Here is a 254,998-nt window from a genome sequence, read left to right as displayed (position 1 = left end):
CGAGGGCTGTGGTCTGGGCGAGAGCGGTGATCTCCTGCTGTCGAGGTCCTGCTGCTGCTCTGGATCCGACGAGAAGTACCCGAGGTCTTCTTACCCACCACTTATGTACCCTCAGGGAGCACTCAGTCCCTCCCCCTGGGCGGGGACTCACACAATGGGTGATTGACTCTGGGAGCCAGGGGGTGTTGAGCTGTTGATGGCCCATTAGCAGCTCCGCCCCCCTCAGGCTGGGTGTGAAGGTGATAATGGCTCCCTGGGCAGCTGCTGCTAATGGCCCATTGTCCTTGGGGAATGAATAGAGGGGGTAGAATACACAGCTTTGATCACCCCCACACAGGGTTAGCTGGTCCCTCCTGCTGAACTAGGACATTATCCACCCCTTATTCTACTCCATCTAGTCATTCCCAAATTAATCCCCTTTTTACCTATACATATATATATATACATATATGCAATGAAACATTACAAACTCTTCTCGCTCAAAATTAGGTCCCCTTGTGGTACACAACGTGTTTCTCCATCTTTTTGCATTACCCACCAAGTGCAACCAGGTCCTTGAGCAAAGACAATCCCTCGGATGGGTTTGCCTTTGTTTGAGGTGGGACTAACCCAAACAGTCTTTCCTAACATACCTCTCATATGGACCACAGGGACTTTATCTCCATCTACAGTATTCAAGAGTTCTGATTGGGCAGGGCCAGCTCGATTGATGGAGCCCCGAGTGTTGACCAACCAGGTGGCCTTTGCCAAATGCAGCTCCCAGTGTTTGAAAGTTCCCCCACCCAACGCCTTCAAGGTTGTTTTCAGCAGTCCATTACATCGCTCAACTTTCCCGGCAGCTGGAGCATGGTAGGGGATATGATACACCCACTCAATGCCGTGCTCTCTGGCCCAGGTGTCTATGAGGCTGTTCTTGAAGTGGGTGCCGTTGTCAGACTCTATTCTCTCTGGGGTGCCGTGTCTCCACAGGACTTGTTTCTCAAGGCCCAGGATGGTATTCCGGGCAGTGGCGTGAGATACGGGGTATGTTTCCAGCCATCCAGTGGTTGCCTCTACCATGGTCAGCACATAGCGCTTGCCTTGGCGTGTTTGGGGAAGTGTGATGTAGTCAACTTGCCAGGCTTCCCCATACCTGTATTTCGACCACCGTCCACCATACCATAGAGGCTTCACCCGCTTGGCCTGCTTGATGGCAGCACATGTGTCACAGTCATGGATAACCTGTGAGACACTGTCCATGGTTAGATCCACCCCTCGGTCACGAGCCCATCTGTATGTTGCATCTCTGCCTTGATGACCAGAGGCATCATGGGCCCATCGGGCTAGAAACAATTCACCTTTATGCTGCCAATCCAGATCTACCTGAGAGACTTCAATCTTGGCAGCTCGATCCACCTGCTCGTTGTTACGATGCTCCTCATTAGCCCGGCTCTTGGGTACATGAGCATCTACGTGACGGACCTTCACACTCAGCTTCTCTACCCGGGCAGCGATGTCCTGCCACATCTCAGCTGCCCAGATGGGTTTCCCTTTGCGCTGCCAGCCGGCCTTTCTCCAGCGCTCCAGCCATCCCCACAGAGCATTGGCCACCATCCACGAGTCAGTGTAAAGGTAGAGTCTTGGCCACTTCTCTCGTTCAGCGATATCCAAAGCCAGCTGAACAGCTTTCAGCTCTGCAACCTGACTTGATCCACCTTGTCCTTCAGTCGCTTCTGCAACTCGACGTGTAGGACTCCATACAGCTGCTTTCCATTTCCGGCTTGTCCCTACAATGCGGCAAGAGCCATCTGTGAAGAGAGCATATCGCTTCTCCTCTTCTGGTAGCTGGTTATATGGTGGGGCCTCCTCAGCTCGTGTCACCTGCTCCTCTTCTTCAGAGGACAATCCGAAACTCTCACCTTCCGGCCAGTTGGTGATGATTTCCAAAATCCCAGGGCGATTAGGATTCCCTATCCGGGTTCGCTGCGTGATCAGAGCGATCCACTTACTCCATGTGGCATCAGTGGCGTGATGGGTAGAAGGAGCTTTTCCTTTGAACATCCAGCCCAACACTGGTAGTCGGGGTGCCAGGATGAGCTGTGCCTCAGTGCCAATCACTTCTGAGGCAGCTCGAACTCCTTCATAAGCTGCCAGGATCTCTTTCTCAGTTGGGGTGTAGCTGGCCTCAGATCCTTTGTATCCCCGACTCCAGAATCCCAGCGGTCGTCCTCGAGTCTCCCCAGGTACTTTCTGCCAGAGGCTCCAGGATGGGCCATTCTCCCCGGCTGCAGTGTAGAGCACATTCTTCACATCCTGTCCTGTCCTGACTGGCCCAAGGGCTACTGCATGGGTAATCTCCTGTTTAATCTGCTCAAAGGCTTGTTGTTGTTCAGGGCCCCACTGGAAATCATTTTTCTTCCGTGTCACAAGGTAGAGAGGGCTTACAATCTGACTGTACTCAGGGATATGCATCCTCCAAAAGCCCACGGCGCCTAGGAAAGCCTGAGTTTCCTTCTTGCTGGTCGGTGGGGACATAGCTGCTATTTTGTTGATCACCTCTGTTGGAATCTGACGACGCCCGTCTTGCCACTTCACTCCTAGGAACTGAATTTCCTGAGCAGGTCCCTTGACCTTACTTCGTTTAATGGCAAAACCAGCTCTTAGGAGAATCTGGATTATCTTCTTTCCTTTCTCAAAAACCTCCCCTGCTGTGTTCCCCCATACAATGATGTCATCGATGTACTGTAGATGTTCTGGAGCCTCACCCTTTTCCAATGCAGTCTGGATCAGTCTATGGCAAATGGTGGGACTGTGTTTCCACCCCTGGGGCAGTCGATTCCAGGTGTACTGCACCCCCTTCCAGGTGAAAGCGAACTGCGGCCTGCACTCTGCTGCCAACGGAATGGAGAAAAAGGCATTGGCAATGTCGATGGTGGCATACCACTTGGCTGCCTTGGACTCCAGCTCATACTGAAGCTCCAGCATGTCCGGCACAGCGGCACTCGGGGGGGTGTGACCTCATTGAGACCACGGTAATCCACCGTCAGCCTCCACTCTCCACTGGACTTTCGTACTGGCCATATGGGGCTATTAAAGGGTGAGTGAGTCTTGCTGACCACCCCTTGGCTCTCCAGCTCACGAATCATCTTGTGTATGGGGGTCACAGAGTCTCGGTCAGTGCGATATTGCCGACGGTGCACTGTGGCTGTGGCCAGCGGTACCAATTGTTCTTCAACTTTCAGCAGTCCTACAGCAGAAGGGTCCTCTGAGAGGCCAGGCAAGGTGCTCAGCTGTCTGATTTCCTCTGTCTCCACAGCAGCTATGCCAAAGGCCCAACGCAGTCCCTTTGGGTCTTTGAAATATCCATTCCTCAGGTAGTCTATGCCAAGGATACACGGGGCTTCTGGACCAGTCACAATGGGGTGTCTATGCCATTCCTTGCCAGTCAAGCTGACTTCAGCTTCCAGTACAGTCAGCTGTTGGGATCCCCCTGTTACCCCAGAAATAGAGATGGATTCTGCCCCGACGTATCCTGATGGCATCAACGTGCATTGTGCGCCAGTGTCCACTAAAGCTTTGTATTTCTGTGGGTCTGATGAGCCAGGCCACCGAATCCACACAGTCCAATAAACCCAATTGTCCCTCTCCTCTACCTGGCTAGAGGCAGGGCCCCCCTAGTTCTGGTCATGGTATTCACTGCGCTCTCCCTGTGAATATGACCGGGAGGTTCCTTCAAGAGGATCGGGCATAACATCATCATTCCTATACTGTCTGGAGCCTTGCCCACGAGAGACCGGAGCAGCCTTCAACCTTGAAGAATTCCCTGTGTTAGTTGTGCCTCTTTGCAATTCACGTACCCGAGCTGCTAAGGAAGAGGTGGGTTTCCCATCCCACTTTCTCATATCTTCTCCATGCTCATGGAGGTAAAACCACAGATTGCCGCGTGGAGTGTACCCTTTCTCCTTAGCTGGAAGACGCCTGCTTCTGATGGCAGAGACTCTCGTTTGTTCTGGAGAGATATGGAAGAGTCCTTCCTTAATCTTCTCTTCCAGTTCAGCCAGTTTTGTTTCCACAGCTGAGACGTGGGCTCGTAATGGAGCAGTGACAGTGTCTTCATAAATCCTGAGTTTGCTGACCAGTGCACCCACCTTGTCTTCTCCCTCTCTCCACTGCAATGTTGCAAGGTAGCGAGAATACATTTCTGGCCCAAGTCGTGCAAATTTTAACCACATCTGGGATGTGCACTGGACACCATCTGGACTTTTAGGGAATCTCTCATCCTCTGAAAAGATTATCTCCAGTACGGCTAATTCCCTTAAGCACCGGATACCTTGTTCCATCGTGTTCCACTGTCCTTGCTGTACGTGGAGGTCCTCCTTACAAAGATATCTCTCCCTCACGCTTGACAACAGTCGCCGCCAGAGGCTGAGAGTTTCCTGTCTCTTTCCAATGCCCTGATCAATGACAACATCTCGAGACAGGGATCCCAGCTGCCTTGCCTCACTCCCATCTAGAATGGTATCATTGGCTGCAGCATCCCAGATTCGAAGTAGCCAGGTCAAGATGGACTCATTTGCCTGTCGTGTGAACTCTCTCCGGAGCTCACGCAGCTCTCCCAGGGATAGGGACCGGGTGATTATTTCTGGCTCCATTTCTTCTGCTTGAGATGAAGGTCCTGACTCTTCCTCGTCATGCATTATACGAACTGATTTGGTCTTTGATTTTCTTTTCTGGACAGGGGCAACTGCTATCGGTTTCTGTTGTCCCTCTGGCTCCTCCATGGTTTGTGTGGACATGGTGCTGGTTGATGTATCTCTCTTCCTCTCTGGCTCAGTCATGGTCTGGGTGGACATGGCGCTAGTTGATGTATCTCTCTTCCTCTCTGGCTCAGTCATGGTCTGGGTGGACATGGCGCTAGTTGATGTATCTCTCTTCCTCTCTGGCTCAGTCATGGTCTGGGTGGACATGGCGCTAGTTGATGTATCTCTCTTCCTCTCTGGCTCAGTCATGGTCTGGGTGGACATGGCGCTAGTTGATGTATCTCTCTTCCTCTCTGGCTCAGTCATGGTCTGGGTGGACATGGCGCTAGTTGATGTATCTCTCTTCCTCTCTGGCTCAGTCATGGTCTGGGTGGACATGGCGCTAGTTGATGTATCTCTCTTCCTCTCTGGCTCAGTCATGGTCTGGGTGGACATGGCGCTAGTTGATGTATCTCTCTTCCTCTCTGGCTCAGTCATGGTCTGGGTGGACATGGTGCCTGTGGATTTGCTCCTTTTCTCCTCCTCCTGATGATGCTGTACCACACCAAGCAGTGTGCGGTAGGCAGTGGCCAGGGCCCAGCAGGTTGCTGTGAGCTGCACATCTCTGGGACTACCAGAGCATCTTCCTTTCACATAGCTTAGGATTTTGGCAGGGTCCTGCAGTTGTTCCGGGGTGAATTTCCAGATCATTTGAGGAGAGAAGGTCTCCAAATACTGGCCCATATCTTCCCACTTCCCGTGCCACTCAACATCATCTGCTCCCAGGGCAGGCCTCCAGCAAGTCTCCTTAGAGAGCCCAGTTCTGACCCTAAACATGGTGTATACAGTACAGAGGAGACAAAGCAACACTAACAGCAGGATTATGCTGTCCCTAACATCAAAAGGAAGCTCAATATTTTCAATGATTGTTGTAGCAGAGGTGAAAAGGTGGAAGTAACCATCTCCGCCTGTTTTCCCCACAGTCTGGGTGCTATTTTTAATGAGACCCCAGAGGTAACAACCCAAACCAGGACAGGCACACCAGACTGAATATACATTCACAATGAAATTCATTGCTTCTGATGTTATGACAACATAAACATAGTATATTAATAAAGCAATTTTGATCCTTCTCCCTGGTATTAAAGAGAGCATCAAAACAGGCACATGGTTCCCCATGTGTCGAAATATGAACAGGCCCAGATACACCATCCACATGAATACATCAAGCAACATGGTAGTCAGGGAGTTTCTGTACCCAAATACACAAAATGAAATTGTAGTTCTGACTTCTCTCTCGTGCCCCACGTTGGGCGCCAAAAGATGTGCTGGTTTGAAGGTGAACCAGCAAGGGAAAATGAACTCACCACGAGAGATTATAAGTCAGAGCTAAAATTTAATAATAATATTATTATAACAACACTGACACACAAGGGAAATTGCTTTCAACTCACAATACCCCAGCAGTATAACCCAGTGTCCTGGGGCACAAACCCAAGGGGGTTTGTTTGCCCTTGTGCTGAGACCCCTGTGGCTCCCCCAAGTCCAGAGCAAAAGGAAAAGAAAAACCTGTTGGTGCAGGCGAGGGCTGTGGTCTGGGCGAGAGCGGTGATCTCCTGCTGTCGAGGTCCTGCTGCTGCTCTGGATCCGACGAGAAGTACCCGAGGTCTTCTTACCCACCACTTATGTACCCTCAGGGAGCACTCAGTCCCTCCCCCTGGGCGGGGACTCACACAATGGGTGATTGACTCTGGGAGCCAGGGGGTGTTGAGCTGTTGATGGCCCATTAGCAGCTCCGCCCCCCTCAGGCTGGGTGTGAAGGTGATAATGGCTCCCTGGGCAGCTGCTGCTAATGGCCCATTGTCCTTGGGGAATGAATAGAGGGGGTAGAATACACAGCTTTGATCACCCCCACACAGGGTTAGCTGGTCCCTCCTGCTGAACTAGGACAGCACTGAAACCATTCATATGATACAACCAAAACACAGTGACAACTGTCACCCCAAACTTGAATGCAGCTCCATAAGAATCTGGCACTTGCACAGTACTCAGTCATTGCAATTCTTCCTCATGTTGATCACTCTTTTCCCTTCCTCTTACAACACCAAGGAACTAGATCAGAAGAGAAGTTAACAACTGTTTTCAAGGAAAAATTTAGCATTTTCCTTCTTTAGCATTCTCTTGCATTAACACTGTCCCAAATCTTCTTTCAATATACCTTAAATGACTACCAATTGCTTGTCCATAGACACCAAGACTCAGCTACTTTGTTAATCTACGTTCCAGAGTTCAAAGGCCATTCCGCTGTCTGACAAATTTTGTATACTGCTCATTGATGGGATCGGTACTGGAATATTTTACAAATATGTGTCACTGTCTTATAAAGTACTTGAACTGCTGCTTTTTTTAAAAGTTATCTATATTGTGTGGTAAGTAAGTGATTTCCACCATCTTTTCACATTTCCCTACCTTTGCAATCAGACATGTACCTTCTTAATTGAGGACATGTTTTTTTATGGTACAGCAAAAAATACACGAATGCCATCAGAACATTACAGTACTCTTATCTCCTTACTAACTCTTCCATTGGAAGGTAGCAGTGACCCTTAGATAAGGTTAGGAATCCACAAATTCTGATTGCATGTAGAGGCAGTTTTAAGTAAGGCATCTGAGTCTGAAGACGCTCACTATCAGCTGCCACAAGCAGCTCTACCAAACAGCCCTAAAACATGAAGGTGAGAAGGAAATGATGTCAGTATAGTCTCTCATAGCTGTAAAAACCCTCTATTTCCATACTTGTCTCATAAACTGTAGGTATAGACAAGTGTGTCAGGTTGCAATAGCAATAGACTTGCCGGTCTGTTGCACCTCTCTACTTCCTGTACAGTAGTTATTTAAAAGGTACATTGATTCCAGTTAACATTTGGCCTCTTGTAAGCTCATTACAAGTGCTTCCTTTTCCCCCTCCCATTGGACAAGTTCATCACATTTATAAAGTGCCAGGTACTCCTGGCATTCAACAACTTAGTTCACCTCTTCCAGTGATATGATGGCTTTTTAAGGATCTTTATCAGGTTACTTAGAGGTATTCTTTTGTATCATATCTGAATCCCCTATACTGTCTGAATAGCAAGTTCTGTACTGTCATAGAAGACATCGTGTTTCCTTGACCTTCTTTTCCTTGACTAACTCACAAACTGAATTTCTCCATAAGAATCAGCACACACTTGCCACTGCTTCTTTCTCTAGATTTACTACTATTTTTTAAATCCAACAATGCACTCCTACTAAAAGAGAGGATTGCCTACTGAAAGTGGATTCCCACTGGCACTTAGGACCAGGCAGGCATACTGCAAGCAGAGTAAATGTAGATCCCAGTTCTGAATATGCTAATACATAAATATGTTAAGGATTATTTTAAAGTCTCATGTCTTCATTAGTCTAATAGCCTGAAGATGTTAAATGATGGCCCAGAATCACTTCAATTCAGGCTTTTTTTCCTGAAAGCATCAAGAAAGATATGACATGAATGTAGCTCTTTCAAATCTCTGGGGACTGTCAAGTTACCCTGCAGAAGCCTGATAATACAGCATCCATGACTGCCTCTTGTCTCTGAATATCACACAGCAAAATCTGTAGGCACCATAATTCAGATGTATGTTTGCTACAAACACCCTAGGAAGGGATCTGAACATGCATCTCAGAATTGTTTATAGGAAACAAACCTCTACTGATGCCCTAAGTAGGGTTCAGTAGACATTACCTCAGCTCCTGTACCTAGATATCACTGGACACTCTTCCTGCCCAACTCTGCTGTGACCATACAGTGTTTCCCCCCTTTGTTTGCTCTTAGTAACCACTGCTGTTCACACAAGTGGAACCGACACAAGAGAAGTAAGCAGGCAGCTTGATGAGTTAACAGCAAAGTTTTCCTCTTTCCAACTCAAGCATACCCTTGGCCCTATAGCCATGAGAACAGACACTTCCTATATGGGTTTTTACTAAGTTAACCCTTTGTGAGTCCTTCTGTTTCTGGGGCAGCTTCCTCCTATCTGACCTGGTGTTATTAAATCACAGGTTACAATAACCTCTCAGCTTGGCTTATTGGATTTACATGAATTTCATTTCTTGGGATCCTGTTTGTGCCAATGCTGCATAATCTTACCTACTTTCTCCCTAACGTTACTGTAATTCAAATTACTATATAAATGATCATCTACCCTTGATGAATAACTTATTGGCCTTCCAATCAAGAGATCACATTTTTTAGGGTGTAGGGATGTATGTACTTGAAATAATTGCTATAAACTTTCCAAGTCATACAGGTATTGATATGTATACTTAAGTTTTTGAGAAAATTACCCTATAATTGTTGCAACTTCAATAGCCATCACTCTCTTACTGTTTTGTACCCCCCCCAAGCTTTTCTCTGTAAATATCAGATTATACAAGCTGAATGCTTCTGAACAATTTATACTCTTTCCGAGGTTAAAAGGTCTATTCATTTATCTATAAGCTTTTTTTGACTTTTGGACCCATTAAATGTTTGACCCTTTAAATATTATATGGTATGGAGACTACTGAAGTATAAATTTGAGTCTTCTCCAGCACTGTAAAAGGAATCAAAATTACAAGCATCCAGGATTGGATGACATGCACACCATAGTGTTTGCTGTCATGTAGTTGTTGCTCTGGTCCACCCTGGGTGCTGAGAGGGCCAGAACTGCCCTCCTTACACTAAACCTAGGCAGTTAAATGCCTCCCTGACATCCGATCCCGTCAGATCTCGGAAGCTCAGCAGGGTCAGCCCCGGATTAGTACTTGGATGGGAGACCTCCTGGGAAATGCCGGGTGCTGTAGGTTCTAGTCCTGAGGACTTCACTGGCACTGTCCAAGCTCGCTCGGCCGTGGCAGATGAACCTCAGGACTTAAACAGTGGGGCCAGTTCTGCGCACGCTGAGCCTCACCTAAAATCCACTGCGCAGGCTGGAAGGGCACACCCACGTGGGGACAGCCCTTCCCAAATCTTCGTTCGTGAAGCCGAGCCACACACACTAAACCTCCACCTAGTAGGGAATGCACACTTTGACCCTGTTGAGCTCTGATACAGGAATTTTAGACTGAACACTATTCATGAGCTGGCTGAGCAGCTACACCCTGGGTAATCTCCCAGTGGTTAAAGCTTTATCTTTACGTAGTTCTGTAACCTCGCCCTTTGGAGAATGGCTATACTCCATCTCTCTCATTGTTTTCTTTCACTCTGTTTCTATGGTTGAAACACTATTCCAAATTGCAAATGTTACACTCATTCCATCATCTGCTAGCAAAATACCAGAGATATGCAAAGTTTCACTGAGTAGTCTCGTTCCCAGCCTCTCAAGTCCTCCTTGAAACTTCTTGGGACTGCTGCGAAGCGCTATCTGCGTCCTGTGAATGTGGAGATAAGCCCTTTGGGATGCAGCACCATCTAGTGAAGGAAACGAGCTCAGAACTTCGCAGGGACTTGGATGCTACCAGCAGTTTTCACAGTGGCGCACAAGCCGCCTGTCACAAGAGGCCAGTGTTTATTAGTCATCTGGAATACATCACAGGGAGCTCTTTATTTAGCATGGCAAAGCACAGGCAAAATCTTCAGATGTAACACTAATTGCTCTCCAAGACAAGTTCTGATATTTCATTTGTCCTGCAAAATTTGTCTCTGTACCCAGTAATTTCTAAATTCCTGCATCAACACCTTTTTGCCACATCTTTTCATTGAAACCTTCGTTTTCTACTGCCCACATACAAATTTGAGGAACACACTCCCTCTTGCACTCAGCCTAAATTGCTCCCACATAAATGCATAGCCATTTTCAAAGGAATTAACTCCATACATATGAATTGTCTGTAATGATTCCCGCTGATATCTTCCCATAGTCACACAATACCCAATACCTGTTGGGCGATGGATCCACACAACTCCCAGCAAGTGGGATACAATACAATATCAGTGTGTAAAATTAGTCAGACACGTTGTAGTCAGAAGATAATTAAAGTTTTTGCATCTTTCTTGTAACAGGTAGATGATTCCTGTATCCTTGCTAATGTAGTATTATCTGGTTCCAATCACTCAGCATGCCCATGCTGCATCTCCCCAGTTGTTCGAAGGGTAGTTCTTTACTGTCACTTACGAATTACGTGAACGTGTTTTTAAAGTATTCTTTGTCTTATCCCTTTCTGTTGATCCTTTTCCATTCAGTGTCAAGAAACTGCCCCCAGCTGGCCGTGGCTGCCGGGAGTCATTGCTCACTCACATTTCTAAGCATTCACTTTCATGTTCTCAATTAGGCTGTCCCTTGCTCATCATGATGATGGACATGGCAACGTAGCCGATTTCCTTCACAATCCTCCCAAACCGTTTTACCATGGTGTCTGTAATGAACTTCGAAACACATAAGTTGCTACGGCCACTTCCTAGAACACAATTATGGCCTGTTTTTTTCCTAGTTTGCCACCTTTTATTTTTTTTAATAGACAAAGATAACCATTAGGAGGGTAAGCACACTTTGTTCTTTTTATCCGTAGCCGTGCAGTGGGCAGGCTCAGTGACACAGCCAGTAAGTTCAAAGCGACATCCTTGGGGAAAGGCGCTGTTGTGACTCTTGGGGACGGTGCCGTTCTGGACTCGATGCTGCTCGCGGGTTCCTCCCCGCTCGCGGTACTCCGTGCCCCGGTCCCTCCCTGCCCGCGCCCGTTGCCCAGCGACGGCTGCGCGTCCCCGCCGGGCCGGCCGAGGCATGGCGGGCCTCGCCGCACCCTTCGGGGCCGCGCCGCGGGTCAGCCAGGCCATGGACAGATTCGAGGCAGAGCTGCGGGGCGCGCTGGGCCTGCTGCGGCGTCTGGGAGGCGCGGGGGAGGCCACGCCGTCGCAGCACGACTTGCACCGCCGCGGGTAGGGCTGCAGCACCGAGGGTAGGGCTGCCCCGCCAAGGGTAGGGCTGCACTGCCGCCCCCTGGTTCTCGGGAGCCGCTCGCCGTTCCCGCTGCCTCTCCTGCCGTAAAACCCCTTCATCGGCCGCATCACTCTTCCTTCGCTCTCTTGCTCCCGCCCCAGCCCCTCGTCTTCCCCGTGGCTCTCGGGCGGCTCTTCACGGCCCCCGGGCAAGGCCAGGGCGCCGCCGCGCCTCTCCCCGCCTTCCCGCTCCCTGCTCGCGCCGCATCCCGCGGGCAGCCCCTGCTCTCATGTTCCCTCCGGACGGGGAGCAAGCCAGGAGTTTGTTCACCTGCTCCCCTTCTCCAGCAGAGTGCCAATGCAGCGGCAATCCGTTCCATTTTTTTTTTTTTTTACCGTCGATTTTAAGTAAAACCCCTCAAAAATCTGAAAGCCGCTCTTTTTTTCAGCAGTTCCTAGAAGTCAGTGCTTTATGGAAAAAGCACAAGGTGGTGAGAAAGTTGGCAGCCACCACCGACAGAGCTGCCTGAGCTCTCTGGTAGGAAGACGACTCGGCAGTGCCGAAGCAGCTGCAGCCCAGCGGCGTGTGCGGGGCGGGGCGTGCGAGGGGAACACTCGTGGGCACGTACACGCCTTTGAAAGGTGCTCTTGCAGTCGGGGTGCACGAGGATAACACCACACAGCTGTTTTCGTGCATATATCTCTGTCTACGTTGGTATAATTTTACACACATATGTGCGGGCAGAGCATATGGCAAGTATAATAGTGCATATTTGTTTGCCCGCATACATGCGTATCTGTGGGTATGCATAAGTCTAGATTTCATACTGCAGTCAAGACAGAGCAACCGTAATTGGTGTGTGATTCATAGTGCATGCATATGTCTTTTATGGACTGTGCATTTCTCATGTAGCATTTAGGGACATTGTAATATAAGAGCTCAACTACTTCTTTTAAGGTAAATAGTTCATTTTCTGTCGTCCAAACAGTGCTGTATTCTAAATGTGCAGGTCTTTAACATAAACCCCGCGAATTTCCCAGGATATCAGAAGTTCCTTGAAAAAAAAGCACAAGTTAGTTGACCTTACCACTCAGGTGCAGCTTCTACCCTGGCATATTTCACTCAGTAGTTTCCCTGGATGTAGTGCACAAATGGCCCTTCTCTAAAGAAGCTGTGTGCATTTTCAGAAGGTACTAAGATCCTGCAGCCTGGCATTTGTCTGAACTGGAGATCTTTCATTTTCTAAGCTCTCTGGTTCTCTTATTTGTTTAGGTGGCATGTTCATTGTAAGATATAGGCCCAAGATGTATCATGCAGGTACCAGTCTCCAGGTTTTTGCCTCTAGTATTCTGAATCTCAGTATCTTTTTAGATTGCTTCAGTAGCTGATTTCAGTGTTTTGCTATTTTAAAGCCTCTCTGTGGTTTCAGGCCTTTTTTTTTTTTTTTTTTTTGCTTTAGCTAATCTGTATAATTATTTTGCAAGTTGTCCTCTCTAGGCCTCCTTAGAAGAAGGAACATCACTTGCCTGTTTCAGACACCATCAAAATTGCCATTAATGAATTTTCTATGTGTTTTTTGTTACTTTTGCTTGAGCAGTTAAGCAGTTATGCTGACTCTTCCAGATTTGCAATGGAATGCCAAATTATCAGTTTTTGTAGTGTCTCCAAGCCTTTCTTTACCCTCTCAAATATTTTGACTTAGGTAGGCTTTGTCTTATTTAAACTGGTATTTTGTGAATGTGACCCATGACCATGCATAACTTAGCTGGCATGAGGGCATTTTCATGTCTGTTCCTAAAAACTTCTGAAGGTAATGGCTATTACAGCTGCTTTCCTAAATGTTCTAAAGACCTCTTGCTGTGTCACTTATCAGTCCACCCTTCTCGGACTGAGTTGGGATCAAAGTGTTCTTGTCATTCGAGGAGCAAGAAAAGCAGCTTTCACATGGCAAGTTCATTCAGCTTAGAAAAATAAAATTGTCAGCTTCCTCCCTCCAGTGCTTTCAGCCTTTGGTGTCGATATGTCAACAGTAAGGCCGTAATTTAGGCACTTGCAATGTTCTAATGTAAAACAAAAGTTACTGAGAACCTTCCCTGGAATCCTAAATCTTTTCAATCAGAAGTAGCAATCAAAGTAATTTTTCCTCAACTAAGCAAGAAGTGGTTTTGCCCCTTTTCTCTTGGCCAATCAGCACATTACCTTGAACTATTGATTTTATCTTATGTTGTATGGCTTAGCCATCCTTTTGATCAGTACCAGAGAATCCTTGTAATAAAGATATTAGGCATGTGGGCCTTACCTTGTGCACACTTTCACAGGTGTACCTTAGGGAAATTTTTTCTATTATTCATAGAATGCCTGGGAATAAAGAAATTTCACCTCCAAACTCCAACAGATCAGGATTTTTTTAAGGATTCAAATGCTTAACTTGTTACTCAGATGTCCTCCAGCCTGTTTAAAGGAAAGGCTGATGAGCTGTTTGAGAAGTGTCTCACACTGCTGTGTCATGAACTCAGGTGTAGTGAATCAGTTTATCTTAATCTTCCCATTGAAGTTGAAAGTCTGGTCAGGTTTGTCACTACTTTGACAAAGTAGTTTCGTACAGTTTGTTACTCACTTATTGTGCCTAAGAATCTCATGAACATTCAAAACCAAAAATGGAGATGACCTTCACTGTGGACTTTCCAGCTGATCAGTCTTGAAATGTATTGGTTTCACCTTTCCAGAGCTTTATCCACACTCATTCTTCCTATCCTTTTCCCCCACTTCTTCCCACCCCTCTCTCCACCCCTGTAAGATTCATCAAATCTTTTTACCTAAGCTTGTTTCTTTGATAGTCCAAGTGAACTTTGCTCAGATGCCTGACAGATTGCTTTTATTTGGAGCCTCTTTGCAGGTAGTAACTGGTGTGGAATAGTTCTTTCAGTATGAGAAGTCAGTAGCCACTCAGGCTCTTAATTGTTACGGATGGACTCATTCCCATTTGGAAGGTGCCATTCGTTAGACTGGGCTGTGGTTTCCTTAAAAAAAATTCTCCTTAAAAATGCCGTAGAAGATTTTATTCACGTTGTTGCTTTTGGCCTGGTTTGTGCTGTTACTGCATTTTTCCTTTAGGATACACCTCTAGAATGTCCTACTTATTTCTTTGCTGCTTACTTTCAAGAACTGAGAATTGTGCTGAGATGATACTTGTGGGAAAAAAAAGATTATGATTGTTGCAATTCTTTGTTGTAAAGATCATTTTGACAAGTTTCTCATAAAGCCATCTGTTTCACCTTGAAATGTGAAGGTGGCTCACAGCTTTTGGTGTGGAAAAAATGTTATGCATTGTGCTTTTATTTATTGGGAGTGTTCCTATAAACTGAAATGAAGAGCTGTCTGAGACACTGTGAGAATGGATTCCAAGTTCCTGAGTGTCAGAAAACAGATTAAGAAAGTTTCTTGCATTCTAGCCTACTGTCCAGGGAGAGTGAAACGTTAAGAAATTGAAAAATTCCAGCCACCTCACATCAATAAGCATAAGGTTTCCACATGACAATTCAGCTATGCGGATATTTTCTTCAAATATTAATTTCTCTTTTTTTTCAGTTGTTTTTTTCCTTATAAATTGCAATATAGGAATAATTTAGCTGTTGTGGTTTCACAAAGCAGTCTTTGCTGAGGCTTCTGTACTATTGATTTGTTAAGAGAATAGATATAGGAGATGCCTGGCATTGTGAACACTGTCAATACTGTTAATGATTTGGCAACAGGTTTCTTTTCTGAAAGTCCCAGTGCTTATTGCTGGTCTGTCTGACCAGTTATTGTTTTCCAGTTTGAATGTAGCTTTGTTAAAGAAGTGTAGTGTGGGGAGGATGTACAGATGAGGGCACTGGGCCATTGCACCACAGTCAGTAGGGGCTGTAGTGTTGGCATGATGTAGTCAGTGCCTCTGCAGTGAAGGTAAACTGCTTGGAGTCAGTACCCACTGATGGGAAGCTTGCTGGTTCAGCAGTGAGTCGTTTGTTACACAAAGTCCTTGATGGCAACTGTGGCTAGAAAAACAGACAGTGCAACTATTGCCAAAAAATCCTGTTTGTTTAACAAGTGTGTCATTTTATTCTCTCTGAATCCTACGCCTTACAGTTTAAAATTCCTGAACATTTCTTCTTTCATGATTCATGGTGTATCTCTATATACCATAGCTCTATATATCATAGCTTCATATACTCTATAGCTCAGAGGTTTATTCCATGGCTACCAGTTCCCAAGGTTGCAGCTACCCGACATACATTGTTATTTTGGGATCTTTTTTCCTGGTCATTACATCTGTAGTTTCCAGTCCAGTAATTGCTGTGAGCTGTAATTAATTGAGTTTAAAATATCAAATTGATTCTTCAAATAGAATATCTCAAATACTAGCTGAAAGGTTTTCCACTGACAGATTTTCCACTTATGACCATGTTTGAACAGTGCAAGGGGATTAATACTAAGACATTTTATTAAGAATTTACAGAGGTGAAAATTTATGCTATTTAAAATGGGTGATGAAAAACTGGTGACAGAAATGAAACCCAGAAATGTCCTTATCTGCCGGTTAAATCTAATTTTAATGATGACTTGTTTTGAAATATGTAGAAGTTCAAATAGATTTGGAAGAAAGGAGTTTTCACAGTTTGAAGTTTTCCTGATTTGTTTACTTGTTATGATGGTTCTGCTGCCAGTTTAATCTTAAACCTTTTCTCCTGTGTCTGTTTTAGAGCAAGTACTTTGTTTAACATTTGGATCAAATATAAGTCACAACTGCCAGAGTGGTATTACAATGAAAGACTTGTGAAAGTTGGTGATTCCCTCGCTCAGATCAAAGTAAGTCATATGAAATCAGAAAAGGTTCAATCACAGTCTTTTTTTCATTATGTTTCTATGCTACTTTAATTTTTAATCATGTTTCACTGGCAGCTATTTAGAAAGTAGTAAAAACTTTTACAAAATAATTCCAGTGAGACTTGGTTGTTCGTATCTTTTGGTTATTTTTGTAAAATTGCCCTGATTTTTTTGTATGTTTTCTGTGTCTGTATTTTCTATTCAACCACTGCCTTTTTAAACATCCCAAAAATCTTTCTTTAGTATTTATTTGATGTTTCAGCATGGTAGAGTACAATATCTGACTGTGCCTTTAGGTGCTGTTTACGTACAAACTGACAATGATAGAACAGTTCCACTGACTCAACTCAATGCTCAGTTAACCACATGTGAATGAAAAGAATTGTCAGGAGAGGAACAGAGAAGAGCCAGAGCGCAATTACTGATTGCATGTATCTGTGATGCTCCTGGATCTTGAATTATATGTATATTTCTGGTCTCCTCAAAAAAAGGCAGATCACAGGTAAAACAAGGAACTAGATTGTTGAAGATTGATAGTATTTGGCAGATGTTTCACTATGTGATATCTCTATTTTTATACTCTTACTTAGTCATCTGTTACTAGCTACTGTTCAGGATAGGATACCAGGCTAGTAACTGTTGATCTGACTCAGTAAAGCAAATATATTCTTAGATATTATTTGTCCTTATGGTTTTCTGGGAAAAAAGTCCATCAAGGCTGAGCAAAGTCCATATTGTTTCAGAACAAGAATATTAAATTTTAACTGCCCCCTACCTCCTGCCCTCAAAGCAAACATTTGAGGAACGTATCTAATGAAGCTGTTCTTTCACTATTAAATCCTTCACTTATGGAATACAGCAAGGATAATGCTATTTGTGCTGCTTATGGAAAGGGTATACATGTGCCTGCTAGGTGAGCTTTTTCATAGACCAAGGGAAAGGTATGAGTATCATATAGATATTATGAAGTCTTACGCATCCTTCATTGCATTTGCACTAAAGAATTCTGCAAAAGTGGCCTGCCTCCTGAATACAGACCAGCAAGCTGAAGCTGAGCTTCAGCAGCACTCAGCACTCACTGGTAGGTTGAAGAAAGGAATATAGAAGAGCCCATAACTGTGAAATCATTCTAATTGAAGGCACAAGGTCATGGTGTATGTATAGAAATACAGAAATGTTTAAGGAAGCATGAGTAACAGCAGTTATTAATAGCCCTTTCATTGCGTAGGCAAGTCCATTCATGTTTTCTTCATGTTCATATTTTCCTGAAGTTTTTTAACTTCTGGGTCCTAGGAATTTCTTGGAACATTACCTGAAGCTTTTAGTACTTGGGAGCTGCTGCTCTCACAGTGAACTCACTATGGTTATTTCAAACACATCAAACCCTGCTGTCTGTACTTTACATTGACCTCCCATAGCACCACTCAAATACCATTCTTGATATTCAAGGTGCTTAATGACGTGTCCCTACCCTAGGTGGCCTAAAAGTAATTGAGAGTTCTGACTAATGATTTCTGCTTGCTGCTTAAAAATAATCTAGAGTTCTGACTAAGGACTTCTGCTTGCACCTTCAGTTCTCTAGTGTAATATGTTTTTCCACAGTAGAGTTATCAATGTGGTTGAAAAAACTGTTTTGCTGGCCAGCCTAAAACTTTGGGATGAACTTTTTTTGGAACTCCCATTTATAAGTGCATTTCTTTGACTTAATTTTAGAATCAAAACCAAGTTTTCATTCCATTTATTTTTTTCCTGGAGATAAAAAATTATAGAAACAACCTGATATGGATGCTGCAAATTTTAAATATATTACAGGAAAGATGATGTAACACCATGTTCTGTGATAGGTGGGGTAAAGCCTATTCCATAAGTACCTCTACTGACCCCTAGCTGAAAACTACAGGTTTTTTATTTTTTAATCTGCTTTTACGTTATATAATGATTAATAACGTGTAGTCTTTCAAAAATAATTATTGTGTATCGGTAGTCAGTGGGTAAACACCCACTTAGCTTTCTGTCCTCCTATTTTTTTAATGTCTTCCCACTTTAGATTCCTTCCTGCTATACATCTGCTTTGTATTTATTAGGACACACCTAAATTCAGGAAGTCATATATCTGGAAATTACTTAGTCCCTTAGTCATCATACTGATCAGTACTGACTCATTTTTTTTCCCTGACTCCCTCTCTGCCTGTATCTGCCTGTTATCTCTGGTCATACCACCCAAATTTAAAACTTTTTAGGAGAGAAATTACCTTTTTATTATGCATCAGTAACTACATTAGTGGTGTTCTGATCCATGGCTTTGGATTCTAAGTGTTATCACAGCCATGTATTAAGTTACACATATGACCGACTGCCCATAGCTGTCCATGGAAAGCCAGAGTTTCTGTGTGTGGGTGCTGCTGTCACACAGCAAAGAGAACAATAGGACCAGGTGAGTTAGACTCCTCAAATGATTAAAAATTCATAGTAAGTGTTACTGTGGCATCAAGAATTTATATTGGAAAAAAAAGTAAGTGCAAGGAAATATGTAAGAATTTTTCATGATTAAACATGAAAGGATAATTTTTATGAAGAGAAATTAGTTACTTTTTCCTTGAGCATTTGTTTAGTGTGTGTGCTAGAATTAGTGAAGTTGGTAGAGAAACCTGTCTGTAATCTTTGCTGCAGGAAGTGGCGGTGGTGATTCAGTAAATGACACTTCCACATCTGAGTCAGATCTAAACCATAGTCTCAGCATGATGGTAGAGTGGGTGAACATGCTGCTGGAGAGCTCTGTTCTGAAAGAGGTGTAAAGCTCAACGTCCTGTTCGTTAACAGTTCTTAAAGACCAGTGGCAATTTCTTGGCTATTAATGCTGATTTCTTGGCCATATGTAAATTTCAGTTGACACTTGTTTAATTCATTTTTAGTGCAACTTAATCTTCCTCTCTGCTATTACTGAAAAAAGAAAAGGCTTTGACAACAGGGAAATAAGAAAGAAAGAGGTATTGATGTGTGTATAGTGTTTAGAAAGTTCCACATTATGAAATTTTTCTCTCAGAATTGTAGTGCCATTGTCATTAGTGGTGCAAAGCTGCAGGACGTTCCAGGAATGCTTTGAGTTTATTACATTAAGCCAGGACCTTACTTTACAGTTGTTCTCTGATAGCTTACAAAAACTCACAAAGCACAAGTCATTCTTTTAAGTATTTCTGCCTTTCATGTGCTGTGTTCACACTGCATTGCTGAGTATTTATATGAAACTGTAGTGTTTTACTTCCAGTTGCTCTTTCACATTTTGACTTTTTAACATAATAATAATAAAAGATAACCTTTTATAGAAATAGAAACATAATATACAAACTATAAAACATATTATTCATTTTTCAGGAATATAAGTTGGCACTTCTGCACTGCTATGAAAGATACCTTCAGCAGTTCGTTTCTGTAAACCTTGATGATATCATGACTGATGTGCATGCTTTTAAATCCACCTTTTTTCCAAATGGTTTCAGAGGCAAAAATGCAGCACTTACAGTAAGTTGTGGTTTTTTTCTTTTTTTTTTAGTCAAAGACATTAACAGATTCAAAGTAAGTAGCTTATTTTATCCTTCCCAAATGTATTAATATTAATTATATATTATCATTAAATAATCTTTAGTAGTTTGTTGCTTTAAATTGTATTTAGTGGTCCTATGTGTCATATGAACATCTGGAGTTGGTGCATCTTTTTAAGAGTGCTTTATGCTTTTGTGACATAAGCCAACCCCTATCAAGAGGCAGTTTTCTCTGAACTGGTATTCTATAACTGTTTACAGCAGTTTTTGCTCTGAAATAGTTGCTATTATCTAGTCAGAATCAAGATATGGGCAAATTTTGATAAATGTCCTGCAGCTGTAGAAATTTCTGTACAGTATGATCAGAGTGCAAGACAATTAAAACATTGTCCTGTAATCTGTACCATTAAAGTGCAGAAATACTACATGTAGAAAAAGCTCATGACAGTAAGCAAAGCAGCATTGCATTACTTACCTGTGGCTTTTTTATGAACAAAAAGGCAGAATGCTGAATAGTTCTTAAGTGCTTTATGCTCTGGGAAGCCGAGTGACCTCAAGAGTGTGTTGGCATCCTTTTTTAATAGTTTATTGAGGTAGGGACTCACAGTATATCTTTGTTATCCATAGAAGAAAGTGTTTCAGTAGAGGTGGAATGCTAACATGTGTTAGATTTTACCTTAAGCAGTTCTTTGCTGAGAAGATCTATCTTCATATATAGTGGATATTTCGAATTAACTAGTGCAAGTTACACTGTGATCAAGAACAATGAGCAAAAATGGTAGGCATTGCCTGTACACTGAGCTGATCAAATTCATATTCCTCTAGTCAGAGTTAGAGTGCAATAGGTGAAGAGGAAGAAGTGCACAGTCTGCTTAAAAGCAGATGTCACGATAGAAGAGATACTCTGTTCCTATACTTTTTTTTGTTTTTCAAACGTGGCTCAGCTTCCTAGAAAGAATTTTCAGTTATGGAATCTAGTTTGACAATGATCCCTACAATTGAAAATGGAGAATAGTAATCTGTCAAATGATTACATCTAAAGGCTTTAGAGATTTTTTTTTGCCAGCTTCTCGCAGCTAGCTTTTGTTTTTTAGTCTAACACTAAGAAAATCACTGAAATGGAGTTTCAGGGCTTGAAACTTCCAGTTTCAGTGAATTAACTAAAAAAAAAAAAAAATTCAAAGATTATCAGGTTAGTAGTCTTCTGAGAGTTTGGTGGGTACTGACTGGCCATGTCCTACTTAGCTCATTTTCTCATGTGTTGGTTTATTCAGATGACACTGTATTCCAGACAAGACTGCGATCATGTTATGTTAGGTATTACAAGGAAGAGAAGAAGGAACAATCCATCTGTAGAAAAGAAAAGTAATGGATGAGAGTGAAAAATAAGATACTGGTAATAGAGATGGAGAAGTCCAGGAAAGCTAAGGCTTCCCTTACTTTACAGAACACATGTACAGAGAAGCCAAGAGTTAAAGTCTGGATTCTTTGAATAGCAGTTCAATGCCTTATTCTGTCTGTGCTCCTTTCAGCAGCCCTAGTTCACTATGTGTATTTTCATTCTGTGATGCAGTGAAAACTGATTTATGTTAATGGTACAGCAACCCAGAAACTTTAGCACTTTCTCTGTATTCTAATGCTCATTTCAATGTCACACTGATTTTTTTCTGGTATGCTTGATCTTTTCCAACTCACCATTTCATTGTACTTTGCTGATGTGAACTGACATATGCTTGTATTTTAATTAATTTTATATATTTTTCTGTGTGTTTTAGTTCCATGCTTTGCAAGCAAGAAATGTTTGCATTTATCAGATGGTTTGCAGCAGTGACAGAAATCTCCAGAATCAAGAGTCCCTGCAGACTTGTTTCAATGTCTTGACCTCATTACGCCTCAGTATGCAAGTGGCTCTACCTCAGGAGAATTTGTCTTGGCTTATTTACAACGGTACCTCAGGCTTGCCATTTACATTTCTTTGCCAAGCAAAGCTGTGGAGGGAAACTTTTATGCATATTCTTTCAGGTCAACGTAGGGGTCACGACTAAATCTGTAGTTAGTCTTCTAGTTAGTCTTCACTCACAGTAGGTTTGTTTGGTTTTTTGTTTTGTTTTTGGAGTTTCTACGTAGTGTGCCTTTTTCAGGTGAACTGTTGTAAACGCAACAGCTTTTTCATTGTAACTGTTTACAGTATACTAATAAAATGTAAGGACAGTAAGGACATTTTTTGAGTGAATCTTGATTAACAAAAAACCTCAAGATTTTTTTACCAATAAAATGTTTGTGTTAATGAGTTTGTTTTGGTTTAGTTTTTGTTTTTATTTTATTTTTTAATGAGGATTGCAGATCTAAGAGTAGAAAATGATTGTCTGCTATCACACCTTTGTATTTTAAAAAGTACCTTGAAGGCTAAAGTTAGTAATAAAACTATACTAAAAAATACCATATGACATCTAAGAATTTTAATTCCTGTATAAGCTTTTAATGTGCTGCTTGTAAATGCTTGAATTAGAAGAAATTGGGGAAAGAATGGACCTTTTGCAGACTCAATAAAAAGAGAATAGTGTATCAAGATTTTAATTTCAGGAACAACAACTACAGTATATTTTTACTTTCAAAGTCAATGTTATTTAGTCACGAGTCAAAAGACTGTTATGAATTTGTTGTACTGTGGTCAATTGTTGCACTATAAATTGAGGAGATAATATGCTTTTTAATTTAATTTTGAAAAATTTACTTTGAGCTATAAGGGGTCAAAGTTCTTATCCTTTTGTTTTACTGGGACTGCCTTTGCCATCAGTCCCTACTTTTGAGGTGTGTGCTTTATTGTCAGTTTCTATGGGAAAAGAATTAAAATTAAAATATACTCACCTACCATTCTTACATCCCACTACCTGTTTGCAGTACAGGTCTCTACAATCCAAGGCAAATATCCACTTTAGTTAGAATTAGGCAGTAACTCAGATTTCCTCCTGTTCCTGAGCATTTTTCTGCAATTTCAGACAATAGGTTTTGTGCCTCATTACACATTTGACTGACAAAAAGAAATCTTCCTAGTGCTTGCTGCATTCAAGCTTATTGGCATAATAACACCCTTGTAGCTGTGACAGGTGACATGGTGCTGCCTCCTGCTGCCACAGGTGTCCGTTTCCAAACATTCATACAGACAGAAGAATAGGCTTTTTTCCCCCACAGAACTGCAGTGTCTTTTAAACTTCTAGGAGTAATTTTTGAAAAGCAATTTTATGACAGAGCTTAAGTAAATTTTTGACAGGTTTTTATTTGTAAGTCACTTTGATGCTCTTGAAAACTACTTGCTATCAATTTTTTTTATGTCACTTATTATACTTAGTGTCACGTAACAGTGGTGTTGTCTGTCAGGACAGTGCCATGACAGACTAAAAGAATCATGTAAGGTAAGGTGTGTGATGAGAGGTAGTATTTTGTTTTAAAGACCTTGGCATTTGGGTATGAAAATAAGATTTTTCTCTCCATCAATTACTTACTAAAATTTTAATACAATAAATTTTTAAGATTTCATTCTTTTATTATACTACTTCATTATGTAGGTATTTTTGAAGGTAATATCGCCCAAGAATTTATTGGTTCTATCTTCTCTATTTAAAAGCTTTATAGAAAAATCATTAGTTTGTTTTTTCATAATTTTTAAAATGAAAAGTCATTACTTTATTTTTCTCTGGAAATACAACCCAAATAAGAGGAAAAAGATTCAGTTGGCTAACACAGCAGATTTCATATAGGATTATAGAACTTACCTGTTTTTTAAATTTATTTTAATTTATTTTTGCAGGTACTATTCATATTTACACCATATGCAGACATTTGATGATGATAGGTCAGTCTGCTAAGGTATGGCAAAATAAATTGAAAAGGTTGAAAAATTTACAGAAGTTTGGAAAATGCACCTGTATTTTGCATAACACTGTACCCTGATCTATTTCATTGTCCTTGTCAATTGTAGCACTTTTTCACAAGGAAATAAAATGTCCAGATTGCCAAGTGGCCGATTTCTAAGCCCCTCATGCCTTCATGAGTCTTCTCCTTCCTCAGCTGTCGAGTGGAGCCCAGAGCAATGTCTTGCTGGACATTGAGATGGCATATGTTTGAGAGGGTTCTGGGTGCTTTGTTTCGGACAAATATACCGTGTCCCAAGAATGGGTCTTTTGTTTCCTGAAGTATGGAAGTGTGCTGACACCTGGTGGCTGGGTTTTCAATTGTAGATACTTTATAGAAACGACCTGGCCTTTCCTCCCTGCCTTTTTTCTTTTTGACTGAATGTAATTTTTGTTTGTCTTAGCAATACTCTTTTCTCCTAAAACTTGAACAGAATCTGACTCAGCTCTAATACAGAATATATATATATATACATACATACATATATGTGTATATATATATACACACACCCAACTTTTATTGAAATTACAGGTGATTTAGCACCTCCTTTAACATATTCGAGTTTCTACTATACAGGAAACAGAGGAATTGATTGTAGGTATTGACTTAATTTAAGACTAAGGTTGTGCACATTTTATATACCTCAGGGAACAGCTGACCCAAAGAAAATAGTAAGGGCAAGATATTGTTCAATCAGTTTAGTAGGATTAGTTCTTAAAATAAGACTGCTGCAATGACTATGTTGCTCCACAAGTTAAGAGCCAAGAGTCTAGTTCCATGGTTATAAATTAATCTAAACACAAGCTGTCACCAAAAGAGACAGACTCCATTGCATCCCAAATAAGCTTGCTGGTCTTGTTGAAAACTGCTCACTAGAACTGCCAGAAAGGAGAGGGATAACTCTGGAGATACGAGCGGAGGAGAGAAAAGAGCAGGACCTCTGTCTGGTGGCAAGGCTGTAGTGAACTGGAGTGGATAAGGTAGTTTGAAGACTAAAATATAATGCTTGACCGCAGTTTCAGATGGAAAAAAGGAATACTATGCAGGAAGAATGCTTGAAGTCAATAAAACATGTTAAAAATGAATACAATTTATGTGGTTTCCCCCCTTCCCCCCTTTAATTTGTCTTACCAGATGAGGATAAGACTTTATATCTCTCTTTTAGTAATAGAAAGTATATTTATGTAGGTTAAAATGCATTCACTTTGAAACTGATTTTTTTCAATACAGGTCCTGGAATACTTACTGTGGGCCAGTATATGTATGGAATCATCCATTCCACTCTTATCTGTACATTATTTGACATGGAGAGCTACCCTATATACTGCAGTTTCTCAGTGTTATTTTGATTGTCAAGCTGGCATTCATGGAGAGGTATCCTGATTTATCTTATGTAGCATTTCAGATGCAATCAAATGAGAAATATTTATTTAAATATTCTTGCTTATTATCAGATTGTATGCATTTAGAGTTCTGCCTATATTCCAAATTTTACCTGAAAGTGGAGATGTGTTTCCACATGTAAATGAGCAATCAACTCAAAGTTAAATGCAATGGTACTTTGTCATATACTCACAGTTACAGAGTTTTAGCATTAAGCAGTGTCCAACTCCCATGCATATATACAAAAGGTATTCTGCAAAGGTTTTGTTTTCCTTTTCAGTTGTTGTTCATGACCTGACTTTCATTGCAGATCTTTGCAATTGTTTCAATTCAAGAATGTTCTAAGATTAAATACCAACATGCAGAAGATGAACGTAGAATATAATTTTTTTTTAATTCTTTGGGCAGATATTTGCTCGTCGGGGTCTGATTAAAATTGGTGAACTGAAGGAATTAGAAAATATTGGTTCTTCTTTGGAAAATACAGAGACAGAAAAGATTTTTAAAGAGGCCACTCTAAAGGTATCATCCTGTAATTCATTATAGAGAGGTAGAGTAGTTGCAATCTCTATAAGCAGAACACATAACATGGTTGTTTGCTTCCTTTTTTCTTTGTCAGATGTCATTAATGATTTTCAAGAGAGCAGTATATGAATCCAGAAGAAAGTCGAAAAGCATTCAACGTGACCCAAAGCTTAGCCCCAAAAAAGCACTAAATGTAAGTCTAACAATGTGTATAATCCTTCTCTTTGTTTACTATTTGCATGTGATGAATATGTGATCTAAGTCTTCTAAGTAGAGGTGCTGCTATACACAAACAAAGTCTTACTCCTTCAGTTTCATAGTTAACAGTATTTACTAATAAAACCCAGAACAAACTTGAAAGAAGGGGAGATGTAGTTATTACTATTTTAGAAAGTTACAAGGAGAGATCTCCAAGGTTTTAAACTATACGGCCTTAATACTCTCACTCATAATTTCTGTTGTATTATTTTTGAAGTAAAATACCATGCAGCAAAATATGTCTAGTTGCTATGAAATTATTAATTACCCTTCTTAAGTACTGTGCCCACTTATCATGAGGCTTTGCTATGCCTTGGAAGCATGAAATTACTAACAATATACTTTACAGTTTGTTATTTTCTGTTTTAAATGTGTACTTACTTTCTGATGGAGAACTATTTTGAAAGAAATTTTGCTTTATTGTAAGTCAGTTTAGATGTCACAAGGCTTAAATTATCTTCTCTTACTTAGTTGCCGTGGTCTCGCACTACTACTGAACGGCTGCTGGTGGAAATGTTTGATGGTGCCGCAGCTCAGTTCCTTGCCATCCTGGAAGCACTGTCTGATAGTAACAGGAATGTGTTGTACCCTCATCCACCTGTTCCTGATGAAATTGAAATTTGTGATGTCATTTCAGAGCTTTTTTTTGCAGGCCTAGAAATCCTTTCAGGTAATAGCTTGAAGAAGGGAAAAGGGTGTTGGTGAGGAGCCTGGACCTCCGTTTTTATTTTTTTTTCTGGAGGCATATATTTAATTTGTAACAATAGCATCTGTGAAAGCAAGTAATCTTTCTTAGCTTCATAAAATTTGAGATAAAAATCTGGGTTGATCTCTATAGTCTATATATCAGTAAAAATCTACAGTAGTTTATGCATATATTTTCTAAGCAAACTGGAGTTCACTTTCTTTGTAGTACCCTTTACAGTGCTGTGCCTTGCATTTAAGGCTAAAACAGAGCTCTTAACATACCAGTGTTTTTACTATTGCCGACCATGTTTGCACAGCATCAAGGCTATGTATCCAACCCTTCTGTTGCCAAAGGCCAGTAGGTTGGGGGTGGGCAGGAGGCTGGCAGAGGGCATAGCCGGCACAGCTGACCTGAGTTCACCAAATGGCTGTTCCATAAAACATCATGTTCAGCAGTAACACCTGTGGCTAAGGGAGGGGATGAGGGCACTTCCCAAGCAACTGCTGCACATCCTCAAACCCTGCTTTCGGACAGGTGTCTGGATACCTGTCCACCTATGGGAAGCAATGAGTAAATTCCTTTTCTTACTTTACCTGCAGTCACAGCTTTGTTTTCTTATTAAATTGTATTTTATTTCAACCCATGAGCTCTCAATCTTATTTTTTTCCTCTGTTCTGTCATGGAGTGGGATTGAGAGAACAGTTGAGTGAGGGTCTTAGAAGCCAGGTGAGGTCAAAATACCATTGTGATTTATTTGTTTATTTACTTACTTACTAAAAGAATCGCTCAAATTAGGTTTAGAAACTTGAGAAGAACACTGGACTAGATGGTTCCTTCCATGCCTTTTTTTGCTGGCCTCTGGGCTGAATATAGCCATAAATTTAGAAGTATTTTGTCAAAAAAAAAAGAATATATAGAGACTAAATACACTTCAGAATGATATTTTCTTGATATTTTTACTGGCTAATTAGAATGCAGCAAATCAAAGACATTATAAATTGATTTGATGAATTGTCTATATTGAAGGTGGAGCAAGCAGTGACACCAATCATTTTACTATAATTAATCCATCATCAACCCTTCTGCAATTGGTACTAACAGGTAAGGTAGCTTTGAATTTCAAAATATTCTGTACCCAGTAATGCAAATGTTCAGTAAACAGAATTAATTTTCATGTTAGTAGTAGTTCTGTGCATAAAGGGATTCCAGAATAGTGTCCCCTTGGAGTGGTTCTGTGCTGGGCCAGGAGCTGGACTTTGATGATCCTTGTGGTTCTCCTCCAACTTAGATAATGTATGGTTCTGTGAGATATATTTGTTTATACATATAATGGTAAGGCATTCAAAAGGGATTATGTACACAAATCATTGCAATTTTATTAACACAAGATTTATTGAAATAACATACAGTAATACATGGACACTTTAATCACATACTGTTCAGTATAGCAGTCCATCTAGGTGTGTTAAAGCCTCTAAACAATCATTCAAAGGCCAAATTCTGCAATGATATCCTGGTACATTCTTACAGAGGAGAAGTGGAATGCAGTAACACAAAGATTGTTGTAATCTTGTTGAGATACTTGGACCAGTCACTGTGCTGCTTTGGAAAATAACAGCTAAGTTACGTTACTAAGTTAATACTGCTTCCATCTTTAACTGAGTGACCACATGCCCAGGAGAAATGACAGGGACTGTGGCATATTGCTAGGACTGCAGAACACTGCTGAATATATTAGCTAAGACATTTGCTTAGAGGTTGGAGGACTGGGAATTTCCTTTTCTGTCTTGCTGGGCTTTGGATAAACTTGAACAGAGAGAAAATAGGCTCCCAATGTGTAAAAGACCATTTTCTGATGAGAAATGTTTTGCTATCTTGAAAGAAGTCGTATGTGTTTCTGTGCAGTTTTTAATCTCAGTTTCTGGCTATAAGGCTCATTACTGGATAATCCCAGATTTAGGCTCTTTCTGCAACAGAAAGGACTAGATCCTTGGTATTCTCCACATGGGTATGTTAATAGTGCAGTAATATCATATCACTAATAGTATATCCTCTTTGGAGTGTAACAGGAGATTGTGATGTGGTTGAGTGAACATTGTGGTATTTGGTTAAAGGTTGGATTTGAAGATCTTGGAGGTCTTTTCAGACCTTTACACTTCTATGAATGCAGATACATTGTTAAAGTATGAGCAAGTATAGACATTATCACAAAATAATAATGCTGTTATTTCAGAGCTATTGAAACACCCTTCAAGAACATGCTGATTGGTCAAAAAGACATGTGGAGTTTTATCTTTGTATTTATCAATACCCAAAATATTAAATTAAACTTTAAATAAACCTCTGAATATATATTTATATAAAAATTGAGAAAATATTTTTGTCATCACTGCAGGAGAAAAGGGGGTGTCTGGAGCTGCTGCTGTGAAATTCGTAAAATTAGCTTTCAGCTATGAAAAGTGGGAAGTGTTTGATTCGGCTATGGAATTTGTTGTTAATTTTCTTCAGGTAATCTGGATGCTATTTAGACATTCTTTATTTAGTCTTTTACTATGAGGGTAAGGAAGAGTATTCAAAGTAGATATCTTAAAGGCCAGTTTCTGTGGTTTTTTTTCCTCTCAATTAGGCTCAAGATGACCCAACATGGAAGAAAGTTGAAATGGAACTCAAACTTCTTACACTGATGCAACCTTTACTATTTCCAAGGAAATTTGAACGTGCTTTTTCTGTTAGGGAAGATAATGGCAAGGAAGCTAGCACACCTCAAGGTTCTGAAAAGACACAGACATTTAGAAGTGAGTGGTTTTCAGTTATAGTTGTGTTTCAATTTCAAATATTTTTGTAGGAAGAGATTTTGTTAATTATTTTAAAACTATGTAATACGGTTCATGCAATGTTCTATGAGAAAAAGCAGCAATTGAAAACTGCCACCTATTGAATTTTGTCTGGTTTTCATTTGCCGAAATATGACTATACTATTTCCCTCAGGTGTGAAATGTATGATGGGTGTTAAACATGCATCAAGTTGCAAGCAAAGGTGTAAAATGAATGGATGTTTTTAGAAAAAAAGTGAAAGAGAGATATTTGAGGATTTTTTTTGTTCTTGTACTAAATCTATGTAAAATTTCCTTACATACAAGCAAGAAAAACTTGTTAAAGTAACTGCAGTTTAATTCTATGACAATCAAAAACCCCTACAAATTTCTTGAAAACTTTGTTACCTAAAAACAGAAGGGAGTAAACCTGAGAATATCTTTGCCCTCTGTATTTACTGTTTCTTAGACCATATCATCTGCTGGAATATTTTGGTAAGTCAAATCACTCAGAGGTTTTCAAACATAGGTTTGTAATTAAATATAATATCTTGCCTTTCCTTTTCTTTTCTTCCTTTTTTATAAACACTCAATGCAGAGGTTTCCTTAAAACATGAAGAGCCTTATCATGATCTTACTGTTTTGGCAACAACAGTTCTTTCCTGTGTCTCCACATCTCAGCAGGTAATAACAGAATTAGAGACATTCCTTTTCAGTGTATCAGTTAATCTGTGATGAATGCTTATAATTGAAGACCACAGTAAGCAATTGCTAACAAACGGAAACGATGAAAAAAATGTACTTACGAAATGTGATCAATTCGTGATTAAAAACTAGTTTAGTTTTCTAAAGTTGGTGCTATGTAATCAGGTTACTTAAAAATGTTTAATAGATATTAAATCTATTTGGAAGACCATAGAGCTGATTGCATGTTTCAGCTAACCAAGCAGAGATCAAATTTCTTTACATATGTTAGATTTAGGTAGGCAAATGTGCTCAGCTGTAGAAAACACTTATGCAATGTTTATAGAAATAAGGGCAGTTACCCTAAGGAATGATATCTTTATGGCAGCAGTATGTCTGCAATTTAAGATGAATTCTCACTGCAAAAAACTCAAAACAAGCAGCAGTAACAACAAAACAAATGAGAGTAGGACCCTCTGTGCTGAAGTCTCTAATACAGAATTAATCTCATTATACATCTAATGATTTATTCCCAGAGTAACCACTTTTACATTACTTGCCAAACTGAGATTTCCCCTTAATGTTCTACTGAGAGGGGAAAATATTATAGTGTTGTATATATACATGCATATATAATATCTCCACTACTAGCATTTAGATTAAAATAGTTTGTGATCCAAAAGACTAATGAAAAATTTTCCTAAGAAAAAACCTGTTCTGCTAACATGGCATATGTCTTAACGGCAAAATTTATTTTTGATGTAATTTGAATATTGCCAATATTTGAATACAATTGGGGGACATGCATTTTTAGTGTTAATGTTATGTGTTATTCAGACAAAATACCTTGCCTGTGAGGTAGCTATACTTTTAGGTAGCATGATTTGTCAGCTCTTAAACACGACCACTGTATATGGAGGCACTTACCTAAATTTAAACTCTTCTGGTTCTTCTACACTTTCCCACAAATCTCTGTGATACCTAATCTGTCCAAGGAAGAAAGACAAATTCTCCCCTGATTAACAGAACATTCACTGATGGTGAAGTTATGTCAGGCACTCTAACAGCTTGCTGTTACCAAACCAGGGGGAAAAGTAATTTTGATTTACTTCTTTTCCAGTCTTGTCTCTCCCCACTTTCATTATCAATATCCTTGTAGTCTTACACTCAAAAAATTTTAAGTGTATAAATAGTTGGATATATCAGGTTTCACTGTATCTGAGTTAATAGTCCAACTCTGGTATAAATGATGATAAAGATGTGTACTGATCCTTACCCACTGCTCAGAATGTGTTATAGACAGACAGTATAGACAGACTCTATTGCCTTTTAAAATGTGTTCATTAGGAGGATAATTAAATAGAGTTTTGAATTTGTTCATTATTCTCTTCACAAGATGCAGATGTGGTTTAACATTTCTTTCAGTTGTTGGATATTTCACTCTAAGCTTTTTTCTTCTAAGTTGTTCTTCACTGCTCTATCACCTCAGAAGCACCAATAACACATGGGAGTACTTTGTCAATGCAAAATTAAAATATTAATTTAGACTTTCTTCTGCAAATATTTAAATACTGTAATTAAAAAAAAGTAAAGTTTCTCCAGAAGGTGTATATGTAATTATAACATTTCACAGATAATTTCTCAGGTAATTTTCATTTCACTTTTCCCTTGTTTGTGTTACTTTAAGATCTTGTCAATGAAAAAAAAGAAATAAAGCCAGCAAACCTCTAAATCCATTTGTATTGTTGGGAGAAGAAAAGCTTGAGTGGACTACCAGAAATTAGTCTTTTAAAGTTCTTCCTAAGCTTTCAAAATGTTGTCATTCCTTGGAAGAAAGTTACATATGAGAATGGTTTGTTTACTTATGTTGAAAAATGTTAAGAGTGTTGATATACCTGGTTATTTGAGTGTTTATATGCCTAAATGTTTCCACAATTATATTGTTTTTTCTTTCCAGAATGTCCATCCTGACAAAGAAATACTTTTTGATGTAATAATGTTTCTGTGGCAGAAGTGTAAAATGGAACTTCAGCAAATCCAAAGGAGCGGAAGTGACTACTTCGAATATATTCACAAATACAAAGTTTACCAAGTACTCCTTCACTATAAAGTATTTCTGTTAATAAGAATGCAGTCTGTTATAACTAAGCCAAGATAAAATACTGGTATCCAGCCTAAGCACGTTTTCTTATGATAAAATGCAGATAGTTGTCTTAAATGAAAATAGGAATTGCATGTATGCTTTGAGCACACTGTGCTCCTATATATTGGCATCAAAGTATCTCAGTCTTTTTGCAGTAAAATAACCCATTCTCTGCCATGGTGCTAAGAAGCTAAAATAGTGGAAGCATTGTGGCTTGATATAAGAAGAAGCATTTCATGTGTTGTAGCAGAAAATATCAATCAGTTAAGAAAGTGGCAAAACCTTACAGGTTAAGACAAGGCAGATGAGGGTCAATAGTATTGGGCCCACTGGACAGTGTCACAGACTTACCTTGAACTTTTCCTGAGACTGAGAGGCTCTTGGGTGAAATGCAGTCTTCTGAAGATGATTCACACTTGTTTCTCTGGGCTGCCAGTTGATTAGAGTTAATTTTGTGATCCTGATCCCTATAGTAAAATTGTTCAGAGATTCACCAGAAGGTAGTGTACAGTTACTTTCTGTGTACAGCAGTAGTGTTCAGGTCTCTTTTATACTGTTTAAGTAGAAAGATATGGGGATAAATGAGAGACACATGATCAAATCTGCTAGAAGACTCACTGTACTATATAGCAAGGTGTGAAACTGTGGCTGTAGAACATTCATAAACCTTTCTCAAAGGAATGGCAGTAAGAATAATATTCTAAAATAAAAAAAGTCTGCTATTTGAGGCAGAGGGTCATAGAGCAGCGTCAATTCAGCATCCTAGTCTGGAGCCATTCAAAAAAAGAAGCCAAATCCAAGAATGGAGTTGTGTGCATACTTACAAATATTTTAAAACTATTTTGAGTGAAAACCCCTATCTACATCTGTAATACATAAATATCTTCCCAAAATTTGTTTTAACTCTGTCTTGACTCTTTCTCTTTCCCCTCTCCTCATTTTTAGTGGGTTCATATACTCTGGATAATAAATGAAGTAATTGAGAAGAGCGGCATAGCAGGCACTAATGTAATGTTTGCAGAGATAACCTTATGTCTAACTGCAGTATTGGAAAATTTAGCTGATTCTGTGAGTGAATCTAAGAAAAACGAAGGTAAAGTTTTCAACAAACATTTAGTTTTCTTTCAAGAATGACTTTCAAGTAAGAACTTTCCTGAGTTGAAAACTTTTTCAAAAAATATTGTAAAGAGATTGCTGAGAGTAGAATGGTCACTTTTTTCCACAGAATTTCATCGATAATTGGAAATAATGAAACCTGATTTTCATAAGATTTATGCCTTATTTCCTTACCTTTCCAGTTCTACCACAATAACCCCATTTTGAGTTACATCTCTTATTACTGGCCCTCCCCAAAGGTCTTCTACATGTCTCTCAGCCCCTTCAGAGTATCTTCAGATCACTCATGTTGTCTGAATATTGGCTAGGCAGAAGGCAGTACATGCTGGGGCTCATTTGGAGCATTCAAACGCTGGTTGACTAGTGTCAGGCCAAAAGAAGAGAAAAATGTTGAGGTCATACTAAAGCTTTTGCTTTTACTGAGTCATCAATTTGGTTTTCTTGTCTACATAGTCTCAATTTTTGTGTAGGAATTCAATTGTCTTTGAAATTGAACTTGGCTGACACTATTGGGATATAATACCATCACAATCACATTAAACGAATTTTCTTCCAAAACATCACTAAGGCTGTAAAATATGAATATTTGGACATACTTTTAGAAGTCCTCTGTTATTGTTTATTTTGGAATGTGATTATAGTTCTCATAAATGTTTTATGGTAACTAGAGAGTGAATGTTAATGATCCTTTTGGACCATATCTAGAAACAGAAAGGAATGGCAATAGTTTTGCCCTTTTGAAAGTAAGTCTTGGAAAACTGCTATGCATTATAAAGGTAGAGTAGGTATTGGTTTTGGTGGTGTTATGAAAAATCATACTATTCTCAGGGATACTAGTTCTACCTCCTTATAGAAAGAATTCTATTCTTTTTCATTCAGTTTAAATATGTCTTTTTGGAGGAAAAACGCTGAATAGATAGGAACCACTGGTCAAAACAGGCTGACAAAGAGCCAGGCAAGCACATTTCTATGATGGAAAGAATCTATTTACTAAATGAGTACTAAGTGAATATAGATTTTCTTATTTATGAGAGAGGGTGAACAAGCAGAAATAGACAAAAGTGGCCCGAGAAGTGACTAGAAGGTTGTCCCTCTGCAAAGGCAAAAAATAGATTTACTTCAGCAAAGAAATGAAATCAGAGGGCTGTAACCAAAAACTAATAAATTGCCTTTTCTTGTTTTGAAAAGGCAAAAAAAGGTCTGGATGCATTCTTTTTAAGTGGAAATAATTTAAACTGTTGAAGTAAACACTAAAAGGTGATAATACCAATTAAAGAAATATTAAATTGAAATGGTATGTATAATAAAAATATTATCTCCTATACTGAAAAATCCTCCTGGAAGTAAAAGTACCATTAAACCCACTGTGATTTAGATAATAATAGATTTGAATTTATTTAAAAATTGAGAATTGGTGTGAATACTACAACAAAGTGAAGAAGTACAAAATGAGTCCAAGTTTCTTTGGCTTGGATATTGTGTTGTTGTGAAATACCAGATAAATTTAAAAATACAAAAATATTGGATAATCTTGTTCTGTATTAGTGTAACTGTACATATTGTAGCTGTGTGTCTAAACACCAGAAAGCTTTTCAAGAATCAATATAATTACCGCTCATAGTCAAGCACTGAAGAATTGAGTTATTGCCAGACTCTTAAATTAGTAGTGGAGCTAATGAAATGGTACTAGAATTTTCTGAGTTTACTTCCTTTTCACTTTTGTTTTTCTTCCTATAAAAAAAGGAAAAAGAAGTGCCTCTCTTTCACAAGATGAAACATGTGATATGCCTGAAGTACTGATGGTAATGTCTAATTCATCTTCATTAATACAACTATTTTGAACATAAGAATATTTCCACTTGAAGCTTTTCATACAATTTTGTATTTAGTTTTACAGCGATGAAACATTTTACACAATCTTGCTAGTGCAGAGAAAAAAGCAAAGATATTTTTTCAAATGAAATAAAATTTGAAAATTTTCCCTCAGTATTTTTTAATCAATCCTTTATATGGAGAAAGTTGTTATACTGATTTCCACTGTACACTCTCTTTTATGCCAGTGTGTAGTACCAGCTTTAAATGGTTTAATAGCACATTTTTTTTTAAGATGGTAGAAATTTTAGTCATTGCTTCATTTAGGAAAATATTTTGGGTTGTAGTTTTGCTTCTTTGTTTTTGTAAGGGTCACATGAAATAGGTGAAACATTCAGAGTGTCCTTGCTTTGTTCAGTGTGTTAAGTGCTCAGCACTTGACAAATTGTCCAGTCAAATGACTTACTAAAACACATTAAGAAGGAAAGATATGCATTAGTCTGAGGATTCATGACTTTTGTCAATGATATGTCTAATGCTTACACACATGGAGAAGTTTTAATTCAGCGACAGTCTACTTAAAGGTGGTGTTTGCTGAAAAAAAGCAGTGTTTTCTTTATAACATCCAATGGAACATTGCAAAACTGCTTATGAAACATACTGTGTTTTCAACTCGATTCCTTAAGGTCATTTTTGTTCTGCTGTGAGCTAACTCTGAGTTAGTAAATATGGAGTTTTTTAGAGCTGAAGGAAAGTCAGTCCTAGTTGAAATTTAAAACATTGAGTGTAGGAAAGCATGGGGTGCAGTGCCTATGTAAAGATTATATGACAAATTTTAAATTGCAACAGCTGAAAAGAATAGCAATTTACTTTCAATAGTCCATATTATAATTTTTAATGCTGTTCTCTAATAAAATGTGTTTATATCTTTTTTCATTTCAGAAAACTCCTGCAGAACAATTACAAATTGCTTATGAAAGTCTTGAAAAAGCAATTAATGGAATGAACACATCTCGTTTAATGAGCCTTCTACCAGATGGAAAGTCAATATTTGACAACTGCTGCACAAAGGTAAAGTTTACAAACAGCTATGCTATCTATAAATAAATTAATATAAATTGTATTTTGATGACACAGACCTCATATTTTCTTGATACTTAGAAATCTTAGCACTATCAAATGTACCTTGTTTTCCTGCCCCAGGTAAGAAGAGAATAGAAAAAAAAAATCTCTTTTTTCAGTGTTCTGGTTTGACTCCAGCTGGCAACTGACCCCCACACAGGGGGTTCAATCCCTCACAGGGTCATGGGGGAAGGGTAAAACTGAGAAAACTTGTAGGTTGAGATAAAGACAGTTTAATAGGTAAAGCAGAAGCAGAACAAAACAAGGAATTTATTGCTTCCCATGGACAGGCAGGTGTTCAGCCATCTCCTGGAGGGCAAATCCCCACCACTCATATCAGTGACTTGGGAAGACATGCCATGACCATCCTCCATTCCATCTTCCTCCGGATTTATATACTGATCATGACGTTGTATGGTATGGGATATCCCTGGGGTCAGCTGTCCTGGTTGTGTCCCCTTCCACCTTCTTGGGCATCCTCAGCCTCTTTACTGGTTGGGTAGTCCAAGAAGCAGAAGAGGTGTTGATGTTGTGTAAACACTGCTCACCAATAATGAAAATATCCCTGACATTATCAATGTTGTTTCCAGCACAAATCCAAAACATAGTCCCGCACCAGGTACTATGAAGAAAATTAACTCTACCTCAGCCAACACCAGCACAAGTTGAAATAGCATTTTTCTCTTTCAGTCATAAATTATGAACTCCTTTTTTGTTTTCTTTACAATTTCCTTTTGAAATATTTGTAATGTATAGATTTATTCTGTAGATTAAGAACAGAAATCCTTTTAGTATTTATTGCTTGCAGCTGTTTATTATAGAAATTTGTGCTGTTGATGAGAGTTCAGATTTTCTAAATATTATGATTCTACAACAATATAATATTTATTTTGTGGACTAGTAACACAATAAAATGTATTTTTCTTCAGTTTCATCTTTATTGTTGATTACTAAGGTTTTGTCTAGTTTTCTTTCTCCATTATCTATGCTGTCTCTGTTTGGTCATTCTTCTTCCTTCCATGCTTTCTTGATTGACCACATATTACACAGATATAACAAATTCCAGTGTTTTTTAATCTAATGAAATAATATCAATGTTAAGAAAAATGCAGTAAGCTAAGTTATAAAAGTTTGCATGTCCTTAATTGCCACTTCCTATTTATTAGGTGGACTCAAATGATCAAAATTTGAATTCTGTTTTCCGATGTGATAATGGTAAAAGAGGAACAGACAATGGTTTTGCAGCAGATTTACATTTGGAGCTTATTCAGGCCCAACATCGAGTAGCTGTGAAACTTCTTAAAATTACACAGGGTAGGTTTCAGTAAAGTAAACCATCTTCATAGCTCCATTAGAATCCTTTTATTAATATATTTTGTAGTACTGAGAGATGAAGGAATAGCTACTTTCTGCAGAGGAGCTGATGTTAGGCACTTTATATGCTATGGATAGCCAGAAATAATGTACTGAATTTGCAGAATTTAGATTTGCATACTGGTCTCTGACATCTACTCAACTAATGGGAGTTAAACTTTGCTACAAGTAGTGTATTTCATTCCTAGACAGTTTGTTGTTGTATTTTAACTATTAACTGTTACAGTGCCAGTGAAGAAAAACTGGAGGATGTTCTGCACGTTTTTTTTCTGTAAAGCTGATTTTCTCTCTAGAGAATGACTGGAATATTTTATTCAATGCTCTTGGTAATTTGAATTTCTACTCCTGTGAAGTTGTCTTTATATCTTTCCAGTTAACAGATATCTTGCCAAATGCCTTCTGAAAAAACTCTACTTGTTATCTCATTCTTGGTGTTGTTTTGGTGGTATTTTTAAAAATGAAATTAAAAGCTAGTATTAGTTTGACACTGTAGAGCTTCCCTGTGCTCTGCTCACTATGATGAAACTCAAACTCTATTTTTCTGTGAGGTTACTGTAACTACTAAAGATGTTAGAGCAGAAGGATGGAATATTTTTAGTGGGATGATCTGTCCAAGAAATTCTACTTGTACCAAAGAGAAGAGGTTTACTATAACGTTACATATTAACCCCTCGCACTGAATTTTTCAAAATAGCACTATCAAAATAACTCAGCATTTCCTTCCCACACAGGTGCTGAATTGGATGGCAGAAATCTTAAGTCTAGTAAGTCTGATGTGAAGAATATTAAAGATTCCCAGTATTTAACAGGTAAGGCCTATTAATTAAGATTTTAGAAGTACAATAAATTATTGCTGCTGCTTTATAGATATCTTTAAATATCTGTTTTATAGAGGCACTTATAATGAAAAAAATAAAAAGGAATAAGCTATCCAAAGCAATCTTTTTGATGCAAAAAGCTGCACAGAAGTTTCCTGAAGATTTAACTACTACTTCCCAAAGACAGCTACTGGAGGTAATAAGAAATATCTTATGATAAACTGTGACTATGATAAAGAGTTTCTATCATGTTCTGTGTAATTATGTCAGGGATTACTCCTTACCAGAAAAAAAAAAGAAAAATGGAAGGAACTTGAGGGACAGTGTGTGTTTTTAACTTCTATTGTCAACTTTTTCCTGAGAAGATCCATTATGATAAAAGAATGAAGTGACCTTAGAGCAAGGAAAGAGCACATCCCCAAATTTTGTGCAAACATGGAGATTGAAGGAAACCTGAAAGAAGTTTGCTCTTTCTTGCTACGCTTAATCACCCAGACGTGCAGTTATGGATGTATGCCTTGCTAAAATGTCATGCAGGTTTCCTTATTGTGACCATCAACATTGTTCTTTTCCCAACATTTGTAAGTGTTATAAGTTGTCTTAGAATACTTTGGCTGGTGATGATGACATGAACGTTTAACGAACAGTTTCCAAGTTAAGTTTCTTGTATCCTAACAATGGATTCAAGGTGAAGAAGCCTACCAATTTGCCATTCACTCCAGTAAGAAAAAAATGTGTCCTGTTCTCCAAGCAAATGGCCACAATCACTATGTGCAGGGGGCCCCCACCTTTTTGAAAGACACTAACAGACTGTCAGTCAGCTTTCAGCTGTCTCCAGCTAACCAAGGGAAAAATGGCTTAGCCTTACTTTTTCAGGACTCACATTCTTCTCCTTTTTCTTCATTTCTAGATTTTATTTCTTTCCCCTGTTTTTAAAGTACAGAAAGTCAGTCTAACTACTTCCACAGCTCCTTCAGAAATTCCATAGATTTCCAGCTGTCTCCTAAATAAGAATTGATGTCTTTTTTGTGTCTTGTTGGAGCTAAGTAGTGGTTGGCACAAATTGCTTATAAACATTATTTGTAGTAATTCTCTTTTTTCCCAAAGGTTCTTCCAAAATTGGATATGTGTCAGCCCTATCTCTTTTATATGCAACCCTGCATTCCCTGATTGTGAAATTAATCTACATATTATGTCTACACAAAGTACAGTTTATCCTAATTTAGGATGTAAGATGATCATAAAATCTATAAAAGTTTTCTACATAGCAGTTGACATTTTCTATGATAATTTGAAAACCATTTATAAGTGTTAAATCTATTATATTTTAATAGTTTCTCCCTTTTGTTTTAATTTAAATCATAGGCAGCACTAACTTTAATTGAGCAAGTTGAAGCTGAACAAAGTGCATTGTTTAACAGTCTCAAAGAAGCTATAAGCAGCAAGAAAGAAAGCAGAACTCCACCTCCTCCTCTGTTACTTTCTAGATCCCATTGCTCCATGACATTTAAACCAGCCCCATTCTCTTCAGATATTCAGGTAATGTTTTTCATCATGACTGCATAAGAAGTAACTAAACAATACACGAGAGAAAAAGTTGTTTCAACAATGCTGTACCACCACGTTTTTGTCTGTTCTTGAGAAGATTATGATATTCTGACTTAATTAAATATCCTTTCTTTTCCCCTCCATGAGTCAGCTGTGACTCACTGTTTTGATCTTCCCATTTGCATGAAACTTTCTTAATCTCATGCATCCTGTTCCTTGGTGCTTCTGTTGTCTAACACTTATCAAAAGCTCATTTTCTTCCTTAGGGGCTGACACACTCCTAGTTACCCTCTGAAGAAATGCTAGACTGTGGCATCATGTGATGCAATAAAGTACCACACTGAAGTGACATAGTTCAAGTAGAAAAATCTACTTTCTGTTGAACATCTAGAGTGACAGAACTATGCAGATCATAAGGGATTTTAGGAGAGATCTCTAGTGCAACCCTCTGCTCAGAGTAGGATTAGTTGTGAGATTAGACCAGGTTGCTCAGGCCTTTATGTAGTCAGTTATGAAAACCTCTAAGAATAGAGACTGAACAGCTTCTCTGGGCAATGTGTTCCAACAGAGCAACATGTTCATAGGGAAAAATTTGGAATCTCCCTTGCTTCAATGTGTGTCTGTTGTTTTTCATCCTCCTATCATGCACTGTTGTGAAAATAAGTGGCATCTACTCCTCTCCCTTCCTCTGCCAATCAAGTAATTTTGTCACAGAGGCCAGTCCTGGTGATCAGACATGATTTGCCCTTGGTAAGTTCATGTTGACTGTTCCACCTTATCCTCTTTCCCATGTCCAGAAAGGGTTCAAAAATGTTGAAGTATGAAAAATACACTAGCTGTACTAAAATCTTACTACTAGTGGTAAGAATACTTCTCTGAAGACTTGTTTTATAACTTTCAGTGTTATTGCAATTTTATAAGTGAATTTCAAAATAATTAATTAAGGAAAAGTTAATCCTTTTTGTCCTTAATAAATATGAAATAAAACTTTAAAAAAAGTCTTTAGAATTCATTTGTTTTATTAAGTTCTCAAACTTCATTTTGTTTGGTATGGAAGACTGAATGCAACACATTGGGCCACTAGATGGCGAAAAATGATTACTATTCTTATATTGTTCTTATATATTATTATTCCTGTAATTCTTATATCCAGACAGTCTAGCAGAATTTTTTTTTCTAGAGCTGTAGAGCAGACATGAAACATATTTTTTAATGAAGTTGTTAACTGGATACTTAGGATGACTAGATTCTTAGGATAAATGTATGCTCAGATCTTAATTAGATATGCATAGTTCTTGTACTAGGAGTCAAAATATCTCTAAAATTTTCTGATATTAAAGTTCATTTACTGAAAATAATCTCAATTTCAATAACTCCTTCTGAAAAATAGTCTATTAATTGTGAGACAAATTTTCTTAGAGCGCAAGAGCTCCCTTTCCAGGTGTGGAAATCAAGCAAGACAGGCTGGAAACCAGCATGGCTGAACAAGGATCTGCTTCTCAAACTGAGGAGTAAGAAAAAAATGCACAGCCAATGGCACCAGGGACAGGTGACCTGAGAAGAGTAGAAGGATATGGTTTGAATGTCTAAGAATGGAGTCAGAAAAGCCAAGACAAAACTGGAGCAGGACTGGGCAAGGGACGTGAAGAATAAGAAGGAGGGATTCTATAAGTACATAGGTCAGAAAACAAAGGCCAAGGAGAGGGTACTCCCTTGATAATCATGAGTTTAAACTGCTGGTGACTGACTTAGAGAAGGCTGAGGTACTCAATGAGTTCTTTGCCTCAATCTTCACTGGCAGTCAAACTTCCTGCTTCTCTCAAGTTGCTGATCCTCTGGGCTGGTGTAGGGGGTGTGAAGTCCCTCCCACTGTAAGAAAAGAGCAGGTTTGGGATGACTTGATGAGGCTGAATAGGCTCAGTTCTGTGGGACTTGGTGACGTGCATTCCACAGTCCCGGGGCAACTGGCTGATGCTTTTGCTCAGGCAAAGGCCTCAGTGACTGGAAAACGGGAAACATCACTGTTGTTTTTAAAAAGGGGAGAAAGGATGATTCATGAAAATACAGACTGATAAGCCTCATCTCTGTGCCTGGGAAGATCATGGGAGCAGATCCTCCTAGAAGATATGCTAAAGCACATAAAAACCAAGAAAGTGATCCAAGGCAGCCAGCACAGCTTTACTAAGGGCACATGGTGCCTGACCAATCTGCTGCCCTTCTATGATGGAATGATGGCAGTGGTTGACAAGGGAAGACCTACAGATGTCATCTCTGTAGACTTCTGTAAGGCCTTTGATACGGTCTCATGTGACATCCTTATCTCCAGATTGGAAATACATGGATTTGATGGATGGGCTATTCAGTGGGTAAGGAATTGGCTGGATGGACACAGGTAGAGAGTTATGATCAATGGCTCTATGTCTTGGTAGTGGATGGTGGTGTGTGGTGTCCCTCAGGACTCTGTCTTGGGACTGATGCTCTTCAGTATCTTCATCAGGGACACAGGCAGTGGGATCAAGTGCACCCTCAGCCAGTCTGCAGGAAGATCTCATTGCAGCTTTCCAGTACCTTAAAGGGGCTTACAAAAAGCAGGGAGAGGGAATTCTTGTACCTGCAGGTAGGACAAGTAGCAATGATTTTAAACTGAAAGAGGGCAGGTTGAGATTAGATGCTGGGAAGAAATTCTTTACAGTGGGAAGGTGGTGAGTTCTCTGGGAACAAGTTGTTCAGAGAAGTTGTGAATACTCCATCCCTGGAAGTGTTCAATGGCATCCCTGCCCATGACAGAGGGGTTGGAACTAGGTGATCTTTAAGGTCCCTTCCAACCCAAACCATTCTGTTATTTGTTTTAGGATTCTAAATCATATTTATTACAAGAAAAATGAACATTTTATCTCTAAAGACTTTTTATATGTTGAAAAATCACCTCATCTGCTAAACCTCAGGTCTGTTTAACTGTCTACAGAAATAAAATAGACTTACTATAGTTTTTAGAAGTTTAATGCAAGAGAATAATCAGATACATAACTTAGTGAAATCCACCTGCCTAGTTTTACAGACATGAAATTAAAATTAATTTCCATGTTTGGTCTCACAGGACACAACTGAACACTGATCCAGGACTGTGTGCTCACATTCTTCCTAGGTTAAAGGTTGGAAAGTGTGGATGATATGCCCAATGAGCTTATCAGCAGCTCAATTACATTAAAAGACATTGATTTCAATAGGAGCTAAGAACATGACTTGTCTGGAAAATTTTACTGCATTGCTTCATACCGGCATTTCTTCTGCCCGGTATTTATTAGAATACCATTCTTCTCCGTCAAATAATGTATCTAGGTGACTTTAAATCCACAGGATGACCTACAGTTTGTGCTTTGGGTTAGCTTTGAGGAATAGGGTAGCTCAGGGTAGGGGATAGAATAATGGAAAGTCATTTGCTTTTATTGCCACTGTAGTATATCTAGTTGTTCAGCTAAATAAATTAATTGACGTTTCTAGTGCAGTTGACTATACTTTTTTATAAGGTGGGGTTTTTTTGCAGGGACTGTCTTCACAAAATTTGTACGTTTCCCACTATGCAAAAGTTGGAAATGGTATGGTGTGTCAACTAATTTTGTTCTCCTTTTCTTCAAAGGTTTCATGGTATAGTATTTTTGGTTCTGTAGCAGGAGGAAGTAACATGAAAGTAAGGTTAAATAACAATAAACTTCCAAATTCAGGAGAACAGGTAAGACAGAGAGAGATAAAACTTCTTTAGGTCATGCTCTCTTCCTCTAAAAAGCACCAGCTTTCTAAACTGTATATCTGACAGATTTTCTTAATCATATAACTGGCCAAGCATTTGACAAACCTCTGCTCTGGTCTCTATAGCCAAACCTCCCAGGTGGAGCCTCTGACCCACCAGCCATCCTGGGGTCCCAGGCCAGGGTGAGGGGCAGTGTTCTCACTGTCCCTGCCAATCTGAGCTGGGCCAGGACTCCAGGAGCTGTGGGGTGTTACAGTTTTCCTGATCTGTTTGTGACTCACAACTGCTCCATGGCTGTGCCATGAGGAATATGACACCACCCCACCTCTGTGAGGTTCAACCCATCCCTGCCCCCTCCACACACACCCACACCCCCCTACAAGATGATACTGACTCAATAATAACTGATCTGGTGTGTAACACGGGTTCATGCTCTTTCATGCTGTTAACATGTGGGATGGTGAATCATCCCACACATCTTTGATTACTTATTACTGATTGTGTTGACTATATTGGTAGTCTTATATTACTTATTCATTATAATTTGACTTATGTATGTACATATACATATACATATATAATTTTTTAAAATGTTTCTGAAATTTTTGTTTTGTTGCTGTTTGTGGTTTTGTTTTGGTTTTGGTTTGGATTTGTATAGGTTTTTTTCCTTTGGATCACATTCTGATGTTTCTGCACAGGTTGAGGGAGTTTGATTTTCACTCACTTGTGCATGCTATTAGATGGTCCTCCTGAATGATGACTGTGATCCATCCAAATATTGTGCATTTTGTGATTCTAGAAAGGGCCAAAAAAGCTTCAACACCTCCTCTTCAGCAGGTTTTTCTGTAGTCTCAGACCTGAGTAATCATTTTTAAATCTGAAAATCTTCATGAAGAGTTCTCTTCTTTGCAAGGCAGGTCTGTTTTGTTCTGTGACAAAAGACTGACCTCAGCCTCTTTTACTTGATGTTTCAAGCTTTCCTGGCTTTGTAAGCAAGCTCCATACTAACACTGATGGATTTGTTTTTGATGATGGAGAGGAAGTCTTTCCCTTTACCTGTTCTCCCAGCTCCTGCCCTAAAAGGAAGGTGTATGAAACAGATGTGTGTAGGTACCAGCAGTAGAGGCTTTGTTGCTTTTCCTGATACTCTGATCATCAAATCCAGAGAATCATGCTTTCTGTGATGTTCACTGAGTTAGTTTCAATATAATATCCCCTCCAGGTGAATTAAGTGTTTCATTGGTGACTTTCACCCAACTGCCAGGTGTTATTTCTGTGAATTTGCTGCAATCTATCCAGGCCACTGACTGTCTTATCTGTGACAGGCACTGGAGATGCACAGACCTGAGGTGAACTGTATGCCTCAGCAATGGAGCTTCTGTTTGCTTTAGGATATGCTTTTGCAAAATATTGACCTGCAGACAAAATCATTATCTGCCTGCTCCAAGAAAATCTATCAGCTTACCAACATTGGAAAATCTTGCTCTAAAGGCATGCTATGGACTGTTGTACTCTCATTTATGATCTGCTGGTTCAGGATTCAGCCCCAGCATTTGAAGGGGTTTCCGTTGTTCAGAAGTCTCCTTATGAAGGCCAGACTGTGTTTGATTAAGAGCACTGCATTGATGCTACATTATGATGATCTCAAAAACCTTGAAACCTTCAAACCTTCCTTGTGTGACTTGTTCTGGTTATGGAGGGCAAGGTGGAAAAGCCTGTTAGAAGTGAGAAGTGCAGGTGCAAAATTACTTGAAATGAAAATGAAGATCTTGAAAGTATGATGTTTTCTTCACAAACTTCAAAATGCTGTTAATGGTGCTGAAAGGACCTGGGATATCCTCTGCCCATATCTGATACAAGAAGGGGGCATGTATGGAGAAGAGCAATATGCTCTTTCTCTGGAAGCACAGCTCAGGGCCAGAATGTTACCAGCCCCATAACTGCAAGCATGCACAATCACAGTGTGGTTGTTCAAAAGGACAAAAGTATCTTAAAAAAAACTCCAACTCCTGATACTTAACTGTTCTTATAGATTATGTGCTCTGTATACACAACAGCATTTCATTGGGTGTAATGAGAAAATACTTTTATTGGTAGATACCAGCTGATGGAAAGAGCCTCTTGGAAATACAGGGCTTAGATGCCAATGAGAAATACGTATTTGCAGTTGCAGCATATTCTTCTGATGGAAAACTTATTGGAGATGCCATTGGGGAAATGACTAAGCCAATCCTTGCTTATCCACCCCTATCTGCTACTACTGTTCGAGCCTATCTAACTCAGGTAGGATCAGAGTCTGATAAAAAACAACATAGTTTATTTTGGTTGTCATTACTTATTTTCACTAGTAGCTCTAAAACAGCATTTGGTTAAAAACTCAAAACTTTCTTGCCAAAAGCTTGATAAGCACAAATCACAGTTTTAACATAGGAAATGATATATCTGAGTAACTAAATTCTTAATTTAAGATTATTGGAAATTCCATATTAAAGGACACTCTCAACTAGTTTTCTTACCTCTGTCCCTGTTTTTCAGTCTGCTTTTAACTTCTTTCTTCTTTTTCTTTTTTTTTTCCTCCATTTTTGTGATTGAGACCAAGTACCAGAAATAATCTTCTTAGTCATTACAGTAAGGGATGAAAAACGTGATTGGACTTACCAGATATCAAACCCAACCATTTTCATATTGCAGTTAGTTTTGTAATGTCTTGTGGAAGATCCCAAAGGCTCTGTCAGATCTTCATGATAATTTTCTGTGTTCTTAAAAAAGGATATTTAGAACATACTGTGACATAGAGAAAAATGAAATTGTGTAGCCCTATAGGTAAATTGTAGGGAACAATTAGTAGATTTCTTAAAGTATTTCAGAGTAAGAATTTATGCCTACTTGTTTGGCTTCATTTACATTCCATTATCCAGAGCAGCAGGGCATTCTGTAGTGTTAGCAAAAGTCAAATGAACTTAGATGAATTAATATACTTTCAAGAACTGTGAACAAGATCTATAAAGTATTCCACAAAGGGAAGTTAGATCCTTGCTCCACAGTCAAGAAACTCTTTTGCCTTCTCTGATGCTAAATCTGAACCAAACTAATATTAGTAGAATCAGATGGTTACGACATGTATTTTATTTAAATATGCCAGAACGTTCTTAGAGAAATAGTAAATTTACGTGTTGGGGGGGAATTTGATGGTTATTTGATGAACATGCCAACTCACTAAGTTTTGTTTGTTTGCTTTGTAGGTAGCCTATCAGACTGGACACTTTAGATTAGCCAGAGAAACATTTTCACCAATGTGGGATTATTTTGTTTCAAATTGTTCTCCACTGCCTGCCAATGCAGCTGTTATTTCTGCAAGGAGTAATTTGACTATATCTGAAAAAAGGTACCTGGCGAAACCACATAATAGTTAATTATAGATGTGCACATTTTATTTTAAAGAGTTCCAGGTTGTGATATTTTGTTAGGGTTTATGACATGAAACACTTGCTGAAAAAAGAAGTGTGAAATGTGTTTATAATTAGCAGAGGATTTTTGCTATTTATGGGACCACTAAGATATACACACCCTAATTCTTTATAATGACTGTTTTCTTAAGGTAATTGGGAAACATATAAAGTGCATGCTAGTTCTGTGTGATGTGTTTTCATATGCAAAATGTATAAAGTGCACTGAGTTATTGACTTTTCAATGAAGGGAGCAAGAGAGTTTGGAAACTGAAAATTTTTTCAAGAATACCACCCAAAATAGGTAAATGCTTGCTAATTTTGTTTTAAAGTAGCTATATAATCTGCCAATAACCTTTGCATGTACTAAAGGGCTTTAGAAGAGATTTAAAATCAATAATTTTATAAATAAATTTGAAGTGTTCAACTATAATATTACAGGTTTTTCAGGATGACGAAGACCATGTAGAAATTTTGTGGTTGCATTTACTGAAATTCAGTAGATCCAGATTCAAAAATGCATCAAAACTGAATTTACTCCCAGATAAAGGAGAATTTTATTGAGTAATAGACATGAAATATTATAATAAAAACATTTTTAATTGTTAGTCAACTATTTATGATTTGATAATGAATTAACATCCAATATAACTGAACACAAATCATTATCTTCACTTGTGTGTAATTCTTTTTTAGACTAATTCTTTCCTTAGAAAAGTTTTGGCAAACTTGCGGAGGAGGTATGGAAAAGTTTCACAGCGTCTCTGTTTCAGTTTGACAGACTGTCTTAGTCTTGAAACCATAGTGACTAGAAGCAACTTTATTACATGTGTATTAATAGTTATTGAATGTTCCAAGAATTAAAGAAGAAATAAAGATCTGTATTTCAACAAATAGGTATTGGGGCGATTTCCTTTTAGATTTGTCAGAACACTTCATTTCCACTTTACAAACAGAATAATCAGTAATGAGCCATTCTGAGACATGTAGCTAGTTTTTTCTTAATGTTGGGTTTTTATACTTGCATCAGAGCCCATAATTTTCTCATGGTAATGCTGTCTGTTTGCAAGCAGACTGTGTGGACTTTGCGTGTTTTGATTCCTGTTATGGGAGAAAGGAGTGTGTATAAGTGTATTCCTGTTATTCCAGTCTCAGCCAGACCACTGGTGTATGTCCTGTATGTCCTTCAAGAGCCATATGTCTGATACTAAGCATACATATCGACCAAAGGTCTTGATGTTACATGTCATTGCACCATTTGAAATTTATAAACAGCCTGCAGACTGCATTGATGCAGGCAGATAATCACCAGACATCATATTTCATTATTATATGTTTTTAAAAAATCTATCCCTGGCCTAGGCAACAAAGTGGGAGTGCAAGTCTGGTCATTCTGCTGGTTTTTGCATTTGTTTTTCATTAATTTTTTTTTCATAAGCAATTATTTTTTCTTTGAACACATACAGCTCTAGAGAAAACATTTGAATGAGCCTACAATAAATCAAATGAAGACAGAAAATTTTAAATAGATGTGCAAAGCAGTTTCAGGGATTTTGTCTTTCTAGCAGTTATGTCCAAGCATCCTTTTTTCTTTTTTTTCTTTTGTTTTTCTTTTTCTTTTTTCTTTTTTCTTTTTTCTCTTTTTCTTTTTTCTTTTTTCTTTTTTCCTTTTTTCTTTTTTTAGTCTTTTTTCTTTTTTCTTTTTCCTTTTTTTTCCTTTTTCTTTTTTCTTTTTTTCCTTTTTCTTTTTTTTCCTTTTTCAATTAGCATGCAATATCAGACAATTTCAATTTTACTGATCAGTAGCTAAGAAACTGTACTAGCTTCAAAGTAGACAGGACTTAAAGAGACAGTAGAGGGAGCTGTAAGGAAAGGAAACTTCTTGTTTCCAGACAGAAGCCCTATTGGTGATATGTCAAGTATGTGAATGAGTCTATTTGATCTTCCTCCTCGAATTTCAATCTCTCTCAAGAAATACAATCGAGGAGAAGAAGGAATTTATTTCTTGTACTTCGAAATTACATGATTTTTACTGTAACAAAAATATTAAAATTGTATAGCCAAGACAAATACCTCCCTAGCCTCAGGGAAATAAAAACAACTGAAAAACAAAGAAGCAGATAGAAGAGATTCTTTTGCAACTCATGTTACAAAAGACATCAATCATGAAAAGGTGTGTTACTAATACTTTACTAATGGACTTCTTAATTGTATGTATCATTTTCAGAAAACAGAAGAATAATGTGTAAAAGGAGACAGTGAAAATAAATAAGCTGTAGAATCCCAAGTTTTCAAAGAAAGTTCAAAATAAGTTTCACTGAATTAGATGATAGAAATAAGGAAAAATCATCTTAGGACAGTAGGAGGTGGACAGCAATTTGAAAAGGAGTCTTTTTTTTTTAAATTTTAGAAATTTTAAGCTATTTTTTTAGTTAAATGTATAACTCATATTTCCAGAAAAAGCTATAGTAAGCCTTTTTGTCCATAATTTTAAAAATAAAGACTTCATTTTAATATGATGTGGTTTCAGGCATGCGAGATCTAAATCATAATTAACATGTTTTCACTGTTCTTTTGCTCTTCTTTTGTAGGTTACGTTTTGAAGCTGTATCTCAGACTTCTTCTATTACCTTGCACCTCTTTCTGAGGAATATATTTGCTGTCTGTGACATTAATGTCATGGAAGGAGCACTCTTCTGTGATTCCATCTCTTCCAATGAGATACTTTATAAGGAGCAAGTATGTGTGGTTCAAAATAATATACTGGATTTGATTTTACTTTTTGATCAGCTTTGTTTCATCACTACAAGATAAATGTTGCAATCTACTAACCTTACAGAATACTCCATTTCCTGTGAGTTATATGGTCTTTATTTCTGAAGTATTGTAGAAGCTGTTGGTTATTTGTAGCGTGATGGAATGATGGTTTCTGAAGCAGTTGCTGCGTGATTCAAAGCCCACTGATTCCTACTGAGGAAGGATTTTCCTTGATTTCAGTGATGATATGTTATAATTTAAAAAAGAAGTACGATAATTGCTATTTTTTTCCTACTAAGATGTACCTTGAATTTTTACTTTAAACATTTCTGTTATTTAATACATGTATTTTAATTAAGATTAACTTCTAACAGGGTTTCATGGTTTTAATATATTAATCTTCTTTTATGTTATTTCAGACTTTTTTTACAGTATAAAGGCATATTAATGACAGCCCCCCCCCCCCTTTTTTTTTATTTGGGTAGTCAAGCTTTGCCTCCAATATTATTACATTCCCATTCTCTTATTTTCTTTTCTGAAGTACTGGTCTTGTAAAAAATGTGAGCAGTTGAATACTCAATGACTTTACTGGATCTACTCACATGTGCAAGGACTTCAGCAGATAACTTGAAGGGAAAGGAAGAAATTGTTATCCTTCCCTTCCCTACTCTGCGAGGTTAGCGTGTGAAATTTCCGCTCCACACAGGTTGAGGTTGTTAACCAGGCTTTGTAAATTATATGGGCAAACTCAGAATGCACAATTAGATCAAGGGCAATTCTTTCCTTTAGGATCATGAATAATGTCACATTTTTTAATACACTTCTAACAGCTGTCAATGTAAATTCATTTTTAAACTTTTATCTTAGTTGCTGCTTACACTACTTTTTAAACTGCAATAATATTTGTCTTCTTCCACTTTCAAATAATTTAAGGCAACAGAATTAATACTTAAATCAAAATGGGTTTTTCTTTTACAGGTTGCTAGATTAGCAGAATGTGAAGCAATGACTGTGGCTATTGAACTTAGCAGCTGGTTGAATGATGCAAGTTACACCCTGCAATCTGTTGTGCAATGTTATGGTCTCCTTGCTCCACTTATTTATCACAAGATTTCCACAGTGTCAATAACTCAGGTGAGAGCATTCTAAAACAAAGCAGCTGTCCTGCAGTTACAGTGATCCCAATTAAACTTGTAATAGAGAGTACACTGGGAGAGCTAAATATCTAGGCTTTGAGTTCTTAATAGCTGAAGAAAGAAAAGCCTTTTATAGTTTTATGTGTCCCTAGTGCATGTATGTTCAGTGTAAGCTACACACGTTCTGATCTCAGATATGACAAGGTAATTGCAGAATATCTATTGTTTCTTCAGGATGATTTGTTGGTATTTTAAACTGTAGCAGAATCTACAATGTAACTTTTACTTGAATGTTACCTGCAGATGGCAATTTTGAGGAAAAAAGCAGCATTTGTCTATTTTTTTCGAATGTTTGCTTCATATACAATTTTCTTCTTAAAAAAGAGAAAGCTATTCAATGTTTTGATAATGCAGTCTTTAGTTTTCAGTCATGTGCTCCTTTCCAGAAGCAAGCACAGTTACTTGGAAAACAGAGTACCTGAATCCTTTCCTGCCATTTCTGAAGCAGCAGAGGTGTTCTTTAGATTCAGCAAGGATATGTGCAGTTTTTTCCCCTGTAATTAGGTAGCTTTGTTAGGGGGCAGCAGTAAGAGCACGTTCCCTCTGTCAAAAAGGATGAGGTGACTGCACTGCAGGCAAGGCACAGACTAGACAGAGCAGGGGATTGGTCAAAGGATCCACTGACAGTCCAGAGAAGGTGAAATTATTGGGCTGGCCCAAGGTCCACTTAGGAGAAAAAGTCAGGACCTGCATGAGTTGGAGCCAGAGACTGAAGACAAGGGTACAACACAGGTCCGAGGTTCATCCAGGAGAAAGAACTGAAGCCCTGCACACTAATACCACAGCTCAAGCAGTGACTGAAGGCTTGTGTCTGAACTTAATTGGGACTCTTGGGCCCTGGGCAGAAGGTGTGAGAGGAGGTCTCCAACGAGGATGCACAGAGAGCCCTGAGAAATTTTTAAAAAGAGTGTTTAAAAGAACAATATAATATATTTTTTTGGAATAGCCTCTTTCTTAAGAAGTTACAGGCTGCGATGACCTACTGAAGGTACAGCTAGCCACTGAAAATGGCTCCTGTTTCAGATTTCCTAATTTTAAGTGAAAATAATTTAGTCACATGTTCTTTTCATGTCTGATAGACAAAAATGGGGGAAAGAACTATTTTATTGTTACAGCATACCCCCTTGGTATCTTTTTAAGCAGTCCTCTAGTAGGAGGACTTTGTCATCTTACTGAATTAAGTGTTCTTGGATTTTATGTTAATTAAATCAGCAAGAATATCCATCATGTTTCTGTAATTTAATATCTAGGATTTTATGTCAACATGTCATTTATTTCAAAGGGCTTTGGTTGAAATCTTGACACCATTAAATTAAGTGGAAATATTATTTGCACTTGTAGAGCTAATGTTTCATTCTATGCATTAGATTTCAAAGTATGTTTAAAGTTTACCCTCAATACAATAGGCTATACAGGGATATGTGTGAACTAAGTGTGGTGCAGATTCCAAACTTTGTTTTAACCCTTGTATTTACAGATTCTCATTAAGTGCTTGGCTGTCCTCCAAGAAATTCCAAGTGCTGTTTTGCAGAGGAGACAGGCAGAATGTTATGAGAGTATTCAGCATATGATAGCTTGTACTTCTTTTTATACAGCAAAGGTATGAAATGTATTATTGTGCTTAGAGCTTAATTTGAGATATAGCCTTGTCCTTTAGAGCAAAAAAAGAGACTTAGTAAGCTGGCCTTCAGAACGATATCTTAGAGAAACAGCATTTGAAAATAGTAAAGGTATAAAAATATTTATTAGTAGGTTTATATCAGTGCATTTTATATATTAATGACATTTTCATTTTTTAATATTCATTTGTTCAGAAAATAGACTCTGTTAGTCCATGACATTAAATCTATATTTTATATCATTGTGTGTATTTTTATGTTTAAGGTAGTACTATTTTCAGTGAGGCCTCTATGTAATATAGAAGTTTAAAAGATTTCTTACTGCAAATAAGCCATATTTGTAGTTTTAAATCAGATTAACATATCTGATTTATTTGCTAATGAGATACAGGAGACTTTATATTATTTTTTTCTCACATGCTGGTAGAAATATAAACACCTTGACTTTCAACCATAATATATATTTTTAGATGACATTTATGATTCAGATAATCTGTTTAGTGAGATAAGGAGAAAGGTGGTACTGAATTTTTTTCCTTAGGTATTGAGACATGCTACAGTTAAATTACTTGCCATCATAAATATATGACACTGAAAAAGACATCTTTCCTCTAACTTTGGGTACACCTCAACCAAGAGCTCATACTGAGCTGAGCTGAGCTGTGGCTAAGAGTTTGAGGGATTATTCCCCTGAGTTGGTAATTCCTCACCCCAGTCTTTATAGGAGCTGAATCTCTGTGGTCACCTCACCAGACCAGATCAGTATCAAGTAACCCTAAAAATGCTCTTCAAGAAGACTCAGTTTGCCCTCCTTCTATGAAGATGAGTTTCTTAAGTGTTATTGTTGTCATTTTCTTTGTATGAATCAAGTATTTCATGGCTGTGAGACCAGGAGCCAAGGACAATGCCATGGTTGGCAGGGCAGCACCTGGTAGTCAGGTTCAATCAGGAGATTATCAGATGAGTTTGTGGCGATGAGGCAGGTCAGAACTGAAGCTGGAAAGTTAGTCCACAGGTCAGGATAAGGTCTGGTAAGTGTAGCTAGGGTCAGAAATAGCCTAGCAGGCTGGTTTGTCATGATGCAAACAGTCTGAGATAAAGCTAAGAAGTTGGTCTGTGGGTCAGGTGTCCAGGCCAGGGGATCCATTGTCAGGCCCAGGCATGGCTTGGCCCAAGCTGGAGACTAGCATTGCTGCCACACAGGAGCTGGCAGGGACTTAAGGTGTAGACTTGAGCTGAGAGGGAGCTCCTGGCCCCACACTGGCAGGGCCCAGGTGGATGCTATCAAGGCAAATAAAGCCTGTTAGGAACCTTGAAACCATGATTGTTTGTTGTTGAATTCCTCAGCTAAGTGACTGTCACTTATATTGCTCATCGTTTTTTCCTTAAGGATAGCATTTCAACAGAATGGCATGCAGAATAGCAAGCAGAATGAGTAAATTGCAAATGCTTTGATTAAACCATGGTATATGATTTTCTTTTGAATTACAGTCAGGTCATGTACTGTATTTATCCTAAGGAAATATATATACTTATTACTTAGTATCGCAAAGGCAAACTACCTTACATGAAGTTGTCTTGCATACAGTAGGGAAGCACTTGGGCCTTTAGAGCTCTATCTAAAGAAAATAAAGCCATCTAAAAACATTCCCTATACTGTTAATTTATAAATTTCATATTTTAAAATAAATGTCACCACTTTTTCATTAATACAGTTGGGATTTTAAAATATGCCCTTGATACCAGAGAGGTAAATGGAGATTGTTTAGTTACCCTTTATGTCCTTTGATAGCAGTACTGCCTGAGAACAGGGGAAGTGTCAATCATAGCAATAGGTACTTCTGGTTAAATCTTTCTATTCTCTGAGGGATAGGCTAAGCAGAAGTAGAACACATAGATAACATATCTGCAATTCCGATTATTTTACAGGGCTATAGTTTTGATTTTTTTAATTAAAAAAACCTTGAGTATGGAGTAATTAACTTCTATGTTTAATATTCATGCATTTTGACATTTATAAGTAGGCAATAATGAAACATTGCCTACATGTTATGTAAACCAAAAAAAGATATAACAGATGATTCTTTAATAGGTACTACGGTCATGGAAAGAATATGAACTTGCAGTAATTATCATTAACTATGGGAAAAAATTGTTGGATATCTCACAAACAGTCTCACTCTGCCTCTCTGGAGCTAAGAAAACTGGAGAAACACATGCTGTCAAAGAAGTAAAAGTAAATGCTCTGCTTTTTACCTTTCTCTAAATGCTGTATTCTATTGTTTTGGAGACTAAATTTATTAATTTTATTGTTTTAGAATCACAGAATGGTTTGGGTTGGAAGAGATGTTAAAGATTATCTAGTTCCAACTACCCTGCCATGGTCAGGGAACTTTCCCCTAGACCAGGTTGCTCCAAGCCCCATCCAGCCAGGTCTTGAACACCTCCAGGGATGGAGAGTCCACAACCTCTCTGGGCAATTCAGAAGTGATTGTGTGGAAGAAAAGTTTCCTTGAAGAGTAAAAGTTCCCAAAGTACAGCTGAAAGGCTTCTATTTAGTTGTAACCATCTTTGTTAAGATCAGTAGTAAACTGCTGTGTGTACAGCAGCTCATCTTGTTGAACTGGAGCAGGGTCAGCAATATTACAAGTCAGAGCCAAGAGGCTCCTGGAGGTATTTATACAAACATCCCTAACTGATCTTCACATATAGTTTCCAGGAATGCTTTATTAGACAGAAGAAGAACAATTAAAGAACTCTTTAAGTAAAGAAGAGCAAAAATATCCCAAATAAAGTAAAAATGTAGCATTTCACTTTGTGTAGAAGCTGCTTGAAACTGGGTCACATAAAGAGTATCTTAGGAATTCTGTAGACGGAAAAATATATCTCAAGGAGGGAAGAACCTTCAGCCTCAAAGACCTTAGTACTTAAATTACAAAGAGATGCAGCAGGTTGTGAGAATTTCCTGCAACTTCACATCAGAGTAAAATACTGATTCTCCATAATGTTCTGTTTTTTCTTAAAATAATCTTTAAAGAGATTTCACTGGAGAGGAAATTTGAAAAAGAGGTAAGAAAGTAGGAATAAATGAGAGGAATAAAGGAAGCAGTGGGAGCATGAAATGGAGATGTATTAAAGTAAATTGGCTTACAGGGAAGAGTCTCTGTAGAACACTGGTAGAATCCAGAGCAAAATTTTCTCTATTGTTCATTGCTGAGTTTGTATTAGCTGCTCCCAGGTTTATACCAAAAGAGAGGAAGTATCTAAGATCATAGGAACAACACAATATCTTCAGCCAAGGAGGGCTGACTGAAAATTATATTTTCACTGAAGTGAAAAAAAGAGAAAACTTTCTTTCCAGAAGGATTTTGATTTCTGTAGGCAGTAAATAAACTGAAAAAGATTGTTTTCTGGAAAATGGTGTGTTTTGTCAAACCAAAAATCTGGCAAGGATTCATTCTTGATTAATCTTCAAGGGAGTAAGTGTAGTTGCTCTTCTACCAAATAAATTTTTAAGGAAGTCCTACATGCTATGACAACAAAATATTTGAACAGGCTGCTTGACAAAGTATGCTTTACTTCAAAAATCATGAATACCATTTTTATTTCACTTAAAAAGAATATTGGTGAAATGATCATATATAGCTTTAGAAGTCTCAGGATCTAATCTAAATTTCACTATTGACATGCTGGTTTTAGTTAAGTTAAAGCTAAGCTTTCTTAAGAAAGTACTGGATATTTCAGGCCAATTCCTCACGGGAATCCCATTTAGCTGCAATGGCAAAAGCATCAGAAAATCTAAGCACTCTTGAATCAGATCTCCTCAGACTGACAGAACCAGGTGAGTATACTCTTGAAACACTTAATATCTTTTTCTGTGGAGTTTTCTATGCTTTACTTGTAAAAATATATACCTAAGAAATACTTTTATTTCTTATCTCTTCCATGATAAATGAACAAAAATAAAATAATTTTAGTGATCTTATTTGTACCTGGTAGTGATGTGTGTAATGACTTTTAATCTTATTTTTTTTATAATTTTCACTGGAATACTCATTTCTTTTTTCAAAGGAATGTTCATTTATGGTCTGTTCTGCAAATATGGATGTTCTCCAATTCTGTGTAAATTGGGTTCCATGTTATGGAGGCTTGCTTTATCTTTCTAAATCAGAAGATGCAGTGGCAAACACCACTGTACATTTATAAGGTCTTAATACCCTACTAGTGCTAGTAGTAATGACCACTGCAGAAAATTTTAGGAGAGAAAATGCTTCCTGAAGAAAGCTCACAGAAATTTTCCTTTTTGTGAAGTAATTACATGTATACTTGCATTTAACTACCTTTAAACTCAGGAATGAACTTTGAAATATCTTAGAGCCTGGATTAGGCATAAGAATTTTCAGGCTAATAATTCTGCTAAAATTAAGTGAATTAGCAAGTAGATATTACAAAGAAAATTTGATTAAAACTAAAGAGCCACTCAGAGCCACTACTGATTTTTTCTTTTCCATTATATTTTCATGGCATCTTGTACTCCTTGGAGCCTGGATAGAATTGTAGAATACTTTAGGTTGGAATGCATTTCTGGAAGTTATTTATCCCAAACCCCTTCTCAAAACAGGTCCAATTAGATCAGGTTGCTCCGGTATTTGTCAAGTTTTGAATCTACCTGAAGGAAGAAATTTTTCAACCTTTATGGGCGACCTGTTTCAATAGTTGACCACCCTTATGATTAGGAAGGTTTTCTTTATATCTGTTTGGAATGATCTGATTTCCGGCTTGTTTTTATTGCCTATTGTGCTACCAGTGAGGACAGTCTGTCTCCACATCCTGCATTCCTACTATTAGGCAGATGTAGGTTCCTTTTAGCCTTCCCTTCTTAAGGCTCAATAAACCAAATTCCCTCATCCTCTTCTTGCTTTGCCATGTGCTGTAGCTCCTTATCTTCTTGATTGGCCTTCACTGGACTTCCTCCAGTGTGTCAGTGTCTTGTACTACAGCACTGGCTGTGCTGTTTCTCCCCCAGCCCAGGATGCAACTGGCCTTTGCTGCAGGACCACACTGATGACTCAAGTTCCAGTTATCATCCATCATCTTTGTATATGCATTTGTCTCAGAAGAGAAAGCATTCTTGTAATAAGTGGGATAAAGAATGATGCAAAAATTCCATTCATCTCTGCACTGTTCCTTCATTTTTGCTGCTGACACTGATGCCTGTATTCCTGCAGAACAAGCTATGAAATGAAAGAATTCTGTTAGTTAATTGAAAATGACATTGATTACTTCACAAAATGTTGTTCCATTGTTGCTTAATAGAAAGTTAAATTAATGGATTGATCAGTTAGAAAAGAACACATTTTCAGTAGTTGGCAAATGCTTGATCTCTGAAGTCTGCTCTGTTGCTGAAATAGCTTATTTGTCAGTAAGTTTCAGCATACAAATTGAGAAGGAGCCTTTTTAGAGGCCATGCAAAGCTTACAGCTGTCCTTACAAATATGTATGAGTGGTTTAGAACAATGTGCACACTTGTAGGTCATGCTGCTGTAAGTATTTTGGAAACACACTTGTCACAGGAAATCTTTAGAAGTAGAACAACACAGTCTACTAGAAAAACGGAAAAGAGCTGTTTCTGCCTATTTGAAGAGAAGAAAAAACCAAAATATTTCATGCACAGTATAATTTAATTCTGAAATTTCAAATCTTTTTTCTATTGAAATATTTTGGAAGGAGTTATTCTTTGTGAAAATGGTTATTTGAAGCAATATATTTTTGAACTTGTCAAATAGGAGAGAGTAGTAAGAAAAGGTGTGAATTATTCTAAGACGAAAATTTAAGAGTGTGCTTTTTCTGTTGGCTGTCCTATTTAATTAGACATCCTTTGCATTCAACAGACTTAAACTGACTGCTGTCACTGGAAGGTGTAGCTGTTGATCCTCTACCTACAACTTGTTTCAGAGAGCTTTTCTCAGGGACTTGCTGATTTTTTTTTCAACCACAGGACTTGCCTAAGCACAAAATTTGTAGGGCATGTTCCTTTATTAAGGCAAAATAATAATTAGCACATGTAACGCTGTTCTAGTGCTCATCAGCTGGTAATGCAGTTGTGTTTAACTCTCAGAAAATTGAATCCAAGTTATTGTCCTATATATATGCATAGTATTTATATCTACGCATTGTATATATTATTTACACTTATATAAAATATGTTAATTATAAGATATAAATACATTTTTATATATTTATGTAAATACTTAGATTAAGAAAAAAATTCTTTGCCTACTTACACTATCCATATGAGGACCACATATGTAAGCACTAATCACTAGTAGCATTGTATGATCAGTTCATACTGTATAGCCTTAAATACATTTTTGACATGTCTTTTCTGTACATTATCCTTCACATATGACTTTCATGGATCTTTGTTCTGGTGAACTGTAGACATTCTCCTTGTTAGCCTAGTAGCTGGAAGTTCATCGGTCACATCTATAAGCTCTTCGTTTTTCAAGTTGCACAGCTACTTATGTTAGAAGCAAAGAGCAAGCATTTGAATTTGTCTCTGGATGACAGTGAGAGATTTAAAAGCAAACTCTGTGCTAAAAAGATTTTTCTAGTCTTCAGTTACGGTTTCTAGTAGAGTTTCTATTACACGGTATCACTGCTTATCATAATGGTTTTGATTTGTTTATTGATCTAGCTCCTGGACAAGGGCTTACAGGACAGGAATATCCTTTGTTCCTTTACCCTGTAATCTCATGTTGGAAATCAGACCGTGCTTATCAAGAAGGTAGGATAATTGGTGTTCATTTTAATTGTAAAGGCATCTTTACTTCAGAAAGTTGTCAGTAAGGCTGTCTTGTTCTTGCTTGAAATAAGATCTTGGAAATGTTATCTTAATTTTGTTCTCAAATAAACAAAATCAAGTGAAACATACCTATAAAAAGTTCTTAATATAGTAAAATATGGCAGTGTATGCAACAAATTATTTTGGATTTGATGCTAAGTACGTAAAATGCTAATATTCTAAATTGAATGATATTTATTTTCTAGTCGCCTTAGAAATGAGCTAATTTTTTGTAAAAAAAAAAATTGTGTGAAGTTTTCAACGATTCTGTTTGTGTGGAATGTTCTGTTTAAATTGAGATACCCCACTTCCATATTTAATTATTTTACTGGAAGAGGAATTCACACAAGTCTCTATCTCTAGAATGTTTGTCATTCTAGAAGTGTAAAGAGAGTGAGCTTGTGATTCTGGATGCCCAACCATAAGAAGTGTTTAGCAACTCCTACTGTGTACCTCTGATTTTAGTATCAGCATACCTTTTCTTTATCATCATGTAACATGATATAAAATGTGCATTAAGACTTAGCCGTAATTGTAGCTGAGTTTGCAATCCTGTTACAGCATAGGTACAAAACCTGTGTTATCTGTTACTTTATTGCAGTGATTAAATTCAGAAATCAATCACGTTTTCTTGAGTTCTTTGTTCAACTTTTGCACAAAGTCCTGAATGAAGAGAAGTTTGAGTGCGTTCTGGAATGGGCAGACAATGTGCAAGATTACTTGAAAAGGTAGATCTCTGTTATAATAGCAGCAAAACCCCACTACTTAGGATCACCAAAGTTAGAGCAGAAACTATAAGTTATACCTGGTAGAAGACCCATCTGTAGTAATTTCCATGACTTCTAGTGTGCAGAAGTTCCATGAACACAGAGGATTATATAGGTACAGTAAATACCTTGTTGTGACCTGACTATACATAGAGACATAATAATAAGGCCATTTGCCATTAAAGAAGTATGCTGGGTTAAATCAAAAGCAAACTGATCAGGGCCAACCTATAGTGTCAAAAAAATTTTCTGTACTGAAAAGATAAGTGGAACCAAATTTTAGACACTCACCTAAAAGGATCTCAAAGAACTTCAACTTTTTAAAAAATGCACACCAGTATTTCTAAAACCTGAATGGAAAACAGTCAATGAAGAGGATATACATATTTTATGAAGAAGTCTTTGCAGAATTTGTAGTATAATTTGGGTAGTGTAGCAAACTGTTTTGTTTTACTAGGAGCTACAAAGGTGAGATAGGTGTTACTTATAATTCAGATTTCTGTGAGAAACCTTGAAAGTGAGCACTTCCTATTTTTCTGAAGGGAATTAAGGAAACAAAATCTACTGAATTTAAAACTTCCAATGAAATAGGAATTGCATGTGCTCTATGTGTTCTCAAAGATAATGTTTAATTATGAAAGGAGTTTAACTTGATGATTAGGATGATGATGATTTAAGAATATTTGTTTGTCAGGAGGAATGACACCTTCCTATGCAGTAATGGAATTTCCACAGAAGAAGCACGTTCTCTCCCTCTGCAACAGGGAGTTGAGAAAGTGAGTTTTATTTTTAAGGAGTCATGTGTTTTTACTGGGCATTAATACCATAAGCACAAAAATAAATGTTTAAAAATTGTCTCATTAAAACCTCAACTAGAGACATGCAAAACTGCTAAATGTGGGATACAAACTCTAGTCCCAGCTCACCTCTGCATTCCTAAAAGCAGTAAGAAAAGTTGGCATGGGCTTCATCTGAAAGACCAATTGTGAGAATTTGAGATGGGTCAGAGTAATACATTAAAAAAATCAGTGTAAACTTTCCTTCCTTTCCTCAGCTCCCTTTAAAAAAGCATTAGGGTAATAGGAAATGCCTTGGGTACCCTCACATTAAGGGAGCTGAAGCCTTTTTGAACAATATGTTGTACTGACACTTTTTCAAGAGTAGATGTTCATGGTTAACTCCTTGTGCAGATACTCTAACTGCACTGTAATGGCTTTTTGTTCGGAATTAATTTAAAATAAATTATTGGTTTTGTTGGAAGGTAAGAATAATCTTAATAGATTTGTATTGTTTTGGAGGAAGACTTTTCTCCCTCATAACCATGTAGTAATGTTTTAATGCTGGTAGCATCTGGATAGATTAGGGAGAGGATTTTTCTCTCTCAGTTTTTGCATTACAAGGTGTTACTATTTATAATAATAAATAATAATAATTTATAATAAGAAGAAAAGAACTGTCATTATTTTTGCAATGAAAATACTGTTATCTGGGGACCTGGCTGGCTTCTTCATGTCCCACATTTGACATGTACATTCCAGAAAAATGTGAAGCTTTCTGGAATTTTTAAGTATTTTTTTTCAGTCTTATTTTGACAACCAATTCCAGATTTTTTTTTTAATGTTCTTTTCTGTTCCTGCATAAGCCAAACTGGTGTATGCCTCAAGTAATTGATAATGTGGGTATAAATAAGTGTTTGAAATATAGCTAAGATTTTCATGGAAGATTTGTTTTTTAAATGGAATGGAAACCTCACCTTTGAAGAAACCCAAGACATCACCTTTGAAGAAACCTTCGAAGCCTCCTGCTAGAAAAGAACAGACTCTTAGAGAGTTTTTAAAGAAAAATTCAGATATAATGAGTTCATCAGAAGCACAGAGGTAAATGAACAGAGTTGTCAGGTTCATATATGGAAATAAAATATTTTGTCTGAAATTTGCTTTACAAATAAGTGTGTGTGTATGTATGTATATATATATAATATCTATATCTGTATCTCTCTCTCTCTCTCTATATATATATATAGATATATCTCAATGGGATGAATTTCTACAGAGTCTTGTAATTTTTCTGATTTAGTTTAGTAGAAAATTGGTTTCCACTCAAGAAAACAGAATTTGTCTCATTTCTGTTTCAGAAAATAGTTGTTGAATATTTTCAAGTCTTTGTATTAATAATCAAAGATTATATTTCAGTTGTGTTAGCATGTTGATTCATCAAGGTGGAAAAGTTATATTAATCTGTGTATTATAATGCTTTTCAAACTGTGTTGGGGAGCTTACCTGACACAAATCTACTAAAAAGATGTTCAGGTAGATTCAGGATACTTTTTGTCATATTTGTGCTACTCTTTTTGGACTATCTGTTCTGCAGCTTTTGTAAAACTTTTTCCTGATAAAAACAAACAAATATTCATTCACCTCTTTTTTTTAGTAGGCATTCATATATATTGTTAAAAAGACTACCTTCTGACCTAAAAGAATATGGTGTTTTGGTCACCATTAAGTAGAAAATTTGCATATAAGCAATCACGTAACTGATTCTGGAAGTGTTTTAAATAACCTAAAATATCTTCAATATAATCTTCTAAATATTCACCTAAACCATCCATTTTTCCCCCTCAATAGAAAGAACCCCATCTTACTTAAAATTATTTTCATGACTTTTAGCAGAACTGGAGATGTTAAACTTGTCCTGGGTGTTTTGCTTTTTCAGCTACTCTTTTGTATTTTACGTAATAGTAATGCTGTATAATAAAATCATAATTGTACATGGTATACTCTTCTGCCCACATTTTAAAGGTGGAAAAAAGTCAGAAAAAAATAAAGGGATCAGTTTACAGTTTATTAAAAAAAAAAAAAAAGAAAAAATGTGATTTTGTTTAAATATAGCAATCTATGTGGGTGAGATAATACAGAATTGTTTGATCTGGCAGAGAAATATAAAAAAATGATGGCTGGAAATCAAAACTAGGCATCCAAACTTGAAATACTTTGTTTTTGTCACACTGAGGATTATTGGCTACCAAAGCAAAGCAAGAAAAAGAATTATCCAAATTCATAGAATAATAGTAGACCCTCCATATCCTAAACAGACTGTCTGGAGCACATTATATTTTCTATAATCTGTTTGGATGATTCAGGTACAAATAACGTCAAACACAAAGCTAAAATTTCTTAAGTACTAGGACAGATATCATGCAAGTTGAAAAACTGTAAAATAGGATTTAATGTGTATTAAGTGCACTTAAAGGTGAAAAGCACAATTGCTTTTTCTGACTAAAGCAAAAATTTTGCTAGAAATGTCATATGCTTCAAAGTTAACATAAGTCTGTGGATTTGCAATGGGATACATTTGTGTATCTTTACCATAATTTCCTTTTCTAGAACTTTAGGAAAACAATTTCATTTTTTGCTACTTCCTATGTTTTGGTATAGGAAAGGCAAGGAAAAGTTGCAAAAAGCAGCTCATTGTACCTTAGTGTTACTGCTGGGTGGTTACATAAAGCGAAGGAGGTTCCGTCACATATGTCTTGAAGAGATGCCCTGGAGGTCTCAGATGAATATCTATCTGGCAGTTGCACACTACCATTTATTTAAAAAGAACCTGGAAGAACAATATAATATTGGAATTTGTGGTTCACAGCATCTGGAGAGGTATATCTTACTGCTTTATCAGTTGTTGCTACTAATATAGGTTATTGTGTTATTGCTGTTAGTGTAGACAGATCTGAATTACAGTATCATCAGTAAGTTTGCCATATGAACAGTTTGGCTGTAACAGGGGGACAGTCCTGTGGTGTAAAGGAGAGCACTCCGGACTCTGAATCCCAAGGTCCCGAGTTCGAGTTTCAGTGGGGACCGTCCCCTGGCAGTTCAATGCCTCTCTGCCATCCCATCCTGTCAGATCTCGGATTCTCAGCAGAGTCAGCCCCGGTTAGTACCGGGTGCTGTGACAGTCCCGAGGACTTCACTGTCACTGTCCGAGCTCGCTCGGCCATGGCAAATGTACCTTGCGACTTAAATGGTGGGGCCAGTTCTGCGCATGCTGTGCCTCACCTAAACAATCCACTGTGCAGGCTGGAAGGGCGCACCCACATGGGGAGAGCCCTGCCCAAATCTTGTTCACAAAGTCCAGCCATACATACATACTGTGTAACAAGTTTTGCTGTCCATCATGTGGACATCACGCACATTTTTGGTTACTCACTTGATCGGTCAGATGACAGCTTTGAAATATATTATACTGTGTTATTTTTTGGTTCCTTATTACTTTTGACTGTCATTTGTTATTTCTGATTCCTGAAGCTGCTGAAAAGTAATCAATTCTGAGAAACTGAATTCTGTGTATTTTGAATTCTTTTTGATATTGTGTCTGAGGTGTTTTTTTTGTTCTTCTTTCCCCATTCTGCAGTTACAATATTTTGGATCCTGAGATATTCTCATTAAACAATTCTGGCACTGTGATAGTGAGAGAAGCCATAGAGAGTAATGTGAGAAAATCAACTCCTCCCCCCCTTGAACAGTCAGAAATTACCAAAACCCAGACTGGTAAGAACTTTTGTTGGACACACAACTGAAATTCATTTCCACTTAACTTTTTCTTTCTCTTAATTTCAGTTTTGGCCCCTATCATTAGTTCTCCACATCACCTTTGGAAAAACAGTCATGCCAAGTTAAAAGAAGATGTTTCTAAATTTTGGTTGTCCTCTGTAATTTTTTGGCATACCTAGTAAAACAAAAGTCATAGTCAATTATGGGACATGTCTAATAAATCTGAGCATTTATAATTGTATTGATAAATGTTACATTTTATCAAGTGGTTATTCTTTATCCTATACTTCAGTAACAAGTTTGTAGGTTCTAAAAAATTAATGATACTAGCTTTAGCTCTTCAGGTACCACACTACCTAGACCTATTAGATTGATAATATTCCAGATTATTCTGAATGCATTAATAATTTGTTTCCCTTTCTGAGGTTTGTAATTGGTCTGTAGTTTCCTTTACATTTCCTATCAGGTCAGTAATTTCCTGGTTTATTTTGTAAGTAATTCTTAAAATAATAGTCTGAAGTTTATTATTATCTTTCAAATTTTAAGTAGAATTTAGTTTTCCTTCTCCACTGCTTGATCCCCTGTGTTTTCTGTGTCAAGAAGATACCCCAGGACCAGTTTTTTATTTTCAACCACTTTCATTTCAATTATTTTGTCTTTCACATTTGACTGTTTTATTATTCCAGCTATTTTCAATTACATCCTATGAGGTTCCAACAGGAGCCAAAAGGCTCCTGTTTGTGGGTAATTGTGAAATGTAGGACCTTGATTTCCTCAGACATTAGTGATAATGTACAGGTCAACACAAAAGTAATCTTCCTAGGCCTCATAAATTCAAGAAGAAATCACAAGCCTGGCTTTTTCAATAGCAATTCAGGGACACATTCTTGCCACAGCTGTAAAGATCAAAATTCTCCTGTCATTCCATGTAGGACTTCTTCAGGTAGAATCAACTGTCCTCTTTGCCTTTTCCAAGGAGGTGGAACAAAAGCCTAGCACTTGAATTCACTGGTTCTCTTTGCAACATCCTACTTTTAGTTAAACTTTTTCTAGTTTTGTGTTGATGCTTACAAGTCACTGAACGTTGCTGAAACCTGATAGAAGTTCTGTTTGCTATCTCCTAGCCTTAACAACAGTTCTGAATAAAAGAACTGCATAATGTGTATAGTTTGCCATGTAGTTCAGATACTACAGAGCTTGAAATTCAGCTTCTGCCTGAAACCTGTAGTTCAGTTCTACTACCATGAACTTTTGTGTTCCCCCATGGGGGATATTTGTTATTGAGTAAAATAATGAAGCAATTCTACACATACCACAGAATTTGTCACAAATCTTCCTTTCTTCCTAACATCTTTTAAGAAACCTCTGTTTCAGAAAGATTCTTGGGAGCTTGCTAAGTGATTTCTTGCCTAAAACTTAACTTCTGTGAGAGTTGTGTTCTGGCTTTGAGGCTGAAAACTATTTGGTACCTCTTATTATTTTGCTCAAACTTATTTTTATCCCTGCTTCTCCCAATGCTTAAGTAAAAGCATCTTATATTTTAAATATCATAACCTTACAAATATGATAACCTTAACACTGGCATTTCCCAACACTTCAGTAGTATTTAGCTGCCACTAACTGACTAATTGCTTGGGGTTTTTTTGTGGGTTTTTGTGGGATTTTTTTAGAACTTGAACTCGTTTTTAACTAGTGAACTTTTACTTTTCAGGTACAGATAAATCTAAGCACAAAATTAAAGAGAGTCAAACTCCTCGAACTCAAAAACCGAAAGATTCAAAAATATCCGTATCCCCTTTCTCCAAAGAACAGAACCAATTTCAGTCAAATACCATTGTATTGAAGCATTTTACAGAAATATTCTTGCATTTAAGAAAAGCGGTGGTAAGATATGATTTCTTATTAAATATTTATTGCTAAGTGTTGCTCTAGAAGACTTACTACTTTCTACATTAAAACCCCCAAATTTCATAAACTTCAAGTAAAATTTCACTGGGTAGAGGTAACAACTTCACATCTTCTGAAAAATATCTGAGTGCAATATACGAAATGTCAGCCGTGTCACCTATCATAATGAATGTTTCTATCAAATGTACAATTATTTACGTAATGGTTCTATTTTTCATTTCATCTTTGTAACTTTCCTGTAACATTTGTTAAATTTTTCTGAAAATACTTGCAGACTTACCTTTCCCTTTACAGGTCTTAGTGAATGTCAGACTATAAACAGAAAAAACTGATTGAAAGGACATGCAGACTAACTATTCTTTCCATAAACTCTTCTAAACCTAAGTAAAAACACGTGTAGGTGTTGTGAATTAATTTTTATTTCCTATTCTTACAACAAAACCAAGAATTAAATTCAATTATAAATTAGTACTTCTATGAAATTTAAAACTTGAGGTTCTATAATGCTTAGACTGTAATTCTGAAGATTACTTATGCCTAAATTTGCACTAAGAGAATGAAGCTTTGAATTTTTGCATTTCCAAAGTATAGTTATATTTTGTTTATTATGTTTTAATTCTGTTATATACATAGGTTCTTGCTCACCGTGGTGGCCACTGGACATTGCTTCAAAATGCTTGTCGAGAACTTTGGAACTATACTCTAGAATTACAATTGATTGCTAACCATTCACATTCCCTTACGGATATATTTCCGATTACCTGGGATTTTCTTAGGAAGACCATCTGGTTGCCGTTTTATTTGGCATCAGACATGATCATTGATATGATAACTGAACTACAAGCAAGCAGTTCTCTTAAGGTAGAAATTGTTTTTATTAAAACATTATACTCTTTATTATCACATCTTTACTAGAGGTAGTTTTTCTTGCAATGTATTCTGATATCTCTAAGTTATTCTCTGTAACAAGTTTTTAGATTATTGCAGTACTTTCTAATATTTGTAATTGATTTATCCTAAACCCACTTGAAAATAACACATAGGTTTTGTTTTTTTTTTACTGTAGATTGTGGATCCTGAAGGAGACTTCTGCATTCCCAGTTGTTTAGGAGGTATTATGGATGAGAATGGTGGTTCTAGTCTTCATCCACAGCCTCCCCTGGATGATGTGAATGTGGTTGACTTGAGATGGATATGTAATCTGATTCTTAAAACAATAGAATTGTTGTATCAAATGAAGAAGTGGGAAGCACTGGTACACATAACTGTACAATTTAATATATTTACACAGTAAGTTACATCAACTCCAATAAAAACTAAAACCCTTAATTATGTAGTTAAATATACCATTACTTTGCTTAATTACTATACTTTGCTTTTTTCCAGTGAAAGGTACACAGAACAAGTGAGCCCACTACTGGTGTATGCTCAGAGGCAGCTGATGGAAAGGATACAACAAATCAGAGGCCCCGACAGTCATGAATCTCCTTTCATAAAAAACCTGTCTGATGATGCACATAAGGTGAAACACGCATTTCTTTTTGGGGCACTAAATCTTAATGTGAACTAAATATGAAGAAGCACTTTCAGTGATTAGATTAATATGTTGTCTCATAATGGTCAAAAATAGTCAATTATAATAAATTAATGAACATAATTGGTTGAAGTGCATGAAAATACTTATATGACATAATTCAAAGAGCAGCAGATGACCCGGAGAACACTTTTACCAAGCATAACATACCCAGTCTATGAGCCTAAATCTAATTTCATGGTAATCTTAATGGCGCTCTTTTAATATGAAAATATTTATTCAATATTTCACAATCTTTGTGAGTAATTAAAATGAAATACAAAGATTGTTTTGTTTCTGCATTGGAACCCTGCTCCTAAGAACAAAAATAATACAGTTGAGTTAACCCAAACACTGACAATGCCAATAAAAAACTTAATCACCAAGAAAAAATCCATTAGGGTGCCCAGCAAATTCCCCTCATTAAAAGCCATGGCTCTGTATATTTAGTTAACGATGCCATTTGGAAATTTTTTATCCACTTGGCTACTAGAAATTAGAATTTTCCTGGGTTTTTTAAAATGTAGTTTGTTTTTAAGATGTTTGCTAAAATCAGTCGCACTGTGGCTATTTTTAATGTTTCTATTACTAATATAAAGACAGGATATGAAGGAGAGGAGGGGAAGCTGGGATTTGGAATACCACACAGGTTTGTTCTGAAAATGGACATGGGATTCAGGAGCCACTGCCTTGCCTAGAGACTGCACAGTGGTGCCCAGGGCTTGTAAGGACTTTGGAGTCTCTCCTGGCACATAAAGAGCAGCTGAGGTGCTCTGTTTTGTCTCTCTGTAAGGCTGTTTCATGCTGACTTCTTCCAGGCCCTGCTATTCTGAGCACAGTCCTTTGTCTTAAAAAGGGCACCATGGCAAACGAGCACATACTGCCAATAACTGAGCAATGTGGAAAAGTAATCGTGACTTTGAAAGACAACTTACAGAATAAAGACTAGTGATGGTTAATAGGAATAAGGATTGTTCAAAAATGACATCATCAATTTAGAAATTTGGACGTGATAGCTACATTTTGTAATGCAGTGCCAGTCAGGCAGTCTAGAAATAGCTCCAAATTTTCTTCTGCTTTTGAAGTGATGTAACTATATTAGCAAAATGAAAAGTCTTTTCTGGAGTAGTCCTTTATAGAAATGTAGAAGTTTTCTTCTTTAACAGGTTTAGACTTCTGTTACTTGCTTAGAGCTATTTTGTATACCCCTATGCAGCTTTACACTGTGTTTTAAAGGCAGCATGACCTTTAGGCACACTTAGTCACAAGCATGCATTCATCTGGAGAAAGAAATGTGGCTATTTGCTGAATATCAAGGAGTCGCTCATGATTTTGGCAAATACCAAATAAGATATGAATTAAGTTCCATAACTTGGAAACACTTACATCCAATTTTTAGGTGGTGTGAATATTTCACCCCTTACTGACAAAAGGAATAGTTATGTGTCAGTGGTGTCCTTGTTAATTAGTCCTCTTTTTATTTTGTCATATGACTATTTAGATACTTAACTTTAAGCACCAAACATTGATTTTTCTGAATATTATCCAATTATCATCAAATAAATCTTGCGTTTTAGATGAGTTGCAGGAATTACATAGGGCACAAATTACAGCTGCCTGTTACCCATTCAGCCAGTGGAGGGATTTTTCCTGGATCCTTTTTCTATCCTGAGATGAAAAATGATTCTACAGGTCAGAGCACATTTCAGTATTGTGTGTTCTCTTTTCTCCCAGACTCTTTTCTTTGTTTCATACTGTATTTTTAAAATCCCCCCCCCATCTTTATTGTAGTTCTTCCACTGCTCCTATAATGTTTCTTTCAATATAAACTCAGCTTTTCAAATGATTGCTCTTGATATTTTGGATTGATAGTAATGTTGTCACGATCTTTCAAAATGTATTCAGACTGTGCCAGAAAGCAGAGAAAAGCAGTTGTCATCCCAATGCCAGGTAAACTACGGTATGTGAATGAGGTTGGTGGTCTGGGTCCAGTTTTCTGTTGATAATGTTGGGTATCCAGCAATATACCCAGAAGTTAGTGTGAACCAGCACTGTTACCAATAGAATCAGTGTTTCTGGTGATTGATAATCTGGTTTAATTCATAAGTCAACAGGAAACAAAGGTGACAATTTTAATATACTTTAGTTTTGAGGGTGTGAAATTGTTCATATATGGTTTACAGGGTGATTTACTAAAAATATTTATGTATTACAAAATTGTTCCCATAACTATTAATTCCTTTTAGATGACAGTCAGGCAAAAGCCCTGGTTTGTGTGCCTCTTGATGTGAATGATACACTGAGATGCTTTAGAGAAACTCTACAAAAATCTAAACATCACAGCAGAGCACTGAGACACAGCAGAAAACTACTTTCATTATTTCTTGCACACACACAAGGTGAGTTATTCATGGAAGTGTTTCTCACTTAATAAAGCATACATGCATTTAAAATAGTAAAGGGTGAAAGGAACAGATTTTTCTAAATGTAAGTTTTAGTTGTTATTGACAACTAGAAAAAGCATAGAATATGAAGTTCTGTAAGCACAAGCTCTAAGCCTGATTTTATTTTCATGCTGCTGTGTCACTTATCTATCTGCAGCCATACCTCTGGCAGATCTTCCCAAATTTTATTTTCACTAGCAGAGCACGTGTTTTCATTTGATTACACTGCCAGTGAATTATGTCCAAGAAGTTTAATCAGGAGACACACAGACAGAATTATAGCATAGGGAACCAAATGAAAATAAGGTACTCTGGAATTGTACATTTGTTTGACTAATGTGGTGTGGTAATATTTGTGGTGTTAGAAATAATAACTTTCCAAACTGATCATATAAATCACTTTTTTGATCTAGAAAGTGCTGGAAGAGCAATCAGTAGTCACATCTCTTCAAAGAAAAGGCTGAAATTTAGTGTGGGAGCTGAACTGATATTTCTACCAACACCATGTGACTTTTCTCAAGAAAAATTTAATTTCTCCAGTATGGTTGAGAGTAAACCAATACCACAGTCACAACTTTCAGTAATTGTCTCTTCCTATGAACAAACAATAGGTAATTTTTTCATAAATTTCTGCTTACAGCTAAGCAGTTATAACATTCTGCCTATCTGTGTTTATATATGCTTATTGTACTGTTATTTTCTTCTGTCAGACAGCTGTAACTGTCTGAAAACTGGTTTGCAGGAATACACAGCACTTTTTCCCGTTGATTGAGGAAATCTGAATTAGATGCTAAACTAGCAACTAGTTGGTCCATAATCTCTACAATTATCTCAAGTTATGAAAATGCGTTCCTTCAGTGGTGTTATACTGATTAATCTCCAATTCAGAATTTGATATAATGTTAAGCAGATTAGTTTTAATTCCATGACAGTTTTTTTGCTAGCAAACAGATTTTTCAGATTCTGTGCATTTGAATATGAGACAGTTACTTGGCTTCCATCTTACATTTTATTATGACTTCACTCATACAGTTATAGCTCCTCACTGGTACCTATTTTTGCTGTATGGCAAAACAGGTCAAGTGTACCAGGTAAACACATGCTCTAAGTGGTTTTATTTGAAGTAAGGGATTAAAAAAAGGAGGCTGTGAGAGTGCTACTGTGCTGTATGCAGATAGTGTTGTGTAGCAGGATGAATGACCTGCTTTGCAGTTTGTCTCCCAAATTTGAGAGGTCTGAAAACACAAAACTACAAAAATTAGGTCCATGAATACAACCTACTCTGGTTTTCAAAGTTAGTAGAAATAAGAAATGGTGCATTTAAACATAAAATATACAAGTCAAATAAATTTTAAAAAATATTCATGCATTGAGTGACATGGGAATTCATGTCTACTCAAGCAAAATTTGTTCAAGATTCAATAACTGGTTTAATGATATGACAATATTTTTTTAATTGATTAAAATAATTAACAGGAATCCTTGAAATTAATAATCAGAGAGACCTCAAGGTACAGGCTCTACATGAACTTGGAAATCTTCATTTTTATGCTGGAAACAGAAGGTATGCGTTTACTGTGTTAAAAAGTGCACTGTTTCATTTTACTCAATTGGCAGTCCTGTACCCCTCAACAGTCTTTTATGTTCTTGTGCTATCCTCAAGTCCTTATAACTTCTTTCTTCTAACTCACTATTAGGTATATTTTGAGAGGCTTTTTTTCCTAGGCATTGTTTATTTTTCTTACTTACTTAATGTATCTCTGTGTTTTTTAGAAGTAGTAGCTATTGCTTGATCATTTGAGTTCCAGTAAGTCTGTTGGCCAGGAATGGTATCAGTTTTGTGCTGTAGAAACTGTATTTAAGTTTTTGACCAAATCAGAATTATTTATATTTCAGGCAATAAAGGAAAAATGAAGTGAGTCTTATCTTCCACTTTGGAAAATGTCAGCAGCATGATGTTTTTTATGTTACAGAGCTGCTTTTAAATATTGGTGTCAAGCCCTTGATGAAACACTCAACATTGCTGATGCTCTTAACAACTGGCAAGAATTAGGTTTACCAAAAGATGCTACAGACTGCTTTGTAGTTGGAAGATGGACTGATATGAGTCACAAATTTCTTTCTCAGGCTGGTGCTTGGGGATGTTTACATGCAGCTGTCTTAATGGCTAAGATAGCTCAGTAAGTATCTTATATATATGTGTATTTCTTTTGTATTTTAAAGAAATTGCTCCTCCAGGACATTAGGCAACTTGAAATTAATTAAAAAACGATAAAGAGTTGATATAAAAAGGACCTGTCAAAAGCAGAGGAATTTTTCCTTTCAGGACAAAAGTTGCTCTTTTGGAGAATGTTGTTTGTTCCCTTTTCTTGAGTGCTCATCTTTGATCATAACTGCAGCTGTATATTATATGGAGAGACCATTGAAATAAAACAAAATGATAAAAAGTCATTTTATATAGGGTTTTACAGTAATATTCATTTTCAATCAAAATATCACATCTCCTAAGCCATCGCACATATTAAATATTAATATATCTTGAGGGCAGATTTACTGCCTAAAGTACTAGTTTCCTGGTGAATTAGAACTAAATGAAATTTGAATTACCATCAATAAATATTTCCATCCAGTACTTCTTGACTGCTGGTAAACCACTATGGATGCAATTCTGTGCTGTTCCTGAATGTATCATACAAAATATAAAATCTGGAAATATCCAGGACAGCTTTAAATGACCTTAGAAACATTATCACCATGAAAGGTCAGAACTTGAGCCCAGTAAACTGCCTAAACTGCCTTACCTGTGGAGCAGATCATATTAATAGCACAGTAAAATATCTGTAAACCAAGATAGCTTTGAAAGTATTATCATTGGTATTTCAGGATTAAATAGCATTGCCACCTCAGAATTAGCATCCCAAAGGAAAAGGAGTGAGTTAAAATTGATTGTAAACCACAGCTGTTCTAATTCTGAGCTGTAGTTCAATCTGAGGTCCAGTTAGGCAAGACCCAATCCCTAGCTGCTTTTACAGGTGTTTGTGGCATCTATTTGCTGCACTGTATTCTATCCCTTTGCCGTTAATATGTGCATTTCAAATCCTGGTGGGGTTTGGAAGGAACTATGCTTCTGGTTTCTCCCTCAGGTCGTTCTTTTGTCTTCTGATCTGACTTGGACTGTTCAACATCTTTCCCTAGAGTTGCTCTTTCTACAGCAACTTAGTTGCAAGATGTAAAACACAGATTAAAGTATTCTAATATTAAAGATTTCTAATATTGTAGATCAGAGGAGCACCCTGTTACCAGGATGGCTTAAAGCTCCAATAGGTGTGGGAGTCACTAAATTTAGCTTGACACCTACCATGTGAAAATTCACATGTGCTCCTTATCTTAGGCTTCCTTCATGGAAAGAAATACACTTGAAGGTGTTAGTTACTTAACCTGCTTTATCTTTTTAGTTTTGTATGAGATGAATTTTTCACTTTAGTTGCCTAGTTCTCTTCTTTAAAGAGAATCTTGATAACTCCCTTTTGCTTAGGTATGTCCTTGGTCAAATGCTTCTTTCTTTTCATGACACAGCTGAGCCCCTATCTACAGAACAGGCAGCTGTTTTCCAGTAGGGAAATCATCTAGATTGTGTTAGTATCATTATTACATTAGACTTAAAAAAAAGAATTTCAGTGATTTATATTTATGGGTGCATTCATATTTCTTATTATTTGTTGTACTTTAGGTATATAACAACATCACAGATGAGACTGAGAACAAAATACTGCTATTTTTCTGCTATACTTTTTAAGGTATGTATTTATTATTACAGAATGTATTTTCAGTTCAAATTCATGAGGCTGATGTATTGCTTCTAAAACTTTAATCTCAATGACCCTCTGTTAAAACATTTCTCTTTTCATTTTGATTGTAAAGGAGAAAATGGAGATCAAAGGTAGTTGAGAATTTATGTGTGTTAGATATGATGTTTTTATTCTTTGTTTTTTAACATTATTCCTGTATTACAGCTTAAAAATTACCACTTCAATAGGAGGCTAGTGTCTCAGGGAAATAATGAAATACTGAAAAGATGACTAAAATATTTGACAGTTAAATATGTTTTTCTTCTCTTGAATTATTCTGCTCGGGAAGAGCTGGATGTCATCGGCAACAGCAGAATGCTCTCTTTCAGATCTGTAGAGTCTTCACAGATTGCCTTACATTTTCAACTAAGAGCACAGACTCTTTAGAAAATGAAATTTTTGAATATTTTTTAGCACTGAAAGATATTAGTTTTTAATACTAAAATCTCAACTTATAAGAAGTTTGCTCTAAAAGTAGAGGATTGTAAAAATGATCCAGTTTCACCTACAAAGAAATTATGATCATTAAATTAAGTTTTCAAACTTTTAGAAACAAATATAGAGAAAGAAAACATTTCAATATACTTTTAAATTGAAGTTTTAAGATACTGGTAATAAAAGCAGTATAGGAAAAAGAACTACAAGTGTTCTGCCAGTCATATTCTACTGGGATCAATGATTACTCATCCCAGTGCAGCTTCAGGAAGTTATCCATCTTCCTCCAAACCCAAGAAATGCTGCTTTCTAATATTTTGTGCCATGATTGTAATTCTGTGACCTGTGTTAGGTTACATTTAAAATCTCATTAAGTTCACCAAAGGGAGAAGAAATTGAAGAAACAAAGGTAAAGGAGAATTTTTACTAACTTCTTGCTTTGTAATTGCTGAACAGTTGCAAAGCTGAACAATGGTGACTCCTCCTTTTGACAGAAATAGTAGTAAGCATTTGTTCCAGTTGTGTAATGGCAGAAATAATTGTGACTTGACTGAAGTGGGTCCGATATTAATTGGGATAGGAGCAGCTTACACGGTGATTGTCTTGAAAAATATAATCAATTATTGTCTTTGTACCTTGCGAAGTTCAAGCCCGTAGTTTTTAACTTGAATTGGAATGTTTTTATAACCTTATATAAATTCCACCTCTGGTATATGCTTTAGGCTTTTTAATATCTCAAATCTTAGTATGTAAATGAAAATTTCTCTAGCATATTATTGCTAACTATGCTAAAATAAACACTATTGGAAAAGAATATCCAACATCAGATACAATGTGAGCACTCCTCCATTTTAAAGGAGAAACATTTAAATGATTTCCTTAACTTTCATAATTTTTTTTAGTTATATGATTTAAGCTGCAGTAGCTGATAAGCTGCACTAGCTGACCTAGTTAAAGCTGGAACTAGAATGGAATTAGCTTTTTTAATTGACCTTACAGTCAGCAACTCTCCAAGAAATGGTGGGAGAGATACCGTCCTTACTGTATTTGCAGCCTGTTTTTTTTCTCCATGAAGTTCACACAAAAGCATTTTTTCTAAAAAGATTTTTCATGGTTTTGTCTAGAAACAGCTGGATACTTGAGGCATCGATGGAGTTTCATTTATGGAGTCATTTATGAGTTAGAGTTCATAGGGTTTCACTAATACCTGTAAATCTCTTCACAAATAGTTCCTTATTTTTACTTTCAGACCCTGTTTAGAGCTTCTCTTCCACATCCAACATCTGACTGTGACTTTGTACACTATGAAGCAAATATGCTTATTCCTGGTATTGACCTGTTCTCTGATCGCTACAGAGCTGATATCTCTACTGTAGTTGCAAGTCTGGATTTCCTTATGTTTGAACTACATTGTGCAAAACAAAATTTAATAGTAAGTATTGTTTTTATACTGTGGCAGTGAATTTTAAGACACTGAGTCTTACTTTTCTCTGTGTGTGTACTTGTACCTCAGAACCTCTAGGAAAATACCTGTGTAGTTAAGTGGCACTGAGAGAGAGCAAGGTGTACAAGTTTTAGAACTTGTTTATTCCAGAAGATGACAACACATGGTTCACTTAGCTTAGGGATTTTAGAGAAAATCTATTATATACAATTTAAAATACACTGTACTCAGAATTACCTTAAATGCAGCATGTCCAGAGTGCTTTCAATAATTTTACTTTCGTATTCAGCAAATAAAACTCCCATCTGCCTTTTTCCTACTCATGTTCTGTTATTCTTCTCTGTGGAGTGTTTTTACAGCTTCCCTCTTATGTTGATTGTGTTCTTATTTCCTCCTTTTAATGTCTGACCATTTTCACTTGAATCTAACTTCTTTCAAAGCTGCGTTAGAATAAATAGATTGAATTGCTTACTAGGACTGAAAAAGGTGCAATTCTCTCTTTGTTCTAGTTTAATCTTGTATGCTCTAACAGAATTTCATGTTAGGCATTACATACCTCTATAAATCAACTCCAAGCATGACAGAAAACTTTCTATCAGAAAAAGCAGATAGTTTCCTCCTACTTTAATGAGCCGAATGCACTTACGGCAAGGTCCTGCAAGTAGCAGAGCCAGTGCCAGGGAAGGGTGAAAAATTGAATAGCTGGCAGCAGGAGAGTAAAAACAGGTTAAGAGGTAGAGGTGGAACAGGAGTTAGAGAGGAGGAGGCAGAAAGATGTTACACCTTTTTTTTTGTCTGCAAGCCATTTGTTGGATTGATTTCTTTTTGAACTTCAGGCTGCCTGTCTTACTCCCCACTGTTGTTTCTTCCCATCCTCCTTTACTGGGGTTCATTTTGTTGTTTAGCTTACTTATCTAGCTTATTTATCTAACTCGCTATGGGAGATCAAGTGACGTCAAGGAGCAGATCGTTACCTGGAGGCAGGGGCACTTAATTTGACTGCTTGCTTCATGTGGCCATGCACATTTTGATTCTGCACTTGTACCAGCAGAATATAGATCTAGGTCATAGTCAAAGCAATTGCAGTTTTAGCAGGATGAGAACTTCATTTCCATTGAATGCTTATTGTGTGGGAGTGTTTTGAATGGTGGGTGCTAAGTTGATTTGACACTTAAATCAAAATACATCAAGATTCAAGTTTTATTAAAAATAAAACTTTAAAGACTAATTTTGTTGAATGACTTCAAAATATCAATAGGCAACTAAGGGTACAATTAGAACATTCATCAAACATTCCTAATCCAAATTCAGAAGTATTAAGCTGCATTATGAAAACTTAAGTGAATTTGCCAAAAATCTAACAGTGCTATTAGCATTTTCCAAATTTGGGGCATTTTAAAGCAGAGAAAAATGTAAAAGCTGAACAGAAATTAAATTTTGGAAGTTCTTTAATTTTCAATAAAAAAAAATTAATGAAAGAATCTGCTTTTTCTGAAATATTATATAACAATAAATTGTAGCATGTTAAGGGTTGGAAGAAACCTTAAAGATCATCTAGCCCCAACCTCCCTGCCATGGGCAGGGACTGCTCCACTAGACCAGGTTGCTCAAGGCCTTATCCAACCTGGTTTTGAATACTGCCAGAGTTGGGGCATCCACAGCCTCCCTGGGTAACCTGTTCCAGTGCCTCGCCACCCTCACAGTAAAGAACATCTTCCTAATATCTAACCTAATTTTCCCTTCTTTCCATTTGTACCCATTACTCCTTGTTCTACCACTACAACTCCTGACAAAAAGTCCCTCTCCAGCTTCCCTGTAGGGCCCTCTTCAGATATTGGAAGGATATACAATGTCTGTATACTTTAATAGAACTCAGTTTCAAAATGTTTTGGGGTTTTTTTTGTTTGTTTGTTTGTTTTTAGTTTCCCCCAGAAAAGCTTTCACTCTGATATGAATACAAATAAATTTGTCAATAAGGCTTGTCATGGTCTAGATATTTTACAACTGATATGATTTCACTTACAGAGTTGCAGGACTTAATTGTGTTTATTTTATAAAGCTTACAGAATTCTATTCTTCTGTTACTTATATTGAAAAAATATGGCATCAAAATGCAGACAGTTTTAGAAATCCCTTATAACAACTTATTGGCAGTAGGTTTACTCATTAATGACGTAGTAAAAAAACACACCTTGAACACAAAGAATAGTTGGACAAACTTCACTTTCGCCATTTTGAATTGCGTATAAGGGGTTAGCTTTAGCCAGTTGAAAAACTTTATAGCACGTTCATCTTTCATAGAGCATAAGAGAAGTAGTGGAGATATGTGACAGTCAAAGCAGTAATCCTGTATTACCTCTGTATTTGTGATATGTAATTGCAATGTGTATTTCCCTAATTGTACCCTGGATGATGTTTATAACTAGATGATGTACTATTTTACTACAGATTTTACCATTGTTCACATTGTACCAATATATTGTTTCTGAGATTTGTAAAGACACAGCTAAATGTATTGAAGGAAGAATCTTGAAGGTAATCCAATAAACGTTTTTACAACACATTGTATTTTGAATAAACATTTCACCTGTTTGTTAAATGTAGTCAATTTAATCTTCATATGACTACCATGGAAAAGAATGCTTTAAAGTTCAGTTGTTGTTTAGTATTTTATTGCAAAACAGATTGTAGGGCTACTTTCTAAAGGCAATTATTATTTATATTCTCAATTTTGGTAGTATGCAGAGTTATTTATACAGTTTTACTGTTAATTTTCTACAGAGGCTGTTGAGTGCTTCCATCATTTCTTTCTACTCTGTCTTTAATAAGGAGGAGGTTTTCCTTCCTCGACCCTAATTTTTGAGTTGGTATTTTTTATCTTGTTCTTCTTTTCTTTAAATGTTTTCTTAAGTGCAAAACATTAATGATTGTTTATTCAAAATGTTCACTTTTGGATTTGTTATCACTATTGTGATGGAACAAGGATCCACCATATCTGGGGACAGATTTTTGACATTTTGCTAATGTTCGCTTGTTTGTTTTGTTTTAGGGTTTTTTTCTTAATAATTTGTGGTGTGGGGGTTTTTGTGGGCTTGGTTGGTTTTTTGTTTTGTTTTTGGTCTTCTGCTTTTTTGGGGTTTTTGGTTTTTTTTTTTAAGGAATCTCACTGTTTTTAAGAGTTGAAATATTACTGATTTTAGATATTTTCAGGAAATGCTGATATGTGTTAGGTATAGTACCTGAGTACTACGTGACTAAGATGAGTAAAATCTGTGAAACAGATTTTTATAAGGGGCTGATCTTGGATGGACATGCAAAGCTCTTAGCAGATGAATTATGTTCTTTTTCTTTGTCAGGAGTGAGATTTTAAAGAATTTGTTTTTAAAAGTGAAAGACCCATCTTTGAAATTTCACTTATTCGCTATGATATGTAAAAGATTCTTCCCATTGAAGAACATTCTCCATTAATGTACCATCCTGGCAGCCAAATCTGTTTGAAAAATACCTGTCAATACATTTTATTTTGAGCAAAAAGAATAATTGAAAATTATTTAAATCAAAGGCTCTGTTATTTTTTTCACAGATTAAAGTACTTACAGATACGGGATTTTTTACAGAGGCCTTTCATGAACTGTCTTTGCTTAATTGTGGAGAGAGAATTCCATGCAAAATACCTGCAGGATATAGAACTACTGGAGAAATAAAGGTATATTAGAAAAGTATAACATCAACTACTCCGTTTTCTGCAAGTACTCCATAGCTGCACATACTCCATATCTGCAAATTATTACATATCCCTAAGAAATTCCTAAATTTTTTCAATAGATGGGTCAAATAGTAAGCAGTGAACAACATTAATTTCTCTTGTTGAGCAACAGGAACAAAAATCAATTTTGAAACATGTACTGTTGTATACAGTGAGTACTGCAGATAATACTGTAAAAAATACTATGTGCTTTCATATGTAGATTTGAAAAAATGTGAATAAAGTTCTTGCTCCATTACTGGCCAAACTCCCACTGCCCCAGCCCAGGAGCAGGGCAGCTGAGTGGAGCTGGAGCAGCCCCAGTGGCACCTCTCTAGGGCCAGAGACAGGGTGAGGCTGTGCCAGGACATCAGCCTGCAGCTGAGGGCCAGGCATGGGGAGGAGAACTGGGCTCAGAGATGGCCCCAGAATGGCTGGGTAGGGCCACTGGGTCTGGCTGGACACAGCTGGGAGGGCCCGTGGTAGGGCAGGGCTGTCGGGAGCTGGAGATCAGCACTGCTGGGGCATCACTGGGGCGGGGGCTGAGAGCCCCAGGGGCTGATGTGGGTTCTGAGCAGAGCCGGGGAAGCCTCAGGAGGTGATGGGCAGTGCGAGCTATTGCTGCTCTCAGAGCCTGGACAATCCCATCACCGCAGGGCAGGGGGTTGATTTTCTCCATATCTAGCCACTAATGTGCTGCAAGGAGATTTATTGGTTTATGCCTCTTTCCTGGGTAATGGCATAGAAGGTGTAGGGATACTTTTGGGTCTGAGGTTATAGTTCAGAAGTAGAGAATCTGAAGTAATTGTTGGTATTTGCAGAGTTCTGAGTAGATTTGGAAATGCACTACACTTGTCTACTGCTTTGCTAACTCATTTATTTTATACTCATATTTTATGACACTGCATGTTTTTGGTTTTGTTTATTTTACAGCCCTTACAGAAATTTGACTCTTCAAAATCTCTCATGACTGTTACAAATTTGCAGGTAAAAAAATTTTGAAAGAGTTAAAAGCTTTGGGCTATACATAAATATTTATTTCTCTGGTTTAAGGTAGAGATTATCTTGTTTGGAGACTATACTTATTATAAAATGCCCCAGTAAAAAGAAAACATATTCTTCTAAATGGATTGCCATTTCCTAAATTTGAAATTTTATGACTGACCTCTTAAGAAAGGGGCAAGATCAATTATCACCATTTTTCAGATGGGAGACCTAAAATACACAAATGTGTGACTTGTCTGTGCAAAACACTAGTAGAATTATTCAGATTTTGTTGTGATACATAAGGTCTGGTGTTTATCCTGTTTAAATACTGAGAATATTAGTAATTTAATATTATAATTTCTGTCAACCAGAGCTGTCTTCATAGACTTGTCCTAATTTAGATGGGGATTGAAGTCCATTTCTGGGGAATATTTAAAATCACATATTCATACATAACTTATTTTGTATTTTTCAATTTTCATAATTTCCTTTTATTAACCTTGTCACAGATCCATTGAGCTAGCAGTGAAAAAGTTGTACCATTAAACTGATAAATTAAACCCCCACACTCTTGCTTCCACTTTTCTCTGTTTTGTTTACAGTAAGCTGGTGTGTCTTTTACAACAGTTGATATTAGAAGAAAGAAATGATAAGTCTGTCTTGACAGATTTTGATCTTACTACTTTCAAATTCATTTTGAAGTAGTGCATTACCTGGAGCTTTTGATTGGAACACAGCACAGCACATATTGTGGCTCTTACTGGTCTCCTTATGATTTTGCAAAACTGTGTAGAATTTCAATTTCTAAATTCATTAGTCTGAAGTAAGAATATTAAACTTGAATTAAAATAAGGATGCTGTAATGAATAGCAAGAAGATTCCATGAAATATGGTAGAATAGTCCGATAAAATAATTTTTTCCTTGTTTAATCTTTCCAGTTAGGGTGAATTGTAGCAACAGACTTTCCTTACAGTTGAGATTTCTGAACTAAAGATTTACCTACAAGGCAGAAAACTACAACTTGCACAGAGTAAGAGCTGTAGCTTCACAGATGTACTTTCTGCTGGAAAACAGGTCACTGAAGCTGTAGCAAGTGCCACTAATGGGTGCAGTTTGGAAAGAAAAACAGCAGCTTATTCAGAGCTGACCATGTTACTAATAATTTTCATGTTACTTGTTGATAAGTGTCATTACTAATAGAAGCACAATATGTCTTGATAAAGAAAAATGTAAAATATGTAATTTCAAACCAATTGCTAACTTTGTTGTAGGTACTGGAAGACATATTTAATTGGAGTCTGTCTTTAAAAATGGTGCCACTGTGCAACCAACAAATTATGAATAAATTAACCTTAGCCAAAATTCATTTCATCATTTGCCTTTCTGCCACAATAAATAATATACCTGAAAAAGTTGAAAAACATGTTTATTCTGATAATGAGGACAGCTTGATGGAGCCAAGAAAAGTTGCAGCATCAAAAGTAAAAGGTAATTGTAAGAATCGTGTAAAAGCACATTTATTCTGCATGTTGTTTCAAGCATGGTTTTTCCACTTTTAACTGCATATGAATCAGTATGTCATATTATGAACAATATTCATATTAACGGTTGCTTAAAAAATCAGTCATTATTGAAATAATAAACATTAAGATTTGTCAAGATTTTAGCTAATGTCTCTAATATTAGAGCTGTATTTCACTATTACTTATTTTGATATTGAAAGTCCCAACTGTAAGTAGAGAAAAAGGGCCATATTATTCAAATTACTGAAAATATTTTAGTTCTTTGTCTGTTATCTGAAATTGTATCTGAAATATATTTGACAGTTGATGAAGATCAGAATTCAAGACAGAAGGAACAAAGAGGTGCAATGGTAAAGCTTGTTGACTGTAAAGATGAATTAAATATGGCCATGCTGAAGGTAATTTTGGGTTTTAGGGTAAAAGGATTAAGAAACTGCATATTATTCCAAAACCATTGCTAATGCTTTCAGTGTAACAGAAATTATGACGAGAGTATGGTATGAATAAGGTGACAAGAATTTTCTGTTTCTAATTTGACTGTAAATTTACTAGGTATGCATGAAGTGTTGATTGTTTGATGTAGTTTTTTAAATTATGGGAAATATTTTCCCAATCAGATCTCAGTATGGGTATTTGAGCATAAAGGGTAAAGACTGAATGGGATTTCAAGATAAAATCATCTCCTTTCAGAGGGTGCCACCTATAGAATGTCAGTCTCTTTCATGGTGCAGTATACTTTACAAATAAATGGAAATCCATTCTCTACTGTATATGAAATGTCTCAATTTTTTCATTTTTTTTTCTGATACTTTATTTTGAAGAAAACATAGCACAGCCTATTAGCTTCATTGTTTGAAGGGAGTTTGTTTGGTTGGATTTTTTTTGTTTAATTGGAAACTATGCTTGGCAGTTCCACATTACAAAAAGAGCAAAATTAAGGGCTGAAATACTCTTATTTTAAAGAGGTCTTCAACTTTGGAAGTATCTACTTTTGTCCATTGTTACAAACAAAGTAATGCACAAAATACATCTGGAAAATGGAGGATGATTTTGTATGGCAATTGGTATAGATCATACACAAGAAACTTGAAAGCTTTGGTATAACTTGAAAATAGCCTCTTGAAAATAACTAAAATAGAAATATTAATTTAATTTGTACAGGGCTTATTTAAGAGACACATTTCTTTTCAGATTTTTCTTTAACTGTTCTTTTGGGATTTTTTTGGTTTGTTTTTGTTGTGTGGGTTTTTTTATTTTTAAGTAGCGCTCTGAATTCATTGAGGAAACTGATCAAAAAAAAGGTATTGGGTGATATAAACCTTTAAATTGATATTTAATTCTGCTTAAACCTCCACAATTGAGCTTTTATTTATAATTAACTTCTTTTTAGATTTGTTTTTCACAGCTTCTTACAGCTTTGTTTATCAGAAAGACAGTAAATTATAGTTGAGCTTTCAGGATAAATACTGCACTCAGGGATTTGTCAAAGTATAGCTAGTAAAGAATGTAATACTTCTTGTGGCATCTTATATTGTATTTTATTGCTTAAAGTTGCTAAGCGTAGTTAGTATAGTAAAAATTATCAAGTATAGCTATTAGATAAAGAATGGGAAATTAGTAAGATTACTGAGCCTTACAATATGTAGGCAATAGTACAAGCACAGTCCAGATGTTGCTGCTTTGAACACAAAGATTCTATAAACGTGAGAAAATCAAAACTACACACATAGCCACCCTGTTTATAGAAAAGGAATATTGCATTTAAGTTGATTTAAGGTGTTGTGATAACAGGCTGTAACAGAAAAAAATACTTTAAAAGAATTTTTTTATTTCTATAATTATTTTTTGAAATCATACAACACTGTGTTCTTCTCTAGGGGATTTTATTGACAGAAGCTGAAGAAAGTCTTAGCCATCTTGTACAGAACATACAGGAAAAGTACAATGGGGACATATCTCGGTATTCTGCAGAAGATTTAGAAACACTAATTGAGGCCAAACTTGACCTTGCTTGTATTTCTCAGCAAAGACATCAAGCAGCTTTTAGGTAAGTAATATTATGAACAACCTTATCTTGCACAGCCTTGATTACCAAAGATTAAAAAAAAATTCTTTCTATATTAATATTTTAAATCTTAATAACCATCTGTAAAGACTCCATTAATATATTTAAAAATGTCAGATATATGGACATTTCATTTTCCATTATTTCTTTATTTTACTTTTTAAACAATGATCAGTTGTTTGCCTATGATTTCTCTGTGAGTTGTTTTTATGATACAGTGTTACATAAAAACACACAAAAAGTTGCAATGCTCATTGTTTTTGTTAAAGTTCTGGATATGTTAGGTCATGCATTTTCATACCTGTTGCACACTTCAAAACTGTATTTCTTAACTGATGATATCTCTTAACTATTGACTTCTACTTTGTTCTAGAATGCCCTGTGTTACTGTCCTAAAGAACATTTCTTCCTCATGTACTTACAGAAATATATTAACTCTTTGTAGATGTTAAATTCCAAACACTGTTTTGATCTTTTAGCTAGGAGAATTCTTCTGTTTACCATACCTGTAATTTTACATTAATCCATGTAAGAAGGATAGTAGTTCAACAATACCTCATTTTTATTCATGTGAAGCTCTTTTTATATATTTTTTTATTAGATGGAAAAATCTTTGACTGTACAAATGTCTAACAGATACAGCATACAGAGGTGTAGTGCTATCATTTGCCAGACTAGACTGAGATTAGGTGCAACGTAATCATATTTGTAATTTTTGTTAGGTCTAATATGACTGAACACACCAGAATATGTACAGTAAATCTTACAGTAAGCATCAAATAAAAAGAAAAAATGAACCTTTTTTATTGTTGGAATAGTGGTGAAGATTTCTGTAACACTTCTACTGATGAAGTGGTAGGTGATTCAATAGGCCAATAGATAAATTAGTCTCAGTGGGACTTTTTACCCAATTAGCAAAAAATGTCTTATTCTATGACAAACTAAACCACCTTCCTTCTCTTAGGTGAATAAACAAACCTCCAAATCAATAGTTTTCAAGTAGCACAATTTCTTTTGCATTCCTATTTTACAGCAATAAAAAAAATAAAATTAATAAGGACAGGAGCTTCACAGTGCTGTGAACTGGACTGGAAACAGTAACAATGTGCAGCATGGTCTTTCACCCATGTTTTGTTTGTTATTTTAATAGAGAGCAGTTTCCCAAAAGTCTGGAAGTTATGACTGTATTTTCAGTCAACCCTGTAGTTGTGTGGGATCTGCTGTTCCAGCTGGATCCCTACAAATCTGTGGGGCCTGATGGAATTTATCCCAGAATCCTCAACCTGCTGGCTGATGTCATCGCAAAACCTCTCTCAGTGATTTTTGAGCAGTCTTGGGAATGCAGAAAGGTACCAGCTGACTTGGAAGCTGGCAAATGCTGTCGTGATTTTCAGCAAGGGCAAGAAGGAGGAGCCTGAAAGCTACAGGCCTGTCAGTGTCACTTCAGTGTTTGGTAAAGTTACAGAGAAGATTATTCTGGGAGTTATTGAAAAACACCTAAAAGACAACACTGTCATTGATCACAGCCAGCACGGCTTCATGAGGGAAAAGTCCTGCTTATCATACCTGACTTCCTTTTATGACAAGGTAACCCACCTAGGTGATCAAGGGAAGCCAGTTGGTGTAATTGTTTTGGATTTCAGTAAAGCTTTCGATACTGTCTCTCACAGGATCCTTCTGGAAAAACTGTCCAGCACAGATAGATAAACGCATCATGGGGTGGGTGAGCAGTTGGCTCATGGGTTGAGCACAGAGGGTAATACTGAATGGAGTAACATCAGACTGGTGACCTGTCACTGGTGTGTTCCATAGGGCTCTATGTTGGGCCCTGTGCTCTTCAACATCTTCATAAATGACTTGGACACAGGACTGGAAGGCATGCTAAGCAAGTTTGCAGATGGCACAAAACTGGGAGGAGCTGTTGATTCCCTCGAAGGCAGGGAGGCCCTGCAGAGAGACCTCAAGAAATTAGAGGCCTGGGCAATCACCAACCATAGGAAGTTTAACAATGGAAAGTGTCAGATTCTGCACCTGGGATGGGGCAACCTTGGATGTACATATAGGGAATGAGATGTTGGAATGTAGTGCCATGGAAAGGGGCCTGGGGGTCCTGGCTGATGGCAAGTTGAATATGAGTCAGCAATGCCTTGGCAGCCAGGAGGGCAAACCATGTCCTGAGTAGCATAAGGCAAAGCATCGCCAGCTGGTTGAGAGAGGAGATTATCCCGCCTGCTCTGCACTGGTGCAGCCTCACCCTGAATATTGTGTTCAATTTTGCGCACTGCAATATAAGGAAAGCTATTAAACCATTAGAGAGTGTCCAAAGGAGGGCAGCAAAGATGGTGAGAGGCCTTGAGGGGAAGTCATATGAGGAGCGGCTGCGGGCACTTGGTCTGTTCAGGCTGGAGAAGAGGAGACTGAGTGGAGACCTCATTGCAGTTACAACTTCCTTGTGAGGGGAAGAGGAGGGGCAGGCACTGATTTCTTCTCTGTGGTGACCAGTGATAGACTTGGGGGAAATGCCTGAAATTGTGCCAGGGGAGGTTTAGATCAGATATCAGTGAAAGATTCTTCACCCAGAGGATGGTTGGGTACTGGAACAGGCTCCCCAGGGGTGTGATCGCAGCACCAAGCCTGCTGGAGTTCAAGAAGGATTTGGATGATACTCTCAGGCACATGGTGTGACTCTTGGGGATGATCCTGTGCAGGAGTAATGGTTGGACTCGATGATCCTTATGGGTCCCTTCCAACTCAGCATATTCTGCAATTCTGTGATTGAGTAGTAATGTCATTGCTGAAGATGCGAAGTGAGAACTTGTAGGCTATTTGTGGACATCTCTCATTGTGAAATATAAATCTATTTCAGTGCCTTTTGAATTAGATTAATTTACCATACATTGTCAAAGAGAAATCAACCAATCACTGGACAGTGACTTCATCATGTTTTTGAGTGATGTGGATTTTATAAAACTCAATACTAGTAACAAGGATCAGTATGCAGACTGATGAAATATCTCATGCATAACCTTAGTTTGATACTAGGCTTGGTAAAACCTTCATTAGTAGAGTTCTGTCCCACACGTTCTCACCCTGCTAAACTGGTTCCAGTATGAAAGCCATTTTCAGTGCAGGACCCTTCATTTTGCCATACAGTTGAATCGTAGTTTCTCTGTTGATTTATAAATTGTCTCTAGTTGAGGAAACTTTTGGTTAAATATTGAGGATTTCAATGGATGTCAAGTATTTTATGGATCATTTTTTGTGACCCTCAAATTTTTGATGGGTGTTTAATGGGCCTTATGTATTGGTAGTGGTCAGCAGCAGGGAAAAAAGCCGTCAAAAAACAAAGTAAGGGTTTGGGGTTTTTAAACGTATTTTATAATTTTATTTTGCTGCCATCCATGGCAACTGCTGATATATGTGCCTTAGATACAAATGAAACATATCTTCAGACAGCTGAATGTTTTCTGTCTGCCAGCCTATAAATCAAACTTTGCATGATATTACAGAAATTCATCTTTTTTTTTTTCTTTTGGCAAAATGACTTAGTGGTGAAATTGCTATAGTCAGCTGTACTTTCCTATTTTGATCTTCTTGTCACTTTCTGATTCAGCTGATAAGGATGTGTATTTTGTCAAGAGAAATATATAGACACATCACTCTTGAGGACAATAGAAGAGGGTCACAACCATTTCATCAAGGGAAGCTTCTACATTACAGTTTCTGTCTTGCAAAAAATGTATGTATGTATAGGACTAATTCCATTGATCTCAAGGAGAGTGCTTACATGGTGCCTGCCCCAAGAACATGAGCTTTCTAATTGCCTAAATATGTCTTGGTCTGTTTATGTGAATAAATTACTGCTTAAAACAATACATATATGAATCTTTTGGCCTGTGGTCTATCTTTTGCTTATGTAATTCTTATATAAGCATGTAGGTAAAAATAGACTCATTTTCAGAATTGCTAATTGTCAACAACAGCAATTAACTGGAGGCAGTACTGTTCAGGAAGTTAAGTTAGTATTTCTTAAAAGCCTGTATATAGTCTTAGGTGCTGTACCTTCTCCAACATATTTGAGATGTGCTAAGCATACTATCTCAAACAACGTTTTGAAAAAAGTCAGGTTTTGCTGTAATTTTACCTTTGATGCCTGGTTTCAGGGGAGAACTCTTGAAAAAAGAAAGAAAAGCAGTTGGGCTATTTCACTGCATTATCCTTACTGTCCGTTTGCTTTAATAAGCAAATTCTGTTTTGCGTTTTCCATTGTTAGAGAGAAGCTTATAATAAAATTCAACACTGATTTATTCTGTTTTCATTTTGCTGAATAAAACTGAGGTAAGGGGATGATGAAGGAGATTCGTAAGGATTGAATTCTGAGAGGTAAAAAGCAAGATATTAACAGCTTTGTTTTTCATTGTTACTTTGGGGTCTATTTGTGCTGAATTGGTGTAATCCATCCAGGTCTATGGCACAAAAAAAGCAAGCAGTATAGAATCAGAAATGACAGGAAGAGTTTAACTACCCTGTTATCTCTGAAGGTTATCCATCCTGTGGTTAGATACATGTTGACAGAATAATGTGAGTAATTTAGAAGCAGTGCAGCTCTTGTTCAGGCTTCTTTGTGCAAGATCTTTGCCTTTGCAACCTTTAGTCTAGAATGCCTCAAGAGCAGTAAATTCACACAAACCCTGAATCTCTCTTGCATCAAAAGCTCTTCACAGTGTTCCAGCAGTGTAAAAAGGACTTTAAGGTGTTCATAATTCCTTTTTTTTTTGTCATATGCTTCAATACAGTCAGTCTCTATGTAAAAAGAGTCTCTATGAAAAAAACCCAGCATAGATGAGAACTTATGGTTATATATTTTTAACAATTAACTTGTTGAAAAATCTTTTAAATGGTGGGGTAGAGATACTCTCTGGTACTTTTGAGTTATTAGAAAAATGTTTCTGTGGGCTGACCTCAACAAAACAAACAAAAAAAAAAACAACCCACAAAACCAAACTAAAAGTATTTTACAGAAGAGGTAGGAAAGTAGAGATTTACAGACGTAGAGGAAAATATGCAATTAGAGATGGAAAAGCAATTAAAATAGGTATTGGTTTTGGCAGTTCTCAGTCTATTCTGAGTACAGTGTTCTCTGGACAACAATCCTGTTATGAAAAAGATCTCACTATGCTGACTTGGAGAGTGTCTTCTGATCATGAAAATAATTATGTTCACAAAGGCTGCTGTTATAGATACACATTTTTATACATGTAATGAAAATGGAAGAGTGTATCTAAGAGCTTTAAAAAGACAGCGTAAAAGGAAAAAACCCATGTAGTTAAAATTTTAAGAAACCTGACAATATTTTGAGTTCCCAGCCCACCGTATTTTGACACGTGGGGTTGAATCCTGCATCAGTTCTAATGGTGTCTATAGGTGCTGTTCGGAGTGAACTCCAGAAAAGAATTAGGATTTGGGGCAGGGGAAGGAGTCTGTAGACTACTGCCATATGATTGCTTACTGATGAAGTTTTGCCAGGATGGCACCTAGCTGAATTTTTGGTGTTTACTAAGATCCTGTGAGTATTTGGCCATGGGCATTTAACAGAGGGATTAACAAATAGCCTGGAAAGGCTTTGAGGAAGGTGTTACCTTGCCTTTCTACTTGTGGATGTGAAACAGAAGTCTCCTAATACATATTGTAATTTTCAGTATTTTACATCTAATTTCTAGGTTTCTACCTCTGAAGACAGGTATGCCATGACGGGTCTTGATCTAGTGATTGGACTAGATCTAACAGCTGGACTTGATCTTAAGGGTCTCTTCCAGTGAAAATGATTCTATGATTCTGTGTGTAGCTGAAAGTTGTAGTAGAGTTCTGTTTTGATTGCTGAAACAGAATAGGATATGTGTTAGTTTATCTATTGTTACTGGGTTAAGGCAAAACTTCTCTTGATGCTGTTTTGTCACTTTCATAATGTAGTGCCTGTGAATTCAGAAAATAGTCTGTGTGTAATCTTTTTATTCTACTGAAGCAAAAATTGATAACTGCTGATTTACATCTCTGACATAGTAAAAAATGAAGTATCTGTTTTAACAAAAACACAAAGTGGCAAATATAATCAGTATTTTTAAATGTTGCTCTGTATCACAGTGTTGCTTTGGCTTTCTCTGCAATTCGACTTCTTCAAGATGCTAAAGTTTTTAGGATGGAAGGGACACGTTTTCAGGAAGAAAAGGATGAAAGGGAGTGTTTGGTATGTGTGAATATTTGTTTTAAACTCATCTTTCTTAGTATATGAAGTCTTGTATTAAATGTTGGGTGATTTTCATAATACTAGAACGTAGTCATTTGCATTACATGGTTACCATTAACCTGGGAAGAAAATGATCTTTGACATTCTTCAGATATCTGTTTGCCTAAGTTGTACTCACTGTGTCTTTAATGAACATTACAATTTGTATGTGGTTAGGAATCACAGGTGGGGTTTTTTTGATACTCTTAAATAGCAGCACCGAAAATCTCCTTTTGTTTAAAAAAAAAACCAAAAACCCATGAAGTAGAAAAAAACCCCTATCAGGTGTAAATCTTGTATTATTCAGTTAAGGTATTGCAGTTTTTTTAACTGAAAACCTACTTCAGATTATTCTCATTCAAAGAGCCAGGCTGACCATTTCACATCATTGCTGTGTTTGACATTGAGCAAGATTTCAGCTACCTGCTGTTGTCCAGCACTCAGGGATACTGACCTATGCTTTGGAAGCCTCTGGGCAAACTCTGTTGGTCAGACGCCACAGCAAGTCAAACTGACTCACCTAGACAGAGCATTTGAGCAGTGAGCCCAGATTTTGTAATTAGTAAAGCGTAATGAGACTGGGCTTTCTTGCATGCAATGTAATTATTTCCTATCTGTGTTGCATATCAGGGTCTTCTGCCTCTCCACACTTGCTCCTACATTTTCTTAGGACATTCCTGTAGACAGTAACTGAGCTATAGATGTTTCTTTCTTCATTTGCATCAATGCAAGTCAATCATGATGATTTTTTCTATAATCAAATGCAAGTGGTGCATTGACCATTCCTTGCTTGCTTGCTGAAACAAATTGTGGAATACGGACTGCAGAATTTTAGTAGTAGAAAGACTGTTTACAATTTGTGAAGATGGCACAGGGAGTTGAGCTGGAAATTCTCACAAACACTTCTAGTACTATATTACATGAATACTTGTTTCTGAACACCAGAAACGCAAAAAACTAAAAATCAAAAATTAAAAATTTCTTTGTAGTCACTAGTGAGGTACCAGAAATTGATTTGATTGTGTTCTACAATTAGACTTTTATGTGCCTTAGAATTTTGTGTAGTGTTTCTGTGGTGTTTGAGAGGAATAAAATCCAAACTGAAAAAATTATTCTCCATAAGAGGTATAGTATATAGATATATTTATGGTATTTATGGAATTTCACAAAAAAACTGCTTTATTTTCAAGTGTTAAAATTATTTTATATATATAAATAAATGTCCTCCTGTTATTAAAATATGTATTTAACCTTCAAATAAAGTTTTGTTTAGAATGTTTTTATTATTTGTGATATGTTTGTATTAGTTTGATTTATTTTAGATTGATACTTTGTAGTAAAGTATGTGACTCAAAAAGTAACATTTTTCTTGTTTTTGGAAATTATTAGGACTTCAACATTGAAGATGTTCAACTGCCTCATAGTGCAATAGCACAAGACCATATGAATGTGCGTCTTTGGCTAAGGTGTCGTACAACGTTAGTGACTGCACTAGTATCACAGATACATGGTGTGGGTAATATGAAAGGTATTACTCTTTTTTGGGTTAGATTTTTGAATTATAATGGACAAGTGAGCATATTCAAACACAATTCTTATTCAAAAATAAAAAATACTAACATTAGCTCTGGGACTGTATTATCACTGAACAATTATTTTTATTAAATTCATCCAATCCAATAAGAAAAATATATTTCTGAGTACAGTCTCTCCCTAGACCTTGTAAACAGAAAGTATTATATTATTGTTCATTTAATGGTCATTACCTTTTTCATAAATCACTTGTGTGTAACAGTTTCAAATGGTCTAGTGCAATTCAGAAAGTATCATTGTTTAAAGAAACATTGTTGCTAAGCACTTCTAATTTTAAAAGTCTCAAATTATATTTTTTTCACTTTTTGTATCTCTGATAAGTGAAATGTTCCTATAAAGCTTCTAAAATGTTGCAGATTAGTTTTAAAACAATTTAAGTGACATATTACAAAATACATTTATTGCAGTTTGGTTATGAATAACATGGTTTTCATTTCTTAGTTCTCTGAACTCAAAATAAACTCCGATGCTCGCTCGAGTATCAATGTCACAGTCTAAGTCTGTAGCCAGACTCTTGTTTTATCACTTCTGCATAATTCCTCTGAAGGCTGTTACTATTTTGGAATTATAAGTCAGATTTCTGAATATGTAGAATAGATCTACAATATATTATTATTTATGCTAGTGGTTTGCATATAAAGCATACATTTGAATGAACTTAAACAGAGCGCAGTTTAGAAACTAAGTGGCTTTTCTTTGAAAAGTAAATTTAACACAGAATTGATGAAATGGTAACTGTGGAATTCGGCCGTGGCAAATGGACCTTGGGACTTAAACGGTGGGGCCAGTTCTGCGCACGCTGAGCCTCACCTAAAAAATCCACTGCGCAGGCTCGAAGGGCACACCCACGTGGGGAAAGCCCTGCCCAAATCTTCGTTCACGAAGTTTGGCCATACATACATACAACTGTGGAATCTATAATGTTGTATTTTCTGTAACTTTTTAGTGTAGAAATGATTTCTTAGGAAGGGCAGAAGGCACAATAAAGTATTTTCTATTGTATTTTTACTATTCATATATTCTTTTTAGAAAATGATGTGGCTGAGCGCAGAAGTGTGATAAAAGAAGTAATACTAGAGGCAGAAACCTTTGGTGATACTGAGACCCAGGCTGAAATGATGGTGCAAGCTGCTCTTCTTGACCTGCAAGAAAAACGTGCCATGGAAGGCATTAAACTTCTTCTGCAGGTTTGAGCCCAAAGGAGAAACTCTTTGCTTTTCTTTGATGCATTTTTTGTGTGGTCGGAACAGCTGATGGCAGCATTAAATAAGCTTGAAATACTGCCTCTAAAATAGATTTTTTTTCACTTTGTGATTTATCCTCATAAATAGACAGAAAAAGTAGTAACTACTTTGGTTTATGTTGTTTATGTCCAAACAGGATATCATCAGTTTACTCCAAGAGGATACGTTTGTTTCCCCTCCAGCTTCTTTGACTCTCGTGAAGAGTATGCTTCTGCTGGCAGACATACTAACACTGCAAACAGCAGAGGATACAGAACATTGTTCTTCTGCAGTGAAACCATTAAACTTACTTGTTTTGGCACATGAGCTTACTATTAAAGCAGTGAGTATATGTTGATGATTTACACAGCATTTGCAAATCTTTCCAAAAATCTTAGTTATATATTCTGGATGTTATTTTAAGAATTTATTAAAAAGGGCTATTTGTGTTAACTGATCAGTTTTACCCAGATTAGGATAGTTTAAAGCAGTAATTCATCTTACCACTTACTTATCCATACTCATCATGCATACTCATGTATGTAGTCTGGTATTTTTACACAATTAATAACAAAATACTGAATATTTGCAAAATGCACATCCAGATGTGAAAACTGAAATAGGTATTTTGACTTCTAAAGAAATGCAGAACACTCACTTTTCCCATCTGAAATGAGGGACATGTTCATACTCAATACCTCAGGGAGGATGTACATCTCATTAAATTCCTGCCTCTTGAGCATCCAAGTTTAAGAATTTAGCTTTGTATTTTAGAATAATTTGAATCAGGACAATCATCTACGTAAAGTAGCATGATATTTTAGATTGACAGATTGTTACTAGTGGTATGAAGAAATAAGTTCTATGTCAAAATTTAAATATGTATGTGCTGGTTTAAAGGAAAACTGGCAGGAGAAATGAACCCAGCTCAAGAGAGATTATAAGTCAGAGTTACGATTTAATAAAAATATTACAATAAATGCAATGACACAAAGAGTAATTTGATTTAACCCACAAAGCCCAGAAGTATAACCCAGCACCCTGCGGCACGAACAGAATGGGGTTTGTTAGCTCCTGTGCTGAGCCTCATGTGGTTCCTCTGAGTCCAAAATAAAAGGAAGGGAAAAACCTGTTGGTGCAGATGACAGTCACAGTGTGGTTGAGAGTGGTGGTAATAGTCCTGTTGAGGTTCTGGTCCTCCTCTGGATCTGACAAGTGGTCCCAGAAGTCCCCAAACCCCAAGATTATATACCCTCAGGTACGCCCAGTACCTCCCCCGGGGTGGGGAGTTCCACAGTGGGTGATCTAACTCTGTCATGGGATATTTTGGAATCTGTGATGGCCTGTTAGCAGACATGACCCCTCAGGCTGGGTGAGAAGGTGTTAATGACTCCGCAGAGGGGAGTTATCACAGCTTTTCTCTCACAGGCTTCTTTCATACCCAGCTTTCAGCCTGTGGGGTCAGGTGTGCCCTAGGCAGCTGCTGCAAATGGTCCACTGTTAACAGTTCATAGGAAATAACATACAGGGTGTAGAATATGCAGCTTTGGTCACACCCCCACAGTGATCAACTGGTCTCGCCTGCTGAACTAGGACAATGTAATAAAAAAAAAATTAAAGCTGTGAAATCTGTGAGAGGAATGTACACTACTAAATGATTTACCTATTTGGTAATCCAAAATTATATATGCACTTCTACCTATTCTTGATGCAGTTTATAGAGAAAAATTTTTGGATACAATTCTTTCCTCATGTTTCCTAAACCAGAAATTTTATCCATTGAAATACTTATTTCCTTAAGTAATAAAGAACCATATTAATCACTTCAGACTCCAAATTCCAATTGTGAGACTTGTTAGCTGTCAAGAGGCTTGACATTTTACAGCATATCCCATCGTCTTATCTCCATGAATGAAAAGTTTGACTGGTCCATACATGCTATTTTCTTTTTCTTTTCTGGCCTTTGTTGGATGTCAGATTTCTTTGTAGACATGACAGTTTCTTTCTAGGGCTTGGGTTAATTGTGAGATCCATTTCTTAAAGACTGATTTAAGGGAGTTGTCTTTGAAAAACCAAAGCCTAATGTTATTAAATTCAATCAAGAGTTCACTGAAATCATTTCATTTGCATCATCAGAGTCCTCTGCAATACAAGTACAAACTAAAATAAAGGAGTTCAGGTGTATCAAGTCCTTCTCTGGTGCTGTTACAAAACACATTTGAGGCTTTTGCAATGGCTAAGTTACTTTTTCAAACTACTATTTAATTTGTTGTCTGCAACTTGATTTTACCTACCATACTCTTTTCATAGATTTTTGCTTGTGGCGAACCCATTGAACAGCAAATAGAAGACAGTACATTGACTGGCCTGGCCTTACCTACAAAAAATATCTACCTGCCACATATTAACTTGTTAGCCCAAGTCAAAATGAAAATCGGTAAGAAAAACACAAGTCATTGTTACTTCAGGGTTTAGTTAATTTTCTTTCATATTTTATGTAACAGTAGTTAATTTTCTTTCATATTTTATGCAACAGCAGATAAACTGATGCATCAGAAGTAAAAGCAGTAAATCATAGTTTTCATTATGCAAATAAAGTATTTTGAAAACCAACAATAGACACCAGTTTGGCTCCATGCAATGTTTATAAGCAAGGTACAATTATGGGAACTATATTCAACAAAGGCTTAAATATTAATGTAACAGCTTGATGAAACTGATGGGAAGTTAAAATTTTTTAAGTGGAAGCTAATAATACTTTTCCCACTTCTGTACTAAGCATTCTTTCTGTCTCCCTGTACATGTTCCATCTGTCTGGAAGCAGTTATATGGGGATTAACTAATGATACCCAGTCATGTGGAGTAATAGTGCTAATTCTCTATCCCATTAATATAAATAGTGCCTGTTATCATTGTCTTCTTTTCATTTAACAACTTTTCTTGATAACTTCATGTTGAAGCTTTGAAATATGTTGGATGCTAACAGAACATAACCTTTAAGATGTGTCTGAGATTTGTCGCTGTAAAACAAATATAGGGAAAGGGATATTGTCTCCATGTTCTTTCTGTTAAACTTAATTTGGGGTAGATCTGACTTATAATAGACTACAAATTCTAGAATCCATTTACTGCACTTTAGTACATATTGTGGAGCAGCCTCAGTGTATTCTGGATTCTTTTTCAGGAAGATAAGATCCAAAAACTCATTGGTGCACTCCAACCACTTTGTATTCAGCCCTTAGGACTAGAATAGAGGTAATCCCAAGTAAACCCTCTGAAATACAACTGCTGTCACTGTCAGGTCTTCAACACCAGCTGATTTGCTCTAAAGATCCATTCTTTTATTGTGCTTTCCTGCTTGTCAGTGCAGGCATGGCCAAACTTGCTCACAGTAATGATCGTGTTTGACCACTTCATGTCTCTGAATCCACATTTTTAGAATAGCCTATATGAGTATGAACACAGATGAATATTGGGGAGTACAGTGTCAGAGGTATGCAATACATCAAAGGAGCCTTTAGAAATTATTAGTACAAAAGGAATTTGGGAATTTTGAAATGCTCAGAGAGGTTTAGGTTTTGGCTACAACTGCCAGGTCAAATGAAGTTATGAAGTGGCTTACTGCTACTTTTCCATTTAGTTTGTGAAAAGGTTGATTTGTGTAGCTTGAGCTTCTTTTGGATGGTCTAGGTAAACCTTAATGGCATCATAAAGTAGTGAAACAACATCATACTTCTGTATTTATATCCATCAATCACTTGGATTTTTGGGAATTGGATTGTAACATTAAATATGTAGCAGCATTTCTTCTAAGGAATTTGTTTCTTTTTGCAAAAATTGGCTGTCTATTAAATAATTTACTAAGAACTGTCTTTTCTTTTTCTTTAGGAAACACATTAGCTGAAAAAGTAGCTTGTACAGCTGCAAGAAGAGATCCCTTGCAATGGCTACATGCTCTCAGACATTTAGAATCAGCACTGAAACTTTGCAGAGCATCTGCAACCAAAAAATTAGATATGGAAGCTGAACTGCTTTTTCAAATAGGTAAATTAACCCCTCTTCGTATATTGTGATGGCCTTCCTAGGCAATGTTATGCATGTGGCCTCTGAAAATGGAGACATTTAAATCTAAAATAGAACTGGATATTCTTCACTGTCTAGCTGCAGATCTCTGTCCTGTATTTAGTATCTCATCAGCATAGTTCAGGATGCATTATGCTGCAAGTATTTTCAAAACTGCAGCAGAACTTCAGTCATGTGTATGTTATCAGGGATCAAAGCGTGTAGCCAGTGAGATTAAGAACATTATGTTTTGCACCAATGTTGGTTTGTGAGGATCCTGGCAAGAAAGACATTCAAGATGCTGTAATGTATATCTTAAAAGGCCATTTATTGGAGTTAACCCAATAGAAGAAAAAGGAGGTAGTGTCAGTAATCTTATATTCCTACAGAGGCTGAGAACCCCAAGTTGTGCAGTATTGAACACACTTCCAGTCAGAGGGCAGCACACCACATATACCCCATCTGTTGAAAAGTTGCCTCATTTTGGTCTTTTGAGCTTTTAGAGGACTTTCTCAAGAGAAAACAATTCTATTCATCATTTCTACTGTCAAACAAAAAGCTATTCTGATAAGAACCTCTTGCTTTACCTTTACATAAAGGGCAGGTGGTGTAATCGCTGGTACTGAGAAGATGCTGCCAAGGGGCTCTTCAGTTACAACACGCTGGCTACATTTATCCTGTGTCTATGGGATGTACACAGCACAACACAGGCCTTGAAGGCCACACTGTATGTGCAGCACAGCACAGACCAGGCCTGTTCCTGTGCATTAACTCCTGCACATGCAATGGTGGCTAGTTAGGAGCCGTAAATGTTAGGGGTCATTACAATTCCTAAGTCTGATTATTTTATTTACTATATGAAGGGAGTTGTTGCACAAGCATTGTGCATTACCTTTTAAACAAACTGGAAAAGATGTTGCTTATCAGGAGGAGAATAGATAATGTCTGTGTTGTTCAACTTTCCTGGATGGAAGAGCAGATTGGGTCTTACAAAAAAAAAATAATACCATCTTAAAAATCTACTTTCTGTATTTCTTTCTTAGGTAAGGTGGAACGCCAGATAACCGAAAGAGGTGATAACAAGTCATCTCAGGCTGTTGAAACCCTGTTGGAAGCTATAAAACTCAGCCAGCAACATGATCAAAAATATGAGTAAGAAGCTAGCTATACAACTTTCAAAATAATTTAAATCATACATGAATATAGTTTTTGAACAGTTTTTTTGAGATCTGGGTTTGGGACTTCTATTATGTAGCATCCTTTGTTTTAGAGAGTTTTCCTCTATTGCAATATAGAAGCTACTATATATTTATTCTATTATTTGAAACAAATGCAGAACATTTAAAAGCATTTTTTTCACTATAGAAAAGTTACAGCTTTCTGTTGTTTCCAATTTTGTACCTCTCTGTCAACACCAGGAACAAAGCTATCAATTAAACAGGGGGTTTATTCGTATTTTAGAAGATGAGCAGTGGTCTGCCCCCTTCCAGATAACAAAAATCCAGCTTGAAAAGGTTAGCAGCCAAAAACAGTCAGAAGAGCAGAGGCAGAAGGAGCATAGGAAATGTGTTTGTAACAGATATCAGGACAGTGACTTTGGCATTAGTTATCAGTGTAGAAGATGCCTGAAGAGCTGAGCCAAGACAGCCAATAAATTCTGTCAAGCAGCTTTGATACATTGGACTTTAGGTTTTTTTTAGTTTCTTGACCAGTCTAAATGAATAATGTGCCATGTCTGGTTACAGACAGTGTAAAGGAAGCAATTTACCTTGCTTGTTTGGGTATTCTGTTACTTAAGTTAATGAACCAGAACTCTGAAGAGAAACAGTGGCATGGTAATAAACCTCAACAAGCAGTCAGCATGATGGAAGATAGTGCAGAAATGGACTGTGGTGATGTTTTGCAAGTTTAATTTGCTACACTCTTATTTAATTTGCTACTGTCTTTCTAAAAGAATGTATAGCAACATCAGTGGACCTCAGCTTTCTTTTTTTAGAGAACTAAATGTCCTGGTCTCATTTATACAAGCCCCGTGATATCTATGGGATTGCTTAATTAAAATTGTTTCTTGATGTCTCAAATTCTTTTTTGTTAGCAAACTAGAAAGTTAACTAAATTGTTGCCAAATAAGTGTAGAATTTGCCATCTTCTCACTTAATTCACTCTGTCTTGAGCTGAACATTACCCTCTGACTTTGGTATTTTGCTTGACACAAGTCATACCAAATCCAGAATTTATTGTACTGTATAAACAGCCAACTCTGCAATATGTTTCTGTCCAGAATAGTAACTACATGAGCAGGAGTTTGTTGCTATGCTTGGAAAAGTTAATTCACAGGGGAGATCTGGAGAAATCTGCAGAGCCAGGAGGAATTTTCATAAAAAGACTGTTAGAAAACCATAGGGAATAGAAATGTAGAAGTACTCCAGATACAGTGATTTTCAGCAAGTTGAGAGATGTAATTCTGCCCCTGTGCTCCAATCTGGTGAAATCCCACCTGCCGTACTGAGTTCTCAGCAGAGGAAAGACATGGATCTGTTGAAGCAGGTCCAGAGAAGGGCCAAGAAAGTTATGACAGGGCTGTAACACTTATCCAGTGAGAAATGGCTGATACAGTTGGAATTGTTCAGCCTGGAGAAGAAAAGTTTCCAGGGAGACCTTATGGCAACCTTTTGTACTCGAAGGGGGCTTATAAATAAGTTGGGGACAGAACTTCTAATAGGGCTTGTAGTGATAGGACAATGAGTAATGGTTTTAAACCAAAAGAGGGTACATATAGACTAGATACAAGAATGAAATTTTTTACAATGACTGTGGTGAGACACTGAAACAGGTTGCCCAAAGAGCTGGTAGATGCCCTGTACCTCAAAACATTCAAGGGCAGGTTGGATGGGGCTCTGAGAAACCTGATCTAGTTGAAGATGTCCCTGCTCATTGCAGGGAGTTGGACAGGATGACATAAAGCTCCCTTCCAACCAAAACCAATCTATGATTCTCTGACTTTTGCTTGGTTTACAATAGTACTGTAAAAACTACTGAAAAGAGAAGGAAGCATAGGTGAAGAGCAGGAATTAGTGAGCGCTGTCTGAAAATGTAAAGTATTCTGGTACAGAACTCAGAACTAAGAAGGTTCCTCAGCTGAGCCCAATGAGAAATCAAATGACTGTTTTGGTCACTGTGGGTATTTTTGCTGATTCTTGGAAGAGTTTGAATGAGGACCTATATCCAAATTCAGCCATATTTCAGGGAAACCAGGACAATGGTTATATGCCTTAACTTGAGGAAGGAAGAGGAACATTACAGAAGCAACACTTCTGCTGCAAAATGATGCTTTTAATGCTAAATGCTTGCAATTTATTTAGAGAATGTTTGTTGCACATAATGCAAATTATATTTAATATACTATAAAATCAATATATTGTTTGTTGAGCATACAGTAGGGGTGTTTTAGACTCACATGACTTTAAAACAGGATGCCATGGCTTTCTGAAAGAAGATACACTTTAAATAGATGATGAGGGCTCAATGAATTATTTATTTGGTAAGGCCACCTGGCTAGTCTTATGCAGAAGTCAGATTGTATCATTGTGATTCTTACTTTAATAGTAATGTTGATTGTTCTGTGTGCTGTTTCTTACAGGTTAATAAGACAGACATATCTAGAAATAGCACTACTATATTTGCATTTTGCCACAAATAATGAGGATCTGCCTTCCAGATCAAATGTATGTTTTCTATCTTTTGAGTTGTGGTTTCTTCAAAGCAGGATAAGTATTTCTGCTAGAACACTGTGCATCTTGCCATATAATTATTTTCAGTGAGTTGAAAATCATACCGATGCTGAAAATCCTCCTAGAAAAATCAGACAAACAAATCACATAGTAGAGTCTGATCTTGTTTGATGTTTATTACACTGACTGATAATGTTTTAATATTTTTCTATATAAGATTGAAAGACACAGAACTAACAATGTTTTCACTTCCAATTATGCATTAATTAATTTGTACCTTGCAAAGAAAACATAACATTCAGGCTTGGTTTTTTAAATGCTCATTTTGTACTTTACCAGATTTCAATTTTTCCATAAAAATATGACTGACAGCATGAGAAATACATGTCTTTAACCACGTTTAAGTTCCTACAAGCCATAGATGGAAAGCAAAATATGTAATATTAGAGAAAAGAGGTAATTAAGATTCCAAAAAGGGGAAAATGATAGCAAAACTATATACAGTAGTGGTCATAGTATGAGCTGCTCTGAGAAAATTATTTCAGGGGAAGCCAATTAGTATGCTCTGGATAATTTTTTTTATTTTTAGCAATTAATCCATGGATTTACAATAAATGCCCATTTTAAAACTTCCAAATAAGACAATTATTAAGTAGGAGGATTTTTTCTATGTTTAAAATATTTTCCTATAATAGAATCCTAATTATGAACTGGTGTATAATTTTAGACCTCTTCTGGAGAACTGTCTTCTTCTGAGGAGGCTTTGAAATCGGAAGTCTACAAAGTACGAGCCTGGATTGCAATAAGAGCTGCTACACAGGTTGGTGAAATGTTCTGAAGAGGTGATGTTTTTTGTTTTTTTTTAAATTTCATCTTACGCTACTTGCACAAGCAAACAAGACAGTGCAAACAAAACAAGTGTTAAGGTTTCCTGAAATTTCTGGCCTAGCTCTTATTTGAGGAAATTAAAATGGAAGTCTGAATGGCGTGTTTAATCTCTCTTGGACAGATCTGACTCTGTTTAACTCAATGTGGATTCAGTGCAAATAAAACAGCACACAACTAGATATGTGTGCACATGTATTTGACATGTGGGTAGACATCAGTGGCATCCAGATGAGGATATCTGGTTTGAAATCACTTAGGTAGTAATTAAGATGTCAGCAGTAATGATTTATGTAAGTATAATGTGTACTGTATGTCAGAAAGAAATAGAGCATTTCCCTGACTTTTAAATATATGTTTAATAATTAAATTTTTGTCATTATCTTTCTACTTCTAAGATTTTTAAATCTATATAAATATTGTAGTGAACTGGTTCTGAATAAAATAAATATTATTCTTAGGTCAGTGAAGCTGTGCTTGTTTCTCAGCTATTAATTGGAATGAAGAGTGTTAAAGAACACAGCATGAAGGATGAAGTCCAACAGAAAATCCCAGAATTTGCTTCTATGGATCTTCTTTCTTCATACAGAGATTTTGTATCTGGTATTCCTTTATACCTAGCAATATCAGAACATTAAATAACTAATAAGCTATTTATGCCATGTCATCTGGTAATACATTTAATATCTACTTTTCAGTTTTGAAAAATCATAATTGAATTTTGGAAAGTAAAAGCAAAATTCTCATCCTGCATAGCAGTACAAAATATTAAGTAGAGATCTCATGGGTGTTTAAATATCAGCCTATGCATGTGTTCAATTTGTCAAGAAAAAAATCATTGTTTGTATACTGTGGCTCAGAAAGGCAGAGTGCACATACTACCATAATTTTTGAAACACAGATGGTTCTTTGTTGCAGGACTTCCCCGGACTTCTAAAGTGGGTCTTGGGCCCCATATCAGTCATCACAGCTTTTTCTCTGCGAACACTGACTTATAACCAATTTTTTCCCCTAGGTATATTAGCTTTCCCTTAGAGATTTGTGGTTTTACTCTTGATTTTGCAAGGAGATATTGGTGTTAAATAGCTTGTTTCTCCTTCCTCATTATCCCCCCACAAGAAAAAAACAAAACAAACCAAAACAACAAAAGCCCCCAAAACCAACAAGCCCAAACTCTTGGAAAATTATCTGCCTGGGTACTGTATTCTAAAAGTCAAAGTCAGTATAATAAATTTTTCACTGTCTTTACAGTCCAATTGATTACCATTTAGAGGTGCTTCTATTAGCTTGGTAGAACTTTGCCTAGTTTAGTTCCAACTTCTGCATTTATTTTTCAGCTAATGAAGTTGATGAAATGGAAGTTTTTGATTAAAAGCTCCCCAAACAACAGTGAGACTAGGAATTCTGGAATAATGATTGCTAGATGTTATATAAACTACTAAGGCAAAATATCCATATTTATTTTTAAACTGGGAACTGTTAATTTAATGATAAAATTTTGCTTCAGTGGCTTAATTTCAATCATTCCAAGTGACTGATAAAGACTGAATTTCTCTGCCCGATACCTACTGGCAAAGCTGAACAATGTCTGCTTATTGTACAGTGTTTAAACATATGTGTTTTGATTCGTTTATGAAAGCAAGTGTTGTATGCTAGGACTTCCCATCAATCTGATTGTTTTATAGTAGCTCCATTTGTTTATAATTACAGATCATTTTTTCTTTTACCAAATGCAGCAGGTGTTTCTCCTGATAGTTCTGTCAGCCAGTACAAAGAGGAATAGAAAATGTAGAAAAGCAATAGTAGGCTAAAATATAGGAAGGTAAATTAAAATGGAAATTATCGGCATAGCATGCTAAATATTTCCTGTAAAACCCTTAGTGAAACACATTGTTTAAGTTTTCATCTATAAACACTTTGGCCATTTTAACTTTTGGAACTGACAGTGAAATAACAGGAATAATAGAGACATTCAGATTTTGTAGAAGTACTCATAATTTTTTTTGGAAGTCTACCATTAGGAATTACTATAACATAATGTTTGTTCAATTTGGAGTGAGAAACAGCACAAGAATTATGCAGGCTTTTGAGAGAGGCATGTACTAATACAGTGAAAAAAATATTGAACCTAATCAGTGATGTAGTGAAACCTGTACTGGTATTTTTTTCCTCTTTTTGCATAAGTATAACTTTTAGGCTGCACAAAGAAAAGATTATTTTTTGTTTTATTGCAAAATCAAGAACACATATAATGGAAAATATGCTTAATATCTAAAAGGGACTGGACTGAAGCCAACAATAAACATTTCAGAATATGTAAGTGTACTGAGTTTGAGTCAGTATAACCAGCAAGTTCAACTGCTGCAGTTGTGACTGATGACTCCTTGTATTGTTTCAATTTTGTAATTATCTTTTATTGAACCATGTATAGAAATAATGGGTTTATATTCAAAATCAGAGAGAGAGAACACACCTTGCTTTCTACTCCTTTTAACTTCTTGCAAGGACCAGTCAGGTTCCTGGCCATGATTTGAGAAACAATTTCTTTACTATTTCAACTAATATTAAAGCAAAATAGAAAGAATTTTCCTTGTATGAAAAACATAACCGGGTTCACAAGTTATACTTTTAGTTACAAATTGGTCAATTCCAACACAAGGCAGAAATATCTGCGGGATTCCAACCACTTATGTGTGTTCTTGAACTCTTACTGGATTGCAGATGGATACAATGTTGTATCTGGAAGTCCCAAAGCATCTTCTACTAAAGACCAACAAATCGCAGAAGACAAGCAGACTGAAAGTGAAGGAACAGAAAGTCTTGACACCGGGGTCAGCCAGAATAAAGATACAATAACATGGGTTCACCTAATTCGCTACCATGGTTATTTAAAAAGGCTTTATGACACAAACCTTCAATTTGGTATGTATTTTTATTTCCTTCTAGAAAACTGCCATAGGTGAGATACTATTCTTGAGGACCAACAGAGTCAGATTCAAAGGTCATCATCTGAAACAGCTCAACTCTGAGTTCCTTTAAATTCTCTACTTGCAAAAAAATTTTCACTGAAATCAAGATTTATATCAGTTTACAAGTGCTATAAGTGAAGATATTGCTACATTTTTTCATAGGTATTCATAAGCCTTCACAAAACCAGGAAAGCCCTCTCAAAACTTAAATTTTTTTACTATAGCTGAACTGTTTTTAAAAAATTAATAATCAATATCTATTCTTAGTTCTGGATACATCAAACTTAAGTCACGTCAGAAATAAATCTGTTCAGTTTGATGTACTGTTTTTGAGAACTGAGTCCAGTGTAAATAGGAAGGTTGAGCATTATTGAATGTGTTTTGACTAAAACCCCAGGTGTGATCTACATACTTGGGTTATTTCACTGTCAACTGAAGATGGTAATAGATAGGACCTTTCAAACAGAGTAAGAATCCATTAATTACAAGGCCCTAACACTATGCATCTACATGTGATGTGCAACTTCTGGATATACAACTGATGACCTGATAGGTGAGAATAGAACTAGACTGTACATGTACATGCTGATTAAAGGGAAATCTAGCAAGTCTTAAAATAATGTTTTCAGGTGGGACTGGGTTTTTCCTTGCAGCACCAAGTGAAAGGAAAGTATTCTGGATCACAACAGAACTTCAAGAACAGTAAGGTGTCTACAAGTAGATGTGCTTGTGTATCTCAGCTTTAGTTACCGGTGGTGGAGCCCAGAGAACAACTCGGCTGACCAGCCACTAGTTGTCTAAACTGGAGTCTTAAAAGTTTTTAAAGCTTATTTTGATGGAGTTGAATAAATATGCGTTTATTCTAGCAGGTACTTAGCTATCTAGTAAACATATTGGTGTTTGCATCTCCCATTTTATACTACTTTATAATGTCTAGAAAGAGCTTCTTTGATTATCAGATCACTGGAGAAAAATTACAATACAAACAGCACAAGCTAGTTATATTTAAGGCCAATCAGTATAATTGTTGGAAATGCATTTATTTCATATTCAATCTGTTTACATAGATAGGACCTTTCAAAGAGAGTAAGAATCCATTAATTATAAGGCCTATTATATTTTCAAAATTTTTGAATATAGATTAGCTGTAGAAACTTTACATTTTAATGGCAAATAATGACATAATAAAAACATCTCTTTTCAAAGCTGCACCTAACTCAGGACCTGGATCACTTTCTGCAAGAGATGGACACCTTAGTATTGTTTCTGACACAGGAATTGTTCTACGCATAGCAGAAATGCATTCCTTTCTTAAAGAAAATTTGTTTGAATATTCAATGTGTTGTCTTGAGAATTTTCCAGAAGAGCTACATGACGTACAATTGCCACTTGATAGGCCAACTGATTCTTCAGAGGTATTTATATTATTTCTTTCCAAAATATTATACTAGTATTTCACTTAGATTCTTGATAGTTCCAATGGGGACATTTCTGGGAGCACTGTAGAGGAATGAAATTCATTATGCAGAGGATCAGTACCAACCCAAAATCCTGTCAAGCAGGAGGTAGGTAGTTAACAAATGCAAATATCCCTGTGTTATCGTTCCTGTAAAAATTATCTCCATCCCATAGCTAGTGTATTTAGACCTTAGAAGATTAAGCAGAATGATATTTAAATTTTTTTTTATTAATTAATTTAGTTGGCTCTGTTATGCAGAAGGACTGAGGCTTTAGATCTCCATGTTTCATACCAAAAATGTACTGATGTTTGTTTTGTAATCTGTATGTACAAGTCTCTATATTGTTAATGTGGTCTATAAAGAAAACATGATTTTCAAAAAATGTGTTATATTTTCTCAAAATTTGGTGAAGGCCTTGTGTGCCAGTTTTTTTCACGGATTATCATCTGGCTAGAAAATCAACCTTTTTAGATCTCTGGCTTGTCAACAATCCATTTGAGCTTTCAAATGTATGCAACTCAGAATATATCACCGAGATAAATCCTGAACTGAAATTTTATCAGGGCACATTGAATGAAATTTGTCCAATGTAGAAATTATTGTCTTCAAAGGTTCTCCAAACTACTTCTCACATTAATAATTATCTTAATACTAAAAAATTAAAATGAGAGGTCAGCCTCTACAGTTTATTTTTTGCCTATTATGTTCAGTATTAAATGGAGACAGAGGAGCACTGAGGAGGGAGAACGTGGTGTCTTAAAAAATGAATAAAAATACTTTTGTGAAAGTAGCTCTTCTAGAGCTGGTGAACTTTCTTCAGTGTTGGATAGCATATCATTACTCATTTCCCAACAAAGGGCTGACTGTGCCACTGAATAAACTGTAAATATGTGGTATGTGACATTTATAACAGCCATCATATATCAAAAATTATTTTACTCTGTCTGTTCTTTTTTTGACATAATTAGTATTACAGTGTCATGGAATAATAAGCTTCAGAGCTCACTGTCATGTTCGTGACGGGTGCAAGCTGCATAATCATGTGTTAGCTTCGCTGTTGTAGACAGCTAGCAAGCATAAAGCTCTTACTTTTTTTAAATTCTAAGCTTCATTGACATTTTTCCTAACATTTTTAGAATCTTTTACTATTCAGAAGGCTGTATAAGTTATTTTAAATATGTAATTTAATACTGGGATTTTTAACAGTACAAATAGATATAGTTTTTGAAAGAATGATTTTTACGTTCACTTACAAGTGCCTTTTTAATTCTGAAGGGTTTTTTCAGGTCTGCTGATCAAAGGATCCAAATGACATTGTCTATAATTAAAATTCTGTGTCCTGTTACATATAACCTAGTTGTTTTTTGATTCCACTCCATGAGAGTATGCAGGACTGGAAACATTTAGCTAAGACAATTTGTTGCTTTCAGGGTTTTGAGAAAGTTGAATAGACAAATATTTATGTACATAATTCAGCAGCCCTCCAGTTTGACAAGAGCAGTTGTAATATCCTGCCTCAAAGAGATTTAATATGACGTAAAACCAAAAAGATTCAGTTCAGCAAAATAGAAAACACAGCACACATTTTAGAAAGAAAGAAAGTTACAGCATAAAATGGAATTTTAAGAGCTCTGGTTCAGGGGCACAGAATAAATTAGCTTGTTCCCACATCCAGATATGTGTGTTCTCCTAATTTTGTTCACACTGTGTGTTAGCAGGATAGTGGGTGATTCATTACTGCACTAAAGGTCCCAAATGTGAAAGGTGCTTGTAGTAGGTGGGCCATCCGTGCACGTCCCATGGTGTGCCTTGAGTCTTGGCCACTGTTATGGCTGCCTACTGAAGACATGTCTGTATGCTCCAACACATGACTTCCCATGCATGTATTCAGCTTTATTGTCACTTCTACTAAAATTTGACATGGGATGATAAGGGGCTTTATGGCGTAAGATTAAGTTATTGTGAATCCATCTTCTGCTTACTTGGATTTACTGCCCTATATTGGTCATAAGCTGTATTTTCTGTAAATAAAGTGTGCAAATTTTTTTTTTCAGCAATGAACATTAAAAATTTGAAAATGGCTAACTTGTCAGGCAGCTGTTTTTAATATCTACATTTTGGAATCAATGAGGGAGATATTAAGGACCTTTTCAAATGGGTTCATATTGCCCCAAAATGCCACTGTTTGGCTGCTGTTCTTTGCATATCTGCATAACACTTTAAAAAGTAGAGATGGTGTGGTGCTGTTCGGCCTTTAAATCAATTTTAAAGAAAGCTTTTTTTCATGAATCATTGTTGGTTGACAGTTTTCCTCCATTACTTCCCTGGTAAATCACAGCCAACAGTAATTGTTTGATGAATGGCCTGCTAATGTTCCAATGTATTTTAGTGAATACAACAAATCCTCAAAAATTAAGTGACTGAATTTTCAGCAAGTATCTCTCTTTGTTAGTTGCACAGCTAAGGAGAAAACAGATAGGTCAACATAAATAGAGCATTATTCTAACATTCAGAATGCTATTTACATACCAATATGCATGGCTGACATTACTTTTTCAACACTAGATTTTGATGATGACATGATCAGTATTGTCAAATAATAGATTTGAGCAAAAACTATAATGCCATGATGATTCTAAGTCAGAGGCAACAGTCATTGTTACTATAGGTGTCTCAAAGGCAGCCCAAAGATACTTTGCATTACCTTTAGAAATGTCTCATCAGGTGAGATTTAAAAAGCCTTACCTTGGTGAAACGGACCCCTTTTAAACCCACTCATTTACATCAATAAGCATATATTTGTGCAGAAGTGAAAGTCATACTAGTAGACACTATATTATAACAGATTTTGCATGTTTCAGCAACGAAAATATAATTTAAATTTTTCTCTTTCAGATGTCTCTTGAAGTTACAGAAATTACATCAGAAGTGCCAGATGTGAGGATAGCTTCTCCAGTTTCTGTTATTGCAGAAGAAAGTCAGATGGGGAGTAGGGCAGCAAATGCTTCAAATAAGGAAATTAACATTCAGTGGTACCTTCCTTCTATGGCAAAGTCATCAAATGATACAGAAACTAAGGTATAACTAGCACAAAAATTCTTCATGTGTTGGAGTAAATTAAGTCTCATTTTCAGTAAATATTTATGTTATGGCTGATCAGCTTTCTAACTGAATTATACATGTGCTGATAGGCAAGCTGGACAGCAGGGAGCTATATACTTACAGTGCCACAAACCTGCTCTGCAGGAAAACAGAATGCCCTGACAGTTTTTTGTTGCAAGGCCAAAAAAATACTTTGCCTTGTAAAGCTTCCAGGCCGTGATGTATTCATGCCTGTTGCAGATCCTTGATGTCTTAAGAGTTCCCCACTCTGTTACATTTTGTTAGGGCTGACTGATACCTTCAAATTACTGTTTAGTGGGAGGCTATTGGAAAAACAAATACACATATATAGAGGGAAAATGGGATTCTGTAAACCTCATTTTCTTAAAAGAACACACTAAACGTGAAAGATGAAAGAGATAGGAGAGTTGCAGGAAAGCAAGAGACTGGGACATGGAATTTGTTTTATTTTTAAACAAGGAAACAATATGTAGGTAAAATTTCTGCTACTGGAATAGAAATCTGTGATCTCCAAACTTTTCGGCGTAGCAGGTCAGTGTCTAAATTTCTCCTAGACCTTTATATCTCTATTAGTAAGCTATAGAAGCCCTATAGAGTTAATGCAAGTGAGGTACCTCTTAATATAGTTTTGCAAGTTACTTTAGCATGGCCATACAGATTAGTAGAGGTCCAGAGACAACTCTTCAAATCACCTAATACATGAATTCCATATTGTTGATGTCCTCCATATAGTCAAAATATTCAGCTACCACTAGGAAGCATATATTCAATCATACTAGCAAATTATTGCGCTGAAAGATGAGAGCATTCTATTTAATTTTCTTATATTGATGCAGCTGTATTAGACTGGTGAATTATGCACACTTCATGGACTTAAACCAAGTATAATGACAGCCATGCACAAGGCCATATAAGAAATTTAGCTTATTACGCAGGACCTTTGGAAAGTCAGTAAAAGCTCTCTATTCAGCCTAACTTAAGCTGGAACTTTGGACACGACCATAAGTGGGACTGATTGACCAGGATTAGGACAACAGTGAGATTTTGATGGTGACTCTGTGGGGTGCATTAATTTTCAAACCCAGGAAATTGTATCCATAATTATATTGCTTTAAAACCTATAAAAACTGGGTGTAGTACAAATTCATATGAGATCACACTCCCCTCTTTTTTGAAGGTCAGTTATCCAAGACTTCATCAGTACACTGTATTTGATACTTATATAATCTTTTATCACTAAGGTGACTCAGGTCTACGATGCCATACTGAATGACACCTTAGTCCTTCCATCTCTTTTACAGGTTTTGCTGCTTTATGCTTATAATACAGAGCCTGTCAAGATTAGCAACATCAAGGTTTTCAGATCAATGTCTGTGTTTTCAGGCCACTTGTGGATTCCATTGGCTAGGTAAATAATCACTGACTTTATCCTGTTATTTCCTGCTGTATTATAGATCGGTCAACCACCTAGGATGAGAGAAAATAAAGCAAAAAATATCAAAAAGCTGTAGATGTTTAAAAGCATTCTTCCTTGCTTTTCAGAGATTTTTCACTATAATAACTGTAAGATGTTGTACACAGTGTTAAACCCATCCAAACAAATGCTTTTGGAATGCATTAGAATTTTAGTTTTGATTCTTTAAGAACCGAGTAACGCATGCTAATTATATTACACTGGCATAGCAACATAGCAGATCTAAGAAGCAGTCCCAGAGTTTATTCCCATTCTCTCACTGAATCAAGTACTTTCTCCAGCATGCAAGGATTTTTCTCAGTTGTAGCCCCAGATGCAGCCCTGAATTTACATTGTGTGGCATTTTTCATTACTTCTTCCTGGTCATTCATCTAGCCTCAAAAGTTTTGGAACTGCTGAGCAGGTGAAAGGGAAGTAATAACAAGCCAAGAAGAGCTGCAGCCTCTGCCTCCCTTGTGCTTCTGGCTCAGTGAAAAAACCTTTCTTAGAGAGGCATTCCTAAAATAATACTACTTATGACCTTTAATATAAAAAGCTAATCCATTCCAGATCTCCACTTTGTTTAATGGAAAACCTATTTTTTCAACTTATGAGATCAGTATTGAAATGAAAAAAAAAAGTAAAACCTAATCAATATGTAATAAAAGCGAGGTCAACTTAATTATAAACTGGAAACAACAAATATTGTTGTTCTATAACAGCAATAATGAAAACCTTTGTCTTCTTTCAGAGTTATTTCTTTAAGGAAGAAACTGTCTAATCTGAAGGAGCAAGTTGAAATATTGATGCAAAGTTCTAAAAGTTTGTCATCAGCTTTAGATCATACAGATTTTCTTGAACAAAGTTATCCTTCAAAAACTCCCAAAATGAGTGTTGCAAAAGTGCATCTTGATGAAAAAACAGAAGTAAGTTAGAAAAGTTGTGCTCTTAAATATGTCTGTTTTGGGGAAATAAATGACAAGTAACCTGAAAAGTCGGCATAAAGACAGACGTTATGCTTCCCTCACCCCTTTCAAGAAATGCTGAAATATTTTCACTCTTAATTTATTAGCTTTTCCTCTTCCTTATATATTGCTTGTCACTTTACAAAAAACCCCAGGCATTTTCTCACCTTTTACTTGAAAATAAAAGCAACATCTTCAGGTACATAGATTTGAAAGCTAATGCCTAATTTATGGCAATCTGCATAAAAAAAGGCTTGGCAGTGTGTTAAATCAGCATGGTGGTCAACCCGAAAGTGCTTTTTAAAAATCAGTTAAACATCTTCAATGCAAAATGGGCAGTGGTGGTTTCTGAAATAAGAACCTTCTAATGATGTTATTGAGAGAAGACTAAAACTGGCAGCGAATTTATTTTCATTTTCTCCATGCCACCTTCCTCTTTTATTAGCAAGGCTGAATATGTTCCACAAACAAATAACTCTCCCCACATTCACACACTCAAATAAGGTAATTTCACAATTTTCCATGTGGTCTGTTTGAGATAATGTCATTGGAATAGAATATTGCCACAGTATAACTGCTGCTTGATAAATGCCAAGGCAAAATAGACGTTTATTTTCAAAGTGGGAGACATTTATCATGTGACAGGATTCTCTTTATATCTATTATATGAAATGATTAATGATGTAGAGGTTGTCACTTTGTCTGATGGATGCTGTGAAACAGTGACAATTGTGCACTGTGCCATTATTATGGGGCTGTATTTCGACCAGCTTAGAGAACAAACGGTATTTTGGCCAATCATAGTTCTCAGGAGGGTAGACAGAGCTGTCCTTTAGTGGGTGTTTCTGATTACCTGATGTGGTTTGCTCAGACTTTCATTAATATATGTCAGTAATTGGAAAAACAATATTTACATTACCAATGAGATTAACATGCATTATACATATATAAATATCATCTTGTCAGGGTGTTTGTTTATAATGTCTTCAGCAAACAAATAGCAAAAGTATCCTGAGTCTCTGAATTTAAAACCTGAACCAGGGGCAATTTTACCTCGACAGAAACTGCAAGGTTTAGGCACATGTGTTTGTACAGCAAGCACAACCATTTGTGTTGCAGAAAATTTATATTCATCAGCTAAGGTTTATTTTGCTGTGAATTCAATTAGAATAACCTAAAACTTGAATGTTCTGAAAAATTTTGTAAGGCTGAGCCATCTGTTAGCTTATTGGAGAAGACTGATAGTACAGCACTAGTTTTTTCTTGTTTTCTACCATTAGGAAATGGCTAAAAGGTGTTTATCTGAAGTCAGAGCACTGCTGTGTGTTGTTCCAGCCCTGTCCTCACCATTAACTAAGGTAGGCTGTTCTCATTAAGAATAAAAGTCTGTTTTCTAAAGGATCACAATTGTTTAGTTAAACTGAAACATGGATTATTCCCCTAAGTATCTTCCCATTTTTTCTCATATATTGGTGGGCTTTCTATTTGAGTTTTAATTTTTAAATATAAATACGAATGATTACAAATGATGCATATCTTCGGTGTTCATTAGAATCACCTTTTCATACATACAAAAAGGTATTAAAAGTAAATCTTGCTCACAATGGTTAATATAGGTTATCCACCATCCTCTGGCCATTGAATTCCTGTGATGCGATTGCCAAATGTAATTTCCTTCCATCCTTGCATTTTTGCAGTTAGTTGGGCTTTCTTTCTATATTTCTCAGCTTTCTTGCCCATGATGTTTTGAGAGCTAGTGTGCCATTTTTTTGTCAATCCTGTTGCATTCATTTTGTTACCCAGCTGTAATCATTATCCCAGAGGAGACTATGGGGAACTGGCCCATATGGGCAGCAGGGTGGTTCAGTGTTCTCAGCCACCCCAGGGGGATCGGGAAATGACCACAAATGCCAGGGTTCAAGGGACACCAAGGAAGATTTTGGAATTCACTGCAACATAGCACTCCCTCAACTGATCCTCAAATATCTTGCCAGTAATTGTTCACAATAGAATGATAATGGTACATCCACTGTGGACTTCCAGCCAGGCATCTCCTCCTTCCAGAAGGGAATCCTGACCTGTATCTGAGAACAGTTGGTCTACTGTAGAAGACCTGTTATAGAAGACAGACTCTGTAATGCTTCCTTGTGCATCCCGCAGTCCAGTACCTAAGAGTACACATTCCCTTCTATTCATACTGCACCATTCTTTGTCATCCATTCTTCTCCATTCTGAAGTTCTCTCTCAAATGAATGCCAGACCCTCATACCTCTCAATCTGGCTTTATCATTGCATCAAAATACACACACATTCATTCTGCAAAGCTGTACTTTTCAGAGTCCCACTGATATATCTTTCATGGTAGAGTGAGTTGACAGATACCTATGGAAAGATACAGCCGAATATTCCAGAACATTGGTTTCCAGAATATTGGAAACCTCTCGGAACGGTTTTAAATTCTTGTGAATTCCTTTCACTTTACCTGCTTCTGTTTGTGGGTCTGTGATGGAAATGAGGGAGCAGATTTAATAGTGTTCTCCCAGCAAGAATAGGATGTTTACTGCTGTGTTTTATTCTTGCTAAATTCCACAACAAGCTAAAATGTTTCAACAGGTGCAACAATGGGCTTTTCATTACAAGGTTTCAAATAGAGACTTTAAACTAAGATGCTTTTAGATATGGTAGTTTTGGTTGAGCAACTAAAGCCTAATCTTTCAAGATGCTGAGTATCTTCACTCTTCTCTGAAGCCAGTGGAACTTGTAGGCTGTCTGGCACTTTGGTATATATTGCATATTTCAAAGTAGTGTTTCCAAACTTTCAAGTAAGTTGTATACGTGCATTACCTCAGCTGGAGACGGAAGGCTCCCAGTGGGACTATGTTTAACCACAAAGTAGTACATTCCATTTGTTTTCAAGCATAAAGGAGTTGGCAGAAGATACATTGCTTATATGTAGTTTTACACCATTTTTCCTAATCCCAATTTTTTTGTTGCTCATCTTTTGGTGAATTAATTGGATGAAGTCAGTTCTAATTTGTGGTATTTGTTTTCTCATTGTCTGAGCTGTCACACTTCAACTCCTATAATGTTTCACCTTCTCTTCTTTGATTCTCTTATTTCTGTCCATCTGTCTTATGGTGCTTTTGATTCAGCCCTGGATTGTATTTATAAATGCAAAAAGTGCATCTGTATTGAATTATTCATTTAAAATTATATGACTGTCCATGTTTTAAGAATAAAAATTGATCAGCCTGCTTGTTTTTGATACTATTTAATGAATAGCTATGTCCTTGAGGGAGACAAAGTATAGTGTTTGGAAGTTGCAATCTTAAATGTTGAAAGTAAATTTATAAATAAAATAATTTCATTAAAAATAACCTGCCTAGGTAGCCTATTCCAAGCTTCTCTCCCTTTAATTGTTTTTCCACGATACCCCAAACAGCTAAATAGTTCTCTGTGTTCAATGGACACACATACCAATTTTTCATTGCCCTCTCTTTCACCTTTTATAGGTAACTCAATTCTTTTGAATTCTCATCTTAGGAAAAGCCTTCCAAATTACTAATCCTCTTTGCTGCTCTTGTCTGAGATCTTCGTTTTGTCTACAGATAATCAGGATAAATTTTGTGAGCAAGACTGTTCATAGAAATTTTCTCCCTTGAATCCTGTTTTTACTAGTTTCCTGCAATGTTATTAACCACAAATTTATACTGAGGCAATATGTAGTTCTAATTTATTTAGTGATTGTGGGTCAGAAATTTGGCTTTAATATGAAGCTATTTGTATATATGTACTTTTTGGTACCTCTAAGCTTAATAAAGTTATTCATTTGGTATTTTGTCCTTTTTCAGATCCCATTTGATGTTACTTTGCAATCAATAGCAAGTTTGGAAGATATGTTTGATCCTGCCAATGGATGTATAATAACTGAAGAAAATCTTTTCAACTGGATCACTTCTCTGCTTCACTAAATTCTCTTCTGCCGTATCTTAATCAGTTGCTATAGATTTAGACTAAAGTTCAAGTGTTAATGAAACAGTTTCATTAATCACATCAGGATTTGGCTCCTGATGTGTTTTATAATTTTTATTTTTTACCTTATTTCTAATTATTTAATCACATCAGGATTTGGCTCCTGATGTGTTTTATAATTTTTATTTTTTACCTTATTTCTAATTATTTAACCCTGAATAGTTTTTAAAATGAAAATAATTTTTTTTAGGAATTAAGTGTTTTAAAAGTAGTTTCTTAATAAGAGGATTTTCAAGCTTTTCAATAATTTCTTATTGGTTAGAAAAGCTGAGTAGGTTCATAGCCTTTTAGTGCCCACAAATAGATACTCCTTTTTCCCAGAAGGTTTATTCTAATCAGCAACTTTAAAATTGCTTTTGCAGTTATCAAAAGTTAGTATTATTTATGAGGTTGAGAATTTTTGTGGGGTTTAAAATCATCACTGAGTTTTGTTGTTTTATATATCTATTTGGAAACTGGCATTTCAGGTTGTTGAGGGTGCAAGTGATCATTCAGATGTGTTCATAATCTCAAAACATTTTTTTAGAACAAAACAAAACACTACAAAACCAAAAAACCCACAACAAATAAACACACATGCCCAACCCAATACAAAGAGTGTACGATTCAGAACATTTTTTATATCATTCCAAAAAACTAATAAAATCTCTGTGTATGTTGCTGTAAATATTATTTTGCAGTGCTGAAGAAACACAAATGAGTTCTAACAACAGCCACCTGAGGCAATATGCTTGTCCAGTGTTCGAGATGGAGAATTTGACATGAACAAGTGAGTTCGTTGACCAAGGCACACAAGAGAGTGCTCAGGGCCCTTTGGTTTTGCTCACATCCCAAGGCCAGACACTCCTTTCCTAGTTACACTGAGTTGTTTGGAAAAACCCAGCAAAAACCCCAGGGCATTTGGGCATTAAATGTCTCTCCTGTGAGACTTTTGTCCTATCATTAGCTACATTTCTATGCTGCTGTGAAAATTCAGGACTAATTGTTACCGTTCCTTGGTTGATTTTCTGTGAAGAATGCCAGTCCCTTTCACTTCAGTCAGTCTCTCCTTGTACTGTAGCCCAGTGATAAAACAATAAACTACTCTGAGTTATTTGGAAATTGTGGATTTACCTTGGCTTATGCTTTTCTAAGGTGGGAGAGGGAGAGAGAGGTAAGATTCAGCATGATGAGTATCTTAAATGTGATCGGTACAGGAAGAAATATGGTGAGGTTTTCTGCTATATTTCTCTATTCCTGTAAAAGAAGATTGGATGTTTTTGTGCTATGTGTACCTTTTTAAGTTGTGCTATTTTTTATGCAGTCTTTTCCAGAATGCTGTAGGTAGTAGGAAAGTTAGAAGGACTATGATACAGTGATAGAAAGCAAGCAGAAACTGAGTAATTGATAGGGAAGGTATTTTTGCAAGACAATTTTAAAACTGAATTAATATGATTATTTAAGTCAACTGCCGAACAGTCAGTATGGAGGAGATACTCTTAGCATTATTCTTTCATTAAAAGAGTTTATTGTTCTGCAGTGCTTCAAAAAGCAGGCAAGATAAAAATTGACATAACTAATTTTTCTCTCGCTCTCTCTCTTTTTTTTTTTTTTTTAAAAAAAGGTGTTCAGGCTTTCCTTGTGCTTTGTAAAAAGTATAAACCTTTCTTTTTCTGTCTGAGGTCACCTTGAGAATTATCATAGGACTTTTGTGCAGCTCAATTAATACTGTAAAACACACTACAGCATCAGGTGAAATGGAAGTTCTGTTACAGACAAGGTGGTTTTTCATTGCTGCCTTTCTGGACCTTGTTATAATTCCTATGCTTGAAAGGGAAGTATTAAATAAAAGGCTTTACATATTCATTTAAAATACATTATACTTTCTCAGATATTTTTGTTGAAAGAAAAATATTTTCCTACCACCTCCTTTAGCATAGCACAGTAAAATAATAATGTTGAAACGTTGACCTCACTGTATCCATAGCAGCAGATTTTATTCTCATAAACACAAGATAAAGTATTCAATGCTGGTTTCAGAAAAAAAAACATTGCAGAAAACCTTTTTCTTTTAGCATATAATTAAACTCTTTAGTTAATATCTGCTTGTAAGGGAGGAAGTTCATCTCTAAACATCTCCAGTAATTGCACAGAATGAAAGTATAAAGTTAATTGCAAAGTAAATTTCTTCTTGTTTTATGCATTAGTCTTTTGGCTGTTTTTTTCCTTTACCAATGAATGCAGGCTAAAACTTTCAATATGTGAAACCAGAATAAATTTGTGTCAGCACCATGCTCAATTAAATTTCCATAGAATCCTTGTCTGTGTCACTGTCTCCAAAATAAAAAAGGAAGAGAGGAAGGGCACCTTCTGTATGGGAAGTCTCTCCTGCTGTGGGAAGGTCTGCACTGTGATCTGCCCCGTACAACAACACTGGATTTACTTACCATACTGACACCTCTGAACCACTGACATGTTTACTAGTTCTTCTCAGATTATAACTGAAATATTTCTCCATTCTACACCTGTGAAAGGAATGGATAGTGCTTCCCTGTCTGCTAAGCTGTGGGATGGGGCAAGGAGGGAGAGAGAGCAAGAGAGCACTGTGGGGACAAGTTGAAAGACTCTGAATTGAATGACATTTTATCTTCAGTGCATCTCCTGGGTGAGAGACAAGAAGGGCCTATAAGGAACTAAACAGTAAAAAGAGGTATTTGGTTTTTTTTTTAATTCCTTTCGCATTTTCTGTTCTGTGAACTGAATGAAGCATCCTGAGAACAAAAACAGCTTCTGGTCCTGTAATTAATAATTACATAATCAAGAACATGCTAGAGCTTAAACTGAAATTGAACAGGGAACTTAACATTGAAAGGTCTGAATGTATTTTACAATATTTCAGCTTTCAAACAGTCTTTCAATATAGTTTTAAGTTATATTGCTCCCTTGAAGGAGAGTTGTATATTCAAGGCATTCACAAGATTTGTCTCATGCCTACAAATACATACCAACTTCAAATTATTTCTGGCTAAATTAATTTTATGATGTGGAAATTAGTAATTTCACACAAATTTATTCAATTTTATGTGACTGGTTTTTAAATTCCACTATAGCTCTAATTCACACTCATTTTTTGTTGGCCAAAGTTTTTATCCAGTTTTTGATGACATCAGTCTAAGAAAATAATTGTAGTAATTAGCCTCAGTGTGCTTCAGTTTCTTTATCTAAAGAAAACAATAATCCCCTCATCAGTAAGGGATGTGAAGTCTTCTGCATCAACATTTGGAAAATATATTCAGATCCTTGAATGAAAGAGGAAGGGAATTTATGTTATTATTCAATTGAGACACACTGTAAAAGGATAGTCATTTATTCCCAAATCCATTTTCAGTGAAATCCAAGAAGAAAGATTCTTAAAAAGAATAATGATGAAACAAGAATTAATTGTTGGAATTACAGGCTCATATGCTGAACTAATTAAGCCAGCAGAGAGATCCATTTATGCTTGCCAAAGATTTTCTTTGAGTTAAAAGATACTGAGTACACCATCAAAAAAGAAAAGTGAAAATATGAAGCATAGGTTAATCTTTAAAATAGAGTGGGTGAAAGGGTCCAGAGGCAAATGCTGAAGTCAAATATTTACCACTGCAATTTAATTTTCTACTTTGAAATCCCATAGATAATTAGAATTATTCTCATTTGTCTCCCATGTCAGTATGATTTAGGATTCTACTTAATGTGCAATGAAAAAAAAAAAGTATATGTTGAGGCAAATTACACCAAAAATCTCAGTGTTGCACAGTGAGAAACCAGAACATGCTACAAAGGGAATCATCACAAGGTCACAGACCTGGCACTGTAGTCCCGTGTGAAGGGTGAAGCTCTGTGAAGACACAGAGCACCTCCAGGGCTGGTTTAGTTCCTGGCCAGATATCCAGAGTTGAACATTTCAGCAGCCAACAAAACATTTCCATGTCCTAGGCAAAGCTCCTTGCTCTCGGCAGTCACAGTTGCTTCATTCCCCATGGATTCTGGCATCATATAGCTGCTATATGGCAGGGCTAGCAGTGGAAGTTGAGATTCTATCCTATGAAGTCACTGTATACATTTTATCTTCACACAAAGTGTAGTGTGTTAAGCTCTGTTACATTCCTAGGATTCCACTGCCAAGTGGAATAACACCACCTGTTTCAAAACTGCTTTAAAGAATAGTCATAAAGAAATCCAGAGGTTTTTTCTCTAGTGTCCACACTGGTCCTATTGCCCAGGAACTCTGCAGCTCATAATTCAGAACCCACTTTCTGTCACTGCTGCTGCAATGAAAACCTTGTTTATGGGCAAAGAGGAAACCAATGTATGTTTAAAGCCAAACATGTATTAGTATAATCTTAGCCTGATGCAAGAATCATTATTAATCCAGATCTAATCAATAGGGGAAAAATAAATAAAAATAAATAGTATTTAACTGTTACTATTTTTACCCCTCCTCACTTGTGTATTGCTTACACTTCCACTGGAGGTCAGTGGTTTCATGCTAGTGTGTGTGTTTGTGTGAGGAGCTGTTAGGAAGTGAGTCCATCACATATGGAGTCATGGGCCAGGAAGAATACAATGTTGGTGTTTCCTTCTCCCTTGCTCTAGGACCAATTTGGGGTGTGTGTTATGTGTTTAACACACTTCTACACCTTCATGGGTTTGTAGTTTCATGTTACACCTAAATTTAATATACATGGTATTTTACATGTTAGGTACTTGGGTTTGTTCTCTTTGTTACTGTCTTAGTTTGAGGGAAAAACCAAAATGTTTACCAAAAAGCAGAGGAGAGGATTCCTCCACAATAGTCACGTCACTCTTAATTAAATTTAAGAAAAAGGAACTTTAATTAGAAAATATATATAAGAAGGATAACTGTTCTTAACTACTATATATATATACACATATATATGTAGATATAACTGTAAACAGATCAGAGCAAACTACTCCCCCAGCACCAAAAGTAAAAACAAAAGAGAACAACCCCCAAAATGGTAGGTTCCTCCTGGTGCAGTTACATTTATGGACAGTGTCAGTGTCACACCTCAGCTGGCTGCGGATGAATTCTCAGTCTTTTCCCAGCGAGGCAGAGAGAAGGAGTGAACAGTCACCAGTCACATGGACTCTCTCTCTCTCCTTGTCCTTTGTTCCAAACGAAGAAGGAAAGGCTCTCAGTGGAGGAGTGATGATAATCCCCAGGAATCCCCTTGCAGTCTAAGTTGGTTCCTGGGAAAGAAAACAAAAGTTTACAGTCTCTCTCTCTCTCCCTCTCTCTCTTCCTCTCTTTCTCTCTCTCCCTCTCCCTCTCTCGTGCCCAGACATGGAGGGGGAAAAGCAAAGAGCAGAGCCAGAAAAAAAAAGCTCTCACAAGCAAGCAGCAATGACCACTGTGGATGTCCCCCAAAACAAGAGACACTGCAAAACCATTCCCCATCACACCTTCCCCCAGTCCGCCCTCCACCCAAAATGATTAAGTAGGAATTGGTAGCAGTTGACTATAGGGGGAGCCCCTTATACCGAGCTGGGCTGTGGACTGACGGTCAGAAGAGCTCAGGCACAGCAGTCATCAGAAGGCTCATATCTTAGGGAGTTTATTCAAGATAGATTAACAGACAGTTCTCATAGTAGAAGTAGTTAGTTCCTATTAGTTCCTATTACATCACCTCATATCCTAGTAGATCTAGAGCTGACTGACTCTCACGCAGATATGTCCACACCTTTTAAGCACTCTCACATCCAACATGCCAACACATAATTGGTTAACCAATTCACCTTGCATACACCACAGCCTCTCATTGGCCTCTTAGCCACCACGCATACTCCAGGTAGCTCTGTTCTCTTTAAGGTAGAACTCCAAACAGCTTTCCTTAAGGGATGCATTCACACCCCTACAGTTAACTACTTCTTTTGTTAACTAATGGCATGGGGAATTAGTGGCAGGGAGAGAATTTTTCCTTTAACATCCCAAAGCTTCAACAGTTACACATCAAAACTGTTTTTGTCCACACAAGGTCTGTGAGTCTTTAACTGATGGTGAGTCATTTGTAGCTGCTGGGTCTACAGGGCCAGGGATGTGCCCCAACCTTTCTCATCCCATGCCTGTACTCCTCTCATACATCCTGAGCCTCCACTCCTCAAGTCCTCTGCTGTCCTGCACAGACTGCATTTCTCTGCACCGCATCGTTACGTCAGTTGCAATGCCTCTACTCTCTCTTCTCAGGAGTAGGAATTTGGCAGGACTTTTTAATATGGTTTAAAATCTGAACATGCATGCAGCAAAAATCTTGATGAAAGGAGTGCATGCCACACTTGGAAGACAGAAGTTATTTGCTGTTGGAGAGCTGTACAGGATCATTAGTCACAGACTGTATATGTGTCTGAGATTCCCAGAGATGGGCCAGTTCTCCTTGTTTTGAAAGCCCCATGAAGAGCATTTATTTCCCTTTCATCTGCAAGACAGTTTACCTCAAAACCAAGTCTATCTGTCTTGGGTGTGAGGGAACTTTCTTGGGGAGTCTCTTTTACAGCCATTTACAGCCTTGCACAATTGTTGGGAATGCCCTGCCTTGCACAGGGGGCCCTTTCAGCAACAGCCCCGCTCTGCCCAAAGAGCTGGGCTTCCTGCTGTGCTCCCTTCCCCAAAGATGAAATGCCAACATGTCCCAGTGGCTTCTTACAAACATCAAGAAGAAACACAGCACAGTCACTGGCATACAGAAATGTCAGCAAAGGTCCTACCAGCAGGAACAATTATTTAAATGAGAAGCTGTCACACAATGAAGCAAAAAATGCTGATCATGTTTACTTAAAATGCCCCAGATTTCCAATTGTTCAACTTCCAGGCTTCAGGTCTTGGAAGGCAGGTACTCACCTCCTGTCTGTAAACACAGTTACGCTCCACAGTGAGGAGATAAAGAACAAAAAGCCAGAGGACATGGTTGTGGGAAAGAAAAGGCTTTGGATTCTCTGTATAGAAGCTAGGACAGAATAATGAATATTGGTCTCAGAAGTGAAACAACAGGTTTAAAGGCAAATTTGGACAAGGAAGTGCAGTGAGGGTAGAAGACTTGTAGGAATGCTGTGGGTCCCTCAACACTCAGCTATCTGAGAAGGCAGATGACACATGAGATAATGATTAATGGGGATGGGGATTAATAGGTGCAATAAAGACATGACCCTTATTGCTGTCGGGAAATAATAATATTGGCATTTTGTGTAACAGTGGCATTATTTCTTTTCCCCTGATTCTGAGCTCACTTATGCAGACTCAAAATTAAATGAACTTGGAAAATCAGGCATTTCAGATCTACTGGTTCAGTGGGTACACAGGGTAAAGACTCATTCAAAACCAGATCTCTAAAGAAACAGTTTTGCTACAGGTTGGAGGTCTAATATTCCTTTAAAGACAATATTTTAGTAAATAAATTTGTGCCTACTTTTGGAAAGAAAAGGTAGTAAAAATACGTATTACTCTAAAGGAAGTGCTAAGCCTTTATTTGACCAGGTGAAAATAACAAAACAGTCCCCCCTTCTGCAAAATTCAGCACGACCAGAGTAACAGCTTTATTCCAGACAGGAAACAGGCGCAACAATTCTCCGTTACTTGATGTTATTGGAAGTAACTCAAAGGGTGTAACAGGTTATGTACAAATAGGTATGTTCTTATCTCAAGGTCTGTAATTTAAAACTGACTCGGTGTCCTCTGCAAACACAGCCCAGCACAAGGCGTGGGGCCGGTGCCGGCTCGGTGCCCTCCAGCGCAGGGCGCGGGGCCGGAGCCTCTTCCTTCTGAAGTTCCCAGGGTGGCCCCTCGGCCTCCCCCGTTCCCTCCGGGCCGCCGTAGGGCGGGAGTGGCGCGCGGGGGCTGCCGGGACGGGATATGTTGACTTGGCCGCGGCGCGCGAAGCGGGCCCGGAGCGCGCGCGGGGAGCCGGTCCCGGCCCGGGAGGCGGCGGCGGCTCCGGCAGCGGCTCCGGCTGGGCCCCGTGCCCGCCCTGCCAGGTGCGCAGCGCCGCGGGGGCAGGAGCGGGGCTGGGAGCGGCGCCGGGAGCGGCGCCGGGGCCGAAACCGGTGCGGGCGGGGGCGGGTGTGGGTGTGGGTGCGCCGAGCGGCTCCTCCCGCGGCCTCCCGGCCCGAATCCCGGAGCGGGAGAGAAGCTCCGTGCGGGGCGGGAGGAGCAGCTCCGCGGGTGATGCCGAGCGAAGGCGGGTGTGGCGGTGGAGTTTCGTGACTGGTTTGTCGGTGTTGTCGCTCGCGACAGGGAGAATGAATGGCCTGCAGGCCGTGTGGAAATGTCCGGGAATTTTGGCTAAGGGCGGTTATGCTTTCAGCTGGAGGGAATGCTCACGTTTGGATGCCTTGTGTGTTAGCAGTTTGCAATTACCCAGAATAAAACGTTGAGAATAAAGTTTACAAACCAGGAATGGGTTAGCCTGGCCTTAGCTCTTGAAAAGGTGTCAGTCGGAACAAGCAGCAGTGCGTTGTTCTTGGCCTGTTTGTTTTTTAATATTTTGTAAGCTGCGATGAAAGGTGACTCATTGCCGCTCATATTCTACTGCCAGAGGTTTAGTTTAAAGGGTCTTCAGATGTCTTCTTTAGGGTGGTGAGATGAACGCCGAAGTGAGTCCTTTACGTGCAAACTTCCAGCCTTCCGCTGCAGCAGTTCAATTCTGGTTTGTATATCCCCATCTACTGGTGGGAAACGGCTTGAAATACTCACGGTTTAGTGCTAGGCAGCTGTAAGCTCCATGAAGATAAAAGCTTCATTTTAGTCCCTTGATGCCATAGAGGGGATGGCTTTGTGAAAAGGAAAACACGCATGCCCTGCAAAAATGCAAGTAAAAAAAGTGTGGAGTATCTGCTGTTTTCACTGGTATATGCAGCTGGAATGCTACTCATTGTGTAACTCTCCAAATAAATGTCACAGTTACGCAGAAAAGAATCTTAAATGGTACAGGTAAAGTTATGAGTTGTGAGGTTGCCCACTGTATATTTTTACTGTATGTATTTTCACTTTTGAATTTATTTCTGCAGAAACAGGTGCAACCATGCAAGAGAGCATACGCTTTGCATCAGCAGGAGATGACATTAAAATATGGGATTCCTCATCTCTGACTGTGGTGGAGCAGTTCAACCCACATACACCTTCGCATCCAGTCAGCTCACTTTGCTGGGCCAGCAACAGTATCCTTTGCCAGTTTTAGCCATAGTTTTTTTGGGTTTTTTCTGGTTGGTTTGCGTAGGTTTGGTTTTGGCTGTTTTTGTTTTGGCTTTTTGCTAATACATTTGTAGAACACAGGCCTGATGTATTTTTTTGAAGTCTTGTATAAAAAGATTTGTGTGTATTCTGAAGAAAATTTTGTGGTTTTCTGTGTTGAAGCAATTCACAGAATCAGCTCATGCTCGTAAATGATTCTGCAGAAGTTTCTCATCCTTTAGGAGGCAAACACTTTTTAATGATTATGATATGCCTGAATTGTCTGCCAACTATAAAGCTCACTCGTTTGTTTCTTCAGGAGTGGATTATGATACTCGCTTTCAAGGCAGTGCTTAATTTACTGGGAAGGTTGAACAAAGCAATTACTGGTGTAGTAAATTCTATACATAGTGTAGAGAATTGTAATCAAAAATGTGGGTTTTTTCCCTGGATTCCTTTTCATTGATTCTGGCAGTCTTTGATCACATGCACTTACCTCTTACCCTGTAGACACTGGATGTCTTTGCATTGTTTGTAGCATTTAGAGAGGAAGTACAAATGTGTTGGTTGTGTGGGAAAACATCTGTGGGATGGTGGTGATTTATGCATCAAAATGGATCAGACCCATTTAGATCTTTCACCTCTGACTTGAAAGCCTGTCTGTGGATAATGATAGAAGATTCCAAGTGTCAGGTGAATATTTGAGAAGTTTCAGTGTGCTGTCAGGTGAACAGATTTTATGGCTGTCACAGGAAAAGGTGGTGCTGCCTCATCTTAATGTAAAGTGACAGGATGCTGCCACATAGCAGTTGAGTCCTGCAAGTTATGAATGTCTGTCCTCTAAGTCTGCAAACAAGTGAATATATGAAAAAAAAGTTAAAACAATCAGAACAGAAATGATTGTTTTAGCTGTGGAGCTTGCAGAAAAATTGAAGCATAGATACCGTATTTTCATGTATATGTGTATGCACTTGCATGTGACTAATGAAGTTTAGCTGTAGACAATCTGCCTTGTCCTGCTTCCTCTTCATCTCCCGAAACTGAAACAATGAAGTGTCTCGCTCTGTATGTTTGTTAATTTGTTAGGGATAAACCATTACTTTTGGTTTTGCATCATTCCGTAAGCTAAAAAAGTGCTTTAAAATAATGAAAGAAATAGCAAGTACTACTCTGCCTACCAGTTCTCTTGTGTTAAAGCCAGCCAATTAACCTGTATTATTTTTAAATAAGTAAATATAAAATCAGAATGGGTATTGGCCTGAAGACGGAGAGGACTCTGATCTAAATGATTATTTGTTTGGTGGGAGTGCAGAGAAAGTCTTCCTTCAGTGTAGTTCTGTATTATATATATTTATTGTTTTTTTGGGGTACTTGGTTTCATAAAAAGGTTCTTTTGGGACTTATGGTTTTCTTTTTTATGTACAGAGGGGGACAAATAGGCAACTGCTCATTGTACTCTGGAAACTATATGGTGAAGCAGGTTAACATCTGTCATGAACAGTACCATTGTTGAAGTCCATAGTCTACTACTGCATCGGACATTCCTTTGAACTGTGGTGATGAGTAGGACTCTTACTTGGGGGTGGTGGGGAAACAGAATTGTAGAGTGGATAAGCTGCCTTATTTAATATCTGCCAGATATTTCTCACCTTCTCTCTGAAAGAAATTGTTCTGCCTTGTATTGGAAAGTAAGGGCTATAGTTAATTCAAGAGCTTCTAGGTGAAAGCTTGGAAAACAGCCCTTTGTTCCTGTTTCTAGGTCTCTTCAAGGTACAGTGCTTCAGACTGTTCAGCCAATCTGTGTTCTGTTCACCAAGGGAAACTTTCTGTGGCTTTTCTGAATCACCAGTATCCAACAATTAAGGTCCTTAACTTCTGACAAAGATAGATACTTGGCCACTGCTTCTGCTGCTGGTGATAAAATAGTTGTTTCAAGCTGTAAAAGCAAACCTGTTCCACTCTTTGAAATAGCTGAAGGAGTAAGTATGAGTAATGAATTTCCCTGGGGTTTTCCCCTACTTCACCTTGTATCCTGTGTGTCTTACATATTTTCTGCATATTGGGATCAATTTAATTTTAGTATGAGTTATGACATGTATGTAAAAACATTTCTTTGTGTGTTGTTAAACACGTCTAAAGGTGGGGGGATAAAAGTAAGAAAATACAAGTGCAGTTATACACATGACCTGAAGCAGTCAGTGGTTCAAATGTGATCTCATGTGTAGGGAACAGAATAGAGCTCAAGTCTGAACTTGATTTTCTGGCTTGAATTGGAGTATTGTGCATGCCTGTGAATTGTACCTTGAAAACCATCAGTCTGTACAGAGGTTGTTTTTGGAGCGTGCATGTGCCAGCTTCTGGAACTGCAAGAAGCAAGAGAATTTCTGTTTCAGTCAAGGCTTCTTTTTCCTGTGAAGTGGAAGTATGGCACTATGAACTTCGAGAAGCTGGAGTTAGTTTTAGATGACTCTCTTGACATGGTCACTTCAGTGACTTGTTAGAGTTGTAAACCATTTTAATTATTCTGCTTGGATGTCTGTTCTGATGCTAATTTGGACTGGAAGTTTTCTGTAAAGTTGTTCAAACCTTGCTTTTAGGGTGCTGAAGCAAATACTTTCAAAGGTGAAGCGTTTGTTGTGGAGATTTCACTGAATCTGATCTATAACTAATGCAATTCCTTCCAATTTTACCATGTTAATAATTAGATGGACTTGTTTTTAGTTCTCTCAAGTCTTAAGAACTTAAAAGTGAATTTTCAACATGGTAGAACTGAATAATAATTTGTCCTCGATGTAGGGCTATCATTAAGATTGACATTTTTTTCAAAAGCTCGTACTTCAGTGATTATTTTAAAAAGAATCACTTAACTGAATTATGAGGTCTGCTGCTCTAATATTCTGTGTAATGTTTAGGGAATGCGAAGTATGTGACTTAAGCAACTTTTTGATTTTCTTCTAAGGAGTTTTTTCCTTAACCAAAGATTTAATTTTTTTTAATAAATTCAGTATCTGAATAAAAGACTACGATTGTGCTTTTCAGAGGTATAATTTAAAGGGAAAATGCATATTGAAGGAAAGGTGCTAGAGAAAATTGAATTGGTAAAACATGTGCATTTGAGAGTTTATTAGTTAATATACTTAGATCTTAAAGTATATTAAATCTAGTCCAAACTGGACTGAATTTTAAATGCCTTTTGATGGGAAATTGCTGTAGAGTACTAGTGGTTCTCTCTGTCAGTGGGATTGTTGGTGCTGATGAAAAGGAAAACCCACATCAATGTGCTTTTAAGTAGATTTGAATAAATCCTTTAATTATCTTTAACATGCTTTTGTCCCTGTCCCTTCTCCATCAGGCAAAACAGACATGTGTGAGCTTGAATTCTAGTTCTTCATATATTGTGAGTGGAGGCCTTGATTGCACAGTCAATATCTGGGATTTGAAATCCAGAAGGATTTACCGCAGCCTAAAGGTAAGTCTGGCTGAGGAAGAACTGTGGTTTTCTGGTCTTCAAGGTTTTGCTGCCAACTGTAAAAAATACACTTTCTCTAAATCAGGTATCTGTAGGATCAAGGTCACAGATAGGACCCAGCACACATCTGGGTCTTGTTCAAATTTGTGTTTGTTATATGCTGTAAATAGGAAATTTAACAAGTGCATGTAAATCAATGTCTTCAGAGTATAATTCTATAATAAAAATGAATGTTTAAATTTTCATAACAGACTTCTAATTTTGCAAATTTTTATCGATACTCTCTGATGGGGACTTTTTCCAAGGGATGCATTCCAGATAATTGCTTCTTTCTGATACGTCAAGCGATAAAGCACTTTTGTGTTTGTAAAATACTTTAGTAGAAGCAGTGTTATGCAAAACTGAGAAATGATTGTCTTATAACTGATACAATATGAATTCACCAAACAGTTTTTTGTGATGTATAAAACATAGGATGGTCTAGTATCTTTCCCAAATGCCTTTAGTTGATGATTTGCCCTGATTTAGCGTCACTGACTTAAGAGGCTATGAAACTGTAGCTTTGAGTTACTCTTTTTTCTTGGACTTTCAGATTTAGAGTTTGAAACAAAACTACTACGTAGCTGATACAATACTTTAAATATCTATTCCTAGGTTTTGGGTTAGAAGTACTTATCTTGGCTTACATATTCATTAACACAATATCATCATTGCAAATGACTGTATTGAATAAGCTAATTGTTAAATATATGTCTTAATGCTAAAAAGGAGAGATGGGTAAATTAGCAGTAGTACATCAGATTTAACAGAAAGTGTAATCAAATATCACTGGTTTCTCAGAGATTTTACTTTTAAAATAACATTAATAACACCTGTGGTAGATATATTCGTGGTTGTCTTATTAAAATATTGTATATAATGATACCATCATCTTTACTCATTTAATAAAACCATCTTCTGCAAACAATCAGATGGATTAAAGTGTAAGGATTGATCTTCAGCATGTTCTGTGATATTCCATAATAACTCTTAAATAATCTTTTCAAATGTTACAGGTGGTCAGGAGAAAACACCATCAAGCTGAAGTTTTCCTGCACAAGCACAAATGAGGAAGAATAACTCTCTCCCTCTAATCTCCCTTCCCCACAGGATCATAAAGATGAAGTCACGTGTATTGCATATAATTGGAATGATGGCTACATTGCCTCTGGATCTTTGAGTGGTGAAATTTTCCTGCACAGTGTTACCACCAATTTGTCAAGTACTCCCTTTGGTTATGGCAGCCGACAGGTAGGCTGTCTGTGTTAAGGTTCTTTCAGGTACCACTTTAATTCACAGTTTTAGAACTGAAAGTACCTATCAGCAGCTTTTAAGTTTTGTTATTCTGTTTCATTTTAATTTTTAAGAGTGCCCTTATGGAAAGGAAAAAGCAGACCATTGTGTGCATTCTAGCTTTAAATAATAGGTAGCATTGAAATAAAAATTTCTGAAGTACCTTTACCTTGTATACAGGTTACAGCAAATTTTACTTTGTAGACACTGGTTCATCAAGAACAAACTTCCAGACATCTTACAGCTGATCAAAACACAGTTGGCTTCACAAACCAAAGCGATACTTCAATGCACGACTCAATGTATATTGTTGCAAAGGACAAAGACTGTGTAGCCTGGGTTCTGACTTACTTATTCAAACCCATCTGTACAGTAAGGGTGACTATAAGCCTGTATTTGGAAATAATAAGTTTATTTAATCTGGAGATTAAAATTGCACAGCTGCTCAGAGAGAAAAGTGATGAGATTTTTTCTTACCTACTTAGGTGTTTAGGCAATATTTGGGAGAACTAGTTTGAAGAAAGACTGTGCAAAAGACTAACATAAAGCATATGTACTGCTTAAGGACCTTGTTAGGCACAGCAATTCCTTTCTGCAGACTAAAAAGAAAAGAATTGGTGGGTATCACAAGGGCAATTTCCTTGATATGAGAGCATTTGCAGTAGTAAATGAGCTGTGTTGTCCCATTGGAAATTACAGTGTGTGCTCTTAGTGTGAGTGTTGTCTTACAGACAGCCATATGTTCGTGTTTTAGGCATTCTTTCATTTTTTACTGAATCATTTTTACAGAGGTAGGAGCTGCCTAGGGGATGCAGAACCTGAATGTTGCAAGGAATACTGAAGTTGTGACTTATTCCTTTTCCATTACTGCAACAGCTTTTTCAGTCCTAGATTGCAGATAGTGTCAAGTTAAATTTTTCTCCTGTCTAGCACACACAATATAACTTGGTGAAAAATCTCTTACAATCTTATAGCATCTTGGGAATTACGGTACAGTTTCTGTTGAAAAATCTCAGTTAAACTCAAACTATCTCTGCTCTTAGGTGCTGCAGTGTCTTTGATCTATCACCAGTCTCATACTTATATTGAAGCAAATTTGTACTTCATACTTTGTTTGAGCTTAGAAATCCATCTATATAGTCAGTTCATTTTTCTGATTTGATTGTTGCAATCTTATGAAGAATGTAGGTGTGAGGCACGAGTCACAGGGAAGTCCATGGCTGGATTTTGCATCTGAGATGAATATCCAGAGTGGGGACTATGCTGGTAGTTAATTAGAAAATGAAGAAATTCTTGTGAGGACGATTTGCATCAGCCTGTTTGACATATTAAATTCTTTCCACAAAAAAGTGATTAGGAGTAAGTAATATGCTGGGAGTAACTGTTTTGTCAGATGAAATCAAGAAGCCTACTGCAAAGCTGAGTGACCTTTAGGAAGATAAAGCTATTTGAATTGTTGAAGTAATTGCAAACACAGAGCTCCTGTTCACATTCTAAAGGGTCTATACTATTTTCTTAAGGAGGACAGTTAGTTGATTACAGCCTTAATTTAAAATGGAGTTGAGCTATAATTTTGTGATGGGTTGGCTGTTTGGATGTCTCAGTTTGTCAGCTTGTCTTCAATCCAAAAAACGATCTTTTATGTGCAGCAATAGCTTTATTATTGTTTTGGGTTTTAATTGGTACTTGTAGAGAATTGCAGGATTATTCATGAAGTGAAGCGACTATCTGAAGACTTGTGTAATTCTGTTAAATTTAAAAAGCCTTTACTTGATTTATAGCTTAGGGGCCTGTTTTCCGTAAGAGTAAGCTTGAATAGATAAATGATGTAGATAAATAGATAAATGTAGATAAATAGATAAATGATCCTGGCACTAGCTGTCTGGCTTAAGATGGGTCACCACTCCTTAGTAACTTTTTTTTAGAGTTGGAGAATGTGAAGTCAGACTAACCTCATAAATTTTAGCTTGTATATGTTTGATTCAGCATGATGGAATGTAGTTTCCTTGCCATTTAATTTCTCGTATTGTGTATAGTCTACAAGTAGTAGATTAGCCCAAGGTTGCAGTGCTTTCTGTGACTTTAAACAATTTTCTTTTTGTAGGAGTATTGGCTTATATTCTGTTAATTGATTTTAATTTGGAAGCACCTCTGTGCTTTATTAGAATTGAGTTCTTGCACAGAGTCGTTTGCAGATCCCATAATTTGTCTTTGCTGTTGGCATTCTTTTAGACTACCAGATTCTTGTCTGCTTGTTCTTGTGAGGATGAATTAAGGTTTCTTTCAAAACATAATGTTTGTTCAAGTCTTTGCTGCCTGGTGCTATTCTCCTAGCAACAGGATTTAGTTTGGCTGTTTGAACAGCTGGCTGATTTGTAAAGAAGTGTGATGGGTTCTGGCCATTCCATATAGTGAAATAGTCTTCAGCTTTTAAAGCTAAAAGTGGGGAGCAGTGGTAATATGGGGAGTCTGTGCATGTAAAAGGAAATGGAGAACTTGTCTGGATCTGTGAGATGAAAAGGATAAAGGAGAAATGGCAGATTTGGTAGCATAGTAAGGTAGGTTTGAGAAGAGCTGAAAGAGAGTAATCTTAGTGGACAGAAGGACAGAGGAGAGAGAAAATGAAACATGAGCAGATGCCTGGGCCGTAAGGAGGGTATTTGGAGGTGAAGAATTGAGAGAATTGTGAGGGACAGGAATGTTTCCTATGTAATCATGTATGTAATTGAAGCTGTTGTTCATGAATCTCTCAATATTTTTTCAATGTAAAAAACTGAGAAATTATGATAAAAATATCTCGACTGTGTCCAGTAGAGGACTGTATTAGTGATGAATAGTCATATTCAATCCTATTTCAATATATTGTTGAAGGCGCCACCTCTTTAAAGTGGTTTGAAGCAATTAGGCTTCCAGCAAGACAAGCAATACAGGTGCTGGAAACGATGCTGGAGGCAAATGAACCAATACACATCTCCGTTAAAATGAAGTTAGAGAGAGAAATAGGATAAAAGCCAGTACAGTGCATTGTGGTGGGGTCTTAGCTAGAATAATACAATAGTTTTTTGATAGTATTTTCAGGCAAATAAAACACTAACAGCTGTCATTAGTCTGGACTAAAGTAGTTGATTCACTGCCTTGTGACAAAATATTAGAGAGGATGGGTAAGAAATTGGTTGTACTGGTAAACCAGACAAACATTATCTTTCACTAACTAATCTTGTTTAATATTTTCAGTAATGCTTATAATAGCAGAAGCAAGATCAACAAAGCTGGCAAAGGATCTGAAGCACAAGTCTGAGAAGTGGCTGAGGGAGCTGGGGTTGTTTAGCCTGGAAAAAAGGAGGCTCAGGGGGGAACTTATCAGTCTACACCCACATGAACAAAGGCAGTAGCAAGGTGGGGGTTGGTCTCTTCTCACAGGTAACAAGCAATAGGACAAGAAAAAATGGCCTCAAGTTACAACAGGAGAGGTTTAGATTGGATATTCAGAAAAAGTTCTTCACTTGAAGGGTGGTCAGGCAATAGAACAGGATGCCCAGGGAAGTGGTGGAATCATCCCTTGAAGCATTCAAAAAACATGTGGGTGGCACTTAGGAACCTGGTTTAGTGGTGACTGTGGCAGTGCTGGGTTAATGGACAGACTCGATGGTCCCTGAGATGTTTCCCAACCATAATGATTCTGTGATTCTGAGTAGAGCTGTGATGAAACACAGTCGGAAGATACTGCCCATAAGAGAGGATTGATTCAGTATCCAAAATGATTGAAATTATAGACATGGGAACAGCTATGACAAAGTAGAAATCAAGGTATAAGGTCACAACTGAGGCTTTTCTTACTAGACTAGTATTTGAAAATTCCCAGGCGAAAGAAGGACTTGGATTTCTTGATGTAAAATGACAATGAGCAACCCAAGCAGACTGGATCACCCAAGCAGACTGAAGTCTAGGATGCTTCAGGGTGAGTGTTTACAGTACAAAATCGAGGAAGTGTTACTGCCTTTGCAAAGGGAGTGGCAAAATATTTTGAGGGTCATTTATAAGATTTGGTTGTCCATATTCAAGAAAGATTCAAACTGGGAGAATTGCAAAGAAACTGTCATAGCACTGAAAAAGCAGTCTTGGATGACTCTCTCACTTACTGTTTATAGCAAAACAAAGCCTGGAGGAAGGTGAGGTTGCTGTTCAATAAAACGGGAAAGCAGCACTGGGGAGTTAGGCCATTATGATCGCAGGAGTGAATTGCTGCAGATGGGATCACTGGTAAAATTAATCAGGAGATTGAGTATCTTAATTTAGTATTAGAACACTGAGGTTCTGAAACATCCTCTGAAGCAATGTGGTGGAAACAAAATACCTGTTTCTGAAAGGTAAGTTCCTGTATTATGTGGTTCTGCAATTGCAAGGCTGTATGTAATAAACCAGGCATATATTATCTTATTCTGTGCTCCTAGTCCACAGGTTGTAGTCTGTTCTTCTGCAGGACCTACATACTTGCTTAACTCTGGTGTCTCTTTGTCTTGTCCAATTGGCTTATATCCAAGTGTTTAAAATCAATGAAGAAGAATTTCTGGTAGAAGACCAGTTGGTGAAATAATGTACTTTTTCACTCCTTGAATTTTAGATGCGGTGTGGATTTTTTGTATGAAGGCATAAGACTTGATGCAAAATTGAGAAACTTTTCTAGAATTTTTTTCTTGTCCTTCATTTTGCTAATCGGCTCATTGATACTCCGTAATGGTAAAAGGAAAAGTGCCCCACTGATAATGAAAGTGGCATTGTAATGTGACATTAATTTTTCTGATTTTACTGTTTATGTTTCAGAGTGGAAGCCTTTGTAAACTACTTTAACTTTGTATTCCTAATCTGTTTGTGTCTTTAGAAAATAATTTAATATGGTGTTTATTATTGATATTCAAATTAATTTTTATGTCTGTTTTACAGCCTATTCGACATTTGAAATACTCATCGTTTAAGAAATCCTTGCTGGGCAGTGTTTCTGACAGTGGAAATGTAACTCTGTGGGATGTAAATAGCCAGAACCCCTATCATAATTTTGAAAATACTCATAAAGCACCAGCCTCAGAAATCTGCTTTTCTCCAGTCAATAAGCTGCTACTTGTAACTGTAGGTTTGGATAAAAGAGTTATTCTTTATGACACTTTAAGTAAAAAGTGAGTACATCAGAGACCTCCTGATTTTAAAAGAATCCTTATTTGTGTTTTATGAACTGAAAAAGCATGCTTAACTGTGACATGACACATTTAATTCAGCCCATGTTCAGAATGGTTGAAGTGGTTGGCATATCACTACAGGAGAACCTGTCCCATACTCTATTTTGATTTTTTAGTTGAAAAACAAACAGTATAAAAAGCAACAAGGCATGTGGGAACTAATTGAAGTGTGATGTCTGAGTGACCACTTCCAAGTGCTTGTGGGCTTTTCTTGTTTATACAAAGCAATTAACTTCTCTGAGGGGAAATACAGCCTGTAAGGACCTTGAGCCAACTGACTGTAGCTTGTCTGCTTTTCTAGTTTAATATAAAAGACGTAACTGTGGTGCACAGAGCTGCTGAGGTAGTGAGCCTTAAACATGGGAGAGTATTGGTTGAAAAAGCAGGAAGTTTGGGACTTAGATGATGTGACTGTGTAATAAGAGGGTAGGGTGGCACATGGTTTCATGGGACTGTGTAATAAGAGAGTAGGATGACAAGTGGTTTCATGGGACTTTGGTTCTAGTGTGAGTTGTACTTTTACTCTAGGTGAGTAACAGGAATCTATTTTGGAGGGGTATAGTAGAAGGATGCAAACTAGGACCTGAAGTTCTTCCTAGAGCTGTGGGAAGATTAGAGTTGATAGTCTTGGGAAGCTAGGGGATGTATGCAGTATGATTGCTAGCGGAAATGATGATACCTGTAAATAATATTGGTGTGAGAACTGCTGTTAGGAAGATCATGTGATCCTGTCCTCTTGAAATCTTTTGGGTCATATGCAGTTCTTGTTGTTAAGTATGAATGCTTAGTATAAGTCTAATCCACTGTTTCATGAGATATTTCACAAATTCATTGACACATTGGAATTGGAGAAGTGGAACTACTGACCTTTAGCTGAATTATGAAAGCTTTTGTGTATACATATATATATATAATAGATATTCTGTATTGATAACTTGTGAATTCCAAAAGCTTCTTTATCCTGTCCTTTCTCCTATTTGAAGGTTACTGACAACCATAGTAGCTGATTTTCCTCTGACAACAGTGGACTTCATGCCTGATGGTACTACTTTGGCTATAGGATGTTCCCGGGGAAAAATCTGCCAGTATGACTTAAGACAACTGACATCACCAGTAAAAACAGTCAGTGCTCACAAAGGCTGTGTGAAATGCATACGTCTTCAGTTTAGTAGCACTTTTTCCAAGGTAAAAAGAAAAAGCTTTCTTACTATTCAATATGTAGATTAGTGAAAGCAAAGCTTAAGTTCTAAAAAACAGAAGTTAGTGTTCACTTTCTAAGCATTACAGATGCCAAAAAAATTAGATCATGCCAACACAGATATTATAAACTGCTCAGTCTAAGTGCCATTTTATTGGTTCTTAGTGTGGAATTCCCTGCACTTCTAGCCTTAGTGTAGAAATGAGTTGAACTTAGTGTAAAATTTCCTGGTGTGGGTGTGCTGCCATTGCAAATCAGTTTGTGGCAGTTTGTTTGTGGGCATTAGCAGAAAGGTCTGTAATGGCCCTTCCACTTAAGGGGAAGACACAAAGCTGCTCATCTTGAGGTATTTTGTATGCTCCCATATATGGTCTTTTCCAGTGGAGGAAAAGACCATACTGACCATACTTTTGCTGTTTAATGTACCACATAAGAACAGTGGAGAAGTTAAATAGTAGAGAAAGCTTAAGACTTATGGTCTACTATATCCAGAAACCCCATGCTTTCATTTAGTGGAGACTGAGAGAACCTTTGAAGTGAGTTGTTTATCACTCTGAGACTTTCCTTCTCTAGCATACTTGCTGCTCATGGCTGACTATTCCTGTAAAATTTGGAGTCCCTAATAATGTAATCTCTTGTATTTCCCACATCAAAACGTAGGAACAAAATTGGCTCATGTCAGGTCACTCTATTTTTCCTCAAGTTCTGTTGCCATTCTTGTGTAGATCCACACATTATTTATATACTAGGACAGATATTGCCCATGTTCTTTGACATTACGTTAAGATACCTTTATATTTGTAAAGGCATAACTTCTAGGCAACTTTTGCAACTTGAACTGCATTTTTTAAGTGTTCTGAAACAGAAAGTATGTTGGCAAATATTTTTACTTTTAGCTGTGGGAATAATAGATTCTCTTAATTTGTTCTGTTTTTATCTTCAGTCTAACCTTACAGGTTCTTCAAATAAACCTACATCCAAAAGAGTAGAAGTCAAAGCTGGTAGTAATCCTGGAGGAATTCAAAATACTGGCATCAAAAACACTGCCTCTCAAACATCAGCAACAGTGGCATCTCATGTTATGTTGCCAAATGAGAATAAGGGAGGAGAGATTCTTCAGGAGAAAACAGGTAAAGTCTTCTTCCTACTCTTATAATGGCATAATATGGAAAATGGAAGGAATATTTTATGTTTAACCATAAAATTTCTCTGAGGTTGGGGGGCATTTGTTGGGAGTACCGTGTGTATGTGCATGCACCTCTTCACCTTCCTTTCACTCTTACTGCATAACACATGCTGTGAGACTGTAGGGAGGGAATGGGGTCCTACCTCAAGCTTAAAACACATGAAGTCTTAAATTCTGGTCTTAAGAAGTATGTATTTACACTTTGAATGAGAAAGTTATGTTGATATACTGTGGGAATCTCTTGCATTCTTCTACTTGCTGTAGATTATCTTCATGTACTTAATGCTGCAGTTTCTGGCTCAGTGTCTGCATGGAATGCAGAGCTAATGGTTCATGGATTCTATTAATAAATAGGAGTAACAGACCTTATCTGAAAAACCCAACCAAACAAAGCACAGGAAAAAAAAAACTAGTCCCAAAACCCAAGTGAGAACTAAACTGTATTTTTGTGAGAGGCATGATTTCAATGTCATACGGTTGGAAAGATGTTAAATATAGTTGCAAGTATGATTAGTTGTATAACAGTGCTTGCTATTTATGTATCTGAAATCAACAAGTTCTTTGTAAGAATACTGAGCATTACAAAATTCTGCCGCTGTGTGAAATGTACTCTTAAAATTTTATTTAGTTCAACAGCTCTGAAAATATGATCAAATCAGTAACACTGTTAGTTTGATTCTTGAAAAAATCCTCCTCAATCCATTTTAAAAGCAACAGAACTTTCCTCCTCCCTTTTTAAATAAGGAGAAATACATTTAGCAACACTAATTAGGCAATAAGCCACTGCAGTCCATGGGGACATGTATTAATGACCTCCCTTGGGTATGCAGTGAAGTATCAGGTGAAGTAGAAGGCTTCCTGTGTATGCAAGAAGTGTTGCTAATCAACATTACTGAATGGAGTGGAAACCTTCATTACAGTTACAATATCTGATTTATTACGTTTATTTGAAGATGTAATGTCTGTTACCCCTTAAACAGGACAATGTGTAATAAATAAATGTTTTAAGAAAATAAAAGCTTACCAAGTAACACAAATAGTTGTCCTTAGATTGAGTGTTCACTTTAGAAACAAAAGTCTGAATACTCCAGAAGATGCAGTCTTAAAACCTAGAAATGGGAATGGATTCATTTGTTCTCTGGAAATTCTTCTAGACTCTGATTATGGGATTCAACTTGGGAGAATACAGGGCATTCAGTAACTTGGTCTGGTAGCATACTTAAACAAAACTGAGGCTTTTGTCACAGGTATTTTTGAAGTCCAAAAGTATAAATGATCCGAATGCCACGAGAAATTTGGATATACTTTAAGCTGGCTTCCTGTAAACTTCCTGTAAAGCTGTTCTCCAGTTTAGTTACTTTACTATGTTTAGATTACTGGGAATGGGTAAAAATGCACAAAAGGCATTTTTATCCTATTTTACATTGTGTTTTTTCCTACATAAATAAATCCTCTAGATTCTGGTACAGGTTGACACTGCACTTCTAGTTTGACTTGGTATGCCAACTATTTACATAACTTGCACATGCAGTCTTATGTATGTGCCACAACTGACACATTTGAAGGAGTGGAAGATGTGATATATTAATACATTTAAAAGTAAAATCTTAAACCTGACTCATGTTCCAGTTGATGTAGATACTTGAACATGATTATTTGCAGTCATCCACATATTCACATTTGGATCACTTGAACAAGCAATCCAACATAGAGAAGTACTTACAGGTTTTGTAAACAGTGGTGGGTTTTTTTGCTTTCTTTGTTTGGTGGTGATGCATCTGAAAATGCGTGTCTTCTCCAATTTGACAACCCTGCTTTTCAAAGAGGAAGGAAATCCAACTGTACTTTGCTTTTGTTCAAAAGTACCTTAGCTTTTATTTGTATTCACCTCTACTGACAGCCCAAATGAGGGAGTTAAAGCTGACCCTCTAACTGGCATCTGTCGATGGTTCTACGGTGCCTCCTGGCCTTACCAGGTACAGGCATAATGTATGTTATTTTTGGAAAACGTCAGTTATTAATGGAATGTTTTTGTCTTTTCAAGGTTTTCCCCATAGTTCCAGTTTGGATGTCATTCCATCTAAAGAAATAGATCATGTGAAAAATGCTGAATTAAATAATTTTGATGATTTAGGTCGAAATAGTTTAGGAGATGTGTTTTCTCCAGTCAGAGATGGTAAGTTGTTAATACTGAAATTTGTAAAGCATCATTCAACTTCATATAGTGTGACATTATATCACTTGTGTGCTACTGACCACCGTACCTATTTGATATTTTAATTTGTCTTTGTTTATGAACTTGATGCAGTGATGGAAATGAATACTTATTTGTCTGTGTTCTGGTATTTTGTAGATATTATTGCAAATAAAGGGACTGAAGATCCTCAGGGAAAAGGAAATGGTAAGCATGTGCCAGTGACAGGCCTGTGGAGGTCAATGCTAGTTCTCACATGCTAATTTTGTCATATCAGTGAAAGCAGACACTGAAACAAATGAACTTTTCTGACACACTGAGGTGCTAAGACACAAAATGGTAACAGGAAATCAGAGTATGGTCTTGAAGTGATTATTCTTTTTTTCCTTTATGCAATTTATAGTGATACATAGAGGCATTTTGTGTTTTACTACTTTCATAAATGGATGGTGACAGTGTAAGTTGGATTAGTTTTTGTGGGTTGCATTTTTTGGTGCGTTTCCTTTTTTTTGTTAATTGGTTTTGTATGGGTGTGAAGGCATTTTAATTGGGGGATAGATTTGGTGCATGTGTTTGTTTATTGACCTGTGTGTTTCATCTTTCTGTTTCATTTTAGGTCTGGATTTTCAGTCGTACCTTGCGGGCTTGGATTTTCTCCCACAGCTCACTGCTGCCTTTCCAGTAAAAAGAAACCCAGTGGGCAGTAGTGCACAAGAGATGAGGGCTAACCCATTACATGCACTTGTGGGGTCCCCAATTAAAGAAGAAGAAGAAGAAGAATATTCAGAGACTGACATTAAGAAAATAAGTCTTGGTAAACAAGAAAGTAAAGAAGTCTTAAAGCAGGTATTCTTGTTATGAATGGTCTTTTTACAATCTTGACAGAATACTACTACTTGAAGAAAAAATCCTTAATATTGCCCTGTCTAATCTTATTTTGCAACTCTGCTCACACTTTTGGTGGAAATCTGTAAAACTGTGCAGTTTAAGTGCATTGGCCTTCAGCAATGGAAGATAAATGGATGTTTCCCTTAAATAAGCTCAGGTTACATAAGTTCCCATGAAACAAAACTGAGGTAGGCCAAGAAGTATTTTGATTTTTCTAGAAAATAAGAAGGATCACTACTTGTTGCACCAGGATGATTGTTTGTTGTTTATTAGATCAATTCCACCCTCTTTCCCTATTCTCCATCTCCCTCTTTTTTTCTTTTTGAGATATCTTTGATGTGCCTCTGTAGAGACCTTAGCTGCTTTTGTATTGCTTTTGAGACATCTGAGTTTGCTAGGAATGATGCAACTTCGTCACCAAATGTTTGATGTGAAAATTAAAAGACCCCTGCCTTCTGCACTCACTTCTGTGTGTGCACTTGAGGCAATTTTGAATGTTTTAGCAATCAATTTTTCAGTTATCTTGCTAGGAAATGGTATGTATCTATTTCTGAATAGATTCCAAAAAGCAAAAATGCTTGAGAGTGCATTCCTGTAAACTTAGTCTTCAAGTTCACTTAGGCAATTGTAATAAGTAGGATTCATATTTTTATTTTTTTTCTAAATACTGTTTTTATTGTCAGGTTTCAAAACCAAGCTTATCAAGCATAGAATCTCTAAGTTCTCCACCATCATCCACTCCTGATACAAATGAGAGACTAATGAAGAATATTCAGGCCCATCCTACATATAATCTATCAATAAATGGTACTACCTCAACAAGTAAGTTGATAATTTTGGCCCAGTTCTAGGTGTGGTGATTGTAAACTGATGTGGAATGTGATAAAATTGACTTAATGTTAAAAAAGAACATTTGACCTTAATTCTTCTATAAATCCAGATTGTCCTCCTAGAATGTCTCCAGTTGCATCTGAGAAGACTCATTCTAAATCTAGTTTATTTTTTAAACAAAGTAATATTTGAAGTATAATGTTGATAAGCCTCAAGACAAATAAAAAACCTCTTGTACTTCATTACACTGATACTTTTAAAAAACTATTTATTTTTTAAAACTTATTTTTAATTGTAAAGGTCCAAAGATAACGTCACCTGTCACTGCTGGAGTTGCAAGTTCATTGTCAGAAAAAATAGTAGAAACCATTGGGAGTAGCAGACCAAGTGCACCTCTGACATCAATTCAAATAAACTTCATTCAGAATATGATACAAGAAACAATGGATGACTTCAGGTACTGGTATTCAGGCAGAATGTTGTTTTCAATGACGTGTTTTCTTAGTAAGATGTTTTAGCATCTGCTTTAACAAATTTCTACTTGGATTAGAAAATTTATATCCCTATTTTTGGAAATGTAGGTATCAAACTTAGTTTTTAATAGCTCTGATGACTAATTAGATTGATGTCTCCGAGGACTGTCAATGAATGATTTTGAAAATGTGTTTTTAGAATGAGTGAATATTTCTTGGGTGGTGAATTTAATTTGCATAAGGAGCTCCTTCCTGTTTTTCTGAAGCCTTGTGCTGATTTCTTTCCCTCCCTGCTTGTCTCCCCATCCCAGCAGGGGAAATTGCTCTTCAATTTGACAGTGTGGAGAGTTTGGTTTAGACAGTTGAATTTTGTTGGCTTTGATTGTTGTTAGCTTAATGTGTAAGGTAAAATAGTGTGTGTGTATTTCTATTGGTGAAGCTCCTCATTAAAATAATGTCTGTGCTGTAAGTGATAGTTGGTGTCAGACTACTTTGTGAATATTTAACCAATATTCCAATTGTCATGAAAGAAATCAAGTTAGCATGGCTCTATTTAGAGTGGAATTTGACGAAGGGGTAGAGCATTTAAGATCAGTTCCCAACCCATATTTGAGATGAAGTAGGTTGATGGAGGTGATGGAAAGGAAAAGGGTGGCTGGGCAGGGGTAATACTGCTGTCTTGATGACAAAAAGCAGTGCAATACTAGCTCAGTAGGTCTGTGTGCTACGGCTGATCTGTGTCTGCCAACAGACAAAATACAGTGAATGTTACTAAATATGTTTGCATAAATACAGTATAGTAGAAATCTCCTGCAATTTTTTGACAATAATCACACATCGAATTAAAACCTGTAACTTTCATGTGACTTAAAATGCAGTCTATGTATTGTAGATGTGTTTTCTTAGAAGTCTGTGTTCAGGCATCTCAGAGTTGGAAGGTATGCTTGCCAGTCTTTTTACTTCCAGTTTCTGAGATTTGAAGCCTTAGGTACTGTGTTTCTCTTCTGACCTACACATCCTGGAGTAGCTGGAAGGCTCTACTGGCCCCTTTCCCAGTTTTCAGTTGCAGATACATTCATACTGAATGTAAAAGGTTGTTTGTAGTGGGGGTTACTAAGAGGAAAGGAGCCATTGCAAGCGTCTTAGTGATGTAACTACCTTTCAGCTCCTGGAGTCTGAGGAAAGGATTTTTATCTTTCTTCCCTGAAATTCGTTTCTCTTCAAGTAAAGGTTGTGGGGGGGGAAATGGACCTTTACTAAAGGACCAGGACAAATGTATAGTTTGTTTTGTTCCAGAAAGCTGTTTGTTTCTTGATCTTCTTGTCTTTGGGAGATAACCTACATCTTTGAATTTCTAAGCTGCCAGCTGGCATCTATACTTGATATACTCAAAGAAGATTGCCTGCAGTAGGAGTTTTGTAGCACAATAACCTGTGGAAAGAGAAAGTGAAGACTACGTTCCCTTTGGATTTGCTATGTGTTTAGGCAAGGAGAATGAAATAAGGTCTGTGTGTGTCTACTTGAGAAATGCCTTACTATCTCAAGCTGGTGGTATCTGTAGCGCAATATTCAGTCTCAGATGATTGCACTGGGATAGACTGTTCAGGAAGAGCTTGTGAGCTTGCCTGCTCTTTTCTGTGGACTGTTCTTGTTCTTCATCAGCATCTGGAACCTGTTGCATGATTGTAGTGGTTAGAGGTATTTTCAAGGATGGTTTTTATAATGTGAATTACTAAAGTCATGTCACTGTACAGACAACACTCCTTCTGCTTTTTTTGTAGATGGACCTGGAGCATTCTCTGGGCTTGAGGATAATGTATCACTTATCATAGTTGATGTTTTTGGCCCTCTCATTAAAAACAGTGCTGAAAGTCATGTACTGAAAAGCTGTATCTTCAATTACAGATAAATATCTTTGTGGTGCTGTGATGGAGGGATTGAAAATCAGCTTTGAATGGGACAAGCTTACAGCTTGCAAGTGGAAAAACAATCTTGATATTACCATGTATATATTTGTTTCTAAACAGAAAAGATCCTATGTCTTTTTGTGTGCTGAATAAGCTGGTATTTATGAAAACCAAATGTCATAACAAACTTATTCCAGAAATTAAACTGTAGAGGATTATGTTTCATAGTTTAGGTGTTTTTAGACTGTTGTTTCACAGTGCTGTGAAGGTGAGGAATTGTGGAGTTCTGAGGACTGGAGAGAAAGACTGCTTCCTAAATAAATCTAAGCATTGTCCTTTTGCAATTCTTCCCCCAGAGAAGCATGCCATCGAGATATTGTGAATTTACAAGTGGAGATGATCAAGCAATTCCATATGCAGTTGGTAGGTACAAATACCATGATGGGAAATAGATTCAGTTTTCCATTTTGGTAATACCAAGGCATGCCATCTTCTTTCCAAACTGAAAATCTATTTTGTTTATTGAGACAAGGAAAGGAAGGATTTGATGTGAAGGAGGGGAAAAGTATGAATGGGAATCTGTTAAATTGTTTCATGCTTGATAAATAAAGGGAACATAGGCATTGGGTGGGTATGAATTCCATATTTCAGGAGTTACAGAATGACAGACAAATTCAGCTGTCCTTCAGAAAGGGCCACGGGCTGAGATAAGGAGGAGATAGATGGAATTCAAACAGAAAACTTTACTTGTAGGTACTGTATGCATACTGAACTGTTCTGTATTCTTTAGCTTCACCTTTTTATGAATCTTTGTTCTTTTGATCTGCATTAAAAAGACCTTGTCTGGGTACTGAACATTTTAATGGAATGTGAATTAGTGGATTCTCTTCCTGAATGTCTGCAAAATATCCTTTGATAAAATATTCACTAATGTATTAATGATCAAAATACTGTATGTCAGCATAAAACAAAAAAATGTTACTTTTCTTATGAAAAGTTTTTAAAAACAGAATTATCTATGTTATTTAATTTTAAAAAGCAGTATGATAATGGATAGGATAAAACCAGAATCATTAACTTTATGACCACTGATTGTGACTTTTTACTTTTCTCTAGAATGAAATGCACGCTTTACTTGAAAGGTACTCTGTAAATGAAAGCTTAGTAGCTGAAATTGAGAGACTACGAGAGGAAAACAAAAGACTGAGGACTCACTTCTGAAAGATTTACCTTGCTAATTTTGTTAGCATGAACTCACTACAGGTGGTGTGTTGCCTATGACAGATCATCCGTCATCACTGAAGTATTGTTTGAAGACCTGCTATTTTTTTGAACATGAACCTGTTCTTCTAAGTAACTGGTGTAAGATATTATATGTAATTATAAAATTTGTAAGAGATAGACACTGTATGAAGAACATTTGCATACTCATGCTAACCACCTTGAAACACAGCCTTCTAACAGAAAAACTAAAAGGACGAGCATGTTATTGGAGTTTTAGCAATATGTGAAGTGCCTTTTCATAAACAAAATCAAACCAGGACAGATGTCTTTTCTATAAGAATTTTTTATATACTTTTCTACCTGACTTTATTGTACTACTGTCAGAAACAGTCACTGCAGCTTGCCTTTCAGATACATGTCTTTAAGAAAAGGGGGAGGGAAAGCTCCTCTTTTGCACAACAATGGAGCCTTATTTACAAGGAGCTGGAGAGTAGTCAGTTAACTTTATTCATCTGGCACCTCTTCTGTCCTGAGTAAAACTAGAGCTTGAAAATATTCCCAAATTTGGTGCCACAATCTTTCTTACCGAATTTGTAAGTCTGAAATTTATGCTTTTCTGCTGTAAACTTTGTTGCTGCAAATACTACTTCAACTGCACAATGAGACTTTTTTTTTTACTACTTCAGTCATTGAACTAGAATTCATTTTATTTACATGTATTTGAATATTGTCATAGCTTGTCCAATTTGAATGAAACTTTAGACTTCAAGATGTAAGTATACTCAGCCATTAATAATACAGCAATGTGTAAATGAGGTCTTTTAATCTTTGACTCAGGCATCTTGTGCCCTCCCTCCACTTCCTATTTGTAGTGAATAACACTTAATATTGAGCAGTTGTGTTGTTGTTAGTTTTGAATCTTTTTGGCTTAGCGTTATTGTAGCCTTTTTAAGATAGCTGCATACCAAATCTAACTATCTCATATGGTTAACATAACAAACATTAAAGAGAGATCATTTCTTCAGTAGCATAATAGTATCATACTGGTGTATAAACATTTCTTAAATGGAGCTCAGTATGAAGTCCTGACTGTTGAAGTGTATGAAATATTTGGCTTGGCCTGTATTTGTGCCAAGAAGATTAAATTAAAACTTCAATTTTAAATTACTTGAAAAATTAAATGAAAATTTAAAAAGAAATTAAAATATTCTCTGTAAGATTTGTTCTACAAGTGCTTCTTGCTGTTCAAATTGTTTGGGGGAGGCTGCTTAGTTTTCCCTCTAGTATTTGGTTGTTCCTTTTCACAAATTCAAAACTCAAAGCAAGCCTGAAGAACACAAGTTAGTTATAATGTCTAGTGTTTAAATCCATGATAACACTCTTCTACTGAATGAGTAGATAAATAATGAAAGCCATAATATATAGGGTAACTTATTTTTGTATGTTGGAAAACTAAAAAAAAACAAACCCAAACCTATATATACCTTTCCTTAACTACTATTTTAAAAAGAGACTTCCTTTTTTTAATGGCATCTAATGACAAATACAGTCTTGTAGCAAAATGAAGGTGTTCAAGTAGCCTTTAATATTAGAGGCATGACTTTAAATGCCTGTAGTTCTGCTTTTATAAGCTTTTAAAGATATTTCTGTACCACATATAACTTCATAGTGAAAGGAAGCAAAGAAGGTTGGGGTTTTTTAACTAACAACACACAGTTTAGAGAATTTTTTGATAAATGCATAGCGTGTGTAAGCTTGACACACAGACCCACAGTGCATGAAGGTAGTAGTAGCTGAAGTTAGCAAAAATATCTTGGCATTCTTCTACATGCCTTCCAGTGTTAAAGAAGTAACCTTGCATATTTTTATCTCTTCATTTGTTCCTGGAGTGCTCTTGCTAATGTACCCAGATGACAGCAGGGAATTAGGCAAATATCTTGGGTATTTCACTTTTAGATAATTTGTTTTCTTGACTCAGAACTCTATAATCCTTTTCTTAATTCCCAAATGAAGGTGACTATAGCAAGAGTGATTAAAAGGAGGTATTTTGGCCTTTTTAAAAAGACTGTTAGGGCTTTTTTCCATATCTCAGGATCACTGTAGCACAAGTGGCTACACTGGGTATGTGGAGACCCAATATGCCTATCACTATAGGGGTATGTTTTGCTTTGTACACAGTCTGATTTGTATGTTAAAATAAAGCTTGCTTTAACCTTTTTGAGGAAAAAAATGCTGTGGTGACCTGCTTATTAAAGAGAATAATCTGTGTTGTAATTGTTATGCCTCAGCAGGTACAATCTACCTAAAATTCTTGAGTAGTCTCTTTTCTGCCTCTGTGGCTTCATGTAGACCATCAAATAATTTTCACTGAAATGTTCACAATACCTCATGCTTTTGGAGTAAAGGACAGATGAACAGTTCCCTCTTCCAACTTGCAAACTGTTACAGTCATGACAGAGAGATTATGTTCACAGCCAAAAATAATGTTCAAGCAGATGTTTTGGGCAGAGGGAATAATCTTGTCTCCCAAGCTCCCAGTGAGTTGGAGATCCTGTGTCTTTGTAATATTTAAATTACAGATGCTTCATTTTTTAATTCCCTTCTCTTATGCACATACAGACTTTGTGATGAGAAGTTTATTTGCAGTTTTAAAGTGTGTAGGGTGTGAAAACTGATTTTGACTAATTGATTTATTCTCATAAAAATGCAAACTTGCCAGTGTGTTCTTACTTGTGGCAAAGGTCCATCGGTGCCTGATGCACATGCCATACTCTTCGTAAGTACCACAAGCCTGAAAGTTTCTCACTGCCCCTCCTATACAAGGAACGTGTCATACTAATGATAAGAACATGCTTTACAGACTGCATTGCCAAACTACAGTTCCTTGCTAGCAGATACCTTAAATATTAAACAACATACAAAATGTTGCAGACTCTTTGTATATGATAGTAACACATCTGCTACTGCTGAGTGCTTAAGACTGACAGGTGCTCTGTCTGTGCTCCCCCAGCAGTGCACTTGTGTCAGTGTGGTCATTATTGGTGCGTGTCAGGGGCTGCACCTTCTGGTGGGGCCGAGTACAGGCATTTTAATAACTGGCTGTGTATCTGGGGGATGCTGACTAACAACTTCTCAAAGAACAAATGACGAAAAAAATCTTGTACTCTTCCTTAAACATCCTATGCCAGGCACTGGCAAAGATAAGATAAGAAGCTAGAGTGACAAGAATAAAAAATTCTGAAGTGTTTTCAAGATCAGCTGTGAAATTAGCTATGAGTCTGGATGTCTTTCTGTAGCCAAGGAAGTGCAGACAGTACCTGTGCACTTCACATTTTCGTATTTGTCTCTGGCACAGCTATAGTACAAGGAAAGTTAACAGCAGAATTACACTCAATGGCAATTTCAAAAGTCATTGAAAGCACATCATTTTTAGCTAATTTTAACAGGCCAAGCAGTGATACATTTGTGGCACTAAGAGCCACAATCCTTCAGGTGTGCTGTCTGCATAAGTTGCTAATAACACTTCTTGCTTACAATCCACTTTTACTAAAGCTAGGGGCTTATATGAGAGGTTTCCATTTCTTTGTGTGGAAGGCTGTTCTAGAGCTAGAATGCATATCTAATGTTTTCAAAATAAATTGAGAAACTTCTAGGGCAGTACATATAATAAACTGGAATTTTAGGAGCATCTTTGTGAGATGAGGGTGATGACAAAAGTATTCTTGGTCCAGAAGGCACCTAAACTTTGAGAGCAAGCTTAAAAACCTCCAGTAAATCTGCAGAAAGTTCCAAGTTATTCTCTCTTCATGTGGATATAGACGGTCTGACTAAAAGTGGAGGAAAGGGACTACTGATAATTATTCATCAGCCTCATTAGTACTTAAAGCATTCAGACCTAAACTCAAGTACAAAGCAACATTCTCTCTTCTGGACAAACTGTCATGAGTGAAGATGTTTGGTGGAGCAACAACTGCCCTGTTTATTTTGGACTATGCCTATCTTGAACCAGTTTTTGTCTCCAAATGCTGGTGCAGCATGAATAGTTATGCCCATATTGTTTTGGGGCTGAACCATGTTAGCATTTTGTAAGTGTCTGACTTGGGGCTCTAAAATTGGCTGATGACTATCCTAAGCCGTCCATTCTCCACCATGTACTAGAATAGGGGTTCTCTGAAACAGCTGCCCAGCTCTGTATTGCCTGCTCTCCCATGTTGACACTGGCCTAGCTGTTGCCATGACTGATTTTGGAGGGCGATTAAAATTATCATTCTACCTCTGAGGATCATGTGAGATCTTTTCTAGCAGTAGAAACTTCCGTATTTTTCTCCTTTAGTTTTAACGTGTAAGTTGCGGTACAAATGCTCATGCCTTGGGCTCTGTCTCTCTCTTGAATTCATCATTTGTCCTCTCTTTCTATCTAAAAATACTAAGGCTCATGTAATTGAAAGTAATTATGGTTCCTTTCCAATTTCTTACACTATGAAGTTCAGTTTCTGTATGGAAATCGCTGCGAGACAATGTTTTTTCAGCCTATTATTTTGCTAGAATGATAATTCTGATTTATTCTTTTCATCCCTACTTGTCCTCTGAGTAATAGAGAAGAACAAAATTACACAGAGAAGCGGACACATGAGAAAAGAACACAATTTTCTATACAGGTTATTTACATACAAGTGCCTTTACTGGTTATAAAAATGCATATTAACTAACACAAGGCAGAAGTGTTTCAGAATTAATTTTAAAAAATTAGTACTATAAATAAATACTAGTGCTCAGTTGCATTACTATGACACTACTTACCAGAATGCGTGAATACTCAGAGGTGTCCAGCTGGGGATATTTTTTATAATTATCAAGTTGCAGAGGGTGAGCGGTGTTTTTTGAGTAGCAATTCTTCACATTTTCTTAAGGTCTTACACTGGCCAATCAAAAATTAGGGCGAACAAACACGATTAATAATTTTTTTAAATTTTTGGGCTAGGAAGATGGAATTGTCCCCCTAATTTCATGGCATCTAAACTCAAGCAGTTCTGAGTATATACTGTTCCAGTTCTAATCCCTGAACATCTTATGAGTCAAAATGCTGATGCAATTTGTTATCCAAGTCCACCTGAATAAACAGAATGGTGCAAGATCTTTCTAATGCTTTAAAAGTCAGAGTACTTTGGTCTGCCACTTACTGCCATCCACCCACATTTTAAATTTCCAGCATCACACAAGTGTGCAGATTTGTCCTCTGGTTATTTTATTACTGAAATACATCCTCTTGACAAGAGAAGCCAGCAAATTAAGGCAAGCTTAAATTAAATAGACCTATGTCCTCATGGCACAATACCCAAAATGCTTTCCATGACATATTTGCCTTGAAGAAATTGCACGTGGTGCTGGAGGTCACACTCCCCCTCTTCCTCACAGTGTGAGGGAAAATGTCATTGTACTGAATCCAAAATATTTATTCCTTGAGTCCTGTGTCTTATCAGCTCCTCCAGCTTTGGGAAAGCTGTTGACTCCCTGCCTCTCAGCAATAGCAGAAGGAAATACGTCTCTCTCTCCTCAGAGGCATTTGACCCTTCTCCTAGAGCCCCTTGAAGGGTGGTGCCCAGCACTGTCTCATCCTGCCAGTGCCCACATGCTGTGGCAGGGTGCCCCTCCACATGGATGTGCTTCACCAGATGCAGGTCACACCGTTAATGGAGACTGACTTCACATGGCATGTATGGGAGTGGCTCACGAATATCTACATAAATGCCATTGCTTGTTTCCATGGTAACTTTGATGCTTCAGAATGGAAAAGACAAAAAAGCCCGGAACAACAGGAGAAGTGCAGGGTGGTTACAACACTTCAGTCGCATGTATTTGAGTTGCCCTGTGCTATTCTGAAGTGACAGAAAACCCAGCTGTACTAGACGATGATACTGTGATGATACTCCCAACAATGACAGTAGGATTTCTGTGTTTACCCAACCAATAGTTGATTTTGCTGGTTTTTATTTTGTGTAGTTTTTTTCTTAAAGGTTATTTTCAATATCAGGTATTAGGCAAACAGCTGTGGAATTGGTGTTACTGCTAGTTATGGCCCTCTCTAAGTGCAGGGTAGAGGTCAGTGGTATGAACACTTTGAAAGCTATGCCATGCTTTTTAGAAATGCAGGGATTTATGTATGAAATCCACACGGGAGTACCATTGGGACTGAACAAGATAAGCATTGCTCTACTTGTTAAAAATGTTTATCTTCATAAAGTTGACATGCACTTCGATTTCATTTAGTTAATTTACAGTCCTTAATTGCTGCTGACCTCTGACACGTTTAATGCCAAGTCATATATTGTGCACATTTATTTCACTGTTGAAAGCTGTTGACTTTTGTTTCTGCCTTGTTTAACTAGCAGTTTTGTGGCAAACTTCATGGGAAGAGTAGCCTCTTACTGAGACAGGGAATTGGTAGCTTGTCAGTATTTCAATCAACAACGACCAGGGCCTTTACACTTTCAGAAATTACAAGTCTCAACATCACCTAATAATCATCTTTGTCAGGAGGTCTCAGGGTAGATGTTAAAGCAACTTCCTTGTCCGATCATCCAGGAGCCGCTCTGGCAGTCACACTCGTATCACTTGAGCTGGGACCCCACACTCACACCGTCACACCACGTTTCCTTACCTACTTGAACCCAGGTTTGCCACAGCAGTCTCAGATGTGGCAATCCTTAAAATAATTTAATCGTGATCAAGTAAATGACAAAATAGCAGCTCGACCTGGTGCCTTCAAGAAGGGACCCCGCACAAAGGAACCCTGGGCTTTTAGCCCCTTACAGTCTAAATGCAGGAAAATCTGGGGGTCGTCAGCTCCTGCCTGTCTCTCAGTGCCCGCTCCCCTGGCAGCCCCGCAGGTCCCCGGTCCCTTTGTTACGGAAAGGGTCCGCAGTTCACAGCCCCTTGCCTGGGGCTCTCACCACCTGGAGCTCAACTGCAGCTCCCAGTGCAGCTGCAGACCGAGCAACCTGCACTGCATGTATTCCTCAACAGTAAAGAAACCAAAATACCTCACATCCAGTCCTTAGATTTCAGCAAGGATTTACTCTGCCTGTGACTTTTGCCTGTTTCCATCAGTTTAGTCTCTGCATACATAGTAGCAGAGTTACTAGGAAGAGTATTGAGCAAGACCATGGAGATTGGTCTTTCTCATGAAGGATGAATACAGTGCTGTCAGTCAGTTTAGTGGTGTCCTTTCTGGACAGAGAGTATGACTGCTGGGGGGAGTCCACCTCTCAGATTATTGTATTCTGTGTATCTCGTCCTCCTATCCCAGGAATCAACGTTGGGCTTGAGAAACCCATCTACTTGATCAGATACCATCCTTAGGAAGGAGAGACAGACCTAATGATGACTGAGCAATTAACCTGGTTCATTGGCTAATCCCCTTTGAAGATGGGGACCTTGAAGCTGACCTACAACTGAAGAGAAAACCCTAACTACTGGTGCAACTGCTCCTCTCGTATGACGTGTTTAAAAATAATAATAATAAAAAATCCCTCTAAATGTCTCCCTTACAGCAGAACAGCTGTTTCATATTTTTCTACACTGAAGGTGCTTTTCCTAGTAAATTACTGGGTAGTAGCCTAACCTATGGACCGCAAGGCTTGGCTAATGGAAGGCAGCTCCAGCTGCAGAGGTAAAGATGATGTTTCTTGCTACTGTTGCTGTATGTTAAGAGCATCTAAGAATGAAAACAACTCTCAGAGGATTTACAGTCCTTGCCACACACTGAGTCACAGCACTGAGGATTCAATAAGAGGAGCCCTCCAGGTCCTTGAAATGCTTCTTTCAATGAGCATCCACTCCATCACACCAAGGCTAAATGTAAACAAACTTTTCTATCCATATACTTATCTTGGCCACATATTGGGTTTTCCTGAAAATGCTGTGGCCAGCTCTGGAGAAGAAAGCACTGCAGCTACTCCTTGTACTATTTCAGCATCAAGGATAAAGTTAACGTTCCCGAGGGCAGGATACCTTAAGTGATCAGACTTCAGAGGGCTTGCCAGAGGACTTTTTTAAAAACATGACAACAAATTGGTACCTTTAGGGTTGTAAGATGAACACTGACGTGGAAGAGGTGGAGGGAAGTATGGAGCTAAGATGCAATGAGTGGGACCTCGCTCAGCCTGAGGGGCATGAGACAGTCGGGCGGTGGCCATGGGGGATGGAGCAGACTTGGTGATCGGGTACTGCCACCCTGGGGGGCCAGGCCTCGCTTCACAGCACTCTGCCCGCAGCCCACATGTTCCAGCGGGCGAGACTTTTCGCCGCTGCGCAGCTGTCCAGGCCGCACGGACACAGCCTTTTCCATGCCCAGCGGGGCAGCTGGAAGCCGTTCCTGCCGGCGAGCGTGGTCGGGAGGGACAGAGGGACAGAGGGAAGGCTACCCGCGGTGGCAGCCCCAGCGGCAGAGCCGCCCGCAGGCGGCGATGCGGGGGCGAGTGGCGATGCGGGGGCAGCGCACGGGGCGTCTTTGCCGCCGCTCCCCGCCTCGGCCGCTGCTGTGCCCGGGGGCGGAGTGCCGTGGCCGCTCACCTGCGGGGCGGGGGCCGCAGGTATGGTACCTGCCGATTACTGCTCCATAGGGATTTTGCCCGTGACTGCTGAAGAGGCACCGGCAGGTCTTCAGTACCGCGCTTTATCCCGCGATAAAGCGATAAAGTGGGGTCACCCCTGGGGAACACGCAGTGTGCCAGCCCGGCCGCAGGTGCGCGGCGGGAGCCGCCCAGGTGCGGGCAGTACCTCCCGGCCCCCGCAGAGGGCAGCCCTTCCCCGCGCTGCGCCCGGCGCCTCCTCCCCGCGGCGCTCCGGGCCGGGGGGGTGAATTCCGGCCCCAAAGCGGCTTCGGACGAGCGGCGGAGCCGAGCTGAGCCGTGCGGGGCAGGCGTGGCGGCGCCGGTAAGTGACCCATTAGCGTGAGCCGTGACCACCGCGGCCGAAACGGGCTTCCTGCTGCCCGTGCCCATCCTCCCGAGATGGACGCGGCACGGCAGTGGTCTGGTGTACCAGATTAGGTCCGTTTTGAAGAATAAAATAAGTAGGTTTTTATTCCCACAGTTTAGTCTGGAGATGCAAGTGATTTAAATTTAATTTTAGAGCTACATGAAAGCAATATCACTTTAATTAATTTTTAATTGATAATTGTTCTTGGTAATTAAATTATGATATAGTCATCCAGACTTACATTACTTTCTAGGGATAGTAGGGAGAAATGAAAGAAGAAATTATTTGCTACCAGATGATGTCTTTTGCATTGACTCATTTCCATCCACTGTGAAAATAATAAACTTCCTAAAGCTAAGAGCAAAGCAAAAAAAGTTTAAACTATTTCAGTGAATATTTATAACCTTTCTCTTAGAGGACCAGACCTTCTCTAACCCAGTGTTGTTGTCATTATGCAGCTCTAGTAGTGGAGGGAGAATGTACATGACCCAATAGTCAAAGGTCCAAGTGAGTTTTGACATTGTGGGGTGCCCTACTGTGCCTCTTGGCTGCAAGGAAAGGTTATGTAGTGGAGCTCAAGACAGCCAAGGAGAGGGCCATAGGTAGAGCAGGGACTAGGGGTAAAATTCTTCTCATTTGTGGCAAGTAGCCTATGACTGTGTTATCTTTGCTGTAAGCTGTTAGTAATTATTGAATTCACTCTCATTTGCCAGGAAAGTTATCTTAAATCTTGCAATAGTCACCTTAACACAGGTCTGACAGCTGTTGGAGAATAGCCATCCTTGCTAATGCCTGATCTGTGTGTGAGATAACGAAGAGGAAGTGCTAGTTGTGACTCCAGGGTGGCTGGGCTGCATCAGCATGCATGGGGGTGCATAATGTGGTGGAATTAAGAGGCTCTGTGTAGCTTGGTCCTTTCTTTTGAAGAAGTGATAACATACAGTCTGACCTTCCCACTCCCTTCAACGTGTTTTTTGGAGGAATTTGGAGGTAGCAGCTCTCTACTCCAAAGCTTGCTCACAGAACCAGTGCTCTGGTCACCTCAGTGTGACACACACACACACACACACATATATATCTTGTTCATGATGGTTCTGGTCCTGTGAATGAGCCCAGTCATGGGACAGCCTTATTCAGCCTTCTAGAGCTTGGATAGAAAGTATGGTATAAGGTTACTCAGTGTTGTCAGGATTTTAGTGGTTCTTCTTGTACCTTGCAGCAGAGAATGGGGATCCTCCTGGTGCTTAGGGGGGTCAGGTGTCAACTTTAGCATTTATACTTAGATGCTTAAAGGGATGTTTAAGCATGGATTCATACACTTGTTCTCACTTGTTGGAAACTCAGGTCACGCTAGTCTATAGTAATGTGATAGGAAAGAAAAAAATCCAGAATAAGGCCGGGTGACCTTAAAGCTAATTCAACAGGGTGAGAAATTGTGATTGAAGTTATCTGTTGCCACAATGTAAGGTATTGATTGGATTCTGAGCTATTTTGACTATCTTATTTGTATTTCTCAACAATAAGAAAATTTCCTACCAGTCTCTGATCGGTAGGAGAGGAAATAAGAAGTAAAGGCAATACTGAGGTTTTAAAGCTTCTGTCTCACTGGTTTCACTCTTTTAAGCTTCAGTGCACAGCAGAGCATGTCCTCAGAGATGCTTTTTTCTTCTTTTGTAGCCATTTCAACTTAACAAGAGTTCTTCTGAGACTGTGTTTATGTGTGAAATGGCTGTTGAGGAAGGGAAAGGATTTTTTTAAAAATTTCTGTGGATTCTGTGGTCATTCACACCTTTTTCAGGAGTGAGTTACCTGGCTTTGTGAATGCCATGGAGGGCACTGTCTTCTCCCTGGATGGTCTGTTAGTTTTGATAGCATGTAACTGTGGTCCTAGGGTAAAAAAAAAAAAAAAATCAATCTCTGTAGTGGTATAAGTACTACAGATGCCTTTGTTTCTCTGTCTTTCATCAGATATACAATTTGAACTAACTGAACTATCTGTTAAGCTGCAGAGCTGATAGGTGGAGCAAAGAGCAACCTGGGTAATATCTTCAAGAAGATCTTTGCTGATGAGCCTTTGCATTGTTATTCTATAATTGCACTCGTGCTTGGAGATGTGCTATCCCTGTGATGCCACCACGAGCACCATAAGGAGAATTTTGGTGGTTAGTGCTTCTAGCTGCTACGGAAGAGGCAGGAGAAATATGTGTGGGTGTATGTCATCCATCTGTGTGCAGAAAGGTTCCCTGGTCAGAGATCTGGTGATGCCTGCTTTCTCACATGCCGTATCTGAAGGGGACCTTGCACACTGAATGTAGCATTTGAGACTTGACTTGGCTGCCTTTCTAGTGGACTGGCTTAAAAATGTGTGCTTGACACCTGGAGAAGAGCATGAATGCTGAACTTGTCTGACTAACCTTGCTAGGTCCCCTCTACATCCAGTGAAGACATCACTTCTGTGGGGGCAAATGGGAGTGTAAGTCCCTGAGGGAACATTTCACTCCATTGAGGGTATGACTAAAAGCCCAGGCAGATAATTTAAGAGCTCAAAGTTAGGTACTGTGTGTACAGCCTGCCCTTTATCAGTTTGCAGGCATGTCCAGGTGCATTTTACATTCACTCTCTGTGTTGAGCATTGCTGTTGAGTAGTGTGCTTGCACGAGTGAGGATAAGGGAAGAGCAAGGTGCTTGTGAAGTCATAGAGTCTTTTTCACATGACCGAAAGACCTTTTCCTCCCTTTTTCTTATTCTTCCCTACAGTCTGTTGACTATTTTTATCTTTCATTTGTTTACTAATGGTACTGGCCATTGGCATTTACATCAGAAGCAAAGGAACAACCACATTTCATAAGACCTTAAGCAAAAACAGTGGGTCAGGATTCAAAAATTTTAATAATGTTGGTTAAAACAGTGTCTGTGCATAGTTCTCTATAAGTTATTTAAAATATTTATTTTTAAAACAGTTTTCTTCATTTTAGCTACTTTATGATGGCCTTTATTCTTTATCTATTAGTACACTGATGTTGAGCTTCTGCTTTTAATGCTAAAAAATGTAGTAGAGTGCTCTTCTGTTTACTTGAAGAGAAGCCGTATATTTGTGACTAATAGTCTGAAATAAAGCAATGAACAACAGTGTCACAAATTTGCATAAAAGTGAAGTTTGTCAGGTTGAGAAAGAGGTACTGCTACTTTACTTCATGTTTCTGCAATGTTAATGTTAAGTCCTGGCTTAAGCACTGTAGTTTGGATTAATACTCTGTTTCTGATGTTAGCTGGAATCTGGTGCCTCAGGAAGGCATTGAACATGGTATGGTGAGTAATTACTGAATAATCAGCCCAGAAGGAAGGTTTTCATTGAGTCTGTTGGACAAAGATTTGCTTTTTAATTTTTTTAAGTTCTTTTTCTACTCTAAAACAGTGTATTGGGGAATGTTGCACATTCAACGTACATGGTTTTCTATTTTAGTCTGTAGGAACATTGTGTTTTGTGACAATTAATTTGGAGTTCAGAGTTTTTGTTTTGTTTTTCCTTAAAACAAGACCCTCTCAGTTTTTTTTTCCTTAAAACAAGATCTTCTTGGTTCATGGTAGTTTAATTGTGTACATTTTTAGTTAAAACAAAGTAGAGTAGCACCTTCTTTGCCTTCTGTGTAGCTTTTCTTAATGTGTGTTTCCAGTGTGTGCCTTCTAATTTGTTGCTGTTCATTTTGGCCTTTGGTTGCCTTGCAAAGGGGAAGCAAGCTTAAAATGGTTACAAGAGACCATTTCTTAATTTGAAGACTCTCCAGGGCTATCGGAAATAACTAACGATTAATGCAAGTACTGTTCTAATGCTCATTTGGAACTGAGTCACACTGATGCTTGAAGCACAAATTTATAGTACAGGAAAAACAAGCACTGTTTGCTTGGTACTATACAGCTTCAGGTTTGAAAAACCATAAGGGAGATCTTGAGTGGGTGAAACCTAGGAGGAGGTAGTAAATAAAACAAGACTGGATGCTAATGGGTGTTTGGTATGAGAGAATTAAGCTGAGTAATCTGAGGAGGTGTTGGAGCAAAGGAAAACAGAAACAAAGTCAAATGTATGCTTGAGACCTTATGTGAAGGTTGATGGTTATTTGGCTTGAAATGTTTTAGGAAAACAAGCAGAGATGAACCTATGGTTTTAGCTGAAAATAAAGAACCTAAAATGTGGCTGAGGCAGGGCAGAATAATGAAGCTCTAGTTTTATTGAGCTGCATAGGCTGGGTAAACAACCTGTAAATAAATTTGAAACAAGTATTGTCTCATTTTAAAGAACAGTAGCTTTTAAAAGTGAAACTTACGATGCTCACTGTGTTTTGATTACTTGGCTAAAGACAAATGTCTGAATTTTGCTCTCTGAGATTGTAAAGCTGCATTATGTGAAGAGGTGGTTGTCCTGAAATTAGGGGAAAGACATAACCAACTGGTCCAAAGCGTAGGAGTTTCATAGTCTGGGAATAACTTTGATAATGGAAAGACTTAGGACACTGCTTTAACTTCTAAATAGTTTTTTACCTCTTACTTACAGAGAGTAAAGTATTGTCTCACTGCTACAACAGTGGAAACTATGAAAACCACCAAGACAGAAAACCTGTGATTAATTTTGTTGCTGTAATAGTCATGTGGTGATCCACACAAAGTGCCAGAGATTTTTCATTTCAAATGAATTGTTACTTTACTTTCATACTTTTTAAGTAATAAAGCTGAAATGATTTGTTACAGAGCTCAGCTGATGGATCTATACTAGCAGAGGATTTTTCAAGTATCTTGTTCTGTATTCATTAGAACAATTGTGAAACTGTTATTTTCATGTTGTAATTCACTGGTTGTTTTAAGAGCTCATTCTCAAACAATGTGCTAATTGGACTGAAATAGTGCAGTGCATGTGGTGCCCCCTTGTGATTTGCAATTATGGGTGATCTGTTTATTAGTGGCTTGAGAAATTAAACCTCTCATGAGTGTTTTAACTTCCCTTCTGGAAGGACTGAGTGAATAAATGCATGGTATCTTGAAACATGGTGTTCAGACAAATTGTTCTATACCCCATGATTGCAGGGCAAATTTGATTTGCAGTGGAGATTTCCTTGCAGGCTCCTGTGCTGAAGTGTTTGGTGCACCAACAGAGTTGCAAAGATGCGACAAAGGTACAGCATTTATCTTGGTCCAATTTTACAGTAAACTAGAAACCATTTAGCAATTTCTAATGGAAAAGCACAATGGATACTTAGAGGACTGCATCAGATAAACAGATGCCTGAAACTTAGGAATTGAGTTGCATTTCACATAATTTTTCTGTATGTTCTGTGGTAAGTTGCTATGCTTTTATATTGACACTGCTTAACTACACTGTTGAGTTTGGAAGAGTCTTGACTTTTTATAATTGGTGAAGGATGGCGAACTCTTCAGGAGTTTGGAATTTAGATTGACAATTTTAACTGGATGTTCCTGAGAAGCTCATTGGGGACACAAAATTGATTGAGACCTTCCTCCCTTCCCTCCTGTCCCACCTCCCCTGTTTAGGTTTCTAAATCAACTTAATTAGCTGAACAACTCTGTTCTTAATTTTTCAGATTTGCTCAGGCTGTCTCCAGAGTAAGGAAGATGATATTGCACTGGATTTCATTCAGTCCACATCAATGATTTCATGACTGTGAGAATAGAGAATGTGTTTTGTTCTCAAATTAAAGGTTATGTTTTTTATGTGGTGGGGTCCCACATTCATGGAGCAATTTCTGTAGCAATTTCTACAGTGAGTGAAAACCTTCTGCGAGCCAAGATCAATGGTTGCATTCCTGCTGCTGAAACTCTCCTGCTTTGGGACTCATCACCTCTGGGCTGACTCTAACATTGAAGGTATAAAATTGGTGGATAGTTGGATGTTTGCTGATGAATAATGATTCAATTATATAATTTAACTATAAAGTCTGCAAATGGGAGTGAAGTGCAGACTGAAAGAGGCATCGTAGGCCGATATCTGTGAAATGTGAATTAATTCAGACAATCTAGAGAACATTGGAGACTTCTGCAGTATTTTGTGAGTGTTATATGTGCCTCATTTTAATTGCTTGATGTTATTCTGCCAAGCTGCATGAAATTAAATGAAAGGAAACTTACAATGGAACAAACAGGAAATGAAATAATAAGTGGAGTAAGATGTCTCTGGGAAGAATGGCAAGGGATTTGCAGTAATATTTGAGAAGTTATTGGATGAGAGAGTCCCACCTGTGTGCTCCAGCAGCCTTGTTTTTCTCACCCTCATATAAAACTGCACTGTGAAGAAGAGTGAAGGTGAGAAAGGATGCATGTGTTGAGCAGCAGGGGCTGGATGGAGAAGCATTTGGAATGGGATGCAGAAGGAATGTTGCATTATAGTTCTTCCTTTGTTGAATTATATTTCTTCCTTCTCTGTTTCTGCATCCCTCACTGCAGCAAGTTTGGATTGGATAGGATATAACCACAATAAATGAAGAAACAATAATTTGCAAATATTTGTGTCAATGAAGTCTGGTTTCCTGTAGTGTTGTTCTCTGTTCACCCATCCACTTAAGTTGATACCCATCATTCCACTCTCCCCAGCTGCCCTTCAGCACCTCTCATTTTTGTCTGGTTGCCCATCATAACTGGCAGACTCCCCGCACATCCCTGAAACCACTGAGCAGTACTCCAGGTCTTCTCCATTGCATTCTTTGAACCTTGTGCTGCAGATGTTGAAACTGTCAGACTCAGAGTTTACTATTGGAGCACTGTCAGACTGCATGGTATGTTTTTCAGCCATCTTATGTTAGTTTGGGAGGGAGGACAGTTTTGGCTAACTTGGTACGTTGTGGATAAGCTTTTCTTACAGTGCAATCAATAGCAGCAATAGACACTTTTCTGGTTCCCTCTCTGTACAGTCCAGGTGTTGCTGTCATTGTTAGGACTTGTTAAGCTGTTTCCTCTAGTGCTGTTTTACCTCTAGCCTTGCCATAAAATATGGAAGCACTTGAATAGGCTAATTATCATTACACTTATCGTTACACTGCATAACCCTGGTCAAATGGGAGAGATTTGTCCCTTTATAAATGGAACTTTAGCATAATCTGGAATGGCCTGCCTTGGTCCTCTAATGTATAGGCTTTGCAGCGCTGCAATTTGCTTAAAACAGTGTATTTGGCATGCTATGGTGACTTGAAGTATACAGAAAGAACCAGTCTGCTGTTTATCAGTCTGCATATAATGTTGGTCAGTTTTGTAAACATTGTGTTTAGATCTTAGTCAATATTCCTTTTGTTTTTTTCCTCTCCTCACTTAATACAATAGAGTCTGTATTTCTGTTGACTGAGCTCCCACTGGAGCTGATTGAGCTGGTATTTCTGTTTTCTAAACCTCCTGTTTATCGTTTACATAAAGTTGAAAGTAGTTCTTGATGCTGATTATGTTTTCTTCTGGCCTAAAATTTTATCCCAATTTCATCTGTACCAAATAACCCTTCTTGAGTTTATCATGTCTTTTCCAAAATTAAAAAAGAAAGCCTCGTCTATGAAGTTTTTCTTAATTCTACATGATTTCTGATATTTCTGCTGGGGTAAACATTTTTTGCTCTACAAGTAGTCCATTTTTTGGAGTGAGTTTAATATGGGAACTCAAGGCATCAAAAACATTTGGCTTATTGAACTGTAAGGTGGGAATATTCTTTTTCTATCAGGCCTGCCAGCTCCCTCATGGTAAGCTGTAATAAACTCTTGAATATTGGTATTGAAAGTTTTCATGTTGTCTGTCTTTTTTGTTTGTTGCGTCATCAAAATATTTAGGGTTATTTTTGGGAGCGAATGTGTTGGAAAAAATGTATTGTTTTGTCACTTGCAAAAGCCCCTTCAACCACATGGTCAAGGGTCATGGGCTTTGCAAAATGGGTTTGACAGAAGTCTACATTTTTAGATGAAAATACTCTGCTGCTTCTAGTTAATTCTTGCCAAGTTTAGAAGCCTCTGAGAAATGTGTCAGTAATAACATCTGAAAGCTTACCTGTCATCTTTGTGCAATTAAGCAGCAGATGTCCCATCCTCGCTGAGCAAGCAAGAGTGTTGCAGCCCAGGGTTACAGTATGTTTGAGCAGACCTCCCTAAGAAGTTCCTTGTTGCTTCAGGCTGTGGTCAAATTCCAATCTGAAACAGAAAAGGAACTACTGTATCCAAAGCACCAAGTGATCAGCAGTTTATTTGAATACAGATGAAATGTAAGCCAGGCTGTGTCAGAAGGTGGAAAGAAGAACGAGACAGGAAGGATTTGCACCTGGGCTCTGGTAACTCAGGGCGGGAAAGGGAGGGAGATTGCCTTGGAAAACAGGAGTCTGACTGAAATATTCTGTGGCTGCTCCCTCTTCCCTCTCTGGTTTCTATAACGAGCTACACAAGCCCTGAGAAAGGATCCCTGTGAGAGTGTAAATTCTGTCTTTGGAACAGAGGTTGGGTACCAGGTTTTGCACATTGATTTCTACCTTTTTGCGTAACACAAACACTGCCACCATATTTGCACTTAAGTTTTCTCGTGCAGAGTTGAGTGCCTGTTGCCACTGAGACTGAGTATTTATACTTTTTGTCTTGTAAAATGTTCATGTGTACCTTATTTGAGCTCTGATTATATTTATATGTATAGTAATACATATTTACTACATTCTTGCATTGTTTTGGCAAAACATGATGTTATTAGTAAAAGTAAACCTGACACATTATTTAAATAGGATGAAAGTTATCCAAAACAGGATTTGTCTTGAGGTTTTATTTCTTATATGTCTCAGCTTGTAGTAGGAGTTTTACCAGTCCCATATGGGAGGAATCAGATACAAATTGTGTAATCTAACAGCTCAACCAGTCTAAGCTCTAGCTGCTCTGCCACATTTAGACACTGGTTTCACTGACCATGCTCATAGATCTTGCCCACCTGTTAAGCTCCCCTTATCTGCAGCTGCATCATTTTCTAGTATGTTGGGTAAAGCCTTAAGGTTTTACCAGGGCATCTGTCAGGAACCCTGTGTACACCTGACAAGCCTCTGTCCTGGAGGGTTTTCCATCCAAATGGAGAAAGACACAGCAGGTAAGTGATACACACAAGTGGAGAGAAAAGAAGAGAATGGGCTAGCATGATCAGATGTGGGTTGATTGGTGTTGAAGTTGTTGGGCAGTGTTACCCTGTCACAGGATTCATTCTCTGCTAACAATCAGGTGCACCATATAGTCCTCTGCAGGTGAAGCAGAAGCCCAGAAACAGCTTAGCTTCATTCTCGTGTCAGTTCTTTTCCTGAAAAGGTGCTTGCTACACCCTCATCCAAAAGGTTTACTGGGTGTACATTTTAATTTCAGGCTTCAAGGGATTTTGCTTACTCAAACACTTGTTAAACCCTTGCATCTTTGGTATGCTGAGTCAAGGTCTGGAGAATAACTATATGTTTTTTCTGTAAGATATTTCTTTTAATTTGGTGAGAATATAGGCATTTTGGCAAAAGGGATTTTACAGAGATAACATGCAACTTTATAAAAGCATTACAACAAATTACCAGGATTAGCAACCATTGCCATAGAGGACCTTTGTTACACTCAGCAAACACAAACTCCATGCTGCTTAAGTGAAGTACTCATAACTTAAACACTCATTTTCTGTAAGTTACCCACAAGAGGAAGAAAAGAATAAGGGAAGAGAGATTAGGAGAAGAAAGAATAAAGGGAGAAAAAGAGGAAAACCAGAATGTGGTTAGCACTCAGAAGGTCATGTTGACAGCTTCGAGGAGAACAGACCAGGGCCACCAGTGGAGACCTCCCCTTAGCCACAGTGAGGGGTGTTACAGCTGATCAGAGGCTCCAGGGGGTGTACTATGGGTGGGTTACCAGGCAGATCCTCTTTGACTGGCAGCCCAGCCATGCAGCTCCCATGGCCATGCTGGCCGGCTGCATCCTTGGGCTCTTGGCAGGCATTGTCATGGGCAGGCAGGCCCAGTCCAGCCCTTCCCTGCGTGCGCGCACACACACACACACACACACACACACACACACACAAAATGGTTGTTTGGATGCATCAATCAGTGAAATATAAATCTGCTCTCTGACATTGCTCCAGAACCAAACTCTCTGGTAGTCAAATCACTGTCATTTTTGAGTTTACATTTATTTGTACCCATATTAACATGTATTCTTCTGGTTTAAAGGACTGGTTGTTTTTTCTTTTTTTTTTCTAGGGAGTTTTAATTTGTTTGGTTTTATTTTGTTGTTTGGTTTTTTTTTATTTTTTTTATTTTGGCTTAGATAAATCAAGGTGTTTTTTACATGCAAAACCATGGGGTTTACCTCCTGAGCATGCTTTACAGTAGAGTTGTTGTTGAAAGTGTGCCTCTGTAGACATATCTGAAATACTTTTGAGCTTCCTAGTTGACAGACTGTTGGAGCACAGTTGCCACAGTAAAGGCCAGTACTGCGTGATCAGGTTCATGCTCAATTTGAGTGTTTTAGTTTCTGGTGTTTTAATAGAACGTAAGCTTTCTTGATATTGAAGACCCAAGTCTGCAGCAGAAAACTTGTGGTCTTCTGAAGAAGGCTCAGTATACTGGGATCCACCTCAAGCCTCTGTTGAACTTCAAGGTCCTTTGAAACAATTCTGAAAGCAATAACAGTTGCATTTGCCTGTTTTCTTGGCTGCACTTCCCTGGTTTCATGATGGTACCATGCTGATAGTTTGGAATTATCTTGCACTTGCACTGAGTTGTTACAGGCACATCTTGCACTGTTAAACCTTGTTTTCAGTTCATTGTTATGCCTTTCTTCCCTTCTGATGATCAACTCTCTGTCCTTGGAGACCACTGTGAAGGAACTTCCTTACTAATGAGCTTTTTTCCTATCACTTTCCCTTTGCTCTTGTTATCCTTTAAGTAGTTTATCTGACTTACACATCTCATATTTTTGCCAATTTTCCCACTTTTCCTAGTTTAACCTATGGAGTGCTTTGCCAAATGATTTATTAAAATACATACTCATGACATTTTTTGAGGGAATAAAATGGAAGAGAGACATTTTGGACCAGTATGCTGTGATCAGTCTTCTGTAATTCATTTGATAAGCTTTTGTTTTCCATCCTTTCGTCAAGATTTGTGTGTTATCTGTAGATGACTGATATGTCTGTATTACCAAAATGACTTTTTTCCCTTCTGTCTTTACAGAGGGGAAATAGACACCATATTTGGCTTTCTTCAAGCATGTGGTACTCCCTCATTTGATGGATTTATTTAATAACTGTGCTATCAGACTTGCAATTTCATGTACCAGTTCTTTTGGTGCTCTGTGATCAAGATTGTTCTGCCACCCAGACTTGACAGCAATAAGCTCTTTGGATTTTGCTTCCATCTCTGTAATTTCTATCCCTGAAAACTCATGCTTATTAGCTGTTGTGTGTCTGCTCCGCTGTTCAGCATCAGGTGTTTTTTGGTTTCTTTTTTTTTAAATGAGTAGAGATAGTAATTTCTTTTGGGAGTTATGTGTACATTTCACAAGTGGTCTACTCTACTGTAGTGAAGAACTTCATACTTCTTTCATATGTTGGGTGTGTTTATTTCCATCTCTTTTCGTTTGTTTGTTTTGTTTTGTTAGGGATTTTTTTTTGTAGTTTGTGGCTAAAGGACTGTCTCACACTTTATATTCTCTTTAAAGTCTGTCTGGTTCATTTTCAGCAACACTGCCATTATCTCTCTATCTCATGAACTCTGAGGACATGTGTTTGTGAGTTTTAGGATAGCAGAACACATTCAGCAGTTACCAGTTTCCATGTACGACCTGTCCTTTTACTGTTTCTCCTTCACTTGAAGTTAGTAAGGAGTTGGGGCTGGCCCCTTCTTGTACAAGACTTTCTTCCCTTGGGGTAGTGGCTGATTTAATAGCTCTGTCACTGCTTCCTCCAAGAAATTCAACATCACTGCACACACATCACAAAGGGTGTCAGTCTGTTTTTTTTAATGTAATGACTTTGTGGAAATAAAATGATTGTGGAAGAGCAGAAGGATGATGTGGGTTGTCTTTCAAATAACAAAGAGAAGACAATGAGAACAAACGCATGCATGTCTGTAAAAAGTACTACAGACTACAGATACATCATTTAATTAATCTGAAGCTAGACACTTTTTAGCATTGGACCTTCTGTGACCTCCTGAGGAAGAGGCTCAATATTTCAGAAAAACTCCTGAGCAGCTCTGTTACCAGTGGAGCAAATCACAAAATAAAACACAGGATTTTATAGTGTTTCTGTGGAAGAATTTGAAGGCATTGATCTATCTTTCTGGGCTTTTTTAGAAGTCTAGCAATAAGGGGCTTTGCAGACTTTCAGTATCAGTTTTTCTTTCTGAAAAAAGTTCACACAACAAAGAATGATCTGCTCTTGGAGTGGGTGCAAAAGCAACATGAAACATGGTTTTTGAAAATTTTTAGCCAGCTCTAATTGCTCCCTGTCAAGGACATTACTATACAGTGAGTTCTGAATTAATCCACTGCACCAGCCTGATTCTGTGTGGACAATTTACAGACTCTTACCTTCTAAAAGCAAATTGAAACTGCAAAGCAAAAGGAGGGTGTTCTTGGTTTTAATCTGGTGCATCAGGAAGCACAGAAATTAAGTAAAGGTACCTTGCTTAAAAGGGCATAGAAAAAAATACAAGTGGTATACTGCCATTGTTAGTTTTACTCAAAGATCCACATCTGCTGCCTTGTGTAAGGTATGTCCACTGTGAACCATCCACCTGACAAACTGTAGCACTCTGGAAGCTGAAGCAGTTTGTGACCTGAGTAGATGGTTCTGAGTGGTGAGAGGAAGACATCCATGTCTTTTGTCCAGATGCAGGAATACAATCAGGTTCCAGCTGCCAGTGTGTGATCAGACAGGGAAAGACTATGGCAGAACTGGTCTCCTGAAGAACCTTCTCAAGTTGTGTTAGGGTTTGGCACTCTAGTGCTGTGAGATCCAGACAGAACTGTGCTGTTACAGGGTTCATCTCAGTAGCACTGCTGTGTTTGGATATGGCCTGACCACGGGAGTCCTGCCAAGGCCAGGTCAGGTCCATGAAGTGCTGCTTGGGTTTCTAGGGAGTTTATCAGATTGGAGCACTAGATCTGAGATTAATCCAGATTTTCATGCTGTGCTAATGCTGAGTTAGCCAGTTTTCCCTGCACTGGATTGCTAAAGTATTCAATGCAGACCCGCCAGTATCTTTGCAGAACCAGCCTATTAGGACTAAATCAGAGCAGAAGACAAGTCCTGTGAACCTGAGCTAACTTCATGTTATGGGGTTATGTTATGACCCTGATAAGGTCTTGATGAGTTGAGAGAAACACCTCAGCCCTCCTGGAGGGATGCTGATAGGATTGATGGTGTTACCGAAGAATGGAGTGTTATGGAAATAACATGGTCTTTCTTTGCTGCACCCTGTGGCACCCTCCAGAGACCCATGGAGCCACCCCTCAGGCATCTGTCTATCACCCTCAAAGTATTGACTTTAGTCACACAAACCACCTAAAGGAAAATAAAAGGTATAAAAAAAGATTGACCATAAGCCAAAACTGGGGAGAAAACTTCCACCCTCTCTGTGAGGGCAACCTACAAGCTACCCTGTCTCCCCCACCCCCACCCCATCGGACATTGCAGGAGTAAGCAACCAAATTCTTACTTTATTTTCCTATGCCTTACTAATTATAATTTGTTATAGCTCACTGGGTGTATATGTGTTAGTGGGAAGCAGCTATAGTCTTCTGGTTGCTTTTCCTATGGGTTACTGAATGTGTTTAATGTAGTGTTGAACTCTTGTGTTTCTGTTTAGTAACCCTCAGTTAAGTTTGTCTTGGGAGAGGTATACTGCTGGACTTGCCTGTAAAATGTGTTTTGTGCCGGTTTTTTGGGGGTATTTTGTCATCAATTAAATACAATACTGCAGCTAAATGTTATCACTGACTAAGTAACCCATATAGTCATTGTCACATGCCTGTATTAATAAATGTTATTTCAGGAGCTGTTGTGGGGAAAGTTCTTTTCTTGCTGTTAAGTGTGGTCTCATATCAGAGGTCAGAAACCCTTCCAATCTGTGTGCTATCTATGTCAATAGGCAGTGTTGGGTCCACAAAGCTCTGATTTCCTGGAAGAGCTTATTGCTATTAAGTTCTCCCTGGCTTAAGTGTGTTCCTCACAGGAAGGTCAAAAATCTTTCCAGCCTGTGTTCTGTCCAGAGTTTGACAGGCAGTGCTGGGTTCATAAAGCTTTGATTGTTCCAAGGACGCTTATAGCTATTAACTTTATATTAATACAGGTGAGACTAGAAATCTTTGCATTTCTGTCTCTCCCCCCTTTCACGTGACACATGTGGATTGTGATTTTTCTTAGAAAGCTACAGCTTTTTTCCACAAGACTTTGTATACCCTGGTACCCTAACCTCAGTTTTTTTGGAAATTAATTCCAAAAGTATCTGGCTGGGGAAAGCAGCATTCCTACAGCAAACTGTACCTGCGGTAAAACAATGGTAGATTGGATTAGCTGGAGCCACATCTGCAGTAGGTGGCTGTTTCACCTTACTAAGGCTGCTGTATGTGTGTGTATGATGGAAGGGTTTTTTTTAAAGATGATATTCAAGAAGTTCTTCTTACAGGTAAAGGTGAGCCTATAACAAGAGCTTTGATACATGTTTTTAGCTACCTGTTTTCTTAGTATTTGGGAAAGGAATAAATGTTTGATTGTGTGAGTCTGATGATATAAAAATGCTTGGCAGGCTTCAAGAATTCTGCTGCTTGCTTACTGGGACCCAGCAGGATTTAATGAGCTTTTCCCCTTTTCTCACCTTAGATGCAATCTACTTTCATTCTTCATTCAGAATCCTCAAAGAAAGCAAATCTAACTAGTTCCCTGCTATTGCAGGTCCTCCATGTCCATTGATAGTGCCCTTGATCTCTGACTCTTTTTATTCCACACCAAATTTGTGTATTCCATTGTTCTCCTCTACAACTGGAGATTGTTGTAGGGTGTTGGGATGTTTTACATATGTGCTAAATGTGAGCATGAAGAATAGATGATCGTGTATGCAGAAAGAATGCAATTACTTGTTTTCTGTTTGGGTGTCAAAACACAGTCTCAACATATAATGCATCCTGGGGTCATACCATGCCCTTTTAAGCACAAGTTGACATCCTGGCTAAATTTTTACATTTGTTTTTTTTCTGACTGTATTTCTTCAGCTTCAGCTGGACTCAGTTTTAGCCACTGTTCTTAGCCAAAGATATAAAATCAATTAGCTGTCCCTCTGGATGGTTAGGCCAATCATGTTAGAGAAAAATTATGAGAAAATGCCACTGTGGGTATTGTAGCACTCATCATCTTTGTGTATGCACCCATAGAAGTGGATGTCAAGGGAAAGCAATCCCTGTACAAGTTCTCAGGTGAAAATGTTACTTTACAGGTGCCTCTAACTGTCTCTTGCTATGAAGGAAGAGATTTGAAGCCACTGCAATTCTGCCACTTTTAGACACTAAAATATGGAAGACAGCAAGATTTTATAATCTGTAGAGTTGACTTATTTTTTCCCCCCCGTTAGTGGGAGGAAATTGTGAAGCAGTTTTTTTAACACTGTTAATGCTCACTTTCTGGAGTGGCACTGAATTTGGTAAAAAAACTTATCAAAAATCCTGCAGTTTACAGGATTCAGTAGGACTATGAGGTTGATTATGTTAAAGGTATTTGCAAGCCTGAAGAGAATGACCAGCAATATTTGCTCTCTTTCATTAAAGAAAAGTCAACAGCAGGGTGCAGAACTGAGTGTTTTGCAATTCAGAAGTTTCAGGCTATGATAACAAATTAGAAGATCAAATTACAGCACTGCTTTGATTTAAAAAATGAAACAAAACCTCCCACCCCAAACATATGGAAAGATGGTACAATTGGATATTGTAATTTCTTTTGCCGGAAAAGTATCACTTTGATATATAAACAGTATCACTTATGAAAGAGTAGTTGCTGAGTTGTATTTATATTAGTGTGAAAATTTAATTTCTCTTCCAGTTTTGTTTACTGGAGGCCATCACAGTTTGTGCAAGCAGCTATGTGTGTGTGATAATGACTAATAAGATGGCTGTTATTGGTATTGAATGTTTTAAAGCTACTAGTTAAAATGCTTTAGGTTTATTATTAAAAATGTAGAGTTAGATTCTTACTTAAACAGATAATGTGCATAACCTCAAGAAAATAAAATATGTTAGAGTCATATGGATGCTTAAACTGAACCTGTATTTGCAAACAAGTTGTTTTTAAATCTGATTAGCGCTGTAATGTTTGGAGTACCAGACACCACTGGGAATATCTTTCCATTGTAATTAAATTGAACAGGGTCATGTTTGTTACATCTTTGAAAACCCATCTTTGAAGGCATGTAAGAGAGCCCCCTTCAGCCAGGGAAACGCTGTAGGCAAAGGTAGTGTGTTGATACAAGCATGTATTTTTTAACGGAGAAATGTTAGAGACCAAAGTTTGACAACAGCAGAGAGGACTGAGATGACAAACTCTTGGGCAAATGCACCAAGCTAAACCCTATAAACCACAAAAAAACCCCAAAGGCTGAGAATCATGAAATCCCAAAATCTCAAAACCCAATAGCTCTGAAGTGGTTGGAGGAGAGTGGATAATTATTCACCTGCCCATGGTCTTTCTAGCACAAACTGTTCTGTGTTGCCACTGAAGTCAACATTGCTTAGCCTTTTGTGGTCCTACTGCTGTAAATGCAGTTGAGAAATCATGGTTATACTGTGAAGATGACCTGGTTTTAAGTTCAGCAAACCATCTCCCCCATCCGTAAGAGCTAAAATGAAGTGATTTTCTTTATGGTCCTATTTTGCAAGAGTCAGTTCTGTCCTTGCTGTTCCTTCATGTCCCCAGAGCTCTATGATGTATTGTTTTCATCTCTTGCCCCACTCTGATCTGTAATTCCTTGTGGGTGATGCAACAATGTTTAAATTCTGTCTGAGATTTGAGACTTTGATATTCTGTTCAGTTTCTATCTCCTACCACGAACTTTCAGGTGTTGCACCTGGATGATGTTTGGCACTGAACTGGGCATCCCTGAAGGGTTTTTGAAGGCAATGAGATGCATTGGTGACCTCTATGAGAAGGGCCCAGGGTCTGCCCCATGCTGGACGTGGCCAGCTCCAGTGGACCTACCACAGGACACAGTAGGGCCCATCAGCCACAAGTGTTGCACCTCTGTGAGAACCTATTAAATGAGAGTCCAAAAAATGCTGGACAGAGAAAGAAAGGGGGAAAGTGTAACAAGCAGCCCAGGGAAACAGAGGTCAGAGAAGAAGGGGGAGGAGCAGTAGGAGATGCTTCATGACGTCCGAGCAGATACTACAGCCTGAGCAGGAGCCCACACTGGAAGCAGAATTTTTCCTTAAGGACAGCTGCCTTTGGGAGGAGCCACTGCTGGAGAAGGGCAAAAGAGTGAGAGGAAGGTGTCGCAGAGAGGAATCATTGCATACTGACTGTAATGCCTCTGTTCTCCTGCTAACCCTGTGCTGCTCAGGGGTTGGAGAGTGGGAGTCTGGAGAACTGAAGTCTGGGAGGGAAAGAAGGAAGAGTGTAATGTTTCTGTGTTTCTCCTGGCAATACATTAAAGAATTTTCCTCATGTCAAATCTGTCTTGCATGTGAAGGTAATTGGTAATCAATATCCCTGCCTTTATCTCTGCCCACAAGCTTTGCCATGTTATTTCTTCACCTGCTGAAGAGGAGTGAGCAAGTGGCTGTGTGGACATTGGCTGTTTGCCAAGGTTTCTCCAGCACTTTGTGTCTGGTTGAAAGGCAGATACGAGTCTGCCTTCTAATGGTGAGAAACTTCACCTGTATAGTATAGCACTGTTGCATGTTAGGCACAAATATTCTGTGAAAAGCAAGAGAAGCAGAGATGTACTTGAGGTCTTTAAAAATTACAGTCTGAAATAGACTTGTGCCACTTTTAATTTCAATAGTTTTTTTTTTTTAATCTGGAATTTTGATTTATCTGTTTTATCTCTTATCTTCCCCCATTACTATGGACTGTCAAGAATTCAGTCCAGTGCCCAGGCAGGGCAGGGCTGTAGGGAGCTGGAGACTGGCATTCCTGCTGATTCACTGGGGTGAATGATGGTCCAGGGGACTGGACAGGAACAGTGGTTGTTGGGGTGTCCTTGGGATCCTGACAAAGCCTGGTTAATATTTTGTTTACAAAATGTTAACTTAATGGAAGTTAAAAAAATTAATACTACGGTAAAGTTGCGCTGGCTTCAGTGAGTTTCTGGAGGTATTAACCCTAAAAGTGTCTCTTTGCATGATTTGAGTTTTGATTTTAAGAGGTATTTTTCTTAAATTCAGTATAGAGCAGGATGAGACATTGGGGGTATTTTCTACATTGAACAGATGGCTGTTTCTTTGGAGGAAACTAGACTGAGAATTGCAGCCCAGTCTAATTGACATTTGACAGGTTATATCTTTCATCTTTTCTGAGCAGTCTGCAGCAAAATTAAAAACACTAATCCTGGAAATAGTTAATTAAAAACTTCATTTTGGCCATGCAAGTTGCTTCATTGAACTGAATGGGATTTCTCTGGTGATCAGTCACATGTGCTGAAGTGTTTCTGTGGTTTGCATCTTTAATCTGTAAAGATCTAGAGTAAGGTTTCGAAGCTCTGGCATGTCAAAGCTCAGGGAGTCTTATTTCTGTTGGCTTTTTGTGTAATATTGAAGGACCTAAAGCCACAGTACTGAGAAATATGTAAACACTAATTTGCACCCCCACAAACTTCAGCAGTCTTAGCCTTTTTTTAGGTACTCAGCTGTTGAGGCTCTACCCTTAATTCCTGCCTGCACTTAGTTCCTGAATGTGTATGCTTTTCAAAGGTGTTTTTGCTTTTAGTGGGACTTTCAAAAGCAGCAGAACAGGTGAGTTATTAAGCAATTAGGCATTTGAAGGGATAGTTTCAAATACTGGAAGTGATTGTAACATTCACCAGATGCCTCTATGTCTTCTGACTTCAGTGAAAGGTCTGAAATGAGATTCAAACCTAGGTAACTTTAAGAATTTTGGGGAGATTTTACTTTGATAAAGATTTTGAAATATACCTGAAAATATATGTGGAGACAGAATAAATGTTGGTACACTTTTGGGCAAGGGAAGGTAGTTTTCTTTAGCAAGAAGTAGTTACAGTACAGAAGGAGGATGAGAAACACATGAACTTGTCTTTTCTATTCTTCTTTGCCTTTGAAAAGCCTAGGTGTATCCATTAATATACATCAGGCTTTATCTTTCTCATTTTGAAATTTATGAATTTAAAGTAGCTGCACTTAAACTTTTTGCTCCTAGGTTCAATTCTAGAAGTGAGTGTTTGAAGGACCATGTACTTGGACCTTTTTCTCCATGTTGCTGAAAGCAGAATGACAGTAGCACTTCATACTTTTCCATTCACATGATTAAATTCAAGCATTTCTCTCCCTCATGTTATGGACTATTGTCATGAGTAAAGTAGAGATTGAGGTTTGCTGCATTATAAAACATAGTTGTTTGATCTTGTATGAGTTTGTTTATCTGATTTGCAGTGAATCAAGTTATTTTGAACTTTCCTAGATGACATATTTTGGTAGTTGAAGTGTGCTATTACTGTGAGAAGTATGGAGAAAACCATAGATTTTCTGTCCTCTGGCAGTACGTATAAAATAAAAAGGAGCCACTAAAATTAGTATCTGATGGTATATATTCTAATGTCCATAAAGGTTTTGTTTTGAATGGGTACATTTCAAATTGTCCCTAAGAACAGAAGGGCTTTTTAATATATGGCTTCTATTTACCTGTCATCATTTCTTTTATTAAAGATTGTTGCTTAACATTTAAATTCATCGTTTGTTGATATAACACTTAGAAATATTCTGCAGTGCTTTCCACAGTTTAACCAAACAAAGTTTAAGATATTGCTGAAGGACTGGCATCTGTCTCTAGAGTAATGAGGTGAGAATTACTGCAAAGACATTCCTTGTGAAAGTACTGAGCTTTCTTGGTGAAGAGCAGGTGTATTTAATAAAGTTCTGATACATTTCTTCATCTTAATTTTGTTTTTATAGATCTGTGTGTCTTGCTGCTTAGTTCTTCTAAATGTGAGATATAGGAAATGGAACAGATGTTTGTATAAGTACTTACTGAGCTCATGGAAGAAATGCGTAAAGTGGTATTTTCATTGTTCTAATGAAACTATAATTACAGTTGCTTGTGAGGTTTGATTGGGGTTCTTTACAGAAGCATGTTCAACAGGCAAAAAAAATTAAATGGCATAAACCATCATGTGATATTCGAATAATGAAAAATGTATCACTTAACAGTGTTTGCATTATTCAGAGTTATACACATACAAGTGTCTGCTCTAATCCCTTGCCAGTATGTTGTCTTGGTAACCAGCTACCTGCACACCTGCTCGGCTTCTGCAAGTGAGGGAAAATGGATGGTTATTGGCCAAAAATATATTGAAATGGAATATAAAAATCCAGCTGAATATTAATATTTAATAAGGCTGTGCCTTCAACTTCAGTATTTAGTCTCTAGCAGCAAGTTTTATACTGAGCAAAAAGAGATTTGACATAATTTCAATTCCTTCTGCAAAGCAGGGAGAAGTCAAGTTCAAATTCATACCTAAAGACCCTAAAACATAAAGGAAGAATATCTACAACATGTATATTAAAATAATACTGTGTTATGCTATTGACAGTCTATCGAGTGACTGTTTTGGAGTGCATAATAACTGTTATGGAATTTATCACTTTTCAGAAAGTTGCTGTTTGTCATTGAACTAAACTGTTGGTTCCATACAGGTACAATGGACTCAAGAACCAGAAACTGGTGACAGCAGATTGGGAAGAGGGAGACAGGGAGATAAAATGGTGTTAGGACTGGACCTGAAAATACCTTCTGCTTTGGCTGAACTTCATTGGCAGAGTTTTACCTTAACTTGAAATAATTTCTCCTTGTTTATAAGTACAACCTTCTGCTGAATTGCAAGAGCTTAACACTGGGAATTTAAGAGGTAGCAAAGAGGTCATAATGGCTCATATGGACTTTTTCTTCTTCAAACTCCAATTTTATGAATTCCTGCTAGAAAAGTGGGAATTTTTGGGTGACTAGTATTACATAACTATATATGGAAAATTCTAAAGAAAGCAAAAAGGTGAATAAAATACCTAAACAGGTGAGAATAGATGCCTAAGCAGTTTTTTGGTACAGAGGTGCCTGGTACACAACAAAACCAGACGTAAGCCAGAAAAACTGAGGGATTTGGGTGTCTATGATGCTATATGCAAACTGATTGTATCCCATTAAGAAATGTCGTCCTAATGCATAGACTGAGTGAGCTTGCACTTCCCTACTGCTATAGTTGTAAGCCTTTGCTGATAAATATGTATCTATATGTACATATGTATAGTCACAAATGACAAAGAAAATGTTATAATCCTGAAAAGGGGAACTACTTGAAATTACCCAGGTGCTTATTTAGCAGACTGTCTCTTGGCTGTGATAATGCATGTCACTCCATCATTTTTTAAATCAAGGATATTCTAGACATCCATTTGTACCATATTATGTACAGTCCTGAAGGTATAGAGGGAGTCTGTGCAAGATTTTGAACCATGGGGCTGTATTATTTTAGAAGGATTTCTCCTTGTAGTGCAAAAACGGGACGTGTTTGTGCCTTTGTTAATTTTTTCAGTTGTGTTCTAAAATATTAAACATTAGGTAGTGAAAAGTTATGTGGAATTAAAGACCAGCTTTTTTGAAAGGCAGCCTGAACCTATATTCACATCAAGGTGCAAGTGGCTTGTTCTAAAAACTATGTTGGTGCTCTTTTAAAAGTGCCCTTTACATCCATTGTTTTAGTAATGCATTCTTACATAAATTTCTGGTATGAAAAGCTGAACTATGTGATCTGGTAAGGTAGACTTCAGCTTCCAAAAAAAAGGGGCACAAAATCTGTTTTCTAAATTTTGTTTAAGTGTCTTGCATTCAAAAACTGATTTTAATGTTATTGTTTCTGCTTGTGTTTCAGTAGTCTTGACAGCACACTGGGTACTGCCCACACAGAGGAAGGCAGTTCCATTGTCCTAATGTATAGATCCCATTGCACAAGACATGGCAAAACCAAATGAATCATCACAGGAAGAGTTTCAAACTTTAGCTATATTTACTCCTGTGTTTTCTCAGAAGTTCTAAGATCTAAGATGAACTGGATCCTTTTTTAGAATCGCGTGTGTGGGTATGTGTATAGTTTATATATGTGCACACGTAGCTTTCACATTAGCTTTTATTAGCTCTTAGGTTAGCTATTAGTATGTCTCTAAGGATAAATTTGATGTTACTGTACTGACAGTTCTGAAGGCTGGAGGTCATAATATTTTTAAATGAATTATAATTTTATTTCTTTTGTAACTCTCTGATACGAGAGAAATATATTGTTTGGGTACTGCTTTTGTCATCAACAGGATAAGCTTGGAGAAGCAGAAAGGCAATTATGATGATATTTTACTTTATGGGTTATGTGGTAACAAGCCCAAAGATTTTGTTAACTCAGATTTACACCTCAGGATGAAAGCGGTTTTGCTTTCACAGGAGTGTGAATGTAATAATTTGACAACATTTTTAAGTATAAATTCCAATTCTGTAGTTCAGAAGCATGAGAAAGATTGCTCTCACTTTTGGATTGGTTATTCCTTCTCAGCCATTGCGAAGGGTGTGTGCAACACTGAATCTTATTAAAATTACATGCTTACATATCCTACTCCCCTTTACTCAGCCTTGGTGAGACACAGCTGGAGTGTTGCGTCTCGTGCTCTCTGTCTCACTGCAAGATGCTGGAGTGTATCCTGCAAAAAGCCATGGAAAGGATCAAAGGGCTTGGAGCATCAGATGTAGCAGGAGGGGCTGAGAGAGCTGGGAGTGTTCAGCCTGGAGAAGGGAAGGTCAGGGGGATCTTACCCATGTAGGGGGAACAGTAAAGGCGATGGAGTCAGCCTCTTAACGGTCTCTCGTAACAGCATGAGAGGCAATAGGCACTAAGTGAAATGCAGGAAAATCTGTTCAAATGCAGGAGAGATTTATTCTTTCAGAGTAACTGAACACTGGACCAGGCTGCCCAATTAGCAGCTCCGCCCCCTCAGGCTGAGTGTGAAGGTAATAATGACTCCCTGGGCAGCTGCTGCTAATGGCCCATTGTCCTTGGGGAATGAATAGAGGGGGTAGAATACACAGCTTTGATCACCCTTACACAGTGTCAGCTGGTCCCTCCTGCTCAACTAGGACACATGACAATGTTTTACAGGGTGACTTAGGACATGGATGTGTGTCTAACATTGGGAAATTCTAGTTAATATCCCCAGAGGACATTATAAATTGCCTCCCAAGACCACTCTGTCTATCTGCTGGATGAAGTTGGCAGGCAGGGTTTGTGAAGGTTTTTCCTATGTTCTGTTGAACTGTTTCTACCTGGATTTGTAAGTAAAATATGAAACCTTTAAAAAATGTTTGTTGATTGTTGACTCTGGATACCAAGAGTCAGAACAGAAGATAAACAGTGAAAAAAAAGGGCAACATGTAAGGTCTGTATTTCAGAACTAGCCTCTGACAATGTTTCATCTTGAGCCTGTAATCATCAGCAGCTGTGAGGGACAGAGAATAAGAACATTATAATTTTAGTGTAAAAACCTAGTTCTGAATAAGCTCTTTCTTGCAGATGTGTTTCTAGGCACCAATAGAAAATCTCATTGTCAAGACTTAACATCATTTTAGTTTGCAGGATTGTCATTGATAATGCACTTTGGAAGGAGGAAAAGGAAGAAATTTGCTTTAGTAGAGATGAAGTACCTCCAAGTTAAAAGCAACACCCCCCCTCCCCCACCCCCCCAATCAACAAAACAAAAGCCATAACAAAAGTCATAGCTATGGTGTATAGTGTCTGGAATGCTGCTCAGGACAGAAATTAAGTACGTTTGTGCCGCTTCAAGAGGAATGTGTATTTTCACTAAGGTGCTCTTAGAAGTTCTAGTGTAAACGTAGAAGTGTGACTAACAGCTCCAGACAGGCACCTTTGGCAAATCAAAATTAATTTGCTTCCCTCATCTCATTGCATTGTTGGGTATGACCTCCTGTGCAGTTTTGCTCAGATTTTAGACCACATTGCAATTATTTGAGCATTTGGATGGATCCATTTCTGGATTTCTGAGCATGTAACCTCTAGAAGTAATTTGAGATGCACTTTGGTCCAGAAGAGAACTTCTGAAGTGATGCATAATGGAGAAAATTGTACAGGCATTATTTTTGCTTCTCATTAAATATTTGGTCTTTAACTGTTTCAGAAGCATGAGGAGGTACTAAAGATTTTTCATAGATTCATAAAGCTGTTTAGGGACAGCTTTCCCTGTAAAGGAGTTGCTAATCGTGCTCTAACATAGAGCCTTTCTGAAACAGTTAAGTAAGTCTAAACTAATTTCCTTAAATATATTTTAATCCATGTGATAATACTTGTATTAGTCAAAACTCTAAAGATGAAATTTGGTGACTGTGGGTGGAAAGTTGAGATATGGGAAGGGGTGGAATTGTCTGTATGCAGTAATTTTGGTCAGTGGTTGCAGATACCGTTGTGGTTGTGAAGGTCAGATTCAACAGAACCATCTCTGTACCAATTTTATTTTGGTGTAATTAAGATAAAGGAAGTAAGATTAGCTTTTAACTTTTGTGTAATGTCAGCAGCATATTTAAGCACATATTAATGTTTCTTCCTGCTACCAAGGTATTAGAGTGATAGGTGGTAACCACCAAATTAAAGCTGGTTTTCAGTGGTGGCTGCAAATCAGCTGCTTGCTGCGTTGAGGATGGGTATTGGAGCAATACATCCCACTACCTGTGCACCTGTCCCCAGCTCCCTTCTGACTGAACATTCCTCTGCTGTTAGGATCTGCCAGCCCAAACCCAGACAATCAAGGGTGAGGCTGGTTTGATTGCTATTAATTTCCTAGTCTAATGGATGCAATAGGCATCCTGGTCTTATTTCTTCTCTATTTCCAGTGACTTCAATTTGACATTGCTGCCTGAAGAATATTTCTTTTCTTTAAGGAGAAATGCTTTTGAAAAAGTTTGTTTTTCAAAGATGAGGTCATGAGTGAAAATAGCACTGCAGCTATTTTACTGCTGATTGTACTGATAAGCTTTCTATCTTTTCTTTGGTCATCGCTGTGGTAAATTTGTTAGGATTAAAAAATGAAATGTTCAGTACAATCTGTAAAGGAAAAAAGATAACGATGAGTTTGTGCAAGTCCATGAGCAAAGCCTGAATGAAATGTTGAAGGTGAAAAAGTTTTTATACTGCTGATTCTAGAAGGTCTTTCATTTGATTTTGTGACCAAGTTAAACTTTGATTTTAATGATGTATCTTGAAACCACACAGCACAGATGAAGGCTTTATGAGCTGGTCTACTTATTTTACTGTAGTTGTGTTTTACTCCACACCAATTTCCACTCCGTGTCTGTCTGGAAAAGGGTTGGTACAAATCACTGGTCATATGAGGGAAGCAAAAATGGTATTTTTCAAGTGGAATTTAAATGTTTCAAAAAGACTACTGTTTGTGGAAGCCCTGCACTTTAAGTCGCAAGAATATACTTGATTATAAAAGTTAGTTATATTGATCTGAATTAGTATTTTTGTGGGATATGCAGTTTTTATTAGCAGACTTTGAGAAAGCATGAAACAACCCCCTGCCTTTCAGATTAGCATATAGTTAAAATCTAATTAAGGCAGTACCCATTATACAGGGTTATAATTTACAATTTAAAACAATTGCCCTGTAAATCAACTAAATATGCATTAAAACAAACAGAAAAACCTTAGCAATTCATGACCTTTTAAAATCGGAGTAATCAATCCAGGCTTGTTTTCCACTTTAATGCATCCTGGCACCTCAAGTTTAAATGCCAAATGGTGTTTCTTTTCTCTCCTGTGGGTCTGAGGGCATTTTTGTAGAAGTTAAGCAGAATGACAGCTTGCTTTGTCTGATGGGCAGAGATCTTGACTGTGTTGCTTTTACTTTCTCCATAATAAGTCACTGATATAAATTCACTTGGCTGCAGGGTAGAGTTAATTTGCACAAATATTGGGCTGATATAACAGGAGTGGTATGCAGTAGAACAGTAGGGATTTTTTTGGATATGGGCTCTTTTTGACTTTGTGATGTGAAACATTTTCCAATAAAGAAGTTCTGTCTTAAGGCAGTGAAGTTTCTTTGCTTTTAGGTAGTTGTGCTGTGTTTGAAAGAGTATGTTCACAGCTGTATATTTGAACAAAGAGAAAATTTGAGATTGCCATTGAAAATATTTTTACTTATGAAAAATCCTTTCATAAGAGCTACTATTAATCAAGCAATATTCTGAGAGGAAATATCACACTTACTCTTACTTGGGTTTTCTGTTGTTTCCCAGAGAGAAAATGTTATTTTCCTTTTCAGGATGTAAATTACCCATGTTTCACTCTTATGGTGCTTTTTTCCTCAGTTACCTGGTTTAGTACTATCATTTTCAAAGCCAGAAAATGTTCATTAACAGGAATAATTTTTGAAAAAATTGTAAAATATATAAATACCATAATGCAAAAATTACAAAGCAAGACTGAGACATATTGTAGTTTCTAAAGAATGTTTATGCAGGTCTTACATGCAACAAACTGTTCCAGACTTCAGTATCTAGTCCTACATTGCTTTTTAATTAGTTAAATGAAGAAACTCTAATTATTTTCTGAGTTGTTAGATTAAACTAAGCTGTCACAGCTGCAGTGTTGTAACTGTTAGTTAAATTGTTCTCTAGAAGATTTTGCTGATTTTTTGATGATTTTTACTGATTATTTCTGTAACACTGATGAGATTGGCAGTATTTAGTCTGTGTTTAAAAGACATTGTTGTTGTTTGGTACCAGAGTTTGTGATGGGGTAATTATTTACATGGTTTATAAAAGAAGGAAGGAAACTTGGTCTTTCAAACACAAATTTCAATTTCTCTGAAGAAAAAGTACCTACTTTCAGGGGAAACGATTGTGAAGAAAAAATGGTGCCTTCTTCACAATATCAAAGATATCTCTGCCCATGACAAGGGAGTTGGACTAGGTGACCTTTAAAGGTCCTTTCCAACCCAAACCATTCTAAGATAATATGTAAGTGAGGGCATGGTACATATGAAGCTTCAGCTTAAATGGCAGATCATCAAAAGGTCCTTGTCAATGTTTGCAGTTGGCATTGTGTTACACTTTTGGGGTTCTCAGCCTAAGGAGGCAACAAAAGGACCAATGAAGAGTCAATTTGACTTCAGAATGGCATAAGAGAAAGAAAATTATGTAGTTTGATACTGGGTTGTATGTATATAGAATTCCACTTCATTATACACTTAAATGAGAAGAGAAAAAAAATCATTTCACAAGTATCTTAAAGAGCAAGATGCTTAGAAAATACTTCTAGCACTGGAGTAACCTTTGCAAGTTTTGATAGCACATGAAATATTCCCCTAACTTTGCTTTTATTTGTTGCTTATTATACTCTGTGTTCTTGATGGTAATTCTGTATGACAAAACCAGAAGCTGACATGCCTTCCCACTGCTTGATATAAATCTCCTATGATACAAAATGAGATGAGCTGCAGTGAACTTAAATGCTAATGCTGAAGACATCGGGCAACCTGCTGTTTACTATCAGAAAGTTTTAACTTTGGCTTACTCCCACATCTTCCTTGTTCCAGTATAAGTTAAACTGGCACCTCAGCATGGCTGGTGACAAAAAGCTGTTCTTGTTTGCAAACAAGGAAGTTGTATAATCAAATAAGTCACTAATAACAGACATTGCACCAAGTCAGTGTAGGTACTGCAGTGCAGGATTCAGTCTCCTAATGAATAATCCCAGTCCTGCTTCAGGATGTAAAAGGTATGGATGTGACACTCTGTTTTATGAGACAGTCAGTATTTTTCTCAGGCTATTAACTTCTATAATAGCAGAAATTATGCTATATACAATACTGAGGATTATATTACATAATTATTTGCTACAATACATATTAATCTTTACATTAATTACTTTTAAAATAATGACCTTTTGTTGATGGATAAGGTATCACAACTCCTTTCTTTTCTCCACTCTGTGAACTTTCATGTAATGAACTGAATGAAGTAAATGGCAGTGAGTCTTTCATTTAAGCCCTCGAGAGTCTTAAATGGTCTAGGTTGTTCTCTTTCTCATTCTGTTTCTTAAACTTTAAGGATGCAAATGATCAGCTAAGTGTGGGAGGATATCTGAGACATATTTCTTAGGTAGGACAGGTGTAGATCATCCATAGTGGGCTACCTTGTGTCCCTTTCACTTGTGGAACGAGGGGATGTAATCTGGATCTGTTTCCACAGTAACTGAAAGAAAATGCTGAAATCAGCCACTGGATCTGGTTAAGTTCAGACCTCCTAATGGAGAAGAAGAAGGGCTAAGGAAACATGAAACTCTTCCTCGTGTCTTGGGGTATTTTACAGTTCTTGATTTAAAGCTTTCATTTCTTGTTTTACTACACAAAGCAGGTATAGTGTGACCCTAGATAACATTGCCTGCTTCCATGCCCTCAGTCTGAATTACTTTGTCATCTTTAGCATTGAGATACTAATTTTGTGGTATAATTGAAATCACTATGGCTTAGCCTTCCATCCCCTCCTCCTCACAGCAAATTTTTCGCCTGCAGTTTCTAACTTGCATTGTTTACAGTCTATGAATTTATCTGGAGTCCTGTGTTAGGCAGAGCCTATGCCATGATGATTACGTGCTCTAAAGGCAATGTGCTCAATTCTGAGCAGGATGAAGAAGGTCCATCTCTTTCAAGAAAACGGTTCTTTAAATGCACTGAGAATTCTGTGGTGTGCCTCTTGGTTCATTTGAAAGAGTTACTTACAGCCCTGGGCTAGACAAGTTGCTAGTCTGATTTATTTATATTTCTGTTTTTCATCTGATAAAGCAAAAATTTTATATTAAAACTAAATCCTTGGTTTACATTGGGAGATTGAGAAATGAAAAGTTTTGAAAGTATAATGAGAATCTCCTAGTCTGTTCCTTCTTTCCTAGTTTTCTTGGATATTATGTTAGTGAGCTGTATTCACTGCTAATTTTTTTTCTCATTATTGTGATTGTTGTTCAGACTGTAGTTCTCTGAAGGTGGTTCTACATCATGCATGGTTGTAATTTTAGCTAAGGTTTTGTGATATACTTGTGGGTGGCTCCTAGCAAAAGTCTCACCTTGGGAAAAGGAGCTTCACAACTTGGTTCTGATTTTAATAGCTTTTTTAAAATATTACAGAAAGGGTATGAGAAAGTATCTCAGTAAAGCACTTTGTTTTGTAACGGAAAATTTCTTGCAAAGAAGGAAAAGTGTTTGTGTGTCCTTTCATGTTGCATAATTAGTGTATTGCTACAGATTTTTTAAGCAGAGATGTTTTATTGTTGAAATTTTAAATGTGTAAGTGTATTATACATATAAACAGTGTCTTGGAGAATTGACATCACAGTTAAACAAATGATGGTTGTTAGTGTGGTTTAATAAATTGATATGAGCAAGTTGGTTTCTTTGGACTTATGGACCTGCTTTCAACATGTAGGATAATGCAGTACAGCTTCATGTTTTGTTGTTGCAAGCACTGGAAACAGTTTCAAGAAACTACAGTGAGAATGTGATGAAGAACAACAAAAATATGATTTAAAGAAATATATCTATACAATTCTCTAAATGCAGATGTAAGGGTTTTGCTAATCTCTCTGCACGGATTACTAGATTGTATGGCTGGAAAGGAACTATTGTCTACTTTCATTTCCTCTTACATGTTATCTGCAAGATGGGAGGTACAGCAAAGTTTTTGTTTTGTTGATAAATAATATGTCTCTGTGTGCTCTTTCACTGCCAAAGTTCTGTATTAGTTGTTAGTGTGAAAATTATGATATTTTAAAATAGTTTAAAATAATTTTCCTTATGTTGGGATGGATGACGCATTGTAATATTCAAACTGTGGTATTATCCTTCTATTTATAAGCTTTCTTTGGTCATTGGATCCTTTATCTGAATATATTTATTTATTTTTGAGGTGTTTGTAAAGAACACCTCCAGAGATTGTTAACATTTGTCAGCTCTTGGAATGACAGCTCTAGTCACTATAGAAGACAAGTAATTTTCCTCTTGAAGAAAAGGGATGCTAATCTCCACCTACAGTAACATGTTTTGAGAAACATAATGCACTAAGAAAATGTGCCAATTAATTGGCTGAAAATTGCTTCCCTTCTGCAAGATAGACAATGGTAACATTTTTGGACTTCTATTTTTTTCACTAGTTTCATAACATAAACTCCCTCTTTGCAAAGTTGGAAACACGAAGTTGTAGAACAGACTAAGGTTTTATCAGCTACTGGAGCAGCGTTGTACTGTGGCGTGGCATTTCAGATTTCAGCCCAGGTTCTGACTCTTGTCCAGGCTCTGTAATTGGAAAACAAATAGGCTCTACTTTATTACAGAATGATTAGTAATATGCCAATATGGAACAGATATGCCCATCTGTGTTGTACTTACACAGCTGTAAGGGTGATTCCAACACTATTGTCCACAATGGGAAGCTGGTTTTTAGGTGTAGTTTCCTGACTGCTTTTCAGAAGCACATTATTGACTTTCACTTGCAAGTAATATCGAGGTATAGCAGGTGGAAATAATATGTACGTGCATGTATGAGTGTATATCTCAACATAATTATTTGCATATCCTAAATATATTAAACCAAAAGAGTGAAGAAAATGGCAATTATATTGATGAAGTTGCTTAACTGCAGATAATGAAATTTTTAATTTACTGCAATCTATTGAAATTATCTCTGACCTAATAAAGATTATACCCTTTTAATTGTATTGTTTCCTGTTTAAGTCAGCAGGACTGTATTAAAGCAAACTGCTTAATTATTGAAAAATTAGATTATTTGAGATGTAGAAGGAAAACAAAAGCATAATAATATAAAAACTGACTCCAATAAGCAGTTAGACAGAACTATCTTTTTAAAGATGTTTTGTGCCACAGGCTTATGACATTAGCAAATGAGTCATATCAAGTCACTTAACTTGGAAAGATTTCTAATATTTCAGCCAGAAGCCATTTGCAGTTATGTCTTCTGAAAATAAAGAACTCTGCTGGTTTCTTTCCCAGCCTCCTGGGCATCTTATGGGGCAGAAAGATGTGCAGTAAATGGCCTTCAAGGGCAAGGAGGAGTAAAGGAGAGAAAAGGCTTAATTACAGCTCATTCCTAAGGCCTGTTCTGTGATTAACAGGCTGTTAATCTGTGACAAGAAATTTTTCCTGAGGGACTAATGTAAACAGTATAGATGGATTGGTGTCTGCCCCCTTTCTGCTCAGTGTTCCCTCCTATCCCACCGCTGTGCTTTCCGGGTGTTCAGACACACCTGTGAAAAAACAGTCCTCCTTCCTTTGCTGCCATTACTTCTGTAGCCTTGTCACTTCATCCTGTGAGATCTCACTCCACTATCAGCCTAAGTGTTGCTGCAGTTCCCTCTGTGAGGGAATTGACAAAAAGAACTGCAGAGGTGGAAGGAGATGAGAAAAGTTTTGGCTGACGTTTGAGTCCTGTGCAGAGTTGCCAGAACAGGTTTCTGGTAGGATGCAATAGAAGCAATTAGGAAAAAAGTCATGCTAACCTAAAGGCTGGAACATCTGTTCAGTGGTTTAGAAAAAGTTTAACATTCAGCTTCACTAATGGCACTGAAGCTTTCTGTCATTAGTTTTCACTAAAAAATGACTCACTGATGTCTGATGACTTTTTGAGAAGGACTCTTCCAGCTGGAGCTCTGCAACTGTTGCATTTCAAGTCATAGCAATCCTGAAGAATTCCAGCAGGACAAAAGCTATTTTGAGGTGGTTTATTATGCATATTTTTGGAATCTGACTAATCCAGTTCTATTTTTTGTACTGGTCCTGGTTATTGTCTATATTGTTGCTGTGTACTAGTGCATAAGTTTATCGTAAGTACTGAAATGCCTCAAATGCTAAAGTTTTATTTAAATTCTCTTCTACCTGGCTTGTGCATGGGGAAATATACAGGACAAATAAAGACTTTGTGTAAGGAGAATTGCTGTATTAAATATGATCTTGCCAATCCAATTAACTGCTTAGCAATTTGAATATTTTTCTAGAAACATTTTTTTCCCCTCCTTGTAGTCATTTTCGTCATCCCTCTGTTAGTTTTAAGCTAGCTGTATCTTTGGAAAAGTAATAAAAGCTTATTTCCTTTGTAATTTGGTTTGTGTACTCATGGCTGTCACATTAATCTGGTGTTAGTATTAGATTTTAATAAAAGGCTACATAGTAAGAAGAAAGAGGCTTGCTGATATTACAGCTTCTTCAATATAATTTGTTTTTTTATTTTTAATACTTATGTTTTTGGTATATTGTGAGTGATATTGGACTTTGCCAAACACTTTTTATAGAAAAACAACCAAACAATCCCCCAAATACTGTAGTTTCGTTGAGGCAATACTAAGGCAGTGACAAAAGGAAAAAGCTGAAAGGCTAGAAATCTGCAAAACGTGAGTCTTTACCTGGTTTGGGATTCAAGGAAAGGAAGAGAGTATTATCAGTAGAGTTACATTTCTTACTAGTAATTGCATTTTCCATTTAAAGTTCTGATGAACTTTTGCTTATTTTGTGGAGTTAACATAAAACAACATTTGAGAACGGATTGGGGGGTGTGGGTGTTGGAATCCCCTTGGAAGGTTTATATAGAGCATGTCTGTATAATTAATTCCTACCAGTGGGCTAGAGGCAATCCAATGGCATTCCACTTCTTGGTAAACAAATTAATCAGTTCAGGTTGCCTCCCACCTGCAGGACTAAGGTTCGGCAGGTCCTATGTTTAAGACAACAGGTACATCTTGGTGGGTGAGGCAATCACAAAAGAATATGACTGAGATAGTACTACAAGCAAACAAGCAATTCACATATATTCATGCAGGTGAGAAGAATTTGGCAATTAGTTACTCCTAAAAGTTATTGCCATTGCCTTTTTTGTCATTCATCATGTAGGTTGTGATGTCTTTTTTCTAAATTACAGTATTATAGTTTTAATGCTGTGCTGGTTTAAAGGTGAACCAGCAGGGGAAATGAACTCACCACGAGAGAGATTATAAGTCAGACCTAAAATTTAATAATAATATTACAATAGCAACACTGACACACAAGGGAAATTGCTTTCAACTCACAAAACCCCAGCAGTATAACCCAGTGTCCTGGGGCACAAACCCAAGGGGGTTTGTTTGCCCTTGTGCTGAGACCCCTGTGGTTCCCCCAAGTCCAGAGCAAAAGGAAAAGAAAAACCTGTTGGTGCAGGCGAGGGCTGTGGTCTGGGCGAGAGCAGTGATCTCCTCCTGTCAAGGTCCTGCTGCTGCTCTGGATCCGACGAGAGGTTCCTGAGGTCTTCTTACCCACCCCTTATGTACCCTCAGGGAGCTCTCAGTCCCTCCCCCTGGGCGGGGACTCACACAATGGGTGATTAACTCTGGGAGCCAGGGGGTGTTGAGCTGTTGATGGCCCATTAGCAGCTCCACCCCCCTCAGGCTGGGTGTGAAGTGATAATGGCTCCCTGGGCAGCTGCTGCTAATGGCCCATTGACCTTGGGGAATGAATAGAGGGGGTAGAATACACAGCTTTGATCACCCCCACACAGGGTTAGCTGGTCCCTCCTGCTGAACTAGGACAAATGCAAACAAGGGGGAACTCTTACTCCCCTCCCAAAGAACTATTAAAATCAGAATCTACATATGGAAACTTAATATAATATCTGCTATTGAGAGAGGAGAGAAAGGAAGGGAAAGATAAGAAGAAATTTGTGTTTGTATAGCATTTCCTGCATCCATCAGCTAAAATGTCTTCTAAACCCTGCTAGTACTGGATATTCAAATTTAATATGGCTCCTGAAGATCATGTTTTAAACCTGCTTATTATAGTTGCCACCCCAAATTCCACTCAAGGCAGTGTTTTTGTATAGCACAGCACCTCTGGAAACTGAGATAAAGATAATAGCTAAATTTAGGTAATGTGAAAGTCATGGGCTTGTGATGACCTGAGACTGGAGACTGCAACCAGTGCAGAGGCTTTTTCTTACTGTTCAAGCTGGATCTTCATCTAGTACAAGTTTACAAAAGAATGAGCTTGGACATGTGCTAAAATTACCCAATAACTTATGGGAGAGAACAATGACATTTGTAATGAATTCCCTACGATTTCGTTCATTACTAATAAAATGAGATGGGAATCTTAGTGTTCAGGTCCATATGCATGTTCTTACTCTGTATACTTAGTGTGGATTTTGTGGTTACTTGTAAAACATAAATATGCTTTTTCTGTTAGAAAAATGTTTATTTGGTACCTCTTACTGCTTACAGGCTTTTGTCTCTCTATACAGTCATTGGTTTCTGTTCTTAGGAAATTTGCTGTAATTTATTCTGTAAATGTAGTGTGTTAAGTAGTGTAGAGAAAAGCCCCACTAGTCTTAATAAACCACAGCCTCAGTAATCTCTATATATTGCTAAAAGTCAATAGTAGTAGCAAAGTCTAGGACTGTTGCTTTTTTTTTTTCTTTTTATTCTTTCCTTTCTTCTTGACAGATTGAAAGTAATTTGGGCAAAATTTCTTGGAATCTCACTTCTCGTAAGTGTCAAGGTTAAAAAAGAAACAACAAAACAACAAAGCTCTAATTTTCTTTCCTGTTCCAATTTCAATGAAGAATATTTCTATTTGCTTACATTTGAGCAAGTGCATTGCATGTAGTTTGTTTGTCTGGGAGACTTCAAAGAAAAGTAGAGTTCTTGTATTTGGGGAGGCGAGATGGGGTGTAAAAGTCAAAGATATGGTTTGTGTCTATCCTTTCTTAGAGATGATAAACTGCTTTGGTTTATCAGAGACGGGTCCTAGTTGGATGGGAGACACTGTGTTATAGCCAAGATTCAAATGTGCATTGTCCAGCTGGGCTTTTTGTTTCTGGTGTTCCTGTTAAAATCTGATTTGGTTGGTGAGCAAGAATGATGCTGGTTGGGACACTTGGAGTGAGAGGTTGTTGGGATGGGAGTGTGGCTTTTTTCTCTTTTGGAAAACAATATGAGAGTCAATCAAGTGTTGGAAAAATGACATAATGATCTTAAAGTATATATAATTGGTAACCTCTGGACATATTGATATCTACTTCATGATTGATGAGCTCGTGGTGGAGAGGAGAAAAAGCAGCAGTCTGCTTAAATTTCCAAATGCCATACAAGATATGCAAGAAATAAAGAAATAAAGAGGAAGAACTGTCAAGGTTACATGCTATAAAAAATTCTGTGAAGAGGCTTGAATATTTATATTGCCTTATTAACAGGAGTGACATTGGTTTATCAGGGTTCTATGTGCTTGTTCTGAGGTCCAGACTGCAGTTGAATTTGGGCGTGGAAGTGTATGGGTAATCATTAAGGGAGGAAAAGGGATTCAGTGGTGACATTGTCATGTGGCTAGAATGATGGCTGTAAATGACATAGGGGTAGAAAGAGGAAGAAAAAGATCATCAGTGTATTGTCTGATCCTGGTAAATGTCATCCCATTTAGGGAAATAGGTAAAATACTCTTGTTCAAGAAAACATTGGCAGAGGATGAATTTTCAGAAAGATGGAAAAAAGGAGAATGGAAGCGGAAGAAGAGGATCAGAGAGTTGCAAACAATTTACCTAACTTAAGTTTAAGAGAAGAACTGGAGCTTGCAATCCTTGGCAGATACTTTGAAAAAAACCCTGACAAACAGGTTGTCTTGATTGAGAGAAACTCCTTTCAAATTAGTCTAATTTAGTTTTAGTATAATGAAAGTGGCAGGACTTCTGGAGGGGCTGTGGATGAGAAATGCATCTTGCCTTAAACACCTGGACAGATTTTTTTTTGCATGCTTAACTTATAGGTAAGCAAAAGAAATATGTGGTAGATGAAACAGCTGCATCAACTAGTAGTTAGGAAACTGTGCATATTAATTGTGTGAAGCATCTGCTATTGGTTAGAGGGATGAATGTGTTTCTGCAGAGTTAATTTGGGTCGGCTCAGCATACTTGTTTACTTTGCAGGTGCTTATGAGGAGGAAGCAGCAGGAAGTTTGGAGGGCAGGATTAGGATAAACATGCTGAAGCAATAGTTCATAAAAAGTTGGGTGAAATTTAGTAAGAACTTTTGCAGTGTGCTACACTTTGAAATAATTAGCTGCACAAATACAAGGTGAAGGAACGTCTGCTTAGACAAAACTGAAGAGAAGGTTATGTTGGCTGTATTGGATACTGTGCTAAATGTGAATCATCACTGTTCTGCTGTTTGGAAAGAATTAACAAATAGCACTGTGTTATGTTATGTATAATAGGATATTGTCAGAACTGATGTATCACATTTGGGGCACTAAATTTAAAGAAAAATAGAATAAAGAGCCCAATTAAGAAGGTAAGAATAATAGAGGGGAAAAAGAACAATTACAAGGCCTACTGAGAATAGGAGGAGCAATGAGTTAATTTGCAATGCGAGTGATTCAGGTTAGATGCTAAGAAATGACTGTTGTGAAAGTGAGTGAGGGACGAAACCTCATCTAACGCCTGGAGAGGGTTGAGGAGGTCTCTGCTGCTAGAAGTCTTAGCTGAAGAAGTTATGTGGATGTCTGTAGCAGAAGTGATTGATCCTACTGGGGCAGGCGCTGGATTATGTTACCTGTTAAGACCTTCTTAATGTGTTGACTTGTTTTCTGGAAAGTTTTATTTGAAGAAAATAAAACTCCAAAGAACCCAGAGCAAAATAACCCATGTATGAGTCAACCAAAGTTATAGAGCAGTATTCCTCAGTAATATGTAGTGTGGCCTTTTAATATAAGATTGCTTCTGGGATTTCTCACTCACTCATCTGTTTACCAATTACTCTCTCTATTCTGATTGGTTTTTTCCTAGCAAAAAGCAGAACAAAAAAGCTACCATATGTCGTGAAGTTTCTTAAGGGAAGAGAAATGTCAAAAATGTCATTAATTTGGGAAATTTAATTGCTGAGTCCTTTTTTTTGACTTCTCTGCCATGTGTCATACAGAATTTTGCTCTATTATTTCAGGAAAGAAATGCAAAATAACAAAATGTTTAAGGTGTCAGTTTTTCCATTATCTCTATTGTTAACTGCATATTCGGTTTATAAGGACTTGCTGTAACACAGCATGGTCCAAATATTTATTATTCAGGAAGCAGCATTTCAGCTCATTTACATGACAGGAAAAAAAAATTTAAAAATCTTTTATGTTCAGTTACTGTCAAGGCAGAAAAGCACTAGTAATTTTATTGCTGTTATCTAACTAAACATTGCAGATTTTGTTTATTTATTTAAACCAGCTGCATAATGTGGGGTTGTGTATCGCCAGGCTTAAGAAATCTTTTTGGTTGTTTTTTTATATTGACGTTCTTCCTTTGTCTGGCTTTTTCAAATTGATGTGCGTTGGTAAGTTTATAAGTTATAAATTTGAAAATTTTAGATGGCAGACAGTGATATGAACATATTTCTGTAAAATGCATCCTTTACCTAATTTGTTGCCTGCCTGCTTAAGGAAATGAGACATATGCCATTGTTCCATGTCTATCTGTGCTCTGATAGCTAATGGATCTTTTGGCCAATTTAAAATTTTTGAGGTCTTAGATGTTATATGAAATTGGTGTTGACATGGAGTAGAGACCCTAATTAACGCCACATTGTGAAGAAGGAAGGGAGAATTCTGCTCTTATATTTTCAGTATGTACTGTTAGAAGAAACTAGCTGCATCACTGGGAGAAAAGGAAACAAGTTAAGAGTGCTGTTTGAGAAGTCTAGGAATCAACCTGAATATATGGAGCTGTGTGCAGAAGTGTTTTGAATTGTCCAAAAGCATATCAACTGACTTATTCTGAAACTGGTAAAATCTATATAAACTTGGTATGGCTCTGGGCACGTTGAGAGGATATGGGCTGATACAATGATGTGTTAGGAATATAAAGGAAACCTGGGATTTGTGAGGGATGTGAGAGGCACCAGGCAAATTAGTTTGGCTGCTTAAAGAACAGTTAGTTTAAGATCATTTACTTGTCCTTCTGTTCCGGAAATTGTTCCTTCTGTTTACTGAAATTCAGTCACAGATGACCAGACATGGACTGCAAATTAATCCAAAAAGATTGTTTATGATCCTCTGATTATTCTTTGGTTGTAATGAAGAAACTTTTACAATACAGTATAGAAATTTTTATGCCCTGTATTCCATTTTCCTTCTGAAATTATTCCAAGCCACTATGGCATTTCTTGGTTGCATTTACCACTTTTGTTATCCTTTCCTTTAAGAAATGTTAGTAATCACTCACTCTTCCATAACAAGCATTGAAGAACACCTCGGGGCAGGGGCCGGGGTGGGAAGGTTAAGGCATGTGCTTGCAATCACATCTCTCATAGAGGAGTCCAGCCTTACAAATCCACAGACAAAATTAAAACAAGAAATAAGGGATAACATGTTATTATCTATATCCAACACATGGTATTAGGCAGATTGCATATCTGATCTCACTGGCTAGCAACCTTTGTATTACAGCAATTTATATTCCTAAGAGTACTCTAAGTGAAAATAACTGTTTTTACAAAAATTTACTTGGAGGAAGGAAAAGGTCTTGAATGAAAGAGGAGATCTAAGATATATGTCTGGTATTTGCACAGTGTTTCCTTTCAATGAGTTAAATATCAACTGAGATATTCTAAAAGCACTAACAAGTGATCCACATTTGAAACAGTACCTAAGATATCTTTTACATCAGTATGTGAAATGTTTGAACTTTTTTATTTTGTATATGACTTAATAGAACTTCATTGCAATGGTTTCCCTGTCTTTCTCCAAGATTGATATGATTCTACCCATATTCTAGATGGAGGAAGAAATATCATAGAACGTGCCATCCGGCTCTTGGCCCTGTGCAGGACACCTCAAGAATCACACTATGTGCCTGAGAGCATTGTCTAAACTCTTCTTGAACTCAGACAGATTGGTTCTGTGACCATTTCCCTGGTGAGCCTATTCTGGTACTCAGCCACTCCTTGGGTGAAAAACCTTTTCCTGAAATCTAACCTAAACCTCCTTCAGCTCAGCTTCATGTTGTTTCTTCATGTCCTGTCACTGGTCATGAGAGTGCAGAGATCAGTACCTGACCTTCTGCTTCCCCTCCAGAGGATGCTGAAAACATCTGAGGTGTGTCTTTAGTCTCTTCTTCTCCAGGCTGAACAGCTGACCTAAACACCTCCTTATAAGGTTTCCAGTCCAGACCCCTCACCACCCTCATGGCCCTCCTTTGGATGTTCTCTAATGGCTTTATGTCTTTTTTTCTGTTGTGGTGCCCCAAACTGCACACAACATTCAAAGTAAGGCCACACCAATGCAGAGCAGAGGGGGACCATCACGCAGCTGGGTGGTGATACTTTGCCTGATGCCCCTCAAGACACAGTTGGCCCTCCTGGCTACCAGGGCACTGCTGACTCATATTCAACTTGCTATCAGCCAGGATCCCTAGGTTCTTTTTCACAGTGCTGCTCTTCAGCCTCTCATTCCCCAGTCTATATGCACAGCCAGGACTGCCCTGTTCCAGGTGCAGAATCCAGAACTTGCCCTTGTCAAACTTCATGTGGTTGGTGATTGCTCATCTCTCTCATCTCACAAGGTCTCTCTGTAGGGCCTCTCTGCCCTTGAGAGAGTTGACAGCTCAACCCATTTTAGTTCCATTGGCAAAGTTAGTATTCCTTCCAGTCCCATGTCCACATCATTAATGAAGATGTTGAGAGCACTGGGCCTAAGACTGAGCCCTGTGGAACATCACCACTGACCAGTCATCAGCGTGATGCCACCCCATTCACTCTAACTCTCTGTGCCCAACCTGTGAGTCAGCTGCTCATCCATTGTGTAACACAGTTATCCAGCTATATCCTGGGCATTTTGTCCAGAAGGATACACTGTGTGAGACAGTATCCAAAACTTTGCTAGGTCCAAGAAGATTACATCTACTGGCTTTCCCAGATTAACTAGGTGTGTTAGCCTGTCATAGAAGGAAATCAGGTTTGACAAACAGGACTTTCCCCTCATGGAGCTATGCTGGCTGTGACTACTATAACCAAGATCATGTATTCTTACATGGTCTGCAACTCACTATAACTGGGTGCAGAAGTGTTTGGAACAAAAATTGAGCAAACACTTATCAGTTGACAGTTTAAAACTGCAAAAATCTAAGCAGGTCAAAGTTCATGTTTTTCTTTCCTCTGATAAAAAGATTTGCCTTTTTTTTTCCTTTAAGAATAAAAGACAAAAGGTAGCACTAAGGTTAGAATGCTACTGTAAAAAATTTCTGAAGGATATAACTCACCTAGAAAGTGCCAAACCCTCTAAATATTACAAGAAAATCATTAAACCTTTTGTTTGAGAAAGTCTACAGGGCTGAAGATCTGACCTTCATTCCACAGGAAGATCTGTGTTCTATCTGCCACTTACTGTGAATTACTTGCCACATACTCAGACTAACTTTCAGGTGTTCTCAAGGTGAATTGTGTTGCTATTGCTCTTCATAGTGCAAACTTTCACAAAAGCATCCCTCCTGCAAGATGTGTAATTTGTGCTTATGATCTCATGATTTATATAAAATGGAGTCAAGTACCTGAGTCCTTTATCTTATATATATCTGCTCTCTAAACAAATACAGGGCATGGATAAGATTATTAGCTATCCAGGTGAGGAGCACCCATGAATCCTTGAGTCCTTTGAGTCTTGGATGACATAAACCTCCATTATCACATTTTCCTGATGCAGCTCTATATGTTGGTAACTTTAAAAGATACCATTCACACTGGCACAATAACAAATTGAATAGTTGGTCTGTAGTTCACACACTGAAGGTAATTCACAGCAATTTTTTGTATTGCTCAGGAATCTCATAGAATATGATAGGACTTTTTCTGTTCAACTTTCCCAATCACTGCTTAGAAGCCTCACAGCAAAACTGAAATCAGTGAGACAACTCAAGCCCCATCTTTTATTCTACCACAGATCACACTGATATTGCCATGAGGTTAATTAAATTGTATAGCCACAGAAGCCAAAAACTAGATAAACATTATCATCTCTATGCTGGGAGAGTATGACCTCTGTTTACCTTCTTATCAAATATCCATGAAATCTATTTCCTGTGGCCATCATTCAGAATTGCCAAGGGCAAGACTCCTCAAAGAATATGAGAAGGCAGTAATCCAGTCATGTCAGAACTCTGATTCATCGGACTCTGTCAGCCTGAAGAAACAGTATGATATAATGAGGATTTTTTTCTGTTTCTGTGTTCTAGTGTGAACAACAAAGCCTCAGTCAGATAGTTTCTCTTGTGTTCCTTTTATGTTTTCTTTACTTCTAGAAGAAACTGTTTCTACAAAGTGTTTATACTGAGTCTCTGCTCTGAATAATTCCTGGAAAAGTCTTTTTTTCTCTGTTGAGTATTGAGGAGCCACAGATTATTAGCTGCCTATGTAAGCACCTAAGCTTCAATGGTGTGAATATCCACCCTCTCTGAAAACCTGACAAAAGTTTTTCAAGATGGGATTGTTACAAAAGTCACCTTTTTTTGTCTTTGTGTGTGTGTGTGTGTGATTTTTGTTAACATTTTGAAGTTGTATTTGTGCAGTATCTCTACTGTAATACTGTGGTATCAGGTTGATGCAAGAAGTACTGTTAATTATTTCCTGTGATACCATACTGGTTAACACATGTAGCTGAATGAGGTTTGTTGCAGAGAGGTGCTTGGAGGCAGGAGAAAATACAAAAAGCATTTGTATAAGAGAGTTCCAGAGCATGTTGGCAAAATTACTGCTTAGATTTAGTTGCTCCAATGGACCTGTAATAAAGTTTGTGGTGGTTTTTGAATTGTCAATCAAAACCTGTTCATTAAGACCATGAGTGGTTCTTAATGAAATATTGTTAACACTTTGACTATCTGATAATCCGGTATTGAACTAGAACAACTTTTCAGGGACTTTTTATCTCTGATTAAAAAACCCAAAAAGCTGTTACATGGAAAGGAAACTTAAAGTCAGCAGCTAAATAAACCATTAGAAATAGCATTCTTGGCTTCATCAATATGTTATACTCAGGGAATTTATTATGTGAGCCGTAACAATTTCTTATATAGTCCCCGAGGAACCATGATTGTTGAGGAGGCCTCAGTTTCATTTCCAACTATATGAAAAATGGTTATGCATTTTGGACAGACAACAAGAAGCCCAAAGTAAAATTATATAGATCCCATAGGGAATTCGTCCCACGATCGTCACGTAAAACTGAAGACTAAATTTGCCCTGTCAGTAGTGAAATTCAGGGGAATACAAAATAATAGATCATGCAGGAAACTGATACCATAGGCATGAACACAACTCTGTCTTAAAGCATCCAGCCTGGAGCACAACTTGAATAGATCATGCTGTCTTGCTTTGAGTAAACTTATAGCAAACCTGAAGGCTATATGCATTTTGTGAAGATCTAAGTGTTCTTCAGTATTGTCTGTTTTTACTACATTTCAAGATGTTGGCCTGACCTTTAATCCTCAGTTGGCCTGTCATTCAGTATCTGAAATACCTGAACACTTGGTTCAGTTTCATCCAGGGCAATAACTTTGATCCTAGATCAAAGATACAAGCACAGAACTGTTTTCATTAAAATGTTGTGATGTATTTCAGAGATAGGTTGGTAGAGTTTTCCAACTGGGCTGATTTTGTCAGATTTTAGAAGCAAAGTCTTAAAAGTTAATGCTTTTTCCCCAGACTGTTGTTTACCAGAGCTGAAAATTGTTCAAATGCAGCTTCCTTTGAACATATCCTAGGGGATGGATCTGGGAAAGGGCTATCTTACTTAATGTCTAATTAAAGTCTTGTAGTTTTTTTAAAGTTCTGCCTTTCATTTCAGTGGAAAACTTTCAAAGTTTCTGTATTCTGAAGTTCATAAGCAAAAGTTGAGCAAGTTTCTGGGACCCTAACTTGAGGGACCAAGTTTTGTTGTTGTTGTGTTTGTTTGGGTGTGCTGTATGTTTGGGTTTGGTCTGTGTTGTTTTGTTTTCTACTTTCCTCAGAATTCTGCTGTTTTTGAAAGTTAATAGTATTTTCATTGGCATACAATCCTTTTGTTTATAAGAGAAAGTTTCATACCAATTTTCTTCATTAGAAAATAGACTCATGACTTTCCACAACTAAGATGTCCTGTATGGAATACTAGGTATCACAGGTCGATGTCAGCCTCTGTCAAATATGTGAATGCAACTAAATTGTGAAATAAACAGCTCAGGAGAGTGTGCTACTGAACGGGTGTTGTCACAAGGGACCCTCAGTATTGTACTTCTGGAACTAAAAGACTGTTACTCCTACAAAAGGGAGGTCCTTGTAGCCATGGAACTGGTAGAAGGCTGTGGATTTGCTTTGATATTTATAGCTTCCATTGCTCTCTGCTGTGGTACAATTTAATAGAAAGAGTGCCTACAGTGAAAAGAAAGCAATGGTCTTCACTGGAAGCCAGAAGGTAAAGCTTGAGAATGACCATTCCATATTTGCCTTATTTCTTATGTCCTTTCTCCAAGTATGAACTATTTTCTGCTGGTTTAGGTGGCCTCTTGGTGTGACCCTGAAAAGAAAGTTGCCTGTATGATGTTCAGGACATTCATCACTTATGCTGGGTCTGCTGTCTTGACCAGACCCTGATCTGGAGTGCTGGATCTCAAAGGTGTAGGACCCTGATAGATCTCAGGGACATCGTTGCTGCTGCTTTTCTTTGTCAGGCTGTAACCTGTTACGAGGTTGGGCTTCCGGCCCTTGTCATCTTGGTAGCTAAGAGTATGGCCTCTGAGCTGGATATTGATGTCTGTAACACTCATTTCTGTACTACCACTGACATCTTGTTGGTCTGACTTTAAGATATCACCATTTTCAAGCTAAGGCATGACTGCAGTCCAGCAGCTTGTTGTTAGACTGAAGTCACCTAGAATGTATTGGCTGGAGTCCTTTGGACTGGGCAGTGTACACTCCCAAGGGTAGACCTGGGGGGTCCATTATGTGCACATTATTCAGTCCAGAAGCATTGACATGAAGTGTAGGGCTGTCATATCTTGTTACCATGTCCGTCTTTCCTATTCTCCCACAGTAGCTACCTGCTCAAATGGAATTAGTTGTTATCACTCTACTTGCTAAGAATGAAGCTCTGAGTCAGGGAGAAATGGTCTCTCAGCCTCCAGGAGGGTCTGCTGGTTGTGTTTAGGCTGCAAAAGCTGTGCTTCCAGAAGCTGTCTTGGGATGTGTTTGGTAGCTGTGCCTTTTGGAATTCATTGTTGCTTCACTTCAGGTGTGCAGGAATGAGCAGAGGATCTCCTCAGCAAATTCTCACATTGGAGATTGGATAGCACAGAATCTATCTGAAGAAACTGAATTTGAAACAGGAGCAAGACAAATGTCTCCCCTTTGGTACTGCTTCATCGAAGGAGTAGTAAAAGTCAGTGGGACTTTACCTCAGGAAATTGGTTCAAAATGCCCATCTTCAAGCGTGATATGTAATACTCAGTTGGTAGGAGGAACCCACCATGTTCATGGGTTTCCTCAGATGTGTTTTTCTTCTGAAGCAGAGGGTCCCTTATGACACTGGAGTTGTTATTGTTGGGTTCAGTTTGATTGCTTTTTTTACTGGCCTTCAGTTTTATTTTATTTTATTTTATTTTATTTTATTTTATTTTATTTTATTTTATTTTATTTTATTTTATTTTATTTTATTTTATTTTATTTATCCTGTAGAGCATCTATAACTAAGTGGATATTTAGTTGAATTTTGTCAGCTATTGTGAAAAACAGAATATATGACACTGGGCATGAGGGCAAAATTTGTCATTAATTATCTTAAGTCTAGTGAACCTCTGCACGTAATCTCTCTCCTTCCTGAATTTGTGGGGAACAAAAAAATAAGATAAGGCTGCTTTCAATGATATCAGTAGAAATATTTTAGAATTCAGATGAAGAACAGGTGAAACTCATTCTGGTTTAGCTCTGTGCTTATTTGTGCTGTCATCTGTAACTAAAGGAATCTTTAAGGTTTTCCCCTGCTCCTCTCTCGCCACAGCACCTTTATGAGCCTCCTCTCTTCCTCTGGATATTTTCTTGCTAATATCTATTTTCGCTAGTTTTATTTATGAAATAGGATTACAGGTTTGGTGATATCCAGTGAGTATGTAATTAAAAGAAACTGTACAGTGGCTAGGCTTTGTGTTTCATGTTATGCAAGTAGTCTACAAAAATCATCAGTTATCTAAAGCACTTGTGAAGTAGTTCCCTGAAATTAAAAGGTTACTTTAAATATATTTATATGATTAAGACTTAATGGAACTTGTGATTCAAGGTCAGGTTAGGAGGGGTTCTGAGCAACCTGATATGATTGAAGATATCCCTGGTCATAGCAAGGGATTTGACCAGATGACCTTTAAATGTCCCTTCCAACCCAAACCATTCAATAATTGGTCGGTGGATTTCTATGCTTCTTTGCATCTCAATTGTTTTAATTTTTGTTGTTACACATTTGAATATCAATTTGAAATTATGGTAGCAAAATGCATTCTTTTCCACTGGGTAACTTTTGGAGTAGGCCATGGCATACAAAGAGAAGGTGTAAGCAGGAGTTAACAAACTTCAGTGTAGCTGGTACCTTATTCCCTGCTATTTGAATGTTTGCATGGCACTTTCTCAAAATATTGGCTGATTATTCTTTCTCTGTAAACAAGTGCATAGATACAATTTTATAATGCTCCTCCTTTTGTATGTAACAACATATATAAAAATGTGCATTCAGACAAAATGTACTTGAATTTTAATTAAATTCAAAGGTTTCTGTCTTTCCCCTAATAGTATTTCTTGTTAACGAGATAGATGAGTCTGCATGGTGTCACAAATCTGTTCAGAAGCTGTGGGAAGTTTCAGACATAAAAGTAGCTCATTCTCAGTACTCAGCAGGTTACTGTACTTGTTTTTAACAACAGATTTTCCAGAAAATTCTGCTTCACAGAGATGGAAGAAGTAGAAAAAGAAGGATTGTTAGAACACGTGGTGAAAGGGTAACGTACATGTTTATCTCACTGCATAACCAAATCACCTGTAGTTGTTGTCTTACTGTAATTTCAGTAGTTCATCACAAGAGCAGTCACGCCTTTGAAGTTCTGTGGCCTTTACTGTTGCTGATCTGTTCTTCAACAGTATGAACATAAATTAATGTCCTTCTAATGTGAACTTCATCCTCAGGGAATAAGGTTTCACATATGATCTTAAGTTTGAACTAAAGCTGTCTAAAAAGCTTTGGTTAAGCTGCGTGGTGCTAGTAGTTTTTAGAACTGTCCTTTCAGGTTATTTGCAGGCTTGAGTAAGCATTACATCAACATATGCTGGATTCACATTGTCCAAGGTACTCTTTCTGACTGCAGAAGTGAGGGAAAGTGAGCAACCTGGCTGGAAGGCAGTAGGGTTGTTGCTCTCTAGCACATGCAACTCCTTTTGTTATTCTAGGGAGAAGGGTTTGAGCCTTGGCTAGGATATCATCCCTTTCAATGAATCTTCATTTTCAATAAGTCTTCTTTTCAGGAAATGAAGACTGAAATCCAAAGAGAAGTGTAGGAATGAGGACCAGAGAAGTAATTAAATGGCAGAATTATAAGCAAGCCTTTCATGCTTTTCCTGGTGGTCCATCTCAAGTACCTGTACAGAAGCACACAGTGCATAGGAAGCAAGATGGAGGAATATGAAGTCTGTGTACCATCACAATACATCTTTAGGGTCACAAAAATGTGGTGTGGGATAACTCACACAAGTGGTGTGCTGCAGTGGATGAACACCAACTCTTTTGGAAGTACCAGCCAGTAAGATGAAACAGAGGCTTAAATTTGCAGATCCAGATTTGCTTTGGAAGGAGTAACAAGCTGATCAAGATCAAAGGAGAGTCCAACACGAATGCCTCTCAGTGAGCATCTACCACAGACTGCCTGATCAAACAGAATTGTTTGAGGCCTTCTCTAGAGAACTGGGGGAAGCTAGATTGAAAACACTGTTTCTTGTGAGCAACTCTGACCTGCCAGCATCTGCTGGGTGGGTAACATGAAGTGGTACATGCAACCAAGGAGATGTTTGGGGTGTGTTGAGGATGCTTTTTGATACAAATGCTGCCCTATTAGTCAAAGCAGGTGATCTGATCCTCATGAGGCCCTGGTGAAGAGTGTGAAGGTGTGTGGTAGCTTCAGCTAGGTAACCATAAGATGGTGGAGTTTAAGATCATGAGGGAAGTGAGTGAGGTGAATAGCAAGATTAGAACCCTGGAGTTCAGTAATATCTTGGTGGCTAAACTGATGAGATACTGATTAGGCAGACTAAGATAGCTGTAAAACAGGCTGGACTCAAAGGCCTAGGGTCAGTAGCCTGAAGTCCAGCTGGTCCCCAGTTGCTGGTGATGTACAAGTTTCACAGGGCTCAGCTCTGGAGCCAATACTGCTTGCCTTCTTCATAATAACCTGTGTGATTCTGTTGTATGAAAGCTCAGTAACTTTGCCCAGTGTTGCTCCTCTGGAGAGAAGGGGTAGATTTATGGGAGCACAGGGCTGCTCTTTAGAGCACTCTCAACAGGCTGATGAAATGGACTTGTAGAAACCTTGCCTTTAGCAAAGATAAATGCAAATTGCTGCAGTTGAGATGGAACAATTGCATGCAACGCTACACAGTGAGGGCTGTCTGGCTAGAAAGCCAAGATAAAAAGGGAGCTTAAAAAGCTGAGAACTGGATTGCCTAATTATAGAGAATAGAAGACTGAAGGGGAAGTTGGAGGGGAAACTTTAGTTGCTGTCTTCTTATAGAGAATTTGGGGCAAGACTTTTCTTGGAGGTCCTTACTAAAAGGAGAAGGAAAGGCAAAAAAAACCCGCTGCAGCAAGAGAATTTCAGGAAAATCAGGAAGAAAATAGCAAATTATAGCCTTTTCTGATGTTAATGCCTGTTATAACAACTCTTCTCTTGACTTGTTAAGAACTCAGACCCTCAACAAGCTGATCAAGCATCTGAACTGTCTCTTTTTTGACTTAGTTGTTCCGTTTGAAGTCCCTTTCAACCCAAATTTTCCAGTTACTCAGCGGAGTCTTCTCCAACAAAGAACTAGCTATTTGGGGTTTGGATTTGAGGGGGGGTTTTTTGTCCTTTCTGCTTCTTTTGGGAAATTGGTTCATGCAGATATTCTGCATTAGGCCAGGCCAGAGATGTGAAAAGCTCAGTCTGTTAGTGGCCTATGGGAGGTGAATATAAGCACACCTGTATTTGTATTTCCCCAGGATAGTCTCTGAGCCTTCTGTGGTTTGCAGCTCAGGCTGTCTTGTGCTAGAGGAGAATGTGTCTTTATAAAACATTTTTACAGAGTCATAGAACCATGGAATACCAGGTTGAAAGGGATCTCAAGGGTCATCTGGTACAAACTTTCTTGGAAAATCACTGTCTAGACAAGGTGGCCCAGCATCTTGTCCAGCCAAATTTTAGGCAAGTCCAATACTGAGGAATCCACCACTTCCCTGGGGACATTATTCCAATGGATGGTTGCTCTCATTGTGAAAAATTTTATTCCTGTGTCCAATCAGAATCTTTCCAATAATAACTTGTACCCAGAACTCCTTGCCTTTTCCACATGATTCCTTGTAAAAAGAGAGTCTCCCTCTTCTTTGTATCTGCCCTTTGACTACTGGAACATGGCGATGATGCCTCCCCTAAGCCTTCTTTTCTCAAGGTGAACAAACCCTGTCCTTTCAGCCTTCTGTCACATGGCAGGCTTCTAAATCCTCTGATCTCCTTTGCAGCGCTTCTCTGGATCCTCTTCAACCTGTCTACATCTATTTTGTATAGTGGGGACCAGAACTGAACACAGTATTACAGGTGTGAGCTGACAAGTGCTAAGTGCTATACACAGGCACGTTCTTCTTGTACTTCCTAATACTTTGACAATGTGTATTGATTTAGCATATCCAAAGAAACCCAAACCCAAGTTGTGACAGTAAAGACATGGGTAAAATTTAGGACTGAAAATTTTGCAGACTTATAATTCCTTTTTAAAAATTAAATCTGTTAAAGAAATTGAGAACATCATAGTTGTTAATCAGCACAGTGTTGTCACGCTCCATATTTATTATGAAACACATTTTTATAACCCTGAAATAAATGAGTAAATGAATAAATGAAAAAGAACTTGGCTGTGGATTAGTAATCAAAGCAATTCAGCCAGCAGATTCATGCCAGATATCAGCAGATTTTTATTTCAAACCATGAGTGTAGCATCTTGAAATTTATCTTCACTTTTCAGATACTCTGAGTGAATATTTCAACTTTTACTGTTTCTGCTTCTTTTGCCAAGGGCCTGAATCAATGTTATAAAAATAGTAAAAAGAATACAGAGGATTTCAATTTCTCTTGTGTGAGCATATTATCATGTACTGGAAGTGGGTACAGCCAGGGCTAGTGTTGAATCTGAGTTAAAGGACGGTGCTGTCAGCCAATTTATTGCTCCTTCCTGCATTGTTTAAAGACTTACAATTTTCTGACATCGGATAACAGAGATTCAAAAGTAATGACAATATCCTCTTCTATTTCAGAAAAAGGGTGCTCAGACAGAGTCTGCATTTTGGAGATATTTGAGATGCTGCATTGTATGTCTGCATGTCCAAAGATGACTGTCTTGTTCCTTCATCTGTTACTTAAGCAGGTTGGAAAACTGAAAAAGATAGACCCTTTACTTTCACTGTTGCCTCTGCTGAGATCCACTGAAGAAGTTGTGCTTCTGGGTCGATTTTTTTTGTAAATCTTGTTAGTTGATAGATTTGGGACAATAACATAGATGCAGTTACTTTTCCTGGGGATGCAGTGATTCTTGCTCTATCTCAGAAAAGTTCAGGCATACACAGTGTTTTGAGGGCAAAAGCAACAGGTCTTGTGCCAAATCATGCAACTTGGTAAGTGCACTTTGTGTGTTTTAGCTCTAGTGACCACAGACTCACTTCAGTAAAAGGGGGAGCCTGCTGCTTTGTGAGGTGCTGCCTGCACTGTTAATACTACTGAGGGCTTCAAGGCCTTCGTTCCTGCCTGGCAACAGAGAGAACTGGTTCAGTGGAGGCTGAGAATGGATGATAACAAAGCAGGTCCAGTGGCATTGAAATGATGTTTATCTCCTTTTTAATACACAAAACAGGTGAATTTAGGAGATTTTTTTCCCCCTATCATTGTTCTGTGTGCTTGGACATTGCTTTCTGTGTTAGCTGGTGTCTTTGACAGTCCTAGGAAGACTGATGTGATATCTTTTTGAAATGTTATGACAGAGGTTTTAGCAGCCCGCTTTGTACTTCTCAAAGTACTGCAGGGGTTTTGGCTGACAGGCTCATGGCAGAAGGGTGATTTCAGGCAGATGAAGCCCCTCTTGAGAGATAATGGACCAAAAGAGAGGGAGCAGTTACAGAAGAGAATCCTAAAGATAGTTATGAAATGCTATTAGTTCCTTCTGAGTGCTCATAAACTGTGCCACAGTTTATTTGATACAGAAGTCCTCAATGTTGCAGAAAATTGGGAAGTTGAATATCAGGATTTTTCAGCCATTACTAAACACCAAAACTTGCAATAGATCTTTACAATTTGCAGTAGATCTTTGTAAAAAATTTTTGAAATACCATGGAAGCGAGATTAATAGCAGTTTGACAAAATTTGAAAATACAGTTGATGTAAGTGAAGATGGTGAAGGCAGGCATCTCTTAAATTCAGTCTCAGAGAATTCAGGTTTTTCACTTTATTTGCATTTCACTGTTTAGATTTAAGAAGAGATTAATTTGAAACAGGGCTCCACTCAAATGTCCAATCCTGACACAGAGCACCAAGACATTGCTTTCTAGGGAGCACATCTTCACTACTGTACCTGCCAAAAATGGTCATGTAGGCATTAACGATGGCCCATGTTTTGTGCATGTTGCCCTATGTACCTTACCTGGTTTAATAACAGACTCTCTCACTTCTCAAATGTAAGCATTTTAGAGGACAAGAGTGAAAGAGTTTTTGTTTGGTTTTTCTTTTCCCCTTTTTCTCCTCAGATTTTTCTTTATTGACACCTGTAGCTGTACTGGGGAATTACTCAAGGGTCATAGTCTCCTCAAATTGTATTCGTTTTTGTGGATGGGCTTCCTACCTTGACATCCTTTTGTCCCACATCTGGAATATTAAGTGATAAAAATGGAAAATTTTGTCTGTAAACTGGAGGTATCAGATTTGTATACACTTCAGTTTTGGCTTAGTGTTCCTTAGCTGGAATGCAGACATGCTAATTATTATTCATGCAACACTGAAAATGCACAAACAATACTGTAACCAAGTGGAAATATACCCAGTGAGATGGTCTCCCCAAGTCTGGTTAGTTTGTTGCATTGTTTTGAGTCAATTTCCCTTTAACTCATTATTAATTCTATTTATGCTGCTAATTATATTTTCATTTTTTTGAGAGCAGATTTGTGGTAAAATTATGCTGAGAACTTCTCTGCTTTAAGGAAAGATTTTTCTTGCTGAATTTGATTGTAGAAATCAACATTACTGTCTCCAAAAGATTCAGTGAATGTCTTTGTCCTTCTGCATGCTTCTGAGCAGACACTTGGGTTAATGCTGAGCGTACGCTGGCTTGTGCATGAATTCAAGCCAATTAGGCAAGCAGAGAGTGCAGTTCTTGGTTTTATTCAGCAAATGGACTTTTATACAAAGAGTGAAAAAATTTATTTTGAAAGAGCAGCCAAGATGTGGATATATTTTATATGTTTGTACATTTACAGACTGTAGTGTATAGGCTACATGGAGCTCTCCTCACTCAAAATTGCAATATCTTGTATTAGACATGAAGTCTTGCAATCCAAATAACCTCTTCTGAAAGACTTGATAGAGAATTATACCGAGCAGTAAAATTTACTTTTCGTGATACTGTTGCAAAGCTAATTTTTAAAACATAAATTAGCTAAACATTACGTTTTCAATACCTTTTTTAACAATTGCTTTTTCAGTTGAATGGTTTGTTAAATTTTGTAGCAGTTCTGAACGAAAAATAGCCATTTCATTTTCTTAATTGATTATGGAAACTGAGTCCAACTTAATGTTATGCTCAAAAGAAAACAGATCTAGAAGTAACAGCTCACCCCAAGCAGTGCTCTGATGGAAACCAGCTATTCTGAAAACAACTTAGCATTACGGAAAGAGCAATTACACTCAGCACAGTTCCTTTTGCCATATTGACTGGCATCTGATCTGTGGGGAGCAATTTGCCCGTCTTGCCAAGAGAAAAAAATATGGTGAGGCACTGGCAGCTGTTAATGGCAGCTACCGGAGTGATATAGAGAGAACATGCATTTCTTCTACAAGCTGAATTATGTAAAGGCTCCATTTTAGTTAAAGATCTTATCCTTTCCTCTCTCAAAGTGCTCAGAATTAGAAGACACACATGGTGATATTCTGCTGCCGTTTTGTTGATATCTCTTTCTGAGTCTACATGGTTATGGCAAGCACAGTTAAAGAACAAGTTAGCTGAAATTTAAGCAGAGAAGATACCCCTAGATTTCCTTCTGTGTTGCTGCTAAATGGAAATATTGCTCAGCTGCATTGTTTGAGGGAAAATATTTAAATGACAATTCATACAATTCATGTCTTTGACTGTAAGTTTTTGAACTTGAAATTGAATTGATAGCTGTCTTTTGGTAACTTTTGTCTCTCTCACTTGTATTTGACCACTGCTTGGCCATATTGACAAGACGGTGATAAGGCCATTTCCAGGCAGACACTGTTTCTGTGAGTTTAGCAGAGCTGGGATTTGATTCTGCTGCAGGCATTACTATGTCTTTTTTTTTTTTTTTTTTTTTTTTTTTACTTTCCTCCTTCTCAATCATTCCTCTATGGCCTGCCATGACTCAGGTGCTGCTGGTTGCTGTTAGTGTCCAGGATTTATGAGCCATCTTTCATAGCAGGTCTCACATCCTGGTGAGAAATAGATGTATGAAGGGTCCTGGGTTATCACTCAGTGCTGGTGTGGTGACAGAGAGCATGTGGTTGCATTGTACAGCCTGATTATTTCTCAGGAAGTCCATTCACTGGCAAAGAGATACTGAGGAAACATAAAAAGAAGTTAAAATATTAACAGTGGTGGTTTTTCAGTTAAACTTCAGAGAAACTATGACAGTATGCCCCCACCCATATTGAAAACATGTGATAAATCCTGTATTAGAGGATGAATTTTTATTGACTCCACTTTGAACTGTTGCTTATTTATGCCTGACTAATCCTGGAAATCACTAGAGCAATGCCAAAGGGAGCTCAACACAAAACAACATTAGTGTGTAGTTCCTTAAAATGCTATTTTTATTATTTAGCCTATATTAAACTCTTGAGTAATTCTACGTAACAAAAAGTAAAATACTCTCCTGGCTACTTATTTGTGTGTTTGCACATGGTTTTGATTTTTTTGTGACACACTAAAATAGACAATCTTCTGAGTATTTTGTGTAACGGTAGTGCAAAATGTTACGACTCTATCTACTTGGTAAGATGTCTTGCTGAGATATAAATAGATTTCTAATGACTGTCAGGCTCTGTGCCCAAGAAATTTTCTTGTAGATATCTATCTCATTACAGAACTAACATCATCAATAAAATATTTGAAATATTTTGCAAATGTCAGAATATTTTTTGCCTCAGTAACTGCAAGGAAAATACCTACCATATGCGTAATTTGAGACTGATTTAAAAACTGTAATTTATCATAATTATCTCCATATTATAATGGCAAAACACACTTAATTGCTTTTGACTGGACTGGTATTATGATGAGATGGAAAGTTAACAGCAGATGGCCCTACTGTCAAAACTGTAGTCTCTTAACCCAAAATGAAGTAGCAGACTGAACATAACATGTTTCTGGCTCCTTTTTCTGATTTTCAGCAGTAAGGATGAACTAGCATTTGGTGGGGTTGTGAATGTTTACAGAGCAATAAAAATTGTCTTAGTTGGCAACAAAAATAGCAAAGAAAACTTGACTAGATAGGATTCCTCATCACATTACGACTTAGTCATAATGCATATGAAGTTGTTTAAAATATTAAACTGGACTGAAAAGCAAATTATTTCCAAAATATCAGAACTGATTATAACACTTGTTTCTGCCCTTTTACCATCATATATTCATCTTATAGTTTAATACACCAATGAAAAAAAGAAGTGTTTAATCTTCTATACCTGTCAGGACATGAAGGAATAAATTAACAGTTAAAGAAACTGATAATTTTGCAGTGCTTCAATAAGTCCAGCTGCATCAATTGCAATATGCCTAAAGGATTTGTCTTATAATAATTATAATGTGCATGCACAGGTGTGGTGCTGTAAAATTCTCAGCATTTCCACTCAGAGAATGCCCAAGAGAATTGAAGAATTTAAGATTACATTTGTATAAAGTTAAATTACAGAATGGGGGAGAAAAAGGTTTAGGTTTTGGTTAGGGTTTTTTTCTAAGGTCTAGCCAGAGAAAATCACAACAAGCAGGTGGTACATTATACTGCTGGATGGTCAATGAAAGTAAATTAGCTGCTTCAGTTGATAGAAAAGAAATGCTGGCCTGATCAGCTTAAATAAAGGTGACATGTTATTTGTGAAATAATGCAAATACCAAAATGTGGTTTAACTCCAAAGTTTGTTTGTATATTTATATGTACATTTTGTATGTGCTTCATATTACAGATTTTTATAACATTTAATCTTCTCGACTAAAATAATGAGTGAATTTATTAGAAAGCAGAACTCATTACAGGGAGAGATTTATTATTTGCTTTGTGTCAGAATAGATCTTGCTCAGATATGCCGATTGATGGGACAATGTAATTTGTTCATCATGGTAAAAAATGTAAAAGGAAAACAGTGGGAAAAAGATACTTTGCACATTAAACATTTTCCCCTTTTGCAATCCAAGCATGAGAGAAAGATTTTAGAAGATATCCTATTTTTTAAAGGGCTAACCAAAAATAGTCAGTAGAATTGTTAAATCCAAATTAAATAGTAATACATAAATGGTCCAGGAAAAAACCTTCTGCAGCTATTGTTAAGGCTGAGATGACACATATTTGTATAGGTTAGCATTTTAAATTTTTTTCAATACATCATCATCTAGTAGTGGTGTTTCTGAAAACTGATGGCCAGTTGCCAGTTAAAATCTCTCCTATGCCTATTTCAGGAGGCTGTTAGTTTTTTAATCTTTAAATTTGTCCCTTAGGCTGTATAATCTAGACCCTTGTTTCAGTTAATGTAGATACACAGCTTAACAACATGTTTCACAGTGTAAATATACAGGCACGTGGTGCTCAGACTCTCTATTCTCTTTCAGAACGTAAATGGGTATACTTTGAGTAATTCACTACACATAATAATAAACCGCATGCAATAAGTGTACAAATTTTATTGAGCCTACTCTGTCATAATAGACACAAAGACAGGTACTCCTGAATACTCTTAAAACATTTTTACAAAAGCATGTATAAATTTCCCATGCTTTATTTTTCCTTGGAATCATCCTTGTCTTTGTAGGAGGCTCTCAAGATATGTTTTCTTTGAACTTCTAGTAATGTGATATTTTGCTTTTACCGCATGCTGGTCTTCTGAGCATTCTCTAAGAAGGTTTTTGTGATACAAAGTGAAGATCGAAGTTCAAATTAATTAAAATATCTCATTATTTGAATCTGATTCATGTACTGTAGAGGTTTTGTGGCGGTGGTTTTAATGAATAAAGTTTGAATTAAAATTAAAATTATTTACTTATGCCCTGCTAATATTTCCCTACCTTGCCTTACAAAACATTAATGCAGTACACGGAGGTCTTGGAAATAAGTTGTAGGACATTATCTCATGAGAGTTTCTAAACATTTAGCTGCTAAACTATTTTAGAGTGGTTACCTTATACAGTTCTGGCAACATTTTGGTTCCTGTGGGAGAATCTTATTTCTCATTCTTTCTGTGCAGTTTTGCTACTCTTCTGCACTCACCAAAATCTAAGCACAGCGGCAAAAGCCATTTGCAAAAATGCATTGATTTTGAAGATTTGAAATTTTGCTTATTATGTCCCTTATTTTTATTTGTATTACTTTTTTTAACCTCTATTGAACTTCTAATTCACTTTTATTTATTGTTCATCAAATTATTGTCTCTCTCATTATAAAGGCTATATTCCCTATCTTTTTATGAGTCACCAGAGGGGTGAATTGTAGAACACGTGGTAACTATCCAGCTTCTGAAGGCCTTACTGTAAAAAACCCCATTTTTTGTACATAGCTGGTTGACAATTGAAATCTTGAGGAGTGAAAGCAGAGCAGAAAATTAGGAAAGGGCTGTGAAAGGATAGATATAAAAATGTTAACATTCCATATGTGACAATAAAACAATGAATAGAATCGTTATAGAAAATTGTAAATAGTATTAAAGTCACTTCAAAATCATGACATTTTTAGTCCAGTAAATTGTTATAATGTGGGTTTAACAGTTTGATCTTCCAATGAAGAGTTAGATGTAGACCAAAGGAGTAGTAATCTCCATCACTGTGCATTTATAGAGAAGTCTTTCTGCTTCATGTAACTAGTTGGAATTAAATATCCTTGTGCAGGGTTTCTAAAAGTATGTACACATTCCCTCTGTTTCAGCTGTGAATAGTATTCAGTTTTCTTCCTCTATAGAATTATTGTTCTTCAAATATGAAATCATGATTTAGTTGTGAAAGAACTAACTGGCTGGATTTTACTGCTGCCAAATTATTAAGTTGGGTGTTTTTTCCCTGCTATTTACACCTGAAAGCTAGTGTAGGGGGAAAGTGAAAATAGTATTTATTGAGAATGAGTCTTATGTTCTTAAAGTCTGGGAGATTGGCACTGCAGTATTGCACATGGCAGCAAACCAGCATCTGTATTGCCAAAACCTGCAACACAATGCCTCGAACGTATTTTTTTTCCTGCTGGAACAGGCAGGCTCCAAGGACCTATGTTGACAGGTAATGAGATCTAATAAGCAAGGGGGAAAGAGGTAGGTGGGAATGACAGAGTAAAGGAATATCCATATTCATTATTTAATCAAATAAAATTCTCTTGGAGGATTTTGGGAATATTCAATCTTTGCTTCAAAAGCTTCTCTGTGATAGCTGTAAACAAATTACCTTAGGAATAACTTCTTAATCAGGGTAGAGTAGAGCTGTTCTCTACTTGATCTCTCCCTTTGGGTGGTCCCAGTCAGAAAGCAGCAGCCTTCCTTCTGATGGCTTGGCTTTAGAGAAGCTATATGATATTATGTTGACAGCTGTAGACCTCTTTTTGTTAGGGATAACAAACATCCTGTGCTGAGGACAGCATCAAGCCCAGCTTGCAGTATGCCCAATTAAAGGAGCTAAAATCTCATTTGTTTCACCATGGGAGTCTCTGAAAGCACACCGTTTTGGCCTCATTACAGTATTTTTAACTTTACAAAAACAATTTCATTACGGAAATTAGAGAAGCTCATTTAGTCTTAGCATTTATGCTGAACTTAATAAATTCCACAAGTGTATCAGCTGCCCTAATGTGCAGACTTTTTGTTCTTCATCTCAGTAAAAATTTGTTTTAAAATATGTTTGCAGAGACTGTTTTATAAAGGGAAGTGGCATTTCAATATACTGTTTATTTATTATTAAAATAAAAACATTTCTGGACTCCATTGTAGGTAATTTTTCCATTTCTGAACATCTGAGTGTTGACTGGCTTTTGCTGCACTGACACCCATGTAAAAGGGACAATCAGGTCTGCCGTTTTCTTCAACGTACTTAAAATATTTTTATACTTGTTATGTCCTAAAATATAATTTATCTCAAAAGAATATTAAAATCTTTCATGGTTCAATACAAATGACAATAAGTAGAGCAGTACTTTCCTAGGATTTCACTTAAAGGTAAGAATTTCGGTTTAAAGTTGTGCAGGAAAACCCTACCAAGGATTATGAGTTAGTTACAGATATATCTTCTGTATCTACTTTGAGAAACTGTTTATACTTTCCTAAAATGAAGTGAAGAGGACAACTACTTTCCGATACTGTGTTATAGGAAGAAGAGTGAAATAGAGATGCTGACAAGCGTCTATATTGCCTAAAAGTGTTTGTTGAAAAAGAAGGAGGGGGGCCACAAAGGCCATTTAGTCAGTCCAGAGTTATAAGTATTTGCAAGCAATACTGAAAAATGAATAACCAAAATAGAAAATTATACCAATTTGCTATTTTGCTCCTGAGTATGTTCTGTAAAGAATTTGGTGTCATAAAGCAGGGTGTCTAGAAGGACTGCTGTTTGGTGTTGTGCTGGGGTTTTAAGGTTTTATGATTTTTAACTATCCTTTTAAATTTTGAGCCTTCCCAATGGAAAGAAGAGAGCTAAATTAATAGGATAGTTTTATAAAATACTTTACTTCTGTTAAAGTAGTGGACATGGTCAACAGAAAGGTCCAACAAATCCAAAGTCTTGGGATCAAATGCTCTACAAAAGACTGCTTTATTATAGCATTTCACAACTAGGATATACCTTACATAAAATGAAGCAAGGGTGTTGTGAGGAGTGGTTACAGTATATAATGTCTTCAGGAGAAGAGCAGTTGTGTGCTTTTGAGTAGAATGGATATAAGAACAGAAATTTGAAGTGAAATGGAAAGTATGGGCAGAGTAGCTAGTGGAGGGGAGGATGCATAAGTATGCAAGTATTGTGGGAACGCAAGCATGCTCAATGGATATGTGTGGAGAGCTGATGAAGTGATACTGCCAGACACAGCAGCAGGGAGTTGTGGAGTCAGGTGAATGTGAAAGCTTATTGCATGTGTGAGCTGTGCTGTGTGTAGCATCCCTGGATGGTACAATCCCTGAAGGTATTTGAAAGGCATGTGAATGTGGCACTTGGGGAGGATATGGTTTAGTGGTGAACATGGTGACTCTAGTTAAATGGTTGGACTTGATCTTGAAGGTCATTTCCAACCTTAATGGTTCTATTTTGCCTGAGCATGTTTTGATCAAAGTAATATGGGCCTTTGTGAAAATAATGATAAAATGCCTCTTAATTAAATATTCTTAGGTATTCAGTTTGGAAGTAATACAGGTTTACAGGTGTGAGTAGTGTAGAGTCTTCACCAGTTTTCCCTAGTTTTTTACCCAAGTCAATCTCTGCAACTATTTTGTGTTTTCTACCCTTTTCAGACTCAGGGTGTGATAGTGAAATGTACCCTTTGGAACATAGAGGTATCTGGAAGAGTTCTTAATATGATTTTACTGATGCCACTCTGCTGTACTCTACTACGTAAGTCAGTGAAGAGCTGTCAGATGATAACTTCTTTTAGTCCCTAGCAATGCAGGCTAAGGACTGGATGCCTTAAAGTGCAGGTGAAATAGCTGTTTATCCCATTAACTACATGTGAAATGATTTAGCCTTCCTGAAATGTTTCTTAAAGATTAAATAAATCCATAAAAGGAGACTGCTATAGCTGTGCAGTTACTATATAGTTCTGAAAACAAACTAAATTGATTGTAAGCATCTGTTTTTATGTATTTTTCTCTCTTGGAATATGTCCCAGTGGCTCATTCTTTGTTAGAAGGATCCGATTTACTTAATAAGCTATAAATATGTTGAGCTCAAGTCAACAAAGGTGTTTTCAGTATACACAGCATTATAAATAAATCAAACTTTTTTCTTATGACTCTTAGGGCATGCAGTAGGAGAAAGATAATCAGTATCAGTGGTACACCTGAGGCTTTTCTTGTCTCAGATGCCAAATTCTTCCTCCTTGCTGCTGGTGTTGGCATTGTCACACTGCTCCATTTTTTCTTGCCTGTGTAGACAGGATCTGGAAGGAGATAGGAGTGATTGAGGCAGAGGTAACATCATTCCCCTATGCTTCATCTTTCCTCTGCTGTTACTGGAGCTACCCCATCAACTTCCTCAAATTCCTTGTCTGAAGATTTATTTAGACTGGTGAGAGGTGTCTGCATCCAGCTGAAATAGCTGAGTCATTTTTCAGCGAAGTAGCTGTCTAGCTTGCTTTAAGAGTGGGTGGTGTTTGATGGCAATAATAGTTTGTTTCTCCTCTAGCTTGCTTTTCCAGTGTAACTACAGCATTTTCCATAGTCAGACTGTGAGCTCTGTTTGTTTGTTTGTTTAACTGAGGTGAAGTGATGCAAAAGGCTGTGCACACCTTCATAGGCTATGAATGCATTTTTTTTTCCTTCCTGAAACTGCAAATCCATATATTATTGAGAGCTAAAGTGGTGATTTCATAATTTTCCTCTCTGTTTTTGGCTCTTGAGCAATGTGATATGAAGTAGAAGCTGGACTCTTTAAATAAGTGAACATAAATAAAAACTATTAAAATGGAGGATTGGGGCAAACATTAACCTGCATTTAGCACACACCAGGTATTCTTTTAGATAACAGGTGCACAGTCTCAGTCTCTCTTTGGTTCTTCTACAGAGACATTCAAAACTTGACTGAACATGGCCCTAAGAGACCAGATGCAGGTCAAAATTTGGTCTGGCTTTGAGTGAGGACTTCAAGATGAACTCCACAGGTCTATGTTCCAGTGGATAGTTTTACTGGAAGCACAATTCCTTACCAAAACTTGCTTTAAAGAGCTGTGTGAAGCAGGGCCACAAATAAGCAGTGACCTGAAACTAATTCTGTGAACTCCTCATGTTGTAAGCAGCCACTGCCACCAAAAGCACAGCAGTGTGCCATTCCTTTTTTGCCCTCCTCTCCACACACTCTCTACCTGGTTAATGCACCAAATGTTGTGTAGCTTCATTGTGAACAGGACTAGGGACTGATATAGCTGAAAAATCTATTTTAATGAACTGAGTTTTAGTTGGATTTTCTTTTTTGTTGTTGCCGCCTTTTTTTTTCTGGTTTTTATTTATTTGTTTGTTTGTTTATTTATTTATTTCTGAAGAAACCTGTAAAACTATGTGAGAGGATGAATGTCTCAGAAACATACTGGTCTGGGAAATCTGTAATTTTTTTTTTTTTACTATATGTAATAAAACAAGTTATATAAAGTGAATGGTGGTCTTAAAAATCTTTATTTATTCATACAAATCTAAAGAAAGAGATTCCTGTTGAGCCTGAATAATGGCAGTCTTCAGTCATTTGATGTCCTTTGAGACTTACTTTTGTTCACTATTTCAAATGTCATTTTGTGTGTTAGAAAATATCAGGACTCCAGCTTGCATAAACTGCATAAAAATACAGTTTCTCTACCTTTCTTTCAAAGTCAATTAAAGTGTAAAGCTGAAATAATACAATGTCGTTAAATTATAGATCAAGCAGTTATGCAGATGTATCATTGAACCATACTCAGTCCATTTTATGCTGTTATAAACTACTGAAATGGTATGTTTACTTCCTTTATAAATCAAGCAAATTTTGTTTTTATTGCAGAGAGTGGGAGGTGAGGTAATAGTGAAGTGGGAGGATAATTTAGAGTAGAGGTACCTGCAACATGTAGATACAGTGCTCCAGAGTATTAGGATATGTTATGTTCCTTCTGAGAAGTTGTTTGTAATGATTGTTGATAGCATCCCACAAGAGGAAGCGGGCTGTAAGTATGCTCAAATCCAATGAAAGTTGAGATATAAAGTTCAGGATCATTTATATCAGATGAGAATCTTAATAGAAGAGCAATCAACAATTTTGTCAGGGACTCAGTTCACAATCTTTCAGTTTACTGAAATTGCGAGTGGTCTAACCTAGCTATTTTCCAGAAGAACTGTATATTTGGTAGTTATCAGAAACTGAAAGGGCGATAATGTAGAAAAAATGTGGGAAAGAAGATAGTAATTCTAACTGGTAATGAGGCCATGTGTTACAGCCAGAATTTCTTTTCCAGCTGACATATAACAAAATGAAGAAAAATGGAAAGTAAACATTTAACTTCCATCTAATTTTTCCTTCTAGTTAGGATATCCTATTGTGATTTGACAGATTTGCCATCCTTTAACTCAGTTCTGTTTGTTCACTATAAAAAAAAGCTCCAGCACTGCCACTGCTTCTTCTGCATCAGTTATTTCATCCTCAGGAAAGAAAACCGCCTACTTGGAACAGATTCCTGAGATTGGAACAGATTCATATATGCATTTGATCTGATACTGTAAATAACTGCACTTTACAGAGACATGCAATCTATTTTTCTAGAGCAGAACAAGATGCTGTTTTGGGTTGAAGAGTACCAGTTGAGGGAAGCTTTGAAAACTTGAAAGGACATATTTTGGCAAGAGAAAGCAAATGAAAATAACAGTTATGTCCTCTGGGAAAAAAAAATCTATTTGCAGAAAATTTTTCATAACAATCTGGTAGAAAATCTACCTACCAAAACAAATTCTGTTTTTTAACAAATTGCTTTTAGACTCATCTTTCTTTTTAAAACTATTGCTTTGACTGCTCCTAGTTTCACTAAGGAAAAAAGGTTAGCAGTGTTGCAGCAAAGTTTTGGGGTTTTTTGGGTGGAAATGTTGACATTGAAATTGGTGTGAAATGTATCAAGACTCTGTGTATGTATGTATATAAATGTGATATCTGATGGCAATATCAATGAAAGAATGATTAATAAAAACTTTATTTTTAAGGAATTCTCGTGTTATTTCATCAGGTAGCTTTGAAGACTATCGGAAAGGGAGACAGAATTAAATGCTGGCTCCCAGTTAAAGTCCGCTGAAAATGTGATGTGAGATATAATGAGCAATGTGATAGCAATTAGTTATGGCAAACTTAATGGCTTCTTAAAAAGCCCCATTCCTCAGAGCAGGTGTGTTTATGAATGCTTAGCATTGAAAGTGAACAGGGAAATGTTTACCTTTTGTATTCTACTTTGTGAAAATAGTTTCAACCCTTCTCCTTCATCTGATCATTTGCTCTTTTACAGCTCTTCTTATACTCCCCCCTCTCCACCCATGCAAGTTTATGGTCACATCTGTTCTTTACCTGGAGTAGTAGGAAACTGTTTCTGTTGGGGTTTTGCATTTAAGAGTTGGGCTTCTTATGCCAGTTTAATCAACACTTTTTGCCTCAATATAACTATCTTTCTTGGTTATTATGTAACCAGCTTTATATTAATCAACCTTGAAGCAGTTAGCATATTCAAAACCACTAAGTATCCAACAGGCTTCCCACAGTTATCCCATGTCTACACAAAAGGCCAAGTACCTTTAGAAAAATCTGTTCCTTATAAGTACTTTCCAAGCAGTGACGTACTGAATTGCACTGTAATGTATATCCACAGATTAAAACAATTTTACTTTCTAGGTCTTTGATTAGGACACTCAAAAATATCCATATTTCTTGTGATGTGCAAGTTTCATTCAATATGGAATCTCAGCAGATCCAGGGGGCTGATAGTTGAAAGGAGATCCACCAAGAAATGTAAACATCTTTTGTACAAGACATTGAAATCTCTTGTAAATGGAAATAAACAAGTTCAATAGAAACTTTGACCTAAATGGATCATTAGTTACAGCCTACAGATTCTTTTTCAAATCATTAACTGCATCTCATGGTGTCTTGCAAAGAAAGAAATGGAGGCTACTGCTTAATGAGTCTTTCTTTAAAATAGATCTGACAGCCAAGCTTCTTACAATTGACCAATTTAGGAGATGGCAAATGGTTTAATTTAATTCAACCACTGGGGCTTTGTAAATGACTATTTATACACATATATATATATGCTACGTGCAGTAGAAAAATTGTCAGATGTGTTATATACTTTATTTACTGTAATTTCCCAGCTGCCCTGCCTGTATTTTGCCCATTAGCCTGTCATGGACTTTAACAGTTCAGATACATGTTTCTAAAGAGACCAAATAATTATCTAATTTTCTCTATCAAAATTAACTTGTCATATGATTTTTTTCCCGTAGTCTGTGTATTTTATTGTGCTGTTGTGCATGCACAGCCAGACAAACATGAGTATGCTGCTACTCCCACTCATTGTCAAATCCAGGACAATATTTTGTTCTGAGCGCATGACGGGTTTCTGCTTTGTATCCTTTGCTCTACCTAGTTTTAAAAATGAAAGATTTTGTGCTATGTGTATGTAGAAATACACAGAAGTAAGTATATGCTATAAATCAGTGCTTATTTTTTTAATATAAAACTTCGCATTAATAGTGTTGCCTCATCAATTAAATAGGCATTATTAAGAGATCATTATAGGAATTGCTATTTTTTTCTCCCAAATAAGTGCTGATACAAATCTCTAACCCCATGCAATTTCCTGACTTTCCTGGAATATTTTAAAAAAGCAAAATCCTTGAAAAATCTACCATATTTATTTTTTCACCATAAAGTCACAGGTGACATCAACATGTTCAAAGCACAAATTAGCAAAAACATGACTTGTCTTATTACTTAACTTCCATATTGATTTGAAGGATGGCAAATTGCACCTTCTTTTGTGAAAGGTATGAGGAGGAGATGTATTCAGAAACCTCAATTCTAGCTTTTCCCATGGGTAATGTGGCTTATTAATGTAAATGTAGGGGTCTTTGGAAAGGAGGAGGGAACTGGACCAGACATGGATGTGAGTCCTGTCGCTGTGCTCCCCTCTGTGCTTGGAATGCAAGCATGGTATGGAGCTCTGTCGGGCCTCTGGGGTGTTGCTGGGGCTGAAGTTGCTGTAGAACAACAGTGTAACTTAGGTTCCAAGGTTCCATGGGGCTACATCCACCCTTTTTTCTGTAAGTCAGAGTGTGAGCAGACAATAAAACAGCCCTGGCAGCGCATATGTCAACTTTTGCTGGGAGCTTCTGAGGGCACCGGGGTGCAAGCCATGATCTGCACAGAATAGGAGATACAAACAAGTTTTCTTTGGTGTGCTGTTACTTTTCTTTTGTTTCCCCTTCTCAGTGAGAAAGGAACTTGTCTCAGAGAAAGCAAACTCTTTCACCCTAATGTGACATTAGAATGTCTGTGCTGGGGGATCAGAACAGCTGTTGGGTTTATGCTGCATACCATCTCCAGAAGAACCCAATAGCAGATGCTTAGATAGACAAAATCAGCAGAACAAACTTACAGTGCTTTCCATTTTTTAATCTTCTCTTTTTCCAGAAATTTGATAGGCTTCAGAGATTTCACAGATGAATAGCTTCAGAATGGTACTCCCTTCAGCAGAAGAGAAGGAGGAAGGTGGCAGTGGAGGGTTTTATTTATTTATCTATTTCATATTTTATATTTAGCTTCCTCAAATGCTACCCTGACAATTGAGCCACCAGTTCTTTGAGGCAGAATTTTTTTATAATTTAATCTTATTTTGCAATTGTAGTTTGATTAATATACTAACTACAACAACGGAGAGAGCAAGAAACTTTGTATATATTTTGTCAGTTATTTTTCTCATTGAAGAGTTAGATATTTTTCTCCCCTAATCTTTTTTAGAACTGCCTATTTAAATTTAAATAAGATGTTATTACTGATTGTTCAGTTGTGTAATTTTAACTCTCATTTATTTGATGCTTTTTCTATGATATTGCCCATGCTCATGCAGGATTATTAAACATGTGATTTAAAATTGTAGAGAATTACCCAACAATGACTGTTGGAATGGAATTTTTGCATGTTATCATTATTTTATATTTAGGCTTGAATTGACAGCAATATAAGCCAGAAATATTTTGACATTTGATTGTTTTCTCCTTTTCTGGCTGATTGAAATGGTTATTTACTTTGAATGGCTTTTCTGTGCAAGTCCCTGGTGTAGTAACTCTGGAAGCACTGATCAATCTGGCAATTTTAAGAGTTCTTTCAGGCATCTCTGTCTGGAATTTTATTCACTTTGATGATGACTGGAAGAGCAGAGGAATAGTTGCACCATCAGCTTCACTGTCTGTTTTTGCCTGTAGAAGCTAAACCAGTCAGCACCTTGAAAGAGTAGTTACCTTTCAGCTTAAAAGCCTCACCATCCCCTTTTTTGTTCTAAAATGTTAACTCACAGAGTAATTTGTTTCTGTCTGCAAGAGGGGAGATGATTCAGGTGTACATAAGCTCACATAGGGGATGAAAATGGGGACCAGGGTTCTGACATGACTGATGGGATGGACTTGATATAAAGTGGATGGAGGAGGAAATGTGAGATGGGGATTTTGGACCCTCAGTATGGTGAGGGTAAAGCAAGGGCAAGTGCAGCCAGGAGGATGAAGATTGCTCAGTGGTTTTCAGGTAGAAGAGAGAGCTCATGTCCTGCAGAGGCCAAGAAAGCACAGAGATCCTCGGACATGTAAAATGACATCATATAGTTTTATTTTAAACAAGGAGCAGGATATAACAAAGGCTGGTAGAACAGAGGAGACTTCAAACTGGAATAATTCTGAAAAACAATTTATCGGCTTTTGAGATTTTAGATGGTTGAAGTATATGAGTTTGGGACATTTCTTAAAAACATGGGTCTGGAATTCTCTTGCTTATTGGTGTAAAAATAGGTGATGCTTCTGGGATCCCGCAGTGACAGTGAGTAGAAACTGCTGCTGAGCTGCTCATTATTTGTCCTTTTTTTCCTGAAAGCCTTGTCAAGAAGACTGGAGGATTTTTATCCAGCTGGAATCCCAGTTGATTTGCTCAGTCTCCTACCTTAGGATTTGATGACATTGCTCAGCTCCAAAATATTTTGTAGTTCTATTTGAAGCTTGACTTCTTTTTCACCTGTTTTAGCTTTTACAAAAGTCTTATGGCTCTGCCTGATATTTGAGACCCACAGAGTTTGTGAACATATTATTTGTCTGTGAGGAAACAGGGTTTTTGACTTTTTGTTCTATGTTAGATCTTTGTAGTTATATTTTATTATGAAGTACAGGTTTGCATTTTCTGCCATCTGAAAGCTGTCTGAAGCCAGACAGTTACTTTTTATTGTTTTCCTATACCTTCAGGTGGCCCTCACAGATTTTTTTTTCCCTTTTATAAAATGCTGTTGCTTTAGCCTGTACAAGATGCAGTAAACGTATAGAAAGTGTAATGTGTGAAGTCAGAGTTTACAAGGAAAGGAATACAGAGTTATTTAATACTTTTGGGGTTAAAATTGTGTCAGTGTAATTCTAAAGAGGCAACAAACTTTAAAGAAATATGTGCTGGCTCTTCCAAAGCATAATTATGTAACCTAAAATTTGAGCATAGAATGTCTTTGTACTCTAAAGTTAAAAAGAGTAATTGAAGCTTGCAGAAAGGGAGGGAAACACTGTAACTCCAGATGCTTCTGGTGGCTGTGTGTATGGAATTGTTTTTAATGATCTGTAGGTTGCAAATAGTTTCTTGCTCACTTCACTGGAAAGAACAGCTTGCAGCAACGGCTACATTTTACAGTTGCATCAAGGGCACAGTTACTAAACAAGGATGGGAAGCCTGACGGTTTTACTTCTTAGCAAAGCTGACCTCTGGAGGATTTTCTTGAAGGAAATTCATCTTTTTAGCAGATGGAAAAAAAAATTCTCATGAAACAGAGCCGGCTAATTGTATTGCTAACGACATGCCTGCAAAACTTTAGGAATTTCTTGAAAAAATCATTGTATTTTTTTTCTATGCAGTGTTATTTGAGAGTATGTAGTGCAGTTCCCTTTGTTCTAAATGCAGTGTGAATTACCACACTATCTCTTCATTTCTGGGTGCAGTCCTCTTTCTTACCTGGATGTAGTTATGACTTATGTATTAACCTGAACAATTCCATGGCCCCTCAGCCTTTACAGGTTCATAAACAAACATCATTGCACAAGCAAAGCTGAATCTGTCATGAGTGTAGAGCTCTTGTGGGAAAACAAAATGTCTTTTGCTGTATTTTATATAAACCCCTTCTTCCTATAATATCTTAATTTATTTTAAAATACAGCAAAATGTGTACAGTATATCAAACCTTAAGAGAGTGTGGTGGACTATTTTGATCACAATTTTTTCATTGGTGCAAACTCATGTGACAGAAGGGCAGAGCATTAGGTTAGGAATAGAGATTGTATCTATAAACCAAAACAGCCAACTCCTCTATCCCCCAACCAGCCAAAGAAGCACCTGAAAAAAAAACAAACAAAAAACCCTCACTAAAATCTAAAACATTGAAAAAATTCTTAGCTCAGTATTGTATTTTGACTGTTTTTATGGGTTAAAACCAGTCGTTTTCAACAATGATATATTCTGTAGATTTTTTTAAATGGAAAATGTAAATATGAAAGTTATTGGATAGACACAAAGAATAAGAGTCAAAAAGGAGCTGACATGATTTTTAGAGTAGAATCAAAACAGATTTTCAATAAAATATAGAATTTAGTTTTACTTAAAATATCTTTTAAATTATTGAAACATCTTTTTTATTTACTGAAAAGAGTGAAATTCTGTAAATGAGTACTCCCTATTCCTGTCATACACATGGCACCTTTCACCTTACCTAGGGAGCTTGCAAGCTTTCTGTTTATATTGTAGAGTATTTGTAATATAGATTATTTCTATACATACATAGATACTATATTTTTCAGGATATTGAGCATGGTATCTAAACACAGGTACATGGAGAAAGGCCTTTGTCTACATGCTGTCCATACTTTGATGTGAGTCTAATGCAGGTGAGTAAGTTACAGTTCTCAGCCAGTGACTATTATTTCTCGATTCTCTGATTCCCTCCGGCCCCATGCATGTTCAGGCAGCAGAAAAAGGACAGAGACAGGCACTTCTCAGTGGTGCCCAGAGGCAGGACAAGAGGCAATGAGCACAAATTCAAATGTAGAATATTCAATTTAAAAATAAGAAATTTTACTATTATGAGAGTGGTCAAAGACTTCTAGATTGATCTGCTCGGAAATCTTATGGCATCTCCATCTTTGGAGACATGTAAAATCCAACTGAGCAAGGCCATTGTCAACATGTTGTTGTTGGCCCTGCTTTGAGCAGGGGATTGGACTAGGTGACCTGCCATCCTCCCTTCCAACCTGAGCTATTGTGTGCCATTTTCATTTTATTTCAAATAACATTTTATTTCATTTCCTCTCTTAATTCCCATGATTCTACACTGTCTTTTCAAACAGACTCAAGAGAAATTTCTATGCATACTGAAAAGCTGCCCTGTTGAGGGGTTTAGCACTGCTTCTGTCATATAGAGTAGTTAAAAATTGCCATTCATTGAGAAATATAGTACAGCAGCAAAACGCATATAGGGATTTAACTGTAATTTTTGGAGGCTTGGGAGTCATAACTAATCACTCAGCTGTCCATTTTATATGTTATGCTACAAGCATGGCTAAACTTTCATGTTAACATTTTGTACAGATCCTATTTTTTCTCTGTAAAGGGTTTGCTGGATTGTTTTCAACCTGCAAGCTGGCAACAAAATTTTAAAAAGTCTGGTCTATTTGCTCATCTAAAGAATACATTGAAATTGACCGGGTCTACACTCCTTTCCAGAGAGTCTATAGTTTAACTATCCTTAAGGAAAGTACAACCACACTGTTTAATCCATTATCAGAAAAGGATGGCACCTCATTAATTTTTGACATGGGGAAAAGTGGCTCATTATTATTAGAATAATAAACTGTTTGAAACTGGTGCAATTGATGTTAAGTATTGTGCAAAAAGAAAAAGCTTAAATAGTAGGATTCATTAGTGTTTATTGTAAAGGGCTGGTGTATTCTCTGGGCAATGTTGTATCATCTGGAAACGTTTAAAATAGAGTCTATGATCATAGTGAAGCCTCAAGAAGTTTGGAGGACTTTGAAATGATAATATCTTGCCAGGTAAAATACCTTACTGAATTAAAATGGAAGTAACAAGTGTATTCTCATATGTTTGAGGGACATAAAAGTAATTTGCTAAATATATATTCAGAATATGTATACCTTCCACTTTGTATTGCACTTCCAAAGGAGGTGAGGAAAGGCCTGTAAACTTCCTATCCTTAGCCTGATTAACACATCTATTGCATTTTTACAGGGAGGAAATTGTATGCCTGGCTTTTGCTTCCTCAAATTCCCATCCTGATATCCTGTTCTATGGCACACATGTATTATAAATGTTTTGCTTTGGCCTTTTACACTTCTTCACTCCATATGCTAGATAAAAGTTTGTGTTCAGTCCTTATAAAGTTTTAAAATTTGAAATGCTGAATACCTTTTGAATATTTGACAGTGAAAAATGCTGATAAATCCACTTCTGTAGGTGTTTTGCATTGGAATGGAACAATTTGCTGCAGACTTGTAGAAAGCAGATTAGATACACTTCAGGTTAGCTTCTGGATTTACCTTGTTCCGTTATGGACAGGGATAGACATGTGAAAGAAAAGACTGCTGGGGTAGAGCATCCATCTATCCATCCATTCATCTTTTTGTGGCAGAGCTCTTAACATTCATACACCGTTTTATCCTGAAGCAGTTGGCTTTGTCTTTCAGGTCTTTGGCATGGGTAAAGCCATTGGTAAGTTTGTGGTGGTTTTACTGTTCTGGACAAGTTATCCTGTGTGATGGCACACACTGTGTAAAGGCAGTATGGAAAACAGTTCTTCAGAAGTCCTTAGGCATTGTGAGAGAGAGTGTTGGAGAAATAATACATGGGTAAGGTAAAGTCTCTGGGTTTATTCTGTCTGGAGAAGAGAAGGTTTGTGTGTGATGTTAGTGTTATCTTCAGTTCTGTAATGGGAGATTATAGATATGACCTCTCTTAGGTTTATGCACTCAATGAGTGAAAGAAACAGCATAAGTTAGAAGAGACATCTGATTAGATATTAGATGGAAATAATTTTTTCACCTATGATAATGATTAAGTGCAAGAAAAAGTGCCCAGCGAGGGTATATTCATCAGAGGAAGTGGCTAAAGCTTAGTTGAATATTGCTTATCTCTAATGATGTAATTTAACTTTGCAGTTAGATTTGGCTACAAATTTGAAGGAGGACTTGAGGCCAAATGACCTTCCAGTCTAAAATATTCTGGGATTCCACCAACCACCTAGGCCACCAGCAGCAGGAATGGTTCTTAGGGAATTAATCAGGTAACATTTCCCTATCCCAGACAGTGTCACACATTCTGAATACGTTTCAAGCTCTTTCCTGTCAGTGGCTTCTGGGGCATTAACAGATCGGCTGCGTGTTGTCACTACAGTAAATAAGAAGCAAAATATTTTTGTTGTGGTTCAGTGCTTTTTCTCCTTTATTGAACGTATGGCATTTCCAGACAATATTTATAATAGGTGGGTAAACTTGTAAACTGCATAATTTCCATTCAAAATTATGTATAGAACATTGTATGCCAAATGCTTTTCAGTTTGTAGTGACATAGGAGTGAATTCAGTTTTTTTCTTGTTATAAGAAGCCCTTCTTCTGGCTCATTAAGTACAACTCATGCTCTTGGTTTTGACATTTCCTTATTTGTCTTCTTCCAAAATAGGAAAGATATATGGATACGCACAGGAAAATTAATTCCTAGATAGTCACCTTTAGCGTAGTTCTGTGACTTTCCCCTTCTTTTTAGGGACTTTATTTTTTCCTCCTCTCTGGACGGGTTCTGTCTCATCTGCTTTCAGATCAATTGCAGATAGGAGTGAAGAATCAATGGCTGTTATAATTTATACAGGAATAAATGTTAATCAATTCTTTTAGTATCCCCGTGCTAATCAAAGAGACAAACCCTCAAAATAATCCAATGTATGAAAGTAGGTTTGAACTTTCTAAGCTAAATCAATTTAGAATGACTTTTTAAAAGTAAACAGTCTTATTTCTCCTTCCTCTGCTCCTGTCCTTCTTTCAGGGTAAAAAAACCCCAATTTATATGTACCCAGGTGCCTTCATCAATTTTCTTTAATTTTCTCTCTCTCTTTTTTTTTTATTCCTTCTGGGAGAGCTGATAGTAGTCTGTGGGTTCATATGTGTGCATGTGTGGGGGTTCATACAAAGTTTGCAGAACTAGTTTAATTTAGGAAAGCAGCCTGTGTTTATTGGGAAAGACCTAATATGTGCCCTCAGTAATGGAGATAAATGCATACAGTCCTCTTCACAGTTCTTGAAAAATTAGGAATCTGAAATGTGACATCAGACAGTTACTGTCTTTATTTACGTCCCTGTTTTCCTTTTCCTGCCTTGTCTTTATTTTGTACAGAATCACTGGGAGTTTGAAATATTTGTTATAAAATGAGAAATTTTATTTTGAAGGGTTTGAAGTCTGCACTGTGCAGTGGGCTTACGAGCCTTTAGCTCTGCCTCAACCTGAGCAATGGCACAAGCCTCGCTATGTGTTGGAATGGGGCAGGGCTACTGAGGCAGCTGAAGGAGAGCTGAGCGCAACAGGGGGCAGGTAGACAGACCTTAGTCAGTGGCACTGATAGGGCTGTGCTTTCTGTAAGAGAGACATTAATAGTTTCTGATGTCTGAAATTGCCTTTAGAAGTGGGAATGTGCCTGGGAAAGAGGGAGAGGAAGCATTTTCATTTCTAAATACACCAGAGATAGAGGATGTGGCTGAGCTGTCAATTGACTTTTAACAGCTGAAAAATACTTAATTTATCAAGCTGTTGCAATATGGACTGCATCTTCTCTTTACCTGTGCTGTTAGCCCTTCACTGCTTGGCTTTTCCACCTTCTTATGTCTCTCACATTTTCTTTCACCATGTAATTGCAGTCTCTCCTAGCTCCTGCACTGTTCACACTCTCCCTGCCCTGCATCCTCTTGTGGTCATCTCTGACATGGTGCCTGTTGCATGGACCCCGTCAAGCCAGGAGACAAGATATAACTCAGAAAGCTCTTGGGTTTTATTCTTTAAATTATTGGTTTAATTTGCACCCCTCTGTTTCTCTCACTTGTTCCTTTTTGCTACAGAAAAATCTGCAAGGTCTTAAAAAAAAATTCTGTGTTTCTGTTTTATGTCTGCCCAAGAGAAGTGTGGCTTGGGCTGTCAAGCGCTCTCCTCAGGCCAGTGGTGAATCAGAAGCCGCACATCAAAGAGTTCTGGGGGAGGCTGTTCTCTACAGCTGTTTACTCAGGGCTTGTTACCAACCATAGAATATTTTCTGAGTGCATACATTACTATCAGCAAGGCTCTGGAAGAGCCAGGAGAGGCTCTTGCAAGATGGCTGGTCCCAAGTGAGTGGTTATTCAAGAGGTATTTTGAGTAATTTTGAGAGTCATTGAGAAGCTGCATAGAGAATGAGGCACACCTGCAGGAGATGCAGGAGGTGCATTTCTGTGATGTCTCCTGCTGCCTCTGAAGGCTGAGTTTGGAAGATGAGATGGTAGGCTTGTCAGGGACAGCAGAACAGGAGGATGGTCCCTTCCCCAAACATGCAGTTTGAGACAAACGAAAATGAGGCAACCTGTAATGGAATTAGTTATAACTTTAACATAGTCAGCATGAATAGATATTAAAAAAGGGCACGAATTAAAATGAAGGTCTAAGATAGTGTTACTGTGGACTCAAAAGGCTTGTGAAATTTCTATAGAATCTTGCAAAATGACTGTTTTGCAAGTAAGCAATAAAATCTAGCAATATAGTTTAAAAACTGCATCCTAAGCTAAACTATTTAGAAGTGTGAGTAGGCAGACATGCTGGAAATTCTGTTTTTTCTGTGAACATAAACCCTTTATTTGAGTACTCCTCCATCTGTCTTTCACTTTGATGTTCTTGTCTGTTTCAGTTAAAATGATCATGAAGGAGCAAGAACTGTTGGGTCCCAAGGGAGAGGGAGCCAAGGGTGAGCCTCACCCATGGAGCACAGTCCCAAGGGTCCTGAAAAAGATAACCCACCATACTTAGTAGTGACCTAGCTTTGCTAAAGCTAAATCTTGTCAGTGTTTTAGACACTTGGTTTATAGGTGTGATATGGAGGCAGTTCAGAGGAGCAGACCAGTTTCACTGCTCCCTTTTGACAGCTGCATGCAACCTTGTTGGGAGTTGGTCACCCACTGGCCTCAACAGGCATTTAAAAATTTTTTTGCATACTTATTGTTTCCATATTCTCTCCCAAACATTTATCATGTTATTATTCCTCCTTCTGGAATTCTGATTACTTACATGAACAGAAGTGACTTTGGTATTAATGATGCCATTATATACTACACTGAGTCCATTAATAAATTAATAATGCTGAGTCTTGTTTGTTTATAAATGAGGCTCACTGAAGGCTGTTTCAAATGAAAAATACCACTGATTGCTTGTAATTTAATCTATTGAGTTTTTGTGCATGCGGGGCAAAGTCAATTAGCCCTGAGAAAATTCCAACTCAACTAGATCTTAAGTTTAATGCAAATAATTTAGTTTAAAATAGCAACCTGAAAATAGGGAAAAATATTTCCCAAGATCTTTTGTTTCAAAAGCATTTTTAATAGTTATTTCTCTTTTGAAACATGGCTGTCTTTATGCCTTCTTCTTGTATGTCTGAAGACAATATTTTATTTTCTGTATGTAATCCTAAATTTAAAATTCATTTGGGTTTTGTTGACCTGTTCTAACACCAAAATCTGGAATTTTCCTGTAATACAAAGTAAAATGTCATTAGGCAGCACAATTTGTCAACAAAAGCCTGTAAACTGCAAAGTTGTTGAAGCCTTTATTTTCTTCTTTCTTTGTCAGCTTTTTGCATTGTTGATTGATTTGCTATAGTGCTGCTGTCAGTAGTTTACCAATAGTCTGGTAGAATCTCATGACTGGCATTTTGCCTTTTTAAAAACCATCTCATTGCTGCAGTAAAGAATTTGAACCTCTAAATCAGCTATCATAGCTGTTAGACTTCTTTTATTATTATTAATGTGCTCTTGGAAAGGAATATTGAACAATAACTAGGAGCAGTAAAGTACTGGAATAAGCTGAAAAGGTCAGTCTCCAGGCAAGAGGCCTTTTGTATGTTATCTCTATTTATTTCTATGTTCTAATATAGTAACATGCATGAATTTATATTTTAAATGGAATTTAAAATGCTGCTATAGATCACAGTGTTTAGAAAAAATCAGTAATTCTTAGCAAACCACACCTCAGCAGCATGGGTAATATTCAGTTGAATTCTTAATTGCTCAATTTTCATGTTTTTACAGGTTTTTTCTTAAAAGTGGTAACAAATATTGGGAATATTTTTTCACATAGTTTTAGAAAAATATTAAACATTAAGGAAAACATGATACTTCTATAAATTTGGTTTTAAAAATGTAAATTAAATGCAAATTATTTCATCTCTAAGGAACTTTACCTAAAGAAAATAATGACAGAATTTGAGGGAAACTTTTGAAAAATTGGTACTTCATGACAAGCAACTGCAATATGCACAGGAAATACTTTTAGAGGAAAACCCATTTAAGTATTGTGGGATACTGCGGAATATAAACTGTTTTGACAGTAATTTTCAATATCTTCCAGGTAGGTGTATTGTTATGATCAAGGACTAGGAAAGCTAATAAAAATCTGTAGGTATATTAAGTGATCATGTAAGATTTCTCTCTTTTTAGTCCTGAGTGATAATAAAATAATGAACTGGCTTTGATATAAAATAATTTGTTGGTTTATTGCTCTATTTACCTAATGAAAATTCTTTAATATGTTGTTCTACTGACAGCTTGTAGACTAGAAGATCAGACAACATAAGATACTTTGAAATTTTTCATTACTCAATCTTAAAGGTAGTTTTTCCTTTTAACAGCAATCTGCATATGCATGTTATGTGTGCCTGAGATACTAGTGCTAGTATATTTATAAGATACTTTGCAGGCTGCGTGTTCCTCATGCATTCAACCCTGAAGGTCACTTCTGGTCTCTATGTATAGGTGAAATAATAAAATGTAGCAGATGCATCTGGTTTAAGCTTTTGAAGTCTAATTATCCCATAAAGGAATCTGTAGTTAAGTGCACTTTGTGAAAGTATGGGAGGGGAGAACGATTGCAGACAGGAAGTTCTATGAGCTGAAAAGGCGGCAGTGAAAAGTTACTCTTCAACTGAATGGTTTTTCGTCAAAATTCTTAGATTTTTATTGGCATTTAAAAATGGAAGACCATCCCAGAGAACATATTTAACCATGTGAAGCAGAAGAACAGTTGCTTTTTTAATAAAGAAATATTTTAACCCCCCCAACAATATCCATTATAAAAAATTTACAATCCTTTCCTTTTCTGTCCCCATGTTTCTAAGTTGCATGCATGTATTTACATTATGCAGGTGACAGTTGGTAGCACTTCTTATTAGAAAATGGCAGCAAATCTTGTTTCTTAGCACTGCTAAGAATTGACTAAATGCTTTCTACTAGATTGTGATAATTGGAAAATATTTTACATTTACTAAGCAGAAGATGAAGCCAGCCTTCTTCATTAAGCATTTAACAGTAAATGTAAATGCAGGCATATTAAGTATTATTCAGAGGTAGTGTGCATTCTACATCTAATTTATAAATCATAGGTAGATGCTAATGAGATTTCAGAAGGGCCATTCCTTTTTGTTAAACTCCGTACTCTCTGGTATCATTTTGCAAAAAAGCCCTAGAAGATTTCTCTGCCAAAACTTTTAATTCAGCATGTTTTTCTTTTCCAGCATCTAGCAGCATCACCTTGGGGAATCTGATATGACTGTGTAAATTAAAGCAGTAATTCTAGAGGAGGTGATTTTTCTTTAGAAGACTAACCAATGGAACTGCAGGAAAAAATCGCTTGAACAGGTAACATTTCGGGAAATAATTTTATTTATTCTTCATTGAAGTCTGTGTGATAAAACCTAGAATGAGTGGATTTCATATAATGTATATTTTATGAATTGTGTAAGGATATCTGTCATTTGAAAATATTCTATTGTCATGAATTTCAGGAAGTTAAGTAGTTTAGGGATGTTGTGTGGGAATGATCTGTTTTACTGCAAGTGATGGAATGGGTTTTACTTGCATGCTAGTTAGCAAATAGAAAAGGCTGATAAGAGGAAAAGTAGTTTGGCCTTTTAAAGCTTACCACTCTTCTATCCAGAAACATTAAAAGTCTTCCAGTCCATTCAGCTGGGAAATGGCAATCTATTTCTCAGTGATATTAAATATACCCCTTACAGACATAGATCAGCAGACTTGAGAGCATGTGGCAGCTGGGACATGCGTGTTTAGAAAGGCTGAGATTAGCAAAATGTTTTGATTTCCACATTGTTGAACTCTGACAATTCTAGACCATACTAGTCCTGGGTTGTTTTTTTTTTTTTTTTTTTTTGTGTGTGTGGGGTTTTATTTTATTTTCAGTGAGGCTCTTTGGGATATTTGTGGTTTAGAATCATTTATGAATTTGGATCAATGAGTGGGAGATGCAATGATACCCATTTAATTCCTTAAGATGATTGAAAGAGTAGCTTTGACCAACATGTGCATAGATGTTCAGTGATTAAAAATCTCCCCAAACAATAAGACACCTCCCCCACACCCCAAAAAAACCAACCAACCAACCAAACCCAACCAAACAAGAAAAAACAAAAATAATACCCCCAAACCAAAACTTCATCCAATAAAACAAAAAACCAACTAATCTCTTTCAACTCCAAAATGGCCACCTACACAATCTTGCTGGGGTGTTTGTTGTTCCTTATACCACCGGTCTGTCTAGAGGTGGAGAGAGAGAAACTGCATGTTTGGCAGCAGTTTCCATTTCCAGACTTTCTTAGTTCTTGCATAAGCTCACTAATATTCAGACTGAGAGGTGGATTTTAGCTGTCTGCTGGTGATGTTTATATGTTTGTTTGTTTTTAGTGGTTTGTTTCTTGGTTGAGGTGCCAGTTGAGGTGGCCAGCATTAGAACCTTAAGTACTGTAAGTGGCTTCTTTGTCATCTAAGTCAGGTTGTATTCAGCTTATGAATGGAACTATATGAAGCTCTGCTTGTGTTGTTTTCCCCAATGCAGTCCTGTTTGAATTGAGTTAGAAAGGAGGCTCCCCCATAAAGGGAATAATGAGTCTGTTTATTTAGTAAAAATAAAGGTGTTGAATCTCCTTCATATGCATTGCATATGTTCACTGCATACCAACCATAGGACATATCAGGTTTTTAAAAGTAAATTACAAAGATATCTTTGAGTTTGGAAGATATTTAAATGTCTTTTATTAAATGCTTCTGCTTTCTATACCTTGGCACCCTAAGTTGTCTTGCATTTCTCATCATGCATTCCTCCTTCCTTCAGCAGTAAAGGATTTCACAGTGCATTTAGTAAAATGTCAGGAGGTGATGCACCACTGAAAATGTATCACAGAGGTCTTTTACTAAAGGTCTAATGTAAAATGCTTGGAACAGCTACAGGGGTAGAAGTAGTTTTGTCTTATCCTCGCTGTTTTTTCTTGACTCAGGAAAATCTGATTAGGAGCTTTGATGAGTTCAGAGAAATTCTGCCAAAACCCAAAAAATGGCATATAAAACCAAAAAAAAAGAGTTGTTCCCCCTTTACTGAAATACGCTTCTGATATGAGAAGAATTTGAAGACAGCTACTTATGGGCCAGCTGGGAATGGCAGTGGGGTCAGACCAGAGCCCTCGTCATTGGGTAAATTCATGATTACAGGTGTGGGCCAAGAAAGAGTCAGTTTTCATGTGTCATCTTCTGGTCAACTGAAATGTCAAATTTCTTTCTAAACAGAACCCTCTCCTTCCCTCTCCAGATTGGCTTTGCATGGGCATAGCCATTTATAAGCAGCTCTGAAACCTGCCTCTCCTGTTGCCCAGAAGCTCAACCATGTTTTTAAATACCCAATTTTAAACATCTACATTTAAAATGCAACATGTAAAATCAAATCAATGTGAAAGTTGTAAATGACATTTGGAACAAGACCACAATAATCCTTTTCTAGGTATTAATTCTGGAAGGCATAAAGTGTGCATGCCTACGGCAGGTTGTGAGGGCAGAAAACTCACAAAGCATGGTGTTTGTTACAAATTTGCCAATGGCTAAATTTTCCAGGTTCTAAGAAAATGGAACAAAAGCTATCTCTAATAAAATTGTTCTTCTCGACTGGTTTTTCAGTTTCATTTACAGCACATAAAAAAATGGGTGGTCTGAAGCTCAATAGTACCATCACTTTCCCCATGGTTGCTTTGTTTGGAGCATATCTCAGCACAATGCAGGTAAAAAGAGATACTTTCTTTTTGAAGCTTGTAGAAAAATCTCCTTTTCCTTTTCTTTCTACTGGTTCCATCAGAATGAACTTAATATGTTTTCCCCAGGAATTAAATTTGCTGGGAACTGGAGTTTACTCTGGAACTTCAGAACAAGTCTTCCCTTTTTTTCTTTCTCTAATGAAAAAATGCTTGCTTTATTTTTTTGTTGTTTGTCTGTGGTTTTTTTGTTGTTATTCTTCAGAGGCACTAAGGATTAAAGAAAGCTTTTTGATAAAATAAGAAGCTGTCCTCATGTTTTAACCAGATATTTTTTCTCCTCCCCTGCTACCTTACTATGACGTTGGCTGACTACACTTACCCATATCCCTGGCTAAGAAATGACAATTTTATGCTTTTGCTCTATTGTGTTTATAGTCTTTGGGGTACTTTAAACTCCTTCAAACTCCAATATAGCATTTCTTTAAATAAAGCATTTGCTATTGTCTTGCATTCCTTGCAGTATTACCAGATAAATCTAGCATTCCTTTGTTCTCTGTGTGTTTAGATTTTATTATATTGTACTTGTATTATCCTGGTATGTATTACCATGCACTGGGAATTGCTGCTGTATTTGCAGGTATGGTTTCACCTTTCTCATATTGTTTTAGCACAAATAATAGAAATACTGTCTTGTTTGTCCTCTTGATTCCTGGACTTTGGACATTAAGTACTAATATACCACTGAATTTCCTTCATTTTTTTCCTGTTGATTAAATGAATTTGTCTTTATGCTGGTATTGTAGCAGGGCAGGAAGGTCTGACTGTTCCAGCAGCAAAGGTTGTTTAGGAATCCTGCATTGCAACAAAGCATGTGACCATCCCAACAAGGAGCCAGGGTTCTGAGCTGTGAGCCAGGGCTGGGATGAGGTCTGGAGACAGCAGTCAGGTTCAGAATCTGACCAGTGATTTACCAGAAAGTCCAGCAAGTTGGGGATATTTGAAGCTGAGCCAGCAGGTCTGGGCCAGGGTGAAGCCCAGGGTAGGGGGAGAGCAGACACTGACAAAGTCACAGCCTAGTTATGGTGCAGGAGTGAGGGAGCCAATGGTACAGCCCCAGTCAAAAAGCAGCTCCCCAAAAATGTTGGGCAACAACCTCCCTTTACTTCACAATGGTGCTTCTCAGCAGCATAGCTGAGCCTGGACTCAGCCGCTAAGCTGGACTTGGCTTAAAGCTCTGATGAAGGATGTGTTCAGGGCCCTGACAGTGGCACATGCTTCATTCCTTCTCATTAGTGTGACTTCCTCATCACAGGTCACAGAAGGGCTGAGGTTGGAAAGGACCTCTGGAGGTCATGTGGTCCAATTCTCCTGCTCAAGCAGGACCACCTACAGCAGACTGCCCAGGACTATATCCAGATGGCTTTGGAGTGTCTCCAAGGATTGAGGTACATTAGAAGCTGTATTGGACCCCGGATCATTTGCACCCAGGAGTTAGCTCACTTTCAGCTACCAGACTGCTTGTAAGAGATGCATCTGTGTAGTTTTCTGTACTGGGTATTGCAATAATCCCCAGACCCCAACCACAGCTGGAAATGCTGAGCAAGATGTGCAGTAGACAACATATTTTCTCTTTCTCAGCCATTTTTTTTTCTTTCCTTTCTCTTTAGTATTGGGGTTCAAACAAATACTGGCTGAATCTCTTCCACTTCCTGTCCTCTGTTAGGGGCCAGTAATGTGAGGTTTTACATGTAATGATGAGTTATCTGTGCATCTTTTTTCTTATTTGCTGAGCTTAGAAATCCATGTGATCAAGAAAATATCAAATGTCAACTTTGTAGTCTGACTAATCTTGAGTGTTGAATAAACAATTTCTTAATTCTTAGGACACTATGTTACCACACAGTCAGCTGCATGTTTCTAGTGTTTTCAGTTTTGCTCTTTAGAAAGTGAAAGGAAATATTTCATTAATTGTCTGTTAAAACAGATCCTGTTTGGTCTGCATTATGTTTCTTTTGACCTTCTGCAACCTGTTCTTCATGCTGTTTTATTTCTACCCCTCTTGCATTCCACACATCAGTCTCTTAACCCATATGTTTTCTTTGAGTAGAATGGTTGAAGATGTCTTAGATTTACCTTCTTAATTGAATAGAATGCGTCTTTATGTCACTATCAAACTTACTTTTTAATCTACTTTCATAATTGAATTATCTTTTTCTTAAAGACTTAACAAAATTAATATCCAGGAAGTGACAAAAATTAAATACTAAAGCAAAGACACTGAGCATGGTTCTAGATATTGACTTCAGCAAATAAAAGTCCTAAGGAAAAAAAATGAGAAAAAGGGGAATGCAAAATGCTAGAAAATCATGCTGGTTCAGAATTTTCCATATTAAAAACTGTTTTCCTGACCTTTGTGGAGGACAAACCTTGGAAGATCTGTGCTGTGGGATTGCATTGGTGGTGGGGTATTGCACTGGGAATTTATCTGCCATGTGATTTAAGTGCTGCTTCTTGTCCTGTACTTTAGGATTTTACACTTGTGATCCTAGGCATAACATATATGTACCAGTTATACTTCACAAATACGCTAGAGAAGTTCACGTCTCCCACAGCTTTGAAAAGATATTTTAATCTTTATTGTTTCAACAGGCTCAGGTTTCCATAAAAACAATTATTATATCTCTTATAAAGCTAACTTAGAGTGGGTGCAAATTGGGTTTCATTTTGTTTTACAAGCTGTTCATGTCTAGAGGAAGCCTGGCATACTGCTAGAATTTAGTGCTTGGAAGGATTTAGGCACCTTACACTGCTTTGTCATTGCTAGCATTTATTTGACTCTTGTATAAATTTGAAAAAAACCAAACATGCTTTGTCAGAAGTTCAAAACCCTCACCTGTACCTTCCACTAATGTATGATTTGCAGTTTGAAAACCTTAAAATTGAGCTTTGTCATTGAAATATCAAATGCTGAAAAAAGTAATTAAAAAAGAAATAAGAAAACTTAAATAGGTTTTCCTAAATGAATAAAGAAATTCTTTAGGCAAAAGTCCATGTTATGCAAGCAAGCCAAAAATCAACATTTCTCATTTAGGAAATGTTTATTAGATGAAGAATTGATATTCATTTAAACAACACCATGATTTCTTTGGAGGCAATCTTGCTTTGGCAAACCATCTTAATGATATGGCAGTGAAATTTTTACAAATGAAATGCTTCTCAGATGGCATCCTTACAAATATCTCACAATGATTTATGAAGCTATTGTGGTGTTGTTAGTTAACCAAAACCTACTACTTCTCTAACAGTAAGAACAAAATTGCATCAATGGTCATTAATGCTTGTATAACTTTAAAAAAGAAGAATGTTTGAATGGTATTATTCCACATTGTCTAAGCCAATCCCAACATCCTGATTGTTTGTTTGTTTAATTATACTTAGATTAAATTCAAAATGGCCAGCTGACATTAACAGCTGGTAAATATTTACTGTTCATTTGCCAAATTTCTCAGAGCACAGTTTTTTGCTTTTTCTGGGTCCTAATACTTAATGGATAAGAACTCATTCCTTAAAAATTGCACTGTCGGAAATAGTGGATTGGTGGAAGGGAGCCAGTGCATTGTAGATACTCCTCTTGCATTCAAAAAATATATGTGGGATTTTTGGGAACGTTACGGGGCTGGGTATTCTGTATGTTGAACTTAAAACCTGTTTCCCTTGAAAATACACCAAGACTTGAATGAGCAGGTGGCTGTTTGGGTGTACCTGCGCCCATGCTCGTTACAGCTCTGTTTAGCACAGCTTCATCCAATAAGCTTTGTGTTTGGGAAGGAATAGGAATACTGGAAGAGACGTGCAAGTTAGATTTGTGTACTGAAGCAGAAGGCATCATCCTACACTGAAAGCTACCTGACATTTGCTTTAGGAAGTGCAGAGAAAAGGCATTTACTTTTTGAATCATCCGTCAGCCATTGGGTATATGGATATATCTGTCCAAGGAAAATGTGGTGGAGTGTTGTTAACCTGTAAAAGATGTTAGCTGTTCAGGAAGTGACAAGGATTGTGTTTTGGGCTGTTGCACAGCATAACTCCAGATACTCATCCCATAAAGAAAAAATAGGTTTAAGAGATATGTGGCCTAGAATGAATGAATTTAGAAGAGAATGTAATTGATCATTACAGGCCAGTAAACTGCACAACTCTAAACATATGTAAAGGGATGTATGTACCTATTTTTTTTTTGCCACAGAATAAAATCAATGTTTGAAAGTTAGTTGTGTCAAAGACTTGTAGTCTGCTTGGCTCCTGAGCAGAAGAAATGCTTCATGGACTTGACATGTATATTTTTTTTTCCTGTGGTTTTTTGTTGTTTTTTTTTTTTTTCTTTTTCTACTTTCTGACTTGGGGAAGAGCTTTGAAACTTGATTAGGTGTTTTCCATTGAAAAAAAAATCCACTTATTTATAGTCAAGTTACCAATTATATGAAGTGAACAAACTGAAAAGTCTAGGAAATCTTCTAAAAGTTTTAATAACATACCTCCTCTTACCTACAGTAATATTAGATGCTGCTTTTCACACTGCGGGTTGGCACTATATATAAAAAAAGAATCTAGGCTCCTAAGCAAAGGGAACTTGACCTTGACAATGTTTCTTGGAATTCAAGAGTTTGTATTTAAGTGAGATAGATAATCTGGTGTGTTATTGATATCACCTGGAGTTATCCATTAAAAAGTTTCCAGACATTACAGTTTGATAAATAATGAACAGAGGAGACAACTGATCTCTCTTTCCTATGGTATTTTCCTCAGTAAGGCAAGCACAGGATATTTTGAGTTATTCATGAACTCCTACATGGTATTGATTGAGTCCAACTGTCTTGCAAACTTTGGATTTCTATTACAACATGCATCTCCTTTCATAACAAGATTATTTACTTTTGTCACAACTTGCTTGATTCTGGATGAATTTGTATGTTTGCAAACTCAGAGGAATGGTCATAGGGAAATGAAGGGTTACTGGCTTGGCTCAGTATTTCATAAAAGAGTCAATTGCATTGTGCCTCTGAGAAAATTAAATTTCAGATCATGCCTCTAAAAACATGTCTACAAAGAAACTTTCACTGAAGCATTCATTCAGAGGTCTTCCCTTTTTTTTTTTTTTTTCCCCCCATTTTCCCTTTTCCTGTTTCTTTCATAATTACATGCTAATACTGATCCTGTTCTCCTGACTGGCACTTCAGTGCCTCAAGGCATTTGAGTATGGGTTGTAACACTAGTAAATTGCCACATGTATGGAAATTACCTATTTGCTACCAACACCGTATCAGAGAGGCAGTAGGAGGTCCTCACTTCCCTTTATATGTACTCTTAAGTTAATGCCTTTATTAGCAGGGAACTGTGAAAGAAATATCAGGTTTTATTCCCAGGCTACTCTGCTGTGAGCTGTGAGCTTTGCTGTCAACTTCTGCAGTGCTTTTTGGCACAGAGTCTCAAGAGTTAGTGATAACCACTTAATTAGCCGCTGTTTAAAATCTAGTTTTGGAGTCAGGATATTGCACTTCATAGCCTATCTGAATTCAAGTTGCTTGTAAACATAATGTTTTCAAAAACACCTATGCTAAATGTCAGCATGAAAAAACAGGTGTGTCGACTTGCCTGAAGCAAAGCACCTTTTACACATTTTATATGTGTTTAAGTTTGTGTTGTGCATTGAATTTTTAATGTGGTAGCTAGACAATACCAATGACTATTTTTATAACGATGTTTTATTCTTTGGTGCATCTTTCTGAGAAAAAAATTCTTTGACATGGTCACTTACAAATGTTATACTTGAAAAGTGTATACAGAAAACACCCCAAAGCTCCAACAACCTAGATGAGTAATTTGAACTCTCTCAGGTTTTTGAATAACTTGTGTGATTTTGCTGCTTCAGACAAGGAGTAGGGAATCAGAGGTCATCCTAAAGCACTTCATTACATAACATCTGTGATGAAGCAGTGGCTATATCTTTTGAGATACAGTTTACTTTCCCCTATAAAACTTCTTTCTTTATTATACAGAAAATATGTGATTGTGTTGTGTGAATTAGTTTCCAGGTAGCAGAAAAAATATGGTGCTAAGCAGAAAACCTTAAGTTATTATTTACTGGCCCTACTCTCATCTTTTTGATGTAGTTTTCAGATAGAGTTTGGATTTTAACCACACAAAAACTGTTATGTATTTACTGTGTACAGGGAGATTAATAACAGAAAATATCCATACTTAGTGAATGGGAAAAAAAAGGATTTCCACTTGCAAAATACTGTTAGGTTGGCAAGTCAGGAAATCACAGACATCAGAAGGGGGAAAGGCATGATTAGAAATGTTGGAGCCATCCTTATGGCAGATTAAAAGCACAATAAAATCAAACATTCATAAAGATCCAGCCTGAAAAAAAAGAGACTGTAATGTAATACATACAGGAAATGACAGCAGAAAAGACAAAAATGACAGAGTTGGGAAAGTCTCTTGTTTATCCAGGGCAATATGGAAGCCTAGACTAATAAATTTGTTTCCTGCATTTTTAAATCTTCCACATAAAGAAAGATTAAGACTAATCTGGAATCAATAATAATTGATAAATAATAATAAATTGGATTATCATCCCTTTTAAGTCCTTTGCACATGCATACGGACTTCTGAGAAGTTTTCTCAGTGTGTATGACAGGGCAATTCTAGAAAAGGTAACTATATTGTTGGAAATATGATAAATTGCTGTAAACCTGGAACTTGGAGGTCTCTGGATATTACTAAGGTAGAAAGAAAATTGCATATAGGGCAGCAGATTTTTTTTAATATTGTGAAGGATGAGAGGATGGAGATTCAACTTAATGCTGAAATATCTTTTTTCATTCTGGAATTGCTGGAAGCATAATAGACAGGTATTAAGTGTGCATGGTACCTTTCATGGACCTCCAGTGCTCTGCTGAGTGGAAGATGCTGTATTGTTAATATAGAAAAAACGGTGAACAGCAGTTTTGGCTGGATGTTGAAGCAAAGGTATATGTCAAGGTAAGATCCCCTTGTAATGTTTGGGCAAACACACTGCCTAATTGTGATATAATACAACAAAAATATCAAAGCAGGTAAATACTAGGTTTCCTCTATAAGCTGGTATTGCTAAATTTGAGTGGTACATTTTGATATTTGCATCTCTTCCTTTCTCATCATGTGTTATTACTTTTTGTTTTGATGAACAGCAGGCATTCCTGTGGAACTGCTGGCTTCAGAGGGGTGCAGGAGGCCACTTTGCAGCCAATATAGTTGCATTCCCATAAGCAGTATCTTTGGCACATCTGTAGAATAAACCACAGATCTCCTCATTTGCCTTACTAACAGTGAACAGGCCAGCCCTGGACATGGGTTAAATGTCTCTGTTAACGTTGGTCATGGCAAGGTTTTCACACAGTTCCAAGAACAGAAATTGGTTTTAAGTGATGCTGTTGTTGTTAACAAACAATGATGTTATTCCAGCATACTAGCCATCTTTTTGTACCAGGCTTGCAAATTTTGATAAAACCAAGAGCCTTGAAAAGCTGAGTCATGTATTAGGTGTTTTGCTTTGCCTCATTAGTGTTTGTAATGTCACTGCTGCCATTGCCTGAGAATTATAATCTGCCTGGACTAAATGCTGCGTCTTGGGTTGAGCTGGCAAAATGCCAACTGCCCAATACAGAGCCAGAGCTTCCCTCCCTCCCTCCCCACTAAGAAAAGGGAGGAAAGGAAAAAAAAATCTTCAAACTACGTTTATGCTTAAACTAACTATATATAATTATACAGAAAAGAGAAAAGTAAAACTACAATACAACGCACACTTACACAAGTTAGACATAACAAGAAATAACTTCCCACTCCCCATCGAAAACAGATTCTATCACTCTAGATCTATAAGCACCCTAAAAGACACCCAGCAAGAAACAGAAAGTATAACAACAAAATGTTTCTACTTCCATGAATTCAAAAAAATGCAAATTAACGGCAGCCACAGCAGGACCCACACCAACAGCAGCTGTGTGTCCTGCCTGTACTTCAGCCATGATGGAACGGAGAAAAACACCTCCTACTCCTGTATTCATATCTCAGGTTTGCATCATCTGGGATGAAATATTTCTTTGGTTACTTAGTCAGGTAGTACCTGTCTCTCCCAATCCACGCAAACTCCTCGAGCCTGCTAATTTGCAGCCTAGCTAAAACTACCACATGCTGTAAAACTTCTCTTTTGCCCTTCATCATCATCATCATCTTTCCATCAGCTACAATAACACAAACAGGAGACATTTATGCACCGGAGTCCTAACATGGGTTCAGCAGAAATTAATAGAAGAAATCTGTATAGGAAAAAACGCCCACTCAAAACATGTCTGTGAGCTAAAAACCTCTCCACTCAAGCAAGTTCTCTGTGAAAGCATCCTAAGTCAAGCATTCATTTTCTTGAATTAGTGAGGAGCTGATTGAGAGAGATCCCTAGGAATCCTAGCAACAACCTCCTTACCTAAGATATTGGCTTGATGCAATTATACAGGTGTGGGTTGAGTGCAGCTCTGCAGTCTATCTATTCAGAGGTGAGCATGTTAATTCTGGATGTTTATTCTCAGTTAAGTACATATTCCTCTCTGGGTATAATGTCTGTGCATAATTTCCTTATCTGTAAATTAAGGATGTTAATACATCTTTCAAGATATGTGGCAAGTTTTTCCTGTAGTGCTTTCTTCTCAATTGCTCAGAACTATGACAAGAAACTTGTCTGAAGTTTTAGTTCTTGTTCAAGATTATTCTTATTTTTTTTATAGAGTGAATGTTATTGTTCAGGTAAAATCATTGTGTCCCTTTGTACTTCAGCATTGCTGAACATTCATAAATCAAAGGGATTTGTTTTGGCAAGGCTGTATTTCTGTTAGTTTTCTGTACAGAGCCAACTGCTTTGGATCTTTAAGGATGATGAACCCAAAAAAGTTGTAAACTATAATAGTGCAAATTTATATTGGAGGAACAATAAAATTTGAAATTATTTGAGAGTGTAGTCTGTCATAGGAATGATGACAAAAAAAGGCAACCACTTTTCTTCTCCCTTTTCTCCACTTCCAAAAAATGGTAATGTTAGATTCCCAAACATTCTTACAACTAGCCAGTCAAACAGAAGCCCATTTTGTTACTCAACTGGATATTACCTAGGATACAGAAACAAGATCTGTGCTTCATTTTAATGACAAACCAAAATAAAGTCTGACTTTAGAAATGAAAGCAGACAAAACCCTGTGTTAATGAAACACTAGGGTTAAACTCTTACCATCTAAAAATAAACCACATCCTATAGCATAGAAATAGTTTTCAATCAGCTTTTCAATATATTCCATTTCCATGCAGAGCAATAGGAGCTTTATCTCTAGTAGGCCAACCTTGGGGAGAAAAAAAAATTGTGGGAATAATAAAGAAAACAAAACCTGTAAAGGACTGAGAGCTTTAATTTATGAAAGAAGAATGTAAAGGATGTTTTCCCCCCAAATTCTTGGGTTTGCAAGACTTTTAAGGTAAATAAAATCTTTATATAGAGATGTTAAGAAATAGTTTGAATATTCTAGAAACCTGAAAATGTAAAATGAAGATATAGCAGGGGGTGATTTGTAGCTGAAATTTTAGATGAATTTATTATGTTTATTCTAGTGGTTATTAAGAAGCAGCAACAGAATAGGTTCATACTGAGAGGATGAACATATTGAATTAATATGAATCTTAGGAGATAAGTGGATATCATTATACAATTGGTTGCAATTTTTCATTTCCTCATGGTCTTTAACAACAAAGATTTTCTTCAAACTCTTCTTTATCATTTTATGATAATAGCAGAAAGCTGCCATTCATTTTTGTTTTCCCTATCTTTGTTTTGCTCTCCAATTCCTTTTAGCTTTTCTAATATAAAGAGAGAAAAGAAAAGAATGACCTACAAGGAAGTAATTGGGACTCTTTGCATATTAACAATGGATGAAAAAAGTGGCTTTTGTGAACAGTTGTAACACAAGTAAGGTTTCAATTAGTCAATTCTCTCTTTTCTCATTGATCAGAAAGTTGAAATGAACTTTTCCTTTATGTTTCTGAAATGAATGTGTATTCAAACCAGGAATGGTTTTCAAAGAGGTGTGTTACTTCTATATTGTTCCTTTCTACATGTCTTTCAGTCTCGAATTCAAGAAGAAAATGTGTTTGTTTTTAAAGGATACTAGGCTTTTGATTTCCTGTCTAATAATGTTATTATAAAGTGAATGTGTAATCTTTTATTAAGGTTTTGTATCCAAGTCTAGTCATGAGGACACTTTTGTCTGTGTAATGTGTCTACCGGTTTCGCTGTCTATGCATGGACAAGGCAGCGGTGAGGATCAGGCTTGGTTCCGGTTTAAGGGGTGAGTGCTGGGTGACTGCAGATTGGGTGGTGAAATTCATTTTCTTTCCTGTAAGCTCCAGGTTGGCTCTTGTACTTCTTGTCAAGTGCTGTACAGCACTGACAGTTTTGTCAACAGCTTTTATGTTCTGGAGGCTTTTGCTCTTTGTTATTGATACTTCTCAAGACAGACTTTGAGCTATTTTGGAGTAGTATCAAAATGTTTGTACTGTTCTTCAGATGTTCATTTGCCAGAAATACACTGTCTGTCAAAAGACTCTTTAGGACCCTGAATTCTTTCATTTTCATTGCTCGCCCAGCCTGTGCAGAAAGAAGCTGTATGAGATTTTTGGTACTAAATGGGCTACTATGCAAGAGAACACAAATTTTTGTCGCATCCTGTTTGTCACCCATGTGGATACCTGTAACCCTCTACAGACAGTGTGCCTGGCATTATCTGCATTCTCAGGAAATACTTATAGTCCAAAGCTGTAAAGGAAACCATAAAAGAAGCAAACGACACTGCTTGTTGCAGGAGTCTGTCAAGTATCCAATCCCTCAATGACACTTTATGTGATCATGTTACAGCAGCCCGAGCATAAACTTGCTTTTGAAGCTTGGAAGAGATTTTGTTGTCAACAGCTTCTGGCCAGGGCAGAAAGCAACCAGGGGGAAGCCTGTTAGCCAGTTTAAATATAAATACCTTATCTTCTTCCTGTGGAGGCTGAGAGGTTGGCCGAATTTTAAGTGTGACCTACTGGATACTAAGTTTTTGAAGACTATTAACCACATGTACCAACTCAGTTCCTTTAAGGGTCCAGTGTTTCCAGTGCCACCAGCTGCCAAGAGCTCCAGGTGAGTGTTATTGTCCTTGGGTTTGCTGCAGCACGTAGCAGGTGATGGTCAGGTTCACTCAGAAGGCTAGTAGTGCTGAAAGTGAGGCCAGAGATGAGATGTAGACTGCCCAGTTTAACTTAATTTGTGACAAACTCATCAGGAATACGCATAGTGCTTAATCCAGGGACTTTGTATTACACAGAAATGGATGATGGATAATTCCAGAGAGGTGCATTTTTATAACAATCTTACAGAAAGCTACTCAACTTCTGATTGTTTTCCTGTCCATGACTGTTTTCTTGATAGATCTTCAGCTGGCAAGGAAAAGGCTCAGGATTTTTAAATGTACTTTCATGGCTCAGGTAACTTAATCCAATTTAATTACCTGCACTGAAGCAGTGTTAGTCCTGTTCCCATCCTGCCATCTGGCCTCATATTCTAGATGAGCACTTGTCTGATATAATTTGCTGTTTGAGGAAGCTAAACTTCTGAGAGGTGGCAGTGGTGATATTATTTTGGCTTTGTTCATTTGTTTTTAAACTGTTTAATTTGCCGTACCATGAATAGACAAATATGCTAGTGCTGAATGCAGTTAGCCATGGCAGTCAGACTTGACTGAATGGTGAAGTTGCATGCCCAGGTACCTTTTTGTCAGTGAAGGGAGTTGTTAGGTATGACATCAACATCACCAGTTTCTTAGGATAAAAAGTAAAATTAATGTGTAATGATTGTTATACATCGTGTGATCATTATCTGTGTATGTGATACTGAGAGCTAGAGGAAGTGTAAAACCAGAAATTAAAAAAGTAAATGCTAAATCAATTGGACACAGAAGATTTTTCATATATTGCAGTTGTTTTCTTTTTAACTTTTCTTCGGTTTATCTATATTTTGTTGACTTGATGTTTTTCAACAGTTTTCATCTATGCAACATTATCGTCTTGTTATCGTAAAGTTCTGTTTCACAGCTGATGGTTATCAATCTGTTCCTGCATTGCCTGTCTTTGGGATACTAACTGATTTAATGATTTGTTTCTGCATTATTTTTTCCTTCTTACTTTTGCATGCATTTGGTCATGCATCTGAATTCTAGTCTCCACCACGCCTCTTTTACTGACATAAACACTTGTCTATTTTGCATGAAGAATTCATAACCAGTAGTTTAATTCCTTTTTAAAATCTCTGTCTAAAGTTTACTGTTTTGGTTTGGGTTTTTTTTATTTACTTTCTTTTTTTTTCTTTATTTTTATTTTTATTTTGGACTGCAATGGATTTCTTGACTGACAAAACACCAGTTCTGTGTGGCAGTCTGTTTTAACTCAAAAACCCCCAAAGAAGTGCTTTATTAATATAGGACTGAAAAGTTACTTTTCCAGAGGAAAGGTAGTATGTCACACAGGGCTTCATGTAGAAAGCATCCAGTCACTGCTTCCAGTTTATTTAAATCAGACGTGTGGTAATTATTTGCCTTATTTGTTTGGTTGTGGAACTTGCAAAGTCAGAGTGTAGCACCTTAAAAGAAGCCAGACTCCATACATTTGTTAGGGCAAATGCTTTCTTTTGCAGTTTCAAAAAAATTGGAAACTGAGCCAGATTTTGTTGTGCACCAGTTTTATCCTGCTAATGCAACTTGAGTAAGCCAGTGGACTCTTATAGAAAATCTGTCCCTATCTTTCAAGGCAGCAGCTGCAGAATGGTAGACTTGTGTACCCAGGCACTAGTGCTGCCTGAAAAATATCTCCATGAAGGGTTTCAGTGGAAATCTTTCAGTCAAAGCAAGCAAAAAAGTCTCTAACCCTTACTTGGGTCACTTCACTGAATCGAAGTTGCAATTTAGTTGTTGGTTGTTTGGTTTTTTTTTTAATCAGTGAAATTCCCATCACTGTCAGCTTGCTGGATTAAATGTGACCAACACTGGTTGTTATTTAGTTGTTTTCAATGCTTCCTGTGAATTATTCTGCAGTCTCCATAACAAGTAAGATGAGGACAGAGCTGATGGTTGAGGAAGGAGCCCTCAGGGATGGCAGCACTGTGGGACTTCCCAGTCCTCTCTGGCTGGGACTCTGAGTGCAGGGGAAATGACAAGGCTTTGCGGTGCCTCAGGGTGGGACACTGGGTCCCGCTTAGGATCTTACAACATGGAATCACAAGGCAACCCTATTGCAGCTCTTGTAAATTACTGTGGCAGTAAGTTTGTTTTCAATGTAACAGTTCTGAAATTTTCCCCAAGCCATTTTAGAACAGCTTTCTAAAAATGATCTCTCTTTCAGCTTGATGTACTGATTTTAGTGTTAGGTCCTAGGCAAGCATTCATAGTTCTCATCGTAAACAACCCTAAATATCCTATGTTTCTTCATAGTCGGAGAACGTTATTTTCAAATAGTCTTTATGTTACAGTCAGCAAGTTCAGTAATGGGCCTTAATCCTCAACTTTCAGTTTACAGATATTTGTCTTTTCCAGTAGTATGTAGCTTCCCTTTGTGTTGTGGAGTGGTCTTTGGTCTGTTAAATCTGGCTATTACTGGTCCTGCACCTTGGGCCAAAGGGATTTTGTGAAGATGAAGGAATACAAATGAATATGTTTCTTGCAGGGTTTAATCTAGGAGAAACTTTTCTCAGAAAACAAACAAACAAATCAACAAACAAAACCCAAAACAACCAACCAAAAACCAACCCCCCCAAAAAAAAACCCCAACCCCCCCAAAAAAAATATACCCTCAAAAAAAAAAAGTACATAAAGTTATGAGTAAGGCAATTATGAATAAAGATAAAGATGCACCATCAGGGCAATTAATTTTAATCTATATGATTTATCAATGTGTATATGCACCAAGGAAAAAATGTTATACTGAATAAAACTTTAATATGTTACATGCAAAGTTTGTATAGAAACAGTTTTTAATAGAAAATTTTCCTCCTAGTTTTCTCTGTGGAGAAGGTGCTTTGAAATTGGTTTCTCCCATGAATGGGGACAGACTCCAGCTAAAAAGTTCTGTGAGGAGGTAGCACTCTGTATTTTGGTACTAGTACAATGTGTGCTGAGTAAAACTGGAGAAAAGTCAGAGTAACTTGTTACTTTAGCATGATGCTTTGGGTGAGGCACAGGATATCAAGCTGTGCTACAACTTTGCAATATAGTGCAGCAGAAGGCTGATAATATTTCAGGGACTTTCTTTTTGTTTGTATTGGATTGCATAGAGTTCACTTGTAGCTTCCATTACCCCTTCACTGTTTTATGAACACCGTGATCAAAATAACAAGGGCATTTGCTGGATAAATGCTTCACTTAAAATGTTCAAAGAAGCACTGTTTTCACATGTCAGCAGTCTACTTAAGCACCCTACCTGAATGATTGAATAGCTGATCAAAATGCAATTGCATGAGCATTGTCACAGTGATCATGCTGTAATGTTATCAAACTGTTGTACTCTTGTTACCTTTAAGACAGTCGTCATTACTCAGCAGGAACAAACTGTGAGAACTGTGTGAGACTTGCAAGAATCTGATAAATTATATTTTAATGTTTGCCAGATCATTTTGTTAACTCTGAAACTCTAATTCAAGTTTTCCTTTATTATTGTATTATATACCTTTATTGACTAATACTTTGTTGAGAATAAGAAAATTATCAGTATGAAGCTGATAGTGCCATCCTTACAGGGATGTTAATAAGAAAATTAAAATCCTCTGGAGGTAGCACTGAGCTTGGTGATATTTTTAAAGCTTAAAATTTTGACAGCTGTCAAGAACTATTTGATAGAAGAAAGTACATTTTATAAAATGTAATGGTTTGGGAGTCACTTTAGTAGTAATTAATCCTTCTTGCTAAGCATTTTCCTACATTATATAATTCCATTTGACTCCTTTAACAACAGGCTTATTATCAGTTTATTGGGAAAGTTCAGGTAAGTGTCCTTGTTTTTGCATGTGTACTCTGAACAACTTATCTTTGGAGACATTGTTTTTAAATGGGAGAAAAAAGTAGAGTTTACATGCATGACAAAGAGGTCTTCTGTACTGTTTTTCCTCTCTGCACCACACTTCCTTTTCAAATTGGCTGAAATAGTTTGAAGGGTAACTGCTGAGGGCAAGACTAGTTCACCTGCAGTTTATATAAGCAAAGTGGTGCAAGCTTTTCTATAAAACTGTAAAGTAATTTAACGATGGTATTTATATAAACACAAAATATTGTACATTCAATAAAATTTTGAAGAGTTGTCTGGGTAAGTGAAAAAGAAAGCAATTTTCTTCTACTCCAGTAAATCTGGTCACAGGGAACATCCCTTCTGAATAAACAAGGAAATCTAATCGCTATAACTTAAACCCCTATAACCTGGTTTTAATAAATAAGTGGGTAGGAATCTAGAGTTCTGAAAATAATAGCACATATATCATCTTAAATCAAAGATGGGGCTGAGAAGTCATGTCACTAAGTCTCATGTCTCCTATCCAAATCGAAGTAAATGGAGGGAAAAACACAGGAGTTTTCAAAATGTTCAAACTACTGGCAGTCTCTTAAATTTATAGAACTTCTTGAATGGAAGGACATATTCCAATTCAGTCTGATCCACCTGAGTCTTCTTCAAAATAAGGTTGTTTGCATGTTCTTTGATAAAAGGGAAAAACCTGCTCCAGAACAAAACCTGACATAGTCTTATGTTTTGGTGATGCACATCGCTAGAAATATGACCTATTTACTGAGCAGTTGTGTTCACTCTTGTTTCATAACTCCAAAGAAATTTTGTTGATTCCAAATATTACTTACTTGGCTATAAATCATATCTCATCTCTTAAGGGTTTTTTTTTTACAGATGGTGCAGACTCGTGTAATTAGTTTCAGAGACAGCAAAATTAAGCATAATACATATGCTATGAATTGGCATAAGGCCTTGGCCTTTATCAACTGAGGTACTGTGTCTGACATGCTACTTAATATTAAGCAAAAATAATGTCTTACATCCAATTTTAATAATACTGTTACTGAGTATTAGATTTGTAGTTTTGCCAGAGTAACTCTGATCTGTTTCAGTATTTGAAGCAATCCCAAGCTACTGCAAAATTATCCCACTGTTCATAGTTTCCTTAAAAAACAAAATGCATGCTGAAGAGTGGTCTTTGACATATTTAGATGTTTAAGATTGTCTGTGTGGGATAGTTTTTATAATAAATAACTACTCTGCCAGGATTGACAGAGAAGGGGAGAAAGGCAATAATTAGTTACTGGGATAAGACATTCAGTTTAACACTGTAATAAGTAGCCTCTGTCTGACAGATGTGATGCCTTAGAAAAGTGTGCCAGGTGCAAAGTCTGTCTTTCACAAAATTTGTAGTTTTCTAATTTCCAACAAATATACTCATCAGAGGAAACAGGAATTCAGGGTTAATGTGAGAAGAAATGAAGAGTAATGAGACTTTTGCATAACATTTTCCACTTGGAATATTCAGTTTAGAAGTGGGCCTCACTGACTACTGAAGCAGGTCTGCTGGGAATTTTTCCTATTCTTTTGCTCCAGAATAAAATATATAGAATAATTATTTTTTAAGCCAATTTAGAAAGAGGATCATAGTTCTGTGTTGTCGCCAGGCCCTAGCGGAGACTGCACACACCAATGTGATGTAAAGCAAATCCCAAGTTTATTCAAAAACACAGGTATATATAACCTCAAGTGACCCTGCCCCAGGTGCAGTGGTCTGACTCCAATTGGTTGAGGCTGGAAACATGTCCTTTTAAGGGGAAAACGAAACTTGTAAGGTGGTCACTCAGACCCACCTGAATCGGGCTGCAACAGTTCTGTTTCAGCAAATAACTCCAACAACTAACCCCTTCAAAATTATCTCTTTACTTGTATGTCCCTTATGCTGTTTAGATTAAGAGTATTTTGGTATCACATTTTAATTTCTAATGAAACTAATTGGCAACTACGTTAAAGTGTATAGATATACATTGTTACTAATTGTTGGCTGACTGACTTCCCCATCACTCAGTATGATCTATGCAAGAACATCCTTGCATCAACATAGAACTTTGCAGGTCCAAAATCGTGACATTTCTCCGGCATAGAGTAAATTGCACAATAACTAATGGTAAATCACTTGCAATAAAACTTGCATTTAGCAGCCTAAGTCTGTGTGAGGCATCTTGTAAACCTAGTGATTGATTTAAAACATTGTATCTGGAACTGTTTTATTTACCTCATGAGTTTGAAGGAGCTTTCTTTTTCCGAGTATGAAATAGGGCTGTGGGTTTTTTTAGAGGGTTTGAAAACTTACCGTCATTGACAGTAATGCAATAATTGCTCACTAGAGTATTCTGAAAGCAGGAAATTAACAATTAGAGGCTGAATATTCTCAAAGGTACTTCAGATGGAGTTTTGTTGCAGGTGATAGATGGGGAAAACTCCATCCCTGGCGCTTGAAAAGTTAGAAAGTTTTTCTTTGACTTGCAGTGGAATTTGATCTACTTAATAAGCCATGACAATGCATTAAGGTGAAAATCTCTTCCCTCCCTGAAACTGCCTTTACAGACTGTCACTTTAGGAATCTCCAGGTTGTCAGACAAGTTTGGAAACTTGTCTATGCAATAAATGATATTAGGGAATATAAGCACTGAGTTTAAAGCTCTGTTTGTTTTGAGAAGAAACAACAGAATTACCCCTTCCTGTATTCTAATTTAATCTTTTTTTCTGGTAGTAAGAATAGTTCACTAAACCTTCTGTATCAACATTTTTTTCATATTTTAAATTGCTCTTACATGATTGATCAATAAACTATATCTTGAATCCATGTTTTTAGACATGTAGAAATATTACTGTATGGTATCAAGTATGAAATCAAGTCACAGTTGCTTAAAGTCACTGCAGTGAATACATGCACTGATAACATGCAACAGATCTGGAGTAATTTATCTGACTGCATTGCTTTTGTACTAGAAACTTGGCTAAATGTAGACTACTCTTCAGGAGTAGTCAGCATGGATTCACCAAGGGATGACCAATCATGCTTTACAATCCAAGAGCCTTCTCTGGTCACATGGCAGGATGGGTCAATGAGGGAAGAGCAGCAGGTGTTACCTACCTTGACTTCAGCAAGGCTTTTGACACTGTCTCCCATAACATCTTTGTAAGTTAGATGAATGGACAGTGAGCTGAATCAAGAACTGTCTGAATGACAGATCTCAGAGGGTAGTAATCAGCAGAATGGAATTCAGTTGGAGGCCTGTAGTTAGTGGTATTCCCCAGGGATCAGTACTGGGTCCAGCCTTATTCAACTTGTTTGTCAATGATCTGCATGAAGGGGCAGAAGGCAACCTCAGCAAGACTGCTGATGATATGAAACTGATGATATGATACACCTGCCACTTGTCCTGCCATTCAGTGGGACCTTGAAAGGCTGGAGAGTTAGGCAGAGAAACCTAATGAGCTTCAACAAGGGCAAGTGTAAGGTCCTGCACTTCAGGAGGAATAACCCCAAGTACCAGTACAGGTTGGGGGCTCACCTACTAGAGAGCAGTTCTGCAGAAAAGAATCAATCTAGGAGTCTTAATGGATGACAAGCTGATCATGAGCCAGCAGTGGGCCTTTGCTTCCAGGAGGGCGAATGATATCAGCCAAAGCATGGCCAGCAGGTTGAGAGAGGTGATCCTCCCCATCTATTCAATCCTAGTGAGGCCACATATGGAGTATTATGTTCAGTTCTGGTCTCCACAGTTAAAGAAATACAAGTTGCAACTGGAGAGCATTCAGCAGAGTGCCACAAAAATGATTAGTGGTCTGGAGCATCACTCTTGAGGAGAGATTGAGGGAGTTGGGCCTTTTTAGTCCAGAGAAGACAAGACTGAAAGGGAATTTCATCAATACATATAAACATCTCAAAGGATGGTGTCAGACTCTTTTCAGGGTGCCCAGAGACCAGATAAGGAGTAATGGTCATAAAGTAAAACAGAACAAGTTCCTCCTCAACATGAGGAAGAACTTCCTTACATTGAGGGTGACAGAGCACTGGAACAGCTGCCCAGGGAGGTCATAGAGTCTCCCTCTTGGGTGACATTCAAACCCTATTTGGGCGCATTCCTGTGTGACCTGCCTTGTCAGTGGGGTTGGACTAGATGATGTCCAGAGGTCCCTTTCAACCCTAATTATTCTGTCATTCAGTGAAGTACCCATAAAAGCTTATAGTGGCTCAGCTGTTTGGTGATAACCTATTCAGGTGTTCCCCTTGGTAATGTTTCTTAATTCTAAGTCCTACTAGATTTTGATTAGAGTTTAAATCCCATACATTCAGATAATTTTAATAAAAGTAGAAATTTGACCTCTACATCACTGAAGCATTCTTGGCCTTGAAAGAATGTTAATTATTGTAGAAAACATCTGGTTTTTTTTATGTTGGCACATTAAACAAAACATGTCAGGGAACTCAGAGAAGAGATCCCAGTACCAGTGTGTGCCAAATGGCATGTTGGGTTGCACCAAGTAGCACTTGCTTTGCCTGTCATTCCTCTTGGAAAAAGTCATATTCATGTATGAATGTTCTCTGCCTTGTTTGTCCTGAGGGTCTGATTTTACAATGAAACTTAAGACTCTGCTGCGTTTCATTCCACTGGGGATCTTTGGACCCTTAAGAGCCAGTACAGAATAAGAAAAAATGTTCTAAATTTGAAAGGCCTGAGGAACTGCAGCACCCAGAGTATTGTTGATTGAGGGACGATTTCTTGTAACAGTTTTGTTCTGAAAAACAAATGTGTAATGGGTCTGATAGTGCTCCAGTACTAATGAGAGATCACTATCTGGGGTAAGTTTCAACATACTTAATCAGTATGGCCTGAAATACTGAGTCATAAGAACAATAATTTATATTTAATACTCTTGACATTGGCAGAATATCTAAAAAGAATTATTATGGTTTGTGTTAGGAAATAGCACTCAGATGCTTCTATCTCTTCTGTGACCTCTGCAGGGCTCCCAGAACAAAGAGAAGCATCATTGAAATAAAGTTCAGGGCAAATTCTGCCTTTGACAGACTACCCAGGCAACTGTGCAGATTTTGCTCTGCAAGAACTTACCATTAAAAATGCATTTAGTAGGCTGAGACATATGGAAGCTATAATACATCTGGTCCCTGAAGCCAAACTGTGTATGAAGCACTCTTGGTAGACCACCATCTACTACTCTGGTGGTAGATTAAATGGTTTGTAATGTTTCCCAATATGTTGACGTTCTTGTAAATCAACACATAATCTATCAGCATTGTATCATTTTGTCTAGTGATATTTCTCACTGTTGATTTTGTGTAGGATTGAATGCAGAATACTAGAGAAGTGATTACCTTAGTTACACCATTCTTGTAGTTTTAAAACATGAGGTCATTTTGATGCATTTTTATTTCTGGTTTAAAAATGCCATCTCC

General features: G+C 37.5%; 2 protein-coding genes across 3 annotated transcripts; both read left to right on the top strand.

Annotated features, from left to right (window-relative positions):
* Positions 1–11,494: 11,494 nt before the first annotated feature.
* CFAP54 (cilia and flagella associated protein 54) lies at positions 11,495–118,174 on the top strand. Its single transcript, XM_071550080.1, has 69 exons — positions 11,495–11,649; positions 16,390–16,495; positions 19,886–20,032; positions 21,828–21,999; positions 23,861–23,919; positions 25,195–25,338; positions 25,756–25,869; positions 25,967–26,065; positions 26,602–26,800; positions 27,845–27,919; positions 29,214–29,326; positions 29,445–29,613; positions 30,230–30,315; positions 32,273–32,407; positions 33,404–33,551; positions 35,318–35,376; positions 36,329–36,457; positions 37,675–37,822; positions 38,614–38,691; positions 38,775–38,896; positions 40,066–40,239; positions 43,886–43,978; positions 46,094–46,279; positions 47,239–47,381; positions 50,034–50,181; positions 51,178–51,333; positions 52,873–52,995; positions 55,107–55,244; positions 56,759–56,855; positions 59,712–59,801; positions 60,460–60,586; positions 61,320–61,401; positions 62,348–62,502; positions 64,060–64,278; positions 65,036–65,172; positions 66,887–67,059; positions 67,717–67,944; positions 68,150–68,373; positions 68,470–68,605; positions 70,234–70,348; positions 70,903–71,055; positions 71,514–71,711; positions 72,577–72,664; positions 73,074–73,280; positions 74,831–74,897; positions 76,633–76,815; positions 79,276–79,362; positions 80,411–80,533; positions 81,506–81,559; positions 82,832–83,048; positions 83,387–83,481; positions 84,961–85,130; positions 91,290–91,392; positions 92,821–92,959; positions 94,054–94,211; positions 94,405–94,590; positions 96,558–96,684; positions 98,136–98,291; positions 99,353–99,461; positions 101,950–102,034; positions 102,768–102,860; positions 103,387–103,528; positions 105,647–105,847; positions 107,116–107,309; positions 110,250–110,432; positions 111,779–111,885; positions 112,682–112,856; positions 114,176–114,253; positions 116,747–118,174. Exons 1-69 carry the CDS (start codon positions 11,495–11,497, stop codon positions 116,864–116,866), a joined length of 9,399 nt encoding a protein of 3,132 aa, XP_071406181.1. The 3' UTR covers positions 116,867–118,174.
* Positions 118,175–124,786: 6,612 nt separating this feature from the next.
* Positions 124,787–148,318, top strand: NEDD1 (NEDD1 gamma-tubulin ring complex targeting factor). Of its 2 annotated transcripts, none has more exons than XM_071552037.1 (15): positions 124,787–124,937; positions 125,970–126,119; positions 128,017–128,111; positions 129,485–129,601; positions 130,751–130,891; positions 135,875–136,104; positions 137,148–137,349; positions 138,306–138,492; positions 140,593–140,724; positions 140,902–140,949; positions 141,359–141,588; positions 142,314–142,452; positions 142,762–142,918; positions 145,198–145,264; positions 145,958–148,318. In XM_071552037.1, the coding sequence occupies exons 2-15, from the start codon at positions 125,984–125,986 to the stop codon at positions 146,060–146,062; spliced, it is 1,986 nt and encodes a 661-aa protein (XP_071408138.1). In that variant the 5' UTR covers positions 124,787–124,937; positions 125,970–125,983; the 3' UTR covers positions 146,063–148,318. The 2 variants fall into 2 exon arrangements, with proteins under 2 accessions (XP_071408138.1, XP_071408139.1); XM_071552038.1 differs by lacking the exon at positions 124,787–124,937 and adding an exon at positions 125,192–125,608.
* Positions 148,319–254,998: the final 106,680 nt, after the last annotated feature.

The sequence above is a fragment of the Pithys albifrons genome, chromosome 3 (genome assembly GCF_047495875.1).
Source record: "Pithys albifrons albifrons isolate INPA30051 chromosome 3, PitAlb_v1, whole genome shotgun sequence".
NCBI classification, from domain to species: domain Eukaryota; kingdom Metazoa; phylum Chordata; class Aves; order Passeriformes; family Thamnophilidae; genus Pithys; species Pithys albifrons.
The sequence above is the reverse complement of the archived record's forward strand: the minus strand, read 5'-3'. Positions and strand labels throughout refer to the sequence as shown.

What these genes read in the sequence shown, in the direction of transcription:
- CFAP54 (XM_071550080.1), top strand. Translation starts at nt 11,495, where the DNA reads ATGGCGGGCCTCGCCGCACCCTTCGGGGCCGCGCCGCGGGTCAGCCAG. An exon ending in ATTTCTTGCACACACACAAG is followed by an intron (nt 71,056 to 71,513) that starts GTGAGTTATTCA and finishes TTTTTGATCTAG; the next exon opens with AAAGTGCTGGAAGAGCAATC. An exon ending in TGACTGTTACAAATTTGCAG is followed by an intron (nt 81,560 to 82,831) that starts GTAAAAAAATTT and finishes ACTTTGTTGTAG; the next exon opens with GTACTGGAAGACATATTTAA.
- NEDD1 (XM_071552037.1), top strand. Translation starts at nt 125,984, where the DNA reads ATGCAAGAGAGCATACGCTTTGCATCAGCAGGAGATGACATTAAAATA. An exon ending in TTAGTAGCACTTTTTCCAAG is followed by an intron (nt 137,350 to 138,305) that starts GTAAAAAGAAAA and finishes TTTTATCTTCAG; the next exon opens with TCTAACCTTACAGGTTCTTC. An exon ending in GTTTTCTCCAGTCAGAGATG is followed by an intron (nt 140,725 to 140,901) that starts GTAAGTTGTTAA and finishes GGTATTTTGTAG; the next exon opens with ATATTATTGCAAATAAAGGG.